We start from the raw sequence: 243,793 nt of genomic DNA on the forward strand, positions 1-243,793 counted from the left end.
TTTTGCAATACATGTACAGTTTGTATTGGAGCAAATACATTTGCATCCTGACTGAACTAAATAAATATTCTCACAGCAATTCTGTGAAGTAAGTTAGGCTAAGAGAAAGTGACTGGCCCAAGGTCACCCAGTGAGCTTCAGGACTGAGAAGGGATTTGACCCCTGACCTCTCAGGTTTCTTGTCCCAACACTCCAACCACTACAACATACTGTTTTTAAAAACAAATTACTTCTGGAACCACATTTCCACCACCGTCCCCGTTTTTTTGCTTTTGACCCTTGTTGCTATCAGTTGCTATCAGTTTCTCACAAGAAGTGACTCCCATCCTAAATCTGAACTCTAATGCTTTCCTGCTCATTTTCAGTGACATTTTAGTTAGAAAGGTCGCAGCCTTGTCTACATTGGGTTAGTAGTTAGTTCAAATGAACACAAGGGAACTTATTCCTAGAGGATCAGCTTCCATGTGTGTTTAGGATTTACAGGTCAATCCAACATATCAATCCCTGACAAGCAAGTGTCCCGTCCCCCCCCCCCCCCGCACCCACTGCCCCTGCCGTCAAGCATTTAGTTTAATAGTACTCCCAAGCAAGTGTGCATGACTGCCCTCAGTTCTCTCCCTTCAGCAAGCTGCGGGTGAGATTACTGCAATTTTAAAATAAACCTTTAAGAAGCTCCTTGCCACTTCCCAGTATGGTTCAAGGTTAATTATATTCATCAATGAGGCAATAAACAGCAGCAACAAAGAGGACTGGTGGCAGTGTCTGTGTGTGTCCCAATGTTTTCCATTCATCAAAGTTTGAACTTATTGATAAAGTCACGGGAAAGGGAAGGTTTTGAGCTGGTTCATTTATCTGAAGACAAATTAACACGCTCTACAGAAGCTACTGAAAATTCTCAGGGAAGTGTCGGGGGGGAGTAAAAACAAGGTGAAACACAAAGGACCTTGTTCCTTGGTGGGGGCTGCATCTTATAAACAGGAAACGCCATTCACACACACACAAAATAGCAGTATTTAGCACAGTGTGATGTGTGTGGATTTTAGAGGAAGGGGTTTCATTCACTTAGGGCTAAAAAGCCCCAGCAATTTTTTAAAATGAAACAAAGCATGCTCCATAAGAACTGGACAGTATATTCATTTCCAAGACAACAGCAAGAGTAAGGTTTATTTAAGAAGAGAGAGAGTTGGGGGAGAAAGGAGTAAGCAGTTTAGGCCAAAGCTCACCTTTCTCATTAAACTTTAGACTCACAAACCCTTAACTGGGGAAAAGGGAAGCTGTTATGTGCCAGGTCAGACCACCGGCCCATATGGCTCAGTACAGTGGTACCTCAGGGTACATATGCTTCAGGTTACAGACTCCGCTAACCCAGAAATAGTGATTCAGGTTAAGAACTTTGCTTCAGGATGAGAACAGAAATTGTGCTCCGGCGGTGCGGCGGCAGCAGGAGGCCCCATTAGCTAAAGTGGTGCTTCAGGTTAAGAACAGTTTCAGGTTAAGAACGGACCTCCGGAACAAATTAAGTACTTAACCCGAGGTACCACTGTATTGTCTACACTGGCTAGCAGCAGTTTTCCAAAATTTTAGGCAGGGGGTATTCCCAGCCCTGCCTGGAGATGCTGGGAACGGAACCTGGGACCTTCTGCGTGTGGATGCCTTACCACTGAGTTTAGGCCCTTCCCCTACCCTGCTGTAACCAAGTATAAGTACATGCAACCAAAATAAATGCACATGGATACCCTGTCTGCTTCGATTACTCTGTCATTCCTCTCTCACCCCCCACCCACCGCCATGTCATATTTTACACTGTAAGTTCCTCCAGGCAGGGACTTGTTCTCTTGTGCATTGCAATGTGCTGTGCACATTGGTGGCGCTTTTTATATATAACAACAACAACGTTAGCAATAACTACAAACAATGACCATTAATAACAGCAATAACATGCAGCTAATTTTCCTCAGCGCTGCCCTCTAAATCACCCACCTCTCGACGGACTCATCCTTGCTCTCCTCTGTGATCATCTGCAGCTCCTGCACCTTTCTGTCCAGCTCTTCTTTGTCACCTTCTTCCTCTCTGACAGCTTTTGGCACCTGCTCTGTGGCTTGCAGTTGCTCGATGAAGTTCTGCTGCTCAGGCCAAGTCTGGATCGGCCGGTGGGGCACTGGGGTCGGTCCAGGCACTGGCGCCAAGATGTTGTGCCGTATTGGGCTGTTGTTTTTCTTCAGCCCATTTCTGTCCCGCGAGTGGCTCTTCAGCCTGTTCTGAACTGGTGTCCCTCTATGCTCATATCCTTCCTGCTGCAGGCAACCTCCGGTGCCTGTGGAACTCTGAGAGGGGTGGCTGAACCATCTCCAGCGGAGCCTCAAGATCTGCTTCACGTCAAATTCCTTCTTCCCCGAGACTGACATCTTCACAAGTTGTGGAAGGGGAAAGAGAAAGAGAGAAGGAAAAGACTGCTACAAAAAAATCCTGTTGTTCCAGAAAGGAAACAGACCCTGTGTTCGTCTCCTGTGTTTTTCAATGCCTCCGCTTCATTCTCTCCAAAATAAGGAACGAAAGCAAGAAATGCTCGTGTTCCTAATACTTGTCCTTCCCTTTCTCTCACTGAGGCTTCCTCTGTATGTCGCGGACAGTTCTGCTAAGATCTTCCTAACTGTATAGGTGGGAATCCATCCTGACAGAATGATGAGGTCAGATCTTAAACAAGTAAATCAGCTTAGCGCAGGCAAGCATCTGCTATTACACTACCCGGTGGCTCAGCTCACACACACTCATGCAAGCAGCACTGTAGAGCTACACTATCATCCTAAGGGATCTTAGCCTGCAACCTCAGCTGCATGTAAAAAAGAAAGCAGTTCATACTTTATTCCACACACACACACACCCCAAGGCAAGCCAAAATGCCTCTCCCTCACACCAGGGCTGCAATCCTATATATGCTTCCCTGGAAGTTAAGCCCCACACATAGGGTCAGGATGCCTTGTTGCACAACTTTAAGCCTTCTTACGTGTAAGCAAACGCCACTCAGTGAAATCAAATCTGGTTCATTTCCAAGTCAGTTGAGGAGGTTTAGGGATGTGATACAAGATTTTATAAGGGGTATTAATGGGAGGATGTTTCTAAGTAGGTTTTTAATGCTCGGTTTTTCAGTGCCGTGATTCTCCAGCAGTTCAGTTTCTTCTTAAGAATATCTTTCATGTATTCCTTGTTTTCGTTATTTGGTTTTGTTTTGTTTTTTAAAAGTGAAATAACTAGAGGGAGGTAGCCCTCATGTATCATACAATATTACTGTAAACGAAATGAACAGCATTCAGTTTTAAATTCAATAGCATAGTCTGGCATAAATGGACTTTCTTTCTCTCCCCCAGGGTCCCCCAGTTTGTAGGCATAGAATTATGTGGAATTTACCTTCCCTATAGGAAGGACTGCAGAGGAAACTTGAAACATTCAGATGAGATACCCTCCCTAAAGAAGCATATCTGTGGAAAACACAACACTGTTTCCTGGCTAAGTGCCCATGTAAATATCCTCATGCCATCCGGCTCATCTATTTTCTCTCTCTGACACACACACACACACACACACACACACACACACACACACACACACTGCATAAAGAATCAGTGCAATTATGTTGTCTGTAACCAGCTGGGGTACGCTAGAACAGGGGTCAGCAAAGTTTTACAGCAGAGGGCCAGTCCACTGTCCCTCAGACCTTGTGGGGGGCCAGACTATATTTTGAAAAAATAAATAAAAGAACGAATTCCTATGCCCCACAAATAACCCAGAGATGCATTTTTAAATAAAAGGACACATTCTTCTCATGTAAAAACATGCTGATTCCCAGACTGTCTGCGGGCCGGATTGAGAAGGCGATTGGGCCGAATCCAGCCCACGGGCCATAGTTTGCCTACCCATGTGCTAGAGAACCAGCACATGGATTTAAAGTTCCTCTGTCATTTTATTAAAGATCCACATGCCTCCCATTTATGATGGTGGGGTGTTTGGAAGAAGAAGCTACCTATTGTGGGGTATTTGGAGGGGGTGCAGTATGTGCAAACAGAAAGACACCTGACACACTGCATTTCTGGAGCACCTGGGGTCAAGGATGTCAGCCTTGTTGAAAAATGACCAGAAGTACCATTGCTTTTCCTCATTAGCATCAATGAGGAATCTCTATATTAGGAGCTGCCAACATGGTGCCCATGGGCACCAGTCTGCCCGCCCGCCCATATTACCTGCAAAATCCACAATGCAGAACAGACTGTTTGTTCTGCCGGCTCAGTCCCTGCAGTGGCTCAGCCTCTCTCCCCAATTAAACATGTCCCCTTAAGCATGCTCCTATTTCACTGAATGCCGGGACTGGACATCCACCCTCCCTTGCATTCTGAACAGAGGTGCAAAGAACTTCTCTCTGTAATCAAATAGCTGCCTTTTATTTCTTCATTGATGGGTGCTAATGGGAGGTGATGTCTGCAGAACCTGGTGGTCCTCTCTCTTCTGGCACTCTTTTAGATATGGCACGCACTTTACACCCGTGCCACAATTTCATAGCAGCCATTTTGTGCCACACCATTTGCTCACAGTAGCAATTTGGTGACAGGCAGCTATAACACTTTCTCAAAATTCCCAGTGTGTTCACTGGCCCAAAGGAGCTAGTGGCCCCTGCTCTGCATAATAACTGTAAGTTCAATCTTCTGAATGCCAATCCTTATGTAGCTGAAATGACACTAAACTTGCATAAGTGGGAAGTATCAGAAGGCTATTGTTGTTGTTGTTGTTTAGTCGTTTAGTTGTGTCTGACTCTTCGTGACCCCATGGACCAGAGCACACCAGGCACTCCTGTCTTCCACTGCCTCCTGCAATTTAGTCAAACTCATGCTGGTAGCTTCGAGAACACTATCCAACCATCTCGTCCTCTGTCGTCCCCTTCTCCTTGTGCCCTCCATCTTTCCCAACATCAGGGTCTTTTCCAGGGAGTCTTCTCTTCTCATGAGGTGGCCAAAGTATTGGCGCCTCAGCTTCACGATCTGTCCTTCCAGTGAGCACTCAGGGCTGATTTCCATCAGAATGGATAGGTTTGCTCTTCTTGCAGTCCATGGGACTCTCAAGAGTCTCCTCCAGCACCATAATTCAAAAGCATCAATTCTTCGGCCATTAGCCTTCTTTATGGTCCAGCTCTCACTTCCATACATCACTACTGGGAAAACCATAGCTTTAACTAAACGGATCTTTGTTGGCAAGGTGATGTCTCCACTTTTTAAGATGCTGTCTAGGTTTGTCATTGCTTTTCTCCCAAGAAGCAGGCGTCTTTTAATTTTGTGGCTGCTGTACCCTATCAAACCTGGGGTTCCCTCCCAGCAATCTAGGCATGTTCCTACCTTAAGAAAACACTATGAGTCTGTGAGAGAGCCTCTGCTTTGCATGCAGAAGTCCCTGAATCAATCCCTGGAATCTCCAGCTAAGGCTGGGAGAAACCCTAATCTAAAATCCTGAAGAGCCGCTACCAGTTTGCATAGATGGGCCAATGGTTTGACTTCGTAGAGGGCACTTCCTTATGTTCCTGGTCCAGGTGGAGCTAAGCTTTAGTTTAGCCTTCAATCAACATAAGGAGGACTGCTAAGGGCTTAATTGGCTGGACTGTGCTTTCTCAATCTTCTTAGGTTCCCAATTTTCCCTTTCTATTTCAGAGCTCCACAGAGGTCCTCCCATGTAGCTTTGGCTTTTTGCCATTATGTATTTATTTCCCCTCCATCTTCAGCAGGGGAAAGAAAATTGGATCCAGTTGGCATTTCAAGGCAAATTTACTGAATGTGTCTTTTCTGAAACAGTACAAGAACGGAAACACAGCAACCCCTTAAAATTCGCATTTCTCCAAATTTTGCAATGCAGTTCTTCCCATCAGTGCCAGCAAGCATGGCCAATTGCCAGGGATTGTGAGAGTTGCAGTTCACCAACATTTGGAGGACCATAGTAGATTCCCCACACCTGCATTAGGTTAAAGTGTGCATGGAAATGCATTAGTACAATAACATCCAAAACACATTATACTGGGGGAAATTGCTTTGCAAAAATGATACCTATTAGAAGAAATTCTCACTAAACTGCTGATAATTTTTCTTCTGCACTTAAAGCAAAGTGATGTCAAAATGTGAAGTTAAGATTGTGACAATGAGAAAACAGAGAAACCAAAAACTGACATATTTTCCCATTTCTAATCTTCAACATTTACATTTTATGCAAAATAAAACTGAAAATCAGGGAAAGAAATATAAAAACTCCTAAGACTGTTTAATGCATTGGGGCCTAGTTGCTGTGATATCTACAATGCTTTTCATTTCATTTTCTTACTGCTGTGCATTTGAGTGTGTGCTTGTTCAAGCACTTGCTCAGCAGGATTTTTTTAAAGAACCAACAGCAACAACAACAGTGAACCAGAGAATCCACAGCTTAGCAGACTTAAATTGATCCTGGCGGGACACTAACAGCATATTACCTGAATCTGGCTTAAGTATGAGGTTGCGTGGAGGTGTTCCTGTTTTTGTGGAGTGCTCAGCATGCTTTCTGTCAACTCAGCACCGTTTTACAGTAATGAAAAGTGTGCCATCTGGGTATTAACAACGCTTTAAAAATGAACACGATCTAAAGGTGCTTGCCTGTTTGAACATTTGCTCCTGAAGCTTGCAGGGCACTCCTGGTGAGGTCAGTTCACTCAGTCCTATGAGCTGCTCAGATCATTCTGTGGAATATCCACTTTAAGAAAAAACGACAGCCCCAAACTCCCATGTTTCTGACACCAGCCTGACACATAGAATTCAAGCAGACAGGCTGATGGCTTTATTCCTGGCATTGAAACAGCTGATGAGAAAGGTTCTGCTGCACAGGAGCAGTTAAGATACTGGCAACCCTCTTTGTGGGAAAATGAGGTAAATGATCTTCCAAAGGATATACCACAGATCTCATCAAAACCAAGGAGTGTGCAGTAGAGTTTGGTTAGCCTAAACAACACCTTATGGCAAGCTCAAGGAACTCTGAGGGCGGCATTCCCTGCTCTGCATTTTTCTAGGGCCTATGTGCAAAGAGTGGGTGGAGCTAGAGGCAAAAATGGGTGGAGCAATTGATGTAAATATCATCTTTGTACAGTACGCTAGTTTATACACATTCACAGGCCCTGCTTCATGTTCTGTCCAGAGAAGCAAGAGGTTTGATCAGAGTTCTAGGTCATATTCCAGCCAGGGGGAAAATACTCAAGGAGGGTGTGAAGCAGAGCCAGTGAGGGAGAAGTCCTTGGGGGCCAGATAGAGAGTCCTGGAGTACCACACTGAACAGCCCACCCAGGGGTTCCAGGAGCTTACCCTTCGGTTCGGTTTCCTTAGAATGAGAAACAGAAGAGGCCGTGGTGTCTTTAGGATATATGGTTTATTTACACACATATATACAGCCTGAGTCTACAATGGAGGGGTTTGCAGCATTGACACCCCCAAGAGACATATTCATGGAGGATATTCTTGGCTACTAATCATGATGGCTATGTTCTGCTTCCACAGTTGGAGGCAAAAATGCTTCAGAAAACCATTTGCTGGAAACTGCAGGAGGGGTGAGTGATCTCATGCTTGGATCCTGCTTGTGGATCTCCTATGGGCTTCTGGGTGTCCACTGTGAGAACAGGATCTTGGACTAAATGGTTATGTTCATAAGTAGGCTTCCTATAGGCATCTGACTGGCCACTATGAGAAGAGAGTGCAGGACTAGATGGTCATTTTTCAGATCCAGCAAGGCTCTTCTTATGTTTTTATATTCAGAAAGAAATTAGATGAAAGGCATTAGTGGTTGTGCCTATGGTACTCCCTCCTGCTACAGACTCTCTCCTAAGTCCAAGCCTAAGCACTTTGTAAAAGCTGTGTGTTAAGGCACAGTGAGTGAAGACAGCGAAGGTTTGGACAACGGTCCAAGCTTTCAAGATGGGACAGGCCAAAACTCTCCCCTTATCTCAGTTTCAGCATAATGAATTTTCATCCCAGCAGCTTCAAATGAAACTTAACTTCTGCAGGATTGACAAACAAGAATAATAACTTAAGTCCTCCCAATATTCTCATTCACTAAATAAAAAGAGTAATAACCAAAAACACTTATTTTGCAAACAAGAGACTCGCCATGTGCCAGTAGTTCTCGCTCTCATAAAGAGGCAGCAAAGAAAAAGGAGGAAGCAGCAAGGCTGCTCAGGGAACAAGCACACTCCTAAAGCTCAGCTGCATTGGTGTGGGCTTCAGCTCTGAGCATGCTCAGAATCATTATATGATTCTGACCTGGGCCAAGGCTACCCCATAAGGCTGTTCTTGGATCAGTGTCCTCCTCACCCTTCCCTAATCTCCTACAGCAGGGTTTCCCAAACTTGGGTCTCCAGATGCTTTTGGACTACAAGTCCCATGGTCCCTGACTACTGGTCATGCAAGCTAGAGATAATGGGAGTTGCAGTCCAAAAAAACAGCTGGAGACCCGAGTTTGGGAAACCCTGTCTGTGCTAGATTGGCCTCATTAGAGCAGATGGAGAGTAGGCAATCCTATCACTGGTGGTTTTGCTTAGAAGCACAAGGGAGGGCCTCCTTTGACATAGCTATACTTTTGGTTTAGTGGTACAGAAAGCTGACTGTCCAGAAAACAGATTGGCAGAAATGTCTGAAGAACTTCTCTGAGCTGAAAAGCAAGTATCAAATGTATGTAAGAAAGGAAAGTGTGTGTGGCTGTGAAGTTTGTTTGTTTGTTTGTGGGGTGGGGGGGTTGGCAGTTGGGGGGTTAAAAATTGCTTTACATTCTTATTGGGAAGGCTGTGCCTCCACTGTCCCCAAAACTGGCACCCCCTTGTACAGCACCATGGCCTGCACACTGTTACATAATATAAGCATTTTTGCAAATGTTATTTTGTTGGAGAGCTGCATTGTAGAATCTGGACCAGTGTGGTTTTTTGAAGGAAGGTTTTGTTTCAGTTTTCATATTGTTTTGAAGTGTGTGAATTTCAGATTCACCTTTAAATGCAAACTTGGTTGAATTCCTTTCCCACCTCCAGCAGCAATCAGGATTCACAGACCTTGGTCTGCAGCAAAGTGTATCATTCACTCCTATATCTTGCAAACTGCTGCCTCAGCAGGGTGGCCCATAGCATGAAGCACACATTTGCTTTTCCACTATTAAGCATTATGCCCACAATATTTCAATACTTCAGAGAAAAGGTAGAGAAAGGGGCCTTTTGTTAGGAGGGATTGAGAAGTTCCATTACTTTCTAATGGGAAAGAATATATAAATATACATAGCCTGGAGACTTTTATAAAAGAGAGAGAGGCAGAAAAAGAGAACATTCAATTTAGACACTTGTATCATATTGCAGCTGGAGCAAATGTCACATTTCTTTTTGCAGACTTGCCACTTAACTCGCTTGTTAAGGAAGAACCGAGGGGGGAAAGAGCCTCATAAGCAGGTTGTCAGCTCTAGTTTGGTTTTTTTCCTTTTTTCCCCCCTCCCTCCCCTCTCTCACAATAAGTTATAGTTGTTGAAAGCCTGAAATGTTCAACATAGTTTTTCGTTCTGAGGTGGACCGATGTGGTGGGCCTGGTTGACATCCAGCTATTGAAAATGAGTACAGTCGTACCCCGGCTCCCAAACGCCTTGGGAGTCGAACATTTTGGCTCCCCAATGATCGAAAACCAGAAGTGAGTGTTCTGGTTTTCGAACGTTCTTTTGGAAGCCGAACATCTGAAGAGGCTTCTGAGGCTTCTGATTGGCCGCAGGAGCTTCCTGCGGCCAATCAGAAGCCATGCTTTGGAAGTCAAACGTTTCAGAAGTTGAATGGACTTCTGGAACGAATTCTGTTTGACTTCCGAGGTATAATTGTATTAGGAATGCAACAGCAGGATCATTCAGTCTGTAACTTAAGAGTTAATTCTGCTATCAGCAGGGCTGGCTGAACCATGGGACAAGGTGAGGTAACCGCCTCAGGTAGCAGGATTCACAGGGGCACCAGATCCCAATGTAGATCTTTATTCCAGCCTTGTTCCTGATGTAGCTGCTCACTCACCCCTTCTTCCCTTGTGGGGAATGGGGCACCATTTTGTGGTTCGCATCAGGTGCCAAAATATCTTGGGCCGATCTTGCTTATCAGTAAGTCAACTAGCCAAGAGGAGAGTGAGTGCAGATGTTACTTAGCAACCAGGCAGAGTGGCATGATTTTCACTGCTCTGGTTGGCTGTATAGGTCTGAGGGAGTTTTCTTCTGAATATTTGGTTATGTGCTAGGTCTGAACTAAGAAAGCCAATACCTCTCTGATCCATTCTCCTCAAATTATACACTGTTTTGGTTCAGTTTGCTTAGTAAAGTTTTATTGGGACTTTTCTATCTGAACTCATTTTGCATTACTTAAATCTTTGCTGTGAGTGCATATATTTATGTACACAATTTGATCAGATCAATGTGTTACTGGTTTTTTAGGTGTACCCTGCTGGATCACATCAAGTATCCACACAATCCAGGGATCAAGAATCTAGTCACCCTTCAAAAGTTACTGGGCTACATTTCCCATAATTTTTTGACTGTTCACCATGCCTGCTTTGGTTGATGACAGCTGAAGTCCACCAATATCTACATTCATGGGTTTCCCTCCCAGATCTAACCCCACCACTAAACCCCACAAACATGGAAGGAATATACTTCCATCATCATTTTCTCCACCACCAAATTGTTACTCAGTGGTGGAGGCTGGTCCTTTAGGGTGAGTGAGGCACCAACCTAAGCCTTTTCTCAACTGACTACCTGGACATGGCCTTGCCTGCCAGCTCCCTCTTCCTTAGTCTCAGTGTTGCCTTTGCAGATTTCAGCAGGGAGGAGGATGGTGTCAAAACTAGAATGAATTGGCTCTGCCTTTAGCTCCACCTACTGTTGGTCTCTCTGCTTTCTGTCCAACTAGTTCCAATGGACACCAGCCACCAGTGGTGGTGTAGCATCTCAGAATGCAACACTCCTACCTCATAAATGTGTCCACTACCCTTGTAAAGGGAACGTGGGTGGCACTGTGGGTTAAACCACAGAGCCTAGGACTGCCAATCAGAAGGTCAGCGGTTCGAATCCCCGCAACGGAGTGAGCTCCTGTTGCTTGGTCCCAGCTCCTGCCAACCTAGCAGTTCGAAAGCACATCAAAGTGCAAGTAGATAAATAGGTACCGCTCTAGCAGGAAGGTAAACGGCATTTCCGTGCGCTGCTCTGGTTCACCAGAAGCGGCTTAGTCATGCTGGCCACATGACCCGGAAGCTGTACGCCGGCTCCCTCAGCCAATAAAGCGAGATGAGCGCCACAACCCCAGAGTCGGCCACAACTGGACCTAATGGTCAGGGGTACCTTTACCTTTACCTTTACCCTTGTAAAGACATCCGGGCTCCCTTTAAATATATGGGATTGTATCCAATGTCATTGACACTCAGATTCCAGAGAAGTCAATAGGGTTAAGTAAGTCAAGATCCCTTGTTTTCAGTGTGTCTCCTCTCCTCTACTCTACTCTACAGGAAGCTCCTGCAGCCAACCGGAAGCTGCGGAAGCTGCATCAGATGTTCAGGTTCCAAACCACATTTGCAAACTGGAACAGTCACTTCCGGGTTTGCGGCGTTTGGGAGCCAAAATGTTTGACTCACAAGGCGTTCAGGATCCAAGGTACGACTGTACTCTAATATAAGGTCTCAGACAACTAGTGTCTCTTAACTATTTTACAGTGGACTTTTTGTCCCCATTATCTTTTTTTAAAAGAGAGAAGTACAAATGTCTCATTTTCAGTTTTCCTAGTAATCAGGGTGCCCTGAATTACATGTGCACCAAATTTCAGCTTTTCTGGGTCATGCGGAAGTTCCCTAACAACTGTGATGCTCCAGGGATTGAACCATCTTTCTATGTATAGTGATATGAACTTGCTGGAGAAATGCAAAGCACATAAAATGTGGGATCAAAGTATATTATTCCATCACCATCACCATCATCGTATTCACCAGAAATGCCTGGTTTATTGGTTTGTTTTTAAAGGTGGGGTTGACCTGTGGATTAATGACCTGTGGCCCTCCAGGCTCTGTTGGACCCCATCAGCCCCTTGGCAGTGGTAAAGTGTGTTCATCGCTAGAGTCCAGCAACATCTGGAGGACCACAGATTCCTTACTCCTGCCTCAAGAAAGCAGAAACTGTCAAGTGCCTAAATAATGGATGTGGCTGTGAATTTGCCTCCCAAGCATATTATATGCTCCTACGGCATATTTGACTCATTTTGAGTTTCCTGAGAATTGCCATGTCACCCATCACATATTCCCTGTCAGCTTCCCTCTCTGGCAAGCAATTACATTTTTCATAAATGAGTTCCCTATCCTCATGCACCATTCGCCTGTTACATGGGGATATTGTGTCCGCATAGCTTGATTTATGATTGAATATTGGAGTTGATTGGTGCATACAATCCACTTCTCTATTTCCAGCCAATTCCCTATATCCATGTTGTCTTTTGTTTGAGAGATGACTTCTTTTTGAGAGAGAGAGAGAGAGAGTAAGAGAAAGAGAGAGAGAGAGAACACGTTATTCCTCAGCAACAATATTTTTTAGAGAAGCCCGTGGGAGCTGTGAAAATCATCTTGGCTGTTTGCTAATGTTGCCGTCTTTGAATTAGCCCCCCCCCCCCCAATTCCTTGAATAACTTGTTAGGTATAGAATGACATATTACTCTCTCTTTTGTTTGATATCCTGAATCAGAGCTCATGAAACATGTTGCTTTCAAAAATGTAACAATGGCAGCCATATAGGAGGTCTCCAACAAGGTGGCTTAGAATTGACTTTGCAGGTGTCAGTTGGTGAAATGACAAAAAAGAAAGACAATGTGCATCGCACAGTGGGGTGAGATGGGATTTTTGCATATTTGAGATTACAAATATGATACATTTTGGTTTTGCCGCCTCGGCTCCTTTTTAATTCCTATGGACTATCCTCCAGTATTTCATACATGAAAATAGGGACAAGTGTTTAACACAAACACAGATTTATCATGCCAAGGAGAAATCACATTATCATTTCTGAAAGGTTTGCTCTGACTGATTTGTGCTGTGCATGGAAGTTTATGGAAACATCAAATTTGGAAGGGACCATGGAGATCAATTAGATCAACTTGATACAGGGTCTCCAAGGCAATATGAAACTATAGCGTCCCTGACGGATGGCTGTCCAGCTTCTCAGATGCCTACAGTGAAGGAGAGCTCACCAGCAACCAAAACTCCAGATTAAGGTGCCATCTGCACTATACAATTAAAGCAGTATCGTACCACTTTGAGCAGTCATAACTTTCCCCAAGGAATCCTGGGAACTGTAGTTTGTTAAGGCTGTTGTTTGTTAAGTTTTTAGGAGAGCCCTATTCCCCTCAAATTATGGTGCTGGAATTATGGTGCTGGAGGAGACTCTTGAGAGTCCCATGTACTGCAAGAAGATCAAACCTATCCATTGTTAAGGAAATCAGCCCTGAGTACTCACTGGAAGGACAGATCCTGAAGCTGAGGCTCCAATACTTTGGCCACCTCATGAGAAGAGAAGACTCCCTGGAAAAGACCCTGATGTTGGGAAAGATAGAGGGCACAAGGAGAAGGGAACGACAGAGGATGAGATGGTTGGATAGTGTTGTGGAAGCTACCAGCATGAGTTCGACCAAACTGCGGGAGGCAGTGGAAGACAGGAGTGCCTGGCATACTCTGGTCCATGGGGTCACGAAGAGTCGGACACGACTAAACGACTAAACAACACAACAACAGTTACAGATAGGTAACCGTGTTGGTCTGCCATAGTCAAAACAAAACAAAAAATTCCTTCCAGTAGCACTTTAAAGACCAACTAAGTCAGTTCTTGGTATGAGCTTTCGTGTGCATGCACACTTCTTCAGATACGTATCTGAAGATGTGTGCATGCACACGAAAGCTCATACCAAGAACTGACTTAGTTGGTCTTTAAGGTGCTACTGGAAGGAATTTTTTGTTTTGTTTTGAACACAACAACAATTCAACTCAAAGAGCCAAATCTTCTGGAGTTCCCTGAGAAGCGAAATAAACTAATCTGAGAATTGTAACTCTGAAGTTTCTGAAAACTTGTGGCAGGAATGCATGAACAGGGCTCTAAAACTGGGCCTGGGTCAATATAATCTGCAGCATTATATTCTTCCACAGTGGGGTGACATTAGTGAAATCCCTATCAATTAAAAGGCACCTCCATTTTCCATCCTGGCCTCAGTGCCACGACCTTCCTCAAAACTTGTCAAAACTAGTAACAATATTGAGTAAATTTTAAGCTATGTAGAAAGGCTCTGACATTCTCCTAAACAGAGTTACCAATAGTGCTTGGCATTCATCACAGTGGATCTTCATCAAATAGCATCTTTGAGCCCTGACAGAATACGTGCCTAAGGTCAGTCTCAGCTATGTCTTTCTTTTTCTTTATCTCAGAGGTGCTCAGTCCACTGTCAGAGTAAATAAGTCCCTCACCCAAAGGATGAAGCAATTACCAACCTCTAGCAAATGTCAGCTCTGGATGTTGCTTATGAAAGATGGTTTTTTTCCTCCTCTCTCTCTCCAAATCTTGGTGTAACCTGAATAGGAATGAGGCCCAGTAAGTAACCCACTGCCGTGCCAGCATTTGAACTCAGATGTGTTGATTGCAATGCAAAGGGCCTTAGCTCAGTGATGGAACACCAGCTTTGCATTCAAAAAATCCCAGGTTCAATCTCTGGTAAGGTTGGGGAAGGACTTCTGCCTGAAGCCTTCGAGAGCTACTGCCAGTCAGTGTAAGCAACACTAGGTAGAACATTGGTCTGAGCCAATATAGTAGTTTTCTATGGCCACTCAGAGTCATGAAGACTGGAATCACTTTAATTTTAGGCGAAGGCTCATAGTTACTTGGAGAGTGCCTCATTTGCATGCCAAAGGTCTCAGGTTCAATCCCTGGCATCTCCAGGTAGGACTGGGCTGAGAAAGATTCTCTGCCTGAAACCCTGGGCAGCTGGCACTAGGCAGTGTCAGCAATACTGAGGTAGATGACCCAATGATCTGACTTGGTATAAGGCAGCTTCCTATGTTCCTACAGATGTCTCTATAACCCCATCTGCACTTTACCATTTAAAGCAGTATCACACCACACTGAACAGCCATGGCTCTTTCCCCCACCCCTGAGAATCCCAGGAAGCATAGTTTGTTAAGGGTGCTGAGACAGGCAGCACCTGTCCCCTTCACAGAGCTACATTTCCCAGAGTTCATTGAGGAAAGAGTTTTATTGTTAAACCACTCTGGGAAATGTAGCTCTGTGTGGAGAATAGGGGTCTCCTAAGAACTCTTAGCACTTTCAACAAACTACAGTTCCCAGGATTGTGGGGGGGGGAGCCAGTTTAAAGTGGTGTGATACTGCTTTAAATGTATAGTGCACATGGGGCTGTAAAGTGTACGGAAGGACCCAAGATTTTCCAAACTGTTTGGAAGAACCCAACGTTTCAGTGCCTATCAGCAACAAATATTTTCTTCTTCTTCTGCAGGATTATCTTTTATTTGCTGGATGACGGTTCATGTGGTGTTTTTGTCTGATTCATCCTCATCCGGTTTAAGCTTTCAGACCTATCAGGCACATAATGAAAAATAATATTTTGGCAAAATGTGCCATTTACACTGAAAGAGATGGCAAGCTTACCTTTTCTTTTTTAATCTCAGTGTGCAGGATTTAGAATTTCTCTCACACAAATAAATTGTTCTCTTCAAAACAAATATTTTCGTCATTTAAATTCATCACAGGTTGAGTATGTTCCCAATTGCTCTTGACTGCGCAACTTGGCAACCAGAGGGCATATAAAGAGATTGTCATTCACGTCAGCAGGCCTTGTGTGGGTGGCTGTTGCCATAGCCCTGGAGCAGTTTGAATTTACCCAGGTCAGGGTCACCTCAATCTAGCAAATATTTGTTGGGAATAAAACAGCAGAGATCATTCAGTGTATGACTTAAAAGTTAATCCTTTTATCAGTAAGTCGGTTAGCCAAGAGGGGGACAGTGGAGGTGTTTCTTAGTACCCAGGCAGAGTGGCATGTTCTTCAGTGAGGTAGCTCATGCTCTATTGGCTGCAAAGTTTTGAGGGAGTTTTTCTGCTTTATGTGTTAGTTAAATGTCTTTCTGCTATGTACAAAAAGAGCAAAACCTCTCAGTCAGAGGAACAGGGGTCTCCTAACAAGACTCAACACCTTTAACAAACTACAGCCCCAACGTTCTTAGGGCAAGTCAAGACTATTTTAAGTGGTATGATCATGCTTTAAATGCACAGTGCAGATGGAACCTGTGTTACATTCTGGGTGTTTTACCAGCAGCAAGGTCCAACTAATCTATGTTCTTCCCAGCATCCTCAATATCAACCCCAAGGGTTCTCCCAAATGAAAAAGGGAATATATTCTGATGGGACTCTGAGATCAGGCAGCGTTGCTCATTCCCACTTTGTTCAACAGACTCTATGAGATGACTCCACCTGAGTCATCTTCAATCAGCAACATTTATTTCACTGGTCCTACACCCTTCATTTCTTGGGATCATTTTACCTGTTCTGCAATTTATTTATAAACATTAGTTTTATCATCAGTTTCTGGAGTTAACTGTGCAAACATTAATGTCATTGATTCTTCGTTAATCAGGAATTTATATAGCCCTTGTGTATAATCCCCAGTTTATTCTTCTCCACTGTCATAAATCTGTTGCATTTCAGGCTTCAGTAGATGCTCCCCAATCCATAAATCATTCCAGACATCTATTATTTCTTAATTACTTTATGAGGAATGCCTTTTTGCAGAGGTTGTGCAGTAATTCAAGGTGACAGTGACTTAAAGCTTCAGGTGCTTCTTCTTCTTCTTCTCCACCACCAATCTGGCCCAACATAATCAGGATAACATAACAGCAAGTCAGTAATTCTGGGTCACATATTGAAACATTTATTATTGCCAATTAAAATTCCAGAATACTTAAAAGCATTGCAATGATGGGTGTGTGCTAGTGTATATTCTGGGTTATATCCATTCCCAGTCCTACTCAGAGTAAATTCATGGTTCTTTCTGCATAGAACATGGTTGGATACAGCCCTCTGTCAATAATTGCTTGTGTAAGTCCTCCTAGAATAATCTATTTTATTAATTTTTAATCACTTGGAGTTTTGTTTAACCTGTGTATTTTATTCTTACTTGGCCTGTGAAGTCAGCGGTCAGGGTGCTATTTGACTTGGCTTGACTTAAGCTGACTCTTTAAATATGTCTATTTGTAAGTAATGGCCAGTGATGGACTTACGTATAAGCTAAACAAGCTGTAACTTAGGGCCCCACTCTATTGGGGGCCCACCCAAAAAATAAAGGGGAAAAAACTGGATATACATTTCCAAAATATAAGATAAAAAACAAATAAAATAAAAACTACATACAACAACATTGTTTTGTGTTGTGTAGGCAACACAAATGGCTTTAGATACCTATTAGGTCCATAAATTACCAAAAACATATATTCAACACAAAAAACTGCAACAATTTGTTGTTGACAAAGGACAGCTGGACATATAAAGGGCCCCATTACCTTCAGTAGCTTAGGGTCTCATCAAACCTAAATCCGGCCCTGGTAATGGCATATATTTTCCATTTCATATTAACATCCAACATAGTGTCTTTGCTATAATAACAAAAATACAAAGCAAGGGAACTATTAATTAAAAAACAAAAACAAAAAGTAGTAGCAGAGTGATTTGTTATTAAATGTTTTACTGCCATTTTACAATTTACTAATATGCAAGCAGTTCTATACAGGACCGGTCCACCCATGAAACAAGATGAGACAACTGCTTCAGGTGGCAGGATCTACAGGGGCAGCAGATCCAACCTCCTAGGAATGCATTCCTTGCTACGTCTGCTGACAGCTTCAGCACACTCCTTGGAAGAAAGATCTATTGGCCCCTCAGCCTCCCACCTGTGTAATGGCCTCTTGGCAAATAGGAGGCACTGCTAGTCTTATCTCATCCCTAGGGATAGGCAGAGACCAGCAACAGTAGCAGCAGCACCTATTTGCTGAGAGCCCACTGGGCAATGCTGCCTCCACAGTGGCTTCTCAGTGAATAGAGGATGCTGTTGATCTCTTCCCCATCCCCTCTTGAGTCTCCTGGACTCTGCACCTACCCAATGGAGGTGGTCCATTTCCCCCCGTAACCACCTTTGATTCCTACTTCAACCATCGGGTAAGGCTGATTTGATTCCCACCCTGGTTCCCAATGTAGATCTTTATTCCCGCCCCCCACCACTGCCCCACTCGTTCCGGATGTAAATCTTTAGTCACTCCTTCTTCCCAGGCAAGAAGGCACCATTTTAAGATTCACCTTAGGAGCAAAAATGTCTTCGGCTGGCCCTGGTTCTATATGACTGGGAATATCACCTCCCCACTTGTTTTGCTCTCCCAATTTTGAGAAAAATATGCATTCCAGGGAGTCACCCATAATTTATTGTAATGCAACACTTTAAACACTGCAGTGCCACATTGCTTGTTCCTAAATATGTAAAGGTGGTAACTGATGACTTTCCCATTGCTTAGCAGAGGCAGCCTGATTTGACCTGACCATCAATTTAGATCAGTGTTGGGGAGTGGGCAGGGACACCTTTTTTTTAACTCTCAGAGGAAACCATTGGCAAAAGGTGAGTGTATCAATGGATGTGACTTTTCTTTTCTTTTTTAACCTCTGGACAGTGAGCTACCTTCTACGCAAAGTCCAGACTTGTTTGCAGCTGCACCCACATCTCTCTACAAATCCTGACACAGTTGCTCCAAAACGTTGTCCTTTTGTGGGGGACAATCCATAGTTTTTGAGCTTTATTAGGGCTATTGGCAGTGGCAGATGACAGGGTGGCAAGTGGACTTCTGAAATTGCCGTCTAGGAGGCTACAAGGAAGCAATCGCTGCATACTTCAAGGATGCACTCTAGCCAGGTAAACTGGACAAGCAATAGCAGTCCAGGAGAGCATGGTGCAGGGCCATTGAGAGGTGTGGCCTGAGAGGGGGTGTGGCCAAGTGAGAGGGGGGCTGCCTTCAGGATGTTTATCTGTCGTGTCTTTATTCTCACAGAATAAATTCTTCCCCCTTTTTTTTCTCAATGAAGACAGGCAGAGCGAGTAGAATAATGGGAGGAAATGCATGAATGGCATTCTCTGCTGATGATCTCAGCATATGCTGATCTACCCTAGAAGCAAACTGAACCAGGGCCTCTTAAAAACATGTAGCCCTCAATCCTCATTCATTGTACGCAATAGCCTTGCCTTCCTTTTACAACATCCCACAGCTTGTATCTGAAGGGATATTTGGGGGAAAATGGGGGGGGGGGGAGTTGATTCCGAAAGTGCTTATGCTTCTATAAGTTATCTAACACGTGTGTTTGCATAAATTGTCTAATTAATATGAAACACTACAATACACACACATGATTAAAATAATAGAGGATAGCACCCATGAAGGCCTGCTGTAAGTGCAATCGGGATAGTTAAATAAATAACGAATTGCTGATCTCAGTTCAGCAATCTCAAGCACAGGATGTGGTTTAGCCTAGAACAACCAAAACAAAAAATCTGGATGTCTGCAAAACTTCAAGAAAACCAGCCTATAACAAGTCAAGCTGCTCGCAATAAATAAACAATAAGATACCCCTATTCTGACCTTAAAAAATATTCCCAAGAAAGCTTATTTAGGGGACTTACTCTCCTTTTATCCTGCAATAACCCTGTGAGATAGACTTGCTTGTGAAAGAGTGAGATGATCCAGCTAGCTTTGTGGCTCAGTGAGATATTTGAACGTTTGACTCCTTGGTCCTAACCTACCACTCTCACCTTTGTGCTACAGTGGCAGGAAAGTTCTTGTTCCTTTTCTCTTTGATGTCACCATGTATACATCCCCCACTCCTCTCCCCGCTCCCTTTCTTCTGAGTCATGCTGCTAAAATAGAGGACAAAAGTGTCTAGGAGGCAAAAAGTGACAGTTTGCAACACTGCATTTTAAGGAACCTAGCCATGATGTCCTGTGTCCTAAGAGGCATCAGCACTGTGTCAAAAATAGATCAGTCAATACTGGTTTGTATCAATGAATGTGAGATAGAGATGGGATAGGTCCTCGAGATATATATATATATCTCTTCCTGACATTGTTGCTCTGTTTGCCAGTTGGATAATGCCCTGAAAATCACTTCTGAAATGGCATTGACTAGGACTGATGTGCAGTTTCCTGGTGGCTTCTAGGAAGAGTGTTTCAGGATGTAGCAAGACTACCCCTTTCCTCCACTTAATGGGACAGAAAACATGGGGAAGGTGATGTAGCTCAATGCATACAAAATACCCCAGATTAACACAGAAAGCTAGTGTGGTATAGCAGTTAAGAGTCTTGGACCAGGCAGATCAGGGCTGTTTCTGGGGGACAGTAGAGACACAAGTCTCTCAGCAGAAGTTATCAAATAGGTCTGCTTACCTTCTCTCCCTGGTTCTGCAGTGTTGGTCTAATAATGGGAATGCTTTAGGAATATCAGACCATTATTTGAAAACATCTGACATATCTGACCATCCAAATGACAGATTTGTTGTTTGTTTGTCTGTCTGTCTGTCTGTCTGTCTGTCTGTCTGTCTGTCTGTGTTTGTACCAGTCATCTGCCCATCTCTACTCTGTGGCTTCCCCACAACTACACACCCAAGAGGAGGAAGATGGTTCAAGAGGAGGCCAACTAAAGCCAATCTAGTGGCCATCACTGTCTCTTGTGAAAACATATCCCATGGTTTGGCAAGGTACTGTGTGAAAAAGTGCTTGCTTTCTTTTCTGTCCTGAATCTTACAACGTTCAGCTTCATTGGAAGCCCATGAGTTCTAATGTTATGGGGGGGGACAAAATAATAATAATTCTCTCTCCACTTCCTGCTTGCTGTGCAAAATTCTGCACTCTTCTATCTTATCTCCTCTTACCTAAAAAGACATCCCTTGCTGCAACCTTTCCTTTCCTTTCCTTTCCTTCCCCTCCATCAAGCAGCACAATGTAGCAACAAGGACACCCCAATGTTCTCTTCTTAAATCTTCAATTTACCAACAGAAAAATACAGGATACCTCTTTTCCAGATAACACTGTTTGTCTCAAATGCCCACCTCTAGACTAAACACCATCATGCAGACATTCAGTCAGCAACACATACTGATCACAGCACTCTTGGAGGAGCTGCCCAGTGTGGAACATCAATGAACCAGGGAGCTTGACAGAACTCCATGGCAACCTCTTTGCGTACTTAAACCTGGAAAACCTGTGCTCCAAATTTAATTCCCCCAGGAGAACATTTTTCACTGCTAATTTCCACTAAGGAACGAAAGGAGTTTCAAGGCACAGTAAAGCACAGAACAAGAACTAAGAGCTGAAGCATCTTGAAGGTATGTAGCATAGATTGAGGGTATACTAGGGGTGGCTAACCTTTTTTTAAAAAAAAATATATATTTTTATTGATTTTACAGAATACAGAATTATAGAAGAAAAACAGATAGAAGAAAAAAGAATATAAAGATTTCAAATTTCCATAGACCTTTTGTCAAACCTACTGGACTTCCCCACATCCTCCGGACCCTGCATTATTTAAAATACAAACTTCAGCAATTTGTCATCTTGTTTCATAACTTATTGTATCTTTCAGTTTATCATGTTATCAAATTCAAAATGTTGTACACCAATTCTTATATATTTTAGTCAAAACACAATAAAATTATTTCCTGATTCCACCTCAAACTTCTTATACCTTGGTTTTCATTTCACCTGATTGCTATTGCTGGGATTAAAATTTCCTATAAAGCGCATTTTCTTAACATTCATACAACTTATAATGTTTTTGTAGATAGTCCTTAAATTTTTTCCAGTCCTCTTCCATTGCTTCTTCTCCCAAATCTCGGATTCTGCCAGTCATTTCAGCCAGTTCCATGTAGTCCATCAACTGCGTCTGCCATTCCTCCAGAGTGGGTAAATCTTGTGTCTTCCAATACTTTGCAATGAGAATTCTTGCTGCTGTGGTAGCATACATAAAAAAGGTTCTATCCTTCTTTAACACATTCTGGTCTACCATGCCCAGAAGAAAGGCCTCCGGTTTCTTTGGTAAGGTATACCTAAATACCTTTTTTAGCTCATTGTAAATCAACTCCCAGAAGGCCTTCACTTTCGGACATGTCCACCAGAGGTGAAAGAATGTCCCTTCCGCCTCCTTACACTTCCAACATTTATTATCAGACAGATGATATATCTTAGCAAGCTTGACTGGGGTCATGTACCACCGGTATATCATTTTCATAATATTTTCCTTCAAGGCACTACATGCCGTGAATTTCATTCCGGTGTTCCATAACTTTTCCCAGTCTTCAAACATAATGTTGTGCCCAATGTCCTGTGCCCACTTTATCATGGCGGATTTGACTGTCTCATCCTGTGTGTTCCATTTAAGCAGCAAGTTATACATTCTCGAAAGCAATTTATTTTTTTGTTCTAACAATTCTATCTCTAATTTCGATTTTTCCACCTGGAATCCCACCTTTTTGTCCACTTTAAAAACTTCCTGAATTTGGGCATAATGCAACCAATCTCGCACCTTGTATTTTAGTTTTTCCAAGCTCTGCAACCTCCAATTGTCTCCAATTTTTTCAATTATCTCCCAATATTTTGGCCAATAGGCCTCCATGTTAAGTCTCTTACGTGCCTTGGCCTCCACCGGTGAGAGCCACCTCGGGGTCTTACTCTCCAATAAGTCTTTGTATTTCATCCAGACCATAAAAATTGCTCTTCTGACAATATGGTTTTTAAACCGTTTATGAACTTTAACCTTGTCATACCACAAATATGCATGCCACCCAAACGCATTATCAAACCCTTCCAGATCTAGGACATCAGTGTTCTCCAGCAAAAGCCAATCTTTCATCCAGCAGAAGGCTGCAGATTCATAATATAACCTCAAGTCTGGCAGGGCAAATCCCCCTCTTTCTTTCGCATCAGTTAATATTTTAAACTTTATTCGGGGCTTTTTGCCCTGCCAAACAAACTTAGAAATATCCTTCTGCCACTTTCCAAAACATTCCACCTTGTCCACGATCTGTAGGGCCTGAAACAAAAATAACATTTTTGGCAATACATTCATCTTTATAGCTGCTATTCGGCCTAACAAGGAAAGTTTCAATCTTGACCAAATTTCCATATCTCTTTTAATTTCGGACCAACATTTCTCATAATTATCTTTAAATAAATTCAAATTTTTGGAGGTCAGATATACCCCTAGGTATTTCACTTTTTTAACCACATTTAATTCTGTCTCTTTCTGGAACTCATCTATTTCTGTGGGTGTCAAATTTTTTGCTAAAACCTTAGTCTTTTGCTTGTTCAGCTTAAATCCCGCCACTCGACCAAAATCAGAAATTATTTCTAAAACTCTTTTAGAGCTAGAGACTGGCTCCTGTAATGTTAATACCAAGTCATCTGCAAATGCTTTCAGTTTATATTGTTTCACTCCGACCTCGATTCCTTGTACCAACCAGTCCTTTCTAATCGTGTCCAATAGCACCTCCAGGACTGAGATGAACAATAGAGGTGATAGGGGGCACCCCTGTCGTGTCCCTTTTTCTATTTTAAATTCCTCTGTCACCACATTGTTTACTATCAATTTAGCTTTTTGTTCTGAATGAATTGCTTCTATCCCATTTTCAAACCCCCGTCCCACTCCCATCCCTTCCAAATTTTTCTTCATAAACATCCAAGAAATGTTGTCAAAGGCTTTCTCCGCATCAATAAAGATTAACACCGCTCTAGTGTTGAGATTTGTTTGTAAAAGTTCCAAAATGTCAATGATGTTTCTTGTGTTGTCAAACAAATGCCTACCAGGGAGAAAGCCTGCCTGGTCCTTATGGATCACTTCATTAAGAACTTTTTAAAATCTACTTGCCAAAATGTCCGCAAAGATTTTGTAATCCACATTTAGGAGTGAGATGGGACGGTAGTTCTTAAGTTGGGTCTTTTCAGTTTCTAGTTTAGGTATCAATGTGATGAAGGCTTCTTTCCACGTTTCCGGTGCCTTCCTCCCCTCCATTATCTGATTACAGACCTCCATCAAGGGTTGTATCAAATAGTCCTTCAAAGCCTTGTAATATTTGGAGGTAAGTCCATCAGGGCCTGGAGATTTGCCTAGTTGGAGATTCTGTATGGCACTTTCGATTTCCTGCTGTGAAATTTTACTATTCAGGATTGTTCTCATTTCCTGGGGTATTTTTTGTAATCCATTGGTTTTAACGAATTGATCCACCTCAAACTCTTTCTGCGGCCCTTGTGCATAAAGTTCTTTGAAGTATCTCTGGAAGCACTTTCTAATTTCCTCGGGTTTCTGAACAATTCTCCCTTCAATCTCTAGATTTGTAACTGTATTTAATTTTTGTCTTTTTTTCAACTGCCATGCTAGCAGTTTCCCACACTTATTAGCTGATTCAAAAGATCTTTGTTTCATTTGTTTAATTTTCCATTCCACTTCTTGATTTATCAGTTTCGAATATTGTGCTTGGAAAAAATTCACTTCTCTCAGCACCTCCTTCGACTTAGGCCTAGATCTTAATTTTTTCTCTCCTTCTCTTATTTTCTCCAATACCTTCTCCTTCCTTTCATTCCAGAGTCTTTTCTTTATCGTATTTTGTTGTATTAGGAACCCTCTCATAACTGCTTTACTTGCGTCCCAGATTGTTCTTTTTTCTACCGTAGTGTTTAAATTTATCTCAAAATAGTCCTTTAAAGTTTTTTGGGCCTTCTTAACAATCTCCTGATCTCTTAATAAAGTGTCATTCATTTTCCATCTGAAGGATCCGGTTGTGTTTAATCTCAATTCCACTTTCAAGGCATTATGGTCGGAGCAGGTTCTTGGGCAGATTTCCACTTTTCTAGTCTTGGGTGACAGTCCTTTAGATATCCATATTTGGTCGATTCGTGTCCATGACAGATGAGCTTCAGAAAAGAAAGTTCCTTCTTTTCCTAGGGGGTTCTTAACCCGCCATATGTCAATCAAGTCCATATTGTCAGTCATTTCAAAAAAGGTTTTAGGTAGTCTGCCATCTTTCGTTATGTTTACACTTTGCGACTTATCCATATGTACAGACACAACTCCATTCATATCTCCCAACATAATGATGTTGTTGTAGTCTAGATAGTCCAGTAAAGTCTCATGCAACTTCTTAAAAAATTCCGATTTTCCATCGTTTGGTGCGTAGATTCCTAATATCAAAAATTTTTCTCCTTGTGTTTGAATTTCAATCGCCAGAATTCTGCCTTGTTCATCTTTAAATAAAAATTTTGGTGACATGCTCTCCTTTGCATATATCACCACTCCTCTTTTCTTAACTTTATCCGAGGAAATAAATTCCTGGCCTAACCTTTTATTAATTAACACTTTCCTATGGAGCCTTGTCACATGGGTTTCTTGCAGGCAAATAATGTCCAATTGTTCTTTTTTCAAAATATGAAACACTTTTCTTCTTTTTTCCGGAGAGTTTCCACCATTTATATTCCAACTAAGTAGTTGCAGAGACATCCTGGATCAATTTGTAAGTCTTACAATGGGGTATCTTGATTTTCCTCCGATCCCGGTGGTGGTAGTACTGGTCCGGCTCCAGGTGTAGGTTCCGGTGGGGGCGGTGGCCAAGAAGCTGCTGCTCCTTTTTGGAGGTCTTCCCCGTGGTCGTGTAGGAACTTCTGCTGATCCTCTGATGTTTTGATTCTTACTTTCCTTCCTTTGTATGTAAATGATAATCCTTGTGGAAACTCCCACCTGTAAGGGATTGCGTTGTATCTCAACAATTTTGTCAGTTCTAAATATGAGGCTCTAAGATCCAAAAGCGGTTTGGGTATATCTCTGTAAATTTCAGCCTTTTTATCTTGTATCTCCAAAGATTTTTTAAAATGTAAGCCTAATATCTTGTCTCTTTCTTCCTTTGATCTCAAAATGACCAAACAGTCTCTGGCCTTGTCTTTCTTTACCGATCTACCCAGTCTGAAAGCCGTCACGATTTTAAAGTCTTTGTCTTCTTCTATTCCCCAGAATTTGGAAAATAAAAGTGTCAAAAATCCCTCCAAATTGCCTTCCTCCAATTCTGGGATGGCCCTCAGCCTGAGGTTATTTTCCTTACTTTTCAGTTCCACCATTGACAGGTAGGCTTGCTGTTCCCCTACCCGTCTTTGCAGAGGCCTAACTTCTCCCTTAATCTCATCAACCTTTTTGTTCGCTTGCTCTGCTTTTTGATAGGCTTCCTCAGCTAGTTTATGATTTTCAGCTGTTGCTCCTTGCAAATTCTCAATTGCTTGAGTGTGCTGAGAAACCTTTTCAGTCAATTTACTAATAGAGGATGTTGCTTGGTCAATTTTTGTTGATTGATTGTCTACTTTTTGGTTCAAAATTGCTAATTGCTCCAAAATTTGTTTCAAAGCTGCTTCAGACCCTCCTGCTGCCATATCTTCTGCAGCAGGCTGTTCGACTTCCACCTCCTGTGCTGTCAGCACAGTTGGAACAGATGATCTACGTTGATGGGTTAAGGTTGTTTGAGTTAGTTGGGCAGATTTCTTTTCTTTTTCTTTAGCTTTAGCTGCTCTTGTTTTCCCTGTGCCGCTCATTCCCCAGCAGCCTCTGTTCAAGGTCAAATTGTCTTTTATTCCATGAGAAAGACAAATCCAGAGTGTAAACAATTAACCTCAGAAAGTCCAAACAAAATGTAGTTCCCAGGCCTCTATGTCTCCACAATCCACTAGGGGGGGTGACTCACAGTTTCAAGGAAGGGAAGAGTTTTTCCGCCATTAAAGTTCCTATATTCCCTGTGTTGAATCCTTATAGTTCCGAGACAAAAAGGAGGTTCCCAAAGCTTTCTATTTCTTGAAGAAAAGCCACAAGGTAGCAAGGAAGGTGGCAGCAACAATGTTTAAGTGTTGAGACCTCAAATATGTAACAGTTTAAACTCTTGCAACAGTAATCCGCAGTTTGACAGCTCTCTTAAGCGCTGGCAGCCCGACGGCTTGGTTGTCCCTTTTAAATCCAAAAACAAAAGTAAAACAAGAAAAAAGTTCCAAGAACAAATCCCACAGTTTTGAAAGTAGCTTCTCCTTTATCCTTTAAATAAGTCTATAAATGCACAATAGTTCCACTTTTACGATCCCCTTTAATCTCCTCTGCATTCCTCAGAGTCTTTGCTTTGATCTGTTTAGCAAGATCGGGAGGCGGACTTCCTGTTACTCGCCTCCCGTTTTCGGCCAAATTTCCAATTTTTAAATTTTAGATTCAGATTTTGGTACCCCTTACTCACGGGTATGTTACTGCCAATCCGATGTTTTCAAGAAGAAAGGTTGGCGCTCATCGGCAGCAGCTGCGCGGCTTTGCATCCACGGAAAGAGCGATGAACTCACAGTGCCGCTCCCCCTTTCACGTTCCGGAGCCCCTTACGGGGTCCCTTCTGCGCTTCTGGGGGGGCTTTGGGCACCCGCCGAGTCCCACAGCCACAGGCTCGCTCTGCCTGCGGTTTTTCTTGATGGGTCTCCGCTTTGCCGCAGTGGATGACCCTTTTCCGCGGAGCCCCTCTTCACAGCGCGAAGAGGACCGCCATTGCCGTTTCGCGTCGCCTCCGGAAGTCCTAGGGGTGGCTAACCTTGATCAAATCAAGTCCCACATAGTTTTGCAACTTGTAAAAAAGGTAAAGGACTCCTGGACAGTTAAGTCCAGTCAAAGGCGACTATGGGGTGCAGTGCTCATCTCTGCTTTCAGGCTAAGGGAGCCAACGTTTGTCCACAGACAGTTTTCCAGGTCATGTGGCCAACATGACTAAACTGCTTCTGGCGCAATGGGACATCTTGACAAGTGCCAGAGCGCACAGAAACGCTGTTTACCCACCACAGCAGTACCTATTTATCTACTTGCACTGGTGTGCTTTTGAACTGCTAGGTTGGCAGGAGCTGGAACAGAGCAATGGGAGCTCACCCCTTCATATGTATTTGAACCGCCAACCTTCCTATCAGCAAGCCCAAGAGGCTCAGTGGTTTAGACCACAGTGCCACCTGTGTCCCTGCTGTGTCCCACATTGTGCTGGCCCCGGGGGTAAGGTACCGTGGGCGTAAGCAGAGTCCACACGAAGAGGGGCGAGGTCCGAGGCGGAGAGCCGGGCGGAGAACGGGAACGCTGGAACAGGAAGCCGAGCAGGGAACAGGAACACCGGATGGTCAGGAACAGGAGGCCGAGCAGGGAACAGGAGCACCGGATGGTCAGGAACAGGAGGCCAAGCAGGGATCAGGAACACAGGAAGGTCCGAAGCCAACAACGACGTGCTCCCGCAACCTGGGGCCGGGCTGACTGGGCTTTTATCCTCTTCTAAGGCCAGGGGCGGTCCCGGCCCCCAGGAGCCCCGCCTCCTCTGACCTTAAGGCGAGCACTCCTCCTGGGAGCAACCAGTTCCCTTCGCCTCTCTGCCCTAAGCCTCTGCAGATCAGGAGAGGCCGAAGGGTTACTGGGCCCTGGAGGAGGCTCACCTGTAGCCACTGAGTCCTCAAGCCCCTCTGGGGCCAGAAGGGTTTCACCTGGGGCCAGCTCCTGGTGCTCTGCCACAGGTGCAGGCTCTTCAGCATCTAGGCCTTGCCCCAGTTCAGCCAGCCCTGGAGGCGGGGACTCCTGTGCAGGCTGGGATTCCTCTGGTTCGTCCTCTGAATCGGAATCCCAGGCCATCACACACATATCAGCAGCGGCTGTGGCCAAAAAAGGGCATGGTCACCCCATACTTTTATGCACATGTGTGGACACCACACAAACACTACACAACTAACAGAGAGAAACAAATACAGATCACCCCCCCTCCTGAACTTTACAAATAAACCCACTGCTTATCCACTCTCTCTTCCCTTCTTCCCTTTCTCTTCAATTGCAGGGATTTCTAAGATGACTTCCTGTTTCTTGGTGATCCATAGTTTGCCATTACCTTAGTGACACTATGGTTGCACAAACCATAGGTTGCCCAGACACCAGAATCTGGAAGCACAGAGTGTGAACTGGGTCTGGTACGCCTCCAGGTTCCTGCAGAACAGTGGTACTTATCAATTTGGCTCTTAAGACAGGGGTAGCCAATGTGGTACCCTGCAGATGCTTTTGGATTTCAGTTCCCATCAGCCTCAGCTTGCACAGCCAGTGGTCAGGGTACAATAACATCTGCAGGGTACCACATTGGCCACCCCACCATAAGGACTCTCTTTTAGCTTGCATTTCTGCCTGATCACTGAGGTCTTCAGAAGAGTCACTATTGCTCAGACCCATGGCTTGCATCAAGCTGGATGTTGTTTGCATCCATCTGTCAAGAGAGAGAGAGAGAGAGAGAGAGAGAGAGAGAGAGCGAGCGCATCTGGAGGCCCAGATGACAAGACCCTTCCTGGTGGCCTGATGTGGTCAAAAGGAAAGCAGAGCAATACATTTGGCACCAGCTTGGCTGCAGGAGTTGCTGGAAGGTTCCACCCAACTGTTTTAGGAAATCCAGATTTTTGTAGGGTTTACTCCTTAGCCTTTTCTTCTCCGGAAAGGTATCTTGCAAGGCATCTGCAACCATGCATTCGGCATTGTGGGACTGATTGTTTGGATCCCCCTCCTGACTGATATCAGATAAGTCCCATCTCTGTTGAATTTCTGGTGCTTGGATGAGACATCTTTTTGTTTCAGCTGACATTTCAAATAAGTGGGTTTTTTCTGATTTCATGGTTAATTCTACCTGATTTTATTATGCATGCTGTATCCCTATTAGACACTGCTTAGAAATGAAGGTAATAATATACCACATTGCTCTGAATATAGGCCATACTTTTCTCCCTTTTATAAAACCAGAGTGCAGCCTATACTCAGATTCCTATGGATGGAGAAGCCGTCATTTAAGAGATCTCATTTTAGGGGCACAGACTACATTTGGGGTCAGCTGGTATTCAGACCAATAGAGTAAATTATTAAGATAAATGCTTTAGAAAAACAATGTAGATGAATTTATAATAGTCACTCATGTTTTCACCTGTATTGAAGATAAATCATCTCCAAGTGGCCACACAGTTAGGTTTTAAACAAGTAAAAGGGGGTGGGAATGCCTAGGGGTGGGGACAGGGGGTTATGGCCTATATTTAGAGCAATATCTACTGAGCCACACTTAGGGATGTACTGTTTTATTTCTCATTGTGCTTTGTATCCTGAGCATGTATATTTTTACACCACAAACATATTTATATACTGAGTGGCATAGAAGTTCTGAACAAATAAACACTGTTTGCTGGAACTCAGTAGCACATTTTGGATGGGAAACTGCATTTCCTCAGAATATGATGTCATCCAGATAATATCAGCCGCCTTTTTCCTTTTAAATTTTACACTCTGGTTTAATTTCCCTGCTGCGTAGATTGCTGGTAATGGTAGGATCGTCCATGTTTAATTAATGGTGTGTGTTTTTTTCTTTACGATCCTCTTCCTGTTTAAGAGACAAATTTGGGGACTGATTTCACAGCACTCGTGCCCCTTTTTTTGTTTTTTTTAGCAAGATGCTCGTGTCTTATTTGCTTGGTGTATAGATGCATGCCACTTTTGTGTGATCTAAACAGGTTACTGTAAGGTCTGTTGACTGGATCAATAAAGTGGTCTGTTGCTTTAAATCAGGGATGAGGAACTGTACGCCCAGAAACCAAATGCATCCCTTCTGGCTCTTTAATCAACCCTCAGAACTCTCACCAGCCCACACCCCCTGGCCTGGCCTTGCATGGCTGGGCTGCATCCTTGAATGCTGATAATCCTTCTTGATGGAGGATGCAGAGGAAGGTGTGCATATGTGCAGAAACTAGTCTGCCGTACAAAGATAAAATCAGTATTTGTGCTCCACCCAGTTTTGCCTTTGGACCCACCCACAACTACTGGCATTTGGCCCTTGGAAAGCTGCCCAAAGGAAAGTACAGCTCTTTGGCCAGAGAAGGTTCCTCACTCCTGCCTTAAATTGAAAAACAGTAGACAAAGTTGACAGAAAGGCAAAACAGGCAGTTTCCTGAGCTACATGGATTGCTGGGAAGTAGATCCTACCAGTGAAGTAAAACAGATGTCTGTCCAAAGGTTTAAGGAGAGAGAGAGGGAGAGGGGGGGGGGAGAGAGGGAGAAATTTGGAGATAAGGAATTAAAAAGAGAGGCCTCCCCCACTTCACACAAACGCCCGAGTGTCTCTTGTTTTCAGGGTTCTATTCAGTACCGCTTATTGTTGTGCTGTGTAATTCTGGTGGACAGTGATAAAAATAAAAACTTAACTGAAAGAACTTGATTTGTTAAAATAGTAGCATTTTTTATTAGTATGATAGTCAACAATTGCTTCCCACTCTCTTTTCAGTTCACTAACCAGCTTGGTAAAATAAGAATAATAATCCAAATGGAGAAATATCGTAACTTCTCTCAGAATTATTATTTTTTGTTCTCAAAGACAGATTTGTCCAAATCAGAATAAGCCTAGGCTAGGGGTAGCAGGTGGGACGCAGGTGGCGCTGTGGGTTAAAGCCTCAGTGCCTAGGACTTGCCGATCGAAAGGTCGGCGGTTCGAATCCCTGCGGCGGGGTGCGCTCCTGCTGCTCGGTCCCAGCGCCTGCCAACCTAGCAGTTCGAAAGCACCTCTGGGTGCAAGTAGATAAATAGGGACCGCTTACCAGCGGGAAGGTAAACGGCGTTTCCGTGTGCGGCTCTGGCTCGCCAGAGCAGCGATGTCACGCTGGCCACGTGACCCGGAAGTGTCTCCGGACAGCGCTGGCCCCTGGCCTCTTAAGTGAGATGGGCGCACAACCCCAGAGTCTGTCAAGACTGGCCCGTACGGGCAGGGGTACCTTTACCTTACCTTAGGGGTAGCAGTTGGCATTATCTTCTCCAGGTGGCTTTGGGTTACAATTGCCATTGGCCCCAGCCAACATGGTCAATGTTTTGGGATGATGAGAGTTGTAGTCCAACAAGATCTGGAAGGAACCATGTGGGTTACCCCTGCTCTGGGCTCTATGACACTTTCGTTCATTGGCACAGGATCTTAGTAGGCACTAGTAATGCAACTTATACATCCTGGTTTAACATGTTCAAATACTACAAGATTATCTTGGTCAAATTGCTTGCTACCCATTGAGAGTAACGCTTACCTTACTGAGGTTTAATCTGGTGACAACATTTGTTTTGGATGTCTGATCAGCCGATGCTCCATTTCAGGGGTAACTGATGAAGTGCCATCCAAATGTTGAACACCACCCCCCATGATTCCTGACTATTGGCTTTGCTGGCTGGGGCTGATGGGAATTGGAGTCCAGCAACCCTGGAGGGCACCACATTGGGTACCCCTGTTTCATATTTATGTTTTTTTTGTGGAGCAGAAGAAACTGTGGACCTTAGAGGTTATGTTTTCAAATGTCCCATTGATGTATCGGTCAAAAGCAAAACACTCTCCCAGCCACAATTAAGCAAGGAAGTTCGGTTGATCTTCAAAATCAACTGTTTTTTAGCTAACAAAACCAAGAAGTATGACTCAAGCCTGCATCTTACACTTTTGTATTATTGCATGTTCCTTTCATGAGGCAATTGATTGGTTGTCAGTTGCTGCCAAGATTGCTGTAAGGATAACTACATTTGAGTTTTGTTTTGTTTTCCTTTGTTTTCATCATGGCCTCTGGTAAGGTTGCCATATTTCAAAAGGTAAAAATCCAGACACAGAAATTGTTGAGCCTTTTTTTGGCAAAGTTGTTCTTTTTTTAGTTTTTTGTTTTCTGTTTTTGGCAAAATCTATGTTAAAAAGGGACATTTTTCAGCTACGTTTAAGGAAATTCACCAAAACTGATTTTCCCAGACATTTCAACGATTTCCTCCTGGACACAGCTTCTGACTATATGCTGCCTTTCCACAGTTCACACAGTGCTCAAGGTGGCTTATAACATGAACGAAATGCATTACTGCAACATAACAAAAGTAGTCATAAACAATAAATAAAGCATTACAAAATACAAAACCAAACAGAACAATTTCCACATAAAGTACAACAAAATATAAAATCGATGGAAAATACCATCAGCAACAACAGCCTCCCATCTGCCAACAAAAAGAAAACACCAAACAACACGATGAGCAATGGTTATTTTACTCACCATAGTAAATGAGGCTGAAAGGTTACAAATGACATTGTAGTTATTTTAGCATCCTTGGCATTTCATCGTACTGATGTAGAACCATGAATCAGGCTGAGTCACAACATTGAACCAAGACAAAAGGCCGTTGCACTATTTTGCTTTGATAAGTCAACCCCAGAATCAAGAAACTGGTGTGTCATAATATGGATTGCCCATCCTCCCCAAATACAAGGTCTCTCTGCACTTGCCATTAATAGTGAGAGTTATCACAAGATGCAGGCAGAGAGTTGGGAGGAGTCTGAGAGATATTTTGTGCCAGCAGAGTTCGCAGAGAACGAGGGGGGGTTGCAGTGCGTGAGCCTGCTATGGTGGAGTCTCAGGTTTTGCACGGGTGGGTGGGTTGGAGAGTGAGAGGGGGGTTGCATGGCCCTGGTGAAGAACGGAGGGAGGAGGAGAGTTTTTGCATAGGCAGAGGTGGGGAGAGGGGTTGGAGATGGCAACTCGAAGTCATTGTAATGGATTGCTTTAAAAGTAATTTTTAGCCCCCAATTCCCGCCAACCTGTTCCATATTTTGCCCAACGAAATGTAGTGTCTAACTAGATACCTGGCAGGGAGGTTTAGATTCTGCTAGAACTTCCTAACATGCAAGTAGAGTCAGCAGGCAAAGGGAAGGGATTGGTCTTTTGGCTGCTGATGTCACAGCAGCCTTTAAACTGGCACCGAGAGAGCCTTTTTCTTATGGCTTCACGTAGGGGTGCGAGCAGTTTGTGGAGAGGAAGTCTCTTCCTCTTGAAAGAGTACAGCAGATTTTCCCTAACATAGATGGTTACCTTCCTGTCGTCTACACTTTCTGGATGTCAGTTCAGGAGGAGGAGCTGAGCACATCCTTCAACTTGCAGACATCAAGAGATGGGCTCCCATTTGCAGAAAGGTCCATTGATCTACTCTTACCACTAACCTCTTGCTTTAAAAAAAGCTCTGTTGAAGAGGCACACTTAGAAATGCCATAGCTGCCTGTTCAGTTTAATTAAAGTGTCTTTGTTTGGTTTTAATTGCTGTGTTATATTTAACGGGGGGGGCGAGGGGTGGAGATGTTCTGGGGTTAATATACTGAAATGCTTATTCTTACTGAAATTAATTCTCCTCCAACTGTACTATCTCAGCAGGCTATTTTTGAAAGCCAAGTAAACAAGCCTGGGACAGAACTGCATATATTATCAGCCTGTGTGACTTGGCTCTTCAAGTGTAACATTTCAAATTAGCTGCCCCCTAAAATCCGTTCCTTCTATCCCCCCCCCCCCAATTTCCCTTCGGAATACAGTATTACTTTTTTGAGTTCTCCCACAGGTGCATGCTAGCAGCAGGTGGTGCAGTAGGAAAGACGCACAACATAGAGAGAGAAACCTTAGTGAGAGAAATCAGGCCACAACATTACTGATAGAGAGGAGGCAAGCAGGGTTGGCACAGCAATCATGCAACGATTACAACCAATTCCATTTTGGGCCCTTGCTGCTGGAATGGTACTACACTTGATGGGAGACACCCAGCTCTCTGGGGGAATTGGCCAGTGTTGAATTCTGGTGTGGCACAGTCCAAAGATCCAGGGCTTCTGCTGGGCAATTAGTCAAGCAGAGGGCCTTCTTGGTGGCTGTTCCCCAAGCTCCCTCCCTTAGAGAAGCTAGACTGGCTCCCTCCTTGTTGTCCTTCCACCAGCAAGTCAAGACTATTTTATTCTGCCCAGCTTTACGGAATTTACTGTTCTGTTAAGGAAATTACTTTTAAGGGGTGCTGTGCTCTTTTTAATATCTGTGTTTTAACAGTCAGGTAGGTAGCCGTGTTGGTCTGACGCAGTCGAAATAAATTGTCCAGTAGCACCTTAGAGACCAACTACGTTCTGAATATAAGCTTTTGTGTGCATGCACACTGTGTATGTGAAGAAGTGTGCATGCACACGAAAGCTTATACCCAGAACAAACTTAGTTGGTCTCTAAGGTGCTACTGGACAAATTTTTTAATTTTTTTATTTATTTTGACTGTGTTTTAGCAGATCTCTTTACATTGCATTAATTCTATTATAGTTTATAATAGAGATGGGGCAGGGGTGGACACTGGGGTCTCAAATCAGTGGTGCCCTGAGCAACACCAAAATTTGGTGCTCCCGCCCCTCTCACTCCATCCTGTATAATAGTTGTGGCATCTGCTACAGCACCCCTGTCTCATCACTCACTGGTCACACTCCCCTAAATCCACATTTGGATGGGGGGGATTCTATTCAGTCCACATTTAAAGATGAGGCTGTCTCTTTACACATGAACCCAAACACATCCTTGAATTTTGCAATTCCTTCTCCCCAGAGAAATAATGTGTACAAACCAGGCATATATTGGGGTAAAGTGTGCATAAACATTTTAGCAAATAACTTACAAAACTGGATGCCGAATTTGAGAATGTTGTGTTGGCAAAGTTGCATTTGAAAATGTGTGTATTAGGAGTAATGTGAACAAAAATGATGAATTCTCATGAGGAGAAGTGAGATGTGATATGGAAACTGAACATAAGATTGGAAAAATGAGAAACTGAAATTGATAGATTCACACATCCCTACTCTGAGATGTAAGAATGTAGCCTAAAGGGATTTTTGGACCACTTATCTAAGTGATTGATTGATTGATTGATTGATTGATTGATTGATTGAAATTTTCAGTTCTGCTTATAACACAGACTGTTTCTGCCTTACTTGCTTAAACTTCACTTGCAACATAAATCATTACTCTTTCCTGCTCTTGCAGCCAGGCTTCTTGATTGCCCAGAAGAGTTTTGCAGGAGCATCAGTGCTGTTCAAATGTATTGGGAGCTTAGCGGAGCAGCAAGTTGGGGCGAGGGCAAGGTTGCCACAACAATCTTTTTAAAGGCAAAGTAGAGAGTGCTGTGCTGTTTTAAAGACTGGCCATGCAATCTCTTCTAATCTACATATCAGTGCTCTGCTGTGGATCAAGTGGCAGGGGGCTTGCTAATGCTGGTGTTATGGCAGGAGTTACCTTGGCAACAAGTCCCATTCTCCTTTCTGCCAGTCTTCTGATATGAGGTGCAAAAGCCGGTCTCCAACCAAGGCATTTAGCTTGACTGCCTCAAAAGTTCCGCAAGCTGTAGCTTCGCCTTCTTGGTAATCTTGACTTACAAGTGACCTTTCACATCTTTGCCTTTGAAAACTGGCATTCTCATAGCAGGTCAGATGTTCCTGCTTCCTTTCTTCATTGCCTATTATAGAGATTTGTGGAGCAGACTTCCTTGAGAAGTGGTGTGAGCTCTCTTTCACTGGCATCATTTAAGGAGAGTGCAGACGTCAATCTGACAGAGATGTGGTAGTTGTGCCCTGAACTGAAGGTCCTACTCAAGGCATGTGGTTTGGACTGGATGGCCTCCAAGGTCCCTTCCAATTCCATGGGTTGGCACTAACTCAAAGTCATTTATCACTATACTTGTTCTGCTGATGAAATGTGTTGTGCCAACAGAACACTGTTGAGCAAGACAATGTCCTGACTTCCATCCAAGACATGCAGACAGGTGCTCTTACCTGGAAGTAAGACACAGATCTTTATTCAGGGAAGCAATGGAACAGGCTTGGCAGCAAACACAGTGCTTAGGAGTTATGAACCAGAAGCTCAAGAACAGGGCAAGAATTTCAGAACTGGACAGAAGCAATGAAGAGGTCCCAATAGGTTTCCCTGTCCTTCTCACCATGATTTTCATGATGGGGTGTGTCATGATCACTCAAACTTGTTCAGCCTCCTTCATTGACTGATCAGAACATTACCCAGCCTCCCCTGAGGCATCCTGCTCTGCAGAGAGGTTGGAGAAGAGAACCACCATCCCTACACTCTCTTCCAAAGCAACTGAATTTGGGGTGGAGAATTCCCTCCCCCCCCCCCAACCTGCTGAAAAGTGGTACATAAATGCTTGCAATAAATAAATAAAAGTATGTGGTATTTAACAATTGAAGCAAACAAGCAAACAAATAAAAATAAGGAGGCAGCCGCTTTCTGGTTGCTTTTAATGCAACAACTCTGTGCTTTTGTGTCTGTGTGTGTGTGTGTGTGTGTTTATATTGAATGGGTTGCTGTCTCTGAGCAAACACCCCCGAGTCTTGCTATACTGTTTTTTTAACACCCATAAAAGATACACACTCTGAATTAATCCTAATGAAGTCAGCTGAGGCTATTAGTGCATCCCTTAATCAACTTCTCTCTGAATGGATGCTAAAGTTGACTTCAGGAAGTCGATCAATGGTAATATGGTTGTATTACTCCTCCCCCGCCCTTTTCCACACTCCCCTCCCCCATACTGTTGACACCTTTTTGTCTATCTCTTGGTCACTTATTGAATCCTGTTTGCTTTCCTAAGGCTGGGGGGGGGCGGGTGACTACACCACCACCATTCAGAAATAAAAGTCCCTGTCCATACAGCTGTGAGCAATTGCTGTCATTTGACATTAGATGTGTGTTGCTTGTGTTTTCTGTTTTTTTCCTAGAGGGACAAATTTGTTCTGTTTCAGTTCTTAAGATTTTTTACTTTTTTAAATGTAATTGGCTCCATCAATTTTTAAGAATATGGAGAAGTGGGGAGACAGAAAGCCCTCAAGATGGTTGCTCTGAAGCTTCCCAGGCTAATTCGCATGCTAAGTCTTCTAAAACTGGGTAATATTCCTCCCCCCCCTTCTCTCTATTTCATTTTTATGATATATATTTTTGCCTTCCCCTCCAGCTTCCATGGCATTTGCTTAGATGTCCTTGCCTCTTTCTAGCAGAGGCTGAAAACCTCTGGAAAAGAACATCATGTACAGAAATGCTGCAATATCTGAAGTTTCGAAATTAGTCACTGAGGAGCTGAGAACAAGGTTTTGAAAATCTGAACAATAGGTGCAAGGCTGCCAGAGATGTCACACTCTACCGCAATGGATAAAAATATCCTCCTCTCAAAAAGAAAATGAAAAGGTTTGGGTTGGATCAAAGATATGCCCCCCCCATCTCTTACTTTTTAAGATCAGGTCTGCAACACAGTTTGCTTCCGGCATCTCAGATCTCAAGATCACAAACTTGCTGTGTGCTTTGGACGCCCCCAAGAAGAAGTCCTGAAGTTAGGTCCAAACTTAGATGTGATGGTGCCAGATTCATCTAAGCCTGCGCTGGACCAAAAAAGGCTGCCCCAGTTTTGGATAAGCCATTCATGGGCCATGAAAATGGCAAAGACATAAGAAGCGGCCTTATAACTAGCCAGACAATTGGATCCCCTCCAACATCCTACTAATCAAAATCATAATACTTGGGGGGGTTTTGGTCCCAAGCTCTCGCAGGAGTCAGTTGACTTGTGCCTGAGTACCAGACCAAAAAACAGGACATTCTGGGATCCAATCAGAAGCCAGGATGGTTTCTGGAATTCCAGGATATTCCTCTCAAGATGAGAGATATTGGCCCTTCCCAGGACACCCCTCTCAACAAAAAGGGCTATTGGCACTTCCTATTTATCACTGGCGGGACGCGGGTGGCGTTGTGGGTTAAACCACAGAGCCTAGGACTTGTCGATCAGAAGGTGGGTGGTTCGAATCCCCGCGACGGGGTGAGCTCCCATTGCTCGGTCCTTGCTCCTGCCAACCTAGCAGTTCGAAAGCACATCAAAGTGCAAGTAGATGAATAGGTACCGCTCCGGCGGGAAGGTAAATGGCGTTTCCATGCGCTGCTCTGGTTTGCCAGAAGCGGCTTAGTCGTGCTGGCCACATGACCCAGAAGCTGTACGCCGGCTCTCTCAGCCAATAAAGATGAGCGCCGCAACCCCAGAGTCGGCCACGACTGGACCTAATGGTCAGGGGTCCCTTTACCTTTACTTATCACTGGCAGCAGTTGCAGTTCTAGGGTTTTAGACGCAAAGCCTCTCCCAGCTCCACCAGGAGATGCCAATGACCAAAACTGGGATCTTCAGCAGCACAGTGGTGGAGGAACCCTCTCCGGCACCCGGGGCAGGATGCTGAGGGGCAGGGCAAACCTCCCAGTGGCGCACACGCAACATCCGTACGGACTGTGCAGGTGTGGCATCCCGTGCACAAGAGCGGCAGCCTGTACAGTCACCATGTGAGAGGCAGCCCATATGGACGGCGCGCAAGAGCAGCAGCCCGCTCTACACCTGGGGGGATGCAGGGGTCAGCTTGTCCCCCCCCGAATGGCACCCAGGGCGGCCCACACACCCCCTCTACACCCCACTTCATACACCCCTGCAGCAGCATGCACTTGAGTGCTAAGCTACAGCCCTTTCCTGCAATAGAAAACTGCCTCACACCAAATGAGACCACGGGTTCATCTATCTCAGTATTGTCCACAATGACTGGCAATAGCTCTCCAGGGTTTCATTTAAAAAAAAAAATTATTAAGGGTTTTTTAATTACAACACAAAAACAAAACATACAAAAATATCACATTTTATAACATATTTTCTTATCCTCTTTGGACTTCCTCACATCTCCCGCTCCTACGTTCCAAAATTATAAAAAATTAGTCCAGCAATTTATCACCTTGTCCCCACCTTACAATCTAGTTTTCCAATGTTATATCTTAAATTTTAGATATATTCATTTCACTCTTTAAGACATTTAGTTTAGCCTAATCATTATCTAAAAATTGATTTTTTCATGAATTTAACTTATCTTCATAATTCACTTCATCTGATTCGATGGTGCCAAATTGTTTATGCTCAAGCATCCTCCTTAACATTCATACAGTTTACAATATTTTTGCAAATAGACCTTAAATTTCTTCCAGTCTTCTTCCACCGTCTCCTCTCCCAGGTCTCGGATTCTGCCAGTCATCTCGGCCAGTTCCATATAGTCTATCAGTTGCATCTGCCATTCTTCCAGTGTGGGTAGATCTTGGGTTTTCCAATGCTTAGCAACGAGTATCCTTGCTGCTGTTGTTGCATACATAAAAAATGTTCGATCCTTCTTTAACACCCCTTGGCCAACAATACCCAAAAGGAAGGCCTCTGGTTTCTTAAGGAAGGTATACTTAAATACCTTTTTCAGTTCATTATATATCATTTCCCAGAAAGCCTTCACCTTGGGGCAAGTCCACCAAAGGTGAAAGAACGTTCCTTCATTTTCCTTACATTTCCAACACTTATTATCAGACAAGTGGTATATTTTTGCAAGTTTAACTGGGGTCATGTACCATCTATATATCATTTTCATTACATTTTCTTTCAAAGCATTACATGCAGTGAAATTCAGCCCAGTAGTCCACAACTTTTCCCAGTCCTCAAACATAATATTATACCCAATGTCTTGTGCCCACTTTATCATAGCCGATTTAACCATTTCATCTTGTGTGTTCCATTTTAACAGCAAGTTATACATTCTTGAAAGTACCTTAGTCTTAGGCTCTAACAGTTCCATTTCTAGCTTCGATTTTTCCACCTGGAATCCTAACTTTTTATCAAGTTTAAAAACTTCTTTAATCTGAGCATAGTGTAACCAATCCCGCACTTTGTCTTTCATTTTCTCCTGACTCTGCAATTTCCAGTTATCTCCATCTTTTTCTAAAATTTCCCAATACTTCGGCCATTTGGCCTCCATATTGGGTCTTTTCCGGGCCTTAGCTTCCAATGGTGAAAGCCACCTTGGAGTTTTATTTTCCAATAAGTCTTTGTATTTTGTCCAGACATTAAACACTGCTTTTCTGACAATATGGTTCTTGAAATTCTTATTAATCTTAACCTTGTCATACCATAAATATGCATGCCAGCCAAACGCATTGTCAAAGCCTTCCAAATCTAATACATCACTGTCCTCGAGAAGCAGCCAATCTTTCAACCAGCAGAAAGCTGCTGATTCATAATACAGCCTTAAGTCTGGCAGGGCAAAGCCCCCTCTTTCTTTCGCGTCAGTTAATATCTTAAACTTAATTCTGGGCTTTTTGCCCTGCCAGACAAATTTGGAAATATCTCTCTGCCACTTCCGGAAACACTCTGTTTTGTCCACAATCTGTAATGTTTGAAATAAAAAAAGCATTTTCGGCAATACATTCATCTTTACAGCAGAGATTCGGCCTAACAAGGAAAGTTTCAATCTTGTCCAACTTTCTAAGTCTCTCTTAATTTCTGCCCAACATTTCTCATAATTATCTTTGAATAGACTCAGATTTTTTGCTGTTATATTTACCCCTAGGTATTTTACTTTTTTAACCACATTCAACTCTGTCTCTTTCTGAAACCGTTCTGACTCTGTAACTGTCAAATTTTTCCCCAATACCTTGGTTTTCTGCTTGTTTAACTTGAATCCTGCTACCCGACCAAACTCTTGAATCAGTTGTAATACTTTTTTCGTACTAGATTCTGGCTCCTGTAGGGTCAAAACTAGGTCATCTGCAAACGCTTTAAGTTTATATTGCTTCGCTCCGACCTGAATACCTTCCACCAGCCGGTCCCCTCTGATCATGTTCAAGAGCACCTCCAGGACAGAAATGAATAACAGTGGGGAAATCGGACAGCCTTGTCGTGTTCCTTTTTCAATTTTGAACTCTTCTGTAATCACATTGTTGACTATCAGTTTAGCCTTTTGTTCTGAATAAATTGTGTCAATCCCATTCCCAAAACTCCGTTCCACCCCCATCCCTTCCAAATTTCCCTTCATAAATTTCCATGAAATATTATCAAAGGCCTTCTCCGCATCTATAAAAATTAAGACTGCTTTTGTATTGATATTTGTTTGCAAAAGTTCCAAAATATCAATTATGTTCCTTGTATTAGCAAACAAATGTCTGCCTGGGAGAAAGCCTGCCTGATCTTTATGAATTACCTGATTCAAAACTTTTTAAAATCTACTTGCTAAAATGTCTGCAAATATTTTGTAATCCACATTTAGAAGAGAGATGGGGCGGTAGTTCTTAAGTTGAGTCTTTTCAGTTTCCAGTTTTGGTATCAATGTGATAAAGGCTTCTTTCCACGATTCTGGCGCCTTCTTCCCCTCCAGAATTTCATTGCTAACCTCCAACAGTGGTTGTATCAAATAGTCTTTCAATGTCTTATAGTACTTAGAGGTGAGCCCATCTGGCCCTGGAGACTTGCCCAATTGCATATTCTCGATGGCTTGTTCAATCTCTTGTCGTGTTATTTTAGAGTTCAGGATTACTCTATTTTCTTGTGACAGTTTTGGTAGTCCGTACTTTTTCAGAAATTGTTTTATCTCAGCCTCATCTTGCGGCCCTTGAGTGTATAGTTTTTTGAAATATCTCTGGAAGCACTTTCTAATATCCACAGGGTTCTGAATGTTTCTTCCTTCAATCTCTAAATTTGTAACTGTATTTAGTTTTTGTCTCTTCTTCAACTGCCATGCTAGCAGTTTCCCACACTTATTCACCGATTCAAATGCTCTTTGTTTCATTAATTTGACTTTCCACTCTATTTCCTGGTTTATCAATTTAGAATATTGTGCTTGATAGAGTTTAATTTCTCTCAAGATCGGCTGTGACTTCGGATTGGATCTTAACTTCTTCTCAAATTCTTTAATTTTCTCCAGAATCTTATCTTTTTTCTCATTTTGTGTCCTTTTCTTTACAGCATTCTGTTGTATCAAGAACCCCCTCATCACGGCCTTGCTTGCGTCCCAGATGATTCTTTTTTCCACCGTAGTATTCAAATTTATCTCAAAATAATCCTTCAGAACTTTTTGGGCCTTCTTGGTAATCTCCTGATCTCTAAACAAATTGTCATTCATCTTCCATCTAAAGGAGCCGGTTGGTAGTAGTGTCATATCCATCTTTACAGCATTATGGTCGGAGCAGGTCTTTGGGCAGATTTCCACCTTTCTGGTCTTAGGTGCCAGACCTCTAGATATCCATATTTCAGGGTTTCAGACGGCAGACACACCCAGTTCTGTCCAGAGGTGCCAGAAACTATAACCTAGGACTGTAACCTGCATGTAAGACAGATGCTGTACCAATGAGCTTTGACCTTTACCCCATTTTGACTGATTTGTGGAGCAGGGCAGAATTTCTGAGGGCATTGTGATGTTGTGGGGTATTCTGAAGGAACAAAAAGTGGTTCAAGCAGCTGGCTGGAGCAAAAGGAGGTGCCAGTGAGTTATATCCCCCACTCTTAAGATTCTCTCACCTGGTATGTGAAAGCAGAGAGGCAGTTTTAACCCTTCTGATGCTCAAGTCTTTCCCCCCCCCCCAATAATTCAGTTGAAAGTTTTCATCTGAGAAGCCTATATCTGCTCCAGTCACATATTTTCCATCATTGCTCATGTACTGTAGAATTCCCTTCCCTCTGCCACAGATAAAAGAGCATGAAATGTCTTGTGGAGTCAGATCGTTTGGCCCAGGCTTCCCGTGACCAGTGCATTGGATGCTGTTATTATTGAATTTCTCCTTTTATCTGCTTCTAAAATCTGAATTACCTGCCCAAGAGCAAACTGGCCTCTCGACTCTCCCCACTCTTTTCCCTTTGGTTAGAATAAACCCTGCTGCAAGCCTGTATTAAGCACCCTACCTGTAAGTTGCATATACCCATTCAATATACCTGTTAGTTACTGAAACCTGAATGGAGCCTGAATTAGACTACAGAAAATCATGGGAACAACCTCTTCTTGGAAAAACTGGAGAGCTTCAGGCAGCCTAAACAGGGCTAGAGATAGACCGCTGCTCTTGCTATAGAAGGCAAATCCTACTGTTCATTATATCCATTCCTGTCTCTTGCACCAAAGAGTGGGTGCTTTGTGTCATTTATAAAGGGACACGGCCCATTGCTGCCAAGAAAATGGGAGGGGTGTGTGTGTGTGTGTGTGTTGAGGTAGCAACAGAGAGCAGTCTCCTGGGAAGTGTGGGTGCCTTCTTTAGTATATATAAAAGCACTGGACTTTAGAGATGAACATAAACATGCTTTGAAGGGTAGTGTGCAGGTGCACTCTAGTATCATCAATGGTGTGCAGCATGCTCCTTCTCTTCCCCCCTCAGAGCAGCACCCATCAATGCATATGCAAACACATGCCCTCCTTTTCTCAGGTGCTCCTGGGGGGCAAGGCCCCTTCTCTCCCTCTTCTCCACAACTTGACTGGGAAAGGGTCCTTTTTTGTCTTTTTTGTGTGCCAGGTTAAGTTCCCAGTGAAAGAATATGCACCCTAAGAAGGCGAGCAGAGTGGCTTTGCACACTCTGGCTGTTTAATCACGAGATCTCATTACTGAAGATAAACAGTGGTTATTAATAGCTAGCCCACTGATTTCGTAGCCGATCTATTATTCTAGCAGCAGAGTGTTTTCGCTTCCAGATTCTAGGAAAAGTAATTCAAATTCAGAAGGTACCAGTAATTAGAGTTCAACAAACCCTTGTTGTTGTTGTTGTTGTTGTTGTTGTTGTTCAGCAGCATATGATGAGATTGGAATATCCAGAAGTGCAGTGGGAAATATAAACTTCAAAGCAAGGTCCAGGAAACTCCCTGAACTCCCTTCCAGGGGCCACATTCTAGAGTAGAGGGGCAAAAGACAAAAGTAGGTAAAGTAACGAATGCACATTTTAACCTTTTTACAGGACGTTTCTTACTGCACACACACCTCTCTAACCTCCATCCAGGTACCACCAGAGTTCAAAGACCCATTCCAACCAGCCAAAAACACTCAGAGGTCATGCCAACACCATGTTACGTTTGCTTCAGGTTGAGCGTTTTCAGGTTGCATCCCATGGCGATCCGGAAGTACCGGAATGGGTTACTTCCAGGTTTCGTCACTCACACATGCACAGATGCGCAAAATGACGTCACATGCATGCGCAGAAGCGGCGAATCGCGACCCGCACATGGGCAGACATGCAGATGTGGGTTGCGTTCTTTTCAGGTTGTGAACGGGCCTCCGGAACAGATCCAGTTCGCAACCAGAGGAGTACCTGTACATTTAAAGCACTTTTACAGCTATGGCATCCCCCAAAGCTACCATTCCCAGCACCCGAAACACACTACAATCCCAGGATTATTTGGGGGAACCCATGTGTTTAAAATGTGTTTAAGGTATGGATGTGACCAAGGTGCATATGAAGGAGGGCTGGTCAGTTGGTCTGGAGAGAAGGTGTGTGGCCTGGGGAGAGTCATACATAGAGATCGGGAATGAGGGGGGGGACACATTTGATAGGCTTGAGGTGCCCCACTCCTGTTTTACACTGGTTTTGAATTGATAGCGGTGGTGACAAGGAGAGGATTTACTGAGGGTCACCTGCTTGCCTCCACCATTTTAAAAATCCAGGATCCATATATACAGCATCACATAGTGTCACTCATAGATGGACTCCAGTTTGTGTTTTTAAATGTGGTCACCTTGCTGACTCCTGCTTCTATAACCTCCCCCTACCACCTGAAAATCTGCTCACGCTGCCCAATGATTTTGCTGCCCGTGGATGATGAAGTGAAATGGAAAAGACTCTAGACAACATTCTCACCATCATAGAATATTTGGAATTGAAAATATCTTTAGAGGCCATCTGATGCAACCCCCTGTGTTCATTGTAGGGCTTGCAATGCAGGGAACAACTTTAGCTTCCCAAAAAGGATAAGAGGAGCCCTGCTAGATCAAGTCCTTATCTAGTCCAGCATCTCCTGTTCTCACTGTGGTCAACCAGATGCCTTCCAAACTGAGCTACAGTAACTCTTGCCATCTCTGGAAGGGGCATAACACTGTGGTGTAGCATCTGCTTTGCATGCAGAAGGTCACAGTTTCAATCCTTGACATCTTCAGTTTGGCCTAGGAAGGATCCTGGTCTGAAACCCTAGAGTGCTGCTACCAGTCCATGTAGACAATACTGAGAAAGCACTTTGCCCCGCTTTGGTCTGTGAGTATTCTGCCTACCAAACTAATGGCTGTGGTCCTTCTCCTTGGCTATGCTTGAATGTGAATGTCTCTATTGTTGGATAACTGTTTCTCATGTGTGATTTAGTTGAGATTCCTGCATTGCAGAGGGTTGGGCCACATGGCCCCCAGGGTCCCATGCAATTCTATGATTCTATAAATAGTCTAATAAAGTAGTTTCCTGTTTTCCGGTGTTCACTAACCTATTAATGCTCTGTTAGGCAAATCTGTATTCTCCTCCATAAGAAGATTAAGAAATGCCAGTTGCAGGGGTTTTGAGCTATTGAGTAGCTCAAACAGTAAAGGACATTTATCCTGATGTTTCCCTGAAAAGAAGCTTCCCCTGTAACTGACATCCATTAGTTCTCATCCTGCCCTTGGAACAACAGAGAAGGTCCGTCCCATCTTCCACATAACTCTCATGCTCCCATCCAAAAATGAAACATCAGTGACTTTTACTTGAGAGTAAGGAATATATCTTTAATTGGGTTAATAATGGTGCGGGTCTGGAAGCAGGCACTGCATCCAGAAGTCAGTGATTTGAACGTACCTATGCAAGGCAAAGAGATTCAGAATTGAACAGAAGCAATGAAGATGTCCCAACAGTTGTCACACCCCTCCCACCCAACTTTTGCAGACGAGGCAGAGCAAGCTCACTTGTAAGACATTCTTGCCTTCCAAGATCTCACCCCATCTATTGAGAAAATGGTTTATGTTAGTTAGTTAGTTAGTTAGTTAGTTAGTTAGTTAGTTAGTTAGTTGAACATGCACTCAATATACAAAAGCACATCTCACACAAAAAGAAGTATTTGCGGTTCTAAGTCACCACAATATTGATACAGTGGACACTCGGGTTGTAAAAGTGATCCGTGCGGGATACACGTTCACACCCCGCAGTGTGCGCAATCCGCAACAGTATGACTGCGCATGTGTAGATTGTGATTCGGCGCTTCTGCGCATGCACAAAGCACGATTTAGCACTTCTGCGCATGCATGACCGACGAAACCTGGAAATAACCCGTTCCATGACTTCCAGGTTTCGGCAGTCCGCAACCTGAAAAAAAACGCAACCTGAAGCGTCTGTAACCCAAAGTATGACTGTACAGGATTGGAGGTGGTGTCACTCTATATGTCAAAGAGGGCACAGAGCCCAACAAACTAGAAATCCCTAAAAGGCTGGACCCCTTCACAGAGTCAATGTGCAACAACAATGGGTTCCAAGAGTAATTTAGTACTGGGGATGTATTATTGCTCCCACCCATGTATTAAAAATTCATTTTTTAAATGGCTGCCCAATCAATCAGGGACATAATTTTAATCAGTCAAAAGGTTTAATTGGATTTGAAAAAAATTAATCACCTGAACTTTTCAGTCCTAATTGTAGCTCAAGTTTCAGATGAAATAATGTACATGGATGGTGCTATATGAGTCATAAAATAATAGAAATAGCTATGCTGAATTCATGGTCCAGCCATTGACTAGCCCTGGCACCATCAGTTCTCATTTTTCATTTTCTCTGCAGGATATAGCATTTCAAATTGCCAAAACTAACACCACTTCTCATGAATTGCAAATTTGCTCCATCAGAATGTTACTTACCTGAATAACTATCTGTAGACTGTGCTGTAAGCATTCCCACCATTCAAGGTAAAATTGTCCAGACATTCTGTATACTAATTATTCGTTGTCTGCATGTGTGGGGAGTGCAGCTTACCTTTCAGAATACTAAATAGCAGAGGGGAAGGAAATGGCCGTTATCACCATTATTCTTTGGAAATTTGTATCCTCTTTCTTGTCCCCTTTATTCACTACATTGTTATAAATGTAGGCATCTCCATTTCCTTCCTTTAGTTTCACCTGTAATTCAATGACCCTCTGAGACCTTAGCAAAGCATTGAAACCATGAGAAGAGTCGGCATATTCAGTTTTTCCAATCTTAAATTAAGTTTCCCATTTTCCCATTCCTCAATTCAGTTCTCCACATTAGTCTGTGGTTGTTATTTTTTTTTAAGTCCTCATGAAAATTCATCAGTATTTTAGTGTGAATTTCACGTAATATACACATTTTAATGCGATTGTTGTCAAATATGCACATTCTTGCAAGCTGTGGTACGTAATACAGTGCATTTTTGTGTTATTTTTGCTAATACATGTATTTTGAGGCACACTTGACCTGCATAGATGCATTTTTGTACAAATTACCTGACTGAAAAACTGCATCCCAAAATTCAGGAAACATCTTCAGGCCCCAAGGATGATGGGAGAGCCACGTCTTCCATTCAGGGTAGTATAGACGTGGGTGCTGAGGCCTTGCCCTTGAGCTGCTGGATGATGCATCAACCAAATCAGAGTCCTCCTCAAGGTCAACACAAGGACCTTGAGGCAGGGGGCATAGCAGCAGCTAGCTTTTGTGCAACACTTCAGAATAAAAATAAGTAAATATATAAATAAAGGACCTACCCACATGATGCTGACACAAAACTCCTGCACAAACACTATGAAATAGAATGAAATATCATTATTCCCCCCCATCTCTCTCCTGCTCCCTCTTTTCCACTCTCTTTCCCCCCAACCATATGATGTCTATGATAACCGTGTCTCATACCAAATGTAAATGAACTATTCAAAAGACTCCATGAATCATTTCCTTGTTTATTTGTTTGTTCAATAAAATCTTTAATTAAAAACTATCTATATATCTATAGATATAGATAGATGATAGATAGATAGATAGATAGATATAGATAGATAATAGATAGATGATGATGATGATGATAGATGGATGATAGATATAGATAGATTAGATAGATAGATAGATAGATAGATAGATAGATAGATAGATAGATAGATAGATAGATATAGATAGATAGATAGATAGATAGATAGATAGATAGATAGATAGATAGATAGATATAGATAAATGATAGATAGATGATAGATAGATAGATAGATAGATAGATAGATAGATAGATATAGATATAGATAGATAGATAGATAGATGATAGATAGATAGATATAGATAGATAGATAGATAGATAGATAGATAGATAGATGATAGATAGATAGATAGATAGATATAGATAGATAGATAGATAGATAGATTGATAGATAGATGATAGATAGATAGATGATAGATAGATAGATAGATAGATAGATAGATAGATAGATGATAGATAGATAGATAGATAGATAGATACGCTGCCAAATTTGTTTCTCCCTAATGGCATTTTTATTTATACTTCTTCTTATATTTAAACACTCTACGTGGGGCTACCTTTGAAGGTGACCTGGAAACTGCAATTAATCCAGAATGCGGCAGCTAGACTGGTGACTGGGAGTGGCTGCCGAGACCACATAACACCGGTCCTGAGAGATCTGCATTGGCTCCCAGTACATTTCCGAGCACAATTCAAAGTGTTGGTGCTGAGCTTTAAAGCCCTAAACAGCCTCGGTCCTGTATACCTGAAGGAGCGTCTCCACCCCCATCGTTCAGCCCAGACACTTCTGGAGGTTCCCTCATTGCGAGAAGTGAGGTTACAGGGAACCAGGCAGAGGGCCTTCTTGGTAGTGATGCCTGCCCTGTGGAACGCCCTCCCTTCAGATGTGAAGGAAATAAGCAGCTATCTTATCTTTAAAAGACATCTGAAGGCAGCCCTGTTTAGGGAAGTTTTTAATATTTAATGCTGATTGTTTTTAACACTGGATTGGGAGCCGCCCAGAGTGGCTGGGGAAACTCAGCCAGATGGGCGGGGTAGAAATAATAAATTATTATTATTATATTATTATATATCCCCTCTTTCATTCCAGGAGTTCAAGATGGTTTGCGTGGCTTTCCCTCACCTGCCCCCCCCCCCCACACACACATTTTATCCTGAGAGGCAGGTTAGACTGAGAGACAGTGTCTGGCCCAAGGTCATCTAGCAAGCTTCCTGGCTGAGTTAGGATTTGAACTCTGATCTCCACTCCAACCATTACACCACACTGGTTCTCTTCAGCTAGCCCTTTATGTCTGTGGTTGGCAGAAAATACTGTCTTTTCTTTCTTTGTTTTAACCAAGGTGGAAATTCACCATCTTAACCATCACCCCTTAGGTGCCTTTGTGCCACTGTCAGCTCCCTCCCTCTGATATGAAATAACCTCTGAAATCTGGACTGCATCACCAGCTGCTAGGGACCAAGAGAGGGTGCTCACACGTGCACACATACATATACAGCAATACATTATTCTTATGATTTACAATGACCGCTCCCCGCGTTAAATGGGGGGGCGCCCTTTGTGTGGACGCACGCAGCCCCTGGACCCGGTGTGGCTCCATCAGCACAGGCTTGGCTTCACCTTCCCCCAGGTGGATACCTGGAGGTCTCCGCCTACATTAGTCAGTTGTCCAATCCCGCCTGGGGGAAGCGTTGCCAAGGAGACCAGGCCAGGTAGGGGAGGAACTACCTGCCCATACAATAGAGGGAGAATCTATCTTCCTGAATGGGGGGGGCGTGCAGCGGTGACCCACGCCTCCTTCCTCTTTGCAGTGGCGATACCAGGGTTTCCTGTTAAAGGGGTTTCTGAGGGGAGGCTTTGACCATACGCCAAAAAGTCGTCATTGCTCTCTCTTGCGACGGGGGCGTAATGGGGGCAGCTATCTCTGCTTGAACATATGTTCTCCAGAGACGGCCCATCCCCCATACAAACACTGGATAACCCTGGTGTTCCCTAGATCCCCAGCTGGGGACTGGGGAGGAATAATGCCCAGTGCCAGAGCCAAGGTCTACCCACATCTGAAATATAATAAAGTTGTGGCCAATTTAATCCCATAGCACGTTGTCTTGAGTCGTTATTCCACATAACCCCAGGGTTGGAGGACTCTGCCTGTCCATGCAATTTATAAGCAGTTTGAAATGTACTAACTGCTGAGCATAGTTGCGGGGGGGGGGGGACATGAAAATCCTGGCCGAAAGCCTTATGAGCCAAAAGGACATGACACAAGGGGGAAAGGAAGGGGAGGGAAGAGGAAATCATGCAAGCTCGGGCACCGGTTCTTAGTTGCATTTATTATCTATTACATTTATGCCCCACCTTTCCTCCAATGAGGTCAAGGTGGTGCATGTGGTTCCCTCCTAAGGTCACACAGTAAACATTATCACAGTACAAAAACACACATTCCAGCCTGGCGTAAAGCAAGGAGTGGTGTTAGGGGAGAAGTGCTGAGAGCCAGGCATGGTGGGTTGGAGGGCCTCATTTGTCCCTAGGCTTGAGGTTCCACACCCCTTATGTTCACGGACCGAGGCCTCCTCCCGACAATCTGGTTTGGTCCTTCGTCGTGCCATCTGTGCATCTGTTGAGATGAACACAAGATGCTTCAATGTACCTCTGGACTACTTTTTTCCCTTCCCCTCCTTGTTGATCCAGCTTGCAGACCCCAGAAAGTGACGGAGACTGCTTCCTGCCAGCTTGTTTTCGGCATTTTCCCTACTTCCTCTCCTTTCTTTCTCAGGACCTTGTTAGAACTATTTTGTTTAGGTGATCATGGAAACACAATGAGATTTCACCCTGCCGAGCACATTTTACAGAGCAATACATTGTTACTTCTGCTATATAAATAAGCAGGTCTGTTATCAAAAGGTAACTTTGCTGACATTTCTTTTAATGTGCCAGGTTTGGGGGAGGTATTTTTAAAGCAAACCAGAAGACATTTATTGTTCCCAGATGAGTAAAAGTTAATTGAAATCACATATTTAAAACCATGAATGGGCTGGGGTCCAGGAAACTGCAGGTGTGCAGCTTAGTGCCACCCTCTTTAAGAACATGCCTAGCAGCTTGTGCACAGTCTTTCTTAAGCATTTCAGTGGAGGTTGCTCCATTGGGATGAATGGGGCACTACCCTACCAAGCTCAGCCAGTCCATACTGACTTACTTGCAAACTGTTCAGTGAGTGGTACTGGCTGTCAGCTTCCTCATTAAGAACATAATAAGAGCCCTGAAGGATCAGGCCAATGGCCAATCTACTTCAGCTTCCTATTGCCACAGTGGCCAACCAGGTGCCCATAAGAAGTTTGCAAGCTGGATGTAAAAGCAGCAGCCCTCTGCCCGTCTGCAATTCCCAACAGTACTACTGACAGAACATAGCCATTGTGGCTGGCAGGAACTCATAGCCGGGCCATCTGCAGACTTGGCAAATTCTCTTTTAAAGCCATCCAAGTTGGTGACCCTCCCTACATCCTGTGGCAATGAGTTCCATGGTTTATCCATGTGGTGCATGGCTTCAGTACACATATGGCAGCTGCTATAGATTAACCATGAAAAATTAGCTTTAGAGATGGGATGGCGGAGAAATTTGGTTTGTTTGTTTGTTTGTTTGTTTGTTTGTTTGTATACCACCATATCATAAAAGCAGAGGGCATTGTACAGTGGAGAGGCACAAAACACTAAAGCAATACAAGAAATCATTATTGTGCCCAGCTCATTTTTATTTTATTTTAAGAAAGCTGCAAAGACCTGTCAGCATGAAATGGTCTTCAAGAGATGTCTGAAAGTATGAAACACCCCTTGTAAATATTTATCTACATTTATTATGCTATTTTTGTGATATACAAATGATTTGAGAAAACCTGGTATACTTATCTGTATAATATTATTCTTGTTTATTAAACCCAGTTTTTAAAAAAATAAAAAAATGAGGATGCCTGCCAGAACCGGCTTTGACTCACCTGACAATAGGGCATAGGGATCACCTAAAGTGGGGAAGAATACTGCCCTTTTCCCTCCCCTCTCATAATACTAAAGGAACCCAGCATCTTCTAATGAACTGAAATTGTGGAAGATCTGGGACAGTCCAAAGGAAGCACTTGTTCACATAGTGATGATATGCGGATGGAAGGAAGATGAAGGATGGTGTTTCATGACTGCCTCTAGCTTTTAAAGAGGGAATGGTTCTTCCATGGCTCTTACTAGTCACCGTGCTGTTTAAAGGGATTTAACAGAACCATACCTCTATTTTTGTGGCTGTTTACTAGTTCGTACTCTTAGGAGCAAGAATGCTGACCACATTTGTGGTAAAGTGTGGTGGTGTTTTCTTAGAAAGCCCATTTCCTTCTGATTCATGTGAGTACGGAAGATACTGCCAGACAGCCTTCAATGTATAGCAAGAATGCTAGAGTCCTGTCTAGTCATGTTATATGGGATCAATTCCAATCTGTTACCTCTGAGGATGTGGACAGGCTGCTTGGATGAGTGAAACCGACCACCTGTCTCCTTGATCCTTGCTTCTCTCTGTGAAGGAGCCTTCCCAGACCCACTGAAAGAGGTGGTTACCAAACCGCTTCTTAAAAAACCATCTTTAGATGCGGCCATTATGGCCAACTATCGCCTAGTCTCAAATCTTCCATTCTTGGGCAAGGTGATTGAGCGAGTGGTTGCTGAACAACAGAACAACAACTAACAGACTTTTAAAAGACATCTGAAGGCAATCCTGTTTAGGGAAGCTTTTAATGTTTAACCAACTACTGTATTTTAATATTTTGTTGGAAGCTGCCCAGAGTGGCTGGGAAACCCAGCCAGATGGGCAGGGTATAAATAAATTCTTATTCTTATTCTTATTCTTCTTCTTCTTATTATTATTATTATTATTATTATCCCTTCAGATGGGGCAGCTGTTATTGCCTATTTTACCTGATTCTATTAATAGATGAATAATAATAATAATCATAATTTATTATTTATACCATCTGGCTGAGTTTCCCCAGCCACTCTCGGCAGTTCACAATCAAATGTTAAAAGCAGTACAGCATTACAGCATTTAAAAACAGTACAACATGTGTGTGCATGCGTCTGTGCACACACCTATAAATTAGATAGAGATTAAATAGATATATTTATTGACATATGTAATAATAAAAATAATGATAATAATTTATTTTTTATACCCTGCCCATCTGGCTGGGCCTCCCCAGCCACTCTGGGCGGCCTCCATAGAAACCAAAAATACACTAAAATATCACACGTTGAAAACTTCCCTGAACTTAAGATGTCTTCTGAATGTCGGGTAGTTGTTTATCGCTTTGACATCTGCTGGAAGGGCATTCCACAGGGCGGGTGCCACTACCGAGAAGGCCCTCTGCCTGGTTCCCTGTAGCTTTGCTTCTCGCAATAAGGGAACTGCCAGAAGGCCCTCGGCACTGGACCTCAGCGTCCGGGCAGAACGATGGGGGTGGAGACGCTCCTTCAGGTATACTGGACCGAGGCCGTTTAGGGCTTTAAAGGTCAGCACCAACACTTTGAATTGTGCTTGGAAACGTACTGGGAGCCTATGTAGGTCTTTCAAGACCGGTGTTATATGGTCTCGGCAGCCACTCCCAGTCACCAGTCTAGCTGCCACATTCTGATTAGTTGTAGCTTCCGAGTCACCTTCAAAGGTAGCCCCACGTAGAGTGCATTGCAGTAGTCCAAGCGGGAGATAACCAGAGCATGCACCACTCTGGCGAGACAGTCTCAGCCTACGTACCAGATGAAGCTGGTAAACAGCTGCCCTGGACACAGATTTGACCTGTGCCTCCATGGACAGCTGTGAGTCCAAAATGACTCCCAGGCTGCGCATCTGGTCCTTCAGGGGCACAGTTACCCCATTCAGGACCAGGGAATCCTCCACACCTGCCCGCCTCCTGTCCCCCCAAAACAGTACTTCTGTCTTGTCAGGATTCAACCTCAACCTGTTAGCTGCCATCCATCCTCCAACCGCCTCCAGACACTCACACAGGACCTTCACCGCCTTCACTGGTTCTGATTTAAAAGAGAGGTAGAGCTGGGTATCATCTGCATACTGATGAACACCCAGCCCAAACCTCCTGATGATCTCTCCCAGCGGCTGCATGTAAATGTTGAAAAGCATGGGGGAGAGGACAGCACCCTGAGGCACCCCACAAGTGAGAGCCCAGGGGTCTGAACACTCATCCCCCACCACCACTTTCTGAACACGGCGCAGGAGGAAGGAGCGGAACCACTGTATGACAGTGCCCCCAGCTCCCAGCCCCTCAAGATGGTCCAGAAGGATGTTATGGTCGATGGTATCAAACACCGCTGAGAGATCCAGCAAAACTAGAAAACAGCTCTCACCTTTGTCCCTAGCCCGCCGGAGATCATCAACCAGTGCGACCAAGGCAGTTTCAGTCCCATGATGAGGCCTGAATCCCGACTGGAAGGGATCCAAATGGTCCGCTTCTTCTAGGCGTGCCTGGAGTTGTTCAGCAACCACTCGCTCAATCACCTTGCCCAAGAATGGAAGATTTGAGACTGGGCGATAGTTGGCCATCGTGGCCGCATCTAAAGATGGTTTTTTAAGAAGCGGTTTAATAACCGCCTCTTTCAGCGGGTCTGGGAAGGCTCCCTCACGGAGGGAAGCATTCACCACCCCAGGAAGCCCATCACCCAGTCCTTCCCGGCTAGCTTTTATAAGCCAGGATGGGCAATTATGTTAAAGGCCCCTGGCACAATTATGTTAAAGGCCCCTGGCAGAAAAATCCTTGCACCTCTTTGTCTGAAAATGGATAGGCTTTATTCCTTCTGAAGCGGCTACTGCACAGTTGACTGTAGGCTTAAGATCCAATCCTGTTAATGTGGGACTTTGGTCCAAACCACATGTTCCTACCGAAGAGCTCTGTTGCTGACCATGTTGTTTGGCCCTTAGGTGAACCCATCTTCTGTTCATTTTAACAGCTACACAGATGCTTTCAGCCACACACACTCATGACCTTGGATGATACAGAGATGGCGATTTAGGAACATTTTATGTTCTGGAAAATCTCATTGCACTGTTCTCTTTCCATTGTCAACAAAGATCACCAGCTTCCATTGTTTGATTGTGTTATTTCAGGGATGTGACCATGAAAGTGGTATTCCTATACATACATTGGAAGAGTCCTGTCATAGCCAATGACCAGTTTAGCGGCTGGTTGTGATGAGGAGAGTGAGGAGGCTTCATTCTCTCTCTCTCTCTCTCTCTCTCTCTCTCTCTCTCTCTGTGTGTGTGTGTGTGTAGTCTTATAAAAAGAATGTATGCCTCAACATGTTTACAAGAGCAATCCACTTACTTACTTACTTACTTACTTCCCTCCCCCAGTTCCTGGGCTGAGCAGTGATGTATGTGAATATGATGGCTCAATATCACAACCCCTTTCCCATGGTTAAGAGTAGGGATGAGGAAGAAACTCAGTTCAGTTGCAGTTAAGGGTGAACCTACATGATTTGCACTTTCCCAAACAATTCAAGAACCAATACACAGCCATCCTTCAAATTTTGTGCGATTCAGTTCTCTCTGGCCCCAAACACATTGTGTTAGGGGGGGAGTTGCTCTGCAAGAAAGTGTATATTAAGCAATATTGCATGCAAACATGTGTATGTTGGGAGAAACTCGCAGAAAACTGCTGTAGAATTTTCATGAGGACTTAAATCATCATCATCATCACAACAACAAACAGATGCGGAGATGGAGAAGTTTGTTCATCCATGCTAAGGAGTTCCTCTTGTGCCCATGACAGCCAGTGTGGTATTTTGGGAAGAGCATCTCACTAGGACAAGCTCATTTGGGTTCAAATCCCCACTCAGCCATCAAAGGTGGTGGGTGAACTTGGGCCAGTCCTTGATTCCCAGCCTAACCTACCTTGCAAGGTTCTTGTGAGGATTAAATGAGGAGAGGGAAAACTATGCATGGCACCTTGAGTTCCTTAGAGGGAAAGGGTGGAATATAAATAAACAAATAAATGTGGTACTGCTTTGGCTGCATAAACAACAGCACTCATAGCCTGAACATCATAAACAGTAGGAATGATTCCTTCCCACAGATGCAACCGGCATGGTGTGCAATTCAACCATCTGGAACAGCTGCCCACGCTCCTTCAGTGAAAAATTACTGATCCTTTCCCCTTTTTTTGCTCATCCAAAAGCTCCCACTTCCTCTCTCTCCTTTAGAAGAGTTTTAGATTCAAATGAATTGTAGAGTTTGGATTGACACAAAACATAGTCATTCGCAAAGCCAGAGGCAGCACTTCTAAAATCAAGAAGATGTTTTTCACTAAGGAAAAGGAAGCCAAAACAAAATGATTTTGCAGCCTTCAGGGCGTTGTCAAGTTGTACTTGCTATTTTGAAATGATTGTTGAGGAAAACAGAACTGGTATCTTCATACTGTTGCAGGAAGGCACTGAAATGCTACAGCTACAGTATGGTTTATCGATGGTTGTAACCCAGCATTTGTCAAATTTTAAGCTTATAGGAAATGCTATTGGTGATTAAGTTTGCTTTTAAAAGTGAACCTACCTAATTCACACTTTCTGAAACTATATGTGAACTACAACACACCGAACCTTCAAAATTCACAGGTCCCCTAATTTTGCAATGTAGCTCTCCAGCAGTGTGTACAAAATTGTGCATACGAAGTAAAAATGTGCATATATTAGTGAAAATAACATACAAAAAATGCATTGTATTAGGGGAAAGTGCTTCAGAAAAATATGTGTTATTCAATATTGCATTCGAGTCTGTGTGTGTGTGTGTGTGTGTGTGTGTGTGTGTGTGTGTATCAGGATAAGTTTGTACTACGAAGCTAATGAATCCTCATGACAACTTTCCAATAAAACTGAATGAATGAATGAAACAGCAAACTTATGTGAAAAGATGACAAACTGAAATTGACAGGTTCACCCATCCTGAGGTTGAAGGTGTGCATATAAAAACAGTTTTTCATTTTTTCATGGATTTCCCCTCTAAATTGATTTTTGAATTCTGAATTTATTGCTATTCACGTTTTATACTGTATTTTATGCTGTTTTTTGTTGCATCAATTAAGTGTTTTAAATTTGTTGTTAGCCTCCCTGAACCCGGTTTTCTGAAACGGGAAGGGCGTGGTATAAATAAAAATTTATTATTATGTTATTATCAGCCCAAATGTAAGTAACCCACCTTTTGCAGCCACCATGGGAAATTATTCATATCCTACTTTTCCTTTCACAAAAGACTACTGTCTCGTGCAAGTAGTGTCTGCAAAGGCTTGTGGAATTTAAAAGCACATCACTGATAAGCGATTGTATGTCCTCACACTTCTCCGTGACAGATTGTATCAGAGCTTTTTCTAGCCGGCTTCCTGTTTCCTTTGCCCTGAGTGTGCTGAGCCATATTTGTATTCCCCATAAAACACACATCTTCCTCTTGGGGTAGAAATTCCTGTTGAACTTCCCTCTCAAACTACATTAAACAATAGTTTCCTGAGGTCTTTCTTCTTCTTCTTCTTCTTCTTCTTCTTCTTCTTCTTCTTCTTCTTCTTCTTCTTCCTTTTCTTCTCCCTTTTTAAGTAACACATTGTACCATTAATAAATCATCATGCCTGCCCATTGCCAACCATTTAGCATGGCAGGTCTTTATCCACTCTTAAATCTTTAAGTTCTAGGTCTTTGAGTTTTGTATTTTTAATTTACCCAAACAGTGACAGTTATTTCTGGTGCATATTGCAAGAAAATATGGATTTTAAGCAGGAAATCAATGCAAACCCAGTTGCGTGCATGAAACTTTTGCACACATGAGCACTGTTCATTCAGAGGCATGTGGAACAGAGTTTGTGTATCAGAATTCTTGGACTTGTACAAAAAGAAAATGTATCAGAATGGGAGAATAGTTTTCTATTTAAAAAAAGCCTTTATTTCTATTTGTTTAACCTTGATTCTGTACTGAGTGCAAGAAATAGAAGCCACAGATAAAGTAGGCACGGCCTCATGTACATTAACACTGGTTGCAAGCTCATTTCTGGATCCAGTTCAAAGTACTGATGAAGCCTTATACCACTAGCAATACTGGTTGGGGCTGATATTATATATATATGGTACTCTTCCTCCCAAATTTTTCCTCACACCAACCCTGTGAGGTAGGTTAGACTGAGAGATGGTGATTGTTCCAAGGTCACCCAGTGAGTTCATGGGTAAATAGGGATCTGAACCCTGGTCTCCCAGGCCAACACTCTAACCACTACACCACACTGGCTCTTACTATCATATGCAGTTTGTGAACAGGTTACCTGAGAAACTTTTTTTTCACCTACATCAACCTGCTTGCACACTGCGGTTACCTTCAGAATGTTTCTGAGCAAGGACACAGGACAGGGCCTTTTCAGATGTGCCCCCCTACTTGTGTAGCAGTGGGTTTTCTGATGAATTATGTAAACATTTTTATTTTTGCCCAGCTTGTGGATTTTGCAAGGATTTTATTATTTCATATAAGCAAGAGATTCTGTTGGCTCTTTTTAGCTCCCCATTTTTAATCGTATAATTGGTAATGTTTGGATAGCTAATGGCCTGATTCAATGCACATCTGAGCATGCTAACACACACACATCCAACCTTCTTCTCCAGTGTTCCTGGAAAACAAACTTCCTTCCTTTTTCTTTTTCTTTTCCTTTCCTTTCTTCCCTTCTTTCTTAGCTTCTGCTGCAAATTTTCAACTAACTGAAGTTTGTTTTATCCAGTTCAGGATCTTCGCCATTAGCTTTAGGATGTTTGATAATATCTCTTGGAGCTTTATGAAGAAGAACCTCCACGGGATGGGGGTAGGCCAAAGGTTTGAAAATGGTATAGGTGCAATATATTCTGAACAAAAAGCAAAGTTAATTGTAAATAATGTGGTTACTGAAGAACTTTCCATAGAAAAAGGGACACGACAGGGGTGCCCAATATCCCCACTACTTTTTATATCTGTCTTGGAGGTATTGTTAAATATGATCAGGGGGGACCAGCTGGTTAAAGGAATCCAGGTCGGAGCCAAACAATATAAACTGAGGGCCTTTGCAGATGACCTAGTATTGACTTTGCAACAGCCAGACACTAGTACGAAAAGAGTTTTAGAACTAATTCAAGTTTTTGGTCAGGTAGCAGGATTCAAGTTGAATAAGCAAAAAACTAAAGTCTTGGAGAAAAATTTAACAAATGATGAAAAAGAGAGGTTTCAAAGTGAAACTGGATTAATGGTGGCAAAGAAAGTGAAATATTTGGGGATTAATATGACATCTAAGAATGTGAACCTATTTAAAGACAATTATGACAAATGTTAGACAGAGGTAAAGAAAGATCTAGAAATATGGTCAAATTTGAGACTTTCCTTGTTAGGCCGAATTGCTGTAATTAAGATGAATGTATTGCCTAGAATGCTATTTTTGTTTCAGACATTACAGATTGTGGATAAAATGGACTGTTTCAAGAAGTGGCAGAAAGATATATCTAAATTTGTCTGGCAGGGCAAAAAGCCCAGAATAAAATTTAAGATATTAACTGATGCAAAAGACAGAGGGGGGTTTGCCCTGCCGGACTTAAGATTGTACTATGAATCGGCAGCTTTCTGCTGGTTGAAAGACTGGCTACTTCTTGAGAATACAGACATTTTGGATTTGGAAGGATTTGATAATAGATTCGGTTGGCATGCATATATCTGGTATGACAAGGTAAAAACTCACAAAGGATTTAAAAATCATATTGTCAGGAAAGCATTATATAATGTTTGGATTCGATATAAGGATTTGTTGGAAAATAAAACCCCTAGGTGGTTGTCACCAATGGAAGCTAAAGAGGTGAAAAGACCTAATATGGAATCTAAATGGCCAAAATACTGTGAAATTTTAGAGCAAGAGAGTGAAAAAATTAAATTACAGAGTTTTGAGAAAATAAAGTCTAAAGTACGAGATTGGCTTCATTACCATCAGATAATGGAGGTGTTTAAACAGGACAGGAAAATTGGCTTCCAGATAGAGAGATCCAAATTAGAAACAGAGCTGTTAGAACCCAATACTAAGAATTTATCAAGAATGTACAACTTGCTGTTGAAATGGAATACACTAGATGAGACTGTCAAATCAGCTATGATTAAGTGGGCACAAGACATTGGTCATGACATTATGTTTGCGGATTGGGAACAGTTATGGACCACCGGTATAAAATTTACGGCATGTAATGCCTTAAGAGAAAATATTATGAAAATGATTTACAGGTGGTACATGACCCCAACCAAGCTCGCAAAAATCTATCATTTGCCCAATAATAAATGCTGGAAATGTAATGAGACTGAAGGAACCTTTTATCACCTTTGGTGGACCTGCCCGAAGATTAAAGCCTTCTGGGAAATGATCTATAATGAAATTAAGAAGGTACTTAAATGTACCTTTCATAAGAAACCAGAGGCATTTCTCCTGGGTATGTTCGGCCAATTGGTGTTAAAGAAGGATAGGACGTTTTTTATGTACGCCACCACAGCAGCAAGGATCCTTTTAGCAAAGTATTGGAAGACACAAGAACTACCCACGCTGGAAGAATGGCAGACAAAGGTGATTGATTACATGGGACTGGTGGAGATGACTGGCAGAATCCGTGACCAAGAAAAAGAGACGGTGGAAGAAGATTGGAAGAAATTTAAAGTATACCTTAAAAATTGTTGTAAAATTGATGAGTGCTAAAATGTCAAGGGAAAGGAAAATATAGAATTACAGCTGTAATTGATTAAGTATGAGAAGAAGCTTAAAAAGAAAATAAGTAATTAATTAATTGGTATGAAGAGTTGTTGAAGAAATTTTAAAACAGGGATGCAGAAAAGGGGAGGTAAGGGGAAGTCCGAGAAGCAAGGTTTATGAAAAAGAGGTTTTGAAATTATACATGTTTATATGTTTTTGTTTGTTTATGTGTGTGTGTTGTTTTGTTTTTAATTTGTGTTGGAAAACTAATAAAAAAATTATTAAATCAGGATCTTCGCCATAACAAGGGTTTTCACTTGAGTTTCTTCCTGCTAAATAGTTCGGAATCTGCAGGTAACACTGATACATTCAAACAGGCCAGGATCAAAAACTGTGATCTGAAGTTTGTCCTACAAACTGTAGCTAAAACTAACCACTGTATGTCTTGGTTCTAACAAACTTTCAGCTGTAGTTAGCTGAAAACTAAAGCTGATTCCTCTGATCTGCTCTTTGTGGCTGTGATGCAGTAGGGAAGAGGAGAGCCAGAAGTTTGTTCGCTAAACTATGCTTATGTGACGGGGTTGCTAACATAGCTGACATCTGTGGACGCTAGTATGCTAGCCATTACCTCCATGGAAGGGCTCAACAAATATCCCCTCAAAAGCTAAGTATGCTTCACAAAGCAGCCTGACTCATCCCTGATCTTTTATGTTCCATTTCCTGGAATTAATTATTCTTCCTGTGCATATAAACACTAACCTCATAACATCTTCAGATGAGTTACATATTCATCCCTTTTGGTCTGAATCAATATTAACCATATAAGAGTAGCTCTTTCTGTTAAATGGAACTCTTAATGCCAAGACAAACAACACTGGTTTAAGCCTCGGTACACGTGCATGAAATTTTCCTCTAATCAATGTTTGCAGAATTCTAGGAGCTACTGGAACAAAATATATGGCACTGCCTTATACTCCCACTGATCCATCTCACTCAGTTCTATCCACTCTTCGTTGCATCCCATAAAATGTAACCCCCAGTCCAGCAGGGCAGCTCTACCTCCACAGTCATTCCCACCAGGATGGAACTTCTGCATGTAGCCTTGCACACAGAGACAATCGAAAGGACCTTTTCCTGAACCCCACCACCAGTACCACCAGAATATCAGAACCCTGCTTTGGCCAATACGCATTGCTATCTGCAAGCATTCTATCTCTAGAGGCTGGCTCACTTGCACTCCCCTCTGTGCAAGTGACTGGGTTGGACCAGGAGGTAAGTGCTATCTGGTCTGGCCCCAGCTAGCTTTAGCTCTCCAGGGTCTCAACCAGGCTACTTGTAATCCAGACCCTGTGGCAGCACCTGGTGAGTGCCAGGGTAGATGTATCCTGACAGGCCCCACTGAAACCAGGACTTGGGCACGGCCAGTCAGCAGCAACACTCCCCCAATTGCTGATTGGCAGTCAGGCAGATGTCAACATTCCGGGGGAGGGGGCATATCTCATGGGAACCAAAGAACACTCGGCACCAGGAGGCTGGCATTTTTACCATTGCAAACCACCCCAATCTCCCAGCAATGTGAGATCCCAGGGGTTCCAGGCACTTGCTTCTCCCATGGTTGCAAGCTTGGATCCCAACAGAAATCAAGCATGTCTGTCTGTCTGTCTAGCTTCTGCCTGTGTCAAGCTTCTAGCTCTCTCATATAACTCTGACCTTTTGTCTTTCTAACTACCAGATTGTTGAGGGAGCAGGGCCCACCCATTTGCTTTCTAGCACAGAGCCACTTCCTTTGTTACCTTAACAACCCATACTTAGGCCACAGCCAAGAAATTTGCCTAGCTATTCCAGAAGTTGGATTCTTGTTAGAGCCAGGAATTAGAAGGGACTCAGGAAGACAGCCTTTCCTGCCCCGTCCACTGCCCCTCTCAACATTACTTTCCCACCATGCCTTGCTGGAGAGCATCTGGCCTAGCATTGCAACATTGGGCATTCTGAAGCACTGCATTGAGGGGAATTAAACATTCGTCCAGCACTGATGATGCAGCTCCTTGGATAAACCTCTAATGGGAGGGCCCAACCAGCAACAGGGTCAAGTGGACAGGATCTGTAATGTGGTAGGCATCAACATCCTGCTCAAAAGTGTCACTGCTTCTTTTAACTGGTTACGCCACAAATCTAAGCCAGGGCCTTCTGTGCACAGTGTGTGTACAATATGCTGGATAGCTCAGTTGGTTAGAGCATGGTGCGGATGATATCAAGGTTGCAGGTTCAGTCCCTGTATGCAACAGCTACATATTCCGGCATTTCAGGAGGCTGGAATAGATGGTTCTCAGGGTCCCTTTCACCTCTACAATTCCATGAAATCTAGTCCCTCCTCTGCAAGTCGGTGTTGAGGTATGTGAGTCTGAAATATGTATGAAATGGGGGGACACAACACCTCCCTCCCAAGATGAAAAAATGCCACCATGCTGTCATATAATAAAAATTATTATTCATTTCAGTGTGCTGTTTTCTTTCCCTTTTTTTGTTGCTGCTTACCTTGACTCAGAGATATTTTATTTCTGGTGGTTCAGTTCTTCATTCATTTTTCTCTAAGGACTTGTAAGTATTTGCATTCTGCATTGCCCAACCCAGTGCCCTATCGACAAGCTCAGGTGAAGAAGAAAAAAGGATAATGTGGTGTTGAAAAAAAGGGTAACCTAAACAGTCAAGGGGATGGAGAGGCTGCCCTGTAAAGAAGTGTTGCAGCATCTGGGGCTTTTAAGTTTAAAGAAAAGATGAGGAAGAGGCAGCATGGTAGAAGCTTATAAAATTATCCCTAAGCCTATAGGTCCATCCGGCTAGGGTGTTCAGAACATTTGCAAAGCATTTGTCCATTATGGTCTACTCAGTGGTGGAGCTTCATGCTCCGGCACTGAGGGGGAGAGAGAAGGCGGGGTGGGGCTGATGCGCGTCCCAGGGGCATGGCACCCAGCATGGGCGGGGGAGCAGCCATGATGGCACCCCACCGGTATGGCGCTGCTGGGGGTGGTGCGCTCCCCCTGCACTCCTCTTCCTCCACCAGTGGGCCTACTGTCATCGTAGAGGGATCCCCATGACCCTGTAAAGCCAATCAGATACCCTGTTTTGACTCATGTCCTCCCTTCCCCTTTCCCCAATTGGCTAGAGAGTTCAAAACCTTTCCCTATTGGTCCATGATGGCCTACCGTCATGGTAGAGGGGGTCACATGACCTGGTAAAGCCAATTGAATACCCTGTTTGTCTGAGGTTTCAAAACCTTGCCTTATTGGTCCACATGGCTACGGGTTTCAAACTTCATCCTATTGATCCACGATGGTCTATTGTAATCGCAGAGCAGTCCCGTGGTGCTGTAAAGCCAATCAGATACCCCATTTTGGTCCTGAGGTGCTAAAGTTCTATGCACACTTACAGTGCAGTAAACCTCAATTAACACAGCTGCTGTTTACTGCTAAGTAAACATGGATCAGATCAGTTTCTCATAATGAAATGAAAGTTCTCTCTCCTCTCCCTGACAGGAGCTCTAACATGACTCAAGCTCTTAAATATATGACACTTATGGGGAAGACTCTGAGCCATGCCCTCCCTTAGACATGGAGATTATGACAATGGACTTGTGCATTTGAATGGCAGAACAATGTTTACAAATGTAATATGTAATTGCATATGCCACATGAAATAATATATCATTTATACAAACTCTTGTGTTTGGATTTACCTTTTCTCTGTGTCCAGTCGCAACTATACTGTCTGTGATGTTTTAGTTGTATTACAGTAGACCCACAACTTGTGCGAATTTAACTTGTGCACATTCAGCTTTATGCGCTTGGCAATTAAAAAAAAAATTAAAGGGGGCAGAAAGTGGGTGGGCAAACAGGAAAAGAGATTTTGGTGACCCCAGTCACAGTGAGACTGCAGCATGAAACCTTCAATAGGTCTGTTGCTTTCACTTATGACTCAGATGGGATTAATAGTGGGTTGAACTGTGGCAATGATTTTGTTTTAATTTAATCACACTCAATATGTTAATGGGCTTACTAATGCCAGGATGTCTGTGCTATGAATGACCAGCCATAAGACCCTTTGGGGCAGGCATCCCCAAACTCGGCCCACCAGCTGTTTTGGGACTACAGCTCCCATCATCCCTAGCTAACAGGACCAGTGGTCAGGGATGATGGTCCCAAAACAGCTGGAGGGCCAAATTTGGCCATGCCTGCTTTCGGGTGTTTGTAATACTAATCCTGCTCAGAGTTGACCTATTGAAGTTAATTGACATCTCTAGATTAATTACTGAGTAGGAGTATCATTAGATACAACCCTTTGTTGTTTTTGCTGCAGAAGGCTGGCTGGAAATTTCCTCTGGAAAGTACAAATACTTGAAAGATTCTAATCATTCAGAACGGTTCTAAGGTCGATACTATTCAGGGTTTTCTTTAACTCATGTATGCCCTCTGCTGGTTAACTAGAGAAAGATACATTTAAAAAATATATATCTTCAATTTCTATCTAGCAGGAATGGAAAATACGTTGCTCTCCAGATGTTGATCCCAGAAGGGACCAAGAGAGTTGTATTCCAGGCAACATTTGGAGGACTGAAGCATTTTCCCCTCTGCCTTATAAAAACTGATTTTTTTTTATTTTAAAAAATACCTAACCGTTAAGTCCAGTCGCAGATGACTCTGGGGTTGCAGCACTCATCTCGCTTTACTGGCCAAGGGAGTCAACATTTGTCTGCAGACAGTTTTTCCTGCTCATGTGGCCAGCATGACTATGCCGCTTCTGACAAAACCAGAGCAGTGCACAGAAAACCGTTTACCTTCCCGCCGGAGTGGTACCTATTTATCTACTTGCACTTTGACGTGCTTTCGAACTGCTAGGTTGGCAGGAGCTGGGACTGAGCAATGGGAGCTCACCCCGTCACAGGGATTCGAACTGCCAACCTTCTGATCAGCAAGCCCTAGGCTCAGGGCTTTAGACCACAGCACCACCCGCATCCCATGGAACAGGTGTGCTAATTGTTGCACTCCTTTAAAATCTGTGCAGGTGATGGGAAAACCAACACTTAACAGACTTTATGGAGCAAGGGTTAGTGACCTCTGGAAAACCTCCAGCTGTTGTTGCACCAGAACTCCCATTATCCTATACATCTTGGGACTGGGATACCTGAAAGATAACCCCTTATACAACCAACCAACAGTGGTGTAGCATGGGTTGCAAGCGCCCGGCAAGTTAAGTATTGTGTGGGCCGTTAGCATTCCCTGAGTCCTTTCCACCAGTCCAATATTGAACCCCTTACCCCATCAACACACATGTATTGTATCTCCAGTAAGTGTGCTTGGGATCCTAGCCTTCAACATGGAAAGGTGTACATGGGGCAACAATCAGGTGTTTACGAAGCCAGCATGCAGTCCTCAGGCTAGTGGCGGCTCCCTGTTGAGTGTTGCCCAGGCAATTGCTCTGTGGGTGAGAAGATCCTGCAGATCTCATGTTAAGAGGAGGTCCATTCCATACAATGTAGGAATTTAGTGTCTTGGTACCAACCCATTAGAAATCCCTCCTGTTAAATTTTAGACTGCTGCCATCTGTTTTCTTTTTTGTGTGTGCGCCTACTGAAGACCTTTCCCAGACTGCATGTGTACTGGACCTGCTTTTAGATATTTTACTTGGTTTATTGCTTGCGTGATTGCTTGCCTCCTTTGGGAGGAAGGGTATGATAGAAATTTAATAAACAAAGAAACACCCCTGACAACTGAGCTGCAGCCTTGCAGCATCTTGAGGTCCATTGGTTGTTCACCCCTGGTCTACACTGACTGGCAGTGGCCCTCTTTTGTATACAAAAAAGAAGAAGAAATAAACTCATGTGCTTGCCCATTCCTCAAACCAAAGATCCTGCTTCAAAAAGACATGGTAGCAGATATGGGGCAGGGGAAATAAGCTGGTGTCAGGGACTCAAGAGCGGGAGCACAGGGAAGGGAGAAGATGGAGAGCGAGGGGGAGCAATCCGAGGGCAGCGTAGGAGAAGATGACAGTAGCCCGAGAGATTCCATGAGCCTCTCCAGCGAATCGGAAGATTCACAGAAGGGGGCGCCGGTGGCCAGGGCAAGGGGGGGCCCAAGGGGGACAATCCAGAAACAAGGGGCCAGCGGGGACTCCCAGAGCAGCAGTTGGAGCTCAGGACCAGCTTCCCCACCAGAGCGTAGTGGGGAGGAGGAGTCCCAGGTATCGGGGCCAGCGTATTCACCACCAGGGAGAGAAGATGAGTCAGGGTTGACCACGCCTACATCGGAGAGTCAGGCAACGGAGGGGAGGTCACGTCCAGCCAGCTTCCAGAAGGAAGGAAGCAGTGATAGAAGCAGTGTAACGGTCAGGAGGAGGATCACGGGGTTGGCGCGAGAGCCAAGTTCAAATGTACAGGAGCGCGGGACAGCAGAGAACGAGGATTGGGAACCAGGTCCTAAAGCCCGCAGGAGGCAGGGGGAGGAGTCAGGCGACTCAGCGTCAGAAGAGTCCAGAATGGTGAATGCCCCAGCGGGCAGGAGGACCCAGAGGAGGAGAGAGGAGAGGAAGAGGTGGAGCAGGGCTAGGATCTTAAACTGGTGTCAGAGGGGAGGAGATTCAGACGGAGCTTCGCCGGTCTAGGGTTTAAGACGTAGAGCTGCGCGCTGCGGCTTTGAAATGGAAACTGAACTTCAATAAAGACTTTTGTACATAACGACAGCCTGGCGTTGGTCCTCTGTGAGCTGGGACCGAGGGGCAGCTCTGACAGCTGGTTACTAAAACTGCAACAGAAAATGAAAGTTTTCCTCTGCCAGCCTTAGTATTTAGCAGCATTCACCACATGAATAGAGGCATCACACACAGAAAGTGTACCTGCACCTGTTCACAGCTGGTCCAGCTGCAGGATCCACAGAGGCAGATCTGGGTTCCAGGTTCTCCTTCTCCTTCTTCTTCTTCTTCTTCTTCTTCTTCTTCTTCTTCTTCTTCTTCTTCTTTATTAAATGTCTATACTGCTCTTCATCCAAAGAGCGAAGGCAGTTTGCAATATAAAACATACCATAATAACAAACAAAAATACACAGACCCAAACACAGTTTAAAAGACCACAGATTGTTAAATCAGCCGCCAAAGACCTGGGAGGAAAAAGGAATGTTTTCACCTGGCACCTAAAGATATGTAACGAAAGTGCCAAGCAAGCCTCCCTGGGGAGAGCATTACACAAACAGGGAGCCACTGCAGAAAAGACCCGTTCTCATGTTCCCACCTTCCAGACCTCTCATGGGGTAGTTCATGCAGAGAAAGGCGGTCCTTGAAGTTTTGCAATTCTGAAATGTTTAAGGCTTTATAGGTAAAAAGCAACACTTTGAATTGGACATGGACACTAATTGGCAGCCAGTGCAGTAAGGCCGAGATTGGTGTTATATGTTTAAACCATGTTGCCTTGGTGAACAATTTGGCTGCCAAATTCTGCACCAGCTGAATTTTCCAACTATCTCCAAAGGCTACTCCACATATAACATGTTGCACTAATCTAACCTAGAGGTTGCCAGAGCATAAAGAGCAGTAGTTAGGCTCTCCCTGTCCAGATAGGGGCATAGCTGGGCCACCAACCAAAGTTAATAGAAAGCATTCTACGCCGTTGTGGCATCCAGAGCCTCATGAGACAGCAAATGATCCAGAAAGATTCTTAAGGTATGTACCTGCTCCTTTGGAGGGAGTGTAACCTCATCAAGAGCAGAGCAACCACCCATCTGGTCTAGGGAGCCACCCACTAGCAGTGCCCCAGTCTTATATGGATTGAGCTTTGGTTTGTTGGCTCTCATCCAATCCATTACTGAGGCAAGACAACGGTCCTGCATATCCATCGCCACACCTGAAGATGTAAAGGAGAAGTAGAGCTGTGTGTCATCGGCATATTGCTGACAATGTACTCCAAAAACTCTGGAGGTCCCTACTCAGCAGTTTCACATAGATGTTAAAGAACATAGGGGACAAAATCAAACCCTGAGACAGCCCACATTGAAAGTTCCATGGGACCGAACACTCCCCAAGCATTACCCTCAGGAAGTGAACATCCAAGGAGGACTGGTACCACCACAAAGTGGTACTACCTACCCCTAACTCAGGCAGCCACTCCAGAAAGATATCAAGGTCAATGGTATCAAAAGTCAACAATTAATTTGGCGTTTTGATAGTCTGGCCAAATTGATAGTTAACAACGTGGTGACAGAAGAATTTAAAATGGAGAAAGGGACACACAAGGCTGCCCAATTTCCCCTTTGCTTTTTATTTCGGTCCTGGAGGTTTTGCTAAAAATGATTAGAAGGGACCATCTGATTAAAGGTATTCAGGTCGGAGCTAAACAGTACAAACTTAAAGCTTTTGCAGATGATTTAGTATTGACATTACAGGAGCCAGAATTTAGTACCAAAAGAGTATTAGAATTGATTGAGGAATTTGGTCAAGTGGTAGGATTTAAGTTGAACAAGTTAAAGACTAAGGTTCTTGAGAAAAACTTAACACCGATTGGGAAAGAGAGGTTTCAGAAGGAGCGGGTTTAACACTAGTTAAGAAAGTAAAATACCTGGGGGTTAACATGACAGCTAAGAACCTAAACTTATTTAAAGATAACTATGAGAAATGTTGGTTTGAAATTAAGAAAGATCTTGAAATATGGTCGAATTTGAAGCTTTTCTTGTTTGGTCGAATTGCTGCTATAAAGATGAATGTATTGCCAAGAATGTTATTTTTGTTTCAATCATTGCAAATTTTGGACAAGATGGACTGTTTCAAGAAGTGGCAGAAAGATATTTCTAGATTCGTCTGGCAGGGCAAGAAGCCTAGAATAAAATTTAAAATATTAACAGATGCAAAGGACAGAGGTGGATTTGCCCTGCCAGACCTCAAACTCTATTATGAATCAGCAGCATTTTGCTGGCTGAAAGAATGGCTGCTTCTTGAGAACACAGACATTTTGGACTTAGAAGGCTTTAATAATGTTTTTGGGTGGCATGCATATCTGTGGTATGACAAGGTTAAAGCACACAAAGCATTTAAAAACCATATTGTCAGAAGAGCATTGTTTAATGTCTGGACAAGATATAAAGACTTACTTGAAAACAAAACCCCAAGGTGGTTATCACCAATGGAAGCGAAGGCTCAGAAAAAGCTCAATATGGAACCAAATGGCCAAAATATTGGGAGATTTTGGAACAGGAGGGTGATAAACTGAAATTGCAGAGTTTTAAGAAATTAAAAGATAAAGTGTGAGATTGGCTTCATTATTATCAAATAAGGGAGGCATACAATTTGGATAAAAAAATTGGTTTCCAGGTAGAAAAATCAAAATTGGAAACAGAATTGTTAGATCCCAAAACTAAGATATTATCAAGAATGTATAACTTGCTGTTGAAATGGAATACTCAGGATGAAATGGTTAAATCTGCTATGATTAAATGGGCACAAGATGTTGGACATAATATAATGTTTGCTGACTGGGAACAGTTATGGACCACAGGTATGAAATTTACGGCATGTAATGCCTTAAGAGAGAATATTATGAAAATGATATACAGGTGGTACATGACACCAGTCAAGCTTGCAAAGATATATCATCTGCCCGATAACAAGTGTTGGAAATGTAAAGAAAATGAAGGTACATTCTTTCACCTTTGGTGGACGTGCCCAAAGATTAAGGCTTTCTGGGAGATGATCTATAATGAATTGAAAAAGGTATTTAAATATACCTTCTTGAAGAAACCAGAGGCCTTTCTCCTGGGCATGGTCGGCCAATTGGTGCCAAAGAAGGATAGAACTTTCTTTATGTACGCTACAACAGCAGCAAGAATACTCAATGCAAAGTATTGGAAGACACAAGATCTACCCACCTTGGAAGAATGGCAGATGAAGGTGATGGACTATATGGAACTGGCGGAAATGACTGGCAGAATCCGAGACCAGGGAGAAGAGTTGGTGGAAGAAGATTGGAAGAAATTTAAAGACTATTTGCAGAAATATTGTAAAATCAATGAATGTTAAAATGATGTTGGATTGAAACGAAATGGCTTTAGCAACAAGGTTAAAAAGAGTATGAAAAAATGGATTGATAATCAGATGAAAATACGAAGCTATAATATGTTAAGATATAGAATTAAGATAAAAACAAAGAGGGAAAGGATTTGCTGAATTAACCATGTGAACTGGAATACAAAAATGGGAGGAGTGAGGAGGTCGGGAAACAAGGAAACAAAATATAAGACATGAAAAGATTGATTTGTTTTTAATTGTTTTTCTTTTATTTTTCATGTATTTTGTATTTTTTCTTTGTATTTTTGTACCTTTTTTATTATTCTTATTTTTTCTTTCCTTATTCTGTAACTTTGTTTTGTCTGTAAAACTTCAATAAATATCATTACAAAAAAAAAGTCAACAATTAAGAGGGACACATGTCTTTCCTGACAGAGGTCATTATAAAGAGCAACCAAAGCACATTCTGTCCCTAAAACCCAATTGAAATGCATCTATAAAATTGGCTTCATCCAACAGAGCCTGGATCTGGTCCATGACCACCTGCTTAAGAACCTTGCCAGAAATTGCTTAGATTTTCCAAATACAGGGAGGGTTTCCTAAGGAGTGGTCTTATCACTGCCTCCTTCAAGCAAGCAGGAACCACCTCCTCTCACAAGAAAACATTAATCACCTCCTTGGCCGAGCCAGCTGTCTCCTCCCCGCTAGTTTTTATCAGCCAAGAGGGCAAAGGGTTCAGAACACAAGCGGTCGCTCTGACCGATCAAAGCGCTATGTTTGTGTCCTTGGGTCTTACTGAAATTCATCCAACAGGACAAAGTAGTGCCACGTAGCCTCCTCTGCGTAACATCGGAGATAAGGTCTCACCAGATGCAAGTGATTTGGTCTTCAAAATGCTTTGTAAACAAGTTACAGTGAGCTACCATTGGTTTTGCTGCCTCCTTTGGGCAGACCATCAATGGTCCCACGCTACCCAGAAAAGCTCTGCAGGGTGGCCAGAAGCCCGAGTTCCACGAGACATTGGGGAGGCTCATCACATGCACCTGATGTCACATGTGCAACACATACATGTGACTTCACAAGTGTCAGGAGGAGGCAGTGAGGCCTGGCAAGGCCTGCCGCAACTGTAGGGAGGCCTAGCACGACCCAGTCCCTCAAGATTCGGGGCATGGGCATAGCCTAAGGCGGAGCAGGGACAGCTGCCCCCACCCCAATAAAGTAAATAAATAAAAATACTTAACTGGGTTTCTGCCCCCACTAATATAAAGCCTGGCTATGCCCATATGGACCATAAAGAAGGCTGATCGCCGAAGAATTGATGCTTTTGAATTATGGTGCTTTTGAATTATAGGAGACTCTTGAGAGTCCCATGGACTGCAAGAAGATCAAACCTATCTATTCTTAAGGAAATCAGCCCTGAGTGCTCACTGGAAGGACAGATCGTGAAGCTGAGGCTCCAATACTTTGGCCACCTCATGAGAAGAGAAGACTCCCTGGAAAAGACCCTGATGCTGGGAAAGATGGAGGGCACAAGGAGAAGCGAATGACAGAGGATGAGATGGTTGGACAGTGTTCTCGAAACTACCAGCATGAGTTTGACCAAACTGCAGGAGGCAGTGGAAGACAGGAGTGCCTGGCGTGCTCTGGCCCATGGGGTCACGAAGAGTCTGACATGACTAAACGACTAAACAACAACATGCCCATGAATGGAGGCACTAAAGCATGTCTTCTTTGCTGCCTTCATTGCCACTAAGTAGGCTTGATCACAAACCCCCAGCAGCGTTCAATGCATTTGCCCTTCTTTGCTTTGTAGCTGGTGTTACAGCTAGGAGATGCAGGTACAGGTCACAAGACTGCTGCTTCTCTCAGCTGCTAGGGCTGGCTTGCCTGATGGTGAAAGGCTCAACAGGTGCAAGGCCAGCAGGAGTGAGTGGGTAGCTGTGGGTGGTGAGAATATTTCTCCTCTTGCCCCCCCCCCCGATTCTTGCCCAAAACAGCAGTCAGTCCCTGGGTTCCTAAGTTGCCTCACCACCTCTCACGAAACTGGTGCTGCAGTTGGAGCGACTACTGTAGCCAAAGCCACTGCGGGGCGCTTTTGGTTTACTCGCTGTTTTTGGAGAGCTAGAGTCTGAAGCGCGCGCACCCACTGCCCCGCTCCTAGCTCCTGCTAGCACCAGGGGCTCTTGTGAGCGAGAGAAAGCTCACCAAGGGGCTGGGGCTTGTGTGCTCTCGTGGGTTCCTGTTGCTGGAGCCTGGGAAAAGAGGCTGTGGAAGGTACAGCAATGCCTTGGGGAAACACTGAGTAGGCGTTTAGGTGCGCGGGGGGGGGTATGTGTGCGTGCAGGTGAAGTAGAAGTAGGGCCATCCCTAGCTTAGGACTTATGCGCACATTCCCCCCCCCACACACACACACCCTATTTCCAGGCAGAACTTTAACGCTTCTTGTCGGAGCGCAGGAAGTCCCGCTCTTTAAAACTGAATAAGAGCAAACGTCAGTGCGGGAGAAGGGGCGATTTGTCACCCCCTGGGCAAGCATGTGCACTCTCCCTTTCTCGCTGGCTTGGAAAGTTGCTTTTTTTCTTCCCCCTCTCCTGCCTTGTGGGCTTCTCCTCGCTGCTCTGATTGGCTCCCTCAATGCTCAGTGGGGCTTGCTTCGGAGCAGGAGGGGGGGCGGATGGGGACAGGCGGAGATCGACCTAACCCAGTTGCGCCGACCTTTGCTTTGTTTGAAAGCTTTGCAATTTCAAAGGAACCAGGTTTATGCAATAGCATGAACCAGTCAAGCAGAGAGAAACGCGTGGCAGTTTCTGAGCGGAGCGTTGTGGGGAGGGAGGAAAAGACGCATCCGATTCCATTCATTTATTGGTCATTTGAGGGCACCATCCACTGGGCAGTTCTCGGGTCCTTCGAGGCGTTTGCGCAGGAGAATTTCCCAAGAACACACCTTTTCAGTGGAGGTTTTTATTAACTCACGGCACTTGGAAAAATAAATAAATCACCGCCTGTGCGATTCCACGTCCAACATCTGACCATTTCTGTATGGTGGTGGTGTGGTTTAGAGCGTTGGAATAGGATCAGGGTTCGAATCCCCACTCCGCCATGAAGCTTACGGGGTGACCTTAGGCTAGTCATTTCCTCTCAGCCCAACCACCTATCTTTGTGGAAAAAGGGAGCAATGCGCCATCTTGAGCTCAGGTGGAATAGAAACGCAACAAATAAATCTCTAAGGCGTGTTTAAAAAACGCCTCCTTGTAATACCATCATTAAAGTTGGTTTGCAGAGCTCCAAAGGATTCTGGGGCGCTGCTCCCTGATATGGGGCTTACCCTATTCAGGATGTCTGGAGGTTTCGGCTGGATGATCTCCCGTATCACCGCAGACTATTAAATAAACTGCCATCATCGGTGCTTTTTACAAAGCACACGTGCTCTCTGCCTGGGTAACACTGACCAGCCAGGTCTACTCGGAAGCAACCCTTCCTCGCTGCAATGAGGCGGGCTTCCTAGCCAGCGCGCTTGCTGAGGATAGCAGCTCCTTCATACCCTACGTTTCGGTTATGTACTTTGTTTTTAAAGCACAAATAAGAAAAAGTTTCACTTCCCTATTGGAAATCGGGGACAAACGCTGAGCATCGGATCGCTTCGGGAGAGGAACTTGGGGGAGAGTCAGCCTCCTCGCTACCTGGGGTTTTGTTTTTGGATCCGCTAAATCAGTGGGCAAAGAGCAGTTTTGTGGCTGCAGAACTAGATCTCTCCTCCCCATCCGCATCCCCAGCAGCCTTGAACTAAAAGCAGCATGCGCGCGCGCACAGCATTTTAAATGACACATCTCTTTCTGCTTTCCCCATTCTGCTTTTCCTAAGCGTCAAAATTATGGACTGTTCTCCGATTCTCCCCTGCAGTAGTTAGAAATATATTTCCTTTTTTAAAAATCATTACTGACGACTTGCGAGACAGGATTTAATGTTTATCAAAGGCTGTTTCATTTAACGTGATGTTGTATTTGCCATGTGAATTCATGGTTGTGATGCGAAAGCTAAGAACTGTTTAAAATGTTCCAGTTTGAATTTTCTTTTGTTTCTCCTTAGCCAATTTGGTCCTTTTCCAATCCAGCATGGAAACATGCAACTGGCATGTGATTAAATGTTCTTTTTAGTATGGTTTTTATTATCTGTGGTATGGAGTGGTTGGAATTCAGGTGTCACTTGACAGCACCTTCCTATGCATTTCTACGCAGAAGTTCTGCTGAGTTCAATGGGACTTACTCCCAGGTAAAGTGCCGTAGGATTACAGCCTAACCTATTTACTATTTCATGTCCCTGCTTTGTCAAGTGCACTTTACAGAAATGGTCCACAAAAGCCTGTGGCACAATGCATTTGCTAAATTTTAAAATCCCACCAGTATCTTTGCGACTTTATTAAAGAAGCAACAACGCAGTTCTAGCCGTGCCTACTCAGAAGTAAAGGAAGTTAACGGGGCTTGCTTCCACATAAGCGGGGCTAGGACTTCAGCCTTGAATGCTCATGTAAACATTTACAAATTGACTGCTTGTAGAGAAGGTAGCAGTCATGTACTCGCTTATTCGGGGAGGGCATAATGGCTGTGAATTTAGAAGTTTTCCATTTAGAAGTAATGAAATAAGTAATGAAAACAGATTTGGGGAAGCAGGTCTGGTTTATTGTTTTACTCATAAATGGCAGGGTTTTTTTATGTTATTTATAGAGAACGCAAGTGCTGCTTAAAATTTGAGTTAAATGCTGAGGTGAGGGCTGAGATTTGGAGATTTCAGAGCTCTCACTCTTCGAGGGACAACCTGCAAATTACTGTGGATTCCCCAAAACTGTTGAGGACTGTGTTGCTGGACAACTCCTGTAGTCCCTGCCTATTGGCCCTGACTGGGATTCATGTGTCTAAATGTCCAACAATTTCTGGAGATCCACACAGACTAGCCACCACCAATCTAACCCAGCATAGTTTATTGCAAGAAGCAGTGGTTTTCCAGAGTCTCAGAGTGGTCTTTAGACTCCTTTTTCTAAGCAGAGATGTGAACAGGATGGACACAGTGGAATTCAGTGCCTCAGAATGTAGTGATGGTCACCAGCTTGGACTTCAAGAGTAGACAAACTCAGTGGGTAGAGCATGACTCTTAATCTCAGGGTTTTGAGTACAAACCCTATGTTGAGCAGAAGATTCCTGCATTGCAGGGAGTTGGACTAGATGACCCTTACGGTCCCTTCCAACTCCACAATTTTAAGATTCTATGGTTAAGGCTATCAAATACTGTCAAGGGGGCAAGGCAGTGAGAGTCTTGGATTGGTCCTGCTGCTGTGCCTGCACCATGCCAGCCACTCCACTGGCTGCTGCCTCTAGGCATGTAGCAACCTTTTTCACAGTGGCATTCTTGTGTCTGCCTTGTTTGCAAGGACCATGCAAATTTGCCAAAAATGACTCAGTATGTTGGTGGGGCTGTGGAGAAGGCAGGAGGCAAAGAAGAGGTGACTCTTCCCTGTTGTTTTCATTGTATTAAAAAGCACCCATAAGTAACAACAGGAGAGGCACCATTCTCCCTCAGCGGTAAAATGCCTTGCACCTGCTGGAGGCTGTCAGTAACATGCAAGTGGAAAATGTACTGCAGGAATGCTGACCCCCAACTCCACAATGTGCAGGCAGTGTAATTGAGAATTGGCACATCAAGAGAAACTTGCCATTACTTCATTGCAGAAGAGAATCTCTACATGCAGAGTGTTAAGCTGGGCCACTAAAACTGCATATGCATCACACCCAGTTGTTTTGATATGCTTTCTGCAAATAGGGCAGCTATGACAGGACACTAGACATGTTTTGTATACAAGCTGCTTGAGGTGTCGAATGGAATCACAGGATTCTAGAGTTGGAAGTGATCCTGAGGGTAATCTAGTTCAACCCGCTGCAATGCAGGAATCTCAGGTAAATCATATATGAAAAATGAGGTGTGTACCAAATTCTGGGAAACTGGCACTGAAATCAGAACCTCAGGTGGATTACGTTAATTCAGAAAGTACATTTATGTGACTCCATCCAAGTAAACGGTAAAATCATCTGGAAATTTGTAATCTGTCAAATCCTGTAGTGTGAAGAAGTTTCCCCCCAGTCTTGATATAGAAGAGTAACTTGTTAGAAACTCCGAAAGCTCTCAGGCTAGCTAGCCAACATGAAAAACAGATGGAACAAGTCTGAGACCATCTTGTCTTCTGAGCCTTTTCGACTTGGCCTGGGAGGGAAAAGGACTGACTACAACTACAAAAACTGAGGCTGCTGAACAGACTCTTGGGCTGGGGTGTTTTTTGGGGATAGGGGTGTTGCTGTTGTTTTTTGTACCTTTATTTTACATCTTGTGATTTAGCTGAAATTGTTCATCATTTTTTGATGTCTTTTTATTGTCTATGACCACTTTTGCCATGTTGCAGTTACGTATTTTTTTCAGGTTGTAAGCAGTCTTGAATATGGAACTATAGAAAGGCGGCATACAATATTATGCACGTATATGTGTATATATGTGATTCATCTTGTGTCATGTATTATGGATAGATGTCAGTTACACAAGGTCTCACTGAAAACAATGGAAACTTAAATCCCACTGATTTCAATAGATAGTACCTATGCATTCTTAGAAATCTTTGCTATTGGTTCTTATTTTCAAATAAGTGTGCATCAGAATGCAACATCGATCATTAAGTTTTGATAAGACTGTATGCATATGCCCACAATTACAGTAGCAACACAGAATCAGAACAATTTAAATCAGACCAACTTAATACAGGTGCTAGGGCTTCTGCAGAGCTTGGACTTTCAACAACTTTAATGAACACCAGTGAACAGCTTATATCCCTAAAAATTCTTTTCTCTTGATGAGCTTGATAAATACAATTACAATTCGGGCAGGTAGGAGAATGGGGGGTGGGGAGGAGACACAAACTTATCTTCAGTTAAAGAAATGTTTACACCAATCATCATTGCATAACATCTCTATTTTAAATTATTAACCCAATTAGTGCTTTATTCACATTTTAAAAACTTGTACAATTTATTACAAATATAAAACAGTGCATTTTCCATACATTATCCCAATTCTGAGACAAAAACGCAAAAGACATGGAAAAAGCTTTAATTTTTATAAACATAACATTTGCACCATTCATACTCTTTTTTATTTTCTCCTCTACCCTTGATTCAAAAAGATCAAACTTACAACATACTGTAGGTTTATTTTTATTCAAAAAGTTACTTGTCTCAAGACATAAATACAAATCAGAAAACAGTACAATTAGGACAATAGAATGTGGAGGACAACAGGTTAAGGTAAATATATAAAACATTTTTAGTTTGAAAACATAAAGCTGTAAGAACTGCTTTCACAAAGAAACACTCCTTCAAGAGTAAGAAAAAAATCAGCTTAAGTTTAAATCATATATACAGTCCTTTCAGCAGTTCTATTTAAATGCAGTGGTGTGGAGAAGGGGGGAAATATAGGCAGTACGTTTTTAGACATGATAGTATGAAGCTAGGCAGATTGGCTCCGTGTGTTCATTAACCCATGATTTTTCAAAATAATTATGTCATCACGATACTTTAGAAAACCTATGGTTTATGGCTACCACAGCCCACAATTTGATTTTTTGAATGAATAAGAGGCCTTTTTAAAAATATTTGCTTATCTGAGGAAGTTATTGTATTGCAAGCATTTTAAGGCGCATGGAATGATTAGAAATTATATACCTCAAGAGCTGAGAGACAACTGACAAAAAATATACATATGTAATATAAGTTAACATTTCCTTTAAAGTGATGTGTAGCTGCCTAAGCCTTGCAGTGAGTTGATGTCAAAATGGCATAGATCCATGTTTTTATTTAGAATGGTTAAATTTAATTGTGAAAAAGTCATGAAATGAAATTTAAAGCTTAGCTTTCAAAGAATATTATGGGGGGAATTGATGAATTCTATTATCCAATTTAATTTACATACAGAGGAAATGTACTGTAACCTGTTAGAAGTATTAACCTGAAGACTGCTTGCAAAGACAGAGATAGATAAACCAATATAAAATACAAAATTAAAAATCATTTTTAAAGCATGAGTTTTCATGCTCATCTATTTTTAAACATTGTTAAACTTTCAATATATTTCTGAAACCTCATAATTTTTAAGTTGGAATTTAAAAGTAAGAAAAAACTAAACAAACTGCGCAATTATAAAATCAGCACCAATTTATATATATATATATATATATGTATGTATATTTATATATATATATTTATTTTATTTAGAATTTAGACCCCTATTCCCACACTCTAATAAGCTGTATATTTTTTGTTTAGATTTTTTTTTTCTGCAAACATACTACAATAAGCTTCTTTATTTGGAGACAAAATACAGTGGCACTACTGGAAGGAATTTCACAACATTACATTTTTCTTAAAGGACAAGCAAACTCTCAGGGTCATAAATGGGTAAGCAGGACTGATCTCAGTGCTTTCTGGCAGTTTATGGTTTCTGAATATTTCATGAATATGCAATAAGCAAGTTTTGGGAGGCTTGGGCATTTTAAGTCCTAAAATAGCCTTTGAGTAAAACAATCAGCTTGTAAGTTTATTTCTCTCTATGATTATTGTAAGTTAACCAATGCTTCAGTTGACCAAAATTTATAGCATTTCGCTGAAAAAGCTTCAAGTCCCTTCCAACAATTCAATGATTCTCTGAACCATCCCATCATTTCAGCTCATAATTTCAACAGTAATCTAGAATAAGTCATGATTATTTGAATTCTATCAGAAAAATCATAAAGAGGAGGGCTTGAAAATGCACCAAGCCCCTATCCAACAGCTACGAATTTCAAAAACGTGATTATTTACTATGATTTGGAAATAAACTAATATCACATAAATAAAATACTGGTTTGCCAACAGAAACTGTAGCTTATCCTCAAGTTGTTTACTTGTCCTTTATGTTTCAGGCAAACAAAACTGCCTCTTAAATGTACTGGATCTTGTAAGCACATCATTCTCCTTAGAGAAAAAATCTTATTTAGAATATCGCTGTATCTACCACATGTTTTTTTTATTTTAAAAATCTCTTCCACATTAGAAAACAACTTCAGCATGGTGTTATCGGTTGTACTGGAATTAAAACATTGATACCCCAAGAACCTAGAAGAGAGGAGGAAAATGTATGAAGTTGAGATCAGGTTGTAATTTTTTTTTTCACCAGTGTCTACAGCAGTTAATATCTATAAACAGAAAACACTTTTAGTGTATACACCAGCAGCGTGAAGCTGTCTGCCAGGCCTCTTATCATACAACATCCACTGAGAAAGGGGAGCCCTAAGTGTAGATGCTAAATCGCTGCTTGCCCTATCTGGGGAACTCTTTCTCAGTGCAAGCCAATCAGTGTGGAAAGAGAGAATGGGGTTGAGTTTGTGTGTACATTTTGGCCTTGGGACACTTTGGGTGCTGGTCCCTACTTTGGGCATGCTGCCCCCAACCCCCTTCCCCTGAGGGAGTTTAGCCTGAAGCAGGGAGTCCCACATCCCAGTAAATACTAAGTAGAAAATAGAGCATTACAACTTTTTCTCTTTTCCTCATGATGAAATTGGGTTAGTGGGAATATATAAAGAACTGCAAATCCAGAAGGTAATGCAGCTTATTCATATTTAAGCTACATGCAGAAGAAATGTAATGCAAATAATTTCAGTTGTGTTAGCACACCAAGACAATATTTAACATGAATCTGTAGAATACAGAAAGCAGGTCACTAGAAGTGAAGACTTTTCATTTTTCCAACTGTGGTTACATTAGAATTATTAGAACTGTACTAAAAAATATTTATGTGTAGAGAAACCAAGGGTAAAATTTGAATCAATGTGCATTTCCTTATATATACATTTCCGTATCTACCAGTTGTTTCCCTTTCAGGTGCCTATGCAAGAAAAACAATGAAATAGAACTTATGGATTGGAGGAAAAAGTTAAAAGAAGTCTAGTAAAGGTTATTGTTTCCTTCTGAAATTAAAAGCCAAAGTCTGTCTATTTCTAAAAACTACGTATTCACATTCAGGTAGGTAGCTGTGTTGGTCTGACACAGTCAAAATATATAAGAAAATTGTCCTGTAGCACCTTAGAGACCAACTAAGTTTGGTTTTGGTATAAGCTTTCATGTGCATGCACACTTCTTCAGAAGCTGTATTTACAGCTACCACAAGACTTTTTGATCAAATAATTTAGTATCTACTGCCATCTTGTGGTGCAATTGATAAAATGCTGCTACTTTTCCAATTCAAGCAAAAGGAACTGACTGATTTATTCTAGGCCAGCATTCCTTGGTGCACCTTCCACTTTGGCACCAATCCGCTGTGACACCAATCCACCCCTGCTGCTGTTCCCTCAATCCTACCTATCCCCATGTTCCCCAGAATGGAAGGCAATTGAAGTTTTTTAAGAGAGATGTTCATTTGCCATACGCAGTAGGTCGCTGCTATCTTAAACCCCTCAAATGCATGGTGTTGATTTTAAGCAATGCATTTGGGGGACCCAAGATTACAGCTGCCTACAAAAAAATCACCACCAACCCAAGGAAAGAAAAAGGCAGGAAAGGAAGGTGGGGAGAGATCAGAGACTAGGGATGGGAAGAATATAATGAAATGAAAACAGAGACAGGACCAAGAATCACACATGTAGAAAAGACATTGAGTCAGAGGGTGCTCTTAAAGGTTTATGACTAGCCACCCCACCACACCCCCCAACACACATTGGTAGCTATTTTGTGTTCACACCCATGACAAAAAAGGACTACTCTTGACAAAAGTGTGACAACCTGGGTTCCGTGAGGGGAAAAAGGAGGATATAAATGCAAGAAAAGAAAGGAAGCTGGAAGGGCAACAGGATGCTAATTTTAAGTGGATTGTGGTTTAGATTAAATACTGTAAAAATATGCCATTCATTATTAATTTTCCCATGATTGGATTCAAGAGCCTTTTAGCAATCAGGAAGCAGCAGCTGGGGTATCTGTGTGACTAAACAGTTTACAGATCACCTTCAAAGGCTCTTCCCAACTCCTATTTACTTAACCTGACCTACTTATGAGTGAATGAAATACAAGTCAAATAGAGTAAATATAGAGCCCAATAACTACAGTGGTACCTTGGGATGCAAATGTGATCCGTTCCAGAGCCCCATTCGCATCCCAAATAGAAAATATATTCTATGTTCTGCGCGTGTTTTGCCGCTTCCGCGCATAATGTCATTTTGACCATCCGCACATGAGCGAGCGGCGAAACCCGAAAGTAACGCGCTCCATTACTTCCGGGTTGCCGCAGAGCGTAACCCAAAAATACTTATCCTGAAGTGTATTTATCCCGAGGTATGACTGTAACACAATTGTTTTTACATTGGGAAGATACTCTCTAGGAGAAAGGTTATGTGGTGTTTAGTCTCTTATTTTTTATTGTAACTTTTGTTCTATTTTAATGGGTCCACATTTTCACTAGAGTAGTCAAAATCTGTGGTTCTGTGCCTCATCTCACCATGAGCTTCAGGGGCACTAGTACTGTAACTAGAGGTCAGGAACAATTCCCCTACTAGATACAAACTCAGGAGGAAGGGGCAGCCCATTTCATGGCAACCTTCAGGCTCAACTGGGAGTACTTCTGGAATGAACGCAGAATTTATGTGCTAGCACCTTCCAAGCTCTGAGCCAAGTAGAAAGTCCTTACCACAGCTGCCAAGGAGGAAGTGATGTTTGCCCTGACAAACTAATTTGTAGATCATCAAATATTGCAATTAAATACATTACCCAGCTTGTCATATCACACTTACAGATTCATCCATGATTGAAGCAGGATCAAAGAAATCTGGCTTTAGCTCTGTTCTCTCTCTCCTGTTCTTTGATGGTGGCTGAAAAGCAAACCAAGTATCATCATATTTGGATGTTTATTTATGCAATCTGCTTAGACCATCTAAAATTAATACACATACTTCTACGAGTTTTATTTAAAATGTGTCAGCCAGTGAATAAAATCCAGAGATCTGTTAACATTTAATTTAGTTGACATACTAGGCAAAGAAATGGTGCATCCAGATTTAGTTCGCACAAAAGCAACAATTGCAGCCTAAAACCTGCTGTGGCAATATCAGTGCAATGCTATAGCCATCTTATGAAGACAGATACAGCAGAGGAAAAGCTTTAAGATAGCAGTAATTGATTTTTCTTACTAAATCTATGTCCATGGTATCGAAATCCATGCCTTCATTGAGATCTTCAATGCGCCCTTCTGATGACATCATCACATCTTCCACAATTGGCTCCTCGTCATCCTCCATTAGACTTGTGCCACGTCGACTGATATTTAAATAGTAATACAGAATTTTAACTTAGTCGTGTAATACATATAACTTATATAAAAAATCCATTGGCATTTGCCATCAAGTTACTTACAGAAAGTAAGCACTGGCAATAAAAACTTGACTATTGGAAGCTCTCAAAAGTTTATCTCAAAAAAAAAGTCACTCAGAGAATGAAACAACTTTAAAATGTAATAAATAAATGTGTGAACAATGCCTAGCCTTTCACCAATATGTATGTTTGAAACATAAATTAAGAACAATCTCAAAGATACAGTTTGCATCAAGACCCAACACTAGCAGTTTCTAAAGAGTAAGCGGCTTCAGAAAGCATCAGATGTGCTAGTGCTTTGCCCTCCTTATATGCAGGCACATAATGCATCATTTTTAACTAACTATGAGAAGGGATTCAGCAACTCTTTTAAGATGATGGCTGCATTCAAAGGCTTGCACCACGTGAAATGACTGTCCAGGGTTCCAGCCAAAGACAAATATTCCTTAAGTGCAGTCCACATTGTATTCTCATTTGTCTTCCCATCTATATCCTGCTATGGCTCTGGAACTAGTGCAATTGCAATTCCTCCTTATCCCCCACCCCATCCCCTGGCAAGCTAGCTAGTACTGTTGATATAAATTTGTGTCCAATGTGGCAAACACTGCACCCCTTCCTTATCATCAGATACGCAGGGCAGAATGAATGGGTTGAGAACAGATGTTCCAAAAGAACATTTGATGTTTACTGTGATTTTATGCAACCCAGTCAGATGGGTGGCATTAATAATAATAATATTTTGTTGTTGTTGTTGTACTAGAAACTCCACCAATTTCAAAGGCACTTTGCTGTGTGGCATTGGGAAAGTTCATGTGAGAAACTTGAGACTAAACCCCCAAAGGAAGCTAGTTTCAGAGTACTTTAAATCTTGGCCAGATGTATCAAGGCACAAGGACTACAATTAAGAGATAAATAAATAAACCCAAGGACAAAACATACTAGCGAAGAATAAGCAACATTATATATAGGCAACTGTTGCTTGAGCTTACATGGCATGCTGCAGGTTGGTTCTCAGCTTCACGTAGTTCATGGCTGCTCTCTCCTGCTGCTGTCTCGCTACTTCTTCCTGCTGCCTTTGAGCTAACATCCATGTTACCTGCGTACTTGAAAGAAGAATAAACAAGATTTTAAAAGAAGGGCAGACCAAATATTTCAGTAGTAGCAGCAAAGCACAAAGGAGAGAAGTGTGTACATACTTGTAATCAAGTGGAGGTTGGTGGTGTTCAGGCTGCATTGGATAGACACCCATGTAGCTTTCTTCAGGCCGCAATCTTTTGGGCTCCCTCATGATGGTGGAAGTGAGCTGCGGCGTCTGCATCATGACAGGTGTGTGCATTGTCTGCTCCCTGTTCATCCACATGCTGTCGCTACTGCTGCTTTCCTCAGCTAAAGAGATAAAACAGCTTTAGAATTCAAAACCCTTAACTAAAACAACTAAACAAAACTGCAGTGATATAGGTCACGTCTCTAAGAGTACAGTGCACTAATAAAATACCCTGGCAAGAAACTATCATTTTGTACAAAGCAAAGCAAACTACTTTCACTTCAATGAGCACCTTTCTCAGATAGGGTACTTCCCTCAAGGATGCTTATTAATATATCTTATATATCTTGGAGTCTCTTGCCCAGTCTTTTAGTGTATTTCTCATCTCTGTTGGAAGCCGCCCAGAGTGGCTGGGGAAACCCAGCCAGATGGGCAGGGTACAAATAATATATTATTATTATTACTATTATTATTATTATTATTATTATTATTATTATTATTATTATTATTATTTGAGTCTTAACTGTCCTGAGGCACAGCTGCTTAAACTCTTCTGTGACTGGGTGCTTGCTATGGACTCCCCAGATCAGCCCCCGCTGCTTCCACTGTGATTGACATGTGTGAAGCCATTGGACCCAGAGCACACTCTTTAGGATGTAGAGAAAGCAGATGGGGTCTAGGTCCTTCCTGCAGCTGGTTTGCTACAGGGCTGCTCACCAAAACAATCTGCCAAATTCAGAGTAAAGGCCTGGTTAATCATGGGTGAGTGAGACAATCTGTGCTAGCCACTCCCAGCTCCTGACCTACCACTGTCCAATCCTGGATTGGCACAACTTCCCTGATGAATGCAGGGAAACCTCATTTCAGGAGGCTTTAGGTCATCAGGAACAAATGCCAGGGGGCAGATTGATTGGCAGGAATAGGCCTACCACATTAGCTGCTCAACCCTTTGCTTTCTGTAGCTCTGAGCGCTTCCCTCCTTTGCCCCTGCCTCCCTCCAACAAGACTTCTGGGCTGGAAGCACTGTACTTGCTAGGCAGTGCTGCCTGTACTGGTTACCTCCAAAAGATTAAGTCTTTGTCTTTTTCTTGAGTTCCTTTCTTCTTTTTTAAGTGTCCCCCTTGTCAGTAACTCCAAGAAAGGAAAGTCAAAGGAAGAAAAAGAGCTAGTGTAGTTGCACAGACCTGGCAGTAGACCTTAACACAAATAACAACAACATCTCATTCCCACTTAGTAGGCTCATTAACTCTGCCTGACTACTGGAGCAACTCACCTGATGGTCCCCTCCAGTACTGCAGGAAAAAATAATCAACAGGCATAGACTCAATGCAGAAAATCCAATTACCACTTGCCTGCAAAACATGCATCTGCAAAACCACTTCAACTCATAGAAATCCCTTTCTGGCCCTAACAAAAGTTTGCCCAAGGTCTGTCAGAAGTCACAGAAGAGCAACTATGGTTTCAGAAAACCACAAAGGGAGGCAGGATCACACAAGTCAGTGGTTTGGAGTACAATAAATATGTTATTTTCACTAAGCCAAATTAAGCTGAAAGCTTTCTTATTTTATATATGACAGCTGGGTCAGATCTTTGGAAACAGTGGGCTACAAATAGCTAAGGTTTTGTGAGAGAGGCCTTCCCATTAAATGAAATCAGGAACTGTACTACAGTTTACATTTTAGCACTTCTCAAGTTGAAAGCCAAACATGCTGCAATGAAAAAAATAAAAATCCAAACCTTCTGGTAGTTTCCGCTTCCCTGTAGCTGGTTTTGTTTTTTTGTTCCTTACTGTAGACCCTCGATTACTGATTCCACTAATGACTGACATAGTATCATCATCACCCCCAGCTAGCAAAGAGTTCCTGTAAGACATGAGTGGAAGCCACACATCTTCTCTTCGGAGAGACATCTGAAAAGTCATGAACTTCTCCAGATATACGTACCTTTAAGAAGGAACAATAAATTATTACCAACACACACTGGATATATATTTAACATACAAATATCAAAAGTAATGACACAGTTCTCTAAAGCTTTTAAATTCAAAGGTCTAAAGACAGAAACAGCATTTAAGTAGCAATTCTCCCTACAATAACAAAACAGCTAGCAGCCATGTCCATGTATTGCTTTTGTCAGCACAAACTCTAGCCATTCTTACATCTGCTCATTTTGTTTTTGGGTTATTATGTATTTTGTGTTCTCATTTGGTATTTGTATGTTATGAACCACACTGTGATCTTTGGATCAAGGGTTGTATACAAATTTAATAATAATAATTGTAATATTAATTGTAATAATAATTCTGCACCCCACTAGCAGACTGCATCAAGTTAGAAAGGACTGTTGAGTTGGCCCTAATCTGGAATGTAATAGCAAACAGACCCCTAGAGCTAGAATGGAATGGAATGGAATGTTGGCTCTGGAACTACTATCAAATTCTCCTCTGGAATTTTTGGTAAAAGCTATTCTTCTTCCATACATCATGGACAACCTACATGTAAATCTTGTCCTCATTCTAGTGTCTCAAACAGCAACAAGAAGACTTGGGCACTATGTCCCAGTGCTAAAGTTTGTCCTCCCACAACACTCTGAATCAATTCTATTTTAATTAATTATTAAGCAAACTGAAGATAAAGTGTTCCACATTAAGGCACAGCTATTCTCAGAGAAATATATTACAGAAATGTTCTTAAAAGAACAAATGATGATACTTAAAAGACATCTGTGTAGCTTGTAAGAAAATCCAAATATAAAGAATGTACTTACACTGTTTTTTTGTCTTGCCTGAGAAGTTTGGATGAGAACTCACTCAATATATCAAGAAATGCCAGATTTAATGGTGGATGGCTCTCACCTTGAGGGTTAGGCTCTTTAAAAGCAAACTCTATGCCGTCCCTGAAAACAATTAAGAATTGAAGTGAGCAGTTATAAGTTTTCACAAAGGGCAAAAAAATGAAAAACATACAGTAAGATTTCCCTTTGACATGAAAAGGCTCCAAAACCATTGATGCTAGAAAAATATTTCAAAAGGGTAAACAGTATTTTTTACATTTCAAATATTGCAAATCATGTATTTTACAACTGTGAATGAAATATTGTTCTCAATTAAAATTAAACATTTTAAATGAAGCTAAAAGGATTTTTCCTATTTGTTTTTGTATTCTCATGGAACACAGGAAATTCAAAGTATGACACTTTTCTTTCTGGTGTTTTGTGCACATATGAAAGTGCTTTATGAAACTCTACCCACTGCCTGATGCCCAACTTTGAAAAACAAAGGTGAAGCTAGGTCTTGAACCTCAGAGCTTCTTCATGCAAAACAGGTTCTCTGCCACTAAACTACAGCCTTATCATCATAAAAAAGCTTCAGGAATATCATGGTCTACTTTCTGATATGCCCAGCTAGGCTAGAAGAAAGCAAGCTATTGTGCAGCAGATGGAGTAAAATGTACAGACCTCCGAGGGGTTTGTGTGATAGTATTGCTGAAATTACAGGAAGTTACATAGGTGGTGAATCTTTCAAACTGAGGTTCACATATGCCTGGAGAGTTATATTTGGCCTCTGCACCACAGGTTCTACCCCTACCACAAAGACTGAATTGGCTAGAATTGAATATACTATTTATTTTAGACCTTCTACCTGCTAGAAATGGTGAGACTGATCACACATTAAAATTCACAAAAAGTTAAATAGTAATTCAAAACTCCAGAATGCATTTGTGTTTTCCAAAACAAAACAAAAAACAAAAAATGGGAGCAATTACTTGTGTAGCATAGCAATGGCTTCTCTTGTTTTCAGTTGATCGAGTCCAAATGTTAAAGCAAAACGTCGAGCTAACTCCTTAATGCCACTGAAAGTTGGTGATGATCTGTCAAAGTTATACCCATTTTCTTGAATCATCTCATTGAAAAGCTGCATAAAGAAAGCATTTTTCAGTCTTAATAAACTTTTGTATAATTTAATGCATAATCTGACTATTTCCCCAAATCTTACAAAATGAGCGTCTTCTACCAACTTTAACCAAAACCATCTTAAGAGCTAGTCTTTCAACATAAAATAATAACTTTGCTTACACTTCAGCAAGATATAAGTTTATAAAGACGGGAGTATTACTTATAACAATACAATGAAGTGTACAGAGCATTCTGTCTGCTGAATTCCATCCCCCAAAACTTGATTGAAGCTTACAATGTGCATACCCATATGTCAACTTATTTTCAGTAAACCTTTTGCAATTTGGTGTTAGTACTAGTTCTAAAATATATGCAAGGTGAAGAAGAGCATAGAAGATATGTGCTTAATGAATTTGGACATTATGAACTTGGGCATTAATATTAATAAGGATTTATTAAAGTATTTCAGAATTATCGTCTGATGGCCTGCAGGGTGATGCAAGCTGACAAATATTATTCAACCCATTAATTTACAGACTGAGGGAAACACATGGGAAACCCTGTTCCTTCAGGTGAGGGTAGTCCAACACATGGATGGCCCATGCACACTCGCATACATTTAAGTGATTGAATTTCTCTTTGAGAGAAATCACAAACATATGAAATGTGATTTGTTCCCAGAAATTTCCTAATTGTCAATGCTTATTAAAGTTAGCATTAAGTATCGCAGAGCTTCATGGGCATAACAATGGACTCAGATATAAATAGAATTACTCCCATAACTTGAGTAGCACTAATTTATTTTAATAAGGTCCATTTTTAGCAACCATTGGGATCAGGTACTTTAATTGAGGAAGTACTTACCTGTTGTAAACTGAGAATCAGAGTCTTTGCACACTGGATTTTATCTATTTGCCTTGTTTTACTCATTGTTTCTTTGATTATATCTCCATAATCATTGTAATACTACAAGGGAGAGAAAACACACAAAACAGCTTGACTTGCTGACAGCAAAAAGTCACTTCTTAACAGTGTCAAGAAGTCAATTGAAGAGATACTAAAAAAGGACTTTAAAATATTTCATTTAACTACAATTTAACAAGACATTCCCAGGGCCCAGGCAAGACATGCATTCTATCAATACAAGACATAAGGAAAACAAATGTATTCTAATATGAATCAAGTATATGAACTGTTTATGGTCTAACAGCCACACATAAAAAGGAAATATAAAATACTTGAAAAATGAAAACATGCTAGCTGACAGCAACCAGTTAACATGAAAGCCCCACCCCACCATTTTCAGAAGATCAGAAATGCTGAATTACCTTCATATATTGCTTAAAAATATCTGCAGCAGTATTCATTTCCACCACTGTATATACAATAAGTTTACAAAAAGCTGCAAGCAAATTTCTTCTTTTGTGCAAAGCTTCAATCTTACTGGCTTCATCATCCTGCTGTCCATCTAAGAAATGAAATAAGGTGCACAGCATTAAAAAATCAATTCTCATCAACTGGACCTTTATTAACAGCTGTTGAAAATGTTGTTGAAAATAACCTATGACAGCAGGGGGGGAAAAGTGACTACCAAATGCTTTGCTAGCTACACTGTATTAACAAGGCAATATTTAAAAAGAAAATAAAACTTTAAGTACACTGTAGCACAGAATAGTTTTCGTAGTTGATTTAAGTTCTCTTTATTCATTTCTTGTATGATCCCTTTCCAACTTTTTTACAAGAATTTACACTTAGGCTGGTATTTCATGGAATCATAGAGCGATCTTTTAAAGGTAACTGAAAGCAGGACACAATGCAAGGCCACAAAGTTCTAACTCTTGTAAATGACATATTCTAAGCTAACATGAGTTACTACAATTTAGACTGCAATGATGAAAATATGGTGAAAGCTAGGGCCTAATTCCCACTCAAGTGACAAACATGTGTCTTCACTGTACCACTTCAGACTGCAGCTGAGAACTCATGTGATAAGATAAGAAAACAGGCAAGCTATTCTGAGGAAGCCAGTGATTTAGTAGATTAAGGGAGAACCCAAGTCTTTTGGGTCATATTCAGATTCTGTCAATATGATTAGAAGATGATTTCACAGCCTTATACCTGCACTGTTGTTATCATCATCCTGGTCAATGAAGACATGATCGAGAATAAAACTCAACATTTCAGCTTGCAATGAAGAGTCAGGAGTATAAACTAGCGGCTCTAAGATGTCACGACCTCCTGACATAATCTGATGACTGAAGATCATTAATACATCACACAAAATTGTAAAGGCCTGCAAAAAATAATGATAAGAACCATAATTAGAAGAAGGAGTTTGGATTTGATATCCCGCCTTTCACTCCCTTTAAGGAGTCTCAAAGCGGCTAACATTCTCCTTTCCCTTCCTCCCCCAAAACAAACACTCTGTGAGGTGAGTGGGGCTGAGAGACTTCAAAGAAGTGTGACTGGCCCAAGCTCACCCAGCAGCTGCATGTGGAGGAGCGGAGACGCGAACCCGGTTCCCCAGATTACGAGACTACCGCTCTTAACCACTACACCACACTGGCTCTCGATTATATATATATATATTTCTGTTGCAGGCTGTTAGATGTGGAATTCCCACACCATCATTACATTGTGTCTGTCATATTATGAAGACCCTGACCTTTGACACCTGAGACGTTTTAGGACCCACCTTATTCTTCCGATTTTAAGCATTAACAGATTTTAGTATGATTGTATTATTGTGGCAAGGAATCCAATAAACAGTTATAGTCATCATCAACCAGAGATATGATATGCTAAACTTGTAAAGTAAGGATCCAACTAAGTTTCCCATTTATCTAAATATTAACCTTTCAAACACCAAAAGAATGACATCCAATAAAATAAAACAAAAACCTAATGAAACTGTCCCCTCCCCCAGCTTACCTTTTATTCTGAGGAGCTCTACTAAATCTAGTGAGAGAGCTATGTATTTTAGCACATGTATATTTCACCTTTCTAAAGGCAGTACCTGAGTAATTTCCAGTCCATCTACCATCCAGGCCCATGTGTACCTAGAAGCATTCTGGGTTGAAAATAGCTGAAAGCCCTTTTTTAAAATAAAAAAAATCAATTTTCTTAATTGATTGTTGGGCAGGGTGGTGGAACTAATGTAGGTGTTCTGGGGTACCAAGTTGCCATTGAGCACTGCAATGGCAACCCCAGGGCTAGAAATTATTCAACTAAAATATCAAACAAAAGTGTGTTTTCATATGCCATATGCTGAAACAATCTAAAGATACTGCCTTTCCAATATTCTAAAAGTTAGCATCCTAACAATTTGCACTATTACACAATTGAGGAAAATAAAGATTTGCTTAAAATTACGGTGTGTGTGTGTATATGTTTCTTCAATCACTTACATACAAAGGGGCCAAGTAGTAAAACAGTGACTAACCTGTTCTTTAACAGCAGTATTTACGTTGGTAAGGTAGTGCTGGCAGATTTGACAAAATACCCTCATCTGTTTCTTTAAGCGTAGAAGATCCTCCTTTGAAACAGAATGTTAAATAATATGCAATTCTTTAAATTATACTTGCTTGTTAAACAAAAAATGTATGTTAACTAAGAACTTGTCATAAAATAGAAATGATCTAAGAAAAGAAACAAAAAACATGTAGTATAATTGCAGCTTATTTGACCCTTGGAATTATACCCTGTGCAAGTTTCAAGCAGGTTTCTGGATCACACATTGCATTCCTCTGTTCTCCTCATTACACATAGAAATAAGTGGCTGAAAAGAGATGTCCCATTTATGTCATTTAAATGAGAGACCTCCCTCCCTCAGCTCAATAAATCCACCCTGCCCTTCAGAGGTCAGAAGGGTTACCAGCTGTCCTTCTCTCCCCGCCCCCCATCATACTGACAGGCACTTCAAGTAGCTTGACCTGGTGACACACTGCTATTACACATTTCATTCTATGAAACTATAGAATGTTATCATCATAACAAGGCTTACCTTTGTAGAACTGCTGTCAGTAATTTTTGCTAGCTGCCAAAGGATTACATAGTGAGTACACTGCAGAGCATGAATAACAATCTGTGTTTAAAACACAAGATAAAATGGTTATTAAAAAAAAGGACTGTGATTTTTGTTTTCTTAGATGTATTTTTCCTGTTACTGCTTTTTTAAATATACAAACCTGTTCAGGCATATCTCCATTCTCAATGCCTGTTTTTAATAACTTGTAGTTACAACCAAATAAATCCCATCTTGACAGATCATGAGCACTGAAATAGAAAGAAAATGAACAGTTCAATTTCATCACACCTTCTCTCCCACTTTGCAATGCACTGATTACTGTATTCCTTGCAATACAGTGCAAGCAGCACAGTGCAACTATCCTTAGGCCTTAGTTGAATTACTCTCCTTATAACAGATCTAGACATGTTATCACCACAGAAGAGGAAACCTTAGGTGGTCCTCATACCTCTCTAGGCCACACCTACTGCAGCCCCAACTTTTGCCTCTGACTCTGCCCACAACAGTCATGTGGCCCCCAGAAGGTTCCCCATAATGGAATACAACCCTTGATATGAATAAATATCCCCACTCCTGCTACAGAGTTCCAGTGTGCTTTGCACAGCACCAAGTCATGGAGGATGCAATGTGCCTGATTTTCCCTCCTTGCCCCTTCCCCTGTATTGGAAGAGGAAGGAAACAGGGGTAAAGGTAAAGGTAAAGGTACCCCTGCCCGTACGGGCCAGTCTTGCCAGACTCTGGGGTTGGTGCGCCCATCTCACTCAAGAGGCCAGGGGCCAGCGCTGTCCGGAGACACTTCCGGGTCACGTGGCCAGCGTGACATCGCTGCTCTGGTGAGCCAGAGCCGCACACGGAAACGCCGTTTACCTTCCCGCTAGTAAGCGGTCCCTATTTATCTACTTGCACCCGGAGGTGCTTTCGAACTGCTAGGTTGGCAGGCGCTGGGACCGAGCAGCGGGAGCGCACCCCGCCGCAGGGATTCGAACCGCCAACCTTTCGATCGGCAAGCTCTAGGCGCTGAGGCTTTTACCCACAGCGCCACCCGCGTCCCTGGAAACAGGGGTGCCAATCTGTAAATAGCTTTTTACTGTAGAATAGATTGTGGCATCAGCACAGTTGGTATCATTCAATATAAAATATATTCCTAAATGAACTTTCCAGATCTTGGTCTAGTTCTTATCTCAAATTTGTCCTGGAAAGCACTGAGCAACCATCCTAACCTCCTAAGACTATTTACGTAACGTACTGCAGAAATAATCTGGTTACCAGCAAAATTTAATCAACATCTCCTGTAAAGGAATGTGTCCCACATAGTCAACAGTAAGATAACCTGAAGACTCGGGAAACAATTGACTTCAAGCAAGTAATGAAACTTTTTGGAATAGTTAAGGATTCTTTTACTCTTTAGATAAAAATATGTTAAGTGTTGTAAGATTTGTTGCCTAATTATTTTAAAATTTTGCTGTCTGAAGCAGCATCCATATATTTGGTCTCTTTCATTTCATGTAGTAAGACAATATTTCTTTATTCTCTTACATATGAATTTCCTGTGGGTATAAGAATAAGGGTAAACTCATTGATATTTTTTTTTAAAAGCGCACTGTAACTCTAGCAAAAAAGATGCTGAACCTTCCCTCAGCTTAATATTGGGAGTGTACATAGAAGACACGTAGGTAGTGGACACATATACAGGTTTTTAATGTCCACCTTCAAACAAGACAGGACAGATTCATGCACAGCTTTCCCTAAGTAAGTGGTTCTAAAGAAAGAGCTAACATGAAGACTAACTGGTGGTACTCTCTCTCTAGTATTAAAAGAGTGAATGCCTCTTTACACAAACATGAAATGTGGTAATGTTAATAGGGGAAAAGACCAGCAGGAACAGAAGTTGGGCATATTGAGCAGAAAGTAGTCAAATGCCTGCATAATACATGACTGCTAAAATGATCACAGCACTACTGTCAATTATTTTAAAAATTATTTTTTGAAATAAATAGTTTAATTTTAGCACTTTTAAAACTTCTCAGTGATTAGAATTTAAATTTCTTATTAAAACAAAGAGTTGAGAGTTGCAAGAAGCGGACAGGCTGTTCCTGTACTTACTTATGAAAAGCAGTGATTCGCTTTAATGTTGATAGGACCTGATAAGCGTCATCTTCATCAGGCTCTTCACCCTGTTAAAAAATTATACGGTTGCAGTAAAAGTAAGTATCTTCAATAAATGGTAAAGTAATATTTTATGAGTAGCTCAAATGAAAAGCACTCACAAAATCAACAACTATCAATGCTTTCTATTTCAGGCCATATATGAAGTACTTGCAATTGTTGAGGTTTTTTGTTCTTACAAGGAGCGATGACCAGTGAGAATGCTAGCTTGAATGCTAAAGCAAGAAATAAAAAAACAAACACACAACTAAAACAAGATACATGCCTCTTGCAGAAAATCTTCAAGAAGTCTATTGAATTTGTCAGCCAGTTCATCCATTAGCTGACTTCTTGCAATGTCCACTCTGTTAAATATTGTGAACTCTTCATTACAGAGTGCATGGTACGTTTTAGAGCAAGCTTCCAAAACATCTGTGTCGGTGTGCTTTTCAACAATATCCCGGATCTGTCGCAATAAGGCATCCAAATGCTACAAAAGACAAATCAAAATTATCAAGTAAGCACAGCAAACATATTTTTTTCTGGTTATTTGATCAAGTAGAACAAACAAACAAACAAAAGTAAACAAACAAGCAAACCCAAAAGGAATTTCTTTAAAACTACTTATTTCAAAAGAGGTAGGTATTGGCTTCACCTGTTACAAGAGTTGCATTCTCTTGAAGCTATCTGCTCCATAGCCAAGCCTGCAATAGCCCCCACTATGGAATGCTGCTAACCCCCAATATACAATTATCTGTTTAACAGGAGGATTTGTTCAGTTTTTATTCCCTTTATTCTTCTATACTTGCAAATTTACTTACCTTTTCTAATCTCCCTGTTGTGTAGATTTCCAAATCAAAATATTGTGGCAACTGTAACAAGTTGGTGACTTTCTCTGCATCTACAGAATACTGTAGAAATTGATAAAGAAAACAAAGCTCAAATATTTTAAAAGAAAACAAAAGTGCCCCACATAATCATGTATTTGTTAAATTTTAATACCAGCTTTCTATCAAATTATGCATTCTACAATTCCAGACATGAGTTTCACCAAGAAATCAAAAATATTGATTATTAATCAACACTGTTAACTTCATTAACCAAGTAACTTCTCCAAATGCAATCTTTCTGTATGCCTCTTCAAGTACTGGGACCAGTGGAAAATTGCACAAAAAGGGCAAAGCACATTATTTCCATGCAAAAGGTCCCAGGTTCAATCCCTGGCTTCTCTAGTTAGGGCTGAGAAAGTTACTCCTGTCTGAAATCCTGGAGAGCCGCCCAGTCAGTGTAAACAATACTGAGATTGATTGACCAATAGTCTGAGACTCCATAGGCAGCTTCCTATGTAATTGTGGTCTTAAAAAGAGAGAGAAATAAATCACTCACTTTTGCTAACAGCTGAGGGAGTGCCACAGCAAAAAGTTCTGTGATCCTTGTCCTGTCATCCAACTGTGCTTTTTTCTCCTTTGCCGTAAGTACCTACATTGAAAGTGCGAGGATAGTTATAACTAAATAAGTGATCATATAAACAGTTTCAACAGTTGTTTAGTGCAACCAGTAACTTACTAAGTTATAAAAATGTAACTCATAGTAGACCCAAGAGCCTGCTGCGCCAGACCAAAGGCCAATATAGTCCAGCATCCTGTTTTCAACAGTGGCAAACCACATGCCCCTGGGAAACCCAAAAGCAGGACACAAGAACAATAGCTCTATCCCACTGCTGTTCTCCAGCAATTGTTATTCAAAGACATGCTATGCTGTACTACTTTCTGAAGTTAATATATAAAATAAAGAACAGGCGTGGCTCAGATGTGCAGCAGCTGCGCCAGAATCCCCACCCATCCATCCATGTGCTCAATCATTCCCAGTGACAATTATGTGTAGGGAATTTGGTACAGATGCCACATGTATGAACAGATTCATATAAAGGAGCAAACTAAAATTTATTGTTTACATTTATTAGTTGCTTATTAACTGAATCCTCTAACCAATGTACAACCAAAGTTAAGCAATGGGTATAGAATCATGTTTTCAACAGCCACACAATTTACACTACATAAAGTTATTGCATCGTAGAATTAATAAGTGCTAATGCTACAAAAATGTGCCACAATTCTATGACCAAATTTCAGTATTGGAACTTGGATTGCTTTACTCTGGTCTTTGAGACAAAAGATAATTTAGTTAAAGTTAAGATACTTTCACTAATATGTACACTAGGCATGAGTTCATCTTCCAATCAGCACATCTTACTTCTGATTTAATGTAATAATCCAATGAAAGTTAAAAGGCTTTTGGGACACAACTATAGGGTCTTTTGATACGTATTTTAACAATGCAACATTACTGACATTGTACTGCATCCATCTGTCACAACAGATGTGAAGAATTACCAACACAGTTTTTCATTTGCTAGAAAGCCTTATTATTAAAATCAAATATGAGAATGAATTCAGCACTACTGCCATACTATAAGTTTACAAAAACAAAACCATACCCGCTTTCCTGAGCCTCTTCCTACAGGCGGATGACATTCAGCTGCTTGTCTAATTGTACACAGCATTATTTCAATTAGTGCACTTTCCTGTTTGTCTGTTAAAGCTGAAATTATAAAAAAGATCAAAATATTTCAACTCATTTTTCCTAAGAACGTACCTGCTTATGAAGCCTTAGATATAAGTAATAAAGGTTTTCCACTGGAATTATGTTAATAGCTTAAACTTGCAACTGGGGCATCAAGATTAAGTAGAAAACAACAAATGTGTACAATTATGTATTTGAATTCAGGTTTGGAAGTAATAGTAATGTTTTACAGCTTTTGTACTAGATTCAAGGCTGTATTTGCATTTTAACGCTTTCTTTAAGAAGACAGCAGTATTATTTTTACAGAATAAAGTAAATGAGAGATTCACATGATAAGAACAAAGCAGGAGCAAGGGTACTGATCTGCAGAATTAACTCAAGGTACTGATTTAGTATTAAAATGATTTCAAATGTTTAATAAAATTATCAGGGATGATGTTTCAGTATAAATCTGCAAGACAGCATTATTCCTACAACCACAATACCTATACAGAAAAACTGAGGAGCAACCAGACATCTGTTTGTTTATTAAAACACATTTGCTGGTTTGACTATGAAATAGCGGAGGGGGTTAACTTTGTATACTAAAAAATCATGGTGAGAGACCAAGGGAAAGTGGATTTCGCTCCTCATCACTGCAAGATCCACTCTATAGTTCTCTGGAGAACTTGTTTATTAAACATATACATATTTCATTTGATCCCCAAGTTGAAGACAACAACAAAAATTCAACAGATTTAGGCTACAAACTATGCTTCATAAAGAGTATGTCCAATCCAAGAGTACATTCCAAGGAAATATGCATAGAACCAAACTGACCTATGGACTGCAAGACATATGGACTATTTGCTAACCAATGGTTGCAACCCAGATTTCTGTACACAAAAGAGCTTCCCTTTCTCTTCCGTGAGAAAGGAAACCTCTCCAAACTCAAAACCCCTTCCCAACCAGACTATAAAGTCTTCTTATGAAAAAGTTTGATGCTGAAGAATACAGTGAAATCTTACGTTCTTCTCCATTGAGTGGCTCCTCCAACAGAAGACTATTCATACATTCCCAGTCCTTCAAGAGGTCAGTGGCACAATCCCACATGCTGTCCACCAAGTAAGCAGCATGCTCATGTAACTAAAAAAGATTCAACTGTATTTAACATTTTGTCTCAGGAAAACTAGTTAATATGTATACCCCAATAGTTAGGAAAAGCCCTACTGTTGTTGAAGCTGTGAAAGAGCTAATACTAATTCCTGTTATTTATAATTTCAAAGGGAAGTGTTAATATTGAACAGAATTATGGGCAATTAACCAGGAAAATGTTTTGTTACTTGTTTGCAGTTACTATGATGACCCCTTGAAACAAGTGTATTTAAGCATCCTGAACTGGTTTACTTATTCAGAAATGTGTGCTGCATTTTAATTGACAGTGACAGTCATGGTTATTTGAAAGATCTAATCACAGCAAAACACTCAAGGAACCTCAAATCAGACAACTCTTCTTCTCCCCTCATGCTTCTATTATCAAAACTGTCAATGCTAAACAGTGTCAGCAATAATCATAAAGGGAGAGATTTGGAGGTGCACAGAAGAGCAAAGGAAATGTGGCCTATGAGTTCAATCTTCCTGGCCATATTGTTTATATTCATACTCTTAAAAGAGTAGCCAAAACTTTTCATGAACTCATTTTCCACTAATTACTGTAGCCAAAAAAATATAGGCCTCGGCCTCACTCTAGGCAGCTGTTTAATCATCAAAAACTACCTCTACAGTAAAATAAATAATCCCTTTAATAAACAGATTTGTAAAGACATCCTAGTTTAAAAAAAATGTTCAACAGATACAGTGGTACCTCGGGCTACAAACTTAATTTGTTCCGGAGGTCCATTCTTAACCCGAAACCGTTCTTAACCTGAGGCACGCTTTCAGTAATGGGGCCTCCAGCTGCCACCACCGCACTGCAATTTCCGTTCTCATCCTGGGGCAAAGTTTGCAACCTGGAGCAACTACTTCTGGGTTAGCAGAGTTTGTAACCCGAAGCGTTTGTAACCCAAGGTACCACTGTATATAAAATGAACTGTGGCAAAACTATTTTACTGCTCTTTTAAGCAAATTGCTATACTTGGGTGAGACACTTCTTACTATTCAGAAAGTCTTGAATGCCTGGTATGCTCTTTTGGAAGAAATCACCATAAAAATCAAGCATTTATCTTAACTATAGTTCTATAAAATGAACAAGTTACTCATGAACATACCTCACTTTCCAAAAAGAAAAATACTAAAGTCTTGACAAGGTTAGCATTTGGACCTTGTCTCCCCCGTCTTTTAAGAATTCCATCCTCTTCAGGGTCTCTACGACTAAAAAGCCTTTCAAAGCAAGGGAACAAAAAAACAAGCACCAGACATTTATTGCTATATCAAAAATTGCTGTATATGCATTTACTAGACAGATGATGTTTTCAAGAGCAACAGTTAACTATTATTAACAGGTAAAAGTTTGCTCTTTTATAGACAATATCCAATTGTTGCACCCTACTGATGCAGTGAACTTCCATTTGCACATGTGATACATTTTATTTCTCATTTTCCTTGCTGTCACCCATGCACCCCAAAATCTGCTCCAGTGGGTTGAGGGACCCTCTGAGATAGATGGGGCGGGGGGGAGATGTAGGGGGCAGAAGAGGAAGGGGAATTCCCACTGTGTACACTGGCACTATGTGGGATCTCATCCTCTATCACTATGGAAGGGTTGCCTATAATAGGGTTGCCACATTTTGAAAAACAAAAAAGGGGGCACATTTTCCAACTTCTACTTTCTGTTCTGTCAGGCAAATGCTGAGGCACTTTCTTGCATATTCACCTCTGGCGACTGAACACTCAGTGGTCTAGTTTAAATATGTGTGTGTTGTGTTGGGTTAGGATAGCAGGAATGCAAATACTTGCACTTAGAATCATAGAATTGTGGAGATAGAAGGAACCCTGAGGATCATCTAGTCCAACTCTGCAATGCAGGAATGTGCAGCTGTCCCATATGGGGCCTGGACATGCAACCTTGGCATTATCATCACCATGCTCTAACCAAAGCAGGGAGTTGAACCAAGGTGCTTCTGGGTGCAAAGATGTTCTTGGCACTGAGCCATAGTCCCACTGAAACAGATACACAGGAAGGAGCCTTATACCAAGTCTGACTCAATGCTCTGTCAGATTTTATCTGGCTCCTGTGGCAGTTTCCTTCCTGGGGTAAAATCCTAAAAAAAAAAAAAGCTCAACAACTTCAAACCTAAAAAACCACTTCATTTCCGGCCCTCTTTTTAAAAAGTTTGCACACCACTGGCCTACGCAGTTGCTTTGGAACGTCTCAGGGCAGCAGTATTACCACACACACACAAATGGCTTTAGTCATTAAGGTCCCCAAACCATGCATGTTTTACTTGGGAGGAAACCCCACTGAACTGCTGGAATTTACTTCCAAGTAGAACACTGCCCCCAGATCAGAAACAACCCTTTCCCCCAATGATGCCCAAATTGCTTCTTTTGTTTATTACACATTGTATTTTATTGTATTATGCTTTGAATTCCATAAAACTATACTTATCTTAAGTCTGCATAATACCTCCTGCACTCCACTAACCATAGTTAGTGGAAACTAGTTTGCAAATCCTGGTTTATGATCATCCAATTTGATAATCAACCATAAATTGTTATTTGTCAAGTCAGATATCACACCAAAAAACCTAAAGTCATTAACTGAACTGAACCATAAATACAATAACCACCAGGATTTTCTGACTGTGCATTTACTAGAGCTGTGGCATGCAGTGAAAGGCACAAGATGTCCACAGAGTGTGAGCACAAGATGTCCACAGAGTGTGAGCAGCCATACTGTATGAGACTTTTAAAGGTCAAAACGAGCACTTCAAATGGGGTCCAGAAACAAACTTTAGCCCCTTTATCAAGCGCCATTTGGTTGGAACTGACTCTTGACATAGGCCTGTATATAGCACAGTACTGAGATATCCTGCTCAGGTGGAACTAGAGAAATAAAACTTAGTTGTGATATTTGTTTGTGTAACTTCCTACAGTCTGAAGCAACTATACTGCATTCGATTATTGCTTCCCTCATGAGGAGAGACTTTGTTTAAAACATATCCATAGTATGCTTATTACAGAAAACATTAACCATTTCATAAGTGGTACTTATACAAAAACATTATCCTGCCTTACTTTTTATAAAGAAATTCTCCTGCTGCTACAGCTACTGGACGATGGGCAGAGTAAACCAGGTGGTAGACATTTTCACAGTCTTCTGCAGTCAGGACTTCTTCACTACTCCTAGAAATGAAAATAAAAAATATATATCCCAAAATCTTAAGGAAGAACGAAGAGATTCAAAGTTGATGTTAACATTAAAATCAAAAAAAGGAGCAAAGTGACTAATATTTCGATGTAGACAAAAATAAAAGTACAGAAACAATAATCACAAAGCCAACAGAGCTAGGTTTACAATATAAAAGCACAAAAATACATATCACAGTAACAAACGAAAACACTATGCATGCACCCCACAGTTTAAAAGGCCATAGATAGTTTAATTAGCCAAAGGACTGGTAGAAGAGGAATGTTTTTCCTTGGTGCCTAAAGTTATGGAACAAAGGTATCAGGTGAGCATCTCAGGGGAGAGCATTCCACAAGCAGGGAGCCAACCCAGAAAATCCATTATGGTTTTGCTGGCCTCCAGACCTCTCACAGAGAAGGCACACAAAGAAGGCCCCAGGTGATGACTGAAAGGTCGACTGGTTCATATGGGGGGAGGTGGTCCATGAGGTATTGCAGTCCAAAGCCATGTACACCAACCGCTCAGGGGTTGCATAACTAGTTTCATTTTACTGAGTTTCATTAGCTGCTTGTTAAATTTGTGAACAGCTGTATAAAAAAACGGTAAGTGATCTGAAGTAAATGCTGACAGCTAAGTTATCTTTGCCGCCAACAGTTGACATGTCCCATAGCTACCAGAATTGGTTATGAATGGAGTGCTGGTCAAGTACTACAGCAGTTTTATATGTAATATTATTTGCACTGTGGGAAATGGGCCAAATTCTCTCAGACATTTTTATTCAAGTATAATGAAATGTAATTGGCAATAAAATGATATAATGGAGACAGGGTGAATCCGGTTGATTGCTATGTAGTTGATAGCTGCAGCTGCTTGGAAACTGGGTGAAGATGCTGTAGGAATTCTTACACCACCTACAAATAACTTCCATGAAATCAGTGGACTTCTAAAATTACCACAGCAGAACAGGTGACCTCACTAAGTCAGTTTAGGCTGCCCTGCTGCTCACTGTGGCCATGAACAAAAAACCCACCAAAGAATTTGGGCTCTTAAACAAATATATCAAGGAATCATGACATTTTCTGGCACAAATGGCTGTTGAGAACTATTTAAAAACCTGCACAGAGTATCCCAGCATGATAAAAACTGAATCCCCCCCTCCAAAAAAAGATCTTTCACAGCCCCATAAGCAACATAATAAAAGTGACACTGCAAAACAGATATTCTATGTTCAAAGATTTGTCAAAGTGCACGTAAACAAAATTTAACTCCATATGTTTATATTACACACATATTACCCTGAAATACTTACTGTAAAACAAGAGTAAGTAGTTTTATTGCTTGCACTGCCACATCATATTCTTTGTCTAGAGTCATAGACACAATTCTATCCTGAAGGGGGGGGGGGAAACAAAGTTTTAAAATGACAAGTGTTAAAAATGGAAAGTCTGGAATGCTAGCTTAAATGAAAGAGAGAGAAAATGCTAGCTTAAATGAAAGAGTAAAAATACGAACCTTGAATCGACTGGTGAAGAGCTCCAATTTGGAATTCAGTTCTTTATTATAATAAAGCCCTTGCAAAGCTGTAAGACATTTGAGTCTTACCTCCCCTTGCTAAGAAAAAATCAAACACATGGAGGTTTTAAATATCATTTTTCAACATGACATGCTGCATTCATTGATTGAACAGCTCTACGTCTATTCTAAATCAAAGTTAAATGCTGCAGGTCTTTACTGTTCTTGGTTTGTTGCTGTCATATTAATAACCAAGCACTCTCCTGATCAAACAGGCAATATTCCCAAAAACAATATAATCTTCCTCACTATGATTGTGACTGGGATCCAAACAACTACTGGCTGCATTCTAACATGGTAATCCATAAACATGGCTTACTGTGAATGAACAGCACGCTACTGCATGCTGGCAAATTGCTCCAGCTGCTCTCGTTCCCGAGTGAGGACAACAAGCTATAATCCAAACCAGAGCTTGTAGTTTGTGTTTCCCAAACAAACCACAAATTGGGAAAGAGCCTTAGGTTCACAGATTGTAGTTTGTAGAGAAAGAAAACCATGTGCTGGTTCAGACATTGATAGAAACTAAGGTTGCTGGTTGATTGCTCCTGCTCACACTAGGAGAGAAGTGCAGCAGGAGCGATTTGACAGTGTGTGCTAGAATATTGCTCATTCACAATAAACCATAGTTTATGGCTTACCACACACCAACAGCCTTCCTAAAAAGCATTCCAGGGTTATAGCACCACTACTGACAAGGCACACTGTCAAGAGCCTGATGAACATGTGCATGCAGGCACTTTGGTCCCAAGCAATACCCAACAACTTGTGAAACGCTTTTGACTCAAAGACCTCTTGGAATGTAATTCATATAACTTAACTTTTGTGCTTCTCCATTTTGCTTAAAACCAACAGATAATATATATTTAACATGTTGTACCTGTACTGAAAGTAACTTTGTTTAGTTTTGCTGCTTTATTCTCAATAATTCTAAAAACCTTGAAAATGGACAAATGGTACACAGCATCTTACCTTGTCATGCATTGTCCATCCCACATATTTTAAATAGCTGTCATTGAGAAAGGCATCACTATACATTTTCATCCAAATCCCAATTTCTTCAATACAGATTGCTCTTATTTCAGCTATTGCATCCCTGGAAGAGAATTGAAAAGTAAGTAAAATATGATAAATAAAATAATCACAAGCAAAGCTTAACCCGTTCTATAGCACAGAGCAACTGAACTCACCTGTATCTATGAACAAATACACCTTTAAAAATTGCATTCATCATATTCTCTATTTCATCCTGATTTTCTTGGAGCTGAAAAATACATTAAGTGCCAAATGAAGAAACTGTAGTTTTAAGAGATATACTGACACAATACATGTCTATAAAACTAAAATAATTCTCAAAAAAGATTACGGGACAGGTGAATTTGTTTAAATAATTGCATATTAACAAATCATTTTCACTGTGTGAACACTACTACATGCCATACTGGTATGGGAAACTTTTGGCCCTCTAGATGTTGCTGTATTACAATTGCCATTCGCCAGGCTTCCTGGGGCTGATGAGAGTTGTAGCTGCAACAAAAGCTGGAGGGTCAAATGTTCCCCACATGCCATACAGTAGGATAGCAACATGAATAAAATATCCGCAAAAGTTTAAAATTATACTAATGAAACAATGAAGCTTGAAGATATGCTTACAAGAGTGCACACAATTAGGGGGTGAGGTAGAGTGTTTCTTTTAGAGAAAACAATATATGAGCATTGATGAACTTTTGCCCCACCATGCTTTCAATCAACTCACTTTTACCTTTTGCAGAGAACCTAATCATCTAGAGACATCTAAGACCAGAGAGTGGAAGGAAGTGATTCAATGTTGGACACCATCCCATAAAAGAAAGCAGAAGCTCTCTTAAGAGCAATGTAGGGGGATTAAATGACACTAAGTTCAGTTAAGAGGCTCTCTGAGCCCAGCTCCCCAGTTTGGAAAGAAATGCTTCCTTGGCTCCACTTGTTCTCAGGTATGGTGCACATGTTGGGAGAAGAGTCACTTTGACTCTGCCCAATAGTTCTTTAGCCAAAGTGAGATTATCCATGGAAAAGGAGAAGATAGAGTGCATAGGAAAAGAAATATATGCTCTACATCCATCCTTTGTACCCAGATGACATGCATGTTGACTATTTACACTATTCATGCTACAGGAACTTTGAAACTAAAACTACAGCCATTGTACTTCAATATTTCAATACTTCAATACTAGAAGATATCTGAAGGCAGCCCTGTTTAGGGAAGCTTTTAATGTTTGATGCACTATTGTATTTTAATATTTTATTGGAAGCCGCCCAGAGTGGCTGGGGAAACCTAGCCGGATAGGCTATTATTATATTTATATCGTGCCTTAGGCACAGTAAGATCATTGTCAGCTAGGATCCAAATCCTGTGAAGACTCATGACACAGTAGCTAAATTCTGGAGGTAAGAATTTCATAGAAAAACTAATGCTCAGTGCCACCTAGCAGAAAAGTTTTGAGGACCCACAGTAAACTAGACTAAAAACTCATTTTTTGGAGAAGGGGTAAAAAGGAAACTCCATTGTATATAATGTTCCACACAGCACAAATCCAGCTGGTGGGAGTCAACATAGTCTTTTAAAGGGCTGTCTTGGTTAGCTTTCCTTGAAACAAGCCTACACCCATGGATAAAATAATCATAGAAATAGCTGATATTTTGCCTATACAGAGAAGGAGACTGTCACCTTTTAAGATCTTCATCTATTTCTGTGCTTATTTTGTTATAGTTGTGATCTGTGCAACCAAACTCTTCAATATTTTATTGGGCTGATTTTTAAATGAAATCCAAAGTATTTATAAAAGGTGTTTGTCACTTGAGCTTTCAGATTTACAGTATTCCGAAAATAAATGATTTAGTAGTATTAATCTAGTAACCAGATGCTTCTCCAAAAGTGTACAGTAAGTTCCATGTATTTTGTATTGATGTGTTATTATCTTTCACGTAGAGACATTATGAACTCTTGCAAGCCAGGAAGAGATCATGAACACCTTTGACATGTGGCACACTGCAATCTTAGTAGCTTTGACAAGTGATTATTAACAAAAACTTCTAACATTAGGTCAACCCACTCTTTAAATATGCTACTGAGATTCACTTATTGAAGGGTTCTTGCTAGAAAGGGTCATTCAGGCCTAACAAAGGCTTTTTCCACAATTGCTTACACGTCTTAATTCATTCGATACAATCAGGTTTGATCTGAATTTACATATTTATTTATAATATTATTCAAACGCTTAGCAGTTATGGAAGACCCTATCTTGGCGTACTGGTTTACTATATGATTGGGGTAATTTAGGGTCCTTGCCTTGTTCTTCATACAGTACATAGGCAAACAATGGAACTCACTCTTTAAGGAGGCAGTGATGGCCACCAACTTGGATAGCTTTAACAGAGGATTAGACAACTGCATGGAGAGCCCACCTCTCCCATGTGGTCAATGGGTGACCTTAGGCATGCCACTCTATTTGAATCTTTTGCACATTTGGTTGTTGTGTTGGATGTGTTAAAACTTTAAAATATTAAACAAATTCATGGAGAAGAGGGTGTCAATGGCTACTAGCCATGATTTCTATGCTCTACCTCCAAAGTCGGAGGCAACAATGCTTCCAAATACCAGTTGCTGGAAACTGTGGGAGAAGAGAGTGCTCATGCACTCATGTTCTGCTCCCTGGTTTTCCACAGGCATCTGGTTGGCCATTATAAGAGCAGGATGCTGGACTAGAAGGCTCATTGGCCTGATCTAGCAGGCTATTCTTATGTTCCAATAACTAAGCAATGGCAAGATAAATTTCACAATCAACTGACAGCACACCTCATTTTGCATCAAAATCTTTAGAAATTAAAATAATTGACAAAGGCTCTAACCTCTTTCCTTTTTTGTAGCAAGAGCTCCAGTCTATCATTAGCTCGTTTTACAATTATTTTATTTCGTTCTGCTTCATACTGTCGTTGTGTATTGTCCATGTTAATGCTCAGATTTAATGCCACATTCACTAATGCAGTCATCAGTTTCATAGCTAAAAAGTATGAAAGATAAAATCACTTAACGTGCATGTGTTTTAAAAAATAAATAAAGACATTATCAAGACTGCCAAATGAGACATAGAGACAAAACCACTATAGTACATTTAAATTAGACTGCTCAATGTAAACAAGGCTGCAATCTTATACACACTTACTTGGCAATAAGTCCCACTGAACTCAAGGGGACTTACTTCTTAGTGGACTTGTACAGGGATGCACCATTTGAATGATTCATTCAGAAATGGAAAGGATGGTTACATGCAACCTAGATAATATTGATCTTAATGAACCACTATCTTGATTTGCCTCTATATCTTTATTTTCTTATTGGAGGAGATATCAAAACAGGCCCATTAGAATGACTACAGTATAAACATATGAATAATTTATTTTATTTTTCTAAATTAAATTACAATCAACACATGCACACATAGAAATGTATGTGTACATTTGTATGTAAGTTTATAAAACAAAAACTAGCATAAATAAGAAATGTCTTCATTTATATAACAACAGGAATATATTTTCTACAACAGTATAGTATCTTATTCCATAACCATTTGAAATAACCCGAAACTTTTCAAAAATGCTTTTCAGTACATATGTTTTATTCAGAAACTCTATCCTATTTTTTGTGGATGGGTAGCAATGAAATCCCATGTCTTTGCCTGGTACCAAAAAGCTTTCCTAGGGGCAGAAGCCAGGGCAGATATTCTCAACCATAGCCATATTCTCAAGGACATTTTTCCAGTTGCATCTGCTTTATTTCAGAAGGCAGAGACAACAAAGCATCCACATGCTAACATTCAGTAATACAGGAGGGAGTCCAGTGAGGATGATCTCAGTTTTTGAATATAGCCCAATATATATTTTATTTTACTGTGATTATTCCCACTTTAAGGAAGACAAATAGATATCTATTTTATCAAACTATGTTTTTCTCTTTGGCTTACTGCAGATTTCTGAACCAGTCATCGCAAATTCAATAAAATATGGGAGAAATCATTATTCAGGATGCCTTTTAAGACTTAAAAAGAGAATACACAAAATCATCCTAATAAAGACTGCTTACCTGCCAGTGTGCTAGTATGTCGAAATGCCCTGACTTGAGAGTCTGATAGTCCTGTAAGTAGTGAAATGACTGTGTCCATCATATATTCATCATATATGATACTATACTGACACTGCCGGACCAATACTCCAATAAACTCACAAAAGCTTGACTTAAATTTCTTCCACTGAGGACCAGCCATGGTAAGTGGATAATCTCCACTATCCTACAATAGGAAACAAATATATGTTAATGATATTTCATATTATTGTTTGTTAAAATATAAGACGACTTGAGGAACTAAAACAGCAGAAGTAAATGCTGTAAATGTCAGCATTCTTCAAGACCCAAGAAATGCTCCTCACAAAAAGGATTATCATTGTTTTCTTTAGTACATAAGATATTCTAAGTTTTATTTTGCTTTCCAAAGTGGAACCAAGATTTCTGCTCACCACAAAAACATAAAAAAAATTTGCAGAACCAAAACTCTCAAGGCAGCAGGTGCATTTGAACATGCAAGAATAATAATAATCACTCTGGAATAGCCTTGGGGAAAGAAGTTATTTTAAGAAAACTACATAAACTGAGATGCCAACAAGCAGTTTTCAAAACAACGCAGGGATTTCAAAAGAAACCAATGAGAAGCAATCTGTAAGACATCCAGTTTACTGTTGAAGTCAACTGTCCTTTTTAGCTCTTGAAAATACACACTTCTGGAGAGGAGCTCCCTTAGTAAGGCATAAACTGATAACTTCTTCAGAGCAGAATATGTATGGCTCTTGTGCAGTTTATTACCATTGTGCTAAGAAATACAGCTAAACCCTTTTAGATGAATAGTTGGAAGCAGTCTTGGAAAAAAAACATATTGAAACAGTATTTCAAGGTTTAAACAGTAGAATGATATTTGTGTAGGAGCATGTACATACATATGTAATACTTATCAAATATTCCACGTCTTTATGACATATCATATTGTTTCTAAACTTAAATACAATATTAAATCTAACAATGTCAAGAATATGAATATGGCTGTTTAACAGTGCCCTGGGTTAATATCTTTTAATTTATCCCACGCAAAAATTCTCAAAACTCCACTGTCCATTGTTTTCCTCATTACTGTTAAAAGCCATTATTTAACATTGGAAATGTATATTCTTTTAAATGTCTTGCTTCCAATAACTTCTTTGGGACACCTATCTCTATTCATGCTTGGTATTTCATCACTCCCCTTAAAACAGGGGTGGAGAAGCTTCTTTAGCTGAAAAGCTGTAGGCTCACATGGGTAGCCCTCTGTGGATTACATGCCCGTGGTGAGTGGGGCCAGCGACATGTGGGACGATTCTTACTTTTGTACAGTAGGCTACATTCCAGACATGCAAAAGCCAGGCAGAGGATTACATATACAAACACTTCTACACACAACAGGCATTATGCACTCAAGGAGGACATAGAGCAGAGACAGGTGTGGCACAGAGAAAATCTTGAGGGCCCAATAGAGGCCTGGAGGGTCATATTCGGCCTCTGGGCCAGAGGTCCCCCACCCTATCCTGAAAACCAGTGTTCAAAATTCACTGGTCGCCAGTCACATTTCGCAACTCACAACCATCTACTTGGTGACTGACATCACCATCTGGCTGGCTGGCACACAGTAGCATTTCTTGCTGCATACCAGCCAGCCAAGCTGGAGAGATGTCAGAATCACCAGCAACTCTTGACATCTCCACAAGTCGGCAGCGTCTTTTAGTCTTTTACTGTCACACTACCACAAAAGTCAGCTAACTCGTGTAGTAGCATGGCAGCAAAAGACGCCACTATGCTCCAAACAACCCATATGTGGAGATTTTTGTTGCTGGCAACTCTGGGTGGAGAGGGGGAGAAATTAAGACAATGGAGCCAGGAGGAGAACAGAAGCTGCTTTATTAGGGTGATGGTGGCTGAACCACAGAGCTGTCCGGAACACACAAGAACACACTTTCCTTGAACTCTGTTCATCCTATCAGAAGGATACACGAGAGTGGCCCCAACAGAATTATCTGCACATTAATACCCTGCCTTCCTGAACACCTGCATGGATTAAACACCACTGATTATTTTTGTCATTTAATATCACTGCCAGGGACACTTGGGAGGCCAAAGCTGCATGGTGTTCATCTTTTTATTCCATAAACATGCAACCTAACATCTCAATAAACTAAGTTTCCAAGGTTTATTTTTTAATGAGTTACAGAACCTCAGGGCTGCAAAAGGATGTTTGCAAAACAAGTGAACTTTCATACTCCAGAATGAAGCTCAGAAGGATTTCTAACGTTTAGTGGATAGGATTTCAGAATTGTGGGCTCTAGTCAAAGCTAATCCTACTCAAAGTAAATCCATTTAAGTTACGAGGCATAGCTAACAGGGTCATTACAATCAATGGGTCTACTCTAAGCAGAACTTATTTGGCTACAACCCACTGTCTGGCCAGGTATTTTTCTCTTAAGACAACTCTTTGGTCCCTAGTGGTTCTCTGGACTCTCTTTTACTTCCGTGTGTGTGTGTGTGTGTGTGTGTGTATCCCCTTTGACTCTCTTCTACTGTTATCACTGCTATCCTTTCTTTTAGGACCAATTGACACAACAGTACTTCACACTGAAGTGGGGTGGGTGGAATTCAGACAAGGCCATCAGCCTTATGAACGCCTCTTAACTCACATGGTGTGGCTTGCTACTTTCTGTAAAGTCTTTGAAAGATGGCTTGAGCAACATTAAAAATGGTTGTGCTAATCAGCCATTTAGAAGCACAGGAAAATTTTGAAAAGGAAAATGGTTATAAAAATGATAGTTAATATATAGTTATTTGTGGACTTAAACCATATTGTGACATTTTGTGCCTTCATGGCACAGGACCTACATTTCTTTTTCACAAAATGCATATACCAATGCTCATGGTCTCCTCTAAGTACTCACATTCATTTTTATCATTCCAGTTCCAAGAATACTCAGTAGACCTGGTTCCCACCACTTTTGCTTAGTGTTATAGTTTTGTAATGCAATCATATGAAAGTTTATTCAGAAGTAATCTCCAGTGAATTCAATGGGACTTACTACCAGATAGGTGTGCATATAGAATTTTCAGCCTTACACCCCGGAGAAGTGGGGTTAAGACCTTAGTTTATTTATCACCCAGTGCCAACTTTGGGTGGGAATCCATTAAAGAGCCCTGTCAATGGAAGCCCTGCAGAGTCAGTGTGTTGCCCCATGACCTGGGAGACCAGAGTTTGAATCCTCACTCATCCATGAAGCTCACTGGGTGACTTTGGACCAGTCACCATCTCTTAGCATACCCTACCTCACAGGGTTGTTGTGAGGATGAAATGGAGATGAGGAGAACCATGTACACTACTTTGAGCTTCTTGGAAGATAAATGTGGGATATAAATACAATAAGTGAAATAAAGGATTTCTGCTTCTGTAATGGGGCTTTATTCCCTTCCTCCACAAGCCACCCTCCAAACTGGCTTGGGGGGGATTGGAGTAGCCACCACCACAGCGCACAGGGGCAAAAGAGAGGGGACTGTTCCATCCGGCAAGTCAAAAAGCTTGCCCTGACAGAATGATTGCCTTAGTGTGATGCTGAATTCCAATCCTTTAAAAATCAGTGAGGCTGTTTATTTTTTGAGGTGATTTTTATTCCAATGGAGACTCAAACATTCCACTGTGGTGATCGTAACTTAGGTTTAAAGTGCCATTTGGTGGCTAGCTTACATATCTGAGTTTCTAGCACTGCTTAAAACATCCCTTCAAAAGAGATGCCATCATTATTATCTGCATGTTTTAACTGTAAGTTCATTTCCACTGCTTTTACTTATTAACTTTCCACCCTACCGCTATCCTTTGTTATGCAATGTATTACATCAAACATTTATATCCTGCGACATGATAGTTCATTTCATAAATGCATGACAAATTTTCTAGAAATATGTCTAACATTTACCTCATCAAATTCTTCAGTCATTTTCCGAATAATTTCTGAGTTTTGCATATGTCGAAACATCTCTGCTGTTACAACCCCTACAAGTAACAAATAGTGATTTAAAATCACATCATACAGTATCACAGACCTTAACTTCTGTGGGGTGGAAAAACGTTATGCAGGAACATACTAAACTGAAATGTCATTTAATGTTTGGACAATAAGCACTGTTTATGTATACAAACAATTACAAATTCAGGCAAGGCCTGCTTTATAAGCTGCTAACGTGCAAGTTTTTATACAGTTGGCTGTTAGAATTTTCTAAAACATGTTATATGCTATATTGTATGCCACCTCAATCTCTGGCAAGTCACTACAGAAATATTGTTAATAAATTAATCCTGAAATATTATGATCCACAAACACATGAAATCCTAGTTGGCAGCCTAAGATCAATCCACAATGTCTTCAATTTTTACAAGCAAGAGAACCGAGGAGGAGGAGAGAGATAATAATAATAATAACAATAATAATTTTATTTATTCCCCAGCCACCCTGGGCGGCTTGCAGCACATATAAAACATAGTAAAATATCAAACATTAAAAACTTCCCGATATAGGGCTGCCTACAGATGCCTTTTAAAAGTTATGTAGTCCTTTATTTCCTTATGGTACAGGGCTTGTTCTCAAGCTAATAAAACATAGTTTATTAGACTGAGAAAGTGACATCTGAACCGAGTCTTGCTCTCCAACAACAAGAACTGAAAATACTGCAAACTATGCTATTTCTTCTACCTCCTCACTCACTGCAATGTTTGTTTTTTTAAGTGTTTATTGAAGAAGATTTCTCAAATCTTTAAAGAAGAGGCAGCTAACCCATTCAAGTGAATACATTGTTTCCTCTCTACGTGACCATTGAGTTGTGAAATTTAGACATCCTATCAACTCAAGCCATCCTTTGCAAGCCTACTTCAAACAGTGATTTCCAGTTCTGATTTGCTGGCTGGTAACAAAACTCGGGTTATAAATTCAGATGCCATGACAAACCATAGTTGTGCTTCCTTAGCCATACTTGGGCATCATGTCTGAACTGAGCTACTCTGTGACAGGCAAGTCTAATGGAAACATGTCTAGCCAGCTGTGCTTAAGAGAGAGAGTGGTGGCAGGCATTTGCAAGCCAAGCCCCCACATTTAAGTTGAATAGTTAATTGAAAAAGGGTGGGATTCGAATTTTTTTTTAAGTCTGTAAGGAAGTAAACGCTACTTCCAAATACACTTCTTACCTTTACAGCCTGAACATTGAATAAAGAAGTTGATGAGATCAAGAAGTGCTATATCCCTGTCATGTTTGTAGGATTCTATCCAGTCATCTACCACAGACTAGGGAAAAATAAATAAAGCCACCATTAAATACACTGTAACTACCTTTTCAAGATGCAGCTCCCACCCACCCCAAAAAAGCCACCAATCAAAAAATTATAATAAGCTCATAAAGTTCCCTGAACCAGTTATTCTAAACAGCAAACTAAGTTGCTTATTTCTTTACTTTCTTTCATTTCTCAAAGTATTAGGCTATATGCATTCACTAGCAGAATGTTCCTCTGCTCACACAAAACAACTTTCCCTTCTCCTTCCCCTCTGCCAGCCCTGCTCCAATTGTGTGAAACAGAGAAGTCTAAATTGTTGTGAACAAAGTATTTTGCTTGTAAGCAGCTTCTACTGGAGAAAGAGGTAAAATGTTTTAATCAAGCAAGACAGTTCTCAGTTAAAACTATAGCTTGCAGATTGATGACAATGAGACAAAAGAGTTAGGTACACTGATTTTAATCCAAAGGTGCCTTTCAACTCAGATGCTGCCCCCTATGAGCAGAAGGGTACCTTTGGATCAAACTATTTTTATGTTTGTATCTAGATACAAACAAATGATTCCATTAACCAAAATAGTTTAGAAGTATTAAATAAACCTGCACTAATAATGCACACTAACTCTTGAGATTTGGAATTTAGAAAGTACGTCATTCTGCCAATACTGGTAGAATTAGCTTCATAAATTAATTTCTGAATAGGTAAAGTCAAAGGACCCCTGGACAATGAAGTCCAGTCAAAGGCAACTATGGGGTGTGGTGCTCATCTCACATTCAGGCCAAGGGAGCTGGCACTTGTACATAGACAGCTTTCAGGGTCATGTGGCCAGCATGACTAAACCACTACTGGCGCACAGAGTCTTGGGATTATGTTCTCCCCCTCTGAAGGAGAACTTTGGAAGTTTCACTTAATAACAGCATGTCTTGTTATCAATATTTGGGCAAACTGTGGTCAGCCTTAACTATGGTTTGCTGAAACAAGCAAGTTTTATCAAGTTGCCTTCACAGTCAAAAATCGCACATGTGTTAAACTGCTGTTAATATTGTTCAATAGAAATTTCTGCCTTCCTCCTCATAGCTGCACCAGAGAAGGAGAAAGGATTTTATGAGCCCAGGGCTTTACTGGAACTTAAAATGCTAAAACATTATTTAGTTTATGTTCAAACATAGCCAATATGATTATATGTTCTTTTATTAATTTATTCATGAGGTCATGCTCAGTTTATAGCCAGAGTGGGGAACTGAGGGACAGATTTGAGTTTGGACAACTTTCCAGGGGTTCATTCCAACGGTTAGACAAACAAACAAACAAAAACAAAGAGAATAATGCTAGTATCTCTCCCCCTCCCCATAGTTGTCTCGCTGTTAAAAAATTTATGTTTTAAAATATAACATCAAGGATGTGCATAAGAGCCCAACTCTTTAGACAGTTTCAATTTTATAGAGTGCTTTATTTACACTGCTTGAATATTCACTTTAAGACCCCCTAAAAAGACTTACCTGCATAGCACTCTTGCCCATTTTAACAACTTCAAACAGCATCATGTTTTCCACACCATTCTGCTGGTGATGCCCATTCATTCGATTTGGACCACCAGGCTTCCCTGCTCCGTTTCCAACTTTCCCCTTCTCTCCTGTACCTTTTTTCCCCTTTTTACAGGTCTGTATAAATATCAAAAGCAAATCTATTTATTAGTTAAAGTATAATTGAACTATTTCAGGCATTATTATGTGTTACCAGAGGTTTAAGATTTTGGAATCTTTATTTACTATAAACCACTATTAGCACCCGTTGTGTTCTACCAGTTTATATTTGCTGAAACAAAAGTTTTCAACACAAAGACCAGGATATAAAGGGTTGCATGTACACAGTGACTTTCTGGCCTGCCCATTCTAGTAGCAACCTATCCCTGGTAAACCTGCCCCCAAAGATGTGTGAACACTCTGGAACACATTCCATGAGAAGAACAGCTTCAACTTGAAGAGAAATCTGCAACCTCCCCACACACTATTACACCAACATTATTCGGATTCAAACAAGCACTTAAGTCACCATTACTGCATGGTTAAAAATTCATTCAAAAATTATATAAAATATAAACCAGCTTTATTACATTGCCACCAGTCTATATGACTGAGAATGCCAGATACACATACCTTTCCTTTTCCTGGTTTCTGATTTTTTCCTTCAATATCTTCAAAGTCAGTATCTGAAGAAAAATGTGTTTCAGACTCCCTAAAAAGACATATTTTATATTCTTGGTAAGTATGCCTTTATTTTGAAAGTGTTTTATTTACCATGTCTATTACCTGGATACAAAATAGTTTGCCCTGGCTGAACAGGGTTTCAATATGAACAGGTTTCAATACAAACAGGAAGGTACATGTCAGAAGCGAGCCAGTCCATGACAGTACAGGAGTGGTATCAGAATATGATACACACCATGCCAATTCAGAGAGGTGGAAGGATGAGAGCAGAAGCTAGGAAACCTTGAGTTAATATGTGGATAAAGAATATTTCCTACCCATCATCTGCAAAATTTAAATGGTGACAAGAATACTGCATACATAACAATGAAATTTGCATGCATCCATATCAGTTTATCTTCTTGATGCAAGCAGATACTTCACTTAAGCTGCAACTCAAAATAAACTTACTACAGTGTAAACCCTACTAAGCTCAATGGGCATAACTTTGAATAAACTCCTAGCATGATTTGCAGGAAGCAGCAAACCAACAGACTGTGTGCAATTAACATCAGGTGAAAAAATAAAATTTAGACAGCACACGATTTAAAGGGGGAAAACAATGCAGTCAGAGTAACACTCATTTCTTTGCTCATCCTTAGCAAGTAATACTTTTGTAGTATCTTAAAAAGAGCACACTCAGCAGCCCTGTTTGAGCCAGTTGTGAAGTAGTTCATTACCTACACCACTGGTCTTCCACTAGTGGGTCTGGAATCACTAGTGGGTTGCAGCTTGATGCAAGGTGAGTTGCAACAGCAGCACTACCTTCATGTGACTATATGCTAAAAGATTAAGAAAGTGGGTCTTGGGTCTGAAAAGGTGGAAGACACCTGACATACACTACCCCAAATCTGCAAGAAATACCTCCAACACCTCCTTGATCATTGAACTTATATGGTTTAAAAAGCCATTACATCTGAAGAAGTCACAAGACAAATATTTATGGCAGGTACCCTTTGATAGTGGCTAAATTGTTCAAGCAATCTTTTTAAGTAATATCACATAATTCTTTGATGATGAAATGATGCTAGGACTACTGACTTAATATAAGCCATAATTTTAAGGCACATATATAATAGTATATATCATTGCTGTTGGGGGGGGGGAGGAAGATGCTTTGTGGGTTTATCATTTAACATTACTATTTTAAGGTACTTACTGAAGCAGAGCAAAATTAGTTGTTGCTTCTTGAGCTGCTATCATTTCTTTATCATCTTCTGGAGCACTACTGTATTAAAAATGCATTCAAAAAGCAGCTGTAGTTTGCAAAAGTAATTGTTTATCACTTTATTCTCTTGTTGCAGTAGCCTATACCTGTTAAAAAACAAACAAAAGGTTAACTCAATTTACATAGCAGCTTGTGGTTTTAGTTGCTCTCATCAAATATATATTGTTGCTTCTTTAAAAATAGCCCCCAAAGATAAAAGAAATAAAAGCAAGATATACTTGGGATTAGTATATATGCACGTGAAATATCAATCTCAGAATTGTCTCACTGTGCTCCTGGGAATATAAATGCCTTCGAGAACAGAAAAGATCAAAGGTTCACTGGATCTAGCATCCTGTTTTCATAAAAAATCAACAAGATACTTCAAGAAACAGAGAAGGCAAACTGCAATCTTCCCTACTGTTTTCCCCACAAACAACAGCTTTTAAGGAGAAAATCATATTCCAACATGGAAGTTCCACTTAGTTCTCTCATAGTTAACAGTCAGTGAGAGACCTACAAATTTGTCTAGTCTCCCTTTAAGATCATGTAAGAAGTCCATGTAAGTTATTACATCTTGTAGTAGCAAATTTCAGATTAACTGTGCCCTTAGAGAAGAACTTTCTTCTGTTTCCCCCAAGTTTATTAATGTTTATGCATTTCAACAAGTAGCCCTGTATCCAGTTATTCAGCACCATTCATACTTTATATGTATCAATTATTTCACTCCTATGAAGGTACTCCAATCCCTAGAACATTTTGGTTTACCTTTTCCCAGTCTTTTCCAGCTCTGTAATACCTTGTTACAGGCAGAATGATCAGAACCATACAGAGAATTTCAAATGTGGCTATACTATAGATTTATATAATGGCAATGCCATACTGGCCATTTTATGTTCAATCACATTCCTAACAATCCCTATTATTTGAGAAAATTTCTACTTGAACATTGAATCCCTTGAACATTTTGGGTTACCTTTTCCCAGACTTTTCCAGCTCTATAATACCTTATTATAGACAGATGATCAGAACTATACAGAGAATTCCAAATGTGGCTATATCAGTGATGGAGAACCTTTTAGAGACCGAGTGCCCAAACTGCAACCCAAAACCCACTTATTTATCGCAAAGCACCAACAATGCAATTTAACCTGAATACTGAGGTTTTAGTTTAGAAAGGGAAGTTGGCACATCCATGTGGAGACACAGTGGAGCAATAAAGTGGTATCTCAGTTTTTGAACGGCTTAGTTCTCGAACTACTTGGAACCTGAACACTTCAAACCCGGAAATGAGTGTTCTGGTTTTCGAACTTTTTTCAGAAGCAGAATGTGCTCTGTTCTAAGTATAACTTCCATTTTGAGTGCCACACTTCCGTTTTCAGAATGAGGAAAGGCGGGCTGGGCAGCAAGCGAGCAGGCATCTGCTGCCCTCCAGCACTTTGTCCCTCCACCATTGCAGCCACAACAGCAACCACCCCCTCTTCCAGCTCCGGAGGCGCTGAGTGAGGGAAGGCTGGGCTGGGGCAGCAAGTGAGCAGGCAAGTGGGCTGCTCTGAGCTGGATCGGGGCAGCTCAGCTGGGGAGGTGCAGGCTACGTCACACTTTCCATTGAGGAGTTCGCGGCTGCACTCCCCTCAAAGGAGAAGTTTAAAGGAGCCCCCACCTATGCATCAGATCCCCTGCAACCCTGTGAAGGCAGCCAACCTGAATAGTTGATGAGGTTGGGGACGGTGGGGGCTGCCCGGAAGCTGCATCTGAGAGCCCCTGCAGGCAGCCCCTGAAGGCAGCCAGGTGCTCTTCAGCTGAGCTGCCCGCTCCCACTCCCGCTCCTAGGGGATCTCTCAGAAGTGGAGGCTTCGTGCTTCCCAGCTGAGAGATCTCCACCCTGCTCCTGCTTGCACACAAGTAGGAGTGGGAGCAGGCAGCTCAGCTGAGGAGCAGGAAGCATCCACTCCACTTCTGACTCCACTCCTATTGGCCCTGGCCAGAAGGTGTGTAAAGCCTCAACCTCACAGCAGCAGGAGAAAGGCGGCTGCTCGGAACTCTCTGCAGCCCACCAACACGTCAGCGCACTTCTGAGCGTGTGCACAGAGCTGCGCCCCGCCCCCCAGCAGAGGCTCCCCAAGGGAAACCGTGTGCCCTGGAGGTTATGGCTCCGTTTTGCGCGCACATACCCTGGCGCCCCATCCGAGATGCTTCTACTCACTTGACAACTCAACGCACTGGCCTCGCCTTCTGCCGGCTCTGTCCTGGGGCGATGGCGCGCGTGCCCACAGAGAGGGCTCTGAGTGCCCCACCGGCACATGTGCCATAGGTTCGCCACCACTGGGCTATACCATAGATTTATATAATGGAAACACAATACTGGCCATTTTATGTTCCATCACATCCCTAACAATCCCTATTATTTGAGAAAATTTCTACTCTGCATTTCTTACCTCAAAAGCATTCCCAGATTTTAAAGAAGAATTCTCCTTAATGTTGGTAGACAGAGACCTAAAGGTGGCAAGTGGACCAGATCTTAAGCCATTGAGAATCTTTCAATTTACCGATAGGGTCAGTCTCTCACAGCAATTCAAAGTAGCAAGTGGAATGGACTGGGGCTGTATGCTACACACTGGGAATTACTTTGCAGTTGCACAGTACACATTACCACTGTATTAAGCAAAATGCTTGTTCACCAAAGACACAGCAATGCATTTTCATTAACTGCAACTATGGTAGCCAACCTGCTATCAGTGGTGACACGCTTGTCCAATTCCTGACTGTGGTTTTTAACATGTTTAAAATACTGTAAGCAATAGCTAATTACCAGATGGTTCAAGTGCCTCTTGAGAGGTTTCAAGTTGAAAACAAATGACAAAATTGAAGACCATATACAAACATTTCAGTTGTCTAAGCTTTAAATCCAATTAATCAAATTAAAATATTATCAAATGCAACTGAACACTATATTCTTTTAATTTTACACCAAAGTCTTGAAATGTAATTTCCTGGCAGGAATAAAAGGTTAAAATTCATACTGCCACTAAGTGATGCTAAAACACAATCAGCTTACTTTAAAAAAAGTGTATCATGCTGGAAGATCACTTGGTGGAGCTCTAGCCCAAAGCTAAATAAGACAGGTCACCCAGAGGTTGACCTAGCTATTTCTTGACAGGAAGTTTAAACTGTAACAGCTAAGGCAGAACAATATTATAATGAGTTAGAATTTATATTTTGCAGCTCGCTAAATAAAATTACGTACATAAGGTACTCCCTCACTTTAATCATGCAGAGGTTGAAAAACCCCAACAGCAACTATAAGAACACAAACAAACCCCAAACCTGCTGCAACAATGAGGAAGGTAGTGATTTTACAGAGTTTTGCATCGTTGATTAAACTCATCACATTAATATATTTGAATATTTGTTATATTAGTTAATTTTCTAGGTGACAGCGTGTTTTCAGTTGTAAGCTAAAGATTCTGCCACAAATGAACAATCTGATTTTAGAGCGTTGCTCCATTAAGAATTATGCAGATAAATGTCCACTGAAAATGAGAATTGCAAATAGAATGAGCCAAAACTGATCAAACCTCAGGGACAAAAATATCTATATCACCTCACACAAAATGTGGCTCTCAGCCAAATGTTTGGAATGTTCCCATTGAAAAGTAGAATGACTGTGAACTGACACTGAGCAAGATGAAAACGCTACAGTGAATAATCCAAGATAGGCTCAGTCACACATGCAATTCATCACGTGATATGACTACAGCCTATGTGAACCAGGCCCATCTGGATTTAAAACTATTATTACTGCATATTTCCCACGAGGGCTTGATAATGAAGCCTACATATGGAGCAAATATTACTGTTCAAGAAAAGTACACTCCTGAAGGTCCAAGGTGGGGAAAAAAATTATAGTCTGATGCAGATACTGTATAGCATTGCCAAGCACTGCTAATTTTCAACAACAACAACCACACCACCTGCCCTTCACCCTAAGGTCACAACCATCACCACCACCTGCCCTTCACCCTAAGGTCCCAGGGTGGGTTACAACAATAATAAACACAACATTATAAACAGTTGAAACTACATATAATCACAAAAATAGGGCTTGTCTATTCAGCTTCAATTGACCCACATCCAGCTCATCATCAGCTCCAAGTGCCTCAACTGCTTCTCCTAATTCATATGGAACAGAGAGACATGGCTGAGTGTCACCTTTGTACTGATGACACCTTGCTCCAAATCTCCTGGCAACAGCTTCCAGTGGCTTCATATAGATGTTAAATAGCATAGGAAACAAAGTGCCTCACAAAGTTGTCACTGTAGACCTCAAGGGTGCAAGAACAATGATCTTTTGGCCAGATGACAAAGGCCCATTCAACACTCAGAAAAGCTCTACCAGACAGCTACTTGCTGCCACAATGGTGGCAGAGAAATAAGTTTTCTTTGTGGTCATCACATGGAAGGCACAATGGTGCAGTCCCACCTGGGTTCTGTCAGGTTCATAGCAAGCTTTAAGCTACCTGCACTCAAGATACTGACCTTCCTGGTACAGCATTACTAGCTGGGATTAACCTTAATGGAGGTTTGCAAACAATTATGGTTAAAAATCCAATTCAGGGTTATTGCTGTGTTTTGGTTATGACAAGGAAACCATGACAATTCATATTGGAGAAAGAAAGGTTTCAGAGGTTGATGTGTGTAAGCCTGCAACCTACGCAAAGCAGAAGCTGGACAGCATTTTTTACATTATGAGGGATTGAATCAGTTGTACATATAATTTTTCTCCCTCCCCCTTAAAGTGGAAAATGTGTACACCTGTACACAAATGGCAACAGTTAGCAGCACTTATATTAGCACAGTATCTAATTATTCATAGGAAACCTTTGTCACTCTCACAGCCACACAGTAGGCATGGTCCCATTGTTTCACTTGTGCTAGGCTGACTTCACAACACATCTTTCTTCACTTGTGCTCTAGCCATCATTCAGCCTGTTTCACTAAGGTGCATGGTGGGTTCAACAATGCCTGAGAGCATACTTAGGGAAAACTGTGTCAAGAGCCCAACAAGTCTTGGTGTTCCACAGCATGACAGGATCACCTGTTCTATATATGAGAAATTCCCCCAGAGCATTCAGGAATCCATTGAACTCCACTAGTCTCCTGAGACAGATCATCTCAATCTGTCCACCATCCTGAGTGGGAAGATTGGAGCTATAAGTCCAAAGTTTACCATGAAGTGATCTAACTATGATAGCAGGGTGGCATCCACCATCCCCAGACCATCCCTTCCTCCATCTGGAGCAAAAATGCAAACTAGGGTGTCCTCTGCCCTATGTGCTGGACCAACTTGAAACAGACCCGTAGTTGGCATGGGGCTTCCTCAGCACTGTAATTTTGGGTGATTCTAACATCGCACGCAAGACCATCTTTGCCAGCTCGGTCAGAAAAGATACTGGGCAGCAGGGTGGATGATACACCAACAGCAGTTCTAGTCTACTGTCTCCTTGGTCCGACACCACCAGCTCTGAAACTGAGGGTTTTCCTGGAAATGGACATTATACGGAACACAGCAGCTCCTCATTCCCATACTGCAGCCTGTGCTGATGCTGCACCAAGTATCCAGGTGGGCACAGCTGGACAAGATCAACTCTTCCCAGCTCAACTACCCACCGCATCCATGATCAAATCATGGATAAATGTGGTTTTATTCTGTACTGATCTAGCATTAAACAGCAGGCACAGATGATGAGTAACCAGCAACCCAACACTGGAAGGGATGGAGTGAGAAAGAGTAAATAGCCCCATCTTCAACTTGCATGGTAACCTGTCACCTCCCCATGGATGTATCTCCTTCTACCCATGATCAGTGAAATTGTGGTGGCATCACCTACATCCCTCTTTTCCCAAACACATTATGCAAACAACAACAGCCCACCAAAAAAAATCTGCCACCGATTATTCCACAAAGTAGCTGACATAATTGAGAACAATGTTAGTGAAGGGTACAGAACCCACCCAGTCACTATCACACTAGAGCCCATCTAATAAATTCCATAGGACTTAAAATCAGCATCTATATACAGGTCTGAAGCCTAAGTATGGGAATACAGGAACATGTGCACTGCAAAATTCTATCTTCCATTCTTCCTTCAAGTGTTTCCTTCTGCTTCATTTAATACAGTCCCACTCTCACAAAAATAGTAGGAAACCAAAATGAAGTGTCTATGACCAATAGTTCAAAACAGGGATGGTTGTTATTGGACATACTGCAGCAATTTACTTTCATCAGGTAAAACATGAAATGCCTATGTTTTGTAGGTGGCATGTAAATATTCCTATTTAGGAAATGTTCAGATTGGTTTTTCCTTTGCATAGCAAAGCCTCTTTTATATGTCTTTAGCAGCAGGCATTGATTTAGTTTTGAGATGAATTGTAGATCTAACACAACCTTGTAAATAAGCTGTGAGAAATTACTAGCCTGGCTTAGTGTGGAATTCTTGATCAAATGTGGCTACTTGGCTACTTCTTAAATAAAAGAGTAGGCTATCAAGCTTTAATGTCCCAAAAAGTTTTGAATAGAGGTAGGCAGGAAGGAAAACGGCATTTCCGTGCGCTGCTCTGGTTTCACCAGAAGCAGCTTAGTCATGCTGGCCACATGACCCGGAAAAACTGTCTACGGAAGCAGACAAACGCCTGCTCCCTCATCCTGTAAAGTGAGATGAGCGACTTCATTGTCAGGGGTCCCTTTACCTTTTTAACTTACACTAGCTTAAGTGCAGTACAAAGTACAAGGGATAAATCCAGACATCCATTCATGTGCAAGCAAGGCCACTTGTTTACTCAATTAAATGTGTACTCAGCAATCCAAGCATGTGTACTGTATGCAAACACAAGAACCTCCAAATGTTATACACATGCACTATAGATTGTGCCTTGCTTTTACTACACTGCCAACCCTTTCTGTGCCCCCCGGACCTAACCCCAATGATTTGCACAATTTCTCTGCAACTTTCTTTACCAAATACAAAGCTTCAAAGAACAATTCCCCAGCAGTAGAGCTTTACTGACTGATTGATACAAGAAAGAAATTATTTCATTTTGCTGTAAGGTAACTTCTCTGTCAAGTTGCCATGTAGGAAATTCACCCTTTGAATGAAGGGGAGGGGGAGGGGGAGGGGGGAAGTTAGGTGTGAGCAAATTAATTATATGACCAGAAGAGTTTTATCTTGGTTAGATGTGTTGTTTGTTTGTTTTTGCATTTATATCACACCTTTTCTCCAAGCAATCCAAGGCTGCATACATGGTTCCCATCCCCAGCTCATTTAATTTCAACTACACCCCTGTAAGGTAGGTTATGCTGTGGCACTGTAAGTGGTCCAGGGTCACTTGGTGAGCTTCACAGCTGAGTGGGAATTTAAAGCCTGGTTTCCCAGGTCTTAGCACTGCACTGCCTTCTCATTTAAAATGCAGGTCATTCTGACTGTGTCACCTTAAAACAGATCAGACATGGGAAATATTCATCAACACTAGCCTAGAAGGCACAAACTGGCATTATAGTAAGTGAAGATATAGCAAGCTGGTGGGCAGTTAAAAGAACCAATTTATTAACTCAAGCGTTCTCTACTGAGACAAAAGTCCCCAAATATTCAGTCTACAAAAATTGACAGCAACCAAACTTGACTGCATTTTTACTGCTGACTGTTACAGTCAGTAGTTAAAGTTTGTGATTTGCATCAACTGGCTGAGATGAATGGGCTCTTCAAAATAAAGAAGTAGACTTAAGGCACTGGCAAGTGGGACCTGTAACTAAATTTTGTAATGTATCCTTATTCTAACAGGTATGCTCCTCTTCCAACAAGTCAGCTGTGCCCTCTAGGATTCTGTAAGCTGCAAGGGACACATTTTTACCTCTCTTCTCCAATTGGATCTCAATATTTTTGTGGCTCCTGAAGGCAACTGAGTATGCTGAGGTAATATTGTGCAATTCTTCTGTAATTTACTGAGCCCTGAGTGCTCACTAGAAGGACAGATCATGAAGCTGAGGCTCCAATACTTTGGCCACCTCATGAGAAGAGAAGACTCCTTGGAAAAGACCCTAATGTTGGGAAAGATTGAGGGCACAAGGAGAAGGGAACGACAGAGGACGAGATGGCTGGACAGTGTTCTCGAAGCTACCAGCATGAGTTTGACCAAACTGCGGGAGGCAGTGGAAGACAGGAGTGTCTGGCATGCTCTGGTCCATGGGGTCACGAAGAGTCGGACATGACTAAACGACTAAACAACAACAACATTCTATTCATTTAGCAGCATTTGGGGTGATCAGCTTTATTCTGGCCTTGCCCTTTCCCAAGACCCAAGGTCCCCAAAGTTTATGGACAATGATTGGCCTGGTCAAAATTAATGGGTTTAACCTAACTGAAGGGAAGGACCTGGTGTTGGGTTCTCTGATAGTGAAGGGAAAGACAAGCTGCACTCAAATATTCCCTCCCTTCTCATGGTCCTTAAGCCAACAATGTATGCCTAATACATAGGCTGGGGGTGTAGTTTCTTGTTTCAAATCTTCAGCAGCATTGTTACATAGAACTGGAGTGGCAATCTGTCTAATGGTTGTGCTAAATCCACTCAGAGACTTCCTATTTACTCAGCACTTTTTTATGACTGTGCTTGGATGCTGTTTATTGCTTCTTCCCTGACTGTAAGTTTCCCTCAGTTGTCACAGATGGATTTTATATTCCAGCCCACAAAGATCTTGGGCTTCTCTGGGCTGACTGTCAAGCTGAAAATGACTTCTTGGTCTTGCACCTGTTCATCCTGAACTGGTACAGTGTCATGTCATTATTCCTTCTGAAGTACCGCCAGTGCTTAAGCATAGCTGTCAACGTTTCCCTTTTTTAAAGGGAAATTCCCTTATTTTGAATAGGATTCCTTGCAAGAAAAGGGCAAAGTCGACAGCTATGTGCTTAAGCCTCTCTAACAATTTGCCAGCTGGAAACAGGAACAATATACTCTAGTACATGGGGTAGCATGAACGATTCATTAGTGTACCTTATCTGACTTATCCAGTATGATATTATTTTTTATATAATTTTTAAATGTTTCCATTAGACCCTTTCTCCAATATAGTGCACAGAGTGACTTAGAAGATAAGTAAAATGTCATTTTAAAACCAACAAATACAATAACATCCAATATTCAGCAGTGTTTATAACATATTCTAGAACCATACACATAGAAAAAAATCCTTTGGGATCCAAATGCCCAAATAAAAATGTATTCACTTTTCTTAAATATTTCCATCATAGGTACAAATCAAATGCCAGGTGGGGGTGGAAGTGAGAGCTGCAATTTGGAGCTTGCAGATGGTAGCTCCGCATCATAAGGTTCCATGTTATCTTACAGACACATTCACACAGCTACATCTTACCAACAAATTTTATTGCTTGATACAGTAGCAAGTACGGCAGCTAAACAATGTGACTCCTGGTCCAATCTCTACACCTCGTAATTCCTCTGACCCTTTCACATATGGGTTGTCTGCTTGCAGTTCTCTTCCACTAATAGCTAATGAGGTGCCCTACATATGTTGGTGGTCTGTCATGTGTGTCAACTGGTCACGATGGCTAGGGCTGATGGGAGATGGCAGAATAATATAATGACCAATGTAAGCACATCCTCCATCACAATAAATGATTATACAGGATGGTGGTGGTAAGTTAACTTTATTATCATGTTCTTGTCAACTTCTCTGGGCTTTCTGGTTGGCTGATATTGGAAGACAAAGCTGTGCTAGATAAATCTTAATATTGATGTTTTTGTGGAGATACTGACTGAGCATTAAGTTGCTGGCAACCAGATCTGGAGAACCTTGTTAACTACAGTACTTGGATGTTACATATATTAAAGGAGGAGCAAATGATGCTCAGTAGGCATTTCAGTTTTTCTTTTGCTATACAAAGTCAGTCTTCACCCAGTTTGCATTAATATGGGTATCTAAAGGAAAACTTATGGGAGGAAAACCATGTGTTTAGTCCCTGTAGACTACATATTTTTGCTTGGCTTACTAATCAGCCATTATTTATGGCCGTCTTCCTTCCCATAGTTATATGATACATGCAGAGTGGCAGCAAGAGTATTTCCACTGTACTGATGTATGGAGAAGGTAAGAACCAGCAGAAATATATCCCACTGTTTGGAAGAGTTTCTGTTGTTTCTCAAGACTTCCAAGTTGCAGAACAAAAGGGAGCTCTGGAGAGGAAATCTGTGTGCTATGTGACAGATTGCCAGGAGTAATTGCTTTTGTTGGGCTAATGAGTGCATTGTGGATACCTGCACAAGTCTGAATTTTGTGGACTGCTTGGGAGTGAAGAAGGAATTCACAGTGGTGGTTATTGGTTCTTCCTTTTCCAAACATAACCTTCAGTACAAATGGTACCATAAGCATGAACTCCTTTGATTTTTGCTATTTTACTGTTAGTCTTTTGTCAAATATTAACTATACAGTAATACTTTAATTTGAAATGAACTTCTTTCTATTTTTGCTGTTCTTTCTATAAAATTATATAAACTTTATTTTTCAGTTTTTGAAACATTTTCTAGAAATACAAATCCACTATTTTCCCAATAAACATGTATATTTTGACTTCCCCTCACCCCTTTTGCTGTTTCATATATTTATATAGTTCATAACACTGCTTTGTTATCCTTTTATTCTAATTATTAATTAATCCCTAGTTTTCCTTTCACATTAATTTTAATTGCTTGACTTTAAACTAATCCTGATAGAGAACTTAGATGTGTCCACAAATGCAGATAGTCCCAGTCTTTGATAAAGGTATTTTCCTCTTGGTTTCTTATTATAGTTAGAATAATTCCAACAAAAAAATATAAAAAGTATTTACCAATTGTGCTTGCATATTTAGTAAATTCATAAAACAAAAGCTTGTCTAAGGTGTGCAGCTAATACTCTGATTTTGTGAACTTGGCACAGTATGCAAAGGTTCACCTTTTTGGATGATATAAAGGTAAAGGTAAAGGTACCCCTGCCCGTACAGGCCAGTCTTGCCAGATTCTGGGGTTGGTGCGCCCATCTCACTCAAGAGGCCAGGGGCCAGCGCTGTCCGGAGACACTTCCGGGTCACGTGGCCAGTGTGACATCGCTGCTCTGGCCAGAGCCAGAGCCAGAGCCGCACACGGAAACGCCGTTTACCTTCCCGCTAGTAAGCGGTCCCTATTTATCTACTTGCACCCAGGGGTGCTTTCGAACTGCTAGGTTGGCAGGCGCTGGGACTGAACGACGGGAGCGCACCCCGCCGCAGGGATTCGAACCGCCGACCTTTTGATCGGCAAGCCCTAGGCGCTGAGGTTTTACCCACAGCGCCACCTGCGTCTCTTTTTGGATGATATAAGAATACTTGCAGTATAGAGTAATAATCATCAGTTATTTAACTATCAGTTATTTGGATGTAGTATATATTTGGATGATATATTACATCCAAATAACTGATAGTTAAATAACTGATGATTATTACTCTATACTGCAAGTATTCTTATGACATACAACTTAAAGAGTTCCTAGATGTATGCTGGTATTATGAAGCTAAGAATTGCAATTTTTTCTTCTTCAGATGATAAACTCTGGAAGATATGTTTTTGCACACACCTCATTACATGACATTTTGCATTTTCTACATAAGAAGGCATTAATATTGCTAACTGAAAATGTAATGTGTTGAAGCACAAAACAGTAGCATTTATTACATTTTCAATTTTAAGCCATGATCATACATAACCTTGTAATCATAGGTGACAAAGAACAACATGCTGGTGACTTTGAGAGGTCTGCTGGAAGAGGGATGGACTACTCCATCTGTCCTCTGCACCCACCCCAGAAACCAAGTGGGCTGCCCCTTGGTTTCAGCAGACTGCTGGAGAAGATAATAACCTCTTCTTCCCTTCTCTGCCAGTCTCCAGCTAGTATTTGTTATTTTTGCTGCTGCTGCCACTGTCGTCACTGTTAACTAAAAACTTTTGTGGACCTACTGAGCAAGGCTGGAAATGCATTAAAATGCAAATCTTAAATTCAACTTTATGTAAGTAAGGGTTGGTCTAAGTCAGTGGCAGTCAACACAGTATCCTGAAGGTGCTGGACTCGCAAATCCCATCAACCTCAGTCAGCATTGTATGTATTTCTTTTAACCTAATGGGTAGCTTTTACTTAAAATTGCCAAAGAGCAATGGAGTCTTAGAGGACCAGAAGTTAACACATCCAGCACAGTTGGGGCTTCAGAAAAGAAGTGGTCTCCAATTGGAGATGGTCAGAAAGAGAAAGTGTATAAATGTAAATCCCTTTGTGCTTCTGTAGTATTATCCTGTAATTCTAGGAGTACACAGTACAGCCAATGTTTTGGGAAAGACCGTACTGCACAAAGGACAGCACATCTTCACAGAACTTGGAAGAAAGGAAACCTCTATCTCTATGCTCCAGTTAACACAGAGATGCATTAATTACACCCAAGAGGTAGCATCATGTACAGCTTTGTGAATTACTTGTGTCACTTTAGTTATTTGGTGCAGCAGTACATTGGCAGAGGTGCACTGATAACATGCTATGAGTGATCTTTCTTCCTCAGTTACTGTATAAAGAAGTTCTAGACAAATGACGAAGAAATGGGAATAACTCTGCACAAACTCTGTTTGTCTCAAACAAATGTTAAATTTTATATTGATATAAATTTTTATTCAGTTCTTTAGTGAAGAGTGCTAGAAAATGTTCTATTTTATACTAAACTTCCTCTCACCTTATTTAAAAGCATAGCATTGGGAAAAGATTTCAACCTTTATTTGTTGGCATCACAGTAAATGGGACTTAAATGTCTGCCACTCACAAGTAAGTGAAGATGGCATTGTTGGCCATAATGAAAAATCCAAGTTAGAGCTGTACATGTTCTAGTTAATCAAAACCTTAAGCTTTTGACTTATTTAGAACTTTTATCATCTTGATGGTGAACTTGGAAAAGATCAAATTTAGCTGTTCAACAGCGAAAACCTGAACAGAAGGAATATTTATATCATCTAAGATTGGGGGGGGGGGTTATTCTCTGAATAAACATGTTCTTTCAACTGCTAGGTAAAATTACTGAATCTGCCTCTATTGACTTTTTTGCTTAGAATACCTCCTAAAAGTAATTCTGAATTCTGTTACCATTATGACAGCCTAGATTCTCTTAATTTATATTATCTATCTATCAAGGGAAGTGAGTGCTTTGCTTAAGGATTGAGGCAGATCTGAATAAAAGGAAGTTTTTATATATCTAGAGTTGAGGAATATGGAGCTGGTACAGCCTCATACCTGCATTGCATCAAAAAGAGCTTTATTTAAAAGTCTATTTTCTCACACATCTGGTCTTACAACTCTTAAGAGGGAACATACTCATGATGTTGGGTGTAATAGTTTATTCCATCCCCAGTCCCTTTATCATCTGGCCAGAAGTGCTACTCAACAATTTGGAATGCTATTTTGTCTTACTTTGGTTAGCTTAATACGGAAATTTTGGATTTTGTTCACCATAATATATCTATATTCTTTGTGTTTGGAGGGAGCTTAAATGGCTTGGTTTCTGCATTCCTCTGAGAATGCTACCACTCCATTTCACTGTCAAGGGCCATGGTTTCAGCCATAAAAACTTAAGAGCTCTGCTGGATTAGGCCACAGGCCTATTTAATCCAATATCTTATTTTCCACAATGGCCAACCAGATGCCTTCAAGCACAATACGAGGGTAATAAACATCTCCCACTGTTATTCTTTTACAGGCAGTACTGTTATATAGGAACATATGAACTCTGAACCTGGGAGCGTCATATACGCACCATAACTAATAGACATTGATAGCTCCATTTTCATGTCAGGTTATTCAATCAAGGATCAGGGGTTGACTGGCTGAGGCAAAGACAAGTCTGCAGCATGCAACAGTAAAGCGTAAGATGAGGAAGGATCACAATTTAATGGCAGAACACATGCTTTGTATGCAGGTCCCAGGTTCAATGCCTGGCATTTCCAGGTGGGATTGGGAAAGACTCCTATCCTGAGCTAGTGAAGTAATGCACTGAAATGATATAGGCAGTTTTTTGTATACCTATGTTAAGCATCCTTGTTCCTCTGATTAGACACTGTCTGATCAAGAAATATTTATTCTATATATACAAGTTGTGCCTCTCACATTACTTGTTCTGTGCTACTGATGTTCTCATACTAGTTTAATAGCCCATCCTGCAGATCTTCCCTTTACCAGACCTCTGTGGTTCAGGATCCACTGTGGACTTAATTAGTGGTAGGAATGAACCAAGATCTTGGATCATGCTATCCAGTGCTTCTCTCTTTTTTTGCCACCTAGGAACACTAATCCTCATCTTGCATGTAGCACTATCCAAAATCTAGAGTAACAGGATAGCTCTGCCCCTACAGGACCTTCCTTAATGTTCAAGCATAAATATTTTGGAACAGTTATTGAGGCTTTTATGAAGGTTAAATGTTGAACTATCTGTAGCCATTTGACTAAAACTGTCACCATCCTTGACCAATGGCCATGCTGGCAGGGGTTGATGGGAAGTATGCTGGCTACCCATGTACAGTACTTCACTGTCCATTGTTACTAGCTTTTCTTTATTTCTACCTTCCACTTGTTGAGTCATTTTTCTGGCTCATGACTCATGTATTCCACTTCCATTTCACACTGTGACCTGATTGGAGATATATGGGAAACTGTCCTTGGTAAAGCTATATCATCATTAATCAGAAAAACTGTACCTGTGACATGAATTTAAGCAACAGTTTCTCACATCAATGCTGTCTCTGTACTATATTTAAGTTCAACAAACAGGTTTTCCTGATAGCTACCCTATAATTTTGTAACTTATTTTCTATAAGGTTTGTCGAAACAGATATTGACTTTCAAAAACATAAAATTGTTCTGTTTAGGCTGGGATCTGGTAGCCACTATCTATGTTATTTGAGAGTTAGAAACATCCAAGCAGGAATTGCTACTATGGAATATACGTCTGATTTAAATGTATGCATAGCAGAGACTTGCCTTGAAAATCCATGCTTGTGGCTCTCAAGAAATATGCGTATGCTGATAGAAGATCTTATTTAATTTGAAGAAAATTAAGCTGATACTTATTATCATGATTTCTATAGCCAATTTGTTGCAGCCAATTTGCACAGCTTCCCCTTGCCATCTCGTCCTTACAACTAATGGACAGAAAGCAAATTTATGATCTCAACTGATAAAAAAGGTACGCAGAACACATGGCTTCCTGTTGCAGTAGAACTTAAGACACTGAGAGGCAAAAGACAGAAATACTGATCCAACGGAGTGGAGCAGCCAGGGCTGAACGTACAGAACTATTTGAAAGCAGCTAAAATCCTGTGCTTTGGGACACAGATGGCGCTGTGGTCTAAACCACTGAGCCTAGGGCTTGCCGATCGGTTTGAATCCCCGTGACGGGGTGAGCTCCCGTTGCTCAGTCCCAGCTCCTGCCAACCTAGCAGTTCGAAAGCACATCAAAGTGCAAATAGATAAATAGGTACTGCTCCGGCAGGAAGGTAAACGGTGTTTCCGTGCACTACTCTGGTTTCGCCAGAAGCAGCTTAGTCATGCTGGCCACATGACCCGGAAAAACTGCCTGCGGACAAACATCGGCTCCCTAGGCCAGTAAATTGAGATGAGTGCCGCAACTCCAGAGTCATTTGCGACTGGACTTAACTGTCAGGGGTCCTTTACCTTTTAAAATCCTGCTAAACTGCTATTTGGGGGGAAAGTGAGCAAGTACTTTATCTTGCAGCCCACTCCTTCTCCTTACAGGTGATCTGCAGAATTTTAACATTCCTAGATGGGCTCCTTGTGCTCAGTTCTGATTGTTGGATCATCTAAAGGAAGGTGTGTATGGTTGTTGATTCTGTCTATGATTCCCCATTCAGTTAGGTAAATGGTTATGGAAGCCTACTTCTACCATGGTGCCCCTAGCTAGGTTGAGGTGGCTGAGGTGATGATGTTGTTGGGGGGAGGTTTTGGAAGGACGACAGAGCACCAAAGTATGCTGATTATAGAAATGTTTAGCTAGATTTATGTTGATATTTTAGCGAATTTAATTTAGTTGCCTCTAATGTGCATCATGCCTTTCCTCTAAGGAGCTCAGGGCAACTTCCAAAGCTTGCCCTTTCCCCCTTTGTTTGTTCACAGTAAGTGATATGTATAATAAGCTATGGTTTAATGTGATGTGTGAACCAGGCTGAAGTGCATGAACATCTGGAGGGCAAAAGCTTGTCTACTCTTGCTCTAAAGCACACATACAGTTTAAGAAAACTACCTGAAAATGGCTTAATGCATTTGCTTTGTTTTGCTTTACTATGCAATAGTTTACCTTAAACTGGGATGGGTAACATTTTCATAGAAAGAGGAACATAATTACCATATTTTTTGCTCTATAAGACTCACTTTTTCCCTCCTGAAAAGTAAAGGGAAATGTGTGTGCGTCTTATGGAGCGAATGCAGGCTGCGCAGCTATCCCAGAAGCCAGAACAACAAGAGGGATCACTGCTTTCGCTGTGCAGCAATCCCTCTTGCTGTTCTGGCTTCTGGGATTCAGAATATTTTTTTTCTTGTTTTCCTCCTCCAAAAACTAGGTGCGTCTAGTGGTCTGGTGCGTCTTATAGAGCGAAAAATACGGTATATAACCCAAACAGCTAAAAGTATTGAAAACACCCCTAAAAATGGGGTGGGGGGAGAATACACTTCACATATACAATCTCACCATCCACCCAAACTAACTCAAATACTGCTCATTTATTCCCCCTTTTTTTCTTCCCATTATTTCTTCCTATCATTGCTGTGCCCTGAGAGATAACACATAATTTCTCTAACAGCATATTGCTGTTATGCTCCTTCATTCCCCATTTTTATGTCTACTCTGTGTATATTGTGCTTGGTTGCATTAACAGACTATTTGGGATAGTGCAAAGTCAGTGCAGAATTACTGGTTCTTGGGGAAAGATGGGCAGAAATAAGCCTCCTCTTTGATAGTTGCAGAGCTTAATAGGGGCTATAGAGCAACAAGCACTCAATAAGCAAATGAGTAAGAACACTACCACATAGCTTGAAATAATTTTAAAACAATCCTTTCTCATGGTAATATTGGTCCATAAGTGGTGTAAAAGTGGTTGTGATAAGTCTGCCTTGGCTGATGAGAGTTGTCATAAGTCACCAACGATATACAGATTATTTCTTCATAGCACCTGAAATCAGGAGTGGCTGTGCAATCCCTAGATTAGTCCCTGAATGTAGTGGTTAACTGCACGATGGCTAATAAACTGACTTTGAAATATGTATTTTTTGAAATCCTTCCCTGGACTCAAACAGCTGCTGGGATCAGTAATAAACCACTACCTTGGGAGGATCAAGACAGACAGAAACATGTGGCTAGTTTTGCCATAGCTGTTTGTTTAAAACAAATTCAGATTATTATTTTAGTCAAATGAGTTCTTTTTCACATGACAACTTGAGTAGTGGAAGATAAAAAGTACACAAAATCAACAATTTATATTGCTATATATAACAGCATTGTTTTGAGACACAGAATATCACAGTTCCAGAAACACAGCTTCAGCTAAGCATATTATCTGAGGAAGTCATTTCTATACAATCTGTGTGTGCCCTAAGATGGTGCCCACCACCAAAAACTGCTTGAGCAAAAAACTGACTTTATTTTTTATAGATGAATGCAACTGCCCATGTGTTCAAATCAGAACAGACTCACAACCATGTGAGTAATCATTTCAACTTTTCATAACCTGGAATGGCACTCTACATTACCAACCTTCAACCATTCTACTCTATCGGGAATGACCACTGGCTGAATCAGCAACTCCCCACCCCCACCCCGCTTGCAAACACAACTAATATGAAAAGCCAGTACTGTACAGTATTGGAAGTAATTAGAGTGCTGGTCTTAGACCAGGGAGACCTGGTTCAAACACCTATCCACATGACTTTGAGCTATTCACTAACTTCTCAAAAACTCACATTGCCAAGTAAACCATCAAACGCTATACTTTACTTCTCACACATGAAAAATACATTTCCCTTCACACACATTCAGCACATGGTAAATATGTGATATGGCAACAAATGTATAGGGTGTATTTTCCTGAAAATTCAGCAGAATTGCACAGGAATTGAGGCTATCAGACATTATCTTCCATCAGGACAACTATATATGGTACCTCGAGTTAAGAACTTAATTCGTTCTGGAGGTCCGTTCTTAACCTGAAACTGTTCTTAGGCTGAGGTACCACTTTAGCTAATGGGGCCTCCCGCTGCCACTGCACGATTTCTGTTCTCATCCTGAAGCAAAGTTCTTAACCTGCAACCTGAAGCATCTGTAACCCAAGGTACCACTGTATTATGAGAAACAAAAGGACAGTAATTTACTGAGTGAGCACCAACTGTTATAAAGTTCATAGTCAGAAGCATTTGACAAATTTGAGCATAAATTTGACATCATCAGCCTCCAGGTCCGGGGAGGGTGATCTTGTGTGTATGGAAGGGGGGGGCTGGCAGAAGAATGTGGTATCAGGGAAGTGGTGGTCTTGAGCAAAGTAATCCTAAGCAAGCAGATCATCATTTTATTTGAATGTTCCCTTTCCATAGATAAAACTATGCTGAAAGTGCCTGACAATAGAAAAAGAATTTCAAAATTACAGACATAACAATAGTCAGAAATAAATAAAGCATATCAAGAAGTATATAACCAAATTGAGAAAGTTCCACATAAATAATGAGATTGTAAAATGATGATACCATAAAATTATATCAACAACAGTAACAAAATCCCACAAGCAATCCCCCAACACAAGAGTCTACGCAGCCTCCTCAGCTTTTGTAGCTAGAGTCCGTCAGGGCACTGCCCACCCACGCAAAGTAGGAAAAGGTTACAAAGACAGGGAGCAGGTCTTCCAGACTCACAGCCAAGATGCTCATATGGCAATGTAAGCTACATTCTAGCTGCTTCAGGCAGGGTACGTGGTGCCGGGCTGCGTGGGGTGGGAAGCATAAAGTGTTATTTTCTGCCCTTTGGTTGACTCTTATGGGATGATTTTAGTTTTACCTGCAGTTTTAGTGGTGTATCTTATGCAGAGTTCTGCTAGTGAAATCAGCTAGGATCAACATTACTTTGTTTATTCCTCTCTCCACTCCAACAAACCCATTTCCCATTCTTGACACACACCCTTTTTGCCCTCTACACCAGTGTAACTTCTTTCACCTTAATTTATGCCAAGAGAGCTTTGGCTGCTATAAGTTATTTATACTAATTCAAGGCCAGTTCAGTGCATTGGAATATACAATGCACCCTAACCTTTCCTACTCAGCTTAGCACTGTTTTGAATTGCACTGTGAATTCTGCTCCTGGGGTGCACCAGAGAAAATCTCTGTCTCAGGAATGTATATATTTGCCTATCCAAGTTCTAAAGCAAGAGCCATGGAAACTAGAAAAACTAGCAAGAAACTGTTCTTCCACAACCCCCAAACTCAGAAAAATGCCATTGGTTTGATCAACCTATGGGCACCCTACAGTTTTGTCTCACAAAATTCGAAAGGGTAGCCACGTTAGTCTGTTCCACTAGGAGCAACTAAGAATATAGTGGCACTCTACAGACTAACCCATTTATTGTGGCATAAGCTTTTGCGGGAAGACAGAAGTGCCTGGCGTGCTCTGGTCCATGGGGTCACAAAGAGTCGGACACAACTAAACAAGCTTTTGCGGACTAAATCTCACTTTGCCAGATCTCTTATACAGTAAAGGCAAGCTCTGGTTCAGAAAAGCTAATTCCACAATAAGGTACCAACCAGACTCTTAGTTGTTTTTACTCACAAAATAGCAACTAAATACTGTACTAAGCACTCCATGATTACAGAGCTGTTAATAACTTTTCAGCACTTTGTACAAACATATCTGACACCACAGTTCGGCCCAAGTGTTACATAATGTCAAAAATGTCCCTGGTTTGAGATGGTAAGGGAGCAGTCATAAAATAGGCTAGTGACACATGTAGATCATATCCAACTGAATGTGAATTGCAAGAGCAGCAGCAATTTATGATTTTAAGTTGTTTTGAACTATTTTTAATATTGTGTTTCAATTGCTGTAGCCCACTTTGAGACCCTAGGGTGAAGGGCAGGATTAAGACAAGGAAATAAGAAAGGAATGGCAAGGAGTTGAGTTGGAAGAGAGAGCCAAAGAGGAGAAAATGAAAAGAATACAGTATAATCTTAAAAGTGGGTCACCTTTTGAGGTTGGTCTAAGACAAGCTCTAGGTTATAAAACCATGAAACATTATTAATCTATGGTAGTAAAAATACTGACCATCACCTCCTAGCTTGCTGAGAAACTTTAGGCTGTTTGTAAACAATGCACTGCAGAGCGCAGTGTCCTTTTATTCCAAAATATCATACCCCATGTTGAAGAGACACCACGTGGAAAGTATTATATCTCCACTGCAAAACACCCCAAATCTATAAGCATCGTACACTACTGAGAACAGTCTTAACTTACAAAGCTTCTGTTGTGTCCTTAAGCAGAGGCGTAAGCTTTGGTTGAAATTCAGGGCAGATGCTGTATCTGCAAGACTCCAGACGATGTTTCTGATGGCAGCCCCAAGGTGTGGACTGAAATACCTCTCTTTCTACAGCGCACTTTCAGGGAGTAGGCCTTGGCACTTTCAGGGAGTAGGTCTTAAATCATGCACTACTTTGTCTACAAACTCAAATGATTTGCATTCATAAACACACGCGTGTTCAGATGTTTACAAATCCAGCCTTTCCTCAAGTGTACTTAAACCCACTTGCCAAGAATAGAAGATTCGGTGTCTTCTAGCGAGGCTGACGAAAGCGAGAATGTAGGGAGAGGGTGGGCGGGGGTGATTTCTGCGAACAGCGGAGCACAAGTCGGCTGCGGAGTAGGCCCCATCAACAAGGACTGTGTGTGACGCACTTCGGTAACCCGACTCCCCGCCCTCCCCCATGATGCTGAGAAAAAAGAAAACTACCCTCCTTCCCTAAGAGGAGGAGGACGATAACAGCAGATAATTTTGTTCGGCAGGTTTCCTCCTCTTAACCCGTCGGCGTCGAGAGAACGGAGCTAAGCCGGCATCTCCATGGGGAAAGGGGACGAGCCGAGCCGAGCCTCGGCTAGAATGAAACAAACATGGGGTGTGGCAGCCAAAAGCACCTCCTCCCTCACCGCAGGAAGGGAACTACCGAATAAGGGCTACAAGCCGCGGTGTGGAAAGCCTCGAGGGCAGCAGCGCCCGGGGAGACCCCCAGTTGCTTAGGCCGACTGGCAAGTTGATCAATACCCTGCCCCATATATACATACATATGCTGAAAGTGGACACAAAGAGGTTCAAAACGGAGCTTAACAAGTCAACAAAAAATGGAAAAAGCAGGCGGTAAAACTAACACATTTCAAAATCCAAGGGCAGCAAGTTCACGCTAGACACCGCACACCACCAAAAATCGGGAGTGGGAAGAATCTCACAAGGTTTCACCCACTTTGGGTCGTTTCGCCGCCGCCCTATTTTCAGGGACGGACGGACGGACACGCACACAAACACACACACAAACAAACAAACACCCAAGATACAAAAATACCAGATCCGCCGACGGAAGGATAGGAAAGAAAGTGGGACCAGTTCATACCTGGAGAGTAATCAGCTCAATTTCTAAGAGAGTGGAGAGAACGGGAAAAGAGCGACAAGCGAGTACTGTATCTAAAACAAAAGTGGCGCCAAAATAAAAAAAAACCCCAAAGCTATTAAACAGCCTCCTTCCGCCTCTTCCTCCCCTCCCACCCGGCAGCGACCCAGCGGGGTTTCCAGCAGCACAAGCACACCAAAAAGTCACTTTGAACAGGGGTTTGGTTCCCCCACCATCACCACTAACAGTTCAAAGCGGCCACCATAAAACATAAAAGGCCGTGGGTGGGGGTGGGAAAGGTTACAATCCTTGGGGTTTTTACTGGTGAGTAAAGGCTGTCTGAACACAGTGCAAATTCCTTCTACGTAAACATGTTCAGGACACCGAGCTGTACATTCCTCACACTTTCAAAATGCGTCCAGATGGAAGTGGGCAAGAAGCAAATCCCACGATTTCCCAACAGCTCACTTTAAAAATCATTATCGGTGTGGAGAAACAACTCGCGCAAAAGTTCCTGCCCGAACAGAGAGAAAGACAGGAGTGTTCACTCCTCCCAGTACATCCCTTTCCCATGATATACTGTCCCTCTGCCAAAGTCACAGGAGGACAAGAAAAGTTGAGGGTTTTCCGTCCAGCTCGAGGCATACGCCCGCTCGCAAGTTTTTAATTCCCCAATATGCAATTTAAAAAATAATAAAACGTATGTCATTTTCATTCTCATCGCTTTGAAGTGGAGGAGGGTGTGGGAGGGGAACGGGGGTGCTGGGGGGGAGTAGAGAAGGATCGGAAGGCAGAAACACCACTAATCGTTTTTAAAACACCCTTCCTGATTTCTCTGCCACCAAGCGTGTCTTACAAGCGCCCCCGTAGCTTCCTCCCACGGAGAACCGAGAAGTCCGACTCGCCTTCTCCCGGCTTGGGGAGTTGAGAGAATCATCATCATTATTATTTGTTACGATGTGTATACCGCCCTTCATGCGCAGATCTTAGGGCGGTTCACAACGTTAAGAGGTTAGGCATTTGTGCTGTTGTTGTGGTGGGGGGGGGGTTTAATAAAAAAAACCCCAACATATCCAACGAAGTGCCCTTTTCTAACACACACACACTACACACCCCTTTCCATCCCCTCCAAAAATAATCTGCTGGAAATCCTCCATCTTGCCAGCCGTAGCTCTTAATAGTAGACAACACAGGCTCGCATCCTCTCCTTCTTACCTACCCTGGCAGCTTCCCCATCCCACACAATAACCCCTGGATCGGTTTTTTTTTTTCGGGGGAGAGAGGGGCACAGAGAAACGGATAGGGCGAGTCTCCATTTTTTTGCGCCCGAAGGAGGCGGGCTAGGCCTTTTTCCTCTCCGGTTGAAAGGAGGTTGGTTGGAGAAGAGAGGAATGGAGTCAGAGAAAGAGAAGAAAAACAGCAATTTTAAGACTGGTGCGATTTGTATTTTTTTTAAAAATAGGGGGTTTATTTCCGTCTTCAGGCTCGCTCCCTCCCGCCGCCGCGTCCAAGGGAGCGCCGGGAAAAGGGGCGAGCGAATGAGGGGAGGCGGGAGGGCAGGCAGCGTCTGTGGGGCTCCTTCGCCTTCTTCCCCCACCATCTCCTCCTCCCTCCTCGCTCGCTCGGCCCCGCGTCCTCCATCTTGCCTGCGCTTGCGAGTTTCCCCTCAGACTCGAGCTGTTCCGAGGCCTGCCCTACATTCCATATTCAAAGAAAGATGGATAGGGACACCGATATTTCCAGATATCTATCTATATATATTACACAACACCGCCGTCACCGCCGTTGTTGTTGTTGCCGCTTCCCTTTCTTCCCCCCCCCACCACCGCCCGCTGCCTCCTTCTCCGTACACCCCCCTCCGCCGCCGATCAAAAAATAAATAATAATTTTTTTATTTTTTAAAAAAAAAAACAAAACCCCGCAAACACGCGCGCGCGCCCCTCCCCTCGCGGCGATTTGATTTCAAACAAACAACTTCCCCCCTCGAAATTTTCCCTCCTCAGAAAAATAAACTTCCAGAAGCTTCTACGCCACGGTCGAACTTACCTCACCCGGCAGGCCTGGCTGGACTGGCGGTGACGGGGCTCCTCGGGCCGTGCGCGCCCGCCCCCCCCCCCCCGTCCTCTCTCTGTCTCGCTCTCCTCTTCCAAGTAATTATTGCAGTTCGCTTCTCTCCTCTCTGCTTTCCCTCCCTCGCTCTCACTTCCAAGGCCAAACAACTCGGGTCAGGTCGACCCCTTACCTTCAAAGGCCCCCGCAGCGGGGGAGGGGGGGTAGAAAGTGGGGCCTAGTAGGAAGGCCGAGAAGGGGGGGCCCTCGAGCGGGGCGTTGTGGGAAGGGGGGGTTTGAAGGGAGCGAAACGGGCGGATTATTTAATTTGGCGGTGGCGGCGGCGCTGGGGATTGTTTGGGGTGTTCGCAGCTCGGCGGCAGGAGAGCGAATGGAGAGCGCAGGCGCCACCTGGCGGCCACCGAGCACGCTCTCCGCTGCTGGGCCTAGAGCGGCATCTGCCGGGAGGACTCGGGAATGCAAGGGAGGGGGAGGGGGGGTAAAGGACAGCATATAAGACACATTCTGGATAAGAACGGGGTAAACAAGGTGCTGCGCCTGCGCGACTCGTGCAGCCCTCTTTCTCCGCCCCCCCCTCCCCACGCACCCCGCTCCTCTCGCTTTCCAGTTCTCTCCGCCTCCGCTTCGCTACGTCATCACTGCCATCGACCACGCCCCTGGCTGTTCCCCTGCGAGCGCGGGGGAGGCTCGAGTCCGCACGTATCGCCCAGAAGAGGCGGAGGGATGGTGATAATGAGCTAGGCGGGGCGCGCACAGCGCCCAGGGATCCCGTGCAATACCCCGCCCCTCTCCACCCCACCCTGGGCAAAACAATCCGGAGGGAAGGGGAAAGAGAAGAAAGGTTGCCCCCCCACCCCAGCTCCGCGACAATCCCATGGTGCAAATAACCTGGGGTTGCTTATGAGTGCACGTGCCCCCGAAATTAGGCTAGGAAAAGCTCTGTTGGGCTCCCCTAGACTTACAGAATCATAAAATTGTGGCGTTGGAAGGGACCTCGAGGGACCCTCTGCAGTGCTTAGAAACCTCCAATGAAGCAGAGTCCACATTCTGCGGGAGGCCGGTTCGCTGTCCAGCAGCGCTTTCCATCAGAAAGTTCTTCCTGTTGTTTAGTCGGAATCTCCTTCCTTGTAACTTGAATCCATTGGTTCAGGTCCTAGCCTCCAGAACAGCAGAAAACAAGCTTGCCCCATCCTCCATGGGACAGCCCTTGAGATGTTTGAAGATGGCTTTAATATCTCCTCTCAGTCTTCTCTTGACCAGGCTAAAAATACCCAGCTCCCTCAACCATTGCTCATAAGGCTTGGTTTCCAGACCCTTGATCATCTCAGTTGCCCTCCTCTGCACATGTTTCATCTTGTCAATAATATCCTTCTTAAATTACTGCGCCCAGAACTGAACACAGGATTGCAGGTGTGGTCTGAATAGGCAAAATAGGTGGTACTACTATCTTGAGCAGACGCATGGCTGACACTTAGATACTTCACTGTGTACATCTGCTGCAGTGCTTTGTGGAAGAAAGTCCCACTGAACGTAGAAAGGCTTGTTTCAGAGTAAAATATGCTTGAGGAAAATTAGGTTGTACATTTGCAGTGATTCCATACGCATTTCGCTGGGGCAAATGAGTGTCCTGAATTCCTGCTCTACTTGTTATTATATGCTTTTAAGTATTTTATAATGACTTGTTTTTGTACTGAACACTGCTTAAGAGATTTATCAAATATTAAGCAGTTTATAAATGCTTTTAAATACTTACTAATATGTCCTGTATAGTTTGCTTACTGAGTAGATCTGGCTGTATAAATTCCGTACACCTTTACATGGAAGGAAGTCCAATAAGATCAGGTTGCACAGCTGCTGCTGTGCTGTACTATGCCACTTCCTTCTTTCCCTCGCATCTGCAGATTTCCCCCTTTGAGCTCTAGGTTACATACACATGCTTCCTTTTATCCTCACAACAATCCTAGATGCGTGTTAGGCTGCTTGTTGGCCTAAGGGTAACTCGGTTCATTTCATGGCAAAGTGGAGGATTTGAACTTGGGTCTCCCTCCCAATCCTAAAGGTAAAGGGACCTCTGACCATTAGGTCCAGTCGCGAACGACTCTGGGGTTGCAGCGCTCACTAAACATTATGTCACTCTGTCTCTCTGGTAAATCACGTCACTTCATTTAAAGCAGATATCTTCAACCTTTTCAGACCCAAGACCAACTTTAAACCCAAGCATGCATTTGGGGACCAAATTCTTAATATTTCACCATATATTTGCACGGTGGGGAGTGCTCCTGTTGTGACCCACATTGGATTAGGCCACAACCCACTAGTGGGTTCTGACCCACAAACTGAAGACCAGACATTTAAAGGGTTTATTTCCCCCCCCCCCCACACACACACATAAGAAAATGAGTTCATAAGGATGCTTTCTCTTTATCATGTAGAGTCTGATTCTGTTACTGCTGAATTGCGCTATCTTTAGGAAGCTATCTCTAACACCTGAAAACAATTGCTTCCAAACTCCGCACTGTTCAAAGGAAGTTGCATGTGAATATAGCAACTCCACCTCTCTTACTCTGTCATTACACTGTGACCTGACATGATTCATGGGTGATTAAAGCTACTGTGTGTTTTGAGTGCTTTAAGCTGGTAATACCAGATAATTTGATCACTTGTTGCACTTACTTGATATTTAAATAGCGAGGAAGCGCCAACATTCTGGACAGATAAATCACCTTGCACCCTTAATAACACAATAACTGATGCTTGCTACACACAGCATAGTAACATAGGACACTATCATATTCTTAGTCCATCTTGCTCAGTGACATTGGCATTGACTGGCAGCTGTGTGTATTGATGAACTTTCATAATGACTGTGACTAGGCTACCTAAGTGTTGCACTAAGACCAGGGATACCTGGGTTCAAATCTCCCACCCAGCCCTGAAGCTCACTTTGGGTCAGTCGCTACTTATAAGATAATAATTATAATAATAAGATAAAAGGCAGAGAGCAAGGCTAGTTGCATTTTTAATTCCACAATATTTGTGTTACTTTGATTATGTCATTTCTCCCCCCTTTTTTTTTTCATTGTGAAAATAATGAGCGTAGCATAGCTTGATTTAAATATTTATTTTGGTTTAATATTGAAGGTGGATCTGAGCTGAAATAAGTTCAAGTTATCCTAAGACTGTGCTGACTGCCCATACACTACCAGACCAGGTTTAAGGTTTTTTCATGAATTAACAATTTGGGCCCAGGATACCCTCTATGGTCTTTTAATTTCAAGACACAAAGCCGCTTTGGTTGTTTTTAAATCATTTTATATCACCTTTAAGCCTATATCCATTTATAAAGCAGTATTACAACTACAGCAACACTACCATTGTTCCAGTTTGCCAGGAGGGAAAATTGCAGCTTGCACCAACTTCCAGCCACGCCTCTGTTAGCCCAGCTAACACTGTGTTCCGCTGCCACCAAATAAAGGGAGGAAATTTTTCTTTTTCTTTTTTAATTTCTTTCTATTGAGTTTCACTTAAATCACAAAAAAAGAAAAACCAAAAAACGAAACAACAGTTTCGGAAAAAAAAGGAAAAAAAAGAAAAAAAATATCCATACATAACACCAAAAAACATCAGTTTCCGTTACAATTCTTTGTCTTATTCCTTGAACCTTTATATCTTAGATATTTAGATCTTTCCTCTACACACCTATTGACCTCCTTCCCTCCCGACTTTGGGCTTCTTGATAAAAAGAAGTTTTCTTTTTTCTGCAGCTAATAATTATTGATGGTTTGCGCATCGTAAGGTTTATATCAGACCTGCTGTAGTTTTAAAATTTCTATAGTTTCCTTCAATATATACCATAAATTTATTCCATAAATTTAAGGGGGGAAATTTTTCTATGAGGCTTCCCGCTTTATCAGTTAGCCTAATCAACCTTCCATTTCCAGCAGCTCCTGAAGTGTCTCAAGGTTGGGGCTTCCAAGCATCAGGGTGTTAAAATAGGAAGAAACCACATCCGATATCATCCTTGTCAGAAAATATTATCCTTATCTGAGCAAACTTGACAAAGCAGATTAAAACACTTTCATTTTCCATGGACTAAACAGTCCGTGAACTTAGCAAGCCTGTGCAGAAGAGGGGCAGCCAAGTACACTGGCCTTGGAGGCTTACGCTCTCTTGCCAAGAACTCCCAATGCCTCGCAGCCAACCAGCGACTTAATGAGCAAGACGCTCATACTTGTCCGTATGCGCTGCAAGGCTTCAATAGTAAAATCTGGACCTCTGTTACTGCATACTAGCATGCATATCCTCCAACATTTCTCTGGTGAAAATAAGGATGCCCTATTTAATAATAATAATAATACACCGCCCATCCAACTGGGTTTCCTAAGCCACTCTGGGCAGCTTCCAACATATAGAAAAACATAATAAAACATTAAACATTTAAAAACTTCCCCATACAGGGCTGCCTTCAGATGTCTTCTAAAGGTTGTATAGTTATTTATCTCCTTGGCTCGGGGGTTGCATAACTCCATACCCTCCAACGTTTCTCCGATGAAAATAGGGATGTGCTAAGGAAAAGTGGGACATTCCAGGATCAAATCAGAAACCAGGGCAGCTTCTGTAAATCCGGGGCTGTTCCTGGAAAACAGGGACACTTGGAGGGCCTGTGCATGTAGAATCAGATCAGATTAGGTGGTGGTGCATCTCATGGACTTGAGAGTCTGTTAAAACCACATGTCTGGTGCTGGAGTTATCTTGCGTTGGAACTCACTTCAGTCAACCATGGGTGATGAATGACTTAATGATCTTCTCGTTCTCAGCATCGAACATTCTATCCCAGATCTTATTGACCAAAATGCCATTATAGAGTGTTTTGCTGAACAGAAATCTAGAAAGCAGGTATCTTGAGTTTATATTTATGCTTATATGTGCATTAACATACGGCAAACTTCCCAATGTTCCCTTTGTGCTTCTATTTCTAGTCCTGAACTATTCAATCTTTTATTTGGATCACTAGTTGATGAGACGATGAACGGTGTGACCAAAGGCCGCACAGTAGTTGAGTACGATTGATTAGTGATTACAGTGGTACCTCGGGTTAAGTACTTAATTCGTTCCGGAGGTCCGTTCTTAACCTGAAACTGTTCTTAACCTGAAGCACCACTTTAGCTAATGGGGCCTCCTGCTGCAGCCGCACTGCCAGAGCACGATTTCTGTTCTTATCCTGAAACAAAGTTCTTAACCTGCAGCACTATTTCTGGGTTAGCGTAGTGTGTAACCTGAAGCGTATGTAACCTGAGGTACCACTGTACTAACTTTTGAGTTTCTAAAGCATGTAAGATATACTGTGTTGGAGATGCTGCAATAAACTGGTTTATCTGAACTCCCTTGCCATCTTATGCTTGTTTTTTTTGTTTGAGTTTATAACTTTATTCTAACAAGACTGCCACCCCAGGTCTCCAACAAGCTCTGCACAGGCTATCCAGAAAGCATTATGTACCAGCAAGCTCCAGCTGTGGGCATCACACCCATTGATGCTGGTGCTTTGTAGCTTTCTGTGGGGCATTTAATGAAATATTTAGTTTTCACCCAGTTTGTGTGTTCACTGTGTTCTGAATCCAAAATGGTTCTCCTTGCCCCTTTAGCGAGCGATTCAATAACCGTCCCCATTTGGGCTCTAATCCTTGCTAGTAACACTAGAAAGGAATGGGCTGGCGTGGTGCAATTTATGTGGCAAGCTGGTGTCGGCAAACTGAAGAGCTATGGTTATCATCATCCTTCTGACTGGAAGCAGCCCTACATCTAGAGGCACTTCAGCACCCAGCTGAGAACTTTCACCACTGGGTGCCACTGAATGAGGAAAGGGACCCAATGCCTTTTGCAGAGGTCATTCAAGATACTGCCTCTTCAGCACCATGCAGATTGCTGCAGAGGCAGTCAGGAGCCTGTGGTCCTCTAGGTGGTGTTGAACTACAGCTCCTATCAACCATGACCATTGGCCAAGCTGATGCAAGCTGGAGTTGGAACAGGTTCCTATGGACCAGGAAAACCCAGATTCAGCCCCCGCCCCCAGACAAAAAGTTCACAATGAGACCTTGGACCAGTCCATAGCTGTCAACGTTTCCCCTTTTTTAAGGGAAATTCGCTTATTCCAAATAGGATTCCTTGCAAGAAAAGGGAAGAGTTGGCAGCTATGGACCAGTCACTGTCATTCAGTCTAACCTCCCTCACAGGGCTATTGTGAGGATAAAAGGGAAGAGGCAGGGATTGAACTAGGTACTGTCTGAACTCCTTAGAGGAAGGTTGGATATGAACGCAGGTGGCACTGTGGGTTAAACCACAGAGCCTAGGACTTGCCGATCAGAAGGTCAGTGGTTTGAATCCCCGCGACGGGGTGAGCTCCCGTTGCTCGGTCCCTGCTCCTGCCAACCTAGCAGTTCGAAAGCACCTCAAAGTGCAAGTAGATAAATAGGTACTGCTTCAGCGGGAAGGTAAACGGCGTTTCCATGCGCTGCTCTGGTTTGCCAGAAGTGGCTTAGTCATGCTGGCCCCATGACCTGGAAGCTGTACGCCGGCTCCCTCAGTCAATAAAGCGAGATGAGCGCCGCAACCCCAGAGTCGGTCACGACTGGACCTAATGGTCAGGGGTCCCTTTACCTTTACCTTTACCCTGATCTGAGGTCTTCTGACTTACAGGCCTGCTCTGTTACATTAGATCCCCCAGTCCTCCCCGCAAAAAACCTTGCTATCACTGGATAATCTTTTATCACGTTGATTTGCCTATTAAGGAATACATATGTCCTGGAGTCTGCACATTAGGATCAACTATTGCCCCTGACAAACTGAGGGTATAGTTTAAAACACACTTGCCATTCTTACTACAGGGGAAAACTGGGAATAAGAGAATCAGCTGCCAGGAAACTTCTCTCTTATTACACATAGAAACTTAGAAACACTCCAAAATTCCTTCTGACAGCTTTTATCTCTGCCTGCCTGCCTGTTTTTCTCTTTCTCACTGTCTCCCTCTCACTCTCTCAATAATAGAATGTGAAATTTAGAATTACATGTCTGTAGGTAATTTATATATAGAAAAAAACAGTTCATTAATAAAGATTTAAGATCACTTCATTTCTTTCACATTCCTAGGCTCTATACTCCAATATACACTTAAGGACCCTGACCATTAGGTCCGATCGTGGCCGACTCTGGGGTTGCGGTGCTCATCTCGCTTTATTGGCCGAGGGAGCCGGTGTACAGCTTCCAGGTCATGTTGCCAGCATGACTAAGCCACTTCTGGCAAACCAGAGCAGCGCATGGAAACGCCGTTTACCTTCCCGCTGAAGCAGTACCTATTTATCTACTTGCACTTTGAGGTGCTTTCGAACTGCTAGGTTGGCAGGAGCAGGGACCGAGCAACGGGAGCTCACCCCGTCGCGGGGATTCAAACCACTGACCTTCTGATCGGCAAGTCCTAGGCTCTGTGGTTTAACCCACAGCGCCACCCGCGTCCCTTACACTTACTCACTGAGCTGTAAACTGCACTGAACATTGTGGGATTTACTTCTGAGTAGACATGCATTGGATTGTGTGTAAATGTTGTAGTTCTGGTACAGATGTTTGGAAAGTACTTAGAAAAACAACAGCGATGCATTTTTGTAGGAAGGATATATTTTATTTCATAAATATAAATCGGGTAAAGAGAGAGAGATTTATTTTTTTTTAAAGTTACTGGAATGCTGCATTAGAGCTTCATTAGGAGAAATTTGTCCTTTTTCTGTCCCCTGCAATTTCAAGCTGTGAATAAGACAGCTAACTTTACATAACATACAAGCTTCAAACCCATCAAAAGCATTTCTGCAACACTGAGATTTTGAATCCATATAACTGTGCCTGCAAAATAATAGGCCCGCTTCTATGAAAGCTGAAATCCAAGCCTTTGAAGATTATAAGAATCTATTGCAAGAGCTGATGACAGCAGAGCTACAAAGCAGAGCTGACTGTACATAAAATCTAAATATTAATATTGATTTCACATTTCAGTCCACTGAGGGTGGGGGGGAAGGAAGTCAAGTTCATATGGAATGTTCTTTAAAATTTATAACAAGGGCATTTTAATATTCATGCATAGGAACAGGCGGGGTGGGGAGTCAAAAGTTTATATGAACTTTTCTTGGCTGATTATCAAGGCTGGCAGACTGAAGGTGCAGTCAAAGGATATAGCAACCCATGAACAACTAAACAAGCCTTGTATTTAAGCACTAAACTGATAGCCACAGGTGATGAAGAATTGCATATGCAGATAATAGAGAGCAGGCTCATGGTGGAGTGCTGTATCTCTCCTCCGCTCCCAGCAGAGCATCAAATACAAGGTTGATATCTATGCTTATTTCAAACTTACTAGGCTCCTCCTCCTCCTCCTCCTCCTCCTCCTCCTACTATACTGTACCACCCTTCATGTGAGGATCACAGGGCAGTTTACAATATAAAATAACAGGCCTGTGAGAAGAATGCTTAGCACCTACAGATCAAAGGGCAGTGAACACAATGATTTGCAGCAGAAACAAACAATAGCCAAGCAGCCCTTTAAAGACTTATGCAGATGGGCAGGGACACACACACACTTTGGCTACATCCTCTCTTGATTCCTGTAACATGCTCTATGTGACAGCCACCTTGGAAAAGTGCACAGAAATTCCAACTTGTTCAAAGAGCTGCAGCCAGATTTTTGAAAGGGGATGGTTCTAGCGAGCATTCAACTTTCTTCTCATAATCGCTCTACTGGCTACCAGTCTGTTTCCAGGCAGAATTCAAAATGCTGGTTATGAGCTATGAAGCCCTATTTAGCTTGGGTCCAAGCTATCTGAATGCCCATATTCCCTCATATGAACCTACTTGGGTTTGGGGATATCTGGGGAAGAACCCTCTCTTGGTCCTGCCACCCTCACAGCCACCCTTGATAGGGATGTGGAAGAGGACCTTCTCGGTGGTTGCTCCCAGACTCTGGAACTCCCTCCCTGGAGAAGCTGAACTTAGTAAAGGTAAAGGTACCCCTGCCCGTATGGGCCAGTCTTGCCAGACTCTAGGGTTGTGTGCTCATCTCACTCTATAGGCCGGGAGCCAGCGCTGTCCGCAGACACTTCCGGGTCACGTGGCCAGCGTGACAAGCTGCATCTGGCGAGCCAGTGCAGCACATGGAACGCCGTTTACCTTCCCGCTGGTAAGCGGTCCCTATTTATCTACTTGCACCCGGAGGTGCTTTCGAACTGCTAGGTTGGCAGGCGCTGGGACCGAACAACGGGAGCGCACCCCGCCGCGGGGATTTGAACCGCCGACCATATGATCGGCAAGTCCTAGGCGCTGAGGTTTTACCCACAGCGCCACCCGTATCCCTTTCTCCTTATTGTCCTTCTGCCAGCAGACTTTCTTGTTCCAACAGCTTTTTGGGAACCTGAATGTTTTTAATGAAAGGGCTGGGGCTGTGTTGTTTTTACTGTCACTGGTTGGCATCAGTCTTTCTCAGGAGACAATGGATGAGTGCACCTTTGGGGGTAAAGTCAAACCACTGGGAAAGTTACAGTGCCTGTCATGGCTGGAAAGATGTCGAAGGAATGAATAAACTGGATCCTTGGGGAAATAATTTCCCATTGCTCTAGAAACAGATGGGGTAACTTGTTAAAAGTTCTGTGTGACACTGATAAGACTAGCCTATTCAAGCTGCAACCCTAGTCATACTAGCATGTAAGCAATCTCTACTGAATTCAGTGGGGCGTATTTCTGAGTAATGTATGGCTATCGTGACATGAACCAACGCTAGAAATTGTAACTTGTGATGTGTTCTGGAATATATGGGTAAATATCCTGACCTCCTAAAGCTTAATGTAAACCTCCTGTGTTACCAGCAAAAATTATCACCTCCTGTGGGAAAGAATGGCATTCTCCACAGACTACATAATCTTCCTCCAATGGTAAACTCATGAAACAGGAGAAATATAATATAACCAACGAGTCATTTCTCACCAGGGTCATCTCCTTTCAACTTCAAAATAGTAAACATACAGGAACTTGTAGGAAACAAACAATGATACTAAAAAATAAAGCTGTTATAACCCTCACGCATCCCTTCCCCATAAGGATACGTTGGCTCCAAATAATACTTAAATCTCCAATTCTCAATGGTTGGGTAGTTCAAAGCTCCAGTGGAATTCCCTGCTTCATGCCTTGCTGGACATGGACCAAAGGGCTGAGAGGGATGCTGTAGTCTTGCAGGTTGACGCTACTGAGAAGAGCGGAACTCCAGACCAAAGGTACAGACCTCTGATCCCTAACAGGTTCTGCTTTCTTTAGGACTGATATACCCATTCCACATCTTTCTTTAGGATAGTACAGGGATTCTTTTTACCCTCATGGTCAAGGTGTGCATGCTGCCCGATTTGCTACCGACTTTTATTGTAAGCTTGCTGCCTGAAAACAGCAGCTGTATATGCTGTCACTTCCATTTATTATGATAAAGCAATCTTTCTTTATTCCTCTGGGGCAGTGGTCTTCAACTGGTGGGTTGGGACCAGTTGCGACCAGTGGGTCACAATCTGATAAAAGGGTATAATCAAGGTGCGGTGCAAGAGGAGCACTACCAGTATACAAATATATGGTAGAAGATTAAGAAATGGGTCCCCAAATGCATGTTTGGGCTAACAGTGGGTCCTGGGTCTGACAAGGCTGAAGATACCTGTTCTGGTGTGTGCAACATATTTATGGGGCATAAGGATAACAACAGAAACACATATTTATAATGGATGCATGTTTTAACTCCAGTAAGATTCTAAACCTGTTAGGAGTGTGCCTAGGGATATACAAGAGTGCTGGAAACACGTATGGGTGTAGATTCACACCTTGTAGCACAGGCGTCTCTGATTCAGTGACTGCTAGCAATCACTGCTTTTATAGTTTCATTCCATCATGAATTATTTCATGCCTAGTGAGACTTTGCTTTAAGCTGAAGCTCCTTCCACATTCCAAGCATTGATGTGGTTCTCCCCTGTATGAATTCTTTGATGGGAAGTGAGATGGTAACTCCAACTGAAGCACTAATATTCTCAACTCTACTGTATCCAAAGAATAAGAAGGGGAAGAGAAAAGACAGGAGTCGGACTTATTTGTGGTGTCCCTTATGAATGTGAGAAATAAATTTCAATATATAATATAAAATCACTTTATTAAAAATCGTCAGAGTTGAACTGCAAAATAGTACTAAGATTATATTACATGATTATACTACTTTTAAAAAAATATATCACCTGTCAAGACATTGGCATATATTTGCTCCACTCAATCCAGATGGTGGTGAACCATTATTTTATAGTTATAGATCAACAATATTTACAATCAAAACTCATTATACAGTTAGATTCCAAACCTATTTGTTTGCATAAGTGTGTTTCAATATTTTCGACAAAATATACATAGTTTAAAGCTGCTATCAATTGTAATAAAATTAATATATATATTTTAAAACAAAGTGAAAGAAGTGGAGAGGGTGAATAAATGCTGTGGATATCCCTTTTGGATACAGATCATATTCTCATTATGATGCAAACACAAATGGATAAGAATGAAAGCTACAAAGATATAACCATCAGGATGGATAAATTACCAATGAAGGGTATAATTTAACTAGCAGTGCTGCTGCACAGTATTAATTAATGTTGATAGGCTGTGTGCTCTTACACAAACTACAATAAACAACAGCATTAGGTTGACTGAGCTTAACCAATGTGAATCATATTAAAACATGTGACTTGTAGATAACTCTAAATTAAGTGGAAAACCAAATGTTATACAAAAGCCTGTTTGATTATTGCACATCTTGGAGGTATTCATCCTTTGGATTGTTTTCAGATCAACTACCAAATACATTTAAAGCCTGTTCCACAATGCAGTTCCACAGAGCAGCAGGGCATGGTGCCCTACAGCTACTACAAAAACTTGCTGCCAGCCCTGGGGCTCAGAGACTTATCTGTGTCACCATGCTGCTCCTTCTAGCAACTTAAGGGAATGGTCCTAACAGTGTTTTAAATCAAGCCCAAATATTGATTTAATTGTATTTAATTCTTTTGTAACTCCCAATAAAGTCAACAGCATTTCCAAATACAGAACTTAGGCAGAAATGCAGCTGTAATGTTGCAGTTTAATGGAAAAAGCCCAAATCACATAGATTTATGCATGTAAGGTGTCACATATATTTTCAGTTAGTGTTCATGCAGATCTAACCATGGTAGTAAGCAGCATGATATATAGAGATCTACAGAATGGCAAAATTCAACAAATCCATTTGCAAAGTCAACAAGAAAGAGACACCAGTAACAAATATAATAAGTGAGCTGGTGGAAGGGGAAACATAACCACCTGACATTTAACACTAGTAGATGTAAATATTTTGAAATACAAATTGTACAAAATAGGATTAATTTTCAGCTATTTCCTTCAAATCACTGGAATAAGCCTTCTGACATATAGGAGAGGTTCCCCATCAGCAATTCAACTCTCAACTGGAGACTAAAGAGTCATTAGAGTTAAAAACACCAACAAAAAGCTATTGTTCTGAAACTCCCCAAACATCCTAAAATGTCTAGACATAAAGCAACAACATAAATCATTTATGTACATGCATTATGAAAACTGAATGTTGTAGAGATATAATGTGCTTTCCATTTCTATGACAAAGACACATGAAGTGCAATCAGCTTGCCACTGCATCCTAAGCTGTGGGAATATGGTTGGTTTACCTATAGGGAAAATGGGCGCACGGGTAGAAACGTACTACAGCATGACCTTTTGACAGGGCAGGCTGTGTTAAGCATGATCAGCGCGTGGACACCCCATGCTGGCCTGTGATTGGTCTACACAGCCTGCCCTGATAGTGGTGTGATTTTCCTTATATGGCATTGTCTTTTACTGTTGAGTTGATACAATGTTCTGTGAAATAATAAAATGCTAGGCTGCAGCAGTTTGAGCATGCTCAGGGCCTGATCAGTTCTGTTCAGCTCAGTTCAGCTCAGTTGTTGCTGGCTAGGCCTATTCAATATATCATTGGTGTGAGGCTGATTTATTTCTTATGGCGAGCAGGCCCTCGTCACTAAGCGATATAAAATAATGTCGATCTACCAATTCTCTCTGCCCTGGTGTGAAACATTCTTCAAACACTTTGCCATTCATGGGACAAAACTTTGGCTGGACCTCAGGGCAACTCTAACCTAGACCTTACTGGGGAAGTAAGCTTCTGCTTGAGCTGCATCCCTTCAGACTGCAGGTGGTGGTGGGTGACATAACTAAATATTGCCCTATATACCATCTTTCTGATTCTTCTATATACCAGCTTTCTGATGCCTCTACATACATTGTGGCTCTCGGGGTCAGGCCATCAGGACTAAAGTGAGTCAAAGTAGACACAATTTAGCAGCTATATAATTCATAGAGTAAATCAGTGCATTCAATTTAAGCTTAATTTCCTTTAAAACCATTTATATATTAACACTGCATATGCAGTCAATCTATTTCTGTAATGGTAGGAGTTTTCCAGTTGCATAGTATGATGCTTTTATTAATACATATATACCTTCTGCCTTTTTGTAATAACTGTGCAACACAAAGGACATTTGTCAACCGCTTCAGCACAGTCCTTACAAGCAACAAGATGTCCACAAGGAATGAGGACTACTGATATAGTTTTATCCATACAGATTTTGCAAAGCTTTTCTTCCTGCAAACTTCTTAATTTCTCTTCAGCACTGAGATCTAAGAAGGAAACAGAAAGTTATAAAAAATTCTTGAAATGTTTTCCCTCCTTAAACAAGTATGACAACTATTGATAAAAAAATAGACAGCTGACAACTTAAATTAAGCTGATGTGGCATATTGGCCAAGAGTGCAAGTTGTGAACCTTTAATGAGCTGCAACTGTCCTCATTTACCAGGTTTTCTAGCCTCTGTCCCCAGTATATTGCCTTTCCTATTTTTGGGATGTCTATTAAAATTCCATTGGAATTTTACTAGAGTAGTCATCCTCAGTTTAAGTTTTGAACTGCTGACAATAAACTGTTCCTAAATCACTTTTTCTCACTTCTTTAACAAAAAGAACAGAGAGCCAGTTGGCTTTTAGATCAGTGGAGGACAGACTCCTGTATAAAGGGAAAATAACATAGCACCAGGTCAACTGTTTTTTGACCAACCTTTCAGCAAACAATAATTTTGTGTTTTGTCGCTACAGTCCAATTGAGAGCTTTTTTCATTGCCCATTTCCTTGTTCTTTTCACTGAGATTGCTAATTTACAGCACGATCTTATCATGTCTATTCAGAAGGAACTCCAATTGAATTCAGCGGGGCTTACTCCCAGGTAAATGGAATTAGGATTGCAGCCTTAGCTATTGTTTGATTCTATGTTTAGAAGTCACCCTGAAAATTCTCTGGAAGACTGAGTGAAAGGTACATTAAATAAACAAAGCAACAACTAATTTACCTCCACATTATGAGGATAAAACTACCAGCCTAACTCTTTGGAGACTATGCAAAGTAATTTGGCATACAAAATGTTTTGTACACCTGCCAATTTATGTTTTTTAAAATAAATGAATAAATTTTGTTTTAAACTATAAAGCAAAAGTGGTAACAATATTTGATTACCATCATGTTTGTAGAAACAAAGGAAAATTATCCAAAGATTACCAAAAGGTTAGGGGAATTATTCAACTGATCACCAATTTGTATGTCATCTTTCCATAGTCAAACTAAGGTGGCTTACAACAGCAAAAAATAAACAACATAAATGTATAATTCTCCAACAGTTACATATCATACATATATCAAAAACAATGAACTGATAAAAACATCTCGATAAATATACAATAAAATCAAGCAATCCTCAAGTAATACACAAGGTCTAACAATAAAAAATCAAAATGCATAATAGCAGCAAAAGTAATGCATCTCTAAAATTAAATCTTGACCCCCAGCAAACTTCTAAACAACATACTGAGCAGCTGGGTCTTCCTAGACCAACATCAGAAGGAATGTTAAATGGAATAGCAGGACAAGTATTTTAAAAATGATAAATCAGTGAACACCAAGAGCATACCAAAAAAGAGATAGGAAACAGCTGTCAAAGTAGTCAGTCAATGGAGTAATGTGTAATAAAATGTTGGAAGGGTGCTGCTGCCCAAAATTCTGTTCACCAAAACCCCACTACGTGTATCCATGAGCAAACACTCTGCCCTCCAGCAAAAATATATTCCACCCAGAGCAACTTTTCTTGTTCTCAACTCCCATATATGCTTTGGACATATACTGTGCTCACCTTTTTGCAAGGTGCTTTCCCAGGATGCACTAGGGTTATTATCTCTTTGGGCACTGATTAAGTCAGTGACCAATGTCTCAATAGATCTGTAGCCCTCTGTGGACAGATGGCATTTCCTTTCCACAGTGCTCCTAATTTCATCCAGGCTGAACCCCATGTGCATTGCATTCTGTACCAGCTGGTTCTGTAAAAGTTCCTCATCTGCAAAACCAGGAGATGAAAATATAATCAAAGCAAGGAAATTAACTGAGATAACAATACAGCAGGTATCCTGATATACTGAATTACTTTAAAATACTTAATGGAAAACATGGTTTATAGTACAACTTATCATTGTTCAGATACATGTAAGATTAAAAGTGGAATGATAAAGTTTCCTGAAGTGCAGGTAGAGCTCCTAGAGTGCCCTAATGGCTGAGCTCTAGTCCTGTGGCATGACACTTAGTTGACATGAGTCAGGCTGGCCCAAGAACTATACGATCTATGCTTTTTTTTATGTGAGGACACTCAGGTCCAAATCCTTTGCTGGAAAGACTTTTCAAGCTCAGGGTGAGGCTATCTGCTAAATTTTCCTTCTGCTAGGTGCACATCACATCCCAATTTCGTTCATCTTTTCAGACTCAAATTCTGAGGCTGCCCTATGCTATTTTTTCCAGATGTATTATTCCCAGGAACTCACACAGGAGCTGGCTCCTCTCTATTATCTTCTGCTTAAACTTGAGCAAGACTCATTCATTGCCTCTACCTGCCCTCCCTCTTCATCAAGTGTTCCTTGCCTGCAACATGGATCTGAGATTTCCTTTGGGACTAGAGAAGACTCCATTGCAGGAATGTAAAGTCTCTCTTCAAGGAGGAGAATCTTTCTATGCTTCAACCAGATTTTTAAGGTAATGTTGATTGTGGTTTTGCCATCTCCCTTACAAATCCAAGGAGAGGAAGAGCACAAACAAATACAGGAAGTTTAGTTTACTGAAGATCTGGTGACCGTTGTTAGGCTTACTGAGTTACAAACTAAGCAGGACAGTTACAAACAATTGTATCCATACCTGTAAAATGTGAAAACTTCTCTGCTTCCTCTATCTAAACAGAAACACTGACATTAGAAAGGATGTAATGAACTGTGAGCAGAACAGAAAACAACTGCTGGTGTTGTTCTGTAAAATCTTGTGCTAGAGCAGTTTATTACTATTATTATTATTTATTAAATTTCTGTACCACCCTTCATCCAAAGATCACAGTTACAAACACAATACCCCCCCATTTACTTGCTACATTTAAATCAACCTTACCACCAAAGCACTCAATGTTTTAAAATAATGCCTTACAATCTAAGACATGTGGTACGAAAGAAAGAGAAATAAGCAAATTCAAGTACCAACTACATCTATTGTTAGGCAAGGAAGTCACACAGTGATCAGGAGGAATGACTATTACAGGACTCAGTACTGAGAGTGAAATCACCTCTCCCTCTGAGAAGTTACTGTGTTTGGGAATGGTTCAGGGAGGGGCCAAATGGTAGTGTGTTTTTTTTTATAAAAAAAAAAAAACAGTGGCGAAGGGTGGATTGCACCAAGGGTGGATTTAATAATAATAATAATAATAATAATAATAATAATAATTATTATTATTATTTATACCCTGCTGTCCTCAGCCAAGACCGGGCTCAGGGCAGCTAACAACCAATAATAAAAACGAGTTGAATGAATACAACTTAAAAACAAGATTAAAATACAACATTAAAACATTAAAACAATTAAAATGCAGCCTCATCACAGGAGGAGAAAGGAAAAAAAGGGGGGAGGGAATCAAATTGACTCCAAGCAAAGGCCAGGCGGAACAACTCTTTCTTACAGGCCCTGCGGAAAGAAATCAGATCCTGCAGGGCTCTAGTCTCATGAGACAGAGCGTTCCACCAGGCTGGAGCCAATGTTGAAAAAGTCCTGGCTCTGGATGAGGCTAATCTAACTTCCTTAGGGCCCGGGACCTCTAGAGTGTTGCTATTTATGGACCTTAAGGTCCTCCGTGGGGCATACCGGGAGAGGCGGTCCCGTAGGTACGAGGGTCCTAGGCCGTGAAGGGCTTTAAAGGTCAAAACCAGCACCTTAACTCTGACCCTGTACTCCACCAGGAGCCAGTGCAGCTGGAAAAGCACTGGGTGAATATGCTCCCATGGCAGAGACCCCGTGAGGAGCCTCACTGCATCATTCTGAACCCGCTGGAGTTTCTGGGAAAGCTTCAAGGGCAGCCCCTGTGAATTACAGTAGTGAATTACAGTAGTCAAGCCTGGATGTAACGGTCGCATGGATCACAGTGGCCAGGTCGGGGCGGGAAAGGTAAGGGACCAACTGCATGATGAGTCGAAGGTGGAAAAATGTTGCCTTGGCTGTTGCTGTAACCTGCGCCTCCATGGAAAGGGTGGCATCAAGGATTACACCCAAACTCTTAACGGAAGGCAATGGCACTAATTGGGCCCCCGCAAGAGAAGGAAGTTGGTCCGTCATCCCCATACCATCCCGACCCAGCCAGAGGACCTCTGCCTTCGAAGGATTTAGTTTCAATGGGCTCCCACGAAACTATCTAGCCACAGCTTCCAAGCATCTGGTCATTGTGTCCGGGGCCGAGTTGGTGTGGCCATCCATCAGCAGATATAGCTGAGTGTCATCAGCATATTGGTGATAACCCAGCCCAAAGCTCTGGACAATCTGGGCAAGGGGACGCATGAAGATGTTAAAAAGCATTGGGGAGAGGATTGCGCCCTGTGGCACTCCACACACCAAGGACTGGTGCGATGACATCTCCCTCTCTAGTGACACCCTCTGTCCCTGACCAGAGATAAAAGAGCACAGTCATTTACGGGCTATGCCCTGTATCCCCACGTTGGAGAGGTGGTGGTCCAGAAGATCATGATCAACCATGTCAAGGACTGCTGACAAATCTAAAAGAATCAGCATTCCCAACCAGCCTTAATCCAGTTGTCTACAGAGATCATGTTAGGGCAACCAGAGCCATCTCGGTCCTGAAACCAGGACAGAACCCGGACTGAAATGGATCTAAAGCCGATGTTTCCTCCAGAAACCTACCAAGCTGTTCAGCAACCACTCTCTCAATTACCTTACCCAGATATGGAAGATTTGAAACTGGGCGGTAATTGGATAGGTCTAAAGGATCTAGTGAATTTTTCTTTAAGAGTGGACACACCGCTGCTTCCTTCAGCTCCCCTGGGAATGTCCATGTGCCAAGGGACAAATTGATAATTTCAACCAGGAGGTTCCGAACAACATCTGGGCACGCCCTAGTCAGCCAAGATGGGCACGGATCAAGGAGGCAGGTGGTGGGCCTACCAGCTTGGAGGAATCTATCCACATCAGCAGGGAGTATCCGATCGAAATGGTCCAACACTGGACCTGAAGACAGTCAAGGGGCCTCCAGTTCTATCACTGTATCTAAATTGGCAGGGAGGTCACGGCGGAACAGCAGGACTTTCTCCACAAAAAAGCTTGCAAATGCCTCACAGCTGTGGGTCGAATTTGTGCTTAAATTTGGCTGTCTTCCTAAGGACATTATTCTAAAAAGTTGTGCCGGGCGAGAGCTAGCAGATGCAATGGAAGCTGCGAAGTAAGATTTCTTAGCAGTTGTCATAGCCATCTCATAGGCTTTCATAAGCATCCTATAAGACGTTCTTGAAGCTCCGTCATGAGTCCGTCGCCATACTTGCTCTAGCCGTCTGAGATCTCGCTTCATTTTCTGAAGCTCCTCAGTAAACCAAGGGGCTCGGTTTCGACGGGGCCACAGAGGGCGCTTAAGCGTGATCTCATCAATGGCCGCCAAGAGCCGGTTATTCCAGTCCTCGACAAGGTCATCTAATGAGTCGCCAGGAGGAACAGGGTCCCGCAAGGCCTGACGGAATCTATCAGGATCTACCCAAGCAGGGGAGGAGCAGGAAGTCAATCTTGGCTTTCAGAGCGTAGTGATCAGACCATGGCACTTCCACAGAGGGGAGAATGATCACATCTATGCCAGCACCAAAGATCAGATCCAGCGTGTGGCCTGCTTGTTGAGTGGGGCCCAAAACAAACTGGGAGAGCCTTAGTGTTGCCATGGAAGTCACTAGGTGGCGTGGATGTGATCCAAAGCAAGGTGTGATCAGGAGGTAATTTCTGCATGTAGAAGGGCACATTTGTATTCAACCCAAGGGGGTAGAGGTACATGAAATAGACTATTGGTTGTGTTCTACTCAGGGAATGCCTACTGAAATTAATGGACTATGCTAGTCATGTCCATTAATGGACTATGCTAGTCATGTCCATTAATTTCAGTGGTCTACTCAAAGTCTGGCTATATTGGATGCAGCCCCATTTGTCAATCTGTAAATTGTAATCTTCAGGCTGAAGGAACGACCAGTGCTATTTTTAATAATTTTGTACGTTCATAGATAATCGTAGTCTAGCAATATTACATTGAAGCCCTAAAAACAATAATTTTAAAGTAGTATTGCGATTTATACAAGCCCATTTTTTTTAAAAAAAAATTTGAGCAAGTAAATTACTCTGCTGAGAACAGCATGTATTCTGGACCAATAGTTCTAAATGGAGTCTTATGCTCATTTACTATCCATGTTTTCCCCATCATCATCATCATCATCATCTTGCTTCCACTGCCACTGCCACTGCCACTGCCTGACAGGAACCACCACCAGAAGCAGCAACAACAGCAGCAACAGAAGCAGCAGCTGAGCAAGACTAAGGACATGGAGGTGGAAGTTGGAGGTGTTGTCAGTTCCTAAAGATTCCAGTCTCCACTTTGCCTCATTCCCAAATGGCGCACAAACCCTGGGTAAGCACCTGGAACCCCTGGAATCTCACACTGAAACAGCATTTTTAATTTTTATAGGGATGGTTTTTTCTTTTCATTTCATTTATCTATGTGGATTTTTGTTTATTTGTTTTTCTGGTGGCAAATCACTTTCAGTTGTTTTTTGGCAAAAGAAACCAACTAAATAATAATAATAAAAATAAATAAATAAATAAATAAATAAGTAAATAAGTAAGTAACTTGAACGCAGCATATAGTAATTAACCTTTATAGCAACATATGGAAGCACCATCTGTTCACACATAGGCAGCTGGAGAAAGATGGCAAGATAGTAACCAAAGCCCTTTTATTCATTTGACTGGTTCAGTGAATTTATAGTTCAAAATTACATTTATCTTAAAATAGATTTTCAATGGAGGTATCCAGAAAGCATGGTTCCTGGGGGCAGGAGGGTAGGGAGAGTGGAAAAGACACACACTTACTGTAGAATCCTGTTGTGGTGTTAAATGAATGTTATTCACAAAGTCTTGCCCCTTTTCTTCTACCAGGTATTTGCACCTAGATGGAAAATATTTGAATTAAATAAAATTGATATTACCTAAAACAGTCACATGGAAGAATGCATTTATAGTGAATCTGGAAGAACACAGTAGCCTATGAAAAAATGTTCTTAATATGTTATGGAAGTGGAAGTTGACATAATTTCTTAAAATGTACACTGATCATATTACATGGAAGTTAAAAACCAAATTACTGCTTTAAATCATTGACAGGTGCAATGAGTGACTGATCTGGAAACAACAAACAAGCTCCCGTCCTACCATGTTATATTCCATCTTTTAATTTGCTTGCTAACAGTACAGCTCTCTTTTCACCGTTTCCCCAGAAAGAAGAGGCTTTGGGAGCATCAATCACAGATCCTGTTTACCAACATAAACAGTGAGGTCTCTGTTGGTCTGTTTCCATTCCATCATAGGGAAAGGGACAGTGCAGAGAGCAATCACCAAAACTTGCCCAGGATTCAGAAGCCCTAGAGATCCAATTTCTCCCAACTGCATTTCCCACATAACTTTGCCTCCGAGCTGACAGACAGAACAACTCTTTCTGAGATGGCCTCCCTTTCCTACCAGGCTGCTGTCTGGAATGTCTCCGCACCCCTCCCAAAAATAAAATGTTAAGGGAAATATTAAAGAATAGATTAGTGAGAAGCTTGCAAAGGAGGTCACAGAGCAGCTGATTTAAATTCCAACATCACAGACCACTTTACAAATAGGTAATCTACATTTGCAGAGTCTCCTGAAAATGGAATGGAACCACGTGAAGAGTACTTATTAACATAAGTATACAATGTACAGTATGTATATATAGACACTAGCACAGATAACAGATAATACACGTAGGGAGAAATGAAGTGCCTCACCCAGGAAACCATTTTGCATGCTGCTCCCAAGGATCTTCATCTGTCTTCCACTCCTGTAATCCACCACCACAGTGAAAGCATGCAACGTTATCACCATTACCTGTGGAGAAGTAGGAATATATTCATGTATAAGCTCTTAATAAAATCTGCCTCTGCAAATATTTCTTTGAATGGAATGAAAGCTTATTATGCCAGGTGCCAGGTGAGCAGTCCTGGAGAAAATTATCCAAAATGGGGGCAAGTTTTGCCCTAATTAAATAAACTGTTTTCAGGCCTTTTCACCTTCACCTTCCACATTAATCTGTCTAGCATGCTTGCGCTGCAGACTCTGGAGTGTCTGGAGTGCACATTCAGTTTACATGGGGTGCTGCTGATCATGCCTCTCAACTGTCTCAGATGAACTAGTGTGTGCCCCAAGACACATATGCACCCATTGCAGCAGGTAGGTTGAGGTAGAAAAGCTGTATTTTAAAAGGAAACTTATCTATCATTCCTTATCTTTTCTCTTAGAACCCCCTATTTTATTTTCAAGTGGCTAGGCAACACTTTTCTAGGCAACACAAATTAACATACAGATATTCACATTTTTCTGGGGCGGAACCAAAGTTCAGCACAAATGAACTGTGCATCACTGAAAACCAGCATGTCCATATTTATGTCCCACCACATCATTTAAGGTAGCCTATTAAATTCTCCTATGCAGCGTAAGACTTTTACATTCAAATTGACTTTTGGTTTCTAAGCACAGGCCAACTGTAAATTTCTGTCATTAACATATTTTTAACTATCCCAAGTTCTTGGGATGGGGTGAATTTTAAGTAAGTTGGAAGAAAAAGAATCTGCACTAAATCAAATACGGTACATGAAAAGTATATCCTCTCCAATGCAAAGGACATAATAATAATTATGCGCTTGAACAAATATTTCATTTGAAGATTATTTAGCACAAAAAACAAAAACAGTGACTCAGTTGTTTGAATTATTTAAAAAGTACCAAATTTAGAATTACACACTAGTGTTAACACGTTAACAAGAGTTAGTCAAACTTGGTGCTCTAAAAAACAGTAAGAGAACTGAAAAAGGCCACTGCTTTTAATTCCGTCATTTTGCTAATTTTATTAAGAGCTCATTGAAACCATGTTAGGCACTACTAATCATATAATGTCGTTTTCCCCCTTGAGGGATAGCAATACAAACTTTGAAGCTCTGTATTCAGCTTACCTAGGCTATAAAAGCCTGCTTGGGCAAGTTGCTCCTTGCTAACCAAATACCTCCATGTTGCAAATGTCTTGATTCGGTTCTCATAATCTGCCATAGATGGAGTTTGGGGAAAGTCAGCATTATGTATGTCACTTCTATCCAGGCTGGTATCACCTGATTGATTTGAAACACTTCCAACATTTCCCACATCGTGGCCGAGGACAAAAAAACACCTAGGGAAGTGGCGTCTGTGCTCTGACCAAGCACGATCAGAAGGTTCCCAGTTTTTCAGTTTTCCTCCACAGCAGAAACATTCAACTTCATCACCAGTGCCAGTGTAATAGAGTCCAGCATGGGCCAGCTCTTTCGGAGTGATAAGAGTATGGGAGGGCCAGTTGTGAAAAGATCTCAGCCTGGCTTCTTCACTACACATGGCAGGATTTCTGGGGTACAGAGAACCAGAGAGATCTACTACTTGCCCACTTCTCAAAAGATAATCTGCATAGAGATCAGAGGATGGATCAACAGGGGGCTGGGGAGAGTCAGCTGCAAGGCTGATTTCAGTTCTGTGTGAACAGTTTGGGAAAACAGAATGCGTATCATTCTTCAGAATCTTAATGGCATTAATAAACTTGCAGCTTGGAGAAACAGTTCTATGTCTTCCAACTGCCGAGTCCCCATTTTGCCATCCTTCAATGACTGCATGACAACTAAAACACTTTACTTTGTCTCCCTCTCCAGTGTAGAAGAAACCAGCTTGGGCTAGGGTTGAGGAGGAGATAGGGCAGTGACTTGGAAAATTGGTAAAAGTTTGTAGTCTGGAGCATTCTTTAGCAAGATCTTGGTCAGGATCATCTTCTGGAGTGGCATGAGCTTCACAGTTATCTGGTCCATTACATGTCATCCCTCCTTCAAGAAAAGGGTTTTCAAGCGTTTTCCTAAATAAGAACACATTTAAGTTTAGAATTCTAAAGGTATGAAATTTAATACTTAACTTTTATATGGGTTTTTGAGAGTTAAAAGTGCTTCATATTCAGAGCAATAATAATAATAATAATTTTTTATTTATACCCCGCCCTCCCCAGCCAAGGCCGGGCTCAGAGCGGCTTACAAGCAATAATAAAAACAAGATGAATGATTACAAACTTAAAAACAAAAATAAAACACAACAATTAAAATAATGGAACATTAAAATATTAAAATGTAGCCTCATCGCAGGAGGAGAAGGAAAAGAAGGGGGGAAAAGAGAGAGAGGGGGGGGAGGGAGGGAATCAAACTGGCTCCAAGCCAAAGGCCAGGCGGAACAACTCTGTCTTACAGGCCCTGCGGAAAGAAATCAGATCCTGCAAGGCCCTGGTCTCATGAGGCAGAGCGTTCCACCAGGCCGGAGCCAGAGTTGAAAAGGCCCTGGCTCTGGTCGAAGCCAATCTAACTTCCTTAGGGCCCGGGACCACTAGGGTGTTGCTATTTATGGACCTTGAGGCTCTCCGTGGGGCATACCAGGAGAGGCGGTCCCATAGGTACAAGGGTCCTAGGCCGTGAAGGGCTTTAAAGGTCAAAAGCAGCACCTTAAATCTGACCCTGTACTCCACCGGGAGCCAGTGCAGCTTGAAAAGCACTGGGTGAATATGCTCCCATGGCAGAGACCCCATGAGGAGCCTCGCTGCAGCATTCTGTACCCGCTGGAGTTTCTGGGACAGCTTCAAGGGCAGCCCCGCGTAGAGCGAATTACAGTAGTCAAGCCTGGAGATGACCGTCGCATGGATCACTGTGGCCAAGTCAGGGCGGGAAAGGTAAGGGACCAACTGCTTGATGCGGCGAAGGTGGAAAAATGTCGCCTTGGCTGTTGCTGTAACCTGCGCCTCCATGGAAAGGGAGGCGTCAAGGATTACACCCAAACTCTTAACGGAAGGCAATGGCACTAATTGGGCCCCCGCAAGAGAAGGGAGTTGGTCCCTCATCCCCATGCCATCCCGACCTAGCCATAGGACCTCTGTCTTCGAAGGATTTAGTTTCAATCGGCTCCCACGAAACCATCCAGCCACAGCTTCCAAGCATCTGGTCAATGTGTTTGGGGCCGAGTCGGTGTGGCCATCCATCAGCAGATAGAGCTGAGTGTCATCAGCATATTGGTGACAGCCCAGCCCAAAGCTCCGGATAATCTGGGCAAGGGGGCGCATAAAGATGTTAAAAAGCATCGGGGAGAGAATTGCGCCCTGCGGCACTCCACACACCAAGGAGTGGCGCGACGACATTTCCCTCCCTAGTGCCACCCTCTGTCCCCGACCAGAGATAAAAGAGCACAACCAGTTACGGGCTATGCTCTGTATCCCCACGTCTGTGAGGCGGTGGTCCAGAAGATCATGATCGACCATGTCAAAGGCTGCTGACAAATCTAAAAGGATCATGATGTAAATCTAAAGTAGACATGATGACTCCAGATGTTGGACTCAAACTCCCATTGACACCAGCCACCATCATGGTCAATAGCCAGGGATCATGAGAGTTGTAGTTCAATAACTTCTGGAGGGTACCACACTGGCTACCTCAGATCCAGCTGTAATCCTTAAAACAAACCTATAAACGTCTCCATTATTACCTTCTATTTTAGAGATTGTAAAGGGGTGGGCTTGCAGCTAAGTATCACTCCTGATGCCCTATCATAGCTGTCAACCTTCCCTTTTTTGGTGGGAAATTCCCTTATTCCAGCGCTGTTTCCCGCTGCTATCCCGGATTGTTAGATATCCCGTAGACTGTCCCCAGGACAGGTGAGGCAGCTGATCCCTTATTTTTGAGGCTGCTGATCCCTTATTTTCAAATCTGAAAATTGACAGCTATGTGCCCGATTTGTGTGAGTTGATTCACTTCCCTAAGGACTAACTTGTTTGTTTTATGCAGAATGTAGAAAGGTATGTCTTGTAGATAACAGCATATACCAGGCTTCCTCAACCTTGGCCCTCCACATGTTTTTCCCCTACAACTCCAACGATCCCTAGCTAGCAGGACAAGTGGTCAGGGATGATGGGAACTGTAGTCTCAAAACATCTGGAGGGCCAAAGCTGAGGAAGCCTGGCATATACCAACATAATGTAAGGTGGTGAATGAACCCTTAACGTTCAGTGAGTAGTTGAGACTACAGGCAGTAACTGTTTTAGGTGTGTCTGGTATGTGTGTGACTGCGTGCATCATGCCAGAACTGAACTGAAAATGTCACAAAAAGAGGCAGAATTGGGTCTATGCAGGCTTTTTCAATGGTGTTTCAAATTCAGTGGTACCTCGGTCTATGAACAGCCCTGTTAATGAACTATTCGTTTTACGAACCCCGCAGAACCGGAAGTAGGTGTTCTGGTTAGCTTTACCTCGGTCTACAAACGGAAGCCGAATGGTGGAAGGGCACCAGCGGCGGGAAGCCTCATTAGGGAAAGCGCGCCTCAGTTTAAGAACGGCTTTGGTTTAAGAATGGACTTCCAGAACGGATTAAGTTCGTAAACCGAGGTACCACTGTATATGTGATTTCACTGAAATGTAACCCCCACGTAAATTGGGGGTTACCTGTACTTAGGTAACTGATGAGATTCCTTGACTGCTAAAAGCCTTTCTCAGAAGTAGAAATATATGTTGTCCCACTCTTGAAGAAATAGAAAACACCAACAAGTAATCACTTGTTGTTACAGTGTAGGGCTGATCTTCTTCAAGAACTTAACAGTTTCTTAGGTTTATGTGACACTTCTGGTTAAGCCTTAATTCAGAAACTATAAATTCAAGGTAGGCTCTGACACACCATTCACTGTGTTATCTTTAAACAGCTGTTAAATACATTTGTTAAAATGATTTATTTGAATGTTAAATCTGGACTAGCATAATGAGATTTGAAAATAAACACTGAGTCTATCATAGCTTTTTTACTTGCAAACCTAATGAGGGGATTACGATATACGATATCTTTATTGTCATTGTCCCAAGCAGAACAATGAAATTGAAAAACTACATAAAGCATTCAAAAACCCCTAAAAACTCAGAAACCCCACTTTAACTTTAAAATACACTTTACTATAGAGACCCCTTATGCTGCATTTAGAACCAGAATTGCATTTGCGTAGAAACTTTCTCAGGCAGCTAGTCCTGGCCTTAATAACCCTATACCTTCTTCCAGAAGGCAGAAGCTGAAAGAGATCATTTCCGGGGTGCGTACTATCCTGCGCTATCTCTACCGCTTTCTTATGGCACCTGACAGCATAGATTTGATCTAAGGTGGGAAGAGTGCACCCAATTATTCTCTCTGCAGTCTTCACAACCCTGGACAGCACTGTTTTTTCCCTGGCCGTGCAGCTCCCATACCACACACACAGACCATAAGTTAATACACTCTCCACAGTGCAATGGTAAAATGCCATCAACAGGTCCTTTGAGAGATTGTTTTTCCAGAGGATTCTCAGAAAATATAACCTCTGCTGTGCTCTATTCATCAGGTCTTTGCTGTTTTCTCCCCAGGTTAGGTCGTCTCTCAACTCCATTCCCAGAAATCGAAACACCGAGACCTGTTCCACACACTTCCCCTCAATAATAAGTGGCTGAATATTCAATTTACATTTCCTAAAGTCCACAATGATCTCCTTTGTTTTCTTTAAGTTAAGGAGTAAGTTGTTTTTCCTGCACCACTCCCCCAACTGCTCAACTTCCTTCCTATAGGCCGCCTCCCTCTCTCCAGCCGTGATTAAACCAACCACCGCTGTATCATCTGCGAACTTTATGATCTTATTACTGGGGTATTTGGGGGCACAGTCAGCTGTACAGAGTGTATATAAAAGTGGGCTCAACACGCCCCCCTGCGGCGTCCCCGTATTCGTGATGAGATCTGCAGAGACGTGGGAACCCAACCTGACCCTTTGGGAATGGTTTGATAGAAAATCTAATATCCACCTGCACAAGCATGGTGGAAGTCGCAAGCCTAATAATTTGGGCACCAGTCTATGTGGAAGAATAGTATTAAATGCAGAACTAAAGTCTACAAATAATAGTCTCGCATAGTTACCTTAAACTTTTCAAAAGAAAATATTACTAAAGGAAGTCAAATATGAAATGTGTATTTAAAACAGCATAATTAACAAGAGAACAAAGTATTATCATATGTATAGAACATATTTGCAGCTGTTGCTGCTAATGCTGCCAATGGTGGCTCATGGCGACTGGCGGCTGTGGAAGCTCGGGCTTGATGGCCTGGTTCTGCACTTAAGAGACTACCAAGATGGCCTTTGGCCTCTTCAGCAGTCTCAGCTTTTGTAGCTGGAGTCAATCAGGGCCTTTCACTCTCAGGCCAGGTGGGAAAAGCCAAGATGGTTTCCAAAAACTTTCCAAATATTCAGCCTGCACCCTTAGTGGGAATGAATCCCAACAACTTTAATGGGACGAATTTTTGAGAGGACTGAGCTCTTGGTTAATAATTGCTCCTTCTAGCCTTCAGGTAGCTTACCTCAATATTTGTTATCAACATAAATAGGTCTAACCTGCAAATTTCTAATAAAAATATTTTGAATTCTTCTAAAATGCCGTCGGCAGCTGTAGCTTTTGCTAGCATATGCATTGAAATTAGATAGTACAGGTGCTGACTTAATCTGTGGGCACTTTTCTAATTAAAACATTAATTAACTAATTAAACATGTGGGATCCTAAATAGTTTAATCTGGTGTTTCCTAAACCTGGGTCTCCAGCTGTTTTTTGGACTATCACTGCCATCATCCCTAGTTAGCAAGACCAATGGTCAGGGATGATGGGAACTGTAAGTAAGTCCTATTAAACACAACTGGACTTCCTTCGGGGTATACATGCATAGAATAGCCCTGTCAATGGTGCTAGCTTAATGGCTTTATTGTTCCAGCTTTTCTAGTTTTATAAATTGGACACTGCCTTGGGCAACTTGCAGCTGAAAAGCAAATGATAAACTTTATACATAAATAAATAATTTGGTTTACACAAGTAACACAAATATGGCACAAGATTTTTCTGAAATCATTATGTCTACAAAATTTCTGGAAGAAAGAGGAGCAAAGACAAATACACACCTGACCTCTGTTTTAAATTTTTAAGAAAGCATACTACACTTACTTTTTCATTAGTGTCTTTCAAATATTGCAGTAATGTGCCATCCACAGGAAAAAATGTTCAAAAATTGTTTACTGATGCATTTTACTTTTCTGCAGCTGTGTGTGCATAATTTCTCAGCAAATTAAAAGCTTTGGTCATGGTGGACATGTTACAGATGAGTGATTTTAAAGAGCATTCAAATACTAAAGAAGTTATTGGTGGGCATTACCAGAGACATCCAGTTATTTCCTTCACTCAATATATCAAATTTAACATCGCATACACCAATAGCGACCTCAATTACTTCAGCTGTTTTATTCATTCTTTCACATGGTTGACAAGATGTACGATGCCCATCAGTTGCCGGTTGTCACAAGAGTCAAGTATCTTAGGCCTCGATTCAAAATCGCAACCCACCTCTCAATCACATGACATCAATATGGCATCACCTTATTGACAGGTGGGTTGTTGACAGGTGGGTTGTCTGGCTCATCTGTCAAAATCCCTTGTGAGGAGTTTCCAAGCACTTGACCTGATAGCCACTTTTCGGAAGCACATGGCATAGGGCTGGCAAAGTGCTTCTTTCTCTCACCCATGGGGGTGTGGGTAGAGAAGCATCATGTAGGAGTTCCTCTTAACAAAATGCTGCTGGAGCAAGGTGCACTCTCACCATGGAACTGCATCTTGCTCCAAGCAAAGAGACAATTATCAGCTCACTTTAAGCACTGGATTGTTCCTTTTAAATATTATATTTATCCACCCCACAGCAGACCAGACATCATAGATGGGTGTGCTTTGGGAAAAACAGTATTGTAGGCCCAGTCTGGCCCATAGGTCAGCAGTTCCCCACTCCTGGTTAAGAGCTGTGTGAAGAAGAACAGAGATAGCTCAGTCACTAGAGCATGAGACTCCTAATGACAGGTTCATGTTGGGCAAAAGATTTCAGCATTGCAGGGAGTTGGACTAGATGGCCCTTTTGGTCCCTTCCAACTCTACAATTCTGTGTTTCTGTCTGTCCTGAATCTTCTACAATTAAGCTTCATCAGATGACCCAGGTCCTCGTATTATGAGACAAGGAAAAAAATCTTTTTTGCACCATGCATAATTCTATAACTTCCATTGTGTGCCCTCTTAGTTGCCTTTTCTCCTAAGCTAAAAAGCCCCAAATGTTGTAAACCTGTTCCTACCTGGAGCTAGGCATGCTCCCACTAGCTATCAGCTGATGAGTGATGGGAGCATGTCATGCTCCAGCATTATCATTCCTGATCACTGGCCATGCTGATTGGGGCCGACAAAACATATGGCTGGTCACAGGTTCCCCACCCCTCTGCAAAGGAATGGAAGTTATTTTTTCCCATGCTTTGACAGATTTGAGTGGTGAAGAAAAATTAAGCTGCATTTTCCAAACAACTTATTTAAAAACCTGAGCAATCTGAGTGGTGAAGAAAAATTAGCTAAGCTGCATTTTCCAAACAACTTATTTAAAAACCTGAGCAATTACATGCCAGGTAATCGACATTCCTGTTGTACTATAGGAAGAAAAGGATTCGGGTTGCATTATCAAAGGAGAATTCAGCATCAGAAGTTTGTCATGTGTATAGGTGTGTCCAGCAGCCACACCCAACCATCTTGGTTCCCAGGGGGCACCGTTTCTTTGCATACTACAAGGAAACATCTTGCTTTTATCCTGCACAGCTTTTATTCCACGTGTCAAAACCGAGCAAGCAACCTAAGAAGCAGAAGCCAAAGAAAACACGACATGCATGTGGCAGTGCCACCACCCAGCTACCTGTCATCTTCAGCATGAGGGAAGCAATTGTGGAATAATAATAATAAAAAACCAGAGATTACTGCAGCTACTCTGCTCTCATAACACCCTTTTCCAGGAAAGTAGCAGGGTGGGGTGGGGGATGTACTCGAGATAGCACACTCTCCTCCCTCCACATATGCACACACTCAAGTCTTACAGGATAAAGGCTGCAGGAGTGCAAAAGTGGAGTTACACACTCACAGTCCCACAGATCTGTGGGGTAAGGTGGAGAAGCAAGGAGGGAACTGTCCAAATTGGGGGTTGCGTGTGGGACACCCGCACACGGGGCCAGTACATGACATTTTGGCACATGAGGCGAACCACAAAACGCCCCTCCTTCCTGATAGGCAAGCAATAATCTGCATCGGGGGCGGGGTGGGAAGGTGGGAATAAAGATCCACATAGCAATCTGCCGCCCCTGTGCATCCTGCTGCCTGAGGCAACCGACTCACCTTCCTTCATGGGGTGGGCCGGCCCTACCCACGCCAATCCTATTGAAAGGGGGCTGAAATCGTGAGAGGGTGGGCCAAGTTACTCCCTCTCGAGTCTTCCCCAAGGCCACCTCCTCTGCATTTGCTTATTCTAGCAAGAGGTGCGGCTCTGGCGGCCCCGCTCCAGAAATTAGGGGTTCGCCACCTTTCCTCGCTTAGCCACTGACCCTAGCCTCGGGCGCTTCACCCCGCCTGTTTCGCCGAGGAAGGCCATGCCTGGCCCCGCAACGTAGGCCTTACCTTTGGACTCGCGAGGCCAAGCGGCTCCTGTGACTCGAGAAACCGTCAGCTGCCTCAGAGAGGGGCGGGGAAAATGGCGGCGGCTCCCCTTCGTCTCCTCAGAAGAGCGGCCGGGCGCGGGGGGATGCGCCACCCAGCGGCCTCGGCGAGGAGCCGCGATGCCGGGCGAAGCGCCTCGCGGAAGAGCGGCACCTGGCGGGACTCAGTTGCCAGGGCAGGAAGCGTAGCCGCGGGGAAATGCGGTGGAGGCCACGGGCGGACTACAATTCCCGTCAGTCCCCAAGCGCTGCGCCGCCAGTGACCAGCGGTGATGGGAATTGTAGTCAGGTCCCCATCCCCTGCCTTGGTTGGCGGTTCGCTGCGCTGTTTTGTAACAGACAGCGACTCAAAATCGAGCAGGATGTCATATAGGATCCGCTTGCCTATGTTGGTTTATTGGTGTGTTTGCGGACTGCACTTCCATGAAAAAGGAGAAAAAAGGGAAATGAAGGAAGGAGGCACGTCGCCATAAGCAATGGCAATAAAAGAATTGTGGCTGCGATCTAAAAATATATATTACCTACGAAAATATCAACAACTTTCGGGGTGTCCTGGTTTCTGAAATATGACAACCCTACATTAGTAAATGTATGCTCAGGCAGAACTCTTCCCTCCCACGTATCGTGTTTTCCATCACTCAAGGTCACTTAGTGGATTTGTGTGGAGGGACCTTAAGCCCCCGCAGTGTTTTGCCCTTGGTTAGTTAAGTACCGTATTTTTATTATTTACTTGATTTAGAGGACACACCTGCCTCCCCGCACCCCCTGGCTTTGCTCATGTTAAGTGGTAAATGAATGAATGAATGTACATTTTTTTACTTTCAACATTCATATATTTGCCAAAAAAACTTCCAACACCATAGCTGTCAACGTTTTCCCCCTTTTAAGGGAAATTCTCTTATTCTGAATAGGATTCCTCGCAAGAAAAGGGAAAAGTTGACAGCTATGCAACACTGCTGTGGGGCAGTGTGAAGAGACACCTCTCCTTTGGAAAGGGGGGTGCTTCTCAGAGACCAGGGGCGGCGGCAGCTGCCCAGAGGACTCCCAAGGAGAGAGGAAGCTGAGGGAACACTGCAAGGGAGGGTGTTCAAAAAGGGGTGAGAGGATGCCAGCTCTGCAGGCAAGGGGTGACATAGCTGGGCTCCTGAGCCCCATGGGAGTGCTGCAGAGTGAATGTAGTTGGTCAAGGGAGCCTTGGACCCAGAAAGGTTGAAAACTTCTGCCATAATTGACTGAAAAGGCCCTGTAACAACCACCTGCCAGATCACATTTAGCTAGAGAAAATGTGCTTTAAATGTATGATGTGGATTGTTCTCTGCTTCTGGCAAACATCTTCAAAGGCTCATTAATGTTCCAAATGATAAACTGGTTTGTAATCAACAAATGATTACATTCTGGAGTATGTTTGTTTATATTGTTACAAAAGCCAGGTGTCTGCTCCCTCTCTCTGCCAAGCAGTGGCCAGAGCGCATGGGGTCACAAACACCCAAGGGTCTGTGTGGAGAATAGAAGACACTGTGGAGACTCTAGTGTTTTAAGAAATCAGGTTTATTTGTCTATTTACGCTCTCAGTCTGGGTGAACAGGGTTCAAATGTTATTGCATGACCCAAAGCATTGCAGGCAGCCGTTCCTTCTCCCTCACCAAGATGGATCTCAGCCTTTCTTCCTCTTTCTTCTTCCCAGAAGCCCCTTCCCCTTCCCCCGAGCAGTTCACTGGCAACCTTCCAAATCTCCAGTCTCTGGTCACACCTGGTGCAAGAAGTTCTATTGCTTTATTAAGCTACCCAGGAATTCCTTTGCTTATTCCTTATATTATCCCTTCCTATCACAAATAACCCCAAATCCTAGCATTGATTACCGTATTTTTTTCATCTATGACACCTCCATTTAAGACTCCTATTTAAGAAAACGGGGGGAGATGGCCCCCATGTATAAGACGCCTCCAAAGTTTGGACATAATTTTTTAGGGGAAAGAACCTAGTCTTATACATGGAAAAATACGGTAATTTTAGTGTTTAAGGGGAGCCCCCCAGTTCTGTAACAGTATTCTTAGATCACATTTTACCTTGGGGTGCCATGGTGGGTGGGTTACATGCAATCTACATACCCAGAAGTTGAATTAAATTCAGTAGAATTAATATTATAGCCTTTCCCTACTGGCATAGAGGGCAAAGCAGAGGCACATCAAAGTTGTTAAATGCTATAAAGAAAAAGGGGCATTCACATGTTATATTCTATGAGTGAGCAGTCTTTATACCTGTGTACGCAACTATTTGGAGCGACGCGGGTGGCGCTGTGGGTAAAACCTCAGTGCCTAGGACTTGCTGATTGTAAGGTCGGCGGTTCAAATCCCCGCGGCAGGGTGAGCTCCCGTCGTTCAGTCCCAGCTCCTGCCCACCTAGCAGTTCGAAAGCACTCCTAAGTGCAAGTAGATAAACAGGTACTGCTTAATAGCGGGAAGGTAAAACGGTGTTTCCATGTGCGGCACTGGTGCTGGCTCACCAGTTGCAGCTTCGTCACGCTGGCCACGTGACCCGGAAGTGTCTTTGGACGGCGCCGGCTCCCGGCCTTTTGAGCGAGATGAGCGTGCAACCCTAGAGTTGGTCACGACTGGCCCGTACGGGCAGGGGTACCTTTACCTTTTTACGCAACCATTCAACTTCACAAATCAACTAGTTTACACTCTTTCATGCAAACAATCGCACATCTATAGTCTGTTTGTATCTGGTTACAGAGCTAACGGAGACAAGTCAAGGTGCAACATGGCTCTGTTGTTATATGATAAAATTAAGGCTATGTGCCTAAAACACATTTCCTGATCCTTGGGATAGCCAACATGGGTGGAATCTAGACACATATGAAATTCTTGTGACTACAACTCCCATAATCTTTGGTCATTGGCCACACTTCTGCTTGCCCCATGTTTCCTAAGCACAAGTCTGAGAGGTTTCTTGTTTAACCCATTGTTTCCCTGGGGAAAACCGGCTGTTTACCGCTGGGGGCTTATCCATACAGTACTTACTTCTCCTGTGCTCTTAAAGCTCTGTGTCAGAGTCATGTTGTTGTTTTTTTGCTCCAAAGCTTTCCATGTGAAAACCCTCTTTTTAACACTAAATCAGAGCAAATGGAAAGAAAACCGTGGAAAATCTGAATTGATATTTGCTCCAATTCAGTTTTAAAGAGCAGATCTTCGTGGAAAAGCTTGGGATAATAATAATAATAATAATAATAATAATAATAATAATAATAATAAAGTTAGGGCATGGAATGTTAAAGCGCAATCCTTTGCCTGGAATGAGTGGGGCAAAGGGTGAGGGGAAATACTGTAGACTTTGTGCTTAGCGTGCGGAAACTTGTTGCGGGTCACTTTAACCCCAGAGCAGCAGCGCAGGTGTGCAAAACTGAATTAAAAGCGGGGCGGGGCGCCGTCCACGTAAGGCTCCCTCCCCCGCGCAAAGTCCATCACATGACCCGGCGCACGGGAACTATTTAAACAGCAGGCCTCGGCCCAAGAAGTCTGCAGTTGTACTGAAGGGAAGGCATGGTCTACTTCCCTACGCCTGCCTGCTCTCTTCGTTCCTCCCGGCGGAGTCCCGCGCTGCCCCTGCGCCTAGTCCGCGCCATGCCGCCAAGGAAGCCCAGGTTCCCCCGCCCTCAAAAGCATCCTCTCCCTCCTCCTCCTCCTCCCCGTCGTCGTCCTCGTCCTCCTCCTCCATCGCCGCCCACTTTCCCGTCATGCTCGTCATGGCCGCCCCCACCGTCCCCTCTGACCTCGGGCCCGCCGTTCTCGCATCCGGGCTTTCGGCATTACACCAGGAAGATGGCGGCGGGAGCGGCGGCCTCAGCGGTGGCATCGACATCGGGGGCATCCACGGCGGCGGCGCTCCCTGCCGAGTGGATCAAGAACTGGGACAAATCGGGAAAGATCGAATTGTGAGTCCGGGGAGGCGTGGGGGTCTGGGGGGAGGCGCAGCGGCGTGGGGGGTGGTAAGGGGGGAAAGACATGGTGGGAGGGGGGGCAGGCAAGGTGCGCTGGGTAGAAGATCGGCGAGGGTGGGCAATGGAGGGCCTGATCCCACTCCCCCAAGCCCTCAGATCGGCGGTTCCTGCTGTGGGAACGAGACCCCCCCCCTTTTCCCGCGCGCGACCCCCCGATTCCCCCGATCTCCGCCGCCTCTTCCCAGCGCTAGGCCCTGAGGTGACTCCAGGCTTCCCTCGCTCCTTTCAGCGCCGCGCCCGCCCCCATCTCTTCTTGCGCTAATCCCCCCCCCCCGGCCCAGACCTTTAGATCTCGGTCCTTCTTCCTCTCGCTCTGCTTGGAGATCGCTTTGAGATCCTTTCCCTGCCTCGCGATGAAAACGGGACAGGCGCGCTCGCCGGGGGGGGGGTTGTCTCTCGGTGGGACCCCCCCCCCCCAACCATCCCACTCGCCTGCGATCGCCGCCTTTCCCTCGTGAGGCAGACGTTCGTCAAAAGCTGTGTAATGTTAGGTATCCTGGGCCCATCCTTCCTTCCTTCCCTTTCTTTCTTTCCTTTCTCTCCCCCGTTATTATTGCCATTATTGTTACGTTAACCAGCCCTCGCCTTTTGGTAATGTTCCCCACTCCCCACCATAGCTGGACCTTCCTTCCTGCAGTTGCATTGTTGTTCAACAATTTATTCTTCCAACCTTCTGAATAGAAAGCTATCTTTAGAGAAGCGTGAAGCTTGGATGCTGTAAGTGTAAGCCTTCCCCCCACCATCTTAGCTTGCTTAGGGGCTGCCTTTTGGTACCTTCCCCAGTGAGGTTTCTGGCTCCAGTTTTGTACATCTTAGTGTGGGGTTTCTGCTAATAAAATCGGACCACTTGCTGAAGGTGTAATGGGGTTGGACAGCAACCCTAATCCCTCTCACTAGAGAGTGGGTTCCATTGAAGTCAGTCAGGCTTGCTTCTGAATAAACGTGCTTAGTAGGGTCATGCTATAAAAGTTGCCTTTTGTAGTTTAGCTGCAGTGGGATTTGAAGACTTTGTGGATAGAGAGCTGTCATTATGCAGAAAGCAGATACAGTGGTACTTCGGGTTAAGTACTTAATTCATTCCGGAGGTCTGTTCTTAACCTGAATCTGTTCTTAACCTGAAGACCACTTTAGCTAATGGGGTCTCCTGCTGCCGCCAGGCCGCCAGAGCACGATTTCTGTTCTTTTCCTGAAGCAAAGTTCTTAACCTGAAGCACTATTTCTGGGTTAGTGGAGTCTGTAACCCGAAGCGTATGTAAACCGAGGTACCACTGTACTTCAGTTATCAACTTACAAATGCTAACAACTAAACAGAATATAAATTCCTTAAATCATTTGAATTGAATTGAAATCAAGCAGCTATGCAGTATCCCAGACCACGATTTATAGCCCAGTCCCAAGTATGTTTATTCATATCTAAATAATACAGACATAAATTAAATTTAATTCCAGATTTACTTAGGATTGCAGCTTATAGCCTGAGCTAGTGTGGTCCAACCTCTCAGACTTAGTGGGACACAAGAGTACTTCAATGCAGAACATGCAGCCACACACTGAATTTAATTTCCAAATTGTAAATTAAAGTGCTTGCAATATTGTTAATTATATTTAATATACACAGTATATTCAAATGGATATATAAATGAATACACAATTAAATATAATAATACATTTATTTAATAAAATTTAATACACAAACAGTTGTCTCTTTCTTTAAAAATGAAGACATTGAGTTCCTGTCAGCATAAGCAGGCAGGGTATAAAAACAAAATCATTTTAGAAGGCTTCTAATAAAAAACAATTCAAAGCTCTTGTGAAGCCAGTAAATAAATGCAGCCCGTGAAGAAGCTTGAAAAGCTTGAAGAATAAATCCTTGAACTTAAATGTAATATTGTGGGAGGGTGGAACTTTTGTTTCCTCTCCCCAACCCTTCCCAAAAACTCCTGGAGTGTAGTTTTAAATTGGCCAAAGGAATGGAGAGGACCAGAAAATACAGTAATTGCTGCATCACTTTTTTTTTTTTAGTGCAATGAAGGAATCTGGATTTATTTGCATTTTTTTAAGCAGCAAAATGAGAACAGAGCTTTCTCTTTGCAGGGACGTTTACAATTCTAGGATGATTTAGTCCAGTTGAGCATGTAGACATGCATAGGATTGTGCTATTACCAACTTTTGCTTAAGAAGGAAAGAAAGGAGGTGGGGAGGGGGTGGCCAACTAGCCTGGAAAATAACTGCACCTTCATTGTGCTATGTGCAGCCAGGATCAAAACCTATCCAGGAGGACACAGGAAGCAGCAGCAGCAAACTAAAATAGGGAAGCTGAATGCGAATTTGGCTGTTTTCCTATCAATCCTCTTATATAAGTATTTTTCCTCTTGGCACCCCCTTCTTGCACCGCCTCCCCCACTCTACAACACAGCAATAAAACCACACACATATTATGTGATACGCGAAGTGCCCCTTTCGCTTCTCGGCCTTTTGGCTAAGATCAAGTGTAGTATCCCGAGCTGTACTGTCCAACCACCTGGCGTGCCCGCAGCTGGGAATGTAGGAGGCAGGACTTTCTGATGACAATATAGTGCAACACTTAGTTGCTGCTGCTACTGCTGGTGGTCATTAACTGGGAGGGGGTCGTAGGAAGGGCCGCCAAAAAAGGCCTCAAGGGCCACATGTTGGACCACCCTAGTGTGAGCAGTACTCTCTTGAAGGTAACTTGCATTCAATACAGGTAATTTACTTTTGAGGGATGAAGACTGTAAGGATCTCACTCTTTGTATATGACTGCTTGGAACAAAGTCTCATTGATCTTGGTGGGACATCTTACTAAACACATCAAACTGAGACTCAGAAAGTCTATTTCTTGGAATATGCATGATGTGGTCCCATCATATTATCAATCCTGCAAGTGTTCTTCATGTGCAGATGGATTTGCAAATGCGACTTGTAATAGTTCAGTAGGTATTAAGGTCCACATAGTACAAGTCTTGTTTTTGGAAAGAACAAATTCTAAGTAATCCTTCTGTGTTAATGTACCTAAGTATGACAGTGGCCATCCCAGTTCTGATTTCTTTTGACAGTGTAGTTAGGATATTACTACAAAAGAATGTTTAGATCCAGTTAGGTACAGTCGGTCCAATTTATTTGCTGAAACTATTGGGCACCTCAAAATTGCAAACAATCTAGTTGAGATACACTTTCTAACAAAGAAATGAGATCCAGGGGCAAGAGCTGTTCTTATTTGATTGGGAGCCACCCAGAGTGACTGGGGAAACCCAGCCAGATGAGCTGGATATAAATAAATTCTTCTCCTTCCTGAAATTTCCAGGTCCATAAAATTTTAGCCGCAACATCTTGATGTGCTGGTTCAATTATCCACACAGTTTTAGACTTCAGTAGCCCACTATGTGGGTTTGATACAAATATATACCTGTGAGCAAAACATCTTAATTTTTTTGGGTCACAGAAGATTTCCATTTTCAAAGTGTACCAGCATAGGTTAGACCAGGGGTAGGCAACCTAAGGTCCGTGGGCTGGATGCAGCCAAACGCCTTCTCAATCTGGCCCACGGATGGTCTGGGAATCAGCGTGTTTTTACATGAGTAGAATGTGTCCTTTTATTTAAAATGCATCTCTGGGTTATTTGTGGGGCATAAGAATTCGTTGGTGTGTTTTTTTCAAAATATTGTCCGGCCCACCACATGGTCTGAGGGAAGGTGGACTGGCCCACGGCTAAAAAGGTTGCTAACCCCTGGGTTAGACTGTGTTCACCTTTTCTCAGAAATACCTGCTGTCAGGCATGACTATTAGCTGAAACCCTTGTCTTCATAGAGTTCAAAACCTGTTTAGATGTGTGTTTCGTGTATGATAGAAGTTCCTAACTAATTTTAAATTGGTTTAAAAAATATCTTGTTTTTGTAGTGTCTCTGTTCATAAACATGACTGCTGCTATTCCCCAAAGGTTCCTCATTATCTGCTCTGCTGCTTGCTGTATTTTTGTGCCTTTAAATATCTTCTAGAAAAAAAATTCACATTCTAAACTAGTTGTTAAGACCAGCTTAAAGTTCAGTCAGTCATGTATTAATATTACAACAATTTCTAAAATGTACACGGGGTCAGAGAAGATAAGAAATTACAGGCTCATTAGCCTAAAGTCTCTCCCAGGTAAATGAGTGAAAAGCATTACATAGAAACCTAGGAAGTTGCCTTATATGAAGTCCATATTAATCCATCTAGCTCAGTATGATCTGCTCTGACCAGTAGCAGCTGTCCAGAGTTTCAGATAGGGGTTATTTCCAGCACTACCTGGATTGAATCTGGGACCTTCTGTACTCAAGGCAAGTACTCCATCACTGAGCTTTGGTTCTTCCCTGAGCTATGAGCTGCAATTATCAAACATATAGAATAATAAGGTTGAAGAGGAAGAATAATAGTCTCTGCAAAGAAAAGGCTTTTCTCACCATTTTTAAAGTGGTGCCCCAAAGTTAGCCCCAAAGTGCAGTGCTACCTTCATTGGTATCCTACAGATGTTTGAATTACATCTCTCATTAGTCTCAACAAACATCAGCATGCTGTTCGGGGCTGATGAGAGTTGTAGTACGAAATACGCAGAAGGCATTAGTTGGGAAAGTCTGGTATAGATACAAGTAATTTGGTAAACATTATATAATTGAATTGCCGAAAAAACAACAACCATGTAATGAAGCCTGTCTATGTGTCCTTTTAAAAAAAGATGACATGGGGAAAATGTGTTGAAGTTTATAAAATAGCCAGTGACCACATTTGAATGTGACTTAAGCCATGGTGGTTTATGGCTTACTTGAACTGGGACTTGGTGTGTATGAGCAAGTTTGTTTTGCTGCTCTTGGTTCATGCTTTGATGAAGCAAACCACAATTCCTGGCTTCATGTTATGTTAATCCAAAGATCATGGTTTGTTTAGTTTACAATAAACCATGATCAGTATGTTAACAACATACTTTGGCAACAGATCATGTTTTATTTCCCAAGCACAAAAAAAGGACGGGATCAGACTTGCACAGTAAGCCATGGGGCATGCCCATGGTGAGACAGAATTAGTTTTCATAGCACTAAAACTTTTGGTCAACCAATGTAATTGATTGGCAGTAGATTTAGTGCATACAATAGGAAATGTTGTTTCATAAAATGCATATTTAACATAACAGATTAGTTAACATTGACAAAAATATAATAACAGAGCAGGTTTATACAAAATTGTGTTTTCTTAATCTAAACTCAGATGCGGATGGTGCTAAGGTCTAAACCACTGAGCCTCTTGGGCTTGCTGATCAGAAGGTTGGCGGTTCGAATCCCCGCGACTGAGTGAGCTCCCATTGCTCTGTCCCAGCTCCTGCCCACCTAGCAGTTGGAAAGCATGCCAAAAAGTGCAAGTAGATAAATAGGTACTGTTCCAGTGGGATGGTAAATAGTGTTTCTGTGTCCTGCTCTGGTTTCACCTGACGAGGGCCTGCTCGCCATAAGAAATAAATCAGCCTCACACCAATGATATATTGAATAGGCCTAGCCAGCAACAACTGAGCTGAACTGAGCTGAACAGAACTGATCAGGCCCTGAGCATGCTCAAACTGCTGCAGCCTAGCATTTTATTATTTCACAGAACATTGTATCAACTCAACAGTAAAAGACAATGCCATATAAGGAAAATCACACCACTATCAGGGCAGGCTGTGTAGACCAATCACAGGCCAGCATGGGGTGTCCACGCGCTGATCATGCTTAACACAGCCTGCCCTGTCAAAAGGTCATGCTGTAGTACATTTCTACCCGTGCGCCCATTTTCCCTATAGGTAAACCAACCATATTCCCACATGCCCTCTTTTCTTATTTATTTATGAAAAAATAAAGCTTTTCTTAACCAAACCTAAGCAGAGTCATTTGTCTCATTTTCTAAACGCTTATAACTTGCAACATAAATCCTTCTTGTCATCCCTGTGGCGGGTTGTGGTTTGTACCACCACGTAGTACACTGACCATACAGAGAAGGTAGGCATTGAATGCAGCAACACAACACAATAAATCCTGCAACAAACAAAATTACAATTAGGAAAAGTTTTCTTAACCATACTCTATTAGGTAACCAGGAAGATAATCATTCCCATGGATCAAAACCTTCGGGTGGATTCAAAGGATTATGGGCTATCATTTGTTCCATATAATCAATAGTAGCAGAAATATTGGCTGATTGATCAGATATATACATACAACAATGGGAATGAATTAAGGCACAAACTCCACCTTTAGAAGCAAGGATAATATCTAAAGCATAACGATTTTCAAGAGCCACATCTCTCAATTCTGACATTTCTTTGTTAATTAATTTTAAAGCCAAAATGGTAGAATTAAACAAGGCTTCAGTCCAATTTGCCAATTTATGCAGATCACGGTAATTCATAGCTGCACCTAAGGAGGGCAGAAGAGACCTAGAGATGGCTGTCCCTGTATATCGAGAGATAGGTGAATGGACATTCCCTGTAGTACATTTCTACCCGTGCGCCCATTTTCCCTATAGGTAAACCAACCATATTCCCACATTCACCAGAAGCGGTTTAGTCATGCTGGCCACATGACCCAGAAAAACTGTCTGCAGACAAACGCCGGCTCCCTCGGCCTGTAAAGCGAGATGAGCACCTCAACCCCAGAGTCATTCACGACTAGACCTAACTGTCCAGGGATCCTTTACCTTTACTTTTACCTTTTTAATCTAAACTCCAGGAGTGAAAATGGGCAGATAATAGCATTAGGCTGGTTTGGTTGCTTACGTTGTTTTGTGGTGGTATACAAATTCTGAGTTGCCGAATGGTATTTTATTTGGCATCATCTCCTGGTGATTGTGATATTGCCAATGAAGATTTGTATGAGGGAGTTGCCTTTAACTTGTTAGTTGGATTTTTCAAGAATTAATGTTAAAGGATTGCTGCCAGAATTTATTGGGTGAATCCTTTGATTCTGATACCGCAAGTATTTTCTCTTTGAATGAAGAGTTGAAAAGATCAAGCACAGAATTTTCAAAAGGAACAAAGAGCAAAATAAAATGACTCTCATTGCCAGTAATTATTTCATATTTATCAGGCGTCTCTCGGAGACTAGATGCTTCTAATCTTAAATGCCTAGACAAATGCCTGCCTGCAGACTGGTAATGTAAATCATATTTACTTTGCTTTAGCAATTGTTTTAAACTAACAAACCTCTTTCCTGCTTTAACTGGAGGTCTGTATCCTTTGTTACATCCTATGTACACTGGAAACAGTAAAATAAATGAATGACTATTTCATTCTTTAAGACATTATTTTGTTTACTCTTCATACCTTGTAGTTTTCTTTTGGTTATTCTGGTGGTGACTTTTGGATTCCTTTTATTTTCCTCACTCTTAATTTCTTTTTATTGAGAATGCCAGACAGTGGTTGTTTACTCCCCAGTCATAAGTACAGTGATTTGAGAATAAGCCACATTTATGTAAGTAGAATTACCACTTGAGGCTTACGACTGAAATATATTTGTGAGTCAGTTGCTTTTTAACAGTAATAATATTATCAGTTACAGTGCCATTTCCCCCTTAGAATGCTAAATACATGTTTTGTAGCCATTCTTGCAGTATTGAAAAATCTGCCTTAGTTGAAACTTCACTTCTTCAAGATGTGAGAAAAACTAGGACTGTTGACTCACGAAAATGTTTTCCTTGCTAACATTGCCTTTGGATAAGGCTGCATCTGGCTGGTACACTAAGCCATAGTTAAGCTCAGAGATCTTCAAGCTCACATTTTCTCCGAAGTGTACAGAAGTAGGAAGTTGGAAGCATTTGTTTCTGTTTTTGCTTAAACATGATTTGTTACTTCATGTGCATTGATAAACTGGTTACTCTTATCTGAAACAAGGTTTTAGGTCATGTTAATATTTATCTTGGTTTATCAGCTCAAACAGAATGATAAAACAGTTAAGCAGAAGCCAAAAGTTCCAAACCATTCCCCCTATGTGGAAGGTGAGGGGAGTGCATGACCTAAGCTCATTTATGTCACTGCTATGTCATGACCTAAATGCTGAAGGTTTTTCTGAATTGCATAACTAAGGGCTATTACATTACATATACACTTAATTAATAGACATAAATGAATGCTGTTTAAAAATTATATTTTCATATACATTCCGCTTGTAACAGCTGAAATAACAGATTTTTAAATACATATAGAAAGAGAGAACGAAAGAGAGAGGGAACATATTACCATATTTAAGACTGTAAAGAAGAAAATACATTATTGAAGTGAGATGTGAGAGACCATGATTTACAGATCCCATTTGCTGTTTCTTTTCTTTGTAATTGCGTGTACTCATTTACTGTTTAGATGGTTAGCAGTAAAAAAGAAATTACAGGCTTTTTAAAAAACAAAAACTGGTCAAGGTCCATGGTCTTCCTATTGATAGAATCAGTTACATTTGTATTTGAAGGTTCATATTCTAGAATGTTTTGAACCATTCTCTTTGCTAAGTTATCGGTCAGTTGGTGAAACAGCTGGATGGCAGCTGTGTAGACGTGGCTGTGTGATTGTTATGTGAAATTGTTATGGAAGATTTACCATCAATCAGTTTTAGTATTTCTCTGTAGAATTAAACTGTAGTGTTTATCACAGCAGTAGATATGAGTGTAAACAGATACTGATTTTATTTTTCACTCAGTTTGCTGCTTGAGCAAAATCAGTGTACAGAGCCTGCTCCAGAACCCTTTTTCTGGCTCATAAAAATTTGATCGCTGTGTTTTGAGCTACTTCTTGAAGGCATATTTGTTGTGATTTTCTTGGTAGACCTTTGTACCCAGTGACAACCTACCTGTGGTCAACGTAATGTAGAAAGTACTGGATGCTTCATAAATAGGCATTTATTCAAGAGGCTGGAGAATAATATCTTTTTAAAAAACAAAACTCTGTGAACATAGAGAAACCTTTATCTCCATCCTATAAGCATTATTGTTCACTAAATATATATACCACCATCCTAAGATCACAGAATGGTTTACAACATAAAAACACAAAACATAATAAATACCCCTGACACATTTAAAAGGCCATAGATTCTTTAGCAGTCAAAGTCCTTGTTGATGAGGAATGTTTTCACCTGGCAACCAACTGTGCAATGAAGACACCAGGCAAACATTCCTGGGAAGAGCATTCCACAAACAGGGGGACCAAAAAAAGGCCTGTTCTTGTGTTGCTACCCTCTGAAGTGCTCGGAGGAGTGGGGACACAAATAAGGGCTCAGATGATTATAGGGTCTGGGTCAGTTCATATGGGGAGAGGGTGGTACTTGTAAGTATTGCAGTCCTGAGCCATTTAAGACTTTATAAGTCAAAACTTTGAATTGGGCCTGGTGTAGTCAAACCAGGATTGGTGTTATATGGCCACCACATTCTGTATCAGCTTAAGTTTCTGAACTGAAGCAGAGCATAGAAGTTAGGCTTTCACTTTCCAGGTAGGGGCACAGCTGAGCCAGCAACCAAGGTTGATGGAATGCACTCCATGCCATTGAGGCTACCTGAGCCTCAAGTGACAGGAAAAAGATCCAGAAATGCCCTAAGCTACATAACTGCTCCTTCAGAGGCAGTTTAACCCCATCAAGAGCAGGCACCTCCTATCCATCTGGTCTAGAGGACCACCCCCTAACTGCTGGATTGAGTTTCAGCTTATTGGCTCTCATCCAGTCCATTACTGAGGCAAGACAGTGGTCCTGCATATCCACCGTCACACCTGTGAATGTAAAGAAGAAGCAGAGCTGTGTGACCATGTAGTCCCAAACCTGGGATGACCCTACTGACTAGTTTCATGTAGATGTTAAACAGCATAGAATATAAAATTGAACCTTAAGGACCATCACCCCTGCCTTGAAGGCTCCATGATCCTGAACAACACTCCCCAAGCATCCAATCCAAGTAGGACTCGAACCACCACAGTTCACACTCCCTGACCCTCAAGTCTGCACTGATGCTGCCCTGAGTACCTAAGAGGGCATATCTGGGTGAAAACAACTCTTTTCTCACCCACCTAGGTCTCTGTAATACAGACCTGATCAGCCCATTGTCCACAATCACATCATGGTTGAGGGTGATTTTATTTAGAGGCTACCTGGCATTCAACAGTAGCAGCTTCAGACTTAAGGGCTAGCTGATAGGGCAAGCACAGTTCCCCAGGTTGTGGGGTGTGGGTGCTGGCACATAGCACAGCCACTAACTGCCTGTGCCGTGTCTGCCCCACCACACAGACCAGGCTTCCCCTGTGATTGGGGCTTCTACTCTCTCCAGCTCCTCTCCTCCCACACACATCTTTTCTTCCCTCCAAAAGCAAAACAGTAAAAACAATTAGGATGATGTTAAGCAGGTAGCCCTTGCCCTTGCTCTCCCCATGAGGTTGCTCTCCCCAAGGGGATGACTCCCATTTGGTATCAGCCCTGGGCTTTATATAGTCCCCACTCCCCTGGTAGGTTGAGCCCAGATGGGCTGTCAATAAGTTAGCAGTGGGAGAAGCAGGGCATCTTCTATCTCTGCCAGCCAAAAGTGGGAAAAGGCTGGCTTCCTCAAGAGCAAGAATTCAAGCGGGTGTGGAGGAGGGCCAGGTTGAAAACTCCCCTCCATCACTGATTGGAGTTGCTGCCTCGGTGGATGGGTTATAGGACCAAGGTATTGCTGTACTTGTTTATCCGTTATCCTGTCTTTAGCATCAATTTTCAGTATAATGTATTACTGAGTTACAAAATTTTGAATATTCTACCCCACAATCAAAATAATAAATTTTCAGTAGGCGAACTTTCTGGGAACTAAGATGCTTAAAAAAATCCATTTCATTTGTTTTTAGCTTGCAGCTTTGCCGTAATCTGTCTGAAAATGTAACTTTCAGAGGTAAGTAAATACATTTAAGGCTTTTTTTATTAAAAAATAATGAAATTAATCTTACACATTAACTAGGATAGCTATTTATAGAAGTCAGGATCTAGAAACTTTCAAAACCAGTTGTGTGCCTTCAAACTAGTTTTAAACATGATTTTTGTATAGCAGCCATTCCACACGACATAGCTAACTACTTTTCAAATGAACATCTTAAAAACATTTTAACATATGCATGGGAAAGTTTATTCAAAGGAGAAAATATATACAGTCCCAATAGTTGTATGCCAGCCCTTGTACTGTCTGAGATAGTGATCACTGTTAAAAGGACAGTGATACTGAGATAGTGATCACTGTTAAAAGGACAAACTTTATCATGAATAAAACAGGGGATGCTGGGGCAATACTTTGTCCCTATAATTTACTCAGGAGGTACTCAGTAGTGCTGTGGGTTCTATTCTGTAGAAGAGACTTTATATTCAAATAAACCTGAGGTATGCCTACTTAATTTTCTTCTGCCTATGGTAGAAGGAAGTAGGATACAGCTAATAAGTGTGAGGAGCTTCCTTCACTCCTCCAGAAGTGTCTTGAGGATGAAGGAATGGTACAAAAGGTTCAAAATGAGTTAAATTAAACTTAACCATTAGTACTGAGCAGATCAGTTCTTTGCACTTTTTGGTTTAAGCGATGTTTTCTTGTTGCAATAGTAACTGTGATAAACTTGAAAAGAGATCATTGAGTGTGTAATAGATAAAATTTTCCTTTTGGATCAGAGCTCTTGCACAGTCGCTTGAAACATTTCCTTTTGCAAGCCTTCTTGAAACTTATAGGAACTGTGCAACAGCACACTGCCCTTATACCTATATATTATACTTTTTTCACCTTTTATCAAAAACCTGCCTTGAAATCATTTTTGGCAAAAAACAGGTTTTGGCAAAAAATAATTGAATTGAAATCTATCTTGGTAATGTTCAGCCATAATTAGAACATAATTGGAAATAAAATGAATTCTGTGAAATTATTGTATAGGAATGCTATAAAATACCCTCATCAGAGTTTAAAATTACATAATTCTGTGCAACTCTCCCCCCCCCGCAAATGTCTTGCAGGTATCCAGCAGGCTTTATATGAGCTTGCATACCATGTTGTCAAGGGAAACCTAAAACACGATCAAGCTTCCAGTGTTTTTAATGATGTAATAGTAAGTATATTTTTGTGGTACCTGTTACCAAAACTTCTTGCTTAGCCTTCTTAGTTAAACGCTGTTTTAAATTTCCAAATGAAACTGAACAAGTTTGAGAATGGTTTTCTGCCACAATTCTTTTCCTTGTGCCAGAATGTTCTAAGTAGGAGTTTTGAATGTCAGGCTGTCTACTAATAACAAAATCTGTTTCTGATTCATTTTGATGTAATTATACTACTTACCGTATATACTCGAGTATAAGTATATTTTTATGCTGAAAAAGCCCCCCTCGGCTTATACTCGAGTGAGGCGGGCGGTGGAGGGACGAGCGGCCCGAAAGGAGCCCTTTCTTGCTGCTGGTCCCGCCACCGCCCACCTCTCGCAAGGGCAGGCACAGGAGCTGCAGTTGGGATAACGCAGCGCCGATGGTAGGCAGGGGGAGGGGAGGGGCTGGGGGAGAGAGGGGAAGAGAGAGAGACCCCCTCTGCCGCATGTGTACGGTCTGGTCCGCCACAAAGTCTGGGGGATGGTGAACCAGCCCCCTCCAAAAAAAGTTTGCTGACCCCGGTGTAAAACTACTAAGGGCAGAGCTGAGCCAAGCTAATTCAGCCCATGTTTAAGTGCTACTGATGTCTGTGGGATGAACACTTGTTCATACTTACCTTCTCCACTGAAATCAGTGGGATTTCAGAAAATATAATTTAACCAGTTTCATGCCCTACATTTGAGTTTGAGGGTGAAGGGGATTTCACCTTGTGCTTTAAATGGTGTTTCTTGGGACTGCTGTAGTCACTGTTCTTAAATAGTCTGTGTTTTATAATAGCTTATAGCTGATGACCTCTGGATTATACTGCAGAGGCAGTTTGCCATTGCTCTTTGGATAAAACCCAAAAACATGTGAGACTTAACAGTTGTATCTGTTTTCCTTAGCTGTTGGGGAGACACTGTGATGTATACAGTTAAAACATATTTACTGTACTCATCAAACTCTTTTCTTTTAATAGGAATTTCGTGATGACATGCCTTCCATTCTGGCCGATGTATTTTGTATTTTAGGTAAGTCCACCCCTCCTTTACCTGCAGAAGCACTGTCACATTTAGTATGTAGCACCCAGGTCACCATGAAGGGATGAGGTTAACTTCTCTTGAAATAATCACTTCTTCTAATAGCAAGCTCAGGTGCTTAGTGCTGATGACTGTGTAGCCAAAACAGGAGTATTCAGATGCAAGAGGGACTATCATTATGCTTGGAGAAACTTCAAGGTTTGCGGGAGTATAGTAAACGGGGTGGGGTGGGGAGAACTCACCCACACAAGTCCAATGAGGACCGAGTATGATCAGTGATTATGGAACACTGCATGTCTATTGATGAGTGAGAGGGCAGTAGGGGAGAGATGCAAAATCAAAGTGTCCTAAAAGAGAACAGGTCTGGCTGGAAATTTGAACAGGACAACTTTACATTGTTGTGTTTGTCGCACGTTTTTTTGTTGCTCAAACTGTTTTTTAACTAGTTTCTTAAAACACGCTACTTTAATTTGGTTTAGCAGATATTGAAATTTGCTACCCATGCATTATGCTTAGATAGGTATTTTGCACAGAAAAGCAGTCCAAAAATCACATATGTTAGCTTACATTGTTGCTTGTACAGTGGTACCTCTGGTTATGAACTTACTTCGTTCCGGAGGTTTGTTCTTAAGCTGAAGCCATTCTTATCCCGAGGCGCGGTTTTTCTAATGGGGCCTCCCACTGTGCGTGCGCCTCCGGCGTGTTATTTCCATTCACATCCTGGGGCAAAGTTTGCAACCAGGAGCAGCTACTTCTGGGTTAGCAGAGTTTATAACCTGAAGCATTTGTAACCAGAGGTACCATTGTACATGTAAAGCAAGTTTCTGCAGCAACATCTGAGTACTGTATATGCTTATGCTAATAGAATAAATTGCCTATCCAAAAGCATAAATTCCTAGCTACTATAAAATTAGAGGATGATGATCCACTGACCAAACAATTGTTGAGGTTTAATGTGACTATCTTGGACCATTCTATCTTAGTGATTTCTAAAGCTTGGTTATTATTCAGCAATGAACACATTGTATTTTATATCTGAGTAATCATGCTTTAAATAAATGAAATTAGTTATATTCTAAGTTTGGTGCCATTATTATTTACAATTTTGATGCCTTAAAGGTTTTCAAAGCAAGTTCATGGGAAATAGTTTCCTATTCCTATTTTCAAATTTAATCTAATTTATTAACTGTTGCTTACAAAAAAATGATTCTGATTAGAAATATGAAAAAGGAGAAAAAAACTAAAAAAAATATTAAAAGGAAGGCATGTGTATGAGAAATAAAATAGTCCTAGACTTTTGCAACCTTGGCAGTTTTTGTTTTAACTGCTGATAGAGTCTCTTTATAGGCATAGATGTTTGCTAGTTGTGTTAAAACATTGCAGGAGAGAGAAAATATGATACAAATCTAGATGTAGGCGGATTGTAAATCATGTCTGAAATTATTACTCTTATCAAGGCCTGAGCTAAATAATGATTAGATTTGTGATTTGGTCACAATTGTGATTAGATCTGTGAATAGACAAGAGTGTTAGTATCATTAGACTGCAGTTGGCAAACCTGTGCACACTTACATAGGACAGCCTTATTGAATGCAGTGATGTTTTCTTCTCAAGAAGCATGCACAAGATTGCACTACAGTCATACATCGGGTTGTGAATGCTGTGGGTTGCGCATTTTTGGGTTACGGACCACGCCGAACCCGGAAGTACCGAAACAGGTTACTTCTGGGTTTCGGCTCTCGCGCATGCACAAAAGCACTAAAGCATGCTTTGCGCATGCGCAGAAGCGCCAAATTGCGTTGTGTGCGCAGGCGAGGTGCTGCGGGTTGCGAACATGCCTCCCTCATGGATTACGTTCGCAATCCGAGGTATGACTGTATTAAGTAATTCTGGGCTTTATTTAAAATAAAACTACAGGAAATAGCATTCTAATTTAAGCTTGGGGAATGAGATAATTTTATATTTAATAATAAACCTCTAATATCAATCCTTATTACTGGAATAGTCAACTATTCCTATGAGCCAACTATACCTATCAAACAACTACTCCGGAAACACTGAATTCTGGGGTAGTTTTTTGATAGGTGTATTTTCACGATATTTTCTGAAATGAAAAATCACAGAACAGAAGATTCAGAAATCAGGCAAATATTGTTGATACGTTATGCCACTTCCTCTCCTGTGTTTTTTAAGACATTGAAACTAGTTGCTTAGAAGAAAAAAGCAAGAGGGATCAGTTCATGCAGTTGGTGTCAGCATGTTTGGTAAGTTATGCTTCTGTATATTTTTTGCTTTAAAAAAAGGAAAATGTTGAGTTTTAGGTGGCGATGTTAAAATTTCTATGCAAGGTATAATTAGATTGCTGACCCCTACATTTTAGCTACATTTTCGTTATCCAGATTTGATGCATTTATATGAGACAGGCCATTTGTGAAAAGATGAGTTAGTCTCCAGTTTATTTTGCTGCCCTCTTGTGGAATATATACAGTTCTGCACACGTGAAATATAGAATTTCCCCCCTTGAGACTTAGGCTTAGTTCTCAGTTCACTGCTAAACCTGTGTCTGAGCTGTGCCTCTTTAGGTTGTAAGTGGGGTTCCAAGTGACTGAATGTTTCTCTCTGTCGTCTCTCTCTCTCTCAGAAGTACCATGTTATAGAGAGAAATCTAGATTAGAAAACGCCTCCCATTTTCTTGCTAGGAAGGCTTTATTGTACCAAGAAACGTTCAGTCGCATGAGCACAGCCTGAAGCAGTACAGCTGCATGTACAGATTTTTCACCAGCCTGAATCTTCATGTCTTTAATTTGAATTATTTTTGTTTTCATTGTAAGATAACCAAAGGTCAGATGCTGCAGTAGATAATGTCTATTGTCTCTTTTTCCACTCAGTACTTGGTTTCAGATACTATACTAAAAGAACGTCTGGACCCAGAAACATTAGAATCATTAGGGCTCATCAAGCAGTCTCAGCAGTTTAATCAGAAATCTGTGAAAATCAAGACAAAACTTTTGTAAGTACAAAACTAAGTTCCAATTGAGTGTATGTCTCAGCAGCAATCCAAAATTGTATTTGTGGTTTCTTCCTGAATATACAGTGGTGCCCCGTAAGACGAACGCCTCGCAAGACGAAAAACCCGCTAGACGAAAGGGTTTTCCGTTTTGGAGGCGCTTCGCAAAACGAATTTCCCTATGGGCTTGCTTCGCAAGAAGAAAGCCCATAGGGAAATCTCCGGGGACCTCTTTTAAATGCTAGCGGTCGGGAGCAAAGCCGTTCCCCCCCCCTCCGGCCTTCAGAAGAGGTCCAGGAAGGCCGGCGGGGGCCGAAAGGCTTTGCTCCCCACCGCCAGCATTTTAAAAGCAGTCCGGGATAGCAGGGAAGCGCTTCCCGCTATCCCGGATGGCTTTTGAAGGCAGGCGGGGGGGAGCAAAGACTTTTGCCCCCCGCCGGCCTTCAGAAGAGGTCCTGGACAGACTGTCCCCGGACCTGGTCTGAAGGCGGTTTCCATAGGAATGCATTGATTGATTTTCAATGCATTCCTATGGGAAACCGTGCTTCGCAAGACGAAAAATTCGCAAGACGAAAAGACTTGCGGAACGAATTAATTTCGTCTTGCGAGGCACCACTGTAGTTTGTTGGAGAGAAACAAACCCTGGTTCAGACATGAAGTCTGCTGCTCCTCCATGTTTTGTTTCACTGCATATAATAATAATGTAACAATAATATAACAACAACAATGAAATACAATGTTAAGCTCCATGCATCAACTTGTAGCTTTAGCCCAGCATGCTGAATGTGGCTGCTGAGAAAGGCTATTAGCCTAAATGCTTCAAGTATTTGGCTAAAATGCAGCCAGAGAGACACATACAATAGTATATCATGCTCAAGATGAAATATCTGAAATTTTCAGATATTTGAAGAACTTAATTTCCTGATCTTGCAGTGCAAAAACCTGGTGCCCATGTACAATATTACAAACAGAGAACCATTTAACATTAATTACAAAATTAAAAGTGAAACTTATTTTTGAAACAGGGCAAGGTATTCCTACAGTCATGAGATACATACATGTCAAAGATGACAAAAGATTTTGATCCAAAGTTTTGTGTATGATGTTACACACACACACACACACCCCAGTGCTTTGCACTCTCCCACAGACACCACACAGAAAGCCACTACTTGAAGACTGGTGAACCTCTCTATACAGTATAAGCATTTAATAGATGCAAAATAATGCAGCTGGAAGAAGCAGTTTGCAACTTCTATCTGCATACAGTATTTTCAATGAGTTCCAGGTATGTACAGTGAGGGGGAAAAGTATTTGATCCCCTGCTAAATTTGCCCGTTTGCCCTCTGATGAAGAAATGACCAGTCCATAATTTTAATGGTAGGTTTATTGTAGCTGTGAGAGACAGAATTAACAACAGGAAAACCACCCGAAACCCAGAAGACAAAAGTCAGAGATTGATGTGCATTATAATGAGTGAAATAAGTATTTGATCACTTTGCAAAAGATAACTTAGTACTTGGTGGCAAAACCCTTGTTGGCAATTTCAGAGGCCAGACGTTTCTTGTAGGTGGCCACCAGGTTTGCACACATTTCAGGAGGTATTTTGTCCCACTCCTCTTTGCAGATCCTCTCCAAGTCAGTAAGATTTCGAGGCTGATGTGTAGCTACTCGAACCTTCAGCTCCCTCCACAGATTGGGATTAAGGTCTGGGATTAAGGTCTGGAGACTGGCTAGGCCACTCAAGGACCTTAATGTGCTTCTTGAGCCACTCCTTTGTTGCCTTGGCCATGTGTTTTGGGTCATTGTCATGCTGGAATACCCATCCTCGACCCATTTTCAGTGCCCTGACTGAGGGACGGAGGTGCTCACCCAAGATTTGATGATACATGGTCCTGTCCATCGTCCCTTTGATGCAGTGAAGGTGTCCTGTCCCCTTAGCAGAAAAACACCCCCAAAGCATAATATGTCCCTCTCCATGTCTGATGGTGGGGATGTTGTTCTTGGGGCCATAGGCAGCATTCCTCCTCCTCCAAACACGGCGAGTTGAGTTGATGCCAAAGAGCTCAATTTTGGTCTCATCTGACCAATGTTCTCCTCTGGGTCATTCAAATGTGCATTGGCAAACTGCAGACGGGCATGTACATGTGCTGTCTTGAGCAAGGGGACCTTGTAGGCTCTGCAAGATATCAGTCCCTCACGGCGTAGTGTGTTACCAACTGTTTTCATGGTGACTATGGTCCCAACTGCCCTGAGATCATTGACAAGTTCCCCTTGTGTAGTTCTGGGCTGCTTCATCACCGTTCTCCTGATCATTGCAACTCCACGAGATGAGATCTTGCATGGAGCCCCAGACCGAGGGAGGTTGACAGTTATTTTGTGTTTCTTCCATTTGTGAATTATTGCACCAACTGTTGTCACCTTCTCACCAAGCTGCTTGGCAATACAGTGGTACCTCGGGTTAAGAACTTAATTCATTCTGGAGGTCCGTTCTTAACCTGAAACTGTTCTTAACCTGAAGCACCAATTTAGCTAATGGGGCCTCCCGCTGCTGCCGTGCCGCTGCTGCACGATTTCTGTTCTCATCCTAAAGCAAAGTTCTTAAGTGGCGAACCTATTTGGGCTCGTCCGTAAAAACTGATGGATTCCGATAGATTCCAACAAGCCTTGCGGACCCTGCTCCTCCTGGCGACTCATTAGATGACCTTGTTGAGGACTGGTATAGCCGGCTCTTGGCAGCCATTGATGAGATCGCGCGTAAGCGCCCTCTGCGACCCCGTCGAAACCGGGCCCATTGGTTTACTGAGGAGCTCCGGAAAATGAAGCGGGATCTCAGACGGCTAGAGCGAGTATGGCGACGGACTCGTGACGGAGCCTCAAGAACATCTTATAGGACGCTTATGAAAGCCTATGAGATGGCTATGAAAGCTGCTAAGAAATCTTACTTTGCAGCTTCCATTGCATCCGCTAGCTCTCACCCGGCACAACTTTTTAAAATAATTAGGTCAATAACGTCCTTAGGAGGACAACCAAATTTAAGCACAAATTCGACCCACAGCTGTGAGGCATTCGCGAGTTTTTTTGCGGAGAAAGTCCTGTTGCTCCGCCGTGACCTCCCTGCCAATTTAGATACAGTGGCTGAACTGGAGGCCCCTCGACTGACTTCAGGTCCAGTGTTGGACCATTTCGATCAGATACTCCCTACTGATGTGGATAGATTCCTCCAAGTTGGTAGGCCCACCACCTGCCTCCTTGATCCGTGCCCGTCTTGGCTGATTAGGGAGTGTCCAGATGTTGTGCGGACCCCCCTGGTTGAAATTATCAATTTGTCCCTTGACACAGGGACATTCCCAGGGGAATTGAAGGAAGCAGTGGTATGTCCACTCTTAAAAAAACTTCATTAGATCCCTTAGACCTATCCAATTACCGCCCAGTTTCAAATCTTCCATACCTGGGTAAGGTAATTGAGAGAGCAGTTGCTGAACAGCTTGGTAGGTTTCTGGAGGAAACATCGGCATTAGATCCATTTCAGTCTGGTTTCCGTCCTGGTTTTGGGACGGAGACGGCTCTGGTTGCCCTAACAGATGATCTCCGTAGACAACTGGATCGAGGCGGGTCAGGACTGCTGATCCTTTTAGATTTGTCAGCAGCCTTTGACATGGCCGATCATGATCTTCTGGACCACCGCCTTGCAGACGTGGGGATACAGGGCATAGCCCGTAACTGGTTGTGCTCTTTTATCTCTAGTCGGGGACAGAGGGTGGCACTAGGGAGGGAAATGTCGTCGCGCCACTCCTTGGTGTGTGGAGTGCCGCAGGGCGCAATTCTCTCCCCGATGCTTTTTAACATCTTTATGCGCCCCCTTGCCCAGATTATCCGGAGCTTTGGGCTGGGCTGTCACCAATATGCTGATGACACTCAGCTCTATCTGCTGATGGATGGCCACACTGACTCGGCCCCGAACAAACTGACCAGATGCTTGGAAGCTGTGGCTGGATGGTTTCGTGGGAGCCGATTGAAACTAAATCCTTCGAAGACAGAGGTCCTATGGCTAGGTCGGGATGGCATGGGGATGAGGGACCAACTCCCTTCTCTTGCGGGGGCCCAATTAGTGCCATTGCCTTCCGTTAAGAGTTTGGGTTTAATCCTTGATGCCTCCCTTTCCATGGAGGCGCAAGTTACAGCAACAGCCAAGGCGACATTTTTCCACCTTCGCTGCATCAAGCAATTGGTCCCTTACCTTTCCCGCCCCGACCTGGCCACAGTGATCCATGCGACGGTCATCTCCAGGCTTGACTACTGTAATTTGCTCTATGCGGGGCTGCCCTTGAAGCTGTCCCAGAAACTCCAGCGGGTACAGAATGCTGCAGCGAGGCTCCTCACGGGGTCTCTGCCATGGGAGCATATTCACCCAGTGCTTTTCAAGCTGCACTGGCTCCCGGTGGAGTACAGGGTCAGATTTAAGGTGCTGCTTTTGACCTTTAAAGCCCTTCACGGCCTAGGACCCTCGTACCTCCGGGACCGCCTCTCCTGGTATGCCCCACGGAGAGCCTCAAGGTCCATAAATAGCAACACCCTAGTGGTCCCAGGCCCTAAAGAAGTTAGATTGGCTTCAACCAGAGCCAGGGCCTTTTCAACTCTGGCTCCGGCCTGGTGGAACGCTCTGCCTCATGAGACCAGGGCCCTGCAGGATCTGATTTCTTTCCGCAGGGCCTGTAAGACAGAGTTGTTCCGCCTGGCCTTTGGCTTGGAGCCAATTTGATTCCCTCCCTCTCTCTCTCTTTTCCCCCCCTTTCTTTTCCTTCTCCTCCTGCGATGAGGCTACATTTTAATATTTTAATGTTCCATTATTTTAATGTATTTTATTTTTGTTTTTAAGTTGTAACCATTCATCTTGTTTTTATTATTGCTTGTAAGCCGCTCTGAGCCCAGCCTTGGCTGGGGAGGGCGGGGTATAAATAAAAAATTATTATTATTATTATTATTATTATTATTATTATTATTATTAACCCGAGGTACTATTTCTGGGTTAGCGGAGTCTGTAACCTGAAGCGTATATAACCCGAGGTACCACTGTAGTCTTGTAGCCCAGTCCAGCCTTGTGCAGGTGTACAATCTTGTCCCTGACATCCTTGGGCAGCTCTTTGGTCTTGGTCATGGTGGCTACTTTGGAATCTGCTGGATTGATTGCTTCTGTCGACAGGTGTCTTTTGTACAGATACTGAAATGAGCTGGGATTACAGGTAAGATCTCTCCCTTACAGCAGGTGCTTCTAATCTCAGCTTGTTACATACAGTGAAGATACCAGGTAGCCTGACATCTGGCTGGTTGATAGGGGATCAAATACTTATTTCACTCATTCTAATGCACATCAATTTCTGACTTGTGTCTTCTGGGGGTTTTCCTGTTGTTGTTCTGTCTCTCACATCTACAGTAAACCTACCATTAAAGTTATGGACTGGTCATTTCTTCGTCAGAGGGCAAATGGGCAAATTTAGCAGGGGATCAAATACTCCCCTCCCCCTCACTGTAAGCACCTTGTATCAGCATGTAGCTTGTACGCACTAGAGTTAAATCAGGAGTGGGAACCTTGTGCCCTCCAGATGTTGCTGAACTACAACTCCCATCAGCCCTAGCAAGCATGCCAAGGGCCAGAGATGATGAGAGTTGTAGTTCAGCAAACATCTGAAGGGCCAAAGGTTCTCCATACCTGGGTTAAATAGACCGTATAAACGAGTTCTTAAATTGAATTCAATTTCACATCTATGGAAGCGTAATATGAAAACCTAGAGAAATAAATGCAGATATGATCAGTTCAGTATTACTGTAAGGACTGCTTTAATTTAAAAACGTCAACATGTTATTTTTGTTCTTTATTCTTTCTGTAGTTATAAACAACAGAAATTCAATTTATTAAGAGAAGAGAATGAAGGTTATGCAAAACTGATTGCTGAACTGGGCCAAGATTTATCTGGCAATATCACTAGTGAACTGATCTTAGAAAATATCAAATCTTTAATAGGTAAGGCAAATACACTGGCATGTTTGACATTTTTCCTGAATAGCTATGATATGTTTTGGATTTAACCCAATGCTAATTTTAATTTATAAACACTTGCTCCCCCTCAAAAAGAATGTTACCTGGTTTTGAACAATCAGCCCAACTGAAATTTTGGGCATGTCTCTATAGTTTCTAAGTGTGGTATCTGACCTAAGTCATACTCTGAATAGGCCCGCTGTAACTTAAGTTAGTCAGAAACAACCCTTAATTCTTATATCTAGTCCTGTAAATACATAGGGCAAATTCCATATTCCTGTAAATGTACTGATATTGGTGTGCCTAATTATGAAATACAGTTAATAAATTTCTGTTTAGAATTGATAGAAACATTTTCTGATACAGCTAAAAGGGTTGTTTTAGTTGCTTTAGGCAGTGATAACTTTTTAAATCTCCTTTTTTTGTAGGGTGTTTCAACCTTGATCCCAATAGAGTGTTGGATATTATTTTAGAAGTCTATGAATGCAGGCCAGAGTATGATGAATTCTTTGTACCTTTGATAGAATCTTACATGTACATGTGTGAACCTCAAACACTCTGCCATATCCTTGGATTCAAATTCAAGTTTTATCAGGTAATGCAGGTGTTAGTAGTCTAAAATTCATTGGTATTAGTGTGTTTTTCAGTTACCTGATGCTTATTTTCTTAATATGAAACATTAGTCGAAATAATTTTGTGTTGGATCCAGTTAGTTGTACTTAAGCCTCATTGAGTTGACTGTGAAAAGGTAAACATGGGTAACATTTTGTTTACTTGGACGTAAGGTTTTAATAGGGACGCGGGTGGTGCTGTGGGTTAAGCCACAGAGCCTAGGACATGCCGATCAGAAGGTCAGCGGTTCGAATCCCCCTGACGGGTGAGCTCCCATTACTCGGTCCCTGCTTCTGCCAACCTAGCAGTTCGAAAGCACGTCAAAGTGCAAGTAGATAAATAGGTACCGCTCCTGCGGGAAGGTAAATGGCGTTTCTGTGCACTGCTCTGGTTTGCCAGAAGTGGCTTAGTCATGCTGGCCACATGACCCGGAAGCTGTACGCCGGCTCCCTCGGCCAATAACGCGAGATGAGCGCCGCAACCCCAGAGTCGGCCATGACTGGACCTAATGGTCAGGGGTCCCTTTACCTTTTTAAGGTTTTAATGAGCCTCATAGCCTTAAATGTTCATGCTTCTTAATGAGCTACTATGCAGATCAGTTTATAAATACCCTTTGTGTTTTCCACTCCTTCAAATTGTTTTATACAGTTCTTGTCTTTAAACAGTACAAAAATAAATTTAAAAATGCTTATTTTAGGATAAAATGTTTTGAAAATTTGTACATTGAGATAAATTTAATACATATTTAATGGAGTGTTTTTGCGTTAAGATTGCAAATCAGTGCTGGAGAGTTTTAAACATCAAACCATGTGAAATTGGCACAGAGGACATCATACCGTGCATTCTCTTATCACATTCCCACCCCAACCCAGAATATGTTTGGAAGTGCCAAAAGGGAGATGAAGCAAACTCCTCCCTCCCCAGTGTTGGCATTGTTAGGATTTGAGTGCTTTGTACTTGGGAGATGAGCTCATCTTTCTCCCGTGGTGAAAGTTGTTTATCTTCTGAGCCTGACAAGTCCCTGTGATGGCTGATCCTTATCTCCGTCACAATACCATTTTGCCTCTGAAGCCAGTTTCTGGCTCAAGCAGAGGGGCAGCTGTCGCCATAACTGGCTCTACGGAGGAGATGAAAAACATGGGTATAGGGAGAGGTGAACGTAATCTTCTTTGTTCTGTTCTTCCCCTCTTGTGATTCCCCCTCCAATGGATCTATGTTTTTTGCAGTCACACTAGGCTAATTTGAGAGAAACTTCATATTATAGAAGTTATTACAGAAAATTAAGGAAAATTGAACTGTCAGAAGATTAAGCTCTTAGACTTTTTTTTTAAAAGCAGTGGTAATATAAGAACTGATTCATTGCATGACTGTGGAAGTTCTTGCATGGAGATGCCTTCTCTGTTAAACCTTCGCCCTCTTTACCTTTGTATTAAAATGGAGGACCCTCTAATGTTCTGTAACACTTTGAACTGCCTTTCTAAAGCTAGCCTTTTTTTTTTTAAGGAGCCAAATGGAGAGACACCTGTTTCTTTGTATAGAGTTGCTGCAGTACTTTTGCAAAGCAATCTGATAGATTTGGAAGACCTTTATGTCCATGTAAGTTATTTTTCTTGAAGTGAAAACTGCTCATATGAATTATTTTTATTGAGATTGTTACTTGTGGCTTACAAAAAAACAACAGTATCTCATTGCTAATTTCTGTGCACATTTGTATTCTGGACTGTTCATATAGTTGTTTATGGTAAGTTTATCTCAGGAGAAAACTAGGATCTTGTATGTTTGTCTTCCCCATTGTAGAAGATAAGGCAAGCATTGATTTCAGGGATGTTGTTTTGCAGTTGCGAAAAACAAATTTCTCTAAGGGCACATCTCAAACATCATCTCTTTATACTTTTTCTATTGACTTCAGTGGATATAATGTGCAATAGAAGCTAAATGTTATTATTTTATTTTTTATAAGCATTTTGTTTAAATTACTATTTTTTGACTACCTAATGTGAGTTCTTATTAAGTTTTTCCAAAGTTTTTTTTTAAATGGATGGGTCTTGGGGAAAGATTAAGTGAGGTTTTGATGTTTTGTTAAGAAAACCTGCCGTAAAGTCTATGATAAGTGTGAAATGCTTTGTTTTGCTACATAATTTAGGTTTTAAGTAAAAAATGGTAAGGCTGATTATGATTTCTCACAATAAAAAATGTTTTTTTAATTATTTTTTTGTAAATAATTATGATTCTCATATAATTTATGCTTTTTATCAAAGTGCCCCATCCGGTGTATCAAAGTGCCCCGTAGGTGGGGCAGAATGATACAAAACCCATTTTTTTTACTCAAGTCATTATATTCTCATTATCTTCTAACTTTAATGGTTCTTTTGATTGCTATTATAATATTGATTAGTTATGCCATACATAAAACAAAAAAATATTACTTGACTCATTTTGTTGCATAAAATGAGATTGAATTTTTCTGCATCAATCTGCCCCGCCTCACCCTAAATAAAAAAAATCCCATTTAAATAAAAAATTATTATTATTATTATTATTATTATTATTATTATTTTTAAAAAAACATTGATTTTTATCCACCCTGGCTTTAACTGGTTTCTGGCTTGGACATCATGAGGAACTGACACTAATAAACCATATATGTATTTGAAAGTGGGCACATGTGGGGGGAGGGGTAAGGATGTAGCCCAGAGACAAAATACTTGTTCTCAATCTCGTAATCTTCAGCTCCGGTATTTCAAGTATCTGTTTTGTGGAGTTTTACTGAGGATTAGAGTAAGCATCTTTATTCACAATTAAGTAAAACACCTTTATTTATAAGAATCTCCAAATTGTCTCTTTAGCTTCTTCCAGCAGACAACACTATTATTGAAGAACATAAACGAGAAATTGGAGAAGCCAAACTAATTGTGAGGAAGCTCACAGTGGTTGTATTGTCTTCCGAAAAGACTGAAGAGAAAGAGAAGGAAAAGGAAAAGGAAGAGGAGAAAACAGAAAAAGTAAGTTCTAAGGATATTTAGAGTTGTAAATCTAGCACAGATATCCAGACATCTCAGTTCAGCAGAACTTTAGTTAAATAGCACATTTTTTGCAGTTACAGAAATCTATTTTGCTGAGAGATGGGGGGGATATGCAGCTGTTGAAAAACAAAAGCACTTGTAACTAATTCACAGCTCTTGGACAAATCTGTTAAGCTGTGTGTCCATTAAACCCAAACTCTGATTAGAATGAACAGTTCAAATTCAGTACAGTGGTGCCCCGCAAGACGAACGTCTCGCAAGACGAAAAACCCGCTAGACGAAAGGGTTTTCCGTTTTGGAGGCGCTTCGCAAAACGAATTTCCCTATGGGCTTGCTTCCATAGGGAAATCTCCGGGGACCTCTTTTAAATGCTAGCGGTGGGGAGCAAAGCCGTCCCCCCCCTCCGGCCTTCAGAAGAGGTCCAGGAAGGCCGGCGGGGGCCGAAAGGCTTTGCTCCCCACCGCCAGCATTTTAAAAGCAGTCCGGGATAGCAGGGAAGCGCTTCCCGCTATCCCGGATGGCTTTTGAAGGCAGGCGGGGGGGAGCAAAGACTTTTGCCCCCCGTCCGTCTTCAGAAGAGGTCCTGGACCTCTTCTCCCCCCCCGCCTGCCTTCAAAAGCCGTCGGGGAGCATTTTTAAATCGCCCCGGGACAGGACCTCTTCTGAAGGCTGGCGGGGGGCAAAAGTCTTTGTCCCCCCTGCCTGCCTTCCCGGGGCTTTTAAATCGCCCCGGGACAGCGGAGAATTCCTCTGCTGTCCCGGGGCGATTTTAAAATGCTGGCGGGCGGCAGCGAAGGTTTCCCGCCAGCTTTTTAAAATCGCCCCGGGACAGCGGAGAAGTCTCCGCTGTCCTGGGGGCTTTTAAAATGCTGGGGGACGGCAGAGGTCGGGGGACAGACTGTCCCCGGACCTGGTCTGAAGGCGGTTTCCATAGGAACGCATTGATTGATTTTCAATGCATTCCTATGGGAAACCGTGCTTCGCAAGACGAAAAACTCGCAAGACGAAAAGACTTGCGGAACGAATTAATTTCGTCTTGCGAGGCACCACTGTATTTATATCTGTTTATCTGTTTTCTATATTCATCTTTTTTTAAAAAAGAAGATGCTTTCTAAAGAGACTGTGTGGCGTAGCATATATTTTGCATGCAGAATGACAAATGTCAAATTTCTAGTTAAAAGGATCAGGTAGCAGATAATGAGGAAGGAATGACTTGAGACAGAGCTGCTGTCAGTGAGACATAGTTGACAATACTGAATAGATGGGCGGGCAGGGAAAGAGTTTTGTACAGTCTTCAAAACCAGTGTGCGGGTGTTCGCAGCATTACAGAACAATTCAACAAGCAGGGCGGGAAGAACCAAAGGTGGACAATCCAGTTTCCCCAAACACACTGCTGGGTTTGTGGCAGCAGAGCAAAAGCAGGAACAAAGTGGCATTATTTATCCTCTTTCCAAGGTTTTGATTTTTCCTTTAGCAGTATTGCTCCCATTGGAAACAGTGGGAGGGGAGAATAAATATGCCAGCTCCAGGGCTGGTATGTTTCCTCCATTTTGTGGCCATATCAGGGGTCATTTTTCCAGTCTGCCCTCAGCCAAGCCTTCTTTATACTTCTGTTGAGGTTAAAGCTCTGATGTTGGTAAAGCAAGGGATGTGAAGGTTTCCATACAGCAGGGAGCAGCTTCACAAGGTCAGATTTCACTGATGGCAAATTTCTCTCTACACTCGGAGAGGGAGGTCTGAAACATACTCCCAGTGGCCATAGGGCTGCAGCTTTTTTTTTTTTTAAAATACATTTTTATTAAAGATTTTCTCGGTTTACAAAAGAACATGCCTTGCCTCTTTTTTCAGGTTCTACAGTTCTACAGTCTTTCTTACAGATCAGTTACATATGAGACCTTGGTCTTGAGTACAGTATAAGGTTGGGGAAGAAGAGAGGGGAGAAGAGGAGTGGGGAGGCTTATATTCTTTTGTATAGTGTGCCTGTGGAGTTTTGTGTCAGCGTCATCTGGGTAGGTTCTGTCTATTCGTTTATTACATTTTCTTGGTAGTGAGAGGTATTGGGGGGCAGGGTGTAGTTGGCTGCAGTGGGATTTGTTTGCATTTGTGAGTGGGGAAGGACGTGTTGGGTCAGGTATGCCAGAATGATTTGTATGCTGTCAGTGGATTCTTGTCGTCTTGTTGGGCTGTGTATGTGATAAAGGGGAGCCATACTGGGGTGAAGGCATCCTTTTCTATTTGTCATTTGTCCCCATGTCAGTTTCAGCTTATTGGTTAGCTTTTCTAGTAAGGCCGTTTCCCATACAATTTGATATCATTGGTTCGTGTTTAATCCTGACAGGTCCCTCCAGTGTCTGACTATGAGGCTTCTGGCTGCTAAGAGTAGGAGGGTTATAAGCTCTGAGTGGTCATTATGAGCTCTGAGTGGTCATTATGATCTTGGAAGATGTTCAGTAGGGCCAGTTCTGGGGTGAGTTCTAATACCTGTTTAGTTATTTTGAATACCTCTTGCAGGACTGCTGTCCTGAAAGCTTGGATTTTAGGGCATTCCCACCACATGTGGAAGTGAGGCCTGGGCGTATCAGTACCAGTTTCTGTGGTGTTAAGTATCACCTGTAGGTGAGTTTGAGTGAGCTCCCTTCTTTTGGCTGATATGGACTTAAAAGGAGGTTTAGACCACATTCATGTTACCAATGTTTGTTACATTAATGTTACCAATGTTTGTTGTTTCTACTAGGGGGATCAGGCCTTGTGTAAGCAGAATGCTCTCCATTCTGGACATTGTGCCGTGGCATCCAGACTGGAATGTGTGGTTGGAGTCTCTCGGGTTCTTTTCTCCCTAGATGTCAATAAAGGCATATGTTTTTTAGCATTTCCAGTAGTTTGTAGGAGTCCGTAAGTGTTTGGGGTTTCCATCTGAGGAAGGTTGCCCAGGGGGATTGCTTCTCCTTCGGAGAAGGAGAAGAATTGGTTTAGTGTTTTCTGGATGAACTCTAGTTGTTTTGTGTTTGGGACATATATGGAGCCAATTGTTGCTTTTGTTTTGCCATCTAGTACATATCGCTTTAGGAAAAATCAATCTTCCTTTTTTTGTCTTTTAGCACGGTTTTGGCTTTACAATTTAGGTCTCTACTGAGTATTATGCCTATTCCGCTGGCCTTTTCTGAGTTAGGTGCCACCCATTGTTGACTGAAGCGGTGTTCGCTCAGGGGTTTGCTTCCTTTGGGTGGATTGTATACTTCTTTTAGGAAGGCAATGTGTGGTTTCATGGTGTTTACGTATGCATCATCACGTATGTAAACACCATGAAGAATTAAAAATATAAAGGCTAACAGGATTGTCATTAAAAGAAGGAAAAGGAAGAGAAAAAATATCGTGTATTGTGGACTCAAGTCATAGCATGAGATAAAAGACAAGAATATGAATGAATACACACACACTATTGAGAATTGATGGGGAGATATATGTATATAGATACATATATCTATATGTTTGTATATTCAGAGGCGGTGCTCAGAGGCTGGTGCTCGACGTGGGTGGGGCTCCTTGTTGCTCTTTGATTTGTTTTCTTCTTGACGCCGGAGGCCTCCAGGCCCCTTAGCCGAGTGCTCCTGGTCCCTGCGTGGTCGAGGCCACGGGGGGGGGGGGACTGTGGGTTCCTCACAGCTTCCCTAGCTGTGAAGCCGGGCACCCTTGTCCCCCCCAGTGGAGGCGGTGTGGGGACCAGCTAGGCAGCGCAGTTGGTGCCGGCGGTCCTTAGGAGCTCCTTGCGGCCGTGATGCTCGCCATCTTGTCTCGCTAGAAGTCCGGTTGCAGCTTTAATTGATTAAAACTCATTACTTTTTCATATGCTATTAATCAACTATGATCTCCTTTAAACAAGTGACAGCCCTAATATTTCCTCCCAGTTATCATGTATGTAAGAGATGCAAGTGTACATAGAAAGCATGGGTACGGTAGTTCTTCCTCTTGGGAGGATAAAAAGTTTTTCTGCACTAAACAAACTTGCATGCCTGCTTATCTTTTCAGCCACCTGATAACCAGAAACTGGGCTTATTAGAAGCAATGTTAAAAATTGGTGACTGGCAACATGCACAAAACATTATGGATCAGATGCCTCCATTTTATGCAACTTCGCACAAACCTATTGCTGTTGCTCTTTGTCAGCTTCTTCATGTGATGATTGAACCTCTCTACCGAAGGTAAAGAAATTGAATAGATGATATGTGCACTGAGAATATTTGTACAAGCTAACCATGCATAGGTCTGGCTGTGATTGATTGAAATGAGCTCTTCTTAACCTTTGACTCATCTGCGGAGATGTTAGGAAATGTTTATGAACTTTCTAAAAGCTCACACATGGTGCCCAAAGCTAGGAGGCCAATGAGGCTGCTTGTTGTTTAGGGATGCCAAGTCTTAAAATGAAAACAAATGTACTAATACCTAGGAAGGCATTGTCTGTGTTAGGGCCTTGTTTCAAACTTTCTATTTTCCTAATGTGTAAAGCCATAAAAGGGGCAGGTGGATGGAAAGAGATCCAAAAGAAAGAGAAAAATCCTGCTCAGCCACACTGTCCCTTAGTAGGCAACCATAGCAGTGTTGCTGAAAAGGTCTTGGCAGAAAAGCTTTTTCACAGTATGATTTTTTGTTGTTGTAATATTTTTGCTTGGTCTGGTGTATTTTTTTAAAAAAATTCATTCTATACCTGCACCTCTTGTGCTACATGGAAATCGTTTGCAGAAGTTGTTAACTGAATGCATATCCCTTTGCCTAATATTCACCAGGTCCTCTATTTGGGGGTTGGTTGTGCATTATATGGAGGAAATCTGACAAGTGCATGGATGTGGCAGTTACAAGTAATTCATGGAAACTGTAGAAGAAAGTACTTTGATATGTTTAAAGTGCATTGTATAAACTGTGGAAGGGCCAAAGCTACTTTGCATGCAGAAGGACCCAGGTGCAATCACTGGAATCTCTGAATATCCCCTGCCTGACACCCTGGAGAGCTGCTACCAGTCAGTGTAAGCAATACTGAGCTAGATGGACCAATGGTCTGGCTCGGTAAACAGCAATTTCCACTGCTCCTAACTGTAAAACTTGGCTCTCATTTACAGGGTTGGAGTACCCAAAGGTGCCAAAGGGACACCAATTCTTCCTTTGCAAAACAAGAGAGCACCCAAGCAAGTAGAAAGTTTTGAAGATTTAAGAAAAGAAGTGATCAACATGCTTTGTTACCTTGGCCCTCATCTCTCTCATGACCCCATATTGTTTGCAAAAGTAGTGCGTCTTGGAAAAGCATTTATGAAAGAGGTTGGTAACCTTATAGTTAATGAACAAAATTTCCCAAAAACTGTTTCTGTGCCCTACAGAAGTATATTTTGTAGCTTTGTACATATTAGCATGCATATGTGGGAGATCAAAGAGTTCCTGAAAAGATTTTAAAAGGAAAATGTTGATGGCCTAATCTTGTCCCTATTTAAAGTGAAAGGTGTTAGCGTTCTGAAAGTTGAATAACGATAGGAGAATATATTTCATATTAAACACAAATAAGAAACAATTACTTACAGCCTTTATAAGCTATTTTATAACGAAAGATTCCTTGGCAAACTTACAAGATAAAATACAGCTAGCTAAAGATTACGTGATAGTAGCATAGAAGATGCAGCCTAAAAAACAAGATGTGTAGAGTAAAACAGTAATACTTAAAACAGGATTTTAAAAAGTTCTCTGGAGAAGATGTCAGGATCTGAGTTGACACATGCTGTGAGAGGTGATTTTGAACTGCCCTGAAGTCCTTTAGAGCCCTTCATTGCTTGCATCAAACCCCAAAGATCCTGAAAGATAAAGGCAAGCACTTCAGATTGGGCCCAGATATGGAATGGAAGCTGCTGGAAATGACTAAACTTCAGCATAATGTGTTTTTTAATGCCCAGTCCTAGTTAGTTCAGAGTATGGTAGCAGGATTGTGAGCTAAAGTTTCTATACTGTTTTAAAGACGGCCTCATATACAACATATTGAAGTAATCCAAATGAGAGGATACCAGGGCCTGGGTAATTGAAGCGCAGCTATGTATACATGTTCAGGTCTTCCAGATTTGGATAGCAAATTATGATTTGCTACAAAGAAAATGACTGGAAGCTTTTAATTGCCATGTGCAAAGAAGGGCTTGGAGAAGGTAGTTTACAAACCAGAGGCCCACACTGCTCTTCTCTAGTAATGCTAATGTATAATGTTGGCAACTCTGCTCTAAAAAAAATTGAACTTTAGTAGATGTTTGGGATATAGGAAGTTTGCTAACAAGGTGTCTGTAAGTCTTGTAACACTTATTCTTTCCCTAACCTGCCACCCCATTTTTTAATTTTCATCCTTTCAATTGTAAATTGTGAGTAATGCACACTTCCATGGTTTTAAAATGCTATTTCCGACTCACTAAAAAAAAACAAAAACACGTAAACAGGTACCAAAATGAAGCTTTTATGCCATTTGTATTTTGGAGTATTTCTTTGGGATTATGTTATAAGAAGTTGTTTGTACAAATAATGTACTGTTGCCAATCCACTGAGAGAAAATGTTAACCCTTTTCTTACAGAAAAGTGCCCTGTGTAATTTCCTTGTTAAACAGTAGTTCCTTGTTAATATTCACAATAGTTTCCATGGAAAGTACAGTAAAATATGTCTTCTAACACTTGCAAGTTTTTAAGCATCTGTTAACTACTTGGATAAGCACTTGCAAATCTAAATCCTTGGCAGTTTTTGACAAATGTCTCTGTAAATATCACTTGCATGGCACAATATATTTTGCAGAAAGCATCAAGCATACTGTTGAGACTTGATTCCAACCCCCCACCCCCCAGTAGTGGTAAAATATCTGAAGTGTTCAATAGCAAACAAGTTAAGCGCAGTTCAAAGTGGCAAGGTTGCAGTTCACACATTGGCCCAACCATTATTTAAGAGTAGACGAACCTCTCCTTTGGTGCGCTTCCACAAAAAGGAGATTGGAAGCATCTGTTCCTGGATTAAACTAATCAGAGTTTGCTTGTTATGTCAAAACTGCAGGATCTGGTTAGTTTAAACTGTATATATATATTTAACAACAACAAAAAGTCATGTCTTAAATTACAGTTTGATCCTAGTGTGTGTCAGCAGACCTTACTTAATTAACCATAGGTTAATTTATAATGATTAGTTGAAAACAGAAAAGAGATTCTTCTAATTTTCTTGCTGTTTTGTCAGAGGGAAGGAGAGAATTCACAAACTCAAGGCCCATTCATGTAACTCTAAACTGGTTTAGTATTAACCCCAACTTGGCTATTGGCTTCTAAAGGGAGGGAAGCATACTTACAAGAATGTCCAGACATTTGTGGTTGTTCATGCTCCGGAGAGCTGCTACAGACAGTTGTGGCTGGAGCAGCACCATTCCCCTCCTGTGTTCAGCAGTAAAGAGAGCTGCTCCTTACTACTCAGCTTTGCATTCACCTTATTCAGTACCCCACTTTCTCTTCAGCAGCAGAGGACCAAGGAATCCAATTTTGCAGACCTTGCTCTAGCTCAGCTGATCCCTGCACTTGGGAAGGGGGAATAACCTGACTTGCTCAAGGTTGTCTTTGATATGAAACCATTGCATTTTAGTAGTATTTGATTGTTCGTTGTTGTTTTTAGCACCAAGCAGATGCAGGCAAGCAAGAGGAAAAAGAGAAAATGGTGAGCTGTTTTAAAATGTATTCTTGATTCCCTCCCCTTCCAATCTTGATTATAAGTATGGCAGAAATGACCACCATATATCTGGATAGTTTATGTAATGTGGCTTAAAGGTGGAACAGCTATAATAAAAGCTGCAACTCAGTGTTGATCCTGTAGCCTGCCCTCTAGCTGTCTTGGAAGGGCAAGGAAGGTTTCAAAAGCTTTGAATATGTTTTACTTCTTTGTTTCTATAATAATAATAATAATAATAATAATAATAATAATAATAATTTAATTGTTGTATTAACATTTTTAATGTTGTAAGATACTTTAGATGGGCTTCACCCTGAAGTGTGGCATACTACTATTTCAAAGTATGCAAGAAGCACAATTCTTCTAAAGCCTCTCTAGTTTCCAGGGCTCAAGTGTACTGTTGAAGACCCAAACACTTGTCTGGCCTCAAATGTGCACTGAGATATTCACATACAATATCCATTCATTTCAGTGCAGAAGGTTTTCAGAGCTTGTGTTATTAGAGCAGTTCACCAACAGGGTGAGGGGATGTGAGAGGATGTTATATATGCACCAACCTTTCTTGCCTCCCCCCCCCCACCTTCCCCAATGTCTATTTCTATTGTACATCACATGTCATAGCTGCCAAATACAGCTTTTCTACCTCGGTTGCCTGAATAGAAAAAGCAGGTGATTGGTCAACTAGGACAAATGTGTCCTGATTTAGTAGTGCCTAGTAAGACTGTGGTGTACCTTCTCCCTTGGAATAATGGGACTGTAGACACTTAACACCTGTCTTTAAAAAATAAAACCAGATGGACCCCACTGTTGCCACAGTGACTTCATTAATTTTTGCTGTTTTGTTTTCTTCACAAGTCTATTGGGAAGGTGGCATAGAAATGTACTGCAACAGCAGCTTCTGTATATTGTCATATTTTAAAGCCATGTTGTCTTTTAAATTCAAAAATATATAACAGAAAACTGACAGAATTTACCGTATTTTTCGCCCCATAGGGCGCTCCTAGTTTTTTTTTGGGGGGGGGGGAAATAAAGAAGAAAAAATTATTTCCCCCCCAGGCGCGGGGCTGGCGCGGGGGAAGCCCGAGCTTCCCCCAGCCCCCAGAACAGCCTGCTATCCGCAAGCCTAGGGAGCCCGGTGGGAAGTTACGCCGGACTCCCCAGGCTTGTGGAGAGCTGTGCGAAGCTCGGGCGCACTCTTCAGCGTGCCCCAGGCTTCAGAATGCAGGCAGCTCTGCTCAACCCTTGGGAGACCGGCGCAACTTCGCGCTGGGCTCCCTAGGGTTGTGCAGAGCTGCGCAAACCCTGGGAATGCAGGCTTTGAGTTGCGCACCGACCCCTCTTGCTCTCCAGGCTTCAGGAAGCTCTGCGCAACCCTTGAGAGACTGGCGCAAAGTCGCGCCGGTCTCCCAAGGGTTGCGCAGAGCTTCCTGAAGCCTGGAGAGCAAGAGGGGTCGGTGCGCAATGACCCCTCTCGCTCTCCAGGCTTCAGCAAAAGCCTGCATTCGCTCCATAGGACGTACACATTTCCCCTTCATTTTTGGAGGGGAAAAAGTGCGTCCTATAGGGCGAAAAATATGGTAATCCTTTTTAAAATGTAAAACTAGTAGCCATAGACTTTGCTTCATAAAGTTGTAGAATGTCTACCCTTTGATTTTGCCTTCAAATAAGATAATTCCTTTCCTTTCCTTCAGGAGTTATTATTCAGCTGTTTGCTGAGTATTACCGACCAGGTTTTGCTTCCTTCTCTTTCTTTGATGGATTGTAATGCATGCATGTCTGAGGAACTCTGGGGGATGTTTAAAACATTTCCATACCAGTATCGGTGAGTAATTACCTGTAAAAACTATATGGCATCAGAATTTCTTCATCAAATTATCTAAGAGATGCATTAAATACATATTTTGATTTCTTGGAACCTCCTATAGGTATCGCCTCTATGGGCAGTGGAAGAATGAAACATACAATAGTCACCCACTACTGGTGAGAGTTAAAGCTCAGACAATTGACCGAGCCAAATACATTATGAAGTAAGTTATGTTGAAACTTGTTTTCTCCTGGGGAATGTTGATGTGACTATAGAACAAATTGTAGCAGGGCAGTGAGCCCCATTGGGTTCCATGAAGCTGGCTCCCACAATTAGTATCCTTGGGATTGCAGCCTAAGTATTGAATTGAAATGCTACCTGCTATTACCAAGTAATACCGTGTTTAAATGAAACTTCCTAAAATGTAATTTATATTTAACAAAAAATACTGTCTTAACTTAGAAAGCTGGGCAGCCTGCAAGACTTCTACAATTTAATATTAAATCAGTTTCATTAGATGGTTAGATAAATTACTGTACACGAAGAAGTTTCCATTTACAGAAGGAGAATATGATTCATGGAATGGGTCCTTTCACAAACACAGCTCCCTTTTCATGAATGGAAGCTTGCTCCATGAAGAGAGTAATTATCCCACCCCATAAGGAAATGTGATGGCTAGGGCCCTGGGTACAGGTGGTTACCATAGGAGTAGTAGGTGTGTCAGAAAATTTAGCTGTTGGGACTGTGCTATTTTAAATAATGCCAGCTTAAATAAAATGATTATACACTAGCTCAGGGGTCTGCAACCTTTAAGACAAAAAGAGCCACTTGGACCCGTTTCCGAAGAAAAACAACAACTGGGAGCCGCAAAAACATTGCAACATTTAAAACAAATATAACGCTGTATATATGCCACCTAACCCCCACAAGGAGAATGCTGCGCATGTGACCAAATAGCGAGGACTTACTTTGCTAGAGACAAGCCCTGACGCTACCACAAGCCTCCCTCTCTTCCTGCCGCCCAGCCTCCCAAGAAAAAACCCCCACTTCAAACGGTCACAAAGCACAAATTCCACGCAACCGCGACTTGCTATGCCCAATAATCAATGCCCAAAATGCCATAGAAAATTAATCAGGGCCCCAGTGTACCATAAATCATAATCAGTGCCTGATGTAAATAATAATTAATAATGAGGGTCCAATGTCATCCTCATCATTATAAAAATACCTTTTTTGACACTTTTTATTATTTCTGTGTTTGACCCCTCAGAATTACTCCTCCTCATAGAAATAAACATTACATTAACAAGTTACCTTTTTTTGAGTGTGTGTTCTTCACTCCCCTTCAAAACAGTGACCAGTGTATATGCCTCCTTTCAATGCAGCCTGCTTGCAAAGGCGGGACGACAAAGTTTTTTTTATTTTTTATTATTTATTTATTTTATCTTATTTTGAATATTATTATTATTATATATATATATATAATGCGTTCAACTGTTTTTTAAACAGAAGGGGTGGGCACTGTAGGCAGGGGGCAGTAACTGCCCTTGCTCCTGATCAAGCAAATAAATTTAAAGTAACCACTAAATAAAATGAGTTGGCCTAATGAACCAACTTCCAATTAATTTAAACGGAATTAAGTAATTAAATTGGCCTGCAATAATAAATACTGTTTCTTAATTAACTAACCAAAGGACTTAAATCAACCAAATGAATCTAATCAATTAAATTAAATTGATATACAATCAGAATCCAGCAGCAATTGATCTGCCCTTTCTCTTAGTCAACCAAAATGAATTTAAAGTTCCAACCAAATGAATTAAATTACCAAAATGAATCCACACTCGATAAGTTTAAATACAATTGGAATCAAGCAATAAGTTGACTACTGCAAGCACTTATTAAAGCAATCAAATTAATTATATTTCAGGGTTGCATATATATCCTTGGAGCGCTAAAGCCCTAATTAAAGCGCTTTAATATAATAACACTCAGAGTCAAACCTCTATGAGCTCTTAAAATGCTTAACTTAAATAACTTGTTCTCTTCCAATCCACCAATTGAGCTATATTGTCACTTATAAAGCCTGAGTATCCAATTCCCACAACAGAGTGCCTCACCTAAAATGGCCGCCGGGCCAAACCACGTGGTTAGCTCAAAATGGCGACCGCAACTTCCTGGTTACCAAGCAACACAGCTATCAACTTCCTGTCCCTGGCTGCCAGCGGCGCTCTGCTGGAGGGGCGCCCGAGATTATTGGAGGGCGCCCTGCTGGGCGCTCTGCTGGAGGGGCGCCCGAGGGACTGATCCAATCATAAGCGGCTTTTTGCGTGTTTCCGCCCAGAAAATGCGCCTCCTCCCCTCGCCTCCGCCCCGGAGCCGCAGCAAAGGAGTTAAAGAGCCGCATGCGGCTCTGGAGCCGCAGGTTGCCGACCCCCGCACTAGCTTTACAACCTTGTTGAATCTTTTCTGCCCCAGAGCGTTAATTCATTACAGTTTGCCTATTTGTATTTTATATCCTCTGTTTCAAGCTGAATACAGAAATCGTATGTGAAAGTTGCCTGTAACATGAGTTTTCCCTGGGGGAATTGGGAAGGTCTATCTATATTTACAGGAAAATAGATTAATCTAAAGCCGTGACTAGAAAATGTGAATATAAGACTGCAAAGAGAGGAACTAAAATGTGAATGTACTCTTGTAGGCGTCTAACCAAGGAAAACGTAAAGCCATCTGGAAGACAAATAGGAAAACTGAGCCACAGCAACCCAACCATTTTATTTGATTATGTATGTGGCAAGATAAGTATTGACTACCTTTGCTTTTCTAGTAGCCCCGTTTAAGTTACCTTATTCTGAAAAACAAGTTGACTATTTTAAAATGTGTTTTATATGGGGGTGGGGGTGATGGGACGTGGTAGAGGTATTATTGTATTATGCATGGTGTGGAGAATATGGATAATTTTCCTCTAAAATGCTAGAAATTGAGGCAATCCAGTAAAGCTGTGTTGTCAGGACGGGGAAAAGAGATGCTTCTTCAAAGACCACAATATGTAGCAATTCACTCCCACAATATGTAGCAATGGCTGTCAACCTGGATGGATTTAAAAGGGAGTGAGACAAATTCATGGCAGATGAGGCTGTGAATGCCTACTAGCCGCGATGGCTTAGCTCTGCTTCCACTTTTGGAGGCTGTATGCCCCTGAATACCAGCTGCAGGGAATTACAAGTGAGGAGAGTGCTGTTGTGCTCAGGTTCTGCTTGTGAGATTCCCATAGGCGTCCAGTTGCCCACTTTGAGAAAAGGAAGCTGGACTAGATGGGCCATTGGCTTAATCCACCAGGGCTCTTCTCATATATTACATTAGGAAAAGTGCACACATTAACTATGTAATACAGATGTGTGCATGAAGTTTCATTATTTGTTTTTTCTTCAGATTGAAAACCATAATAGTAGTTTCTTTTAAGAGTTTTTAAGGACTTCTGGCTTCTTCTTCTTATTCTTGGGAAACTCATTTTCGCTCTTTTTCAGATTTTGTCTCAGATACAGAAGTATGATAATTTAATCACTCCCGTTGTTGACTCATTGAAATACCTCACTTCCTTGAACTATGATGTCTTGGCATGTATCCTTTTGCTAACTTCCTAGAACTGCTAGTTACCCAATGGTTATATCTTACACAAGTTTTTTTTTTTACTGCTCCAATGAGAATCATTACCTCAGCTGAGCAAGCTGCTTTCTAGCCAGATGAAAGTTCCTGGCCTGCGCCTGCTCTGTGATTTGCTGCCCTCTGCGGGAGGCAGGGGAGTGCTGAGACAAAAGCATCCTCTGGCTTTGAGTGGTTTACCATCTGGGCAAATATTTTGAACGGGTTGTCACGTGTGGATTTAAAGCTGGTTTTCAACGATCTATCACCATATTGCCCAGGCCTACTCCTTGCACAAATTGAATAATTGAAAGCATATTTTTTTTTAAAAAAATTGTCCTGCCATTGTAGTACAGTAGTAGTAATCCCTTTATCATATATTGTAAATTTCTAAATATTCAGACTCTGTTAGTGTAATTATTGAGAGCCAAGCTGTATTTGACTGCTCATTTGGCCATGTGTCATAGATTTAGGGAGTTATAGCTTTTGACAGAAGAGGAATAAATACTTTATTTATTGTTCTTTACTTTATCCTTGTTCTTTACTTTATCCTGTTTGAGTTGTGGTTAAAGGTGTGTGAGAAAAAGGAATTTGAGCAAGAACTCAAAACACGTCGGAACCACAGAGATATATTCTGAAGTGTTCATCGTTTTAGGTTTCTGCTATAATATCACAGGTAGTAGTGTATGCCAGGTGTCTCAAAATATTGTTAAATTTACAAAGCAAAATAATTAAATGTTTAATACTGCATGTAATTATGTTTGGGGAAGAATTCCTCCTTAGCCTCAGCAAAGATTGCATAATTGAAGCACTGGCTAATCCTGAGAAGGAGAGGATGAAACACGATGACACCACAATCTCCAGTTGGCTTCAAAGTTAGTACTTGGGTTTTATTTATTTTTAATTAGAAATGCAGTCCTCTCATTACTTAGCATCTGCTAACGTGTTTACTTCATTAATTAAAACATTTGTATCTTGCCTTTCTATTTTAAAAAATCCATGTTGTGGCTAATGGTTGTTAAAGTGTGTGTGCACACGCACACACAAATCAAGCATTTCAAAAAACACACAGAGCAAATGTATTCCAGAGCCATCTGGAATACAGTTCTGAAATAGCTACGGGGGGGGGCGGGGGCGGGGGCGGGTGGAGGAGAGTGCTTTAGCCACCTGTCTGAAAATCAACAAGGCTCTAGGATGGGAGTTCCATAGGCCTGAGTAGCCCCTAGTATAATTCAGAAAGAGCAGGAATGTAGAAGAGAGGGCCTCCAAGAACCTCTGTTGTTGGCAACTGCTTGGCAGCCACTTGCCTGTAAATTCACGGCACTTGAATAAAAATTGGAGCCAGGAAATGTATGGTTGCAGACATGATTCATTAAGTACAGGAAGAGAGGCCAGGAGGGAGGGACCAGGTAGAATGTCATTTGCACACTAAGAAGTGTGAAAAAGAGGTTCTAAGGATAACTTGTTTTTGACACATGAGAAATAGTCTATTGATATGATGTTACGGAATGTGCATGACATAGGAAAGCTAATATTTTAATGACAGCAATTCAAGTTCGTTTTCCTCCCATCTATTTTAGGTTTAGCTAGCTTCTGTGGTGCTGTTTTTCGAAAATACCCTATAGAACTAGCTGGTCTACTTCAGTATGTGGCAAACCAGCTAAAGGCTGGGAAAAGGTAAGTAGAGCATGGTTACTTTAGATCTCAAAAACTATGCCAGTTTGGTAGTTTTTGTTGCCCTCATTGGAGTGTTTTAACATATTTTAATAAGTTGTGTTTAATATAACTTTGCAAACTTTTGAAAATCCTAGGATTCAAAATACACTAAGACATAAACAGTTAGGTAATTTGCACCGAGCAGCTAGGTTACATTCACATCTCCCAGGGAAATTGCACAGAGTGCCTACTACATTGTGAAGCTGCATTGAAGTGCTCATGTATACGGTCTGCTGTTCATGTTGCTGTTACAACATCTTGACATTGATGCACTTGGATTGGAGACAAGGTGGTTTGTGCTTCATGTGCAAGTAATTTCAGAAAGATATTGTAATGGGCTCTTAGACCTTTCACAATACTTTCAATAGAGTTCAAGAGCAGTGGTTTTACCTGCCTATGTTTCACTCTTTCTCTCTTCCCCCCGCCCCCTCGCCCATTTTTGTTCTCATTCTTTTCCATAGCTTTGACCTGCTTATTTTGAAAGAGGTGGTACAAAAAATGGCTGGAATAGAAATCACTGAAGAGATGACAATGGACCAGCTAGAGGCCATGACTGGTGGAGAGCAGCTGAAAGCAGAGGTGTGTTTGAAGCTAGAGAGAAAAGAAAAATAGATGTCCCAAAAAAATACATACATAGTAGTTTAGGATGTTTCACCTGCTGCACAGTCGTACCTTGGAATCCATTCTGGAAGCCTGTTCAACTTCCAGAATGTTTGGAAACCAAAGCGCGGCTTCGCCAATCAGAAAGCCCTGTCTGACGTTCGGCTTCCAAAAATAGTTTGCAAACCGGAACAGTCGCTTCCGGTTTGCAGCATTTGGGAGCCAAAACGTTCAAGAACTAAGATGTTTGAAAACCAAGGTACGACTGTATTATTTTTTAAGGTAGATGAATAATTGAGACACCTCTGAAAGGTATATTAATACAATAACAACTATGGAAATAATTTTAGTAGCAATCTAGAGCAGCGTGTTCACGTGCCTGATCTACGTGTAACACTTCAGATTCTTAGCAGCAGTTAAACAGGAATGTTTAGCAGGATTATTCCTCTTCTGTCACACACAAGTTTCTCACTGCTGGCCTTAAGCATTCTTAACTGGTACCATCTTTAAATATGGTTAACTCTTTGTTTTAAATTAAATTATTATTTTATTGGGGCTCAAGTACCTGCTCACTTGGCTCACCCCACCTCCACAAAGCTCCCCTTCCCCTTACTCCTCACCAAACCTCCACGGCTTGCTACTGCTGCAAGCCCAGCTCACTCACTCGCTCCACTTGCCCACACAGCTCCTGTCATTTAGTTCACAAACCCAGCTCACTCACCTACTTTAAACCAAAACTGTGATCCCAGCTTGCTTGGCCGCTTCCTTGCTCGCCCCACCAACTACCTGTCTAATGCTTCACCCACCCTGGAGCATGTGCAGCCTGTCACCAGTATAACGATGGACTAGTTTAAATATGGCATAGAGAGAGAAAACTATCCAAAATCACAAATAAACAATGCATTGTTCAGTTACCTTTTTAACATTTGCTTCTTACCAAAGCAATAAACAAGGGGGTTGCTGCTAACCAGGGATTTCAAACCTGCCTTCAAATGTCTTGTGAAATCCTGGCTAGCAGTGAGCTTTCCTGTTTGCCTCAGCGGTGGTTAAGATTGGTATTTGGACCATTGCATAGCATAGGAAAGGAGGAGAAGAAGTGCATGTTTAACATGGCCTTCCAGTTTCAGAACACGCAAGTGCTGCTATCAGAATGCTCATCTGCAGATTCAGTTATCCAAACATAAAGAATTATGCCCAAGCCTCAAGTGCATGGCTGATTGAGATACCCAAGCAGCCAGACTTTGCCCACTACTTGACTTGTTTGTGCATTTTCGGTCAGAAACCATGGAAGAGAGGGAGGTGTGAAGAGAGATGAAACAAAGCAGTTTTTCCTTTGTCTCACTTTTGCTGGTTTGCTGCAGCCGTTTTAGGAAGAAACCATGGTGGGAGTGGGGATAGAGATCACAGATTAGAAATAATTGAAATCATCAGCTCATTATGCAAATGCTTGGAATGCATTGTGTTTGGAAAGCAGGGCCTGCATATACTGGAGAAAGTTCATCACCCTCAGCCTGAAAAAGCTTCTCAACCCCAGATCCTACTGTAAGCCAGGAAATGTCAAATTTCTCTCAGCATGCTAGGGAATTGGAGAGGAAGAAACATTCTAACTCAAGGTTTCCTGAAGGCTATTTACTGACAGGGTTTGGCACTGTACACCTTAATTTACATCTTCTGCTGTTTTTCTCAGTTTAGGTATCTTAACTACATTTCTTACTTCTTTGGGCAGGGTGGATATTTTGGACAGATCAGAAACACTAAGAAATCTTCCCAGAGATTAAAAGATGCACTTTTGGACCACGATCTTGCTCTTCCATTGTGCCTTCTCATGGCTCAACAGAGAAATGGAGTGATATTTCAAGAAGGAGGAGAGAAACATTTGAAGCTGGTGGGAAAACTCTATGATCAGGCAAGTAAAATGATCACATTTGTGTTTGTTTTAAACAAACCTCCATGGAAATGCCATGTGTACTGCATTCAGAAAACTGAATTTATATTTTGTGGTATAGATGTTTGTTTTACTTGTGTTTTGGGTTCTTCATGAAATTTACAAAAAGGAAAACTAAGTAGCTTCAGTCATGGCAATCCGTTACCATCCATAATGCTGTCACATTGTTTGACAGGATTCCACTGGCCTGCATAGCTTCTGTAAGTTCTGTTTCAGGTGTGATCTTGTACCAGATTCAGAAGTGACTACAGATTTAGTTGACTATATGGTGTTGTCATATCTGAAGTTGCCTTGAGTATTCAGAAGAAATACATAAAGTTTGTTACTGAGGAACATTTTCTCATTAGTATTACTGCATGTTTATTACAAAAGGTAGTGATTTTCCAGCTATTTTCTTGATTTTTAGAAGGTTAACATTATATTTAAATCTCATTGAAAAGTCTGATCTAATACTTCTCTATTTTTCTATTCAGTGCCATGATACTCTGGTACAATTTGGTGGATTTTTGGCTTCCAATTTAAGCACAGATGATTATATTAAGCGAGTGCCTTCCATTGATGTTCTCTGTAATGACTTCCACACCCCTCACGATGCTGCATTTTTCCTTTCACGGCCTATGTATGCACATCACATTTCAGTAAGTACAGATGTTCAGTTAGCTTGCAGTCTGTATATCCAGAACACACAGTTGTATTGAAAATTAAAACTGTCATTCCACTGATTCTTTTAAAGGGGCCTCGCTGAGATTGAAAGCACTCCTCATTCAGTGACTGGGTTTAAAATCTAGCTGACTTAATTTCTTGGACTTAGTTTTGTATTTAAATCTAATAGAGTTAATAAAAAAGGGATTTTGTTTTCTGTTTGAGAAGTGGATAATTGAGTACTTGTGTCTTCTTTTTATTAGTCAAAATATGATGAATTGAAAAAGGCTGAGAAAGGGAACAAACAGCAGCAGAAAGTTCACAAATACATTACAGCGTGTGAGCTTGTGATGGCCCCTGTTCATGACTCGGTGATCTCCTTGCACATCCCAAAGGTCTGGGATGATATCAGTCCACAGTTCTATGCTACGTTCTGGTCACTGACAATGTATGACCTTGCTGTGCCACATAGTAGCTACGAACGGGAAGTCAACAAACTCAAAGTCCAGATGAAAGCTATTGATGACAATCCGGAAATGGTATGTATCGTTTTAAATGTATGTTCGCTTGCCGTTTTTAAGAATCTTATCAGTTCATGAAAACCATTGATCAAGAACAGTTGACAGCATTAGATAATAGGTTTTTTTTTTTAAAGCAATTACATTTTCTGCTCTAAAGTTTTTAGTTACCTTGCTCTTCTCTCTAAATCAAAAAAAATCCATACAATTCTGCCTGAACACTGCATTTCTGCAATTCTGGGGCCATTCTAGACCTCTCCACCATTGAGCTTTACAGTGACTAGACACAAGAGAATAGCACTATTTTCAGTTGTGGTGCCTTTCAGTTGTCGTACCTTGGTTCTCAAACAGAATCCAAAAACCAAGGCACGGCTTCCGATTGGCTGCAGGAGCTTCCTGCACTCAATCAAAAGCTGCTTTGGATGTTCGGCTTCCAAAAAACGTTTGCAAACCGGAGCATTCACTTCGGGTTTGTAGCGTTTGGTAGCCAAGGCGTTCGACAAACAAGGCACGACTGTATTAGCTTTCCAATGGCATTGAATTGCTTTACAAGGCTCTGTTAGCAGCAGAATAATGGCAGAGGAATTTGGTATGTAGGTTTACAAGGAGTGCCAGTGTTGGGCATAACCCAGCAGATGTTGGTCCTGTCCAGCTCCCAGCCATTTAAATGGACCTTGCATAGGAGACTATCAAACCCTGGTGATTTGTGTTGATATGGTTTGTGGAATAGAAATATAAGGAATAAGCCAGCTCTTTGTGAAAGACCAGTTTTGAATCTATCCATGTGGTCAGATGATATAAGGTAAAAGAGAAGGACACCTGACAGCTAGGGGCTAGGGGCACTATGGTAGAAGTAGGCTTCCATAACCATTTACCTAACTGAATGGGGAATCATAGACAGAATCAACAACCATACACACCTTCCTTTAGATGATCCAACAATCAGAACTGAGCACAAGGAGCCCATCTAGGAATGTTAAAATTCTGCAGATCACCTGTAAGGAAAAGGAGTGGGCTGCAAGATAAAGTACTTGCTCACTTTCCCCCCAAATAGCAGTTTAGCAGGATTTTAAAAGGTAAAGGACCCCTGACAGTTAAGTCCAGTCGCAAATGACTCTGGAGTTGCGGCACTCATCTCAATTTACTGGCCTAGGGAGCCGATGTTTGTCCGCAGGCAGTTTTTCCGGGTCATGTGGCCAGCATGACTAAGCCGCTTCTGGCGAAACCAGAGTAGTGCACGGAAACACCGTTTACCTTCCTGCCGGAGCAGTACCTATTTATCTACTTGCACTTTGATGTGCTTTCGAACTGCTAGGTTGGCAGGAGCTGGGACTGAGCAACGGGAGCTCACCCCGTCACGGGGATTCAAACCGCCGACCTTCTGATCAGCAAGTCCTAGGCTCTGTGGTTTAACCTACAGCGCCACCCGTGTCCACAGCTCCACCTGCAGGATGGTATGCACACTATCAAATCTGAACACGTGATTTCTTTTTCGTAGCCTCTGAACAAAAAGAAAAAAGAAAAAGAACGCTGTACAGCTCTTCAGGACAAGCTTCTTGAAGAGGAAAAGAAGCAGTTAGAGCACGTGCAAAGAGTGCTGCAGAGACTGAAGCTGGAAAAGGATAATTGGCTTCTTGCAAGTAAGTAGGATAGACCTTTTCATCACCAGCCACTTACGCAGAATTGCAGCATTCTGACTTTGGCAGCATCTGTGTAAATCATTTGTTAAATATTTGTAAATGAGTGACTGTTTATTCTTACTTTTTTGTAATGTATATAAAATTCATTACTTGAATGCAGACCCAAAAGTTGGCAGAATTTTGGCACATTGGGTGGCTGTTTCCCTTACTTGTAAACAGATCTTAGGGCAATTGCAGATCTAATGCCGATGCAATTGTAATTATGCCCAAGAGATTGAGTACCAGCCTTTCAACGTTTGCCTTTCCTATAGCACATTCTCTCATCCTGTGTTAACTGGGTATAGGATCCCCCTTTACAGCCCAACTTCAACCTGACTTCAGTAAGTAGGTTACTGGTTTAGGCTTAACTGTCTTATCACTGGTACCCATTTATCTCTTAGTAGTTTTTCAAGATTGGGGAGGGGGGATTTCCTCTGGAGAGAAGATAGAGATACCTGGTTGAGGGCTATCGATCTCAAATCTGATGGCTTCATCAGGCAAGGACATGCTGTGCACCCAAGTACTCCCACTTTATTTCTTCCCTTTATCAGTAAATGTAAATGCCTTTTTGTGCATGGTGCATGTGGCAAATTAATTTTACTGACGTAATGATGACCTCTTATTTGTTTATTAGAGTCCACCAAAAATGAGACTATAACAAAATTTCTGCAGTTGTGTATATTTCCTCGGTGTATCTTTTCTGCTATTGATGCTGTTTACTGCGCTCGCTTTGTGGAACTGGTGCATCAACAGAAAACACCAAACTTTTCAACACTTCTTTGTTATGACAGAGTAAGTAGCTCTTGTTTATTATTATGATTCTTTGAGAAGTGGTGATGAACCCTTTCCATCAAGGAAGGAAAGATGCACTAGCTGAAAGACGTATTTCTCTGAATTGTAACTCATAGAGTATAGGTAATAATGTCAATTCCTTCACTAATAGAGATGAAACATATTATGGAAACTTGAAATGAGTGGTTGCAAGAAAAAAAGAATCCTAATCTTTCTGGATCAGAAATCTATTCGATGATTTGGTAGCTTTAAAAGACTGAGAAAGTTGTTGCCTTCATAGGATACTAATGAAATCAGGAAAGTTAATTTTTCAGTGTTAAAAAAATTATTGTTCTCTAACTTTTGTAATAGTAAGGCTTTTTGACATCAGGTTACACTAACATAAGAAACAAAACCTGACTGGAGGGGGGAGGATAATTGGGGATTTCATTTTCATTTCCTTCAACAAATTATTGGAATAAAATCCAGTGTTTCAAGTATAAAAACTTGGTTTCATAGCATTGTAATGTGTCAATAAAAAAAAATTCTTGCAGGTATTCTCTGATATAATCTATACTGTAGCCAGCTGTACTGAAAATGAAGCTAGTCGATATGGGAGGTTTCTCTGCTGCATGCTTGATACTGTAACTCGGTGGCATAGTGATAGAGCCATATATGAAAAGGTATGTAAAATGTTCAAAATGCTCACTTGAAAACCTGTCATACTTAGAGGAGTATCAGTGTTGCAGGTGTTTTTCCTCCTAAAGGAAGTAGAAACTTTTGCCAGCCCAGATAATAGGAGCTTGGTGTCATTCAGAAGGACTGTATCATAACTAAAAACTGATACCTGTTTGTAAAGTGTTAAACTATGTTTAGTGGCTTCTCTAGAAGGCCTGCATTTAAATCCTAGCCTGGGGAAAACTTATCGTTGTTTTTTAAGTAGCAATATATCCATGAGATCTTGACTTCCCCTGTCTAGCCTTAGCCATACCAATATCTGCTCCCTCAAGTAGGCTCATATTTCAAAAGCTTTGTATAAACCACTTTGATCTTAACATGCTTCTTGAATAAGCTTAACTATCTTCTTTGTGTACATGCAGGAGTGTGGCAACTATCCTGGCTTCCTCACCATATTACGGGCAACTGGTTTTGATGGTGGGAACAAAGCTGACCAGTTAGATTATGAAAATTTTCGGCATGTAGTACACAAGTGGCATTATAAGTTAACCAAGGTAACCTGACGGCACTGTGAAGCTTGTTGGTTTTGTAGTTTTGCTGAGAGCCTCTTAGCAACATCTTTCTCTTCCTTTCCTAGGCATCTGTACACTGCCTGGAAACCGGCGAATATACACACATCAGAAATATCCTGATAGTGCTGATCAAAATCCTTCCATGGTACCCCAAAGTTTTGAACTTGGGCCAGGCTTTGGAGAGAAGAGTCCATAAGATCTGCCAAGAGGAGAAAGAGAAGAGACCTGATCTATATGCATTAGCGATGGGGTAACAAATCCTTCATTTAAAAACATGACTAAATAATACAAGGAAAGCATTCCTGAGGTTTTTTTTCTAGATCAGCTTTTTACTTTAGGCTGACTTTGCCTTACCTTGAAAGATTGTGTATCAGTTGGTTTCAGAGTAACTTTGGGCTTTTATTGTAGATGGCTTATTTGTCAGAAACCTTCTTGGGCATACTAAACTCAAAAGTTCTGTCCTTAAAACGTTTGTGTAAACTTAGATAGTACATCTAGGGTTTAACAAAGTTGGCAGATAAGAGCAAGTTGATTAAAAGTATAATATCAAGATAGGGTAGAAAGTGTTATTCTGTACATATTGAACTTTCAGACTTTTATGATTAAATCCTCATGTATTTTGCATTTTGTACCACATTCTTATACATGCTAACCTCCTTTCTATGTTCCAGAAAAAACTTTTAATGCATTTCATTCATAGTGTCAGTGATTACTTATTCTTTTCAGAACGAGGGGAAAATATTTTGGTGGCAGAGGTTTTGAGGATCACAATAAGGATTAAGGTGTTACAGTTGATTTGAAGAGAGTTATGTGATTCTACAAAATTAAATGTTTGTATTTACTTGGCTTAGTTAAACAACCCACAGTTAAATCATTTGCTTTATCTTTTCAAGCGGCTATCCACTTCTTGTGTTTGTTTTTTTGTGTGTGTTGTGCATATTTAACACTTTATGCGACTTACAGCTATTCTGGACAGTTGAAAAGTAGAAAACATTGCATGATCCCTGAAAATGATTTCCACCACAAGGATCCACCCACTAAGAATGCAGTACCTACAACAGTGCAGAATGGGCCCGGAGGAGCTGGGCTTGCTTCTTCTACACTCACAGTAAATGCAGCTAAACTGGAAGAAAGCACAGCTGAGGAGACTGGTATGTCAGTTACCATAAAAGTAGTAGTATAGATTGTGGGAATTCACACTGATGTTTTCTTAGTTTAAAAACAAGAACAGATAAGGGCCAGTTCACACATGCATGCCTGTATCATCAGCTAAACTGCTGATGATCTGCAAGAGTGAGAAATTACTCCGTTGAAACACTTTATGACTGAGATAGTGAGTTAATGCTCTCATAGATAGAATTCTGGTCCTTTATGCACATACATGTGCGAACCTGCCCCACTACTTGTTTAGCTCAGTATTATCAGGAATACTGATGTGCTATACATTAAATAATGCTGAGTTGATTTTTTAAAATAAAATTGCCTTCTTTGTGGTGAAAAAGTTAAGCACCAACTTACCCAAGAGCGAGCACTGTTGAGCTCATCGAGATTTAACTTTTGACATTTATAGGATTGTACTAGCAATGTTCGTAATAGTTCTTTATGCATATAACTACTGTATGAATAAGAATTGCTGAGGTTAATCTGAGTGGTATTATTATTATTATTATCCGCAATGTAACTTTTTTGTTACTGACAAATACTTATTGATGCGTACTGTTTCTCTGTAAAACAAAATGATTTTCCTTGGGTGTTAAGCACAGTTTAATTTGTTTTGAAGACTTTATACTTCAGTGAGTCTATTGGTTTATTCATTGTCAGTATCTTTTTTTTCTTTCAGCAGACAAATTATTAAAGGAGAAATCTCAGGGTGCTGTTAAAGTGATTAATAAAGCTGCCAGTGCAACACCAAAGCTGACCACGAGCAATGGGAGCAATGCTTCCAACAGGTGAGTAACTGCCGCCATTTTCTCTTTAGAATTCAAATTACATTGGGAAAAGATCTGTACAGTCAAACCTCGGTTGTCAAATGTAATCCGTTCTGGAAACCCCTTTGGCTTCCAAAATGTTTGACAACAGGGGCGCGGCTTCTGATTGACTTCAAGAGCTTCCGCCACTCAAGCAGAAAGCCACACTGGATGTTCAGCTTCTGAATAACGTTGAAAACTGGAGCATTTACTTCTGGGTATTTGGTGTTTGGGAGCCAAAACATTCCAAAACGAAGCCATTTGGGAACTGCTTGACTGTATGTTCAAAGGATGGCAGAATTCTGGGGTAAATGTTTCCATTTTGCTTGGGATGAAATGGAGACTTCCCATTGGTGGACATGACCATGAGGCCATGTAGGGAGGGGTAATGCAACTTTATGGGCCTCTAATGTAGGGATGTGACAGAATTCAATTAGGCTGATCCCTGGCGCTGATCCCAAGACCACCAGGTCCTTTGGGATTAGCGCAGTAGAGAGATAGCCCACTTAACTAACTGAAGCAACCACTGCTCCAGAAAAAAAAATCGATGCCACTCACCATTTAAATTTAAAAAGTGAGAGTATCTCTTGTTAACATGTTTAGGAAAAGCAGAACTTAAAAGGGTTTTTGCACTCTATAGAGAGGGATGTTTAAAATTAAGGATGATTAAACAGCATTTCGTATTAGTACTGATTTCCTTTTTATTTCATGTAGCAAAGTTATAAAAGAAAAAGAAGAGAAAGAGAAATGCGGGAAGGAAAAAGATAAGGAGAAAAAAGAGAAAACTCCAGCTGCCACTCCTGAGGCCAAAACACCTGGGAAGGATGGGAAAGATAAACCAAAGGAAGAAAGAGTGAACAAAGAAGACAAAGCAAGAGATAGCAAGGAAAAGACACCTAAGTCTGATAAAGAGAAGGAAAAGAACAAGAGAGAAGAGAAGTCGTCAAAGGATGAAAAATCCAAGATCATTGTGACCAATGCTGAGTCAAAGTCAGCTGCAGAAAAGGAGAAAGAGAAGGAGCCGTCCAGAGAGAGAGAAGTAACCAAGGATGTGAAATCCAAGGAAAACATTAGAGGAGGAGGAGGAGGAGGAGGAGAGAAGGCTCCAGTAGCTGGGTCCTTGAAGTCACCTGTTCCCCGATCAGAAGCATCAGAGTGTGAAAGGGGTAAGCTCACCTCCTTTCTTGTGGTCTTCTGTTTCCTTAACTGTAACACATAATAGGGTAGAAGGTTTTGATATTGATTTTTTTAATGGAAGCTGCGTGCCAGTTAACAGATTAAGCCATTACTTGTTTTTCGTGGGAAAGCTCCATAAAATTGGTAAACCATCTTGAATATCTGAGGCTTGTGAATTCCAAGCACTGATGACCTGACTCACGTTGATTTTAACGATTTAATAAATTAGGTCATTCCTCTCTCTCTCTCTTTTCTAGAACAAAAACGTCGCAAAGTTGATACCCATTCTTCTCCATCACATTCCTCAACAGTAAAGGTTAGTATAGCCTGAGGAAGGCAGCGCCCATTTTAGGCTCTCGGTGTTTGGAATGCCAGTGTTCGACTTCCTTCAAGTTTTGTGCCAACTGGAGCCATTGGAGGTTTTATATTGCATTACGAAATGCGTTATTTTTCTTGGTTTGGTGGACTCTTTTTTTCATATTAAAATTTTTTTTTTAAAATATTTTTTTAAAAAAATTAGAAAAAGAAATTAAAAGCTTCAAGGACCTAGCACAAATGTTGTAAATAGAATTTGGAAGTGTCAAGAATTTTTTTTTTTAAACCAAAAAGTGCCTCACTGTTTTTAACGAGTCAGATATATTTTTGGAGTGCAGTGGTAGCTACAAGCAAACAAGTGTCTTGCAGCACGCAGAGAGAGGAGCCTATTTTTCCTGCACTAATGTTGAAGAATCTGTAGCACTGAAGAGTTCCTGGAGGATTGTGGGATATGCGATACCTCTGAATTCACCAGGCTTCTTGATGAGCTTCATACCACGGTGTGCCTTCCAAGGAGGAGCCTTGAAAAGGAGCCCCGTTTTAAAGTCTCCTTGGTGATCAGTTCTCCTGTAGTTGTGTATATTCAGTGAGCAGGCAGCTTCTGTTGCACCTTTCCTGCGAGGTTTTTTATATTCCAGTGGGTTCCCACCCTGTTGAGCTCTGCGTTACGCTTAAGCCAGATGCGGCAGCCAAAACCTTCCACCCAGCAAAGAGAAAACCCCCAGCAGTCGAGTGCAGCACAAAACCATGGCTGTAGCCTTCTTGAAGACTCAGGGTAGCAATTCCTTGCTCCATGTTTATAATTTTATTTCTAAACCAACTAAGCTCATGGAATCTTTGAATTTGCAGTACGTTGAAGCTTTAAAACTGTAAGTTACCGATGCGTCATCAGAGAAACTGGGATGGATTATGTGGGTGTGTCGCCATTTTGCCAACATTTAAAAAAAGCTTTCTCTTAAGACGTTGGCATGAGGTGTAGAGCAGCTGGATGGAGTAGTACAATTTCATTATAAAGTAATAAGTATAGTTGAATATGAGTAATAAGATAGTTGGGATGTTGATCCTCGGGATGTTTACTTGGGAGCAAGTCCCATTGGTAACAGTGGAATTTGGTCCCAGGCAAACGTGTGGCAAAGATTGCAGTTTTCATTTATAATAGTATTGTTTTCTATGCATCTATTTAAATAGCTGCATTTATAGCTATTTAGGGGAATGTTATTCACATGTTTAATGTTAAGTCAGGAAGGTAGAGAATTTCTCTCCCCCCACCTCAACCCAGTTGTAAAGCTATTACTTATAAATATAGCACTTCAATAAAAAAAGATTAAGATATAATGCGGGTTTGGGTGTTTTAAAAAAACTAATTGACAAACACAATATTTTGTAGCTAGGTTGTTCTTATTATTTAACTGCATATGAGAAGTATTAATACTTCATTTATTCCCAGAAGGAGTAGCTGTTTTTTGTTTCAAGGGTATGGCCCTGCTTCCCCAAGTTCCTGAGTTTCTGAGAACTGTGCGACCTTACGTGTCATCTCCATTCATTTTCTACAGGACAACCTCAGCGAACTCAAGGACTCTTCAGCAAAGGTTTGAATCTTTCAATCACTCACAGAAAATAAATAAAAAATAATGGTTTTTGCAGGTTCAGCTGAGACAATTTTATAACATGGAGTACATAATAAAAATGTGACACCAGGTGGTGCTGTAGCGCTGCAATCCAAAGTCAATGGTAAATTGCATTGGGATCTCTCTTTCTCTTTCTCTAGATATAGACAGTGCTTTTTTCTGGGGGGCGGGGTATGCAGGGGTACACATACCCCTAAACATTTTGTGAATCTAAGTTTGGCCTCATTGTGGGGCAGTATTTCAATACGAGTAGGAAAATGAGAGTACCCCAAAACATTTTTAAAGGAAAAAAAAGCACTGGATATATAGATCTATAGGAGTTTTTCATTGCATTTTTAAATATTTGTGTAGACTCTGCCTGCATTAGCAAGCCATGTATGAATTGTGCAAACCTGGCTACCGCAACATGCTGCACTGGTTTTCAGACTGTGTTTTTGGGGCTTCTTCCATATTGTTTAGTTCAAGGCCACACTTTCAGTTAAAGCAGGGCATCCCTGGGGCACTTCAGGCCCCCACATGGTCAATCCTCCTAGAACATGCGCTAGAATCCTCTACAACCATTCTGTGGTAGACATTCTTCAATAGTCTGATAAATATCGAAAGTATTCTCTGAAGGCAAAAAAGTTTGATGACCACTGTGGCATATGAGCAACCGGGGCGGGGGGGGGGGGCGGGGTGTCTTTTACCAAGGTGCTTGTAATGATTCAGCACTTTTGATGCGATTATTCCCTCCTGTCAGTTCATTAAATCCCCCTGATTGCACTTAAGCTTTTATAATGTATTTGCGCCATATTTTTCTAAAGAGTTTTTGCTTGTTAGGAAAGCAGCATCTAGCATTTCTGTCCCAAATTGTTGCAGTAACATGCGTTTCCCCCTATAGTTTTCCTCAGCTGCCAGCTATGCTGAATGAAATGGTTTTTTAAAAAAAAATTATTCTATTTTTCACTGGGTTTTAGTTGGAAAAAGCATTTATTCTTTGTGCAAGCGGCAGTTCCATCTACGTGCACAAGCTGAAACTTCTGTGTTGTCTTCAAGGATTGCCCTTCAAAGGGCAAGTTTACTGCAGCTAGTGGCTTCGGAAGCAATCTCCTGAATCAGAAATCTAGGATTACTTTGGGGTTGGGTGAAAAGCAGACCTGGCCAGTGCTGTAACCTAAAAAATTAAAAATGCAGGTAGATTTGTCTGACCCAGAATCACCTAGAAGCTGTAATTCTGAATGCCAAACCCAGCAATCCCATCTCCTCCTGATAAGTGCTGAACCCAGCAATTCCATCTCCTCCTGATAGTCCCATCAATTGGTTTTAACTGACAAATCTCATTTGGACCTCCCTCCCACATTGTACCTTCCCTCTTAATCTAAATAGTCTATCCAGTAAGCCATTCTCTCTTCCCAACACCCAACAGTAATAGTACACAACACTTCAGAAACATGTTAAAACAATTTATGGAGTTCCTTCTGCAAGATGCGATTGCTGTTGCCTTTAAAAAGGCATTAGACAGGTTCTTAGGGGGATAGCTGTATTAATTAATACCAGTTGCTAGGGAACAATAGCAGAAGTCAGTTGCTCTTGGTCCTGGTTGCAGGTTTCTGAGCAGCATCTGACTGGCCTCTAGGGAAACCAGGATACATCAACCTGATCTAGCAGGGCTGCTCTTAGGTTCTTGAAAGAATGGGGAGTACACTGATTTAGGTGTGGCAGTCAGTATGAGATGATAACAGATGCAACATTTATGGTTTCATTAGGAAGGGGCAAAGTTGCTTTGACAGGTGAGGGAGGAGACTTACTGATCTGCTTATGGATATATCTGAGATTAAACTTGCAACCCTCTGCTCCCAGTATATTTTATTTGGGTTGTGTTTTTTTGTACTTCAGAAAAGCCAGAAATAATAGGTTCTCTTGGGAAATAATTGCATATGGTTAGAAATAGTGGGCCCGGGTAAAGATTTCTGTTCTTGAATGGCTCCCGTAGGGAATACTATTTCAAGAAAAACCCAAAAGTTGGGGAAATGCAGAATGTGAAGACTAAAATAGGTGGATATGGAAGATCCTTGAACAAGATCACACAATTTTTTTTTGTTTAAAAGCAGCCGTGAAGGGTGTTTGTGTGTGTGTGTGTGTGTGAGAGAGAGAGAGAGAGAGAGCGCGTGCGCGCGCGAGTGAGTGAGTGAGACTGGTGCCAGGTATGGAAAATCTGATGACTCTCTTCATGTATTTTTTACGATTTAAATTCCCTCATTCCCTGAAGCTATTTGCCCTGCAGGGTAAAAAACCATATAGATATGTGGGGAATATAAACTGGGAAAATGCCAGGCCAGTTAGTTTAAACAGAGAAAAACTGAGCATATTTAAATACGTGTTTAAATATGTGATCAGATTTACCTGCCCCTGTTGTGTGGCTGCTTTTATTTTATTTTTGAAAATTTTGATATATCCTAACTACAGATCTTCTATATCGTACTAAGTTTGGAACAAGGCTTGCTCTATTTTTCTACTAAGTACTTTGCGGAGTTATTTTTAAAATAGGGAACTAGCTACTATGCAATATTATTGTAAGTAATTTTGTGAGTTCTGTGCTAACACATCTCCGAACTTGAATGAAAAATTATATTCATGCAACATTTCCATGCGCTATCTTCTTTCTTGCTACCGAAGCTTAGTTATTTCATATAATCACCAACAATAAAGGCAAACGGTAGCATACAGTTTTATGTACCTTTTATAAATGAGCTTGATAACAAATCTTTTAGGAAGCAAGTGTAGTCCACATCATTAATGTTTCTCGTTATTTAAATAGACTGGATTCACAATTAAGTTTGGAGTTCTACAATGCAAGCATGCTTGAACACCACTTTTGTCTGTTGTCCTTCTGTTACTGAAATTTCAGGATTCCAGTATGTAGTAAGTCACAATGCTGAGTAAAAAAATAAAATTGTGAAAATATTTTTTCCAGCTTTACTTTGAATTCGAGATATTCAAGGACTTTTTTCAGAGTGGTATATAAGGAAAAGCAGAGAGACTGCCAGAGATGAAAAATAAATATTTCTGGATTTCTGCAAAAGACAATTATTTTAGTGCACCGTCTTGACAGATAAGCTTTAATCCTTGGTAATGTTGCCTTAATTTAACAGCACTACATTAACCACTCAACTCCAACACTGTCCAAGAGTAAAGAGAGAGAAGTGGACAAGAAAGATTTGGACAAGTCAAGGGAAAGATCCAGAGAGAGAGAGAAGAAAGAGGAAAAGGAAAGGAAAGATCGAAAAAGGGTTTGTGACTTATACATAACAATTTTAAACTGTGGTTCTTAAAATACGATGACAGGTTTCTGCAAAGTTTTTAATGACTGCTTCTTGATTTCACTAAGACAAAACAGGGAGCAAATTACTACAATTTGTGGTGCAAGGAGGCACTTCAAATGAAGAAGCAGCTTTTAACAAACCAGCTCTCTTTAAGCATAATATTTAAACTATTGTTTTGGAGATCTGTGTGTATTAAATTTATTAATGTTGTATCTGACTAGGATCATTCAAATAGTGATCGGGAAGTGCCTCAGGATTCAACCAAACGCCGCAAAGAGGAAAATGGAACAAGTATGTTCTCTCCTGCTTTTTCTTTCTTTGACAATGCCTAGGTGCTGATATGAGTGGCTCTATTTATGTAGCTTTTGTCTTTCCAGCTGGTTCTTCCAAACATAGTAAGAGTGAAAGTCCTTCAGATTCTCCCCACTCCAATGAGAAGGAAAAGGACAAAAGCAAATCAAAATCTTCCGGCAAAGAGAAAGGAGACTCAATAAAAGTTGAAAAGATGGAGAAAAGCTCTGGTAGCAAAAAGGCAAGTCATACTCCTCTCCCCCCCCCCCCCCCCAATTAGTAAAATCATTGTCTTGTTCAGTGGATTTTAGTTAGCATATGAAGTTTGTCCTTCATAATAATAATAATAGCGCTGAATATAGAGTTGAGATCAGTAGCTTTTTAATGAGTATGTGTATGTGTGAATGCAAGCTTTCATTTTAATGTATGAAGTAGAGTACAACAAACAGAAATTTTGTTTAGGAAGAATAAATACCTTGTTCTTTTTTTCCTTTCACTAACCTGGCCTTTCCCACTCCTGTGAAAGAAGAATCAAATGCGTTATGTATAAGTTATTATTTCTCCTCATGTTTTAAACTTGTTTTGTGTAGGAGTCCAGACATGATAAGGAGAAAACAGAGAAAAAAGAGAAACGGGATAGTACTGGAGGAAAAGAAGAAAAGAAACAATATCCTTTCACTGTGCCATTAGTCTTTGTGTCTGTTGGTTTCCCAAAAATTTAAAACAACCAAATTTCCCTTAATCTTTTGATTTACTCATAAGTCTTCAGACAAACACAGATAATGAACAATGTTCTGACCAAGGTGAGAATAACTTCTTCATCTTCTCTCTTCACTGGAGATGGGAAAGAATCTTCCTTGCCAAGTGAATTGATGGAAGAGGTACAGAGTGATCTGTTCCCTCCTTTGCCAGTCTGCTACATTTCTGGGCTTCTTGTGGAGGAAGAGACTTTCCTTTCTCTGCAGCTAGCACAAAAATAAGGTGGACTGGCAGAGGAGGGATGGAGCAATCGGCTCCTCCTCTTCCGGCCTGCTTACCCACCTGCATGAAATTCCTGACTGCTTATAGCTTCTAGGCAAGTTGTTAAATATAGTGGTACCTCGGGTTAAGAACTTAATTCATTCTGGAGGTCTGTTCTTAACCTGAAACTGTTCTTAATCTGGAGTACCACTTTAGCTAATAGGGCCTCCTGCTGCTGCCGCACAATTTTTGTTCTCATCCTGATGCAAAGTTCTTAACCTGAGGTACTGTTTCTGGGTTAGTGGAGTCTGTAACCTGAAGCATCTGTAACCCGAGGTACCCTAGTATGGGGTTGTGGATCTGTGGCAGACGTAGTTGCTGATAGCCAAGTTAATGCCAACTGAAAAACTCAGCAATCCTAAATCCAGCTCCTTTAACATCATATTGATGTTAAAAAATGTAAACGTTCTATCTCTTCCTTCATAGAGAATGACTGCAAAAAAGCATACAAATATGTCAAACCACATTACAGTGGTGCCTCGCAAGACGAAATTAATTCGTTCCGCAAGTTTTTTCTTCTTCCGAGTTTTTCGTCTTGCGAAGCACGGTTTCCCATAGGAATGCATTGAAAATCAATCAATGCGTTCCTATGGAAACCGCCTTCAGACCAGGTCCGGGGACAGTCTGTCCCCTGACCTCTTCTGAAGGCTGGGGGGGGGACAAGGGCTTTTCTTCTCACCGCCAGCCTTCAGAAGGCTGTTCTGAAGGCTGGCGGTGGGAAGAAAAGCCCTTCTCCCCACCTCCCGCCCCGCAAGCCCCGGGGACAGGAGGGCTTTGCCTGGACCTGGACCTCTTCTGAAGGCCGGCGGGGGGCAAAAGTCTTTGCTCCCGACGGCCAGCATTTTAAAAGCGGTCCGGGATAGCGGGAAAGCGCAGCGCAATTCTCTGCTATCCCGGACCGCTTTTAAAATGCTGGCGGTGGGGAGCAAAGCCTTTTGGCCCCCGCCGGCCTTCCTGGACCTCTTCTGAAGGCCGGAGGGGGGGCAAAAGGCTTTGCTCCCCACCGCCAGCATTTAAAAGAGGTCCCCGGAGATTTCCCTATGGGCTTTCTTCTTGCGAAGCAAACCCATAGGGAAATTCGTCTTGTGGAACGACTCAAAAACGGAAAACTCTTTCGTCTTGCGAGTTTTTCGTTTTGCGAGGCGTTCGTCTTGCGGGGCACCACTGTATATGTGTAAAAAAATAGTGCCGAATCCCAAATAGTAGTCTCAGAGGTTGCTCTATAGAGCAAGACTCTATAGCCAAGACTAAAATCATACAGGAACCCATGGATTCGTTCTGTCACTTGTTTTAAATGAAAGCTTTCTATACCATCAAAAACTGCTGTGCAGACTGACGTTTTTGTCACTCTAGCTTTAGGTTCATTAACATAAGTCATTTTTCAAAAAGAACTCTCAAGTTGTTCAGTTAATAGAAAAATTCTACCAAGGTAGCCAGGTTAATCTGTAATCCCTTCAGCTGCCTTGGTCGCACTGGTTGATGATCTCCGGCGGGCTAGGGACAAAGGTGAAAGCTGTTTCCTAGTTCTGCTGGATCTCTCAGCGACCTTTGATACAATCAACCATAACATCCCTCTGGACCGTCTAGAGGGGCTGGGAGCTGGGGGCACTGTTATACAGTGGTTCCACTCCTTCCTCCTTGACCGTGTCCAGAAAGTAGTGTTGGGGGATGAGTCTGGGCTCTCACTTGTGGGGTGCCTCAGGGTGCTGTCCTCTCCCCCATGCTTTTTAACATCCACATGAAGCGGCTGGGAGAGATCATCAGGGGTTTGGGCTGGCTGTTCATCAATATGTGGATGATACCTAGCTCTACCTCTTTCAAATCAGTGAAAGAGTGGTAAAGGTCCTGTGTGAGTGCCTGGAGGTGGTTGGAGGATGGATGGTGGCTAACGGATTGAGGTTGAATCCTGACAAGACAGAAGTACTGTTTTGGGGGGACAGGAGGCAGTTAGATGTGGGGGACTCCCTGGTCCTGAATGGGGTAACTGTGCCCCTGAAGGACCAGGTGCACAGCCGGGGAGTCATTTTGAACTCACAGTTGTCTATGGAGGCGCAGGTCAATTCTGCGTTCAGGGCGGCTGTCTACCAGCTCCATCTGGTACGCAGGCTGAGACCCTCCCTGCCCACAGACTGTCTCACCAGAGTGGTGCATGCTCTAGTTATCTCCCTCTTTGACTACTGCAATGAGCTCTACGTGGGGCTACCTTTGAAAGTGACCCAGAAACTCCAGAATGCGGCAGCTAGACTGATGACTGGGAGTGGCCGCCTGGGCCACATAACACCTGTCTTGAAAGACCTGCATTGGCTCCCAGTACGTTACCGAGCATAATTCAAAGTGTTGGTGCTGACCTTTAAAGCCCTAAACGGCCTTGGTCCAGTATATCTGAAGGAGTGTCTCCACCCCCATTGTTCTACCCAGACACTGAGGTCCAACACCAAGGGCCTTCTGGCGGTTCCCTCAGGGAACCAGGCGGAGGGCCTTCTTGGTAGTGGCACTCGCCCTGTGGAACACCCTCCCATCAGATGTCAAGGAAATAAGCAGCTATCCTATCTTTAAAAGACACCTGAAGGCAGCCCTGTTTAGGGAAGTTTTTAATATTTAATGCTGTATTGTTTTTAACACTTGATTGGGAGCTGCCCAGAGTGGCTGGGGAAACTCAGCCAGATGGGCGGGGTAGAAATAAATAAATAAATTGTTGTTGTTGTTGTTGTTGTTGTTGAAAAGACCATACTGTGGCAGGGCCAGCCCAATATATTTTGGCACCTGAGGCGAACCACAAAATGGTACCCCCCCCCCCAAAGCAACCTTATCTGATGGTTGAAGTGTGAATCAAAGGGTGTTGTTTGGAAGAAAGGGCCTACTAAGAAACATGCTGGACAGGTGACCCCAGAGGGCAGCCCCCACCATTTTCTTGCTAGGGGTGGGAGGAAACTAGCAGTGCCTCCAATTTGCCAAGAGGATGCTGAGGAGGCAACAGATCTGGTTTCCAGGAGCACTCCACATCTGTAGCTGCCACTCTGGCTGCAGCAGCAGCAGAAATCTGCTGCCCCTGTGGATCCTGCTGCCTGAGGTTATTGTCTCACCTTACCCCATATATGGGATGGCCTTGTATTGCCACATACATATTTGTGGGGATAGGACATATTTAAATAAAAGTCATTGAGACTTCGATAAATGCTGAGATTACTATATATCATGAATTCCATTTCAGTCAAAAGATAGAATTATGTATGCTAATACTCGAAATAATAAAGGTAAATGTTTGTCCATTTCTGATTAAAAGTCAACATGTTCAGATGTCAAGCTTTAACATGCTGCTTCAGCTATCAGTGGCTGCCCAGGTATTCTGTAAGTGTCAAAACAATGCTTACTTTGGGCATTCACGAGGTGAAGGGAGCTATCTCACTTTTTAAATTCTTAATCCATTTATCTAATTTAGGAATTCCGGAGGGCACTGGCAATCTTACCACTTGTCACGTTTCACTTCTAACATAAAAGTTGCATTCTTACTATATACAAAAGAAGGTTTTTGTTACAGATGGCGTTGCTCTCAGATTAAATTAAATTCAGTTTGTATCAAGTAATTCTCCCCTAAGTTACCACAGACTCCTTTTTCTACTTTTGCTCTTGGGCTGATACTAGGGCTGTAACTGCACAATGGGGACACGTGGTGCTTAGTTTTGTGCAGTGTTGCATCTCTTCAAAGGAGAATTCTCTCCTGTTCATCTATGGGAAGTATAGCATCAAATTCAAATTTCAAATTTATTTATTTACGGCTATTAGCCCATAAAATATGTACAAACCTAAAAGCACAGAAACATAAAAACCAATACATCTAACAACAGAAGGGGAACACCACGATGCAAGGGTGGGTCATTGAGCAGTGACAAATAACAGCTTGGGGCCCGGAAAAATCCAAGGGACGGTTCACAGAAAAAGGAGAACTGGAGACGAGATCCGTCATGCACTCTCATCATAACTGTCCGATTAGTTTTTGTTGTTGATGTTGTTTTTTGGTGGTTTTTGTGTGTGAGATAACCGCATTCAGGAATCTCGCCACCTGCAGAGTTACAGAAGGATCTGTATCCTGCAAAAGCAGTGCGGCATGGGTATAGCATCATGTTATGAGTCATGCTAATCCATTTGGGGCTTCATGCCACTGTAAAAACTGGGCATCTTTTTTATGTGCTTTGTTTATCTGAGTGAGAGCAACTTCAGGCCATTCTGCAATCTTAGTTCTGTTAGTTTCAGCTCCTGATCCTTAATGAAATAGATTTAATTGTCCTGATGTTCTCTCTCTTTTTTAGGCAGGTTTGAAAATGAGAAGATTCTGAGGTGTGACCATATATGTATTTTCCGGAATATACATTGCACAGAAGATTGCGAATGAAGAGGACCCATCTGCATCTCCTTAAATTATTCAGTTCTCTGCTTTATTTCCCTCCCATTGCTGAAGATTTGATTGTTGAGTTGTACATTACTGTATTTTTGTTGGTTAGCTTCTTAAACATTTATTTTCAGTACCTGGCTGAAAGTGTTACATGTTCCATATTTTAGCACAATGTGCTGCAAATTGTTGCCATCGTGCAAATGAGGTTTATACGTGTACAGAGTTTCACATTAGGTTACCCAAATACTGCCTGATTTCAGTAAACCTTTTCAGATGGAATTGAAACATTTGCTGTGTTTGAAAACCCAACAAATAAACAGTTGTTGAACCTTTGGAATTTACCTCATTTAAAATCCAGTTTTTATTTATTGTTTCTAATATCAATAACTAAAACCAAGTGGGAGCATTGTTTTTGTGCGGTGCTTAAGAATTATTTGTATATTATGTGCACAGCATTTCACCAGTTGAAAAAGAAAAAAAAAGGAACCCTCACTTATTGTTCCCCGCTACACCTTATATGTTTGTCATAATGTTTCTAGAAATTGGGAAATACTTCATTCCAAACAGAAATTTAAGAATTAGGTTTTCATATTACAGCTACAGGAGCTTTGTATTGCTGGACTTTAGTCAGGAAAAAAAAACGTTTCACAATGACATTTCTAAGAAAAGTAAAACAATTTTTTTATCTGAAATTCTACCAGTGTAACCTTTTTTTCTAAATAAACAATAGTTTTCTCAATGGGTCGTAAATCATTGTGTGTGTTGCTTATTCAGGTGGTTCTGTACTGTAATTCTAACTGTCGTATACTTTTGTCCTCTTCAGTCAACTTTGACACCTAATATATTTTTATTTTATTTTATTTCCTAATTTTATTTCATAAGATTTAGGGAATATTGCAGCCCAAGCAGTGGTGCAGCTAGGACTACACCTAAAACAATGAAAAACAGGGCCAGAAAAAACGCTGTGCAAATGTTTGCTTGCTTTTTAAGGTTTTGGGGAAATATATCAAATTTGCCACAAGCTCACCATTACCATCTAGTGTCACATTTGTATAATGCACTTTGTTGTTGTTTAGTCGTTTAGTCGTGTCCGACTCTTCATGACCCCATGGACCAGAGAACGCCAGGCACCTCTGTCCTCCACTGCCTCCCGCAGTTTGGACATCACATTTGCAGCTGTATAGCTGAGTCCCTTGCTGGAGTTCTGTTATGCTCATCGTTTACATAAATTCTGCCTCTCCTTTTGATAAAAGAAACCAGCTTTTTACCTGATGTGTCATCCATCCTCTATTTCAACCAAACAGTTTTGTCTTTACGACCAATACAGGATGGAGAGGAGCAGATAGAAACGCCAGTTCGTTAGCATGACTTTTAACATCTATGTCTATAATGAAAGAAGTGGGTTGGGAGCAGAGTCAAGAGCACCAAGAGAAAATTGTCACGTCTGCAGCAGCATAAAAGGGCTGCAAGGTTAAGTTTTATGTGGGTTTTGCATCTAAAATGATCTCGTACAACACAAGAGCTTCCACAGAAGCGTATCCCACCATTTTTATGACTAGCACACTCACAAGAACTGCTGAAAAGGGGGTGGTGATGAAGGCTTTCAGAGCTGATTTGTAATTGAAGTTTGGAAAAATACAACCGGCTTGTTTTGCTTTGTGTATGACTGCCATGGATATATCAGGAGAAACAACAGGTGTTGAATTGTTCTGGCTGGATTATCCTGAGTGTTTGAGGCCCATACTGTGCTTTTTAAAAAGAGCAACCCATAACTTGTGCATTGGATGGGTTTTTAAGAAACACACACCCTTAAACCAAGGGCCATTGAGACTCAGTAAAATCAATTCAGCGGTGCGCACAGAGATTGTTCTTTATTGACCCAGTCTGGAAAATAAAATTATGGACTACCTACAAAAAAACAAGTGTCTGGAAATCAGACTCCTCTCCAGCTAATTTTTAATGATTTCTCTAGCAGAGAGGGGACGTAATAGGTTAAATGTTTAATTTTCTGTCTTTGTAGGGGGTTTTAATAAATCCAGGAAGCGGAGATACCCCTATTTGGAGCTTTGAATAGCTAAATTGTGTGCAGCCTTTGCTCTTTGCACACAGCGCCCCAGGCCTATTTTTTTTGTGGGGGGGGGGGTGAGCAAATCATACTTGAAGCTTTCTGTTGGCTTGTTCTTGTGGTTTTTTTTAAAAAAAATAATCTGAAAAACTATTCCCTTTTATGGTGCTTGAAATAAAAAGGCTGTGTAGTCTGCATCTCTAGAAGTCTATAGCCTTGTCTTAAAGCTGGGGGATGGGGAATGCAGAGCGGGCATTTCCCCTACTTTCCTGACATGGTGCAAAAAGAAAGAGTAGTAAGGAAATTGTCGTCATCCCCCGCAAGCCAAGCATATTGAACTGTATTTACCCTTAAGTTCCACTTCATTTAGGAACTGAAGTGATGTGGAAGATATGTTAAAGCCCAAAGAATGTGGTCCTCAAAAAAATTATTTGGATTGGGGGATGCTGACCATCATACTAACCTGTATTTTGGAGGTACATATTTCATTAAAAAGAAGTGTCTGTAAAATATGTTTCTCTAAAGTAATGCCTGGTAAGCAGCTGAATGAATTTTTTCAAGGGATTTACAGCTATGCTGAATAATTCACTGCCAGTAAAAGAAACCTTTAAATTTTAGATGACCAGGGGCAAACTTTACTCTGGCATAGCCTAAATACACTTCATTTGGGACAGAAAGTATTCCAGATTTCACATTGCATGATGGCCCATGTGACTGCAGCCTGATTGTCTTACATTTGTTTTTAATATGCAGATTGGTCGCAAATCAGCATATTTCTCATGTGCTTAGATACAGGCCTGGTTCACACACTAATTGAAACCAAAGTTAAATTTAAGTTTTGAAGTTGAACAGGCAGCCTGCCAGTGCGCAGTGCTTTTCTCCTCTGCACCTGCCTGTGTTGCATCTGAACTTGGGCTTATAAGTTATTTCTCTCCAGAGACCACAAGTTGTAAACAATGTTCTTATCTTGCCACTCGTGGTTTGGGGAGTGAAGCACCCTCAGTTTTCACCCTGTGTACCAGCATGCTGCATTTCCGTCTGCAAACCATAACTATGGTTTAAAATGGGTGGGTGCTTCCCTTGCGCGCAGCCAACCTCGGCATGACTTGCGTTGGGCGCCAGATTTAAAAGCAGCAGACACAAGCCTAACACATGGGTGGAGAAATGGAAGCTACACTTCAAGGCTCCTGCTTGTTCCTTTCCACCAGTGGCTTTCCCTGCCTGACACCTGATGTCATATAATGTCAAGTGTGAGGCAGGTGGCGGTGGCTTGAGAAAAACAGCCGCAGAGAGTGAATTAGGACCCCTGGCAGACTGCATTTGGCCCATGAGCTGGAGGGTCCCCATGCCTGGTTTAAATTGATGGGGATGAAAAGCCAAGGCAAATTGCTGGCATCCTTGGATTATTCTGGCACTGATTGACCCTATCAGACAAAATCTCTTAATTTGCTCAGCCTATATTTGGATCCCGTTACCTTCTGGGCACTTTGGAAATCATTTAACTGGTTGTGGCTAGTGGTGCTTTTCAATGCAGCCTCTGAACATTCAGTAAACGCTTTTCATTTATTGGCTAGAAATCAAAATACAGCTCTTTCATTTACATTTGTTGATTCCTGGCAACTTGCATGTGCTGCCCTTCTCTGGAATTCAAAGCCAATATTGGCAAAGGAACCCACAAATCATTCAAAAAGCCTTGGCTTGATCTCCCACAAGCCAACGACAAACACCTCTGGCTTCTAAAGCAGCTTGGGGGTGGGATTTCTTCCAAGCCAACCTAAAAAGAAAGGAATCTAATTCATTTAGATTGATCTGTAAGTGAATTTCTTATAGGGCTGTCAAACTCTGAAAGTCAGTGACATTACATTACAACGCCAGCCTTCCCCAACTTCTAGATATTGTAAGACTTCAAGTACCATCAGCCATAGACAGCATGGCTGGTGTCCAGGAATGTTCCAGGAGCTCCAGTCAAAACATCTGTAGGTCATCAAACTGACGGAGGCTGCTGAGGTAGAACCACCAACTTGTTTCTGAGTCTCTCCTGGTCACACATTTTAAGCACATTACTTTCCGCAAACAATTTCGAGAGCTATAGTTTTTTATGAAAACCTACGAGATGGCAGTGAAGGCCGCTAAGAAGTCTTAATTCTCGGCCTCCATTGCATCTGCTAGCTCTCGCCCAGTGCAATTATTTAGTATAATTACCGTATTTTTGCACCATAGGGTACACCAGACCATAGGGCGCACCTAGTTTTTAAGGGGGTGAAATCAAGAAAATTGATGTGGGGATCCATTTTGCAGCACAAGGCTAGGGTTAGGGGGGCTGAAGCGACGGAGCCCCAGACCAACCATCCCAAAGAAATCTTCCTTCCAAATCGGGTTGACAAAACCAAGCGCTGCTTTGCAAGCGACACAATGTATGTCTGCACTGATCTTTTTGCCGTCTTAAGTCGTGTTTGTGTGTGAAAACCGTCCCTGTTAAGTTGTGGGCGAACATATCAGATGACACAGCGATTCTTCAAACAGCTCTTCTTTATTCTGAGGCCAGAACTGAACTGAACTGAGGAGCTCAGTCAGCCTGCTTATATAGAGC

General features: G+C 41.9%; 4 protein-coding genes across 15 annotated transcripts in view; 1 reads left to right on the plus strand and 3 right to left on the minus strand.

The window, feature by feature from the left end:
- KLHL4 (kelch like family member 4) overlaps positions 1-3,097 on the minus strand; it is a 43,047-nt gene extending 39,950 nt beyond the window's left edge. For 2 of the 3 annotated variants that reach the window (XR_014560312.1, XM_083722872.1), the window contains exon 1: positions 1,981-3,092. Coding sequence is in view for 2 of the 3 variants with exons in the window: in XM_083722872.1 (XP_083578998.1) it covers positions 1,981-2,405 (425 nt within the window). In the remaining variant the exon portion in view is untranslated. Of the gene's footprint in view, positions 1-1,980 lie in introns of all 3 variants that reach the window. The other variant, XM_083722873.1, reaches the window with a different exon arrangement.
- A 76,888-nt stretch (positions 3,098-79,985) lies between these two features.
- Positions 79,986-141,894, minus strand: STAG2 (STAG2 cohesin complex component). 7 transcript variants are annotated; one of them, XM_083721116.1, is made up of 34 exons: positions 141,490-141,894; positions 117,645-117,799; positions 116,396-116,474; positions 115,739-115,900; positions 114,158-114,254; positions 112,896-112,972; positions 108,946-109,150; positions 107,715-107,866; positions 105,017-105,090; positions 104,799-104,922; positions 103,770-103,868; positions 103,567-103,646; positions 102,146-102,253; positions 100,177-100,288; positions 98,938-99,055; positions 97,845-97,948; positions 96,734-96,826; positions 96,169-96,258; positions 95,634-95,837; positions 95,306-95,376; positions 93,363-93,450; positions 93,179-93,259; positions 92,618-92,710; positions 91,294-91,468; positions 90,504-90,643; positions 90,040-90,141; positions 89,046-89,194; positions 88,048-88,176; positions 87,019-87,224; positions 85,214-85,403; positions 85,007-85,120; positions 83,837-83,963; positions 83,441-83,518; positions 79,986-80,777 (listed from the first exon to the last, which is right to left on the minus strand). In XM_083721116.1, exons 2-34 carry the CDS (start codon positions 117,686-117,688, stop codon positions 80,754-80,756), a joined length of 3,789 nt encoding a protein of 1,262 aa, XP_083577242.1. In that variant the 5' UTR covers positions 117,689-117,799; positions 141,490-141,894; the 3' UTR covers positions 79,986-80,753. The 7 variants fall into 7 exon arrangements, with proteins under 7 accessions (XP_083577242.1, XP_083577243.1, XP_083577245.1 ...); XM_083721117.1 differs by having other exon boundaries at positions 141,686-141,885; XM_083721119.1 differs by lacking the exon at positions 141,490-141,894 and adding an exon at positions 139,447-139,741.
- Positions 141,895-152,705: 10,811 nt separating this feature from the next.
- Positions 152,706-173,478, minus strand: XIAP (X-linked inhibitor of apoptosis). 2 transcript variants are annotated; one of them, XM_083722933.1, is made up of 8 exons: positions 172,911-173,478; positions 164,310-165,226; positions 163,089-163,188; positions 162,151-162,226; positions 157,903-157,936; positions 156,857-157,057; positions 154,644-155,301; positions 152,706-154,264 (listed from the first exon to the last, which is right to left on the minus strand). In XM_083722933.1, the coding sequence occupies exons 2-7, from the start codon at positions 165,190-165,192 to the stop codon at positions 155,108-155,110; spliced, it is 1,488 nt and encodes a 495-aa protein (XP_083579059.1). In that variant the 5' UTR covers positions 165,193-165,226; positions 172,911-173,478; the 3' UTR covers positions 152,706-154,264; positions 154,644-155,107. The 2 variants fall into 2 exon arrangements, with proteins under 2 accessions (XP_083579059.1, XP_083579060.1); XM_083722934.1 differs by having other exon boundaries at positions 172,632-172,920.
- Positions 173,479-176,436: 2,958 nt separating this feature from the next.
- Positions 176,437-239,888, plus strand: LOC310836885 (THO complex subunit 2-like). Of its 3 annotated transcripts, none has more exons than XR_014560297.1 (39): positions 176,437-176,882; positions 187,816-187,859; positions 188,954-189,045; positions 190,032-190,083; positions 192,286-192,356; positions 192,981-193,102; positions 198,988-199,121; positions 199,565-199,731; positions 201,252-201,344; positions 202,595-202,750; positions 206,798-206,970; positions 207,883-208,078; positions 210,429-210,470; positions 212,174-212,304; positions 212,408-212,509; positions 214,988-215,072; positions 215,814-215,907; positions 216,723-216,803; positions 217,509-217,605; positions 218,106-218,223; positions 219,971-220,150; positions 220,663-220,827; positions 221,095-221,370; positions 222,848-222,989; positions 223,663-223,820; positions 224,354-224,482; positions 224,900-225,031; positions 225,115-225,299; positions 226,013-226,200; positions 226,893-226,998; positions 227,731-228,182; positions 228,450-229,376; positions 230,061-230,096; positions 233,267-233,404; positions 233,659-233,728; positions 233,815-233,969; positions 234,319-234,395; positions 234,484-234,531; positions 239,056-239,888. XR_014560297.1 is itself a non-coding variant. In XM_083722686.1 (39 exons), exons 1-38 carry the CDS (start codon positions 176,491-176,493, stop codon positions 234,509-234,511), a joined length of 5,118 nt encoding a protein of 1,705 aa, XP_083578812.1. In that variant the 5' UTR covers positions 176,443-176,490; the 3' UTR covers positions 234,512-234,531; positions 239,060-239,888. The 3 variants fall into 3 exon arrangements, 2 of the variants coding, with proteins under 2 accessions (XP_083578812.1, XP_083578811.1); XM_083722686.1 differs by having other exon boundaries at positions 176,443-176,882; positions 228,450-228,508; positions 239,060-239,888; XM_083722685.1 differs by having other exon boundaries at positions 176,444-176,882; positions 228,450-228,508.
- Positions 239,889-243,793: the final 3,905 nt, after the last annotated feature.

This window comes from Podarcis gaigeae, assembly GCF_964106915.1.
Source record: "Podarcis gaigeae genome assembly, chromosome: Z".
NCBI classification, from domain to species: Eukaryota; Metazoa; Chordata; class Lepidosauria; order Squamata; family Lacertidae; genus Podarcis; species Podarcis gaigeae.

Bases quoted from the DNA above. Each gene is read 5' to 3' on its own strand.
- STAG2 (XM_083721116.1), bottom strand. From the start codon at position 117,688: ATGATAGCAGCTCAAGAAGCAACAACTAATTTTGCTCTGCTTCA. The intron at 99,056-100,176 runs GTATGTTCATGA...AATCTTTTTTAG, and splicing joins TTTTCTTTTTGGAAAGTGAG to TTACATGAGCATGCTGCTTA. The intron at 96,259-96,733 runs GTGAGTGATTTA...CAATTTCTACAG, and splicing joins TCCCTCAGCTGTTAGCAAAA to TATTCTGTAGATGCAGAGAA.
- LOC310836885 (XM_083722686.1), top strand. From the start codon at position 176,491: ATGGTCTACTTCCCTACGCCTGCCTGCTCTCTTCGTTCCTCCCGGCGG. The intron at 208,079-210,428 runs GTTGGTAACCTT...TGTTGTTTTTAG, and splicing joins GAAAAGCATTTATGAAAGAG to CACCAAGCAGATGCAGGCAA. The intron at 225,300-226,012 runs GTAACAAATCCT...TGCGACTTACAG, and splicing joins CTATATGCATTAGCGATGGG to CTATTCTGGACAGTTGAAAA.
- XIAP (XM_083722933.1), bottom strand. From the start codon at position 165,192: ATGACATGTAATGGACCAGATAACTGTGAAGCTCATGCCACTCCAGAA. The intron at 163,189-164,309 runs GTAAGCTGAATA...ACTTCTCCACAG, and splicing joins AGCAGGCTTTTATAGCCTAG to GTAATGGTGATAACGTTGCA. The intron at 157,058-157,902 runs GTATGGATACAA...CTGGTTTTGCAG, and splicing joins GAAGTTTTCACATTTTACAG to ATGAGGAACTTTTACAGAAC.